The sequence below is a fragment of the Sminthopsis crassicaudata genome, chromosome 1 (genome assembly GCF_048593235.1).
Source record: "Sminthopsis crassicaudata isolate SCR6 chromosome 1, ASM4859323v1, whole genome shotgun sequence".
NCBI lineage: Eukaryota > Metazoa > Chordata > Mammalia > Dasyuromorphia > Dasyuridae > Sminthopsis > Sminthopsis crassicaudata.
In genome coordinates this window covers 415961317-416249674 of record NC_133617.1, presented here as the reverse complement: position 1 = coordinate 416249674, position 288358 = coordinate 415961317, and the positions used below count along the sequence as shown (strand labels likewise).

The window sequence follows — 288358 nt, the reverse complement described above, 5'->3', positions numbered from 1 at the left end:
TTACCCAGAGAGACCGTATGCAGTCCTGGCTATAGCCAAACCTCAAGGGCCAATTCTGAGATATTCTGGTTTGATTACACTGAACAATGGAGTCACATCCTCTCAGTGATCTAAAAAGTTCTATAAAACCAAAAGTTGAAGCTGACTGCATTTTTGGAGAGATTTTTCTTCATCTGACAATTTTCCATATTAGACACTAGCCCTAGTGATTCACTCATACTAGGAATTCAATAAATTCTTCTCAAATTTAAAACATCTAAAAAAAAAAAAAAAACAGCTACTGTTCACAGGTTCTTCCCTTTATTCCACAATGCTCGCGCAATCCTCTTTCTCACCTTCTTCCACGGTCAGTCTTGTTAGCAGTAGCATTGATGGTGACAAAAAGAAAATGGAAGGAGTGTCAAATTCCTGTTAGAAACCCTCCCCAACATTGTTAGAAACACTGGCAATGACCTTTTTGGTAAAAATCCAGCCCTCCAAGTGAAGTCAACCACCTGCCAATGGAAATACTGCCTCAAGCTGTGATTCCTATCACCAGTTTCTGAGTTAGGAGACTTCCTTTTTCTATTTCCTTTCCAAGGCAGAGGATAGAAATATATGATGAAGAGGACTATGTATCTGAAATTCCAAGTTGTACCCCTAAAATGCATTCTCACAAAGAAACAGATTACAATCATTATGGTGTTGAAAGGGATTATGAGCCCAAGAAATTTTAGTCCAATCTTCTCAATTTATACAAGAAGAAGAGATACATAAAGGGCTAATGTTTTACCCAAAGAAACCAGCAATCAAATTGCATGAAAAGACTAGAAACCTATCTTCTTGCTCCAAATTTAAATCTTTCTACTACATCTATCTAGGTCAACAAACCAGAATCTGCTACTTTCTTTCTAATGATCTTAACCTATTTTTTTCTTTTTTTAAAGATAAAATTTTACTGTATTTTAAAATGTAAAAAATCATTCTTAGTTCACTGACTGCTTAACTCTACAAGATAGGCAGCTGCCACATTTGGCCCTCCTTACTTTGTCAAACTTTGTATCATGCCATCTTATTGCTATCCATGGAATTTAGCTTTTATAGATTATAACTATCAGGGCAGTACTATACCTCAGGTACATAGTAGCTTTATAGAAGCATGGATTTAGAGCATCTAGGTGACACCACAGTGCATGGAGTGCAGGGCCAGGACTTAGGAAGGCTCATTTTCCTGAGTTCAAATCTGACCTCAGATATTTACTAGCTGTGTGACAATGGACAAGTCACTTAACCCTGGATGCCTCAATTTTCTCACCTGTAAAATGAACTGAACAAAAACTATTTGAGCATCTTTGCCAAGAAAACCTCAAATGGAGTCATGGAGTCAGTTGACTAAAATAATTCAACAACCAAAATGATTCAGATATGGAAAAAATTTCAGCAATCTAGCTCGACTCTTTCATTTTTCATATGAGAAAAGTGGGATTCAGAGAGGTCAAAAGTCATACAGATTGGACCCAACCTATCTATGGATTCAACAGGTTTCTGTGGGCTAACCTGAAGCCCTCTGAAACATAATTTCCATTGGAAAGTGAATTCTGGTTCCCAAATAATTAGCTTACAAATAAGCTTTTATAATTTTATAATCATAAATCAAAGAATGCCTATATGATCTTGTAGCAATCTGTTTTCCACATCTCACATGGAAGAGTGTCAGAATACATTCATACACACTATCTCCCAAATATTTGAGTATAAAGGACGGATAATTAATATGGAAAGAGAAAGTTTTATCTTTGGTATTAGATTGATAAATATAAAAGCTCAGCCCTCAATATTAGTTAATTTGGCTATAATAATAAGAACATAGCATTTATATAGGGTATTCAAAATTCTTAGTACAGTTTTAAGTTGGTTTGAGAGGTTTGTTTTTTTTAAAGGGGGGTATTAAAAGACTTTTACTGAATTCCTCCTATAACAAAAATTGAATCATATCCCTATTATTTAAAAAGATAATTAAATAGACAGATAGATACCAAAAAGCTCCCAAATGCCCATAATATAAAATATATTTTCCTTAGCTTGATATTACTGGCCCACCACAATGTCTTCTCCCTATATTCCCAACCTTTTTTCACATTAGTTTCCATCACATTCTGTATTCCAGGTGAACTACATGATTACTAGTCTTCCTTGGTATTGTCCAGTCCAAGTATGCCTCCTTTCATTCGCAAAGATTTTTCACAATGATTGCCCTTTACTGCCCATCTCTGCCAGTTGAAATCTGTCCATTCCTCCAAGGTCTCTATTATTTATTTCTAATATAACCTTTTCTCATAACATTTTATACATGCTCCCCTCAATACTAAAGCTCCTTGAGACAGATTATTGTTTTCCACTTTTGTTTGTTATTTTATCTTATTTTATGCTTGAATTTATTATTTATTTATTTTATTCTTTTTTTGTTGTTCTTAATTCTTTCATTCTTCCCATACCCATTGAGAAATCAAGAAATGTAATATCAGTTATACTTGTAAAATCAAGAAAAACATTTCTATATGAATAATGTGTGTAAAAAAATAAAATAAAGTGAAAAAAATGTTTTTTCAATCTGTATCCAGATTCTATCAGTTCTATCTCTGGAGGTAGATAGCATTTTTTCATCAAAAGTCTTTCAAAATTGTTTTGGATCATCATATATTTGTCATTCACAATTGGTCTGCTCACTTCACTCTGCATCACTTTATATAGTTCTTCCCAGGTTTTCTGAATAAAAAAATTCATCATTTTTATAGCTTAACAATATTCTATTACTATCATGTAGCACAACTTATTCATCCATTCCCCAACTGATGAGCATTCCCAAGATTTCCAATTCTTTGTCACCACAAAAAAGAGCTGCTATAAATATTTTTGTACAGATAGACCCTTTTCCTTTTCTTTGATCTCATCAGGATACAGATGTAGTAGTGTTATTCCTAGGTCAAAAGATATGCAGTTTCATAGCCTTTTGGACATAGTTCCAAATGGTCCCCTAGGTCAAAACTTCAATCAGCTTCATCAAAACTTCACCAACAACCTTCGGATTCTAATGTTTATTGTGCAACAAGAAAATGATATTCGCACACATGTATTGTACCTAGACTATATTGTAACACATGTAAAATGTATGGTATTGCCTGTCGTCGGGGGGAGGGAATAGAGGGAGGGGGGGTAATTTGGAAAAATGAATACAAGGGATAATATTATAATATATATATATATAATAATAAAAAAAATGTCAAAAAAAAAAAAAACAAAAAAAAACAAAAAAAACTTCACCAACAGTGCATTAGTGTCCCAATTTGCCTACATCATCTCCAACATTTGTTATTTTCTTCTTCTGTAATATTAGCCAATCTGATAGGTGTAAAGTGTTACCTCAAAGTTGTTTTAATTTGTATTTTTAAATCAATAATGATTTAGAGCATTTTTTCAGGTACATAACTTTGATTTCTTTTTCTGAAAACCTCCTATTCATGAACTTTTATCATTTATTAATTGGAGAATGACTTGTACTTTTATAAATTTGATTAGATTTTCAATATATTTGGCCTTTATCAAAGAAAAGTGTGGTTAAAAAATTTTTCCTAGTTACTTGCTTTCCTTCTACTCTTGGATACATTAGTTTTGTTTTGTAAGACCTTTTTAATTTCATGTAATTAAAATTATTCATTTTATTTCCAGTAATTCTCTATTTCTTGTTTAGTCATAAGTTATTCCCTTATCCATAGATCTGAGAGGAAAAATGTTTAATGTTTCCCTGATTTCCCCTAATATTACCCTTTATGTTTAAATAATGTACCCATTTTGACCTTATTTTCATCTATGGTGTAAGATGTTGATCTTTACCTGATTCCTGCCAAATTACTTACCATTCCCAGCAATTTTGTCAAATAGTGAGCTCTTGTCCAAAAAGTTTGGATCTTTGGGTTTATCAAATATTAGATTACTATAGTCATTTACTAGTTTGTATTGTGTACCTAATCTGGGTCCATTGATCTACCACTCTATTTCTTAGCCAGTACCAGATTGTTTTCATGATTGCTTCTTTGTACTATGGGTTAAGATATTGTACTATTATGCCACCTTTCTTCACATTTTTTCATTTATTAATTCCCTTTATATTCTTGATCTTTTGTTCAGCTAAATGAATTTTATTATTTTTCCTAGCTATATGAAATTTTTTATAGTTTAATTGGTATGACATTGAATAGGTAAATTAATTTAGGTAGAAATGTCATTTTGTAATGTAATATATATTTTATATAACAATAAATTATTTTTATAATATACAATTAGTTTGGCCCAGCCATAAGCAATTAATATTTCTCCAGCTGTTTAGATCTGTCTTTATTTATGTGAAAAAATGTTTTGTAATTGTGTTCATATAGTTCCTGAATTTGTCTTGACAGGTAGACTTCCAAGTGTTTTGGATTGTCTGAAGTTATTTTAAATCGAATTTCTTTTTCTGCTGCTGTTTGTTGATAAACTATAGGAATGTTGGTGATTTATGTGGGTTTATTTTATATCCTGAAACTTTTCTAAAGTTGTGAATTATGTAAAATAAGTTTTAGTTAATTTGCTAGGATTCTCTAAGTATACCATTATACAGTCTGCAAAAAGTTTTGTTGCTTGTTCTAATTTCTTCAATTATTTTTCCTCTTTTATTATTATATATTATTTTTATTATATATGTAATACATATAATGTATTTATTATAATATATTATTTAACAAGCATTTTAATACAACAGTTAAACAGTGGTAAAAGGAAAGAAAAGATGAGAGGTTTGGTTTGGTCTCAATAAACAGAAAGAAGGTCAGAAGCTAGGTAGCTCAGTGGATAGAGTGCAGGGACTGGAGTCAAGAAATTCTTCTTGAGTTCAAATCTGGCTCAATATTGACTACTTTGAGCAAGACACTTAATCCTGTTTGCCTCAATTTCCTCCTCCTATAAAATGAACTGGAGAAGGAAATGGCAAACCACTTTTGTTATCCATGCCAAGAAAACCCCAAATAGGGTCATGAAGAGTCTAAGAACTGAACAACTGAACAACAACAGAAGCAATCATAGACAAGCATTAAAAGTTACATTTTGAATTTATCATATGCTGAAAAAAAAAAGAAAAAAAAGCTGAACACAATAAAGATCTGAAGTTTTGTATATAATCCTCTTTTTTTTCTGTTCTCCAATAATGTAGAAAAGTTTGTTTTATTTGCTGTTAAAGTTCAAAATTTTTTAATTTTAGTTAAAATTTTTATTAAGCTGGCAATATGTAGCTTCATATGAGCCTAATGAATTTGGATTTTTAGCCATAGAATTAATAATCATCAAGAAGATTCAGAACAATAAAGAACCTTAGGAGATCATCTAATCTAAACCAATGTCTACCAAATGAGTTATTCTAGGTCAATCAATAACAGAATCAAGATTCAAATTGTGGAATCAAGAACCCAAGCCTGCCTCGTTTAATTGTGCTTCTAGAGGGTAAAGGCTTGTGGGTAGGCTAGATTTTGCTAATATGAAGAAGCTAGCAGGGAAAGAGCTCCCATAGAAAGAATTTTGCTCCTAATTAGAACAATGCAAAGCACAAATTCATCTCACCTTATTTATTTCTAGAATGTTCCAGTCACAAGTTAACTACCATAATCTGTCTCAGTCTCCTAAACTTGAATTTTCTTCTACCAAATATAGTGACCCCACCCCCACCCCATTTATCTTTCTGCTTTCTATTACTCCCAATTGATCCTTTTTCTTATTCTCTCAGGACTATAAATCGGTCAGCCATTCTCAGCTTGTTTGGAGAACATTGCTGTGAGATCTGCTTGTAAATCCCTGGTCTGGTTCTGCCCTTGTGCATAATTAATAATAATGCCTTGGCCACGACAGACCAATGAAAAGTTCAGAGATTATTTTTCTACAGAAATCAAGTCCTCTGCCTACAGATGTCATGATCTTTCCACTAATCCACAAAACCTTACTCTTCAATTCAAATGAATTAAAAGTTTATTTAAAATGGAATGTTTCCCATCCCCATCCTGCAACAATTAGTTCTACCAAAGAAGACTCTTGAGCCATACATAGGAATAATTCTGTCTTCCAAAAAAATATACATACACATATATTCAAATCAATGTTCCCTTAACACATCTGAAATTTTTATCTATTAGTAATATTGGGATTTTTATTTTTCACCCTAGTAAACAAGCTTCTCAGGACCTCTCTCTTTGATTAACCAAAAAAAAAGTGTTTAGTAGTGTTGTTTTCTTGTCTCTTTCACTAAAACAAGAGAACATCACATCTCAGCATGTTTTCAGTTTCTAATTTCACTGAATTATAACTGTAAAAGATCCATATAAATTGAGCATTGGATCCAGTGCCTTATAGTCTGATATTTTAGTGGTGAATTATTGTTTAATCTTAAAAGTGGTTATTGACTTTATTTACATTCCTTTGTTTAGAAGTTCTTGGCAGTTTCTACTTAGTTAAGACTTGGTTTTAAATTTTACAGTTGGAAAAATGTTTAGCAAAATTCTACATATATCAAATTATTCTTCTTTTTTTTTTCCTGAGGAGGTCATTTGGAGTTATCATAGACACAGATTTCCTGGGATATTATTTATATCTTTCTATGTATCATAATCTCTTATCTAATTTAAAAGTAAAGCTGGAAATAACTTTTTAAGGGCTTTTATTATAGATCACTTGGGTCAGCCAAAACATTATTCCTCAATGGGAAAAATGGTATGTTTCCTTTCGAGTCCATGATTAATTCTATTTGTGATTACAATTTCTTAATGCTTTCTATAAGAAATTCACATGCATAAAAGAAGTGTTCTGAAAATTGACATTGACTTTTCCCTCAGTAAAAGGACAGAAACAATTTCAGATTAAGTGTAAGAGGAACAGGTTGACCAATTGAATTGTTTGGAGGTGCCTTTTGAAGCAAGGTAGGATTCAGTAACTAAGGCTACACCCAAGATGATTTAAATTGCTAGGACTCTTGGGAAGATGGACTCTTTTAGGAAAAAGATATTACATATGTCCATGGTCTATAGTTTTCAAAAGTGCCATTTAAAAGCTCATTCCCTATTATTGTTCTGTAAGAAATGACCAGCAGGATGAATACAGAGAGGCTTGGAGAGACTTACATCAACTGATGCTGAGTGAAATGAGCAGAACCAGGAGATCATTATACACTTCAATAATGATACTATATGAGGATGTATTCTGATGGAAGTGGAAATCTTCAACAATGAGAAAATCCAATTCAGTTCCAATTGATCAATGATGGACAGAATCAGCTACACCAGAAGGAACACTGGGAAATGAATGTGGACTACTTGCATTCTTGTTTTTCTTCCTAGGTTATTTTTACCTTCTGAATCCAATTCTTCTTGTGCAACAAAAGAACTGTACGGTTCTGCACACATATATTGTATCTAGGATATACTATATGTTTAACATGTATAAGACTTCCTGCCATCTAGGGGAGGGGGTGGAGGGAGGGAAGAGAAAAGTCAGAACAGAAGTGAGTGCAAGCGATAATGTTGTAAAAAATTACCCATGCATATGTATGTCCAAAAAAAGTTATAATTATAAAATTAATTTTAAAAATTTTAAAAGCTCATTCCCTATAAGTTCATCATATTAACTATGAAAAACACCCATCCTATTCTATACTTTGCCAACAATGTCCCCTGAATTATTTTGAATGCCTCCAAACATGCTTAAATCATGCTTAAAATCAGTAGTAATTATGGCAAAATTCTTATCATTTGGAATCAAAGATCTGTCTTTTTCTCTTACAGTTAAATGTCATATTTGCAATATCAATATACATTGAAAGCTAAGACATACTGTCTCTACAGAGACACTTGTCCTAAAGATGTGTGTGGCAAAACATGACAAAGATTTTATAGTTCAAAGCTACAGAGGAATTGGGGAAAAAATTATTGTGACATCTTGGGCTGCACCAAGACATGGCTTCTGGAACAAGATAGATGATTGTCTCCTATACTCGTAATATCATGAGTAGTATTTAGTTCTAAAAGCCACATTTTAGGAAGGACACTGATAATCTGGATAGGAATGAAAAAAGACAACTATGTCAAGTGACAATTAATGAAAGAAAGAAAATTAATGAAATTAAGAAAAATGTTTAACAAAGAGAAAGAAGAGAGGAGAGGAGGAGAGAAGAAAAGAGTTGACAGGACAGGAGAGGACAGGACAGGAAAGGAGACGATAGGACAGGATAGGACAGGAAAGAAGAGGATAGGACAGAACAGAACAGGAAAGGACAGGTCTGGAGAAGAAAGGAGAGGGGAAGGGAGGACAGGACAGGAGACTTAAGGGAATACATGAAATTGTCTTTGAAGAGACCATAGTCATGGAACTTGGGTTCCAACTGTGTTCCCCCAATCATGGACATACTGGCTTAATGGGAAGAGAAGGAAGAGAGGGGAGGTGGAGAAAGACAGAGAAGAGGCTTAATATCCTGACCCTATGATGTTGCATATTGCTACTGCAGACCTACTCAGGAAGTAAAGGAAGAGACAGATGAGTGGTCTTATCTTCTCTGGTTCATTGAGTTCTTTGATGCTTCTGGTTTTTAAAACAGTCACTAGAACATAGTAGGTACTTAATAACAGGATGTTGATTAATTGAATGCTGGATTTCAATTCCTCCCTACTTCAACTAAAACCTTAGCTTAGGGATTCTGAGTGACTTGTCCAATATGATGCATGTAGTAAAACTCAGAAGCAAGTTTTAAACCTAGATCCTCTGTTTCCAGAGACAGTGGGTTAGCCTTATGATGTTCAAAAATACTATGCATTTGGATGGAAATTTAATTCAACTTATATCAGTTCAGCAAGTGACATAAAGTTGAAGTCATATTCAATATAGCCCAACTTGAATCATACTAGCTAAGATTTTTTCCAGTTTCTTTATTCAGAAAGAGAATGAGAATATGATAAATGTTTTTGAAATAATAATAAACAGTAACAGAAATAATGGTATTTATTAGCATTTTAAGGTTTACAAAGCTCTTTACACATATTATGTCATTTGATTCTCACAACAACTTGTGAGGTAGATCTTATTGTTATTTCCATTTTCCAGAAAAGGAAACTGAGGCTGACTGAAGTTAAGTGATGATGATGGTAGCATAAGATTCATAAAGCATTTTGTATGTAATATTTCATTTGATCCTCACAATATCTTTATGAGGTAGAAGTTATTAGTATCCCCATTCTACAGATAGGGAATTGAAACTGAGAAATTAAATGATTTTCTGAAGAACACCCAGCTAGTAAATACTTAAGACATGAGTTGATATCAGGTCTTCCTGACTGCAAGTCCACTATATATCCATTACCACACTAGTCTAGGAAAATTTTTACTATTTTATGAAATGTTTACTATCAAAATTCCTTAACATCATGATTGATGGAAGGTGTAATCTTCTATATATATTAAAATATCCACAGCCATATTTTTTGTAACAACAAAGAACTGAGGGGTGAAAATTGGAGAGAATAGATGCCCATGGAAAAAGGCTAAGAAATTATGACATATAAACATAATGGAATATTACTGTGCTATATGAATTGATATAAGTGAAAAGTTCAAGAAACTGTGAGAAGACTGATGCAGAGCAAAGTAAGCAGAATGAGCGAAATGATAAACAATGATTTAAAAAATATACACTGAATGTATGAATTGATGATTGGGATTGCAGTTGTGGACAGAACAAAATTAAAAGAGAAGCTGGACTTCTGTAACTATAATGATCAAGCTTGTTCTAAAGAAGGGATGAGAAAAGATATCACCCAGTTCATTTTTTATCTGGATTGAGGTTAGGGATGTGGAATCAGATTTAATTGATGTTAGTTAGTTTTGTTGAAATGCTTTTTTTCCCTTTCTATTTTATTCTTGTAGCAAAAGATGACTTTCTGGAGAAGGAAGAGAGGGGGTGTGTATTTAGAAATGAAGATTATATAAATCAATAAAAATTTCAAATTAAGAAAATCAGTTAAAGGAGAAAGCAAAATTAGTCCTTGCCCTAAAGAAGTTTATGTTCTGATGAGGAAGACAACATGTAAATAAATATCTTTTGATACAAAAGATATCACTTAATACTAGGTAACCTTAGAGGAGAAAGCACTACAATCTAGGGCAATCAAGGAAAGCAGAGCCTAGTTTCTGAGCAGTAATTCTGAAAGGCAGAGAGAAGGAAGGAGAACATGGCAACCATGGGGAACTGTCAATGCAAAGATGCAAAAATGAGAGATGAACATTCATGTGAGAAGCAGGACAAGTAGATCAGATAGGCTGGACTACAGGGTATATGGAGGGAGACTGGAAATATAGGGAGAAGTCAGGTTATGAAGACCTTTAAACATGAAATAGAGAAGTAGTTGAAATAAAGAGCTCTGTTATTTCTTTAATGTTCTGAATTCTCCATTTATCAGTGTAACTCACAACCCAACCTTGTTTTGTCATTTCCAGTGATTTTTGATCATGGAATGCCACAGAACCATCAAAGAGAATTCTCCATTCCGAGAAGCTTTCCTTCTAGACTTTTTACATTCCACAATAAACAATTCAGGGCTTGGGCTGTCTATCCATTATCCTTTAATATCAATACACAATTGATCCACACCCTTTTTCAATCACACATTTCCTCTGTCATGTTCCTTAAGTCACTTCTTTCTTCTATGCAGATTATCATTACAATTATGTGTCAACTTACTTGTCTCTTCATGGGCCTATGGGTCACCTGAAACTTTGACTTCTCAGATTCAAGATTACCAACTGTCCGTCATTGCCAGGAGAATATTTTATCAAAAAAAAAGTTTTTGATGTAAGTAAAGTGAGTAGAACCAAGAGAACATTATAAACAGTAACAATAAGACTGTGTGAGGCTCAATCATGGCTGACTTAACTCTTCTCAGCAATACACTCCAAGACAATTCCAATAGACTTGGGATGAAAAATGATATACACATCCAGAGAAAGAACTGTAGAGACTGAATGAAGATTAAAGCATCCTAATTTCATCTTTCTTTTTTGTTTTTGTTTTTTTTTTCTTTCTTGTGTTTTTTCCTTTTTATTCTGATTTTTCTTTTCCAACATTACTAATATGGAAATATGTTAAAGATTATTGTACGTGTATAATCTATATCACATTGCTTGCTGTCTTGAGGAGGGGAAAAGGTAAGGGAGGGAGGCCAAAAAATTAGAATTCAAAATTGTACAAAAAGCAATGTTGAAAGCTATCTTCACATGTAATTGGACAAATAAAATACTATTAAACATTTTTAAAGGAGTTTTATCTCAGGAACCAGCTTGGAAGCTTTAAAAATACAACACAAATCACAACTTTTGTAAGCCATAGTTTGTTTTATTTTGTTTTTTTATCTTTTCCTCTTCAAGGTCACCTTATGTTTCTGCTTTTTCATGAAATTTTGTAGAGCCCTTGACAGAAAATTGTTAATATAATGACAGAAAATTGTTAATACCAAATGTTACTTGTAGCTCCTTTAAATTGCCCCATGTAATGTCAAAATTTCAGTAATTTCCTTATATTGCCAGTCTTAAGATATAAACTCTTAATTAGGTTGTGCTGAACCACTCCCTAGATTCCTGGCATTAAGGGCAAAACAGCCAGAATGAAGTGGTTTTCCCTGCCCAGATTGCTAAGGGCCAGTGGGGTGTCATGACCAGGGCTTGCTACCTCTTATTGCCTCCTCCCCCTCTCCTCCAAAAATTATAAGAAGCTTTTGTATGGGTCTTGGAGTTCAAAAATCCATTGTGCTCTGCATTCATGTGACTTCCACAGGATGGCAGATTTACTACCCTGTTATCTCAATTAAAAATGTTTTATTTTTCAATTCATGGTTTTGATTTATTTTAGGACTTGACACCCTATTCAGGGCTTTGTATATACCTTTCTATGTACATAAGAATGTTTTCTTTTATTTTGTCTTTATGCCTCCAGGAATAGGCTTCTAGTGGGCACTTAAAAATTATTTGATTGATTGTAAAATGGATACTATAATAATATGGCAATAAGCTATTTTACAAGCGAGTTATGAAAATATCTTAAGATGTAAATTGTTGGACTACTTGCCAACAAGTAGGGGAGAGGGTTGAGGAAAGAGGAAAAACTTGGAACACAAGATTTCCTAAGGACTAATGTTGAATAATTGTCCATGCATATATTTTGAAAAACAAAAAGCTTTAATATAGGAAAAATAATAAAAAAGATTTTTCCATCAAAAAATGTAAATTGCAAAGTACTTTTTAAACATGATGATGATGATGTTTATAATGATAATGATGAAAATGATGATTGTGATGGTAGTGATGATAATGATATCCTCCTAATCTTTACAAAATCCCTTAGAGGCACATATAGTAATCATCATCTTAAAAGATCAATGAATTAAAAAAAAACCTTAGAAACAATATTGAGATTTGCAAAGCATTTTATGTAAATCATTTCATTTGATCCTCACAAAAATAATGTGAAGGAGATGTTCTTATTATTCCCATTTTAGGCATAAGGAAGCTAAGACTAAATGCTTCTATAGATATGTCTGTGTGAGGATCAATTATGGCTGACTTAGCTCTTCTCGGCAATACACTCCAAGACAATTCCAATAGCCTTGAGATGAAAAATCCCAAATTCAGGACTTCTGTTTCTAAGTGCAGTAATCAGTCAGCCACTCTCTTCCTTCTCTGTCCTTCCCCAACCTAGTCCTTCTTATATCTTTAAGTCATTGTTTCCCTAACATAGCTCAATGGAAGAGAAATGGAATGACAAAGGAATCTCTCCCCCTCAGTGCTGTGGGCTTTTCTGGTTTCTGACATTTACCAGAAATACGACTCTATGAAATTGGAAGTTGTCTTAAACATTCCATATAATCAAAGTAGACCTTGGGGATTTCTGAGAAAAATTACTGCCACAAAAAGTGCCTGCTGCCATTTGCCACATAAAGAGGAATCCCCCAGTGTCTTTGTAGCTAATAAAAAAAAATTAAGGGATGAGGATGGTGAAAAAAAAAAACTACTCCTTCATCCCCAAACAACACTTCTGTTTCACGAATCCCCAATGCCAGCAGAATTCAACCAACTCACTATCCCCAACAATACCCATTAGGATATAGGGGTAGTCACATAAGGCCACTCTGCTCTTTTAAAGATTTTCTTAGTGCAGCTGTTTTATTATCCATATATTTTTAATAGCATCTCCATGATTGTTTCACAGACTCTATCATTACTTGAATTAATGTTGAAGACATTACAAGCAGCTCTCTTTTTAAAATTTTAACAAGAAAAGTTTACCAAACGCATACAGTTTTCCCAACCAGTCAAGCCACGTGTCAAAATAGAAACAGAAACTGTTCTACAAGCTGGTCACATTTTCTCTTGGATTACAGATGTTTTTGATTTCTTCGTCAATGGTGGCTCTCAAAGTTACATTCTTAGTAACTGGCTGCAGTCAATTAGAAAATCTTTTTGGATTTTTCTGCTTCTGTGAAAGGCCATTTTCAGAAGATGCCTTTTGCACGAGAGAGGAGGTGAGAAACCTATTTGCTTGTACTTAATGTGTAACTCTTTGGATTATGGTGCTCTTTGTATCTCTCATAAACTCTCTGAGAGTGAGCTGCATGAGGTTAAAGTTATATCTCCGTTCTGTTATTTAACTAAGTGTGTGACTGTGGATAAAATATTGGATAATAGAATCAGAGATTTAGAATTGGAAGAGGCCTTAAAGGTCACTGGGTCCAATCCTCTCATTTTATAGATAAGATCACTTAAATTTTCTGAACCTAATTCATTATAAAATTATATAATGTGTGCAACATGTTTAACAAACCATAAAGCACTTAATATATAATATATATAATATAACATTATTATTAAAATGAGAATCATAATCCCTGTATTACCCATATAAATCAATCAACAAATAATTTATTGAATGACTGTTATATGCTAGACACTACATTTGATTCTGAGAAAATAAGATTTTTCAAAATCTTTTTTGAAGGAAAGGCACTAGCAATTGAATATGGGAGAAGCAATGGCTGGGAGGGAAGCATCAGAAAAGGCTTTATATAGAAGATTGATGCTTGAGTGACCTTCAAAGGAAATGAAGATTTCTATGAGCAGATTCTTGGCATGAACCAGAATTATTGTGGGTAAAGGCATTAACAAACTCCAGAAGTTAAAGTACAACATAAATGTAAACTATTATTATTACCACAGCTTTTGCAACAGTCTTTCTAGTCTTGTGAACCAGACTAGATGATCTCTAAAATCTCTTTGAACCCTCATAGGAGGTACAATGATGAGGACCCTGAACTTTGAGTCAGAAAAACCAAAGTTCAAATCTAGTCTCAAACACTTACTAAGTGTGTGACACAAGTCAAGTCACCTAAAATGTTTGCCTCAGTTTCCTCATCTGTTAAATGGCATTATAATAGTGCCTACCTCCATTGTTGTTATGAGGAGATAATACTTGTAAAATGCTTAGTACAGTGTCTGACACAAAGTACATACTAAATAGATGTTTGGTTTTTTTAATCTGTAGTAACAATAAGACAGTATAGAGTCACCTCAGAGAAAAGAAAACACAGGTTCAAATCCTTCCTTTGACACAGATAATCAATTGTCCAATAACTCAATATATTTGTTTCTAAAAAAGCATGGTGCTGTACTAAATCAAGCTAGAAAAATCATAGTTTTACACATATTAAAGAGTTAACATAAATAATACAAAAAATAGTGGCCTGTCCTTGGCCTTCAGCCTTTTCTGCCTTTTTTCTTCTCCCATTTCCTGACCCCCCTCCCAGGATCAGGTTGGGTCTAGAGGCCTTTGGAAAGGGAGAAGGGAGAAAAGTAAGGGTAGAGATGAGGATGGGGTTGGATGAAGGAAGAAATCTAGAGAGAAGGGTTGAAGGAATGGGCTTGGTGGAAAAGGACTGAGGTGAAGTAGGGAAAGAGTTTTAAAGGGGGAAAGTGGTAAAATGGTAAAGAGCAGATCTCCTCCATCCATAGTTCCCACTACATTAAAAGATACACAGTCATTATATGATTTTCCTTGACAAAAACCTGTCTGAAAGTGGGCATAAGAATTTCAACTTGTGAATTTTTGCCATTTTTTTCATTGGATGCCTTTTTTTTCATTCTTGCTTTCCTCAAGTCTCAAAGAAGCAAACTCAACATTCTCCTTATACTCAGATTGTGCTCTATAAATCAATAACATTGGAAGAAATATGAGTTTTTAAAACATGGTTACCACAGAACTAACTGTGCTTTCTTTGTGCCATTTGATATATATGGCAATCACGTCACCTGTCAGTATTCTAGGCAAATTTCTTAAGCTGCTATTGCAAAACAGGTGCCAATCTACATTAGAAAGAGGATTTTCCTCCGTGGAGGTTCCATATACCAATGAAAGTCTAGCTAATTTTTTTTAAATGGATAGTCTCCAGGATTCAATTTTACACCAAAATCCTTTAATTCTATTAATTTAATTCCTAAACATCTAACTCCATTATGCTTTTCTTGTTAGATAGTTGTTTCAATTATAAATGATTCTTCAGGATCCCTTTGGGGATTTTCTTGGCAAAGATACTGAAGTAGTTTGCTATTTTCTTCTCCAGGACATTTTACAGATGATGAAACTGAGGCAAACAGGGTTAAGTGACTTGGCCAAGGTCACACAGCTAGTAAATGTCTGGGATCGTATTTGAACTCAGAAAGGTAAGTTTTCTTGAGTCCAGGCCCTGCACTCCATGCACTATGATACCACCTAGCTGCTATAAATCTATGCTTCTATAGAGTTACTATGTACCTGAGGTATAGTATTGCACTGATAGTTATAACCTGTAGAAACTAAATTCCACCAACAGTAAGATGACATGAACAAGGTTAGACAAAGTAGGTAAGAGCCAAATGTGGCAGCTGCCTGTTCTGTGCAGTCAAGCAGCCAGTGAACTAAGAATGGGTTTTTATATTTTAAAATACAGTGAAATTTTATCTTTAAAAAAGAAAAAATAGGTTAAAATCATAAGAAAGTACTAGATTCTAGTTTGCTGACCTTGATGTAGTAGAAAGAGAGAAGGTTGTCTGAGGTTAGATTTGAACTCAAGAAGATGAGTCTACTTAATTCTAGGTCTGGAACTCTGTCCATGGTACCACCGATCTGCCTGCAGTTTGATTTAGGCATATAAAAATAAATCATATAATGTTTCATTTGAAAAACACAGATAATTTTTTTAAAGTAGAAAAAAAAAAGGCAGGGATTTGGGAAGTATAGATTTTCCTTTGACAGCACCACAGTTGACCTCCAGATATAATTTAGCAAGAAGGGAAGTTATTCCATACTCAGTAATGTGCTACAACTGAGTAAGATAGAGGTATAGGCCCAGAATGCTTTGGGTGATTGGAAAGAGAAGATGTGAGAGTCATGGACACCAAATAGCTTTTATAATCAACCGAGCAATAGCTGATTAGAGACTGTCCTAAGGTAAGATAGTGAATGTGTGTTAGGAGAGAATGAGGTGGTTGATAGAAATTTTGTGCAGATTGAATCTGCTAGAATCTAATAGACTTGGAAATTCATTGAATTTGGGGATTGAGGAGAGTAAAGAGTTAAAGATAACATCAAGGTTCTAAACATAGAAAGTTACAAAATGGGGATCCTTCAACAGAAATAGAAAACTTGGAAAGGTGCAAATAATGAGCCCATTTGGGGACACATAAAGTTTAGGATGCCTATACAAGGTCTTAGAAGATATATATATATATATATATATATATATATATATATATATATATATATATAATGTATGTATATATATATATATATGTATGTATATGTATTTATAGTGATCTGACCAATAATTCATCATGATACTTCCATAGTGTTCCCATCTCCTTGCAGTCTCCCATCATCGTCATCAAGAACAAAAACATATCATCTTAAGTATTGCAGACTGGTTTACATACATTACCTCATTTGATGCTCGCAATAATGATGTTAGATAGGTGCCATTATCAGACCCATTTTACAGATGAGGAAACAGAGGCTGAGAGGTTGCATGAGTTGCACAGGGTCACACACAGCTGGAGATTTGAACTTGGGTCTTCCTGAATCCTTGAGGGCAGACACAGTTCTGTTTCTGTCTTTGTATCCCCAGTGCTCAGCACATAGTAGGCACTTAATAAACGCTTTTTGATTGATTGCTGGATTAAACTGGACTAGATATGTTCTGAAGAAGCTTGTGAGCCAGGGAGTCTCCTCTGTCTTTTGGCATCCTTCAGAAAATTCCTGTCTAGTTCTTCAGATTTGTTGACTCCAGGGAACTTGTGGTCTTGACACACCCTCCTCCTCATCCCAGGCATTCTCATAATAATAACCACATATTTTCTGTCTGTCCCCAGGCATGTAGCCTTGCTTCAGGCCTGTTAATAACACTGGGTAAACTCTCCCTCTTGCCCCATAGTCAGGAATAAAAATTCATGAAGTGGTAAGATTTTCTTCATCTTTGAAAGGAAAGCTGATAGATTTTAGAAGCACAAACATCTATTTAGAAGTGAAAGGAGATCCTTAAGAAATACCTCACTAAGGGAGGAAACTTAACAGGAAAATCCACACCTCTGAAACCCAGCCACCTTTTCTAGTCTCTATTTGTGTGTCTAAGAAATTCTTTTTTTTTCTGCACACTTCTTATCGCAAACCCCGAGAGAGGCAGCACATCAAATATTGCTTGTTTTAAACAACACCCTTGAAATAATCTTCATGACTTTATCACTTGGTTGGTGAACATTGATTTTTTTAAAGCACCAATAACCACAAGTATTATTAATGACAGCATTGTGTCATCCCCCCAACCACTGCCATCCATCCTTTCCCACCCCACCCCCAATCCCTTGTCACTGAGAAACTCATCAGTGTCATTAGAGGGGGCTGGTATGCCCTGCCCCCCATGCCCACTCAAGAAATAGACTTCCATAAAATAGATAGGTCAAACTGAATCTTGCCGCTGTTGATTAATTAATGAGAAAAGAATAAAAAAGCTTAGGATGTTGTCAGGACCAAACTATCAGATAAAATCCTGAAACATTTATGACACTCATGAAAAACTGGTCAGAGAGAAGAAGGGGAAAATGTTCTGACCTATAAGGCCAATAAAACTTAGTCAGCAGAAATATATGAATGTTCAATCAATTGGCATTTAAGTACCTGCTGAATACCAGGCACCCTTGGCAAACTCTAAAATATATATACATATATATAATACATTTCATATACATTATAACATATTATATGTATATTGTAATGCATTATACATTATATCATACATAAATCATAGCATATACATCATAATATATTATATATATAATTACTATTATTATATTCATTTAAAAGTAAATTATATATTATAAGGATTTACTTGGTCAAGAGGATATTGGTACAACTTCTAAACTTTTGGGGAAAGTATATATTTACAACATAAAACAAGGTAATTGGGAGAGGAAACACTTGTTTACAAATATCACTCAACTGTAGTATAGCATTGGTAGCTAGATGATGAAGTAGAATCCTGAGCCTGAAGACAGCAAGATCAGATTTTCTTGTGTTCAGAGGTGGCCTCAAACACTTAATAGCTGATCCTGGGCAAGTCACTTAATCCTATTTCCTCAGTGTCCTCATCTGTAAAATGGGCTAGAGAAGGAAATGGCAAATCACTCTGTGCCAAGAAAATCCCAAAAAGGGTCTCGAAGAATCAGACATGATTGAGAAATAATAACAGTACAATGTCACTTCAGAAACAGAAATAATGGAACCAGGAGATCATTGTACATAGCAACAGCAAGATTATATGATAATCAATTCTGATGGATGTGGTCTTTCCAACAATGAGATAATACAGGCCAGTTCCAATGATCTTGTGATGAAGAAAGCCATCTGCACCCAGAGAGAGGACTGTGGAAACTGAGGGTGGATCACAACATAGCATTTTCACTCTTTTTGTTGTTGTTCGCTTGCATTTTATTTTCCTTGTCATTTTTTTTTCTTTTTGAATTGATTGTTCTTATGCAGCAAGATAATTATATAAATATGTATGCATGTATTGGATTTAACATATATATATATATATATATATATATATATATATATATATATATATATATATATATATCTTTTTTACCATGTTTAACATATATTGAGTTACTTGCCAACCAGGGGAGAAGGGAAGGGAAAAGGAAAGAGTTACAATGCAAAGTTTTGCAAGGGTTAATGTTGAAAAATTATCCATGCATACATTTTGAAAATAAAAAAGTTTTAATTTAAAAAGGGGAAAAAAAGAAACATAAATGCTCCAAGTTTACATGAAATAACTTCTGCCCCAGAGCCCATATGGAACTCCAGCACAACTACATTTGATAGCACTGGCGCTTTCCTCCTGCTTTTGACAAAAGACCATTTCTGTGCTTATCAGTGATGCCAGCCACAAAGATAAAATAATTCTACAGCTAGCTACCAGACTAGGACTGTTAAGAATGCTAGAAAATGAGAACAAACAGGAATCCAAGGAGGAAAGTCTGACAAGCATATGGTTTACCTGCAAAGGATTAAAGAATTTGGCTTTGTGATGCTTCAGCATCTGCCATCCATCATGCATCTGAAGAACCATCAAGGATCTCAGCTCGGGTCAGTCTTCTAATCAAGCTGGGCTGTATAATGCTACCCAGAGGCCTTGCATCTGCTTTTTTGATATCTTGGCAAACTAACTAATTATAATCTTCCTTTCTCCAGAAACCTGGAATCTTACCATCCATACAGAATGACCTCGGGCACATCATTTTTATGCATATCCCCATCCTTGTCAAGGCAAGGGAGACCCCATGCCCCACAAGCTTTTTTCAGAACACATCTAATTCAATCTAGACCATCAATTTATTAAGTGCCTGCTTTGGGGCAGCTAGATAGTACAGTGGATAAAGTGCTGGGTCTAAGTCAGGAAGACTCTTCCTGAGTTCAAATCTACCCTCTTGCTAGTTGTGTGATCCTGAGCAAGTCCTAACTCTCTTTGCCTTGATTTCCTCATCTGTAAAATGAAAAGGAAATGGCAAACCCACCAATATCTTTTCCAAGAAAGCCACAAATGGGATCATGAAGAATATGACATGATTAAACAATAACTATGTGCCAAACACTAGGAATAAAGAGAAACAGAACAGATTTAAAGAAATAGTCTCTCCCTTAAGAGCAGAATGGTGATTGAGACAACGAAGTGGTTGGTCAGTCATTCAGATTAGAAACTGGTCAGTTTCACTATTTCCACTCATATGAAAGAGTGTTCCAAATCACTATTGATCAGAGAAATGCAAATTAAGACAACTCTGAGATACCACTACACACCTGTCAGATTGGCTAAGATGACAGGAACAAATAACAATGAATGTTGGAGGGGCTGTGGGAAAACTGGGACACTGATGCATTGTTGGTGGAGTTGTGAAAGAATCCAACCATTCTGGAGAGCAATCTGGAATTATGCCCAAAAGGTTATCAAACTGTGCATACCCTTTGACCCAGCAGTGCTACTACTGGGCTTATATCCCAAGGAAATACTAAAGAAGGGAAAGGGACCTGTCTGTGCCAAAATGTTTGTGGCAGCTCTTTTTGTAGTGGCTAAAAGCTGGAAAATGAATGGATGTCCACCAACTGGAGAATGGTTGGGTAAATTATGGTATATGAATGCTATAGAATATTATTGTTCTGTAAGAAATGACCAACAGGAGGAATACAGAGAGGCTTGGAGAGACTTACATCAACTGATGCTGAGTGAAACGAGCAGAACCAGAAGATCATTATACACTTCAACAATGATACTGTATGAGGATGTATGCTGATGGAAGTGGATTTCTTCAACATAGATAAGAGCTAATCCAATTCCAATTGATTAATGATGGACAGAATCAGCTACATCCAGAAAAGGAACACTGGGAAATGAGTGTAAACTGTTATTTTTACCTTCTGAATCCAATTCTTCCTGTGCAACAAGAAATTCGGTTCTACACACATATATTGTATCTAGAATATATTGTAATATATTTAACATATATAAGACTGCCTGCCATCTAGGGGAGGGGGTTGAGGGAAGAAGGGAAAAAATCTGAACAGAAGTAAGTGCAAGGGATAATGTTGTAAAAAATTACCCATGCATATGTACTGTCAAAAAAAAGTTATAATTATAAAATTAAATAAAAATTAAATTTAAAAAATAAAAAATAAAATAAAATAAAAAGAAACTGGTCAGTTTCAGACACCATTTTTAATAAGGGACTTACATTGACATAATGGAACCCCAGCCCTAGGAAAGCAGTCTGAAGGAAAAATGGTCTTACATCTTGCTATCTAGGTAAATTATTGCAGGACCTGGATACAATGCATATAGAAAAGCAGACTTGGGAACGGGGCAGTGACAATGATATTTGTATGAGACATTGTATAGTTCTACATAAGTTAAAATCAAAAGGATCAAAATTATAAAAAATGTAAATTTCTACTTAACAAAAGAACTCTCTGAGGTATACAGCATGGCATGGCAGGGAAGAAGCTGATCTTGGAGTCCAGAAGATTTGATTTCAAGTCCTCATTCTGATAAGTATGGCCTGTATGACCATAAGCAAATCAATTGATTGCTCAGTGTCCTAAGCAACTCCCTAAGATTACTGATGAATTGAAGTACATATATGTGCCTATGCAGTTGGTTCAGAAGAAAAAAGAAAAGAAAAGATAAAGAAGAAGAAAAAGATGATTATGATGAGGATGAAGAAGAAGATGATGATAATGATGAAGAAGAAGGAGGAGAAGGAAGAGCAGCAGCAGCAGCAACAACATTAATAGAAAGGGGAAGAAAAAAGAAGTAGAGAAGGAGATAGAGGAAGAGAAGAAAGGAGGAAGAAAGCAAAAAAGAATAAGAAGAAGGAAAAGGAGAGGAGGAGGAGAAAAAGGATAAGAACAAGAAAAATAAAAAGGAGTAGGAAGGGAGGGATAGGAAAGAAAAAGAACATTCTAAATGGGATGCCTCAGGAGGCAGTGAATTCTCATCACTAGAGTAGTAAAAGGAGAAAATCGCAGGAAAAATCCATGTATCAGCCAAAGAACTGATCCCTAATACACTTGCTTAGCCTGATAGTCTCTGAGTCCATCAGATTGTCAGTTTTTCAACAGAATGCAAGTTCCTTGAGGACAGAAATGGTTTTTCATTTTGTCTCTGTATCTCCAGCAGTGAGGTATCAAAGAAAGGGTCAGGAAGACCATAGTTCAAGTCTTGATGCCTATGATACACACAAGCTGTATGACCCCGAATGAGTAACTTAATGTCAGTGTTCTAGGTAATTCTCTAAGACTAAATGAATGTCATGAAAGTATATTGTATAAGATGCTTCTTCACTTGGGAGTTCCCATAACAATGAAATGATAGATGCAGTCCTTATTCCTAATGGAGGTCCTCTATCAATGCTTCCTGAATTGAATCAGACAATTCTAGGTCATGGAGACACTATGCAACACTAATCAACTTTTAAATTTTCTGTTATTGAACTTCCTGAAAATTGTGTTACAGTGAGGAATTCTCTCTTTCAACAGCTACCCAAGTGGGAAAATCCTGTTATTCTAGGTCATCAAATCTTACAGAAAAATCATTGTGTTGCAAATACTGCTAAAACACATTTACATGTTGAAACAGAAATATGTTCAGTTTTTCTCTCAAGAGTGTAGAAAACCCAAAAGCCAACTTTTGTTAAGGGGGTATCAATGATAAAGAGATCAAGGTAGGTTTCACAAGTCTATCAAAAAAAATCAGGATTTTTAAACTTTTAACTTTATATACAAAAAATAAAATTTTTTAAAAATTTTCATGCAAAATATCAAATTTCAAAGATGTTATCTTTGAGATCGTATGGTAGAATATGGGTTCTGGCAATATGGTAGAACTATTAACTGTGTGACTTTGGGGCAAGACCTCAGAATTCTCATCCATTCAGATGAAGGAATAAGACTAGATGAATTCTACAGTAACTTCCAGATGGAAATCTGTGATCCTATGAAGTAATTTCCTCTCTGAACTAATGTCTTCATCTATATAAAAAGGGAACAATAATATTTGCAATGTTTGTGTCACAAGTATTTGTGACTTTCTAACTATTAAGTTCAGTACAATTGTGAGCTATTCTTAATCAAGGCTTAGTTTTGACATGTCACTGTGTGGCATTGAGCAAATATCTTAACCTCTCTGAATTTCTTTTTCCTGATATATCAGAACTTATGAATTTATGTGACCTCACCCATGTAGGTTCTCTATCCACAGAATCAGAAGGGGCCTCTAAGTTTAACGGAATGTTGTCAGTTCAATTCAACAAATTTTATTAAATACCTGCAATATGCAGGGTACCAAACTAGGTAGAGTACACAGAGACAGAAATGACATAGTTGCTAGCCTCAAGAAGTTTACATTCAATTAGGGGATAGTTAGATGGGCAATGGCCCTGTGTTCAAATTCAGCCTCAGACATTTAACATTTACTAACTGTGTGGCAAGTCACTTAATCCCAATTGCCTCTTCCCCCCTCCCAAAAAAAAAGTATGAATAAGTATATGAAGAGTAATTGAAGGAAAAAAATAGTGTTCTAATAACCAAAAAGATCAGGAAAAGAAGACTCCATAGAGAATGGCACACCTAAACTGAGGTTTCAAGGGAAATAGAGAACAATTTATACAAGAGAACAATTTGTATTCCAAAACATCAAAGAAAAATGCCTCTGAAATTCATAAGATCAATGCAATGATGAGACTCAATTCCAGAATACCAAAAATGAAGTATATTTACCATCTCCTGAAAGAGAAGTGATGGACTCTAGATGCAGATACCATATAAGCCCAATGTGGAAATTTGTTTGATTTGATAAAGAATATTTATGATGAAGACTTTTTTTTAATTTAGGGGATTGAGAATAGAAGAAAGAGGGAGGGAGGCTAGCAATAAGTTTCCCCCAAAAAGAGAAAAAAAGGATCACTGAAAAAAAAAATTAATTCACTGAAGACAACAGAAGAAATAGACATACAGATATGCAAGATAACTATAAAAGCTGAATTTATTATATGCTTCAAAATTTTAGAGAGATTCATCCTTCTCTTCTTTTCTCAATAGTATTTTATTTTTCCAAGTACATATAAAGGTAGTTTTCAACATTCATTTTTATAAGATCTTATGTTCCAATTTTTCTCCCTTCCTTCTTTATCTCCTCCCCTCTCTAAAACAGCAAGAAATCTCATATAGGTTAAACATGTACAATCCATATTTGTCATGTTATGCAAGAAAAATCAGACTGAAAGGAAAAAATCACAAGAAAAAAGCAAACAAGCATACAAACAAAAATGTAAATATATTATAGTTCAATCCACATTCAGTTTCCAATTCTCTTTCTCTGGTTGCAGATAGCAGTTTCCATTCCAAGTCTGTTGGAATTGTCTTGAATCACCACATTGCTGGAAAGAGCAAGTCCATTACAGTTAATCATCACATTATTTTTGTATTACTGTATACAGTAATATTTTCTAGGTTCTGCTCACTTCACTCAACATCAGTCCATGCAAATATTTCCAGATTTCTTAAAAACCAGTCTGCAGTTTCTTATAGAACAATAATATTCCATCATATTCTCTATTTTTTTGCCAAGGCAATTGGGGTTAAGTGATTTGTTCAGGGTCACACAGCTCGAAAGTAATAAGTGTCTGAGGCCAGATTTGAATTCAAGTCCTCCTGACTTTAGGGCTGGTGTTCTAAACACAGCATCAACTAGCTCCCCCTCTATTTTCTTTTACATGTGGAAATTTTCATTTTTATTTGGTGTTTGAGACAAATGAGTATTAACTAATTTTGGGGAGATTCAGAGTATTTCTTTTCCAAATTCCTGATTTTAAAAAATTGGTCTCTTGAAGGATATTACTGATAAGAATATTAAATTAACTATCTTCATCTTGGTCAGATCCCACCCAATTTTTACAAGTTCTTGGTACTTGGCATGATATAGGAGTAGCATTTATTAGGAGACAATCTGAATTTTACTGTCCAAGCTACTCTCTGAGGTAAGCATGAAGGAGCACTCATAGAGTCTTAATTAGGCCTTTTGTTATCGTTAAGTGGACTCATATAGCAGTGGCTCTTGGTTGTTTCCTCATTTTGACAAAATCATCATGATCCCATAGTTACTATATCCAATCAGAAGGCTAAGTTATGATGTCAATTCCCAAGGTTATTTTTCCCCTTAAAAAAAAAATTACCTGTACCCACTTCTTTGTGGGTTCATTAGGAACTGCCTGCCTTATGGCAGCAAGCTCTCTGGGAGCTTTGTCTGTCTTATGGCATCTTTCTCCTTGTAATAGCTAGCTCATTAGAAATGTGCCCTACCTTATGGCTTCTTCCCCCTCGTTAAGGGTGGGTTCCCTTTGAAACTTAAGTCTGACAATCAATGGTGTAATAATAAAATCTTTGCTTCTTGATTTGGAGATAGTATAAGCCTGCAAATTCCGAGACACCTCATGACACTGACACAAAACTCCAAAATATTTTTGAGGTCTAAATGCCTTACCCCATTATTGCTACTGGACCCAGATGGCTCTAGAAGAGCAAGTGAGGCTAGTAATTTTGTACAGCCCTCAATCACTTAAATCCAATTCACTTGCAGGTCTTGATGTCATGGCCCCCTTTGAGAAAGGGCAAGCAACAACTAGTAGAGTAAATACCTGGTAAGACAAAATTGCCCTTTTTTCTTTTCTTTTAAAAATGAAGACTTTGAATGAAGCTATGACAAGATGAAAATAGTAAAAATCACTTCAAATACAAAATGAAGAATTTTTAGACCATCCAAGGAATTGATGAGGGGAAATAACAAAGCTGCAATTCAATTTGATTTCTCATTTTTAATATAATTTCATTTCAAAGTATATTGGGGCAATTTTCCAAAAAGTAAAAGATGCCCTCCACTTAGATCTCAATACAATGTTTTCTCATGGTATGGAAATACCCTTGAAGTGGGAAGGAAACTGTTCCTTTTACTGAAGCTATGTTCCTTTTAAGACTATCACTCTGAAATTGTGTTCTCTTTACTGAAACTATTCCCTTTAAAATTAAAATTGTGTCTTCTTTTTGATCTGAGAAATCAGGATTTCCCAGGCTCCAAGGAATCTAGAGAGAGGGCCCTCCTAGGATGAGAAAAGCAACACTATTCAAGGGCAAATCAACTCCAATTGATCTCTTTTTTTTTTTCCCCTGAGGCTGGGGTTAAGTGACTTGCCCAGAGTCACATAGCTAGGAAGTGTTAAGTGTCTGAGACCAGATTTGAACTCAGGTCCTCCTGAATTCAAGGCTGGTGCTCTATCCACTGCGCCACCTAGCTGCCCCTCCAATTGATCTTTTTGAAATTCTAAATTCTCATTCAATTGAGTAATCCTGGTATGATCAGCTCAGGCTGTCCCAGACCCCCACCAAGAGCTGCCCCACATAACAGGTTTCCTTAAACTCACTCCTTGAAGAAGACCCAAAGCTGCTAGGACCCTCTGCCCACTGAGAAGGCATTCTCTTCTCAATGCCAGACTCCATTTCCCTAATAGGACTTTGCCACTATAGAAGTCAGTCTCTTAGCAAACTGGTTTCTATTCAACAACAAACTTTCATTTTTGCCAATTAATATTTTGGGATAAGTGAATTCTTTCACTTTGAACCTGCGGCGGACCAAAAGGAGATTTTAACAACTCTCTTATTGTCACTAACCTCATTACCATCGGGAATCAAAGGGATTCAAAAATCATCCTGAGATCTCAAAGATTCTGCACAAGTTCTGGTAGATCCTAATAAACTACATACAGGCAGCAAGAGACTGTGTCTGATGAATAAGAAAAGGTCTTTATCAGGCTGGATGCAAGGTAAGTTTAGCCATAATAGCCCATAAAAAGCACCTACTAAGGCACAGAAGAGAATGAAATACAAGCTTTTTAAGAGCAAAAACTGCTTCATATTTGTCTTCATACCTCCAGGCCATGACACTGTGTCTGATGGTTAGGGATAAGAATTGAACCTGTGATATCACTGGTATATAAAACCTCCAGAGGAGAAAATTTCCTTTTTCAATGCAGATCAGCATATCCTCTGCAACTTAAAGTCTTAGAAGAAGCATTTGAATTGAATAAATAAATAGAGGGAAGAAGAAAGAGACAGAGAAACAATTTCTATATAGTTTCCTTTGTAATCCTATGGATTTTAGTTTATGCACTTAAAAACTTCAGTCTGAGGAAGGTTCCATAGCTTTCATCAAACTGCAAAAGTGTTATAAGGTTAAGAAGACCAGTCTTAAGTCTACATGACTTGCCCAGAGTTACAATCTTGTGAATTCACTAGAGGTTTTCTTGGCAAAGATTTTAAAGTGGTTTCTCATTTCCTTCCATGGCTCATTTTAAACTGAGACAAATAGGATTAAGTGATTTGCCCAGAGTTATACAGTTAATACATGTCTGAGGTCAGATTTGAACTCAGCTCTAATTCCAGACCCAACACTCTATCTACTATGCCATCTAGCTGCCTTCTTTAACTTGTTAGCAACTTCTTTAAAGTAAATGCTCTTTGCAGACATAATTTGGCAGCAACATTCATTAAGGAGCAGAGAATTTGGAATAGGATCTGACAGAAGACAAAGGACGTGATCTTATGGCCAAGAGCAAATTATGAAGCAAAAAGAAATACAATGCTATCAGGGAAAAGGACCTTTAATGAAAATCCTTCCAAACATTGCTAAGGAAAAGACCAAAATTGAAGAAAACTTTAGAAGTTCAAACACAAGTGAAGAGAAATGCAAAAAAATAATCCAGAATGAACTAGCCTCAGGGACTCAAAATGAAAAGACAAACTATTTGTATTCAATTATGGTGCGATAAAATGTGTGCTCTAAGACCCCTATTTGGCCTCACAGAGGGAATCAAAGTAAAATAAAGCTGGAAGTGGTTCAAAAAAAAAGTAAATGCTCTTTATTATTAAAAAAAAATGAGGGGATGGCAGTAGTGAAAAAGAAAGCTGCTCAGTTACTATCAAGAAATAACTGAGATATAAAAAGTACACATATGCTCTCTTTTTCTGATCCTAATATTCTGGATCTCCAAGCTTCACTTTGTACTGGCAAGATTTTTTCCAGATCTGATTCTTAAAGCCATCAGAAATGCAAATTAAAGCAACTCTGAGGTACCACCTCAGTCTATCAGAGTGATTTAGATGACAGGAAAAGATAAGGATAAGTGTTGGAGGGGATATGGAAAAACTGGGACACTGATACATTGCTGGTGGAATTGTGAATGGATCCAACCATTCTGGAGAGCAATTTGGAACTATGCCCAAAGAGCTGTAAAATTACATATTACCTTTAATCCAGCAGTCTCATTACTGAATCTCTATCCCAAAGAGATAATAAAAGAGGTAAAAGGACTCGCATGTGCAAAAATGTTTGTAGTAGCTCTTTTTGTAGCAGCAAGGAACTAGAAATTGAAGGAATGTCCATCAGTTGGGGAATGATTGAATAAGTTATAGTTTTGGTTACTGTTTCTGTAAGAAATGGTGAGCAGGCTGGTTTCAGAAAAGCCTGGAAAGACATACATGAACTGATACCAAGTGAAGTGAGCAGAACCAGGAGAACATCAATAATAATAATATAATAATAATAATAATAATAATAATAATAATAATAACAATAATAATAATAATAACAAAATTTTTCTTCATAGTTTTTTCCCATTGTCTTCTGAATTTTCTTTCACTACATGATTACTATGGAAATGTTTAAAATGGTTGTATATGTGTAACCTATATCAGTTGTTTACTGTCTTGGGGGTGGGGGAGGTATGGGAGAGAGGAAGAAAAAGTTTGGAACTCAAAAAACTTATAAAAATGAATGTTGAAAATTATCTTTACATATAATTGGAAAAAATAAAAAAACTTGAAGAAAAAAATAAAAATAAAGTTATCAGTGGCTTCTTTTACAGGGAAATCAAAGACAACCTACATTTTATTTTCCCCACAGGAAAGGTAGCTCCCCATGTTCATCTGAACTAAAGTAAGGCAATTTGATATACATTGGTGTAGGACAGCATTTTTCTTTCCTTTTATGAAGTGTTTATAATGATCTAATTACAAATTATTTCTCAAATTAGATCAGGGAAGTATTAAAAGGCCTATTGCATAAGAAAAAACAAAAAACAAAACAAAACCCAAGCACACTCTTCTCCCTCCCAGCCCCACTAGTTAATGCTTTCTCACTCTTGAGCAAGATTGGATTATTTTCATATGTATTTTCTATCTCTATTACAATGCATAAATTTTGCATCTATTTCATATCCCCAAAATAAATCAATCAAAAAGGATTTTTGCCTATGTTTTAGGTGCTATGGCAAGCACTAGGTATAAAAATATAAAAAATGAAATAATCTCTTTTCACAAGAAGCTTACAGTTTCATGGGGGGAACAAATAAACGTATAAATACAGTATAAAAATAAAGTGAATAAACATATTTTTTGTTATTCTGTTGTGTGACCTCATTTAGGGTTTTCTTGGCATAGATACTGAATTGGTTTGTCATTTCCTTCTTCAGCTTATTTTACAGATGAGGAAACTAAAGCAAACAGAGGTAAGTGATTTTCCCAGGTTCACACAGTTAGTAAGTGTCTGAGACTAGATTTGAATTCGAGAAGATGAGTCTTTATGTGCCTTCATTCTATCCACTGCATCTTCATATAGAAAATACTTAAATACAAGGTTGAGAGGAAAGGCAACCTGAAAACCTTTGAAAACAAGGATTTGTTTCCAGCTCTTTGCATAGAGAATGCATCTGATAAATGATGAATTGAATTAACTATCTTCAAAATATTCAAATATTCAAATAATTCAAAATATTCAAAATATTCAAAAATAATATTCAAAATATTATCGAACCCAAGATAATACATTGCCACAGATGACCTCTGATCCCATACATTTCTATCCAGAAAAATAAATTTCTTTCCTTCAAATGGCAGTTGTGGATATAACAATGAGCCTGAAGTTCAAATCCAGCCTCAGAAGTGTACTACTAGTTGTATGACTCTGGACAAATCACTTAAATTCTGTTTCCCTCAGTTTTCTCAATTGTGAAATAAGAACCTACTTCCCAGGATTATTGTGAGGATCAAATGAGATAATATTTGTAAAGCAATTCCATGTCTGGCACATAATAGGTACCATATAATACTTATTTCCTTTCCCCTCCACCCTCTTCTGGAAGGCTGCTTACTCATCTGGAGGGAGCCTTACAACAAGTCTGGCGGTCTACTTGTAAAAATCTGCTCGCCTGTCTTTCAGGTGGTAGTCTGAAAGAGACAGCCATGTCCTGGTTTGCGGAGCATGATTTTAGAACATCATCCAAATGAGTTGAAGGAAAATAAGAAGAAAGAAGGCAAGGGAGGAGAATATTCTTCTATTTAACATTTGCCAAGATAACAACCTTCAGCAAATATCACATAACTCATTAAAAAATTCCTCATTTGTGGCAGCTCAAATGGAAGTAACCCAGCAAAGGAAAGGGAAGCAGACCTAGTCAGCCCTGTGCATATGCTTAAAGTAGACTTCTCAAACACACACACCCCTACCCACCCACTAAATAAAGGCCTTTATCCCACCACCACCTCACCCCTTGGAAATTTGATTTATGAACTGTTTCAGAGCACATATGATTCAGAAAAGAATGGTCTCATAGTCCATGGAAATAATTAGAACAGCATGACATAAATGAAGACACCCTTGGACTCAAAATGCTTGAATTCCAACTTTGTCACTTATTATTATATGACTTTTTCAATTTTCCTGGCCTCAGTTTACTCATCTGTAAAATGCAAATAATACTATTCCCCCCAACCCCAAAAAAGATTATTGTAGGATAAATGCTTTGCAAACTTTAAACCATTCTAGAAATGTGAGCTTATGTTTTTGTTATATGGGCTATTTTCTCCACTTATGTCTCACAATGGTGTGGAGATTACCCTGCATCTCAAAGCCTGTGCCAGGTCCTATTAATATGGAAAGTCTTCTCATATAGACCAAGTGGTTGCCTAGACTAGGACCAGGATTACCTAGCTCAGCCAGAGTAGAAGGAACCCACAGTAATCTCTCATGGACCTTAGAGATCATCTAGTCCAACCTTTGGAAGTGGGGAGACTGAGGGCAGAAAGTGAAGTGACTTGCCCATCACAAAGGAAATGAGTAAAGGAATTAGATGTCCTGACTCCAAATCTAGCATGATATCCCTTGTGCACTGCAGCTTCTAGTCACCAGGCTGACCACAAGGTGATAAATTTTTAGCTACAGTAATTTTTTTATTTTTTTTTTAACTTTTGAATACTTTCTTCTCTGTCACAGGGGAGGAAGGCTCTGCTAGAGTGGCCCAGAATAGTGGAATCTCAGGTTGTTAATATATTTATCAATTCTAAGGCCTTATACCATTCAAGAAAGACAATGTGGAACTGCAAACAGGGATCTAGCCTCAGAGAAGAAAGACGTGTACCTAAAAAAATCTCACCTCCTTCACATGTTGGCTCTGCAATCTCAGGTAATCTCTCAATTTTCTAGGCAACTCTCTGTTGCCAATCTGCACTGGAAGAGAGTTTCTTCACCAAAAATACCGCAGGTCCACCCCCAGAATAACCCACTATCATTAGGTTGTGGTTTTTTACTTTGTATTCTTGCCCAGGCAGGAACTATATTGGCTATTTACAATCCCCCTGTTAATCATTTTCAACCTGAATCAATTTGTCTCTTCTTAGGAAGCCCAGAGTCCCCTCCCACTCCCTAGGATTCAAAACAAACTGGTGATTAGCTTTATTTCCAATTCACCTCAGAACTCCTAAACTCAAGCAATGCACCAGTCTCCAGTAACAAGGACCACAGGCATAGCCACCAAGCTGGGCCCACACAATCACATGACTGAGTGAGAGAAAGGAAAAATACCACCAGTGTCCATCTTTTTAATACTCCATTCTTTAGTTTCTGAGCCAATCTTTATTTGCACAACTGGGAACTTCTGGGAGCCAAGAAAATCTCTGTGTCAGATTTAAGAAGACCTAGTAATCTCAGCGTGGGATCAGCTCGGATCTTCCCTGTATCATTTCACTCAGCATAAATTATTAATAGATTACAGAGTGTTCCAAGGGCACAGAAGTATAATTCAACAGGATGGATGAAGATATCAGCTATTAAAAACCAAAAGGAAATATAGGCTCATATATTAAGGGTTTTCACTATTCCAGATGTTTATTGTCTTCAAATAATAAATAACTTTGATTTTCAGTTCTTACTGAATCACTTTGGGCAGCCCAAGCAGCCCCAATCCAAGAACAATAGGGGGAAATGAGTGCATATGTGGTCAAATGCTCTGTCTCTGCTAGGAGGTAGTCAGTCCTTGTCTTGTGAAGAAAGGAATATTCAGGTTAGAGATTGCTACTTCTAAAACAATGCTCACTCATCAGGCATGTTAAAATTCCAAAGTGTCTGTTAGCCATTTCTTACATGATTGCTTCAAGTATTTTTAACCAGCTTAAAAGAAAGAAACAATTGGTTTCTAAGACTATAAATCAAGTATTTGCACATATGCATATAAAGGGTAAATTTTTCCTCAAGGCAAATGGTCTTACATTAAATTTATTGCAGCAAATGTGTGTTGAGTGTCATAGATGTATGTGTATGTGTTCATGCAAGTCATCATGTTAACTAAGTGATCTGAAAGTGGTAAGTTAAACAAGACACAGTCCATGGCCTCAGGAAACGTATACTCTAGTAGAGGAGTATGAAAAGTCTATTAATAAAGGCAAAATGCTAAATTTTCCTAAACTTGGAGTCAAGAAGGCCTAAGTTTCAATCCTACCTCAGATATACACTAGGTAAATGACCTGACCCTGATCTTTGATCTCTATAGCCCTCAGTTTTGTCATCTATAAAATATTAATCATAATTATAATAATTACTTCACAGAGTTAATGTGAAGATCAAAGAGTGGTGGAGTGATTAGAATGCTTAACTTAGAGGCTTCGAATCCTGCCTTGGACACCTAACCATGGACAAATTCCCTAACCTTTCTTTCTGACTCAGTCTTCTTCTCTATAAAATGAGGGGTTAAATTCAATGACTTTCAATGTCCTTTCTAGATTTAAATGTAATCACAATCACAGCTTGAACAAGAACATGAAACAACAATTGTCTGTGTGACCCTATATGCCTCAGTTTCCTCATCTGTAAAAATGAGCTGGAGAAGGAAATGATACTCTCCTTCAGTATTTTTGAAAAAAAAAATGCAATCACAGAGACAGGTACAACTGAAAAAATATCAATCTAATCACAGTTCCTAGAACATAGAGGATATTTAACAAATGTTTGCTCAGCAATTTATTGATTTACTTATTACGTTTCTAGTATGAGCCAAGCTCCCTGCTAAAGGGCTACAAAGACAAAATGGTAAGCAGGGACTGCCCTCAAGTCACTTGTAGAGATAAAGCCTCAAACAACAGAAATGGATGAAACATTCAAAAGATTGTGTCTAGAACACTGGTTTTTAATTTGTTTTGTGTCATGGCAGTCTAATAAAACTGATAGGCTCTTCTCAAAGTCTATATTTTTAGATGTATAAAATAAAATACATAGAATTACAAGAGAAACCAATCATATTGAAATACAATTGCTTAATCTTTATTTTATTTTATTTTATTTTATATTGTGTGAAACTCAATTTAAGAACTCCTGGAGAAAGAAAAGAGAAGAGGGCCCAGGACAAAACCTTGAGGAAAACCTTTATTAAAGACATAGGAAGAAAAAGTGGAATCAGTGAAAGAAATAAAGAAGGAGAACTGGGAGGGGCCAGCGTCCCAGAAGCTAAAAAGTAGAGAGATCTGAGGACTAGAGGATGCCAAATGGTATGAAATGCTCTGGAAAAGATGAGAGAGATAAGACAGTGAATTAATAAGCTGCATTGATCTCTGGGGACAAATTCATAATTCTAAATTCTTAATTTTTATATTGCAAAGTCAGTAAATGCCAGAGTTCTAGTTGAACTTTGATATGTTTTATCCTTTTAACTCCAAGATATTTAATGTTCTTATGAAAATTGGGAATATTCTCCCATGAACACCCTGTTATTTTCCTCATTCAAACAAGTATTTATTAAGCACTTAGCATGTGCTAGACATCATTCTAGGCATTGGGGACACAAGTATATATATATATTTTTTTTTTTAATCAAACAAATCTGTTTATGAGGAGCTTGCATTCTAAAGGAGGGGGTTATACATAAGTATACACAACAAAAACATAGTAAACATATGTGTTATATGATATATGATATATGTTATATATAACACATATGTGTATACAACACATCTAAAACTAAGGTATGTTTAAGTATGTGTATACACTGCAGTTATATACAAGGTACTTTGGAAAGAAAGTCACTACCAAAACAGAAATTATATTTTATGTGATTTCACATGTATAATCCATATCATATTGTTTTCCTTCTCAAAGGGTGGAGGATAAATGAGTGAGAAAGAGAGAAATTGGATTTCAAATTTTTTGTAAATGAATGTTACAAAAATTTTACATATAATTGGGAAATATTTAGTGACATAAAAATATATTTTAAAAAAGAATGGAAGAAGCAATGGTTGCTATTCAGTTCTTTTTCATTTGTGTCTTACTCTACATGTCCCTATTTGGAGATTCCTTAGTAAAGATACTACAGTAATTCACCATTTCCTTTTCCAGCTCATTTTACAAATGAGTAAACAAAGTTACATGACTTGCCCAGGGTCACATAGCATTTTTTAACGCAGGTCTTCCTGACTCCAGGTGTAGCATTCTATCCACTGTGCCACTTAGAAGTGGAGGGTTTTGGCGAAACCTTCAGAAAAAAAATGGCATCTGATCTCATCTTAAAGAATGAGATAAATTCTACAAGGCAAAGGTAAGGAGGAATATTCCACGCTTGGAAGACAACAGCCCAAAAGCACTGAGATGAAAAATGAAGATCCTCATGTTAAGAACAGAAATCCAGCTTAGTTGGATTGGAGAGTGTGTGATGAGTAGTAATGTACAATAGACCTAAACAAAAAGACTAGGGTCACGTGTTCTAAAAATTAGACAGACAAGTTTATGGTTCTTTTTCTAGAGACAAAACAAATTTGTAAAATAGTAACCTGATTATTATGATCATACTAGTTTTTTTTTAAGAAGAAAATCCAACAATTTGGGAACCTCCTTCAAGATAATATATGCAGGGAACAACTAGTTAATGCAGTGGATAGAGAACCAGCCCTGAAGTCAGGAAGTTCAAATCTGACCTCAGACTCTTCCTGCAATGCGACCCTGGGCAAGTCACTTAATCCCAATTGCCTCAGTTAATAATAATAATAATAATAATAATAATAATAATATTATCCAGTTGAGGTGGGAATCTGATCCAGCCCATATATTACAGGGCAGATAAAGTGCAGAGCAGTACTATGAATCAAGTGCCGAAATCACTGAGAAGTGGAGAATTATGGAGGCTGGTGGATGGCTGGGAAGAATATGGCAAGAAGGCGATATAATTTGAAATTATAACTTTAAGAAAGAAGGTTTTGTGGGTGATCTTGGCAGAACATTGGCCTGGGAAGGGCGATAGGGACTCAGGAATATGCTGAGAAGAGCTGCAGTTAGACATGAGACAGTAGGCCTCGGCTATAACACACAGAGATTGGGAAGGATGAAAAGGATCAACACAGAAGCAACACTTGAATGTTCCTTTTCTTACATAAGTGTAGATATTTTTAATGTCAAAATGTTCTGCTCTCTAAGAGGTGTGGGTATTTTTTTTTTGGAAATTCAGTTAGAATCTAAGTAATTAGCCTTGACCTGCATTTTTGAGAGCATGTTAGATGTAATGAAATTGTGATCTTTCTCTTTCCTCAATGATCAGTTTGCGTTCCTTGTCCTCCATGATGTTGCTGAGCTGAAAAGCAGAAGAAAGATGTCAGTCAAGATGGGGGAAGAGTTCTAATTGATGACATGCAAGAATAAAGTAAAAGATTTTGGGATATATAAACGAGAATTGGGAGAAAAGATCGCTCATTTCAATACTTAAAGGGCTATTGCAAAAAATCAGATTTGTTTTGCTTGACAATGGGTGGGAATTTCAAAGAGGAAAACTGACATTGGTCTTCAGGGAAAAACTTCCTAATAAGTAGACTGGCATGGGCAGCTTGGGACAGTAAGGTGCTACGGCTGAATGATCACTTATCGGTAATGACCATGAGGGGCTTCTTTTTTCAAGTATGTATCAAAGTAGACCTCCCTTTCCAAATCAGAAAGTTTGTGATTCTATTAACTTTCCTTAATTCTCATTTGGAGCTCCTTGATCCTGCACTCTATTGTTCACTCTGTCTAATCTTGCCTATGCATTCAACCTGTATTCCAGTTATTTGTGTTCATGTCTCCTTTTCCCACTGGGTCTTATGACCCTTGAGGATAGGGGCAATATTCTTTTCATATTTGTATTCCTAACAGCTAGCACAGTACCTTGTACAGAGAGGGAGAGAGACAAGGACTTAATTGGTATGGGGTCTCTGGGAAACTCTCCCAATGTAAATCAGGACATTTACTGATGTACACTGACACTTAACAGATGCTTTTTCATCCATTCACTTAAGAGTTCTCAAGAACTGAGGCAGGGATAATGAGGGAGAAGAACCAGTCTGGGACAGGTGAAAGAGAGCCAATCAAAGTGAAATACTGCCACCTAGTGCCTACTTTGGATCAAGTCAAGTAGCTGTTACTTCAGCATCCAGATCTCACCTATGGATCTGAATCCAAACTGGTAAATGTGTGAGAGGGAGAACCTGCGTACCCAGACTTTTTCTTAATTGATTTTGGGCCATTCTTATCATTAACATCTTATGTATATATTAATCTAGAAGAATATGCTTTGAAGCTACAGTAAGCTGCCTACTGGAGCTCAGATACTGAGCCCAGACAGCTGAGTGAAACTACTCCTTCAGCCAGTAAACACAACTGAATTTAGCACCTAGTTAGCAAAATAATTAGCTAAAATAGGAAGCTACCAGATGTTTTGCTCCCCCCACCCCTGAGCCCCAACGAGTACATCTTCCTTCCTCCAAAGTGCCATCCTGCTCCCTCCACCTACATCCCCATCAGCATCCCTTATTCGAGGAGCTCAAGAAAACAGCCCCTTTTTTCCTATTCTGTCTCTAAGACATATACATCCGGCTTAATTCTGTGGCTTCAGATCTGCTCCTGTTTACAGTGGGGCTGAACAAGCTTCTTTTTTGGTATGAAACCATGGAACCAAGAAGCAAGGGGTCAAATCCTGACTCTGATACTGAATGTTCATATGGCAATGGGCTATAAATGACCCATCCCCTTAATCAATTCCCTGAGCCTCGATTTCCTTATCTATAAAATGCATCAGATAGCATAGTATATAGAGAATATAGAGTGCCAGGCTTGGAGTCAGGAAGACCTGAATTCAAATTTGACCTCAGACATTGACTAGCTGTGTGGCCCTGGTCAAGTCACTTAATACTGTTTGCCTCAGTTTCCCCATCTGTAAAATGAGTGGAGAAGAAATCCAGAATCTTTGCCAAGAAAATCTCAAAATAGGGTCCAAAAGAATCAGATTTAACTGAACAACAAAAATATGTATACTACTATTTACCTCACAGGATGACTATGAAAAAGAAAGTGCTTTCTTAAAACTTTACTTAAATGTGAACTACTATTTTCATTACCATTCATGATCATTGTAATGATATTGAGTACTCCTAAGATTCCAAGACACGGCAAAAGATCAAATAGCTCTACATTGAAATGGGCTCTAGGATGACTTGGAAGTCTAGGAGGAGGTGGAAGGAAAGCAACAACATACTGTTGTGTGCAACAGAGACAGAGATCGACAAAATTGATCCTGTCTAAAGTTGGTGAGAAACCAGGGTTGGCTTAAGATGAATCCTTAGCTATAGTCAAAATAAGCAGGATTCTCCTTATTCCTCAAAACATGAGCTATAACCCATGGAATTGCTCTGAAACAAAATCATCTTCAGCTACATTGAGTCTGAAGGTCTAATTTATAAAGAAAATGTCATGACAACAAGATTATTAGATCTAGGATAGACCAAAGGAAGTTAGAGAATCTCATCTATAAAAAAGAAGGGAGTTGGCTTAAATGACCCCTGAAGTCCCTTCCATTTCTAAATCTATGATCCATTTCTTCAGAATAAATTCTCATTTGTTTGGAATAGTTTGAGCGGGGATCCCTGTGTAAATGAAAGAATATTCAGGAAGCAATTAAATTATAGAACCAGAAGGTACCTTTGAGATCATTAATCCAACCTTTTTATATATGGGTATGAGAAAATTAAGACAGAAGTAATTTTTCCATCCAAGGTCACACAGCTACTTATTGTCATTGCCTTTTAATGCTCAAGCCAATTTTCTCAGTTTGAGTGGCATGGTGTAATAGATAGAATAGTAATAGAGAAGAATTCATAAAATCTTATTTCTAGTCTTTGCTCTGTCCCTTACTAAATATGAGGGACTTCCCTGGGTTTTCATTTCCTTATTTACAAAATTACAAAATAATGTACAAAATTAGGTTGAATTCTCTTAATACTTAAATTGATTTTGAAGGGTTCTTTCCAATTATATAAAGCTATAGCACAAACACACATGAATCTGTAAATGCATTAAGAGTTCCCACAAACTTAACTGGAAACATTCTATTTGTTGCTTATTTTCAACAGGGAAAACTGGATCCAATAATGTTTTAGATGCTTCTCTTTATTCTTTGCTGCAGCTGGAAAGCAATTTTACTGATAGCTTATTCCTGACCCTACATTCAGCTTCCCACCTGGCCAGATCCAGGTTGATGGTGACTAAGACACTTTCTGCAGGTGCCTGAGTCATCTCTAAGTCATTTTCTTCCGGAGGAATTTGTCAACATTTTTTTTTAGTCTTTAAGTGAAAACTTTTAAAATATGATGTCTCTCTTGTTTCCTTTCCCCTTTCTTTTTTATTTTTCCTCCTTAGGAAATTATCTTACATTCCTTCCACTGACAGAGCAGTGGAAAAGAACATGGACATTTTTGGGTGTCCCATAAAATAGCAGTTGAGGTCTGCAAAAAAGAAAAAAAAAAGATAAGGAAGAAAGTATATGTACACACACACACACACACACACACACACACACACACACACACACACACACACATTTCACATTTTTTTTTCCTTAAAGGAAGGGAATAGAGAAGGGTTAGGAAAAGTCAATGACAGAAATTGAATCCAATGAGTTCTGCCATAATCCATCACCATAATTAAAACTGTCTCTAAAGGAGATAGTCAAGAAGTCTCTTCCAATGCCAAACCAGTCACTAATTGACTTTGTGACCCATGGCAAATCACTTGACATCATGAGATCATAGGATTTAGTAGTAGACCAATAATAGTAATAGTTTACATTGAGATTTGCAAAGCTCTTTCCACATCTCATTTGCCGCTTATAGCAATCTTGTCAGATTATATCCACTTTTTGTTGTTGTTTAGTCATGTATAATTTTATGGAGGTTGGGCTTTTCTCAGCAAAGATACTGGACAGATTTGCCATTTTATGGGTGAGGAAACTGAGGCAAACCAGGTAAAATGCCTAGGCCAAAGTCATGCAGTTACTACATGTCTGAAGTCAGATTTCAATTGAGGAATATGAGTCTTCCTGACTCTAAACCCAGTACTCTTATCTACTGAATCACATATCTGCCCTACTTCACAGATGAGCAAGCAGGTTAAATGAAGTAAACTGATCTAGTAGAGTGTAATTGAAAGTGTGTTGGATTGAGAATCATAGGAACTAAATTCAAAAATCCCAATTTCTACCATTTGCTATCTGTGTGACTTTAGTCAAGTAAATCCATCTCCCCATCCTTAGTTTCCTTATTTTTTAAATGAGGAGTTTTATTAGGTGACCATTGGGGTCCCTTCTAGGACAGTTAGTGCTATAGAGCATCAGGGCTGAAATTAGGAAGCTTCCTCTTCCTGAGTTCAAATCCAGCTTCAGACACTTACTAGCTATGTGACTTTGGGCAAGCTATTTAACCCTATTTGTCTCAGTTTCCTCATCTGTAAGATGAGCTGAAAAAGGAAATGACAAATCATTTCAGTTTCTTTGCCAAGAAAACTCCAAATGGGGTCACAAAAAGTCAGACCAGACTGATGATCCAAATGATAACAGTAGCCTGACCCCAAAGTGTGTGGGATCAACTAATTGAGGGTAGGAAGATGAGTAGAATTCCCACTCTCCCCACATGAGACCTGTCTTCAACACAACCACATTCACCCTTATCCCCACAATACCTCCACGATACCCTCTCCTACTACTCAAACTCCTAGCCTTTCTTCCTCTTTACTAGCTGTCAATCCTACAGGGAATTTTTCATATAAAAATAGTATATTCTTTACTCTCACTTGCCCAGAATTAGGTAAACTATGTCTCTCCCTCAGGGTTCCAAGAGTGTCCAAAAGAGTTTGAGTGTCTCTTCTCCAATGCTATTGATCAAAATCTTTACAAGTTGTCTTCCTCTTGCAGTTAATCAAAAGCCCCTTTCATTTCTCCACTTTCCCCTTTACAATTTTGATATATCATGGGTCGGCATAAGAATTAAAAGGGGATTTGGAAGAAGTTTTGCATAAGCCGCAGATGACACCCGAAGTTCAGTGGACAACATAGAGCCTATGCTCAAATACTTAATCTTACAATATTGAAATTTTGCAATAAGGGACTCCAAATACCCCATAAAAGAAAAAAATTCCGACTTCTCTGGCATGAAGAGAAGGCCATAAAAATTTATGAGGATTTTCCAGGATGGGGGGGGGGGGACAGGAGGGTAATGGTTGTGGCACTCCTGATCCCCACAATGTGGAAGGGATACAGTAATGAGCACCCCAGCTGTATCTAACATGTATCCTCAATTAACTCTTACAAAGGGATATTTACTTTGAGGCTGTAGCAATGGCAAAAGTGCAAACATTTCCCCTACTACCTGGAGGTGGGGGTATGGAATATATTCTCCTCTATACTACTTCAATGTTTGTGGACAATAGATTTACGCAACACCTTCCCATCAAATTCAGTGATTGCCCTGGTACCACTAGAAAAATCTGTTACTTTGTCCACAAGCAGTTCCTCCCTATGGCAGAGGTAGGAGTACAGAGAGGGCATAAGTCCAGCTTTTTGTTAAACAGTGACCAATAATAGGAGTCCCACCCTCCCTTTTGGGGTTGAGTGGAACAGAGTGAGTCACATAGGATTAGCAATTCTGGAGGGGTTGTTATCTCCATCATAGACCTCTTTACATGATCTTTCCCCCAAAAAAAAAAATTCCTATCAACCAGGTTCACAGCCTTGGTGCCCTCTGCCGCTCCCCTCTCTCCCTCACCAAAGATAGCCAATCAGCTGCCAAATCTAATTATTTATACCCACATAACACCTTTCAGGTCACTCTTAAAGTCACCTTAAATCAGGTGAAAACTCTTCTGTGGTAATACCTTCTTAATTGGTCTCCCAGCTTTCATTCTCTCCCTTCCACAACCAATCAATCTTCAAAAGATTCCAGCTGCCCAGCTGATTTTCCCTAAGCACATGTCTGATCATATCACTCCATAAATTCCAGTGGCCTCATCATGATTCTATGATCAAATGCCTCTTTCTCACATCCTTTTTTGATGTACATTTTCTGTATGTTTTGTAGTGTATTTGTTAGCATAGTAGCACATTTATAATTTATAAATAATTAGAATATACACATATGTATGGGTGTATATATATACATGCATATAGATATACCTCTGTTTCACTTAAATTCAATTCATATGCAAGTCAAGATCATAATTTATGATGTCACTGGCCCTCTTTGAAAACAAAAGATCACCAAAAACAAATATATATATATATATGTATGTATTTATATAAATATAAAAAACACATACCCACTATATGTGTGTGTGTATGTATACATTAGGATTGCAGCAAACAGTAGGCTAAGTCTAGAGTTAGGAAGATTTGAGTTCAAATACAGCCTCAGAACCTAGCTATGCAACCCTGGGCAGCTCATCTAACTTCTACCTGCCTCTGTTTACTCATCTTAAAATGGGGATAATAAATAGCTCTTACCTCCCAGGATTGTCGTGAATAATAAGATATTTTTAAGACATTTTGCAAACCTTGAAGAACTATGTAAATGCTTATTATTATTAATGTGTGCTTTAAAATGTAATAATGAGTTATATGATCAAAAGTCTGGAGACCTCTGTATTAGATCATAGCTCTCAGAATGTTAGAGTGGGAAGAGACTTTGGAAATCATCTAACCTGATCCTTCCATTTTATTTTATAGATGAACTAACAAAGATCTAGAAAAGTTTGAAAATCCAAGTAGTACTAGCAGAGCTGGAATCAAGATCCACTTCTTAATGGGTTTCCTCATCTGCAAAATGAGTTGACTGAGATGATCTCTGAAGTCCTTTCCCATTAGTATGAGAGCAAGATCCATCATAGGATGTAATTCAGACAAGGCACATTAGTGTCTCATAGAATCATTAACTTTCATTTACCCAGTTCTAGTTTTTAATGTGTGATTTTCTTCAATTAGCTTTTGTATCTCTTTTTTCATTTCATTAATTCTACTTTTCAAAGTGTTGTTTGCTTCAGTGGATTTTTTCTTTTCTTTTCTTCTCTCTCTCTCTCTCTCTCTCTCTCTCTCTCTCTCTCTCTCTCTCTCTCTCTCTCTCTCTCTCTCTCTTTTTTGCATTTTGCCTGTTGTGTTTTTTGAAGAATTGATTTCTTCAATGGATTTTTTTGCACTTGAGCAATTGTATTTTTAAAGGAATAAATTTTCTTCAATCAATTTTTTTCTTCCTTTTCCAAGCTGTTGATTTTCTTTTGCATATTTCTCATTTCTTTTCTCATTTTTCTTCTATCTCTCTTATTTGCCTTTTAAAATCTTTTATCAGAAGTTCCAAGAAGGCTCTTTGGTTTTGAGACCAATTCATATCACTCTTTGAGGTTTCCTCTGTAGATATTTTATCTTCATCTGAGTTGATGTTTTGATCTTCCCTGTCACCATAGTAGCTTTCTATATTTAAGGTTCTTTTCTATTTCTTACTCATTTTCTTTCCTTCTCTTTTTTTATTTCTGAGCTCTGCTTCTGGGATACCTGGGACACTATCCCAAGTTTCCTAAGCAGCTCCAAGCTTTGCCTCTGAGCACAGAGGCCCCTTGTATTTGGTATCTTGTTCATAACAGAGGGTAACTTTACCTGCTCTCTTTAAGAAACAGCCTGATTTCCCAAAATTTGCCTTCTGGGCTGGGACTGGAGGCTGCAGCATTGCTCTGCTTTACTACTGAGCCAGGACAGAGGCTGATCTGCCGTGATTATGATCCTCTCACTGGCTTTCCCAGACACCTTCTGAGCTGGGCTAAACAGCTCTTTCACTCCAGTGAAACTGACTTTTCTTAAAGTCCTTCCAATCTATCTTGAACTATATTCATTCCATCAGACTATTCAGAGGCTTGGTTTATGTGTTTTTTGAGGTGATTGGGAGAGCTTGAGTAGCTTCCTGACTTCACCCCACCATCTTGGCTCTCTCCCCACAAGATTCATTTTTAAAACCTACAAAGGAACTCAAATATTCAGGTGTCCCTAAGTTATTTTTAATTAGGTACTCAGTTCTGTCCAATTAGATCTTTGTTTCCACCAGGAGAGACCACACTTAAAAACTGACAACCAGAAAGATTTAAGAAAAAAATTGTTCAGTCATTTTTCAGTCATGTCTGATTCCATTTTGGGTTTTTGTGGTAGAGATATTGAAAATTTTTTCTGTTTCCTTCTCCAGATCATTTTACAGATGAGGAAACTGAGGCAAAAAGCGACCTTTCCCCAGAGTCACACAGTGTCTAAGGCCAGATTTGAACTCAGCAGGCGTGGTAGTCTTTCCACTGAACCACTTTGCTGAACCCAGAAAAAAGATTAACCTTCACCTAAGAAAGCCTGGTTTGGGGGTGAAATAATGGTAAATATCTAACAGAAAAGAGGAAGGTCATATTGCTTTGATATTGATTAAGCCCTTTATTGTAGTAGCCTCCTGGTCCAAATGGTGGGCAGAGACCACACAGAAAAGGAAAACATATCTGTTCTCAATATTCCTATTTTAAACCTACTTTCACCCTTACATTTCCTTGTTTTTGATCGGATAGGAGTATTACTCCTATGCCTGATGATGTGATTCCCCTACTCTACCAACTTCTGTGGTTTCCTATTGCCTTTAGAATAAAACAAAAATAAAATAAAAATTAGTTTTTTAAAGTCCTTTATAACCTGATCCCAAACTATCTTTCTAATCTCACTAGATATTACTCTCCCTCACCCACTTTTAGATCCAGACAAACTTTTCTCTTTGTCCCTCATTCATTTCCTATAGATAAGGGGAAAAAAAGATATCATAAAATACTTCCTTATGTTCTTTGCAGAGGTAAGGTACCATAGGAACTTTGAAGAAAAAACAATCCCTTGTTTTATAACCAAACCTCTCAGAAATGCATTTCTATTAATGTATAAACAATTCTGCTTAGAGAGAAATTGATTGATAAATTCCACCAGCTCCTTCCTCAAACAATTTCAAAAACAGATTTTCTAGCAAGTTCCAAGAAATATTCCACCATAATATAAAGCCTTTGCTTTATATTATGTTTAAAGCTCAAAATTTAAATTTAAAGGTTTTTGAATTACTAAACAAAGAGATCAATATTAATCTTGGCCCAGATCCTGATAAAAGTTTCTTCTGAAAACCAGCAGTTCCCTATAATGACTTCCTCTTTAAGTCTAATCAAGGATAAACAAAAGAGACAACTCTTTAGATATGGTTAACTAAAAAACATCCTCATTCTTAGTTTGGTCCACAGTAAACTTGGCACTCCTACTCTCAGCTCGGTCCTTTATTAATCTGGCTGGCTGCTGATTCTGTCTAGGGGAATTAAGATCACTTTCCAAATTTGATCAAGGTGAACTGATTCAAGGGAGGCTGATTAGATCTTTTTCTATTCAAGGAAAAACTAGTCAAAGGAAGCATAGCACTTCATTCTAGGATTTGTTGTAATACTAATTTTTAATTTCTATGACGCAATTGGAGTTTTAGTATGTTTGGGAAAATATGCTTGAGTATATGTATACTTATACATTGTAAAAAAAACTATATATACTAATGAATTTCATTGAACTACTTTTTTTTCATCTTTCTTTTTTATTCATTTTTACAAGGGACAATTTAAGGTATAAAGAAAGCATAATAGGTATTAACTCGCAAACAAATGACCAAAGGGTTGCAGAGGTTATGCAATCACTGTTGACTCTGAAAATACTAAAAAAAATTACCAAAAAACTCACACAGGTAATCACAACCATCGTTAACTCTAAAAAATAAAATAAAACCAAAGAGCTAAAAGTGGTCATGAGCAAAAACCTTTCTTTATTCCATTGGAGGAGGGAAACTAGACATATGACCCAATTTAGTGTAGGCAAATCTCTCTCTCTCTGTCTCTCTCTCTGTCTCTCTCTCTGTCTCTCTCTCTGTCTCTCTCTCTCTCTCTCTCTCTCTCTCTCTCTCTCTCTCTCTCTCTCTCTCTCTCTCTCTCTGTATATCTATATCTATATCTATATCTATATCTATATATATATATATATATACTAGTGGCCACACAGTAATCCTGATCTGTAATCCTGATAATGAGGGGTAACAGCAACAATGAGACAAGTTTGATATAACAGGACTTCATGACAGTGGTTTCTGCAGGTGTTTGTCCAATATTAGGGACCAGCTGGTACTGATTTGAAACAATTCTGGGATTTTTCTGTGGCTGAATTTATCCAGAGGGTGAGCACAAAGAATTGTTGTTATTCCAAACCCAGGGCACAGCTTGCATGCTGAATCTTAGTTCTGGAAAACAGGTTGTCTCCTAATAGTAAAAAGAAGAAAGTTAAAAAAAGGAGGGAGTAGGTTTGGCAAGGGAATCCTGACATTTAACCCTTCTGGCCAAAGGGAGGGAGTCTAAAAGAATGCTTCAGCTTTTGGGCAATAAAGCCAAGATGCTATGAGAGGCCAATTGGACCAAAACAAGTTGAGTTGAAGTCAACTGTGGGCTTAGGTTGGTGAGCTCAATGATTAAGATGATAAATCTAACAATTGGTTAGCCTCTTCCCCTTAGCAATGATGGAATATTATTTATATCTCAGATCAGCTCTTAAGAGGACCTTTCAGGGAAATGTGTCCTGGGTATCAGTGAGATAGTCCCAATAGAAAATTAGGACCTTGATGTCTAGACACAAAGAAAAGGGAAGAAGGAAAAAATAACTGGGATAGTGTACTCAGCCCTTGGTCCAGAATCTTGGGAAAGTTGTCTTATTTGGATGTCATCTGTTTCTGAGTCTATAATAGATGAACCTTAAAGTCCCCAGAGGGTTCTGCTGTTGACTCAAGATTGGGGGCTTTCTTCAGATAATTTAGGAATCCATACCCACAAATTTGGCAGCTATGGGAGTAGTCAAAATGACCTAATAGGAGCCTTTAAAAAACAATGATTGATTGATCAATACAGGGCCAGTTTCCAGATAAGACTTATGGGTTGCTTAAGATATATAATTGTGTTTTCAGATGAAGAAATGAAAGCCATTTACATGAAAAAATTCTCTAAATCATTATTAATTAGAGAAATGCAAATTAGTACAACTCTGAGATACCATTTCATACCTCTCAGATTGGCTAAGGTGAAAGGAAATGATAATGATTAATATTGGAAGGCATGTAGGAAAATTGGGATATTAATGCATTGTTGTTGGAGTTGTGAAATGATCCAATTATTCTGGAGAGCAATCTAGAACTATGCCCAAAAGGGGATAAAACTGTGCATACTCTTTGATCCAACAGTGTCTCTACTGGGCTTGTATCCCAAAGAGATCATAAAAGAAGGTAAAGGACCCACATACATAAAGATATTTGTAAATGTTCTTTTTGTAGTGTCAAGGAATTGGAAATTGAGTGGATGCCCATCAGTAGGGGAATGACTGAATAAATTAAGGTATATGAATATTATGTAATATGATTGTTCCATAACAAATGATGAGCAGGCTGATTTCAGAAAAACTTAGACTCACATAAACTGATGCTGAGTGAAGTGAACAGAACCCAGAGAACATTGTACATAGTAACAGCAAAATTATGTGATGATCAACTGTGATGTATTTAACTCTTCTCAGCAATGTAGTGATTCAAGACAATTCCAATAGATTTGGAATGGAAAATGCCATCTCCATCCAGAGAGAGAACTATAGAGATTGAATATGGATCAAAGCATAGTATTTTCATCATTTTTTTGTTTGCTTGCTTTTTCTTTCTCATGTTTTTCCCCTTTTGGTTTGATTTTTCTTGCATAATATGACAAATATGGAAATATGTTTAAAAGAATTGTGCAAGTAACCCATATCAGATTGTACATGTAACCTATATCAGATTGCTTGCTGTTTTGCAGGTGGGGGAGGGGTGGTAAAGGAAGGGAAAAAGAAAAATTTGGAACACAAAGTCTTATAAAAGAGAATGTTGAAAACTATCTTTATGTGTATTTGGAAAAAATAAAATACTTTTGAGGGAAAAAAGAGGTGTACAATTGTGAAAAAAAACTCCTTGCATCAATCTTTGGATCTGAGTTTCTAGTAAACAGACCTTAGATTCTTGGTTAAGGGTCTCTAAATGGAACAAAGAGATGATAACATTTCTTAGCCATGCAGGGCTAGGTTCAAACAATACAAAGTTATTTGAAAACAAATGATATGAATAAAAAATTAAAGTGAATAACTGTAACAGGGGAAAACTATGCAAAGTCTGAGATTCTTATATTTTGTCTAGGGATATCAGACCTTCGGCTTTAAGGAAGTAGTCAATATTTTTGGAATTATATATTAAACTTTCTTAATACCTGTACTTGTAGACTAAAACTATGAACATTTGTTTTTCAAGACTAAATGATATGACAAATTCTGGTTGTGTGATATTGAGTAAGTCACATAACCTCTTCACATCCAGATAATATGTTATAGAGAATATATCAACTTGTATTAGTACAGGGATTTCTTCATGGAAAAATTGAAGCTATATCAATGAAATTGCAAGGCCACTATCCAAAATACTCTAAGTTTCAGTTAGACTGGACCTCAAAGCCTATCTAGTCCAAGAACAAGAATCTTCCCAATAATGCACCCAAGTTTCCAATTTGGCTTTTGCTTAAAAGCCTCCAATGAAAGGAAACTCACTTCCTATTAAAGAAGTTCATTATGGCCTAGACTAGCTCTAATTATTAGATATTCTTTCCTTACATTACTCCCTGAAACTCTTAGCCAACACTTCTGCCCAAGAAGAACAAATTTAATGTATTCACATGGCAACTCTTTTATTAGACTTTTATCATATTTCTCTTCCCACCCCCATCAATATATCATACCCCAAGTTTTATCTTCTGTAGACTAAAAACTCTCAGTTCAATCCTCCAGTGGAATCCCCCCATGTGGCAAGGTCTTCAGTTCACTCACCATTCTGTTTGCTTTCTTTTGAATTATTAGTTTATCTATTAATCTATTCAGTAATCACTTATTAACTATAAGTAGCCACTTAATAAATGTCCTTTGAGTAATAATTTAATTTATTTATATCCTTCCTAAAATATGAAATACAACAATGAATACAGTTCTTCAGATGTGATCTGACCAGAACAGCATATGGGACAACTCTCACCTCAAGTATGCTAGACATTCTATCTCTCTCAATACAGTAAAGGTGAGCATTGCAAGAGATAGATATGTAAACTTTACAAGAGACAGAGCATGTTCCAAATTGCTCCCCAGAATAATTGGATCAAATAACAACTTCAATAATAGTGAATTAATGTCCCAATTTTACTATATCCTATCCAACATTCATCTTTTTTTCCTTTTCTAACAATTAAGACATCATCATAACTTTGGAGAAAGCAGTTTCAGTTGAATGATAAGGTCAGAAGCCAGATTACAAAGAGTTGAGAAGGAATCAAGACAAGTACAGGTATAGACAGATTTTTCTAAGAGTTTGAAAGATATGTATAACTACAACTAGCAGTGATGATAATATCTAAAAAGAATTTTTATTTTGTTGAAGGGATTAAGATCTGGCCATGTTTATAGGGAACAGGGAAGAATGGGTGAAAATTAGAGAAAACAGATTGTAGAGGCACTCTGCTGGAAATGACAGAAAGTTCTGGGATTAACAGCATATACAAGACAAGTTTGACCCTGACAAGAAACTGCTTTCATCATTTCTCTATCAGAGACTAGAAGCAAGGCAATCATAGACATTTATTGTTTGCTTACCTGTATGTTATTATCCCCAAAATAAGAATAGGAGTAGAAATGAAGATTGCAAGCCCACATACATACTTTCCTTGAGAAAGAAGGGAGAAGAATATGATATTAGGACGTGATAAAAAGTTGTTTCTGGGTCTTCATTAGTTGGCAAGTTTGAATGGAATAAACCTAAAAAAGAAGAGAGACTACTGAGTGATGGTGGTAATGGGAGAGTCTATAAGAATCAATAAAGAGCAAAAGTCTGCCTGTGACCCTTAGAGAATCAATATATTGAAAGGGTAATTATTGGAACTATGACACCTTATATATAGAATGTCTCATTTAATCTACAATGTCTCTATCAAGCTAGAGTCAAACACCAGTTCCAGGTGTTTGGGTCTTTTGTCTTTTTGAAGGAGGATATTTTATATACGTCAATAATACATTTTATATTGTATATGTAACTACATATGTCTTATATACAAGAAGCAAAAATGTTACCAAGGATATGTATATTAGGAAAAGAGAGTAGGATGGTCATGAAGAGAGAATGTCAAAGAGCAAATGAACAGTCTGAGTAGTATACTAGAACTCTCAAGACTGTAAATCAATCAGGAAACATTTATTAAGTATCTACAGTGTGCTTAGCCTTAGAGAATTACAAAAAAAGAAACAAAAATAGACCCTGCCCTCAAAGAGTATACATTCTAAAAAGGAAGGTTCTTATAAGTAGAGCATCCCTTCTAATGTGGAATTATGGAAGAATTTAAACAAGAGTTTCATAGAACAAGAAAGCATAGGAAGGCTATGATGAATATCAGTGATTGAAGGAATACCCACCCTGAGACAATCATGGATCATTTAGAGTAACAAGGTATATATATAGATTTTTAAAAGACTTAAGAACTCTGTTCAATGTAATGGCCAACTATATGATTCCAGCATGATGATGAAGTCTGTTAACTATTACCATACAAACAGGTGGGAAACTCAAGGTGAAAACTGAGATAAACATTTTAGGACTTGATCCATGTATGGAATTGTTTAAAATTCCTATATTTGTTGATTATAAAGAATATAATCAGAGAGGAATGAATTTGGGAGGGAGAAAGGGGAACTAGTAAGAGTGGTACCTAATAATAATAACAATAAGTAAAAGAAAAAAGAAGGTCATTGTATTATTTTCAAATATATTTTTTTCAATTAACCAAAAAATATGTGGAACACACCATGAATTTGCACGTCATTCTGACACAGAGATAATGCTTATCTCTGGAACATTCCTGTTTTTATATATGTGCTTTCAAAGCAAGTACTATAAGTTTGTTTTTGTTTTTTCTTTAATACAGAGGAAGATATCTTGCATGCAGATGGAGAGTAAGACAATCAGGAGGACAGTTTTGAAACCAACATGTTGAATTCCATGGACAAATTCTAAAAGATAAGAACTCTGATCAGTGTAATGGCTAATCATGATTCCCAATGACATAGCATGTTAGTCATCTCCTGGCAGTGAGATGATGAACCCAAGGTGAAGAATGAGACATATATTTTTGAATATAGTCAATATGGAAATTTGCTTTGCTTGACTTTGCATATTTATTAGATTTTCTTTCTTTTTTTTCCTCCTCGAGATCAAAGGAATGGGAAAAAGTGAAAGGGGGATAAAATAAATGTTTGCTAATAGTTTCATTTCTTAAACTCAAAAAATTAATTTATTATATGCTTTTTTAAATGCACAATATGCATAATAGATATTCATGATTTCACAAAAAATCTCTTTATATTGTTCTTTTTATAAGGAAATAATCATGATAATTGGTATTTATCAAGTTCAACAGCAAAAAAGAGAAATTTTAGTTTTAAAAACCCAAATGCATGTAGATGAAAAAAGGTTACATGAGGATTTGCTTTTCAGATATGGAATGTTCCCTCATCAATGAAACTCCCAATTTAGAAATGAGATTATTTCTAAGAGAACCATTTCCTGGAAAGAATAATGTTAGGATTTATTTGTGAACAGCTTCTCCTTTATATCTATTCATGGTGTGCCATTAAAAAGCTTCCTGTTTCTCAAGTTGTCCTTCCTAATAAAGATACTTCTGTCTTTTTGTTGAGTCTTTGTGTGAGTGGGCTAGGGTAGCAGATGTTCAGCTATTAATACATACCTTCCTGTTTTCCATGAACTCCCCTGGACCTTCTCCAGTTTTACCTTTTTCCTACTGGACCTGAGACAATATGGTGATCACATTTTCTGGAAAATGCCTTTACAAAGGGTCTTATCTATGAGAAAAGATTGGTCTTAACTAAAATATTAACATCTCTTCATCTACAGGAATCAATTCATGATTTATTCCCACTCCACCAATAACCCCCCCTCCAAAAAAAAAAAAAAAAGGAATTAAAGGAAAAGAATTTTCAACTTGTCAACAGATCCTAAATAAGCATCCTCACTGTGGTTACATTATAGGCCTTCAGAAACAGAAAACAAATTATGGAATGTTTCCCCTTTTAAGAAAGATCTTTGTTCCAATCTCAAGATGCCTTTCATCTAGCTAGAATTTCCTAGTCAAAATGAAGTCAGCTCAACAGTCTGGGTCTGTTCAAGTTTTAGCAAAATAGCCACTCAAGCATGAGAAAGGCTTAAGTCACTTTGTTTAGCTTAGATAAATTCTATCAACACCATCTTTAATAATTCCTTTGAAGGCCATTTCTCAAGAGACTTCAGAAAATGTTGTTTCCTCATAAATCCTTACTGTGTGGGTACCAAAAAAAAATTTATTATCAGTCCTAGTTTAAAAAATGGAAACATCTCAACTCAATCTTGACTGAAGCTCAGCAATTTCAATAAGCCATTCTTTCACATAGTCATTCCCAAAGTCTTTAAACCTCTTCTTTTAATTAACATTCTCTACTTCCACTCACCATTACTATATAAATGTGTGTTTGTGTGCTTATATACATGTATGTAAAATACTTGTATGAATATGTGTATCATGTATGTTTGTGTGTGGTATATATTTATGTACATGTATATATAACAACATGTATATGTGTTATAATAACATGTATATATAATATAATAATATATTGCATATTATATATAATAGTATGCATTATATGTGTATTATTGTGTATTGTATATAAACATGTATATTATGTGTTTGTGTGATATATATATATATTTATGTATAATGTACATTATAACATTATAAATAATATATTTATGTATATCTATATATAATGTTATATATAATATATATATACACATATATATAATGTTATTTCAATATAATGAAGACAACTAGGTATCACAGTGAGTAGAAAGCCAGATATGGAATCAAGAGGACTTAAATTCAAATCCAACCTCTGGGTGGGTGGCCCTAGGCAAGTCATTTAATTTCTATCTGCCTCAATTTCCTAACTGTAAAATGGGGATAATAATATCACCTACCTCAAAAGTTTGTTGTGAGGATAAAATGAGATATTTGTAAAGCAGTTAGCACAATATCTGGTGCTTAGTAGGTGTTTAATAAATGTTGTGTCCCTTCCCTCTGACCACAATTAGTTTTCTTTATAATCCTGTGTATTTTATTTTATGAATTTAAAAATATTGTTCTGAGATGGGATCATAGGCTTCATCAGATTGCCAGAGAGATCCATGACATAAAAAAGGTTAAACACCCCTGTACTATTCTAGTCATGAATATAAGCTCTTTTACTTTTCACAGTTTGGGGCTCATTTGGGTAATTTTGAGAGGTCTATAGGGAGAAGTCAGATGGTAAGGAATGAAGTAGAATGTAAGTGAACAAGGAAGTGAAGGCAGGGACCAGAATATGATACTTTTGAGAAATTTGGAGCAGGGGACAAGAGCTTGTGAACAGAGTGAAAGGTGCATTTTGTTGATTTGGTTTTGGATTTTCAGATTGTTGGTAGGTTTTTTGTTTGATTATGAGGGAGGGTTGCTTTTGTTTCTAGGAAAGGAAAACTATGAGCATGTTTTTACACAAAAAGAAAAAAGAGATGAAATAAAGAAAACAGAGGGAGACAGAGAATGGTGGAGAGGAAGAAGTAGTGAAGAAACTAGTTTATTGAAAGGGAAATGGACATGTTGGTACCAAGGACAGTGTAACTATGGACAGAGTTGTACAGGAAGAAGTGGTGACCTGTCTTCTCAAATCTCCTCTTGTGGCTCTGCCAAATTAGAGGGGACAGAACTGGGGAGTCCTTAGGAAGGGATCCCCATCTTACTATTTAGCACAGACCACTAGAGAAGCTCAAAGCAGAGACACTTTTCAATAGACATCCTCATCTTGTGAAAAGATGAAGTTGACTCAATCCAAGGTCTCTTAACCTTTTTCCATTTCACACAAAATTCTATACTCACTGTCTCCCCCTTCCTTCCTTTCTTAGAAGGAAAATTGGTCTTACTGTAGTACTTCTACTTTCTCCAAGACCAGTTTTATCAAATATCTTTTTATTCTGTTCTGTCTTCAATCTTTCCTCTCTTTTCCCACAGAGGACTAAATAGTGATTCTGAGGTGGACATCTGATGGAGAAAGTTTCAGAGTTGGTGCTGCCTACCAATAAAAAGCACTTCCTGCAACCACAGCAATTCTAACAGGAGAAGACCTCATCTAGTCAGCCAGAAATGTGGTCTTTGAATTGCTTTCAGAATAGTATAGATCTGACATGAATGTGAAATATCAGTTCAGCAATCCCATAAGTCTTTTAGGAATCTTTCTTACTTCCCCAAGAGTATATAAAAGAAGTGATGATTATTATCTCAGGTTTTAAGTATTTGTCAATGTGATCATATTAGTCTTTTGTGCTTTAATTGTTTTTGGTGTAGAAGAACTAAGTAGCTGCCCCATGACTAATACTACTACTTTGTACTTTGAGTAACTTTCCTAGAAGAGAACCTGTTAATGGTTTTCAGAGACATTTCAGAGAGGTTTCTAGACATGAGCCAAACAAGTTTTTCTTAAGATATTTTCTTCAAGAATATTTTATCACTAAATGTTTACATGAATAAAATAGAAAAAAGAAATCAATGAATTGGGCATGCAACTAAAAAAGCTAAAAAATAACAAATAAAAAATTCCCAATTAAATAACAAATTAGGAATACTGAAAATCAAAGGAGAGATTAATAAAATTGAAAATAAAAAAAACTATTGAACTAAAATAAAACTAACAGTTGGTTTAATGGGAAAAAACAACAAAATAGATAAATTTTGGTTAACTTAATTAGAAAAAAATAAAAGAAGAAAATCATATTACCAAACTCAAAATTGAAAATGGTGAATTTACCGCCAATGGAGGAGAAATTAAAGCAATAATTAGGAGCTATTTTGTTCAATTGTATGTCAACAAACCTGTCAATCTTATTAAAATGAATGAATATTTATAAAAATATAAACTGCCCCCAGAAGGGGAAATAAAATACCCAACCCCATTTCAGAAAAAGAAGTTTGAACAAGCTATTAATGAACTCCCTAAGAAAAAAATCTCAGGTAAAAGATTTTAGAATGGGTGCATTATGAGCCAGAGAATAAACAAGGAAAAAGTTTTATTGATTAGAGAAATGCAAATTAAAACAATCTTGAAATATCATTTTATACGTACCAGAATAGCTAAAATTATTGAAGGGGAAAGTGACAAATGTTGGAAAGGTTGAGGAAAAATTGGGACACTAATTCATTGTTGACGGAATTGTGACCTAATCCAACCATTCCAGAGAACAATTCAGAATTATGGTCAAAGAGTTAATAAACAGCTGAATTCTTCTTTCAGTGTTTCCCAGGACCTCAACTCCCACATTTGTTAAATGAGAAGATTGAATTAAATGGCCTCTATTCCTATAATCTTATGATTCCCGTTGTCTATGATTTGTATAGATTCACTGTCGCTCCAGAAATGGTATCTCTTCCCCAAAGCAAAGTATTGGTGGAGTAGTGAACTGATCCAATCATTCTGGAGAATAATGTGGAACTGTCCAAAGGATTATAAAACTGTATATTAGGTTTATACCCCAAAAAGATAAAAGGAAAAGGAAAAAGACCTAATTGGTCAAGAGCATTTGTGACAGTTCTTTTTTTGTGATAGCAAAGAATTAGAAATTAATGGATATCAATCAATTGACTGCATATTTATAATCTTTATCAAATAACTTGCCTTCTCAAGGAGAGAGAAATGGAGGGAAGGAAAAGTAAATTGGAAATTCAAACTTTTTAAAGGCAATTTTTAAAAAAATGTTTCTTTTATATATAATGGAGAAAAATAAAAACAAACAACATCTATGCTTTTAAAAAATTAAGTAAAAAAAAAACAAAGCTAACTGATCTCCAGCTTTCTGATAACACTGGGGTTTAGGGAAGAAGCACTTTAGAAAAATATGAATCTGTGTGTGTATGTGTGTATGTGTGTGTGTATGTTTGTGAACAGACATGTAGTAAGCTAACTGGCACAGTGAGTAGAGCATAGAACCTTGAATCAATAAGTGTCTGAGGTCAGATTTGAACTCAGGAAGATGAATCTTCCTGACTATCGTCCCAGAACTCTATGTATTATGGCGCCACCTAACTGTTCCAACATGGATGAAAATAACATCAGATGTGAATAGTATTTCAATTCCAGAAAGAAAAAAGGAGAATTCTGAGTGCAGATTAAAGCATATTTTTTCCATTTTCTCTTTCTTCAAAAGTTTTTTTGGTTTTTGTTTGTTTTTTTGTTTGTTTGTTTTCTTTGGCATTATGGCTAGTATCAAAATATGTTTTGCATGATTTCCCACATATAATTTATATCATAGTGCTTACCTTCTCAAACTTGGAGTGAGGAAAATGGGAGAGAATTTATAATTCAAAAAATTTTAATGAATGCTAAAAATATTTTTAAAATATAATTGGGAAATATTTAATGAAAAAAATGTTTAAAAGAAAGGAAAAAAAGAAAATAACATCAGTGTTGTTGGGAGGGTTCAACCTGATAATATATGGAGTTCTTTGCACACTTTAAAGCTCTGTATAAATGTTAGCTATATGCTATTATTATCTTTTTCAAAATCACACACTTGGGATGAGAAACTAGGTCTCCAGACTTCCAGATCTTTATACAAACAATAATGATGATGATGATTATTATTATCATAATAAAAAAAATAGTATTTCTATAACACCTGAAATGTGCCAGGCATTATGATAAATGCCTTACAAATATTATCTCATTTGATCCTTACAACAACCCTGGGAAATGCAGTATTATCTGTGTAAAATCATAACTTGTTCTGATCTCCCTGACCAAGCCCTACTTCTAGTCAGAGTATTAAATTTATAAATAGCTAGTACAACAAGGTAACAACAGAAAAGAAGCTTGTGAAAGGGAACTATTCCCAAGATCAAAGAAGCAGAATTTACAAAATGTATCACATATTATCCAAAACTCACATCCTGATAGTATTGTCTGAATCAAAAGAAACTCTCTAGGCAATGCTGTCAGGGGCTAGAAGGCATAAATTTCATTCCAGATATCCACATGAAGTAAAACCAGTAGAACTCTAAAAGGTACTGATAATTTTGAGAATGTGAACTTAACTTTAAAGTTTTATCAATAACTTTGAGATGAGATGGATAAGTTAATAACTAACTCCAAGGAGCCACAGATAGCCCATTCCTCCCAAAACCCTATAAAAATAAAACCTCAAACCACTGAGGTCCCTTTACCCACCCAACCTTCTCCACTGGGTCCCTGCTGCCTAATATTCCCAACTGGTTACATGACAGACAATCTGTGCTTCTCCTCCTCCCCATCCCCTTCCTCATGCTGCCTTTCCTTCCCTTACCACTTCATCATCTTCATGCCAAATATCTATATACCTTTTCAGCAGTTGTCTCTGTTGAGTTCTTTATCCCCATCATCTCTGTGGCCAATTAAAGTGTGATTACCAGCCCATTTCCTGCTGTCAGTTATGGTCTTTTCCATTGAGTACCCAAAGAATTGGGTGTGTCTGCCCCCTTTTCATAATTTCATTAATTATCAGTTCATTCTATTATTATCCCCATTTCATAGTTAAGGAAACTGAGGCCGACAGAGACTAACTTATACAGAGTTATCCAACCAATAAGTGTCTCAAGGCAAATTTGAATACCCAGATCCCTAACTCCAGGCCCAGCAATCTATTAACTGCATCATCTACTAGATTGGCTAATTATTGCATTTTGCAACCAGAATAATAAACATTAATTGTCCTTTAGGCTTTAACTTGTATGCTTCTTTTTTAAAAAATATATTTAATTCATACCTTTCATTTTCACTTCTCTTAATTCCAGACCTGCAGTAGCCAGACTCTACCTGGATTATTGTAATAAATATTTGAGTAGGGATGTTTTATTCATTATAATATTTGTAAGCTTGACTTCAAGCACAATGTCTAGAACATAGTAGAGATTTAATAAATATTTGTTAATTGATTAAATGAAAACAAATATATTCTCAAAGACTTTGTCTTTTGCATTTGAAAGAAGAGCAATTTTCAGGATTCTATGCATAATTTGATAAATTGGGAAGAGCAAAAAAGTCTAGAGTCATCAAGGCCCAGGCATGAATTCAGTTGGGAATTATTACTATCTTGGTTAATTCAACTCCTGTATAAATCTCTTAAATCTTTTTAAAATTTTTAATAATAGCTTTTTAAGCCTCCTATTCCTCATCTATAAAGTGGATATAATAATACCACCTACTTCTTTGGTTGGTTGTCAAATAAGATAACATGCGTAAAGTATTTTTTTTTTGCAAATTTTTTTTGTTTTTTTGCTAAGGCAATTGGGGTTAACTGACTTACCCAGGGTCACACAGCTAGGCTGTATTAAGTATCTGAGGCTAGACTTGAACTCAGGTCCTCCTGACTTCAGGGCCACCTAGCTGTTCCTATTTTTTCGCAAATCTTAAAGCATTTTATTAACATTAGCTATTTTTATTGAGAGTATTCAATGAGATTATGTATAAAGTATTTTGAGAATACTGGAATCACTATTACTATAGAGCAAAAACTAGAATTAAATCTTAATTAGAAACCCTATAGGTTTTGCCTTATCAGAGGGTCATCACCCTATGATCTATCTTCATGAAGCCTAAAAGAATAATGAATTACTGCCTTCTTCTCTTCTTGATTCTCAGGAGCCCAGGGCTGCGTCCTATTAGAGACACGGGTTAAGAAAACACAAAATTAATACTATTTAATGATGCTGTCAGGATTCCGTTTTTCTAAGGTCTGCCTCTTGACATCCAGGTGAAAAGAAAAAGAACATGGGAAGGTGGAAAAAGTCATTTTTGCAAAGATTTAAAGTTGCACATGATTCCTTTTTAACATGAAACAGATGTGTCTTCATTGATTAAAATTAAAAGTTCCTGAAAACTCCAAGCTCTGATTGGAACCCACAGGCAATGTCAAATTGGAAACAGAACAGAGAGCACTAATAGATCCAAATAAAGACAAATGAGAGGACTGTTGGGAAAAAGTGTCCAGTGTCGCCTATAACCAGGTGAGACAGAGGCAGTATTTATAATCTATTAGATGTCCTTGACCTAACCTCCTTTACTCAAAATGTAGAAGGTGGCCAGCCCTTAGGAGTATGTTCTAAATATATCATTCACGTGGGATTCAGGTAATGAAGCCAAAGGAAGTGTGGCCGAAATTCCAAACAAGATTAAAACTGTGCTGGATATTGGGATGTATTTCCATCACCCACAAAGCTTGAGTACACATAATCGTACAGTAAGTTCTAAAACAAGAATTCTCCTAATCCCTTAAGGATAACCTTTGTTTATGTGTCCCGGAAATCATTTCTGGAAAGTTGCTGATAGGTTGGTTGGCTGGTGGTATATTTGTTGATTTTGAGAGAAGGGACGGCAAACTGACCTGCAGGATTCCAAAGGTCACATATCAGGTTCCTTCCTGACTGGGAAAGAAGAGAGCAGTTTGCCCTATTCCCAGACTAAGGGAGGAATTTGTTAACAGCCCCTGCTTCCTTAACAATGTACTACTAAGAGAGAGAAAGTTGCAGAGTTTGGTCCCACTTGACCTCTGCTCAGCAAGCCCAGAAGAATCCCTTTTATAGAGCAGATTATATTATGCTTGGGTCTGCTTTAAAGGGAGAATTATTACTATCTTGAGGAAAGAAGAATTTTACCTATCCAAGCAGGCAGATAGATTTTTGTCGGTTTACAGAGGGCAGACTTCATACTGGATATGCAAGGGAGTCAGCATTTCTGGGAGCTTTTGTGCATAGAGGGGTTGGGGAAATGGAGAGACACTGGCTTTCCAGATCATGGGAATAAAAAACTAGTTGAAATCAATATTAAGGTTAAAGATATATCTTCCATATGGAACTGATATATTTGAATGCAATTCAATTCCACAAACATTTATTATTATTAAATTTATGTTGTGCATATGTAATTAGTGCCACAGCATAAGTTAGATCCACCCCCTCTCCTTCTCTCCTGGGACAGGAATTAGACTAATGGATTAGCCCCTGTTTTCCTAACCCAGCTTCCCAGTCATCTAAAGTCAAAAAAAAAAAAAAGTTCAGTGGGGGCTTCTCTATCTTGGCGAATTTCTGAAGACTTTGAAAGTCACCATGTCCTTCATTATATCCTGAGTTGATGACTGTACAGAAATGCGATCTTCATCATAAAGAAGAGAAGTCAAGCTAAGCTAACCTTGTCCATATTCTTAGTGTGTTAGGGCAAATTAAACCATGTTTTATTAATGTTGAATGACTTGCAAGTGCCTTATTTTACCCCAATATTGAGCCTGAACTTGAAAAGTACTTGCATGACAGACCCCTCCAACATTTATTAATTATGCAATGAGCACTGGAAACATAAGGAAATAAATGCTTTAAAATGATCTAGTGCTCTCTTCTATAGGAAGACTACATTCATAACCCAGTTGCTTAGTGCTTTTCTCCCACATTATTTTTCACATATCTTATATTTAATTTTCCACTAATTATTCCACCCCCAATAAAATGTTAACTCCATACCCAACATCAGAGACAAAAAAGGCTACAAGAGTCTATGCTGCAGAAGTGAGGAGGGAGTGCATTTTAAGCATGGAGAACGGTCTATGAAGGGCATGTAGGTGGCAGAGTGGATAACGTATTGGGCCTGAAGTCAGGAAGACCTGAGTTCAAATCTACTCTCAGACATGTACTAGCTGTGTGACCCTGGGCAAGTTACTTAACGTTTTTTCCCTCAGTTTCCTCATCTGTAAAATGAGTTAGAGAAGAAAATGGTAAACCACTTCAGAATCTTTACCAAGAAAACCCCAAATGGAATTGAGAGACAACTTGACAGAAAGCACTCAACGACAATAAAATACATAAAGAAATGGAAGATGGAAAACTGTTAAACGGACTATCTCTTGTATCATTTCTCACTTTCATTAATTTTCAATTTCTCTCCTCTACTGAGTGCTTTCCTGCTATCAACTATTTTCCCAGGCTTAAAAAAACAAAACAAAAAAACAAAAAAAAACCACTTCATTTGATCCTTCTATCCCCACAAGCATTATAGTCCTATAATTCTCCTTCCTTTCATGACTAAATTCCACAACTGATACTTCCCATTTTTTTCTTTTTTCTACCCTATTTTAATTTTTTAACTTTATAGTTTGGCTTCTGATTTCACTTTTCAACTGAAACTGACCTTTCCAAAGGTACCAATCATTGCTTAAGATCCAGATCTAATGATCTTTCTCTCTCTTAACTTTTTTCTGGTCTATGTCCATGCCTCAAATTTGGTCCCATTTCAGTTCATTCTCCACAGAATCGAGAAAGAGCTATCAATCTGTCAATCCTTTCCGTGTCCGGGCCGGGTGAGGTTTCCCGTGTCAATTTTATTAAAAGGAAAAAACCAACCCTAAAAAGGGCAGTCAGAGAGAATCATGAATGGGTTTCCCTGACCCCAAGGTAGAATTTGGCACTTTGCTCAGATTTCAGAAGGAATGAGACTCCTTGCTCCAACCAAGAAAATCTGTTTAGTTTATATAAGGGTCTTATCTTCTAGGGTTTAGTGGAACCCAAGCTTTGAGCAATGAGAGCAAAGAACCTAGAGCTAGGGAGTGGTGGTCATTTGTATTAGGGAGAGATAGATTTCTGGGAAACTAATGGCTTTCTGGTATTCAAACCCCAATACCGATGTTACTCTAATAGGGTGACTCAGTTTCTCTAGAAACTGTCTAGAATTTGCGAACTTCCAATGATTTGTTTATTTGTTTGTTTAATGTTGTTTTGAAACAGGTTAGGAAGATACTTTACTCCTTATAACCTATTATCTCTAGGAGAAAATGTAAAATTTTATCTTTTCCTTTTAAAGTCCTTAAAGCCTGGCCACTTATTTTCCAGTCTTTTTATGTTTTATGCCCCTAAGGGTGCACGCCAAAGAAACAGATCTTGGCCACGAAGAAGAAAAATGAGACAGTAGCAAGGTAGTGTAGAGAAACAAAGAGAAACTTCTCTATCTTTGAGAAGTTAACATTTTAATCTCTAAATTAATAAGTATGATGTTGGTGGAACAGTGAATTTTGAATCTGGGGAAAACATTTTCCCCAGAAAAAGTAATGTTAGGAATCAAAGACAGAGTTATAGAATTTGATTAATAGAGATCCTCAGGTTAATAAAGAAAGAATGAGAGCCCTACTGATCCCAACATGAAAAGTCTTGACTGTGATCTTATAGATTTCTTGCCCCACCAGGATATTCTGATGAGATGAATTACAGAGAAAATGTTTATTCCACTTATGTTTGGCAACATTGAAACCCTAAAATAAATATGTTCTTCCCCAAGTCACTTGACATCATTTGATATTCTCTGTCTCTCTCTGATGTCTGTCTCTCTCTTTCTTCTCTGTCCTTGTCTCTCTCATGTATGTGTCTTCTCTGACTTTCTTGTCTCATTCTCTTCTCTCTATTTGTCTTTATCTATCTCCTCTCTTTCTCTCTGTCTCTCTTCTATCTCTCTCTCTGTGTCTCTCTTCTCTGTTTTTCTGTATGTGTCTCTCTGTTTGTCTTTCTCTGTATTTGTCTCTCAATCTCTCTCCCTCTCTCCTCTCTCTCTGTCGTCTGTCTCTCTTCCTCTGTCTGTGGGTCTGTCTTTCTCTTTCTTCTCTGTCCCTCTTTGTCTCTCTCTTCTGTGTATGTATGTCTTCTGTTTCTCTCTCCTCCTCCTCCTCCTCCTCCTTCTTCTTCTTCTTTTTCTTCTTCTTCTGTCTCTCTCTCTCTCTCTCTCTCTCTCTCTCTCTCTCTCTCTCTCTCTCTCTCTCTCTCTCTCTCCCTTTCCTATGTGTGTCTCTCTCTTTCTCTCTTCTCTCTCTAATATTTCTGTGTCTCTCTTCTCTGTCTTTTTGTGTTTCTCTATCTCTCTGTCTCTCTGTCTTTCTCTGTGTTTGACTCTCAATCTCTCTCCCTCTCTCCTCTGTCTCTCTCTGTCTCTTCTCTGCCTCTCCTTCTCTCTCTCTCTCTATCTGTCTCTCTTCTTCTCTCTCTCTTTCTCTTCCCTTTCTTCTTCCCCTCTCTCCTTTTTAATTTTCTCTCTTTTTCCTTTCCCTTTCCCTCTTTCCCTATCTCTCCTTCCTTAACTCTAATCTTCCCCTTTTCTTCTTCCCTTCCCCTCCCCACTGTCTCACAAATCTTTCATCTTTCCCTTTCCACTGACTCTTTCCCATATTTCCACAAATATATTCAGGTCTCCTATTTTTTAAAAGCAACTCAAAAGAAATTACTTCCTGGCCTTGCCATCCACTCTTTTCTCAGTCCCTTGCAATCTGGCTTCCACCTGTACTATTCTACTGAAATGGATTTCTCAAAGATTCCAAGAGCCTCCTAATGGGCAAACCAGTGACTTCTTTTCTGTCATACTCTATAACTGTTCTTAAGCATTTGATTCTGTTGATAGTAACTTTCTATTAGATAGTATCTTTTCCCCTCACTTTGGAGATGTCTAAACATTCCTGGTTCTCCATCTACTTCTCTACTTCTCTAACTTCTCCTTCTGTGCCTCATTCATTGGCTACTAGTCTTTTCTCAAATAAACAAAAAAGCATTTATTAAATTCTTCCTATGAATAAGGTACCCTGGATTATAGACACATAAAACAAGATGGTCCCTACTCTCAAGAAGCTTACATGAAGTCATTCAGGCTGATTTTAGACAGAAAGAAAAGATCATAGAAACATTTTATTTTAAATAGAGCAGAATGAAAGAGTGGAATAAAACACAACAAACAGGAAAACTTTGAAAGGTACATGTTAAATTTATTAGAAGAAGAAAAAAAAGGATTTATTAAGCACTATATGATAGAGTTGAGTATTTTGCAAATAGCTCATTTGATTCTCACAACAAGCCTGTGAGGTAAGTGTCATTATTAACCTCACTTTCTAATTAAGGAAACTGAGGCAAGCAGATTAAGTAACTTGCCTAGGCTCATACAACAGGTCTTTCTGACATCAGACCCAGCATTCTATCTATTGAACCAGATATCTAGCTTCCTATTATTTACTTAAGAGGAAAAAGCAAGCTTTACATCATAAAGATTTGAAGTTTCACATACAATCCTCTTTTCTGTTTCTACTTTGTATATGAAAATGTTGAGTGTTAAAAAATCCCAATGAGTCAGACATAGGGTACTAAATCAATTAATGTGCATTTATTAGTTAACTAATTTATTATTTATTCCTTATGTTTATTTATTATATATTTACATTTTCATATGTCATATAATTTATTATGTATTTATGTATTTATTTGTTAGTAATTTCCCCAAATTGTACCAAACACTGGAGATATAGAGACAAAGGCAAAACAGTCCCTGCCCTCAAAGAGCCTACATTTTAAGACAGACTCCTGATCAGGCCTGAGAAAGTCAGAAATGTCTCTAAGGGGATGTAGGATTTGGCCTAGACCTTGAAAAAAGACTCCAGGTCTCTCTGGATCATTAAAAAGACAGATATCTCTTAACTAAGTAATCATAGAATGACACCTCTAAGCCTCAGTTTACTTTTCTGGAAAATCAAGGTGATACTTTCTTTGCCTGCCTCACAAATTGTTATGAGGAAGGCATTTGATTAACTTAGCAAGGAAATAGGTATGACATAGTTCATAGAGTGTCATATTCCTGACCAAGTTCATCTTCCTGACTTTAAATCCAACCTTACACAAATATTAGCTGTGTGAACCTGAGCAAGTATCAACCCTATTTACCTCAGTTCTTCATCTATAAAATGAGCTGAAGAAGGAAATGGCAGATGCCAATATTTTTGCCAATAAAACTCCTAATGGCATTCGGAACAGTAGACATGCTTTAAAAAACAACTGAATTGAATGTAACTGTTTCAGCTCTAAACTTTAACCTTAAATTATATTGCATTCTAATTCTTTATTACACTTTCATTTCTGAATATATTCCTCCTCTTTTCCCCTAGCCAAATAGGTATCCATTGTAACAAAGACTAAAAAATATATATATAATAATAAAAGATGCAAGGAAGGGGAGAAGAAGTGGTTCTCAGCTACTATCTTCTTAAAAACACATTTTAAAAAAAATCCATTTGCTATTAACAAACTGACATGTTCAAAAGAGTTAAATTAATCATCTAATCATTTATGATTTAGTCCTTTTATGTACTTATTTAAAGCTGGTACTTCAGAGGCTATCTATCTAGTCAAATACTCTCATTTTACAAATTAGAAACCTGACGCCTAGAGAAATTAAAATTAATTCTTAAGATTAAGAAGCCCAAGGTCACACTGCAATCAGCGGAGCTGAGATTCAAAACCAAGTGGTTCCATTCCATAATATACAAGGAATTTACAATGTAGTTAGAGAACATTTTTTTTAATTTTTCAATAGTGTTTTATTTTTCCTAATACATGTAAAGATAGCTTTCAACATTCATTTTTGTAAGACTTTGTGTTTCAAATTTTTCTCCTTTCCTCCCTTATCCCCCCCCCTCTCCAGGACAATAAGTAATCTGATATAGGTTAAACGTATTTCTATATTTGTCATGTTGTGCAAAAGAAATCAGACCAAAGAGAAAAAAAACACATAAGAAACAAACAAACAAACAAAGATGAAAATAGTATGCTTCCATCCACATTCAGTCTTCATAGTTCTTTCTCTGGATGAGAATGGGACTTTCGATTAGAGAACATTTTAATACCACTGCTTCTTAAAGGGTAGGTGGTTCAGGCTCCTCTGAGACAGAATCCTCACTCTCCTGAAAGATAAAATCATCCTGATCATCATAACCCTCTAGCGCTGGGACCAACCCCTCAAAATGGAGGATAGAAAGGTGAGCCTTTAGCCCAGCCAACCCTTTTTTCCCAACTACCTTTACTACTTTAAACTTCATCTGACCCCCCCTCATGGAGGATCATCCCTCCTCTTCCTCCCTCCCACCTTTTCTACTTCATTTCATGTGTTGCTTTTCCACATTATATTGTCAACTCCTAGAAGACAGGAAATGTCTTTTTTGTATGTCTATATTCCCATCACTTAAGCACATGCTTGACACATAGTAGACACTTTATAAATGTTTATTGACTAATTGTTTAAACAGATTCTCGAAGGATTCTTAAACTCTTTCACAAGGTCAAAACTATTTTTACAATGACATTTCTAATATGAGAAATACAGATAGATATAACCTACTTAAGCAAATGCTCTTGGAGGGGAATCTCATTAATGTATAAGAGTGAAAAATGAACCTGAGATGAAAAGTTTGAGAACCACTGATGGAACATGTACTTATTATATTCTAATCTGAATTATATTTATCTATGTACAAAATGTCTTATCTATCCACATACACTAAACTATTCCTCTCCTGAAGGATAGGAACCCCATCCTACTTATCTCGTTTGTGACCCAGTTGAAGAGCACCTGTGATGTTCACAAAGATAGATAGAAGAAACTGAACTATTGGTTTAAATGCTAGAGGGAACTCAATGTGTTGAGGATACTCCCCCTACCAATAAAAGTCATTAATAAATTCTTGTTGAATGATTGATAGAGCCATAGTAATCACTTTTAAAATGTTAATTAAAAAATGAATGAATTTAGAGTCATCTTATAAAATGTAGCCACAGATTATTTAATTCTTCATGTCTTTGTAAGACATTTAAAATAAGTTTTATATATGGCTCAGCTCCTTTTTACTCTATTTTTCCCTTTTATTTTAAAATACTTATGCTCAATTTTGAGAGCTTTAAAGTTAATTAACTCCTATAAACACTTATTAAAAATTTACTATGTGCAAATCACTGTGTCATATGCTAAGAGAGATAGCTATCTTTTCTCTCTTTTTGTAGATGGCTCAAAATTTTGATTTTGAGTTCAAAATCCAGACTGCACTTAATAGTGGGTCTAGCCTTAAGCAAATCACTTAACTTCTGTATGCCTCAGTTTCCTAAATTAGAAATGATATCTAGCATTGTTGAAATATTAAAGGAGATAATATTTGTAAAGTCTAAACATGGTGTTTGTCATATAGTGAGCACTTAAGACTTGTTTCCTTCCTTGTACACACAAAAAAAGTGTGCCTTAATCAACCAACAAGTATTTATTAAAATTCCTAATGTATGTCAGACTTTGTATCAGGAATTCAAAAACAAAAAGAAAGCAATTTCTGACTTCAAAGAGCTCAAATTCTAATAAGGAATTTAATACCTGCACTTCATTTAGGGAAAATCAATCAATCAACATTCAACAAACATCTCTTAAGTGTTTGCAATATGCTGAAAACAAAATGCTATATAAAAGGTGCTAAAATTCAAAAGAAGTTAGCAAAGCACCATGAGCAATAAGATAAATTTATAGGAAAAAGTTTGAGAGATCAAGTGCTTCATGTCATTGATATGATAAATTTTATGGCTCAGAGGTAAAATTGAGGAGTGGTCTTAGAGATGGAGTTGAGGAGTGATGCTCCACATCGTTGTCTCAGAAACTTTGTTATTACTGACCAACAAATTGTTATCTATCAGCCAGTAAGGTTTGTGGAACTACAACACTCCCAAGGTCAAGTAGCCTTAGGGTTATTGCTACATCTTCCCTAGGAGCAACACCACATCTTTAGTCTATAGTATAGTAAGTGTCTGAGTCTGAATTTGAATTTCAAAACAATAAGTCTTCCTGACTGCAGGAGCATTGTACCACGTAGCTGATCCAACATGAAGTTTAATACATAAAGCCAAAACAGCATTTATTAAGCTCCTCCTAGGGCTAGGTGATGTGGACTATGTTCCCCTGTCTGGAAAAGCCCAACCAGTTATTATCAAATATAACCAATTCCTCCTATTTGTCCAGTGATTGGAGGATGGAACTCTTGTCTATCCCTCAAATCTCTGTGCATCTTTAAGCATCTTTGAGATATTGATTGGTCTATTGGGTGCATCCCATCTATCTCCTTGCTCACTCCCTCTGAATTCCTGCCTTTACTTCCCTGATTTCCCTAAGAAACCCCAAGTATTCCCCCTATAGAAGATCTGCTCATGATGAAGATCTTCCCTAAATTCTTTTCAGACTAAACCCATTATTAGCTCTTTCTCTCCCTTATCATGTCTTCCATTTGATGGCACCTTTCTTCTTACTCTACCCTACTCTGGTTGGTCTATTGAGCTTCTCTTTGGATCTAACCTGTTGATCAATGACTTGCTCCCATCTCTCAGAGTATTTCCTTTCTATTGTGAATTTCCCTGAGGAACTATATGCTCTCCCAACTCCATTTCATATTTGCCATTCCTGGTGCTCATTTTACCTTTTATTTTGTCTGTAACCTCTTCTAAATAAACTTTCCTTTTGGCAAAGAGAATGGCCATTGTGAATTTGTCACATGTTTATTTCAAACGGGGTACTGCTACCCCAACCTCATTACTAGACACTGAAAAAGAATGAATTTCCTTAATAAAGAGGCCCCAAAATTGCCAGCTGGTCTGTTCTCACATTTTGTTGGAGACTGTATTAAGTATTGAAAACAAAGGGCTTCTACTAAAAGCTTGCTTGCTGGAGGATCAGGGAAGTAAGACAGTCTGACAATCAGTCAACAAAAAATTAAGTGCTTATTATGTGCCAACTACTGTGTTAAGACTCCTGTTACAAATACCAGCAAACCCTGTCCTCAAAAAGTTTACCTTCTAACTAGGACATTAAGCCCAACTGCTTTAAGGAAACATAATCAATCACTCAATAATAAACTAGTGCTAACTAGAGGTCTGGTGTTGTGAAAGACTAACAAATAAAAACCCCAGTTCTTCCTTCAGAGAGTGTACACACTGTTCCACAGACACAATTTCAGCTTTAAAAGAGGGGTAGGAATTATGCAAAAAAGGGCAAAAGAGAGTATTTCAGGGTCCAACACCTCTCATAAAGCCAAAAGTTCAGACTTCTCTCCTACCCTTCCTAAAGAAAAAGGCTCCTTTCTGCTCCTTACACAGAAATGGGACCAGCATTATGTACCTTTGTCCCTTGAAGTTTCTCTCTCAATTTATGCTTAGTTGTTTTTGTTTTTTTCTTCTTCTTCTTTGAAATTCAAGTCCAACTCAGGAATTTCCCCTGGCTGAATCAAGTAAATAATGAGTGATTGATTAAGAGAGGTTTTTCCACTTAATACAGCCAGTACCTTTAAAGAATCTTTTTTTAAGTTTTAAAAGTTTCCCTTGGTGAAAATATGCTTTGGTTCATCTATCACCAATTCCAGGAGGCCAGACATAGCAAAGTCAGCCTTAGGTAGCATCTTCATTTTAAGTAGCACTTGCTTACAGAATTCATGTGCCCTCAATTTACTTACCTATGACATTTTCAGGTAATACTTCACACCACTTACCAGCAGCTTTTTTCATTTTCAACCAAATAGCCTGACATGCATTAGGCAAATAACAATCAACTTTGTTAAGGGGTAAAATAAAGCTTGAGGCTCAACACTAATAGATCTGGTCTCTCTGGCAAAGGCAAATATAAACTAATTATTAACAATTATTCGATCAAACCAGGAGTTCCCAAAAATGACTTAAAAACCCTTATTTTCTTTTAAAAATGTATTTCAGTAAAAGCTTATTCACTCAAGTATATATTAGACAGAGGACCTACGCAGTAAGGTGGATAGAGCACCCAGGGCCAAAGTCAAGAGGACCTGAATTCAAATTTGGCCTCAGACACTAGGTATGTAATCCTGGGCAAGTCACTTAATCCCATCAACTTAAAAAAATAAAGTATATATTAGTCACATTTTAGCTGCCTATGCTAGGGTACCACTGAACATCATAGGATGATAAGAGCAAATGTATAAACATATGTATTCAATAATTTTTATTGTTATTATTATAGACAGAGGTTTTTGGCCTTTTCTGTGCCATGGACCCCTTTGGCAGTCAAGTGAAGTCTATGGTCTTCTCAGAATGTTTTAAAATGAGTAAAGCATACTCAGGATTGTAAAGGAAACAAAAATGTATTTTTCCTATCCAAGTTCACAGATCCTCTAAAATTTACCCTTCCACTCCTTGGGGATCTAGGGGCCATAGATTAAGAATCCCTAATCAAAAGAAATTCTCTTTTCCCCTAGGTAATGGAAGTCTGGAGGTGTTTTCATGATTTGTGCATGATCACATAGCTAGTAAGTAGCAGTCAGAATTTGAATTCAGGTCCTCCTCTAACTCTTTAACCATACTTTTCCATTGTAACATGCTACTTCTAAGAAGGTACCAGATGGAAAACAGAGGAGGAGAAAGGAGAAAGGATCCAGATTCCACTAAACCTGGGATTGGTGGCAGACTCTAGCATTCAGAACTCTAACATTTTCAACCCTGAATGTCCCTTGGCTTTTAAGAAACTTTACAGTACCTCCTATTAAATATGAAAGGGAAAAAATTCTAGTTTTCCAATGCATTTGCATATAATATAATTTTTAAGCTAATTTCACTAATTTAATAGAGTTCATTTCCAAACATTTCCACATCCCCTACTCAAATTTCTTGCACCTTTAAGTTTGGAAATACCTGCTTTATTAGGTCCTATCAATGGACTAATTAACATATAATAAATATCCAAAAGATTTAAGCAAGTCCTTCTATGGAAATATCCTGGACACAGACCATGTGACCCTAAGCAAGTCACTTAAATATCTCAAGCAAATCTCAAACTATAAATTGGGATTTATGGTGGCTGAGGGAGTTTCCTCACCAATGGAATTTCATTCACCAATGAGATTTCAGGATGGGACCCCTCCTTCCTTCAGTACACATAAATTAAAAGCAAAAGTCATCTATATGTAGAATATTGTGCTGGACAGGAAGACATAGTTTATATGCAGACAGTATAGCTACACTCTAGTAAGGGGATAAAAAAGGTATAATGTTAACATAATGAATTTGTCTGAGAGCTAGAAAACAAAGCATTCCTTGAGATCTGAGAGGAAAGATCTTTGGAGGGGAAGGTTATAACATTTATGGGAAGGGGGTAGGTGATGTTTGAGATAAGCTTTAAAAGGTTGGTGGGGGGGGAGGGAATTCAATAATCCAAGAAGGGAAGGGACAACACTCTGAGAACACCGAGAGCAAATATTAAGATACAGAAGGAGGAAGCTCAGGTATGTTCTGGGAAGCAGAGAATTGTACATTCTGAATATAACAGTAAAAGAAGGAAAATAACATAAGGAATAGAAAAGTGACAGATTTTAGAAGATCTTAAGTGCCAGGCAGTAGTTTTTTAAATTTTATTTGGAAGTCACTGAAGATTGCTGATAGTTAGATATTAGATAGTTAGAACTAGAAGGAACTTTAGAAATCAAGTCAAGCCCCACCATTTTAGATATGAAAAAACTGAAGCTAAGGTTAAATAACTTCCTAAAAGCCACACAGCCAGTATTTGATGTGATTGAATCTAAATCTTATTGATTTAGAGCTCATGGCTCTACCCACTACATAACAGTGCCTTTTTTTTTTTTTTTTTTTTTTTAGTAGAGAGTAGTTTGTGTTCATAAACAAAAATTATCTGTAGATACTATGAATAATGAACTAGGAGGAGAAGGGGAAGAAATGACAAAGTAGAAATTGGAAAGTTTATAAATCTGGGATTACAGCACTGTGTTGAAGACCTACTGTAGGTCTATACTGTAATATAGAGAATAGAAATCAAAGGCAGGTGCTGATGAGAATGGTCCTGTACAGGACTTAGTAAGTAAATGAATGTGAGAGTGAAGGAAAAGCTGGAAAGAATTAATTCTAAGCTTATTAACATGGGAGTCCAGGTGACTGATGAGATCCCAATCAGAAATAGTCAAGTCAGAAAGAAAAACAATCTTGGGCAGAATGATAATAAACTTGAGCTGGAATTAGGGAATGGGTCCAAGGTTAGACTGACCTTTAAGGATAGCCTAGCCAAACTGCCAACAGACTCAGCACCCTGAAACTGGTGGTCACATGGTGATTCCCCACCCCCCTCGGTCATAACAATTTCTAAAAACCATCTACTAAAGGACTGAGGGTCCTGATCTTTGGGAGGGAAAAGCAATATCCACACTGATGATATCATGAGTTTATGAACTATTAAGGTAAGAGGAAGGACTAGAAGAGAAAAACAAAAATAAAAAAGCTTGGAGACAATGACACAAATCGGTTGCCTTTGGACCTGAGTTCAAATTCTAGGCCCTGCTGTTTATTCCCTTTATAACCTTGGGCATGACACTTCAACTCTCTGGGCATTAGCTCCTCATCAGTTAAGTGAAAGTTTTGGACCAAATTGCCACCGGAGCGCCAATTAAGTTCTCTGATCATTTGTCTAACGCTGCAGAGCAATCTAGCCAATTTCATTTATTTTATTTCATGTTTTTCAATGAACAAAAATCTATTTTATCTCCTCCCTCCTCCTTCCCATTAGAAGAAGAAAAAGAAAAACAAAATTCTTGTAATAAATATGCAGAGTCTGAAAACAAATTCCCACATTGGCCATGGCAAAAATACAGGTCTCTTTTGGCACTGAGTCAATTAGGTTTTAGGATTATTTCTCTTTTTGGTCTCTAAATGGACTAAATTCTTAAACCTAACAGATCAATTTCACTTTAAAAGCTATTCATTCACACCCCCACAGTAAGTGGCAAAGATCACATTTGCATAGGAATCACCCAAATCACCCAGAATTCATCATTGTAAACATAGCAACTCACCAGAGTGCAATTCTTTTTTTCCTCAGGCAAAAGATTCTGAATCTCACTTTTTGGACTTAGAAACTTCTGTATAAGCGATCTTTTGGAAGAACAGAACCTTTGCTAGGGAGAGTTTGCAGGAAAGGAAAAGAATTATATCTACTTTTCCTCAAGCGTTTTCTTCAAGGTCTTCCCCACAGTGTTGATTCTGATCTGACTCCCAGGAAGGCTTTGGCCGTATTCATGACCAACAAGAGAGACCTCCCCCTGGATTTGCTAGTTTAAAAGGGTGAGTGAGTACTAGAATTTTTTTTTTCCATGTGCATTTAATCCAGTTTGTGTGTCTTCTCCTTTAAAAAGGAAGTTCTTTGAGTACAGGGGCTGAGTATTTTCTCTGTTTCTATATGTGATTCCCCAATACTAGGCACATATTAAGCCAAAAGAATGTTGTTGTTTTTTTCCTTTCATTTCTTTCATTTTTCTTTCATTTCTTTCATTTGTTTGTTCAGATTTTCCAGTTTGCTTTCTCTAAATTAGAGAACACAGCCTTAATTCATTTTGCCACTATGTATGAAAAGGAAATTATTCATGTTTTGTTGCATTTTGATGTTAACTGGAATTGTGGGTACGATGCTGGACATCATGAGATCTATGTTCAAATCCTGTTTTAGACATTTCGTAGCTATAGGATCATTTGCAAAGCTCTACAGTTTCACTTCATTTGTAAAATGGGAATAATACACTTTTCCTCAGAGATCTTGTGAAGAAAGCATTTGGCTACATAGATACAAGGTATCCCGAAAGTCCTAGTGCAGTTTTAAGCTGCACTTAAAACTTAAGAGGCATACGGAGAGAGAAAGATATGCAATCTTCCTCTTTATGAAGGAGAAGTAGGTATGAAGGTCCAGTCCTTGGTCTCTAGGAGATTATAATTATTTGGGAAGACAAGATAAAAAATATAAAAAGATAGCTAGACATAAAATAAAACATGATATGTGACCAGTAAATGTTATATGCACTCAGAATAAGAAAAATGTTTTTACATGGACTTTGATTTACTCAGATACTGATTATAGCCTAGAATAACTCAGAAAACCTTCAAAAATTAGATAGGAAAGGATATGGACTTTGGAGTAATCACATACTTTTCCAAGATGTTCTGAGGTATACAAATTGATTTTCTTCACAACAACTCTGTGACATGGCTAGTGCAACAATTACTTTTTTTAATACTTATTTATTTTTCCAAATATGGCAAAGATAGTTTTCAACATTCGTCTTTGCAAAATCTTGTGTTCCAAAATTTTCTCCCTTCCTCTCTTCAGCCTCCTCCCCTAGACAGCAAGGAATCCAATATAGGATAAATATGGTGCAAAAATTATTGATCTGTGGCTGAGAATTTAGAAATGTACAGGTAATAATTTATTATAAGGGATAATGTAACACTTCAGCTGAGCTCTTATGACTTCCAAGTCCAGTATCCTTTCTGCCATGATGGTTAAGATGGGAAGAAGACAATGATCCATGTAGGCAACACATTAGTAATAGCAATATAGGGGAAAGAATGAGTTTTGTTCAAGGAATAATGAGATCAACAGAGATTTCAATTATATTGAGGAATGCCAGGTCAAGAAGTTTAGAATCTATCTTGTAGGTTATGGGAAAACTGGTGACAGCTTTTGACCTTGGAGGTTTGCTAATGAAAATAATGTTTTAGAAAGATTTGTCTCAATTAAGAGTTGGAGAAGGGAGTTAGGAATGGAGACCAGGTCAGAAGACGATCAAAAAAATGTACATTTGAGGTAATCCTAGATAGACTTGTGATGACATTGCATGATGGTAAAGTATCAGGAGAATAATGAGCCACAGATCTTATGTGGCACAAGTTAACTTTGGCTTTAGAACATCAAAGTATATATTTTTGGAACTAAAAAAGAAATTAGTGGTCATCCAGCTCAATTGCCCCTTACAGCTATGGAAACTGGGTCCATTTTAAGTCTGAGGTGATCAAGACAACTGGCAATGCTCAATAGACCATTATAGAATCACAGAATCATATACTTGAACTTCATCAAACCTAGTGTCTTCATTTTTCATTTAATAGAGCAGTTCAGTCAACTTGATGGAAATTGTTAGCATTTCCTTTTTGTGGAAAGTCTATTTTACCAACTGAAGAAATGTCTTCTTTCTCAATTCATCTTATCCTGCTGTAAATCCCTAATGCCACCTCCTACTTTACTACTCTTCTCCTGGGATTCACAATTTCCAAAGAAATTCAGACTTCTTGGTTTGAACCTTATCATAGAAAAATGAAGGGAGACAAGAGTGAGGTGGTGAGAAAGGAAAGACCTTCCTCCCACAAAAGTCTCCTCCCCACTCTTTTTTTTTTCTTTTAATCTGAAAAGCAATAGTAAAACAAAGGATGAATTGAGTTTCAAGGAAAGAGTGGTCATCAATGTCAAATGTCCAAAAGAGATTAGGAAGAATGAGAACTGACCAATGATTTGGGAAATCCTTTTTTTATTGACCTTGGTGAAGGGTCTTAGGAGGGATAACTCCCATGGGTTCAACAATCACCTCCTATACATTTGGCTTCTAGATCTCTATATTTTCTTTCTTTATTGTATTTAATTTTTTCCAATCACACTTAAAGATACTTTTCAACATTCACTTTTATAAGATTTTGAGTTCCATATTTTTCCCTTCCCCTCTCTCTTCTCTCCACCCTCCCCAAGACAGCAAGCAATACTATATAGATTATATGTGTACAATCATATTAAACATATTTCCACATTATTCATGTTGTAAAAGAAGCAGAACAAAAAAAGAAAAACCAAAAGAAGGGGAGGAGAGAGTGGAAATAGTATGCTTTGATCCACATTCGTTCTCCATATTCTTTCTTTGAATATGGATGGCATTTTCCATCATGAGTCTTATTGTCTTTTATCCTTGCAATTGCTAAAGACATCTAAGTCTACTAAAGTTGATCATAGCACAGTATTGTGTTACTTTGTACAATGTTCTCTTGGTTCTGATCACTTTACTCACCATCAGTTCATGTAAGTCTTTCAAGATTTTTCTGAAATCCACCTGCTCATTATTTCTTATAACACAATAGTATTCCATTATATTCATATACAATTTGTTCAGCCATTCCCCAAATGATGAATATACACTTAATTTTTAATTCTTTGCCACCACAAAGAGAGTTGCTATAAATATTTTTATACATATGGGTCCTTTTCCATTTTTCATGATCTCTTTGGTTGGATCAGTTCACAACTCCACCAACAATGCGTTAGTGCTCCCATTTTCCCACTTTTTCCTGTCATATTAGCCAATCTGATGGGTATGAAGTGGTGCTTCAGAGTTGCATTTTTCTAATCAATAGTGATTTAGATAATTTTTTTTCATATAACTATAGTTAACATTGATATCTTCATCTGAAAACTGTCTGTTCATATCATTTGTCCATTTATCAGCTGGGGGATTCCAGCTCTATCTTTTCAGTCCTTTTGGATATCTTCAATTAGATAGCTCCATAGACCATCTCAAAATCAACTCACCCTCTCCTCCTTTTATCCCTTTTTCTTTCCAGAACATCACTATCTTTCCAGTCATCCAGGCTTACAACTTATCATCCTCAATTCTGTGGCACATAATAAGTGTTCAATAAATGCTTATTTCTTCCTTCCTTTTTTCTTTTCTTCCTTCCTTCTTCATCCCTCATATCTAATAAGTTGCCTAGTATTGTGGATTCTACCTCCACATACACAACCAACCATTATACATATTTAGGTTCATCACCTCTTCTCTGGACTATTGTAATAGCCTTCTAAGTGATCTTCCAGTCTCTCCTTTCTAACCTATCCTCCAGACAACTGCCAGTTTGTTATTCCCGAAGCAGAGATATGATCTTGTCATTTATCCCCCTGTTCCAGGACCTTCAGGGGCTTTCATAATCCTGCTTACTGAACATTAATTTCCTTCATTAACTCCAAACATAGGGGGAAGAAGGAGAAAATAAAAGAAATTTATTTAGCTCACCAAGTCTGGTTATTTTTTATTAGATTGATTAAACAACTTCCATAAAGGGGCAAAAATATATTGATTGATGAATAATCAAGAGGAGATGGAATTAGTGCCACCTTCCTTCCTTTTTAGAGTTTCATAGGGAGATGTGATTAGTGCTCACCTGAGTATTTCTCAACCACCATCTCTTACAGGTGGGCTGTGTATATACCCAAAGTCTAAACTAGGTTTTTTAAATGGGTTCACTCAAACTGACTGCACAAGTAATTGACTTTGCACACTTAGTCAGTGAATGGTTCAAATTGCATTTATTAAGCATATACTATGTGAAAAGTGAGTAGATAGGTGACTCAATAGATAGAGTGCCAGAACTAGAGGCAGGAAGACTTTTGTTCCTAAGTTCAGATCCAGCTTCAGACATTTACAGCTGTGTGACTCTAGGCAAGTCATTTAACTCTATTTGCTCCAGTTACCTCATCTGTAAAATGAGCACTAGAGAAAGAAATGCCAAACTGCTCCAGCATTTTTGCCAAGAAAATCTCAAATGGAAGAGTCAGACAGGACTGAGAAATGACTGAACAAGAGCATACAATAAGCACTGTACTAGTTAGGTAGCTCAGTGGATGTGATGTGATTTAGGAGAGCTATTTCTAACCAAACCATATATTTAGGGTTCAGCACCAAATGAGGAGATTGATATAGGCACCAAATGTTGGGATCTAGTCATGTAAAAAATTTTCAATGGCTGTTCTCTTTAATAAAAAGTAGATCTATTTAGGAGAAGAAGTTACAGACAAAATGAAGTGATAGACACCAGGAATGCTAAATACAAAATAAGAATTAGCAAGGAAAGGGGTTTTAGCAATTAATGATGGAAAAAAAAGTTCCCTAGTGGAAATCACAATTTATTAACCAGGAAAAAAGCAAACTTCATGAGGTTGGAGTATGCCCTTAACTGGTAGACTAAATTCTAAGAGGGATTTAGTGCCCTAAAAGAATTAGTTATAAGGAGAAAAGAATAGAGGCATGGTGGGGGAAGGAGAGACATCATGTAGCATGGGAGAAGTCTGAGGAACACTAAGGAGCATAGTGCTATGGCCAGCATAATCCAAAAGGGTTCAGCAACAGACTTAAGAATGGAGAAATTTAACCTCAAGGGTTTGACATAACTCAGATTTCTGACTGGATATAGATAGCAAGGTGGAGTTCCACAGAAGGTGGGACTGTGAGTCGAAACTGATCTCCATCAGTGCCCTTCCCTGCCTGCCTCCGGGAGTAATTTCATCAATATTTCAGTCTTTTTCAGCAAACTACATCTAGTTACTCAAGACCTCATCAGATGGAGCATTTTCCCTGGAATCAAGAGGATCTGAATTTAAATCAGGTGGAAGACATTGGATCACCCTAGCAAGTTACTTAACTCTGATTGTCCCTCTCCCCCAAAGGGCACTGTGCTGAGGATGCAAATACAAAACAAAGTACCTACCCTCAGAAAGCTTATATTCTAATTTGGCAACATATTACATATAGAGAGTGGTGGTCAGGGGAAAATGTTTTTGGTTTGGGAAGACACTTAAAAATTAGTGGAAGTCTAAAGGGGTTTCCATGTCCAACCTCTTCCTGTCAACTTACAATGAACCATACATAAGGTTGGTACATTCATTTCACACATTCATTCATTCATTCACTGCCATTCCTAGCACCAAAGAAGCAATTCTGGTCCTGAGAAGGACTTGCACTGGGTCACCCTTCTAATAAGTACCTGAGGCTATATTTGAACTCTTGTCTTCTTGCCTGTAAGCCTAGTACAATCTCCACTGTACCACCTAGCAGTTGTCACTAATAGCTGCAGGGAATTAAAGTTGTGTGTAAATATATTAACCACACTTTTTTTCCAATTCAGATCAGTAATGAGCCATTTATTTTCCTACTTGGCTCTTTCTGTGAGAATAAATAAACTTGGGGAGGAGGAATAAATTAAGAAGAAATTCATTAGTAAATAATGAGGTGATCTGGTGCAAATGGGGAAAATAGTGATTCTGGAGTCAAAGATCTTTTGTTCAAATTTTAGGCTTAGTACTGGTATGACCTGGGTAATTCAGCTAATCTCCCCAGATCTCAGTTTCCTCATTTATAAAAGTCTTGATAGTCTAAAGAGGTCCTTTTAGAGGACATCTATGGCTTTCCTTCCCAAGAAAACATGGTAGGAAGAAAGAGGGGTACTTTGCATTAGTAATTACAAAGAGGGGAAAAAGAAATTTGCACACTTCAGAGTAACTTGTACACAGAGTAGCAAATCAGGGCAGTGATGCCCAATGCATAGTATATCTTATTGTGGGAAGGATTTTCATTATATTTTTTCCCCTGAGGCTAGGGTTAAGTGACTTGCCCAGGGTCACACAGCTAGGAAGTGTTAAGTGTCTAAGACCTGATTTGAACTGGGGTCCTCCTGAATTCAAGGCTGGTGCTCTATCCACTGTACCACCTAGCTGCCCCCTAGGATTTTCATTATAAAAGGATGAAAAGATGGAGGCCAGGTAGCTACATTACAAAACTGACATTGTATTCAAAGAAGGAAAATGAACCTCCTGGTTTAGTCTCTCTTGGGTCAGGCTTGCTATCCATCCATAGGTGTGATTTAATATTTTTCAGTAAGTCTTGTGCAGGACCTGCTTTTTATCATGGGTTCAACTATGACTAAGCAAAGACTACAGTAAATATTTTCTGCCTTTCTATTTCAACCCCTCCCTCCAGCTCTTCCCAACCCTAAAGACTATCCCAACAGCTTATATTCAAAAAGCCTACATTTATGAAGGAGCAACTGCCCTCCACAGGATATACTGGCTCTAGTACAAGATGGCTACAAAGGTCAACATGAGCTTGGGAGGCATTAGAGAAGTTGCCAAAGGACACAGTGCTTTTCTCCTTGAGGATTTTTATGAAGATTATTATAAGAAGCAAAAAAAATCTTTTTTTGAAGACAAATCTGCTGATCTCCAATCTCACATCTCCAACTGCCCTTCAGATATCTTAAACTAGATAGCCAGCAAGCATCTTAAATTCAATATGTCATTATCTTTTCCCCAAATCCTCCTCTTTCTTCCCTATTACTGTAAAGATTTTTTGCTACCTAGCCTTAATCTCCAAATGGGTGCTTGCGTCAGGCTAGAGACCAGAGACCAGCTAATCTTAACAAAGCCAAAGTCTCCCACTGCATCCAGTCTTCCTGATCTCTATTTGCCCACTAGATCCAGATGAGTGTGGAAGAGAAAGTGAGCAGGTGACTTTGCACAGCCTCCCTCCCTCAAATCCAACTCACTTATCTGCTACAGCATCACTTCCCTAATGTCGTGGTCCTCTTCGACAATGAAGGACAAACAAGAGGACAACATCACCCTCCCAGTGCCTCAGGGTCACAATCCTGGAACCATTCTGGACTCCTATCTCTCACCTCCCATATCCAAGCTGTTATCAAGGCAACACCTTCCCAACAATTCTTAAATAGGTCCCTTACTCTCTGACACTGTCACCACTCTTGTGCAAGCCCTCATCCCCTCGTGTCTGGATTATTACAGTGGCCCACTGGTAAATTTGTCTGCCTTAAATTTCTCCCCACTCCAAATCAATTCTCTATTTTCTTAAAGAGTGGGTATCATGTCATAACCCCCTACTCAATAGTGACTCCTATAGCCTCTAGGATCAAATTTATTTTGCATTTATCCTTCTTTAGAATGTCTTTAGCATTCACAGTCTTTCATAACCTGGTCTCCTCTTACCTTTCCAGTCTTTTTACAGCTAACTTGGATACAGTGATGTGGATCTGACTCTTCCCCAAACTCTGATTTGCATTCCATCTCCTGGCCCCAGACATTTGCTCAATATCCATCATGGCAGGAACACTCTCCTGCCCCCCTCAGATTTCAACTAAAGTTTCACCTTCTATAGAAAACCTTCCTCAGACCCTCTTAATTTCATAGCCTTCCTTCTGTTATTTACTACATGCATATAATTTACTTCATATATATTTGTTTTCGTGTCTCCCCCATTAGATTCAAACTCCTTCAGAACAGGGGCTGTCTTTTGCCTGTTTTTGTATTCCCAGAAATCATCATAGATAGAGCATGACACATATTAAGTGTTTAATAAATGTTTGTTGATTTTTGGAGGGGTTACCTTGAGGACCTCTCAGAGACACTGGTGACAAAGAGTGTCTCTCTGCTTAAAATTAGTATCTGGAGATTAAATCAATGTTTGAAAATATAATATATAAAATATAATATGTGTAGAGCTCTATAGAATAAAGGTTAGGTTATGGGTTTTATTGTGTTTTAAGGGATGGAGAATCTCATCCTATCATCTGGCATAAAATAAGTGCTTAATAAATATGTATTAATTGAAATCAATGTTTATTGATTATAGATTATTGCATTGTATCTTCTCAATCACTCTGTGAGAACGAAAAGTACAAATTATCACCATTTTATAACAGAGAAAACTGAGGTTCCAGATCATTAAATGATCTGACCAAGGTTGTGAAAACCAGAGCAAGTACCTCTGACTCCAAGGTCAAGACTCTTTCAATAAAATACCATAGCTATAGATTTAATGGAAGGTCTGAAATACAAATTTAAGACAACCAGAGAGAGGGTAAAGTGGGATCTGTGTCTCCAAATATTTCCCCCATTATAGCTGGTATCTGAAATTCTTTTTCTCCAACTAGAAATAAGACCTAAAATGTCAGTATACTCAAAGAAACTCATTGATTTAAATTCTCACAAAAGGGAAGTGGACTGATACTGTCTTGCTTTTATTGTTCACACTCTCTGGGGAAAAAGAAAAGAGAGAAAGAGGGCATAGGACAAATATAATGGGCTAGGGAGGGAGGAAAGATTGAGAGACAGCAAATACTCTTTACCTACTTTACTTTTGTTCAGGGTACACTTAGATATTACCTGGGGATAGCTCCATAAAGCCTTCTTCCTCAGTCCCTTTCATTCTCACGATTCTCTGCAAAGGGCAGCTAGATGCTACAGTGGATAGAGCATGGACCCTGTAGGCAGAAGGACTTGAGTTCAAATCTGGTCTCAGGCACTTAACACTCATGAACTGTGTGATCTTGGGCAATCAACCCCAAATGCCTTGTCAAAAAACAACAACAACAAAACAGTCCAAGTTTACAAATAACTGCACTTGTATAATTTATATCAAAATGCTTGCCCTCTCAAAGAATGGGGAAACTCAAATATTTTATTTGGAACTTAATTTGGAACTCAAATATTTTAAAATTCTTTTAAAATGTTTTACATGTAAATGAGAAAAAATAAAAGAAAATCATTCTTTTTAAAAAAAACTCTATGAGATGAAAAGATGCTCCAAGTCATTATTAATCAGAGAAATGCAAATTAAGACAACTCTGAAATACCACTACACACCTCTCAGGTTGGCTAGAATGGCAGGAAAAGATAATACTGATTGTTGGAAGAAATGTGGGAAAACAGGGACACTGATATATTGTTGGTAGAATTGTGACTACATCCAGCCATTATGGAGAATGATTTGGAACTATGCTCAAAAAGTTATCAAACTCTGCATACCCTTTGATCCAGCAGTGTTACTATTGGGCTTATATCCCAAAGAGATCTTAAAGAAGGGAAAGGGACCCAAATGTGCAAAAATGTTTGTTGCAGCCCTTTTTTGTAGTGGCAAGAAAATGGAAATTGAATGCATGCCCCTCAATTGGAGAATGACTGAATAAGTCATAGTATATGAATGTTATGGAATATTATTGTTCTGTAAGAAATGACCAGCAGGATGATTTCACAAAGGCCTGGAGAGACTTATATGAACTAATGCTGACTGAAATGAGCAGGACCAGGAGATCATTATATACTTCAACAACAACATATATGATGATCAATTCTGGTGGACATGGCCATCTTCAACAATGAGATGAACCAAATCAGCTCCAATAGAGCAGTAATGAACTAAACCAGTTATGCCCAGCGAAAGAACTATGGGAGATGATTATGAACCACTACATAGAATTCCCAATACCCCTATTTTTGTCCGTCTGCGACTTTTATTTCCTTCACAGGCTAATTGTACACTATTTCAAAATCCGATTCTTCTTGTACAGCAAAATAACTGTTTGGACACGTATACATATATTGTATTTAATTTATGCTTTAACATATGTAACATGTATTGGTCAACCTGCCATCTAGGGGAGAGGAGTGGGAGGGAAGGAGGGGAAAAATTGGAACAAAAGGCTTGGCAATTGTCAGTGCTGTAAAATTACCCATGCATATAACTTGTAAATAAAGGGTAGCTATAATAATAATATTTAAAAAAAAAAAAAAAAAAGCTCTATGAGAGTTTAGACTTGAAGTCTTTAGGTAAGACTCTTATGTTCAATTCTCCTAGACCAAGAATAAGAGTTTTGCCCTAGGTGGACAATTTAGAGAGTGCCAAGAGAATGAGTAGGAAGATAATCTAATCCCCTAACTAACTACTCTGTGTCCCCAGAAACTGCCTTGAACCCAGGATATGTTTCCTTCATTTTATCTCTCTCTTGAATCTGTCTAGGAGTTTAGAAGGCATAATCAACATGTCCTCTTTTCCCTCCCCTTTCTTCAGTTCCATCAGATCTTCTCGTTCCCTCCCAAAGGAAGTTATGGCCTTATCCTAGGGAAGAAGTCTCAGAGCACATGACATACATCCTCTCAAGCTTCCTCCCAAACCATTCCCTCCTGTGTGTTCCCTGTCCACAATGTACTCCAACTCCCAACTGTCATAATCCAGCTATAAGGTCCCCTGCAACTTTTTCCCAGGCACAAAGTTGCTTAACATAACTGCTTATTATTAAGGGTAAGTTTAAAAAAAAAAAAAAAAGATACTGAGCAAGGAATAGGGGCTTTATTACTACTCACTGTCAATGCTAAGTACAAACAGGAGGAAGGATCATGGGGAAAAAACTAACTTTGTCTTGAAGGTACAATGACTCAACATATATCCAAATCATAGTACATCTCTCATCCATGTTTCTTAGAGGGAATTAAAATTCATTCTTTGTCTACACATATTAACATGATATTTATTCTCTCATTCAACCTTTTCCCCAATTCACAATCTATTCATCAGAGGTACATGAAGACATAAATTATTATACCCATTTTACAGATTCAAAACCATATCCTCACTAACTTAAATTTGTTTAAAGTCACACAGGCAGTAAATGGTAGTGTTAGAAAACAGATTGTTGTAGGCAGTGTAATACATTTCTTAATTAAGAGGGCAAAGAGGGAGCAAGATGAAGGCTTAAATGGGTTATTGATATTTTGCAAAGTCATGAAAAGTATGGAGCACTTTGTCACCAACTATACAAAAATTCTCTGATTTCCCTTGTCAGTAACAATTTTCCTGAACAACTTTACCTCACATTGTGTGTGTTCTATATCTCTCTAATGTATTTATAACATGATATTTTATATCATAGTTAATTATCTGAATCATTATCTTCTCTTGTAATAGATTGTAAACTCCATGGGTACAGAGAGAGTATCTTATCTAAATTCTGCATCTCCTCCACTGTCTACATGAATATATGAATGAAATTATACCAACAAGGATTTGTTCTCTAAATTCTAGAAACTTCATAACAATAATGGTAGGATTCTTGAATCTTCAAACAAGTAAATTTAGGATAAATAATCCTACACTTCCATAGCACTTTTCAGTTTTTAAAGCAATCTTTTGAGAAAGTAAGAAATACAAGGCTTTATTCCTATTTTGTAGATTAGAAACTGAATCTTGAAAAGAATTAAATGTTGTGTCAAAATAATCACATGGAAATTATTCTCTTGGAGTTTATAATCTTGGACATAAAGTAACTGCATCCTCATCATTCAAAGCCTCAGTCATCTTTGAGGGATAGAGGCTGAGAGTCAGGAAGATCAATTTAAATCTGCCTTAGATACTTTTAAACTGTGTACCCCTGGGCAAATCATTTAACCTCTGTTAACTCAGTTTCCTCAATAGTAAAGTGGAGATAGGAACACTTCCTGAGGTGTTCTGAAAATCAAAGGAGGTACTATTTACAGAAGTGTTTAGCAAAGTGTTTAATACAAGTTAGATTCTATTTAATGTATATTCCTCCCTCACCCTTCCCTTCTATATCTGCATTTTTAAAAAGATCTCAGATAACAAATGGCTCAAAAGCATCCATTCTGGCCAACTGGGAAATATGGTGCAATGTTCCATAAATATGGGAAAGTCAAGAAAAGGATCTAGTTTTAAGCAGAAGATTTGTTGGTGGAATGGGATTTCTAGGTAGAGATAATTTAAGGGTAGCTGGAAATCAGTAAATCAACATTTATCAAGCACTATCTAAGTCTCTGGTGCTCTGGAAATAGAGTTCAGGAGAAAGACACGTGCTAGAGACAGATATTTAAATCTTACCTGCCTAAAGGTGATAATTGTATTGTCATGAGACTGAATGGGGAATGAAGGGAAGAGAAGGCTGAGAATAGAATGAATGAAGAGACTATTTGTTTATTAATTATATTATATTATTATATGTATATTATATATGTATATAATTATATGTATATTAATTAAATGATATTTTTGTTTTTATATTTTTTATTACTCGAAAGCAAATACTTATGCTATTGATCTCTTGTAGTATTACATATGACTATTACCTATACCAGATATGTCTAAGGATCTAGGAAAGGGGGGCAAGGTCTGTGTTGTATACAAGATATGTGTTGTACACATCTTGGCAAGACATTACTTCACCAAAAAAAAAAAAAAAAAAAACAACTGAGAATCATAGAAAACTCCTAAAGTGGGCTCTGGAAAAATTTCTGTATTCATTTATCAATGTATGTCTTTAAGAATGTAAATCCTTAGGATTTAAGAAAGAAGATAAAGGATAGGATAGAGGAGAGAAGGGAAAGTCTGAAAATCACAGAACTGAATAGATCTTATTCAATTATATATGTTTGGCAATGATACCAAATTGTCTTTCCATTTCTTTCTCCAACCCATTTTATAGATGAGGAAACTGAAGCAAACAGGATTAAGTGATTTGCCCAAGGTCACACAGCTAATAAGTGCTTGAGGCCAGAACTGAATTCAGGAAGATGAGTCTTTCTGACTTTAGGTCCAACTCTCTACCTGGCTGTCCAGTCAAAATGATAACCTGCCTTAGTGGATAGATAAAAATTATTTATAATTAGTATTCATTGTTTAGACATGTGTGCTTTCAAGATACATAAAGATGCTTGGAAAGAACTTAAATGTATAATAAACCCACACTTCATGCAAAGCATATATAGTAACTCCTGACTGAAGCATTGGCAAAAGGGTACTTTGTTGAGTAACATTTGGTTCATTTATTATGTGTAATAGCCTCAAGTAAGGGGTTTGGTATTATAGGTCTCTTTAGACATTTGGTGAAGGCATCTTTTCAGAATTATCTTTTTAAATATATTTTTAAAAATAATATATTATGATGAGAGAAACCAATTATGTGGAAATAAAATTATCAAAACATTAAAATTCATGGGTCCCACATTAAGAAACCCTGTAGATGTTTAACTCTATAAAATGGGAATAATACCTAGCTCTCAGGTTTATAGATTTTTAAAAAATTGATTTAAAACTTAAAAAATGGGGAAAATGAAGTAGAAAAATGAAAAAAAAATACTCTCATGTGCATGACAGAACATGAGAGGATTTAAAATATGTAACAAAAGATTTCCATTTCTAGAAAGTGTATATAATAATAGAATACATTGTACTCAAAACAATCCATCTTTTCTTTGCTTCCTTGTAGGTTTTCTTTTGTTCTCTGTCGTGAATTTTTTACTTTATTCTTTTTTCCCCTTTCTTCCCCAAGCAGACTACTGTTAAGTATACTTATATTTATGTTTACATTTAGGTAAGGTAAATACACACACACACACACACAAGTAAGCCCCTTAAGTTTGAATTCCCTCAGTTTAAATCAACATGTATTTATTACACATCTACTATGTTCAGGGCTCTGAACTGGTTCCTGAGAATAATAAGACAAAGAGAAATAATCCCTTTCCCCTGGGCTTGTAAACTCCCCTGGAATTCACATTCTACTGTAGGATATAATCTTTCCCCAGATGGATGAGGGATTATGAAGTAGTTTGTGGAGGAAGAGAGGCCCAACAAAGCAGGGAGAAGGATAGTATCTGGATTATAAAGAACCCTTCCAGTTCTGAATGCTCTGAATTACTGTAAGAAATACAATCTTGACAATGAACATCAGATAATGAGGAAATTTTATTAAAGAAGAATCTTATGGAATTATCTTAACATTTCTGGCTAGAATCTGTTCCTCTTGGGGAAGAAGTGGGGCTGAGCACAGAAGTGGGAGAAGCTTTATACCAGATAGTTTGGCAGCCCCTCCCTTCAGAGAACAGATTGGTCCATTTCTTTCTGAGTTACAATCTTTCTGATGTGCCCACTACATGTTTCCCCCTAAATATGTGCAAGCATATACAAAAAAATATAAATATGTATAAACCTCTCCCTCATTATACATCCCATGTTCAAAAATGGTGGGAAACTCCTCTTAGAGGCTGTGTTAATATTCAAGTTAGCCTATTAAGCAATAGTGATTTGATCAAGTCAAGTCATTGACCCAACATGTTTGGATTTTATGGCTATTATCTTAAGTTTATGGTTTTCTCAATACCACAAGATTCTTTCTGATTGGCTGAATCCACCTATGCCTTCCTAGCTCCCCATTCCTTTTTTGCTCAAGGCTTCTATTGGTCACTTAATTGTTCTATGGAATCTTAATCTTCCTTAACCTCTCCTATTCTGAAAACTTCTTTGTCACTGGTACCTGCTGTCCCACACATAATACCACGAAGCTTGCAACACTGTGGAGACCCAACTTTTCAATATTTCTCATACTACTAAGGATCCCTTCTAGTTCTCTGAAGTTAGAAAACTGAGCAAAATTGAATAGGTTTTTTACAATTCAAGCAGAATGATCAAAGATCATTAATGATCATTACTATCATCATGTAACTAAAATAGTGCCAGTGGATAGTGCCAGGCCTGGAATCAGAAAGACTCAATTTTGAGTTCAAATTTGGCCTCAGAAATAGCAAATCACTCCAATATTTTTGCAAAGAAAACCTGAAATGGAGTTGGACACATCTCAGAGAAACCCTATAGCAAAAAGGGAAGGGAGGAGCAGAGAAATATTCCTATCACTGGAAATCAAAGAGTTAAAGATCTTGAGTCATTTAATCTAACTCTGTCAAGTAAGGAAACAGGATTAGCATGATTTGGTGTTATTTATTCCTAATGAATCAGGATCATGAATTCAGAACTGAAAGGAACCTTAGCAATGTTCTAGTCTAAATCTCTATTTTCACTAATGAAGAAACTGGGGCTTAAGATCACAAAAATTTTAATAAATGGCAGATCTGGAATTTGAATTCAGGTCCTTTGACTTCAAAACCAGCATTCTTTCCACTATATCAACTTCTTCCTTGTTAATATAAATTTTGCCTGGAGAAGTTTGACAGGTAGCCAAGTCCTACATGGAATTCTAATAATCACTGACTTTAAGAGAGCAGGCAGTCCTTGTTCCCTGAGCATTAAACAGAAACTAGAAGCATTAAAAAGAATGATTTTCATCACCCTGAATTTTCTGGGAACTCTATTTCCTTCTCAGGTTTTCTGTTGTTCCTTCCCAGGTTGAAAGTTAATGGTAGCTGATCATGTTTATAAGTCCCCCTTATTCAAGGTGATGATATACAGAATTTCAGGACAGAGTTCTCAAGTTGACTTTATGACTTTATAAGCTTCTCATACCTTTGGTCTTCTGTGAAGGATCCACTCCAACACCAATCATCTTTCTTAACTTTAGAATTTCCTTTCTATTGACTTTCAACAATACAATGTAAAAAAATAATAATAATAAAGCACAAAACATGCATACTTACTATACATAGAGCACTTTATGTTAGCAACTAGGAGAGGTGCCCCGTTTAAATCAGGCGTGGTTTCTATTCTAGGTGAATTGAAGGAGCATTTATTAAATTGCTTGCTATGGGTCAGGTATTATATTAGGCTTTGGAAATGCAAAGACAAAAAATGGATAAGTTTCTGCTCTCGTGGAACTTATGCGGGGAGAACTCATAAAAATTATTATATAAGTGCATCAACCATGTACATAAAGTTCTGAAGGATAGGTAGGATTTCCATGGTAGTCCATGGTATCCATGTAATCAAGATGGATTAGAAGTTCCACCATCTTAAATTGTGGGTCATGATCCCATATAGGGTCATATGATTTACTTCACCCTAGAATCCCTGAGATGTGAGACTCTAGTTGACTACAGTAATTTTTCCTATATCTCAGATCTGATCTACTGAAGAAACTCTAATGACAACCTGTTACCTCCAGGATTAAATAAAAGCTATTCTGTGTGACATTTAAAGCTTAGTTATTGGAAAATTATAATTTATTATCAGTAAATATTTGATTTGGATGACTATTTTATATACCTATATACCCGGGGTCACATAAAAATTTCTCTGGCAAAAAGGGGTCATTAGTAGGAAAAATTGTAAGTCTTAGACTAGATGATCTCTAAATACTATGAACTTTATGCATACTGTGCCAACTGAATCACAATGCTTTTTATTTCCACATTATCTGTCATTCCCTAAAAGAGGATAATAACTCATTTATATATAGATATATGTGTATACATATATATAAATACATATATATACATATGTATATGTATATATATGTGTATATATATCACTTGAAAGTTTAAAAAGTATTTTTCTCTTAACTTTGGGATAAGTTGTAGTGTTCTTGTTGATTTTCTGTAGGTCTTTGGGGCAGTCTTCTTTTCAATTGAGTAATCACCACAAGAATAGCCAGGTGTAAAGTCCCAATCCTTTATTATGTCTTTCACAATCTAGTTTCCTTGCCTGGAGCTGAGCAGCCTTCTGGAAAGCTTTTCAGACAGGCCTTGGTCTCAGTGGGGAAAGAGCAAGAGGTCAGGCCTGCCACCATGGTGGTGGGAGATAAAGTAAATGAATCTGGCTCTGAGTCTGATCCCAGCTTATATGCTCTACACTGAGTATAAACCAATCATTATATCACTAGGAAACCATTTTTTTGTTATAAGATTAAATCAATCAATAGAGAACTATTAATCACCATGCTAAACTAGATAATCATTGTCTCATCAATTCCACTGAGTAAGCATCTTGTAAGAATCCTTGTTTCAAGTACAGAATTCTGGCCCATAACATCTCCCACTTTCTTTTGTTTTAGAACATAAGGTGGTCACACTCTCCCTGACTTCTCAAGGAGGTGAGAACCCCAAAAAGCAGGTGATCATGCCTTCTCTGACTCCTCAAAACAGGGGTGAAAACACCAAAAAAGGAGGTGATAACATCCTCCCTGACATCTCAGGAAAGGAGATGAAAAACCAAAGGAAAATGGGGAATCAAACCAGATTAGCAGGTTTCTGAAGGGTCTCACTTGAAACAAGTATACATAAATCCATCCAGTCTTATCATGTATCAGAGAATCCAATGATATCTGATGGTTTTGAAGTTCTGCAACAGTCTTATCAACAATTTTTCATCTCAGGGAATCCAATGATTCCTTCAGGTTTTGAAGTTCTGTAACAGCCTCATTATGAACCATATTCTTTTAGTGTCAGATGTTTCTTAGGTCTTCTTCTTTGTTTTGAGATTTTTTTCTTTTTCTGTCTCTCTCTGATGGACAAGGTGAATACAGCTTGTTGGTACCCATCCGATTCCTTCTCCATCTGTAGAGATACAAGCAAACCCTTTCCCCCAAGCAGTTCACCTATCTAGTCCCTTCCATTCACAACTTCCTGGATTTCTCCACATCACTTGGCAATTACATTGAAGATACTCTCACTGAATACATCCCTTCTGTCAGATTAAAAAGCCTGTATTCTCTCCAATTGTAATCCCTTTCTCCCATCTGACTGCTTTTCAGCTGATTGATCATATCAGAGTCCTGAACTTCTAAAGACTCTCTGGGTGTAACCTCCACTACTAACATGCCCCACCTGTTTTTTGTTTGAGGTCTTGGAGCTGGTCCCTACCTCTCATTTCCTTGGGTCAATCTACATTCTGAGGTTCAGTGGAAACCCTTATTGCATTTTGGACATGGGGTTTTGGGTCTTATTCTCTCACCCTGTCTTCTCACTCTATCTCTATGCCAACATTGAGCTTTCTGATGCTTTACTTTACCACACTGAAAGCATTGACGAGTCTCTCTGGAAGTACCTTGCCAAGAGGGACCCTGTCTTCCCAACTTCTGCATCATAGCCTGGGTATAAAAGGCATTTGTGCCCACTGTGGCACAGAGTCTTATGATCTCCTGTAAAGGAGCATCCTTGTGTAGTCCCAGAATAATTCTTCCACAAACCTCATTAGTATTTTCCTTAGCCAGTTGTCTTATAATTCCTGTAGCTGCATTTTTTCCAATTGTTCATATGACAGCTGTTTGCAAACATCCCACAAAATCAGCAAAGGGTTCATTTATACCTTGCTCTATTTTTGTGAAGGGTTTCCCTCTATTTTGTTTTCCTGAGAGGGAACATCATGCTTTAATAGCAACAGCAGCAATTTTCTCATATGCTATCAAAGGGTAATTAAACTGTATTGAAGTGTCTGCATACTGACCTTTACCTGCTAGTTGATCAAAGGTGATTTGTATATTAACTCCAGTTTGCCTATTTCACTGGGCTTGTATCCTACAAAGTTCACTGCACCCTGAAAGTCACAACAGGTTTTATCCAGGCTCTAAACATGTCTATAGATCTCCAATCATTAGGGGTTAAAATTTCATAAGCCAAATTCTCTAATATCATCTTAACATAAGAACATATAGCTTCATAGAGATTGTAGCCCCTTTTCAAATCCTTGATTTTTTCTAGATCAAAAGGAGTGTATCTTCTCCTTTACTGACTTAAAGAGTCAAACTCTTCAGTAACAGGGTATGCATTTTTTGGTAAATCAAATATATCCTATCCTTCTTTTTTAGCTTTAACTAGTGCCTTCGTAATCTTGTCATAGGCTGCTTCATAGGTGATGCTGATTGTGTCACTGCCCCTCCTTCTCCCTCCACCCATTAAGGGTTAATTGAGGGAAGTAGTTCAGGGGATGGGGAATGCCCTAATGGCTCCTGCTGTGAAGCAACACTCTCCTTAATTTCATCAGAATTGTACTTAACTTCTTTCTTGTGCAATTCTTCATACTTTTCACCTAGTTTGTTTAATTCTTCATCCTTTTCACCTAGTTTGTCAGTATCCTCCCCCTACTGCACTTTCTTCTTTTTCCTTATTCTATAACTTATGTAATTTCCTAAAGCCAATTGTATTAAGTTATAGGTATAAAGTGTTTCTTTAGGAATTGAATCAGTGCCATTATCATTGTAGTATTCATATAGTTGCTCTCCTAATTTCCACTTGTCTGGATCTAATTCTTTTTCCTTAGAGAACCAAGGAGATGTGTATTTTAATATTTTAAAGAATTCAATGATCTGCATCCAAGTTACAACCAAACTTTGGTTTTTTATGACTAAACTTTCAACATATTTTCCTTGAGCTGGAAAAGGCTCCTTTCTAAACATTTATCCCATTTTAGCTGAAACATAACTTTAGCCCTTAACAAAGTTTCCTTCTTGTCTGTTTTTGTATTCACCCTTATTTCTGAGTCACAGATGTAGATCCTTAGTCCCTGTTCAGGTGCCAAAATATAGTGTTCTTGTTAGTTTTCTGTAGGTCTTTGGGGCAGCCTTCTTTTCATTTGAGTAATCACCACAAGCATACCCAGGTGTTAAAGTCCCAGTCCTTTATTATCTCTTTCACAATCTAGTTTCCTTGCCTGGAGCTGAGCAGCTTTCTGGAGAGCCTTTCAGACAGGCCTTGGTCTCAGTGGGGGAAGTGCAAGAGGACAGGCCAGCCACCATGGTGGTGGGAGATGAAGTGAATGAATCTGTCTCTGAGTCTGAGTCCCAGTTTATATGCTCTACACTGAGTATAAACCAATCATTATATCACTAGAAAACCATTATCTGTGGTAAGATTAAATCAATCATACTGAACTAGGGAACTATTAATCACCATGCTAAACTAGATAATCATTGTCTCATCAATTCCACTGAGTTAGCACCTTGTAAGAATCCTTGTTTCAAGTTCAGAGTTATGGCCCATAACAATAAGTAGTAATAAATGACATGTTATGGTTAGAAGTATGTGGTAGTGAATGCTTTAATGAAATAGTTTTCTTTTTTAAACATTTTCTTTCTCTTTTTAAAATAAAATGAATCTTTTGGGAGTTTTCTTGACAAAGATACTGGAGTGATTGCCATATACATTCATTACAGATGAGGAAACTGAAGCAAACTTGCCCAGTCTCATAATTAATAAGTGTCTGAGGTTGATTTTGACTTCAGGAAGATGAGTCTTCCTGACTACATGCCCAGAATTTTATCCACTGTACCACTTAGGTGTCCCCTTAAAATAAATAATATTATATAAAATTGAAAGGAGAGTAGTGTTGTATAGTGGTGAAAAGATTAGTTTTAGAGTCAGGAAGTGTCATTGGCTCACAGCTCTGCCTGTCTCTTTTATTGTAGGTGGGATATTTTTAATCCCCACATTACTTAGTCAAATTACTTAGGACTACATATCTCATCCTCATCAAAGATGGAGGAGACAGAATGAGAAAGATCCCAACATCCTCAGTGCCTGAGGTATGAGGAGAGATTTTAAATTCTCATCATATTAATTCTTTAGTGCAATTACATTATGATTACACACACACATATACACACATTTCACTTTTGTTCATATGAAAGTTTTATCTCACAGTTTTCTAATCAGAATTTCTGGGTATTAGTTGAATAGCCAAAAATTACTATTGTTTTTAAGTAGTAGACATTTTAATTAAATTGGACTTAAAGTCCCATCCATAACTTTTGATTTCCTGAAGTTTCAAATAAAATTAAGAAATGTCAAATAAATGCATTTTCAATCAAAACAATAATGGGTATGAAAGCTGTTTAGAGATTTTGGATCTATACTTTTTCTCATTATTTTAATCCACTTTCTTCAACGTATTCACACCACAGATAGCCATAAGCCCACCATCTAGTCCAAGTTTCTCATTTTACAGATGAGGAAACTGAGGCACAGAGAGATCATTTAAGACAAATAAATTATAATCAAGTTCTTCTTCTTATACAATTCTTTCTGGCTGTTGTTTATAGAAATATTTACGTTTATCAATTTTATAGTTCATAATTTTTTTTAAAAGAAAATACTCCTTTTTAGGACTCCCCATTAAAACCTTGGCATCCTTTAGCCCTTGACTAACTTTTAACGCCAACCCTGATACAGTCAATTTCCCATATCATTGTTTCTTCATCCACACATAGATTTGTTTTTAATCTTTTTGTTAGCAACTCTATATGACACCATGCTTTGTCTATGGAGTTTTCCAAACAAAGGCACTGGAATGGTTTGCCACATCCTTCTCCAGTGTGTCTATTATTTTATAGACCAGGAATGGAGGCAAATAGGAGTTAAGTGAGAGTTAAGTCCAGGATCACATATGTAGTAAGTATCTGAGGCTGGATTTGAACTCAGATGTTCCTGACTCCAAATCTGATACTCTATCCATTGAACCACCTATTTGCCCCTTTTGTTAGTTTAGTTACTGATTAATATATATAGCCTAAGAATACTAAGATACTTCTATATATCTCTTCTTTTCCAGGAAGTCATCCCCACTCTCCCCCACACACACACACTGACCAAAAAAAAAAAAAAAAAAAAAAAGTGGGGGAGGAGATGTAGTTCACATGCTCATCTTATCTCTTCTGGGACAAATTTGACTGGCTATGGGATTTATTTGGGAGTGTTCAGGGCAGCAATTCCTAGTTCTCAATTATGTGTTTGGGGTTAGCACCAAATTATGAGATTGAAGTTCAAGCATTGAATGTTAGTCATGTGAAGAATTCACAATCGCCATTCTCTTTGGCAAAGGATAGGTTTATTTAGGAGAAAAGGTTCCAGAGAAAATGAAGAAATACAATAGACCAATTTACCAGGAATGGTAAATATGAAATAGAGTGGGAGAGTACATAGTCAGCAAGAAAAGGGGTTTTTAACAATTAATAATAGAAAAGACAAATTCCCTAAAAGATAAGCTAATTCACAATTAATCAGGAAAAAAGGGTATATTCTACAAGGTGGGAATATGTCCCCAATTGACAAGCAAACTCTGTAAGGGAGTTTAGCATCCTACAAGAATTAATTAGCTATAGAAAGGAAAAAGACGCCATGAGGCATGGTGGGGAAATGAGAGGAAAGATATCACGTGGCCTGGAAGAGAGGGAAGGGAAAAGACACTATGAGCAGAGTGGTCTGTAGCCCCACAAGAGATTCAGCAAACATGGCATAAACTGTGGACAGATTTATAGGGGAAATTTAGCCTCAGGGGACGGATTTCAGGATGGATACAGCAAGGTGAGGGATCCACTGTTTCTTAGGACCTCATCATTTTCATTTTAAAAATTCATATTAATTCCACATAATGTTTCCCAGGTTCTGTTTACTTCACTTTGTGTCAGTTCACATGTATTCCAGTACTTTCTACATCCATTTACCACAATTTGCTCAGTCATTTTCCTCATCAATGGGCACAACCATTGTTTCCTTTTTTTTTTTTTTTTTTCTATTTCAGTAAATGCTGCTAATATTTGGGTGTATCTGGGATTATTCCATCTTTGATCTCCCTGGAATATACAATTCACTTTTTAAAAAAATAATTTTATTTCTGTTCTGAATAGATGTGCTAAACTATTGAGTAGAACATAAATACAGGTGGGCAAATGAGGAAGCTATGTCACCTCCAAAAACAAAGCAAAATTCAGAAGTGTGCACATACTTGGTTGGCTTAAAAGTGTAAATCCTTGATTAAATTCGAGTTTTCCTCCTAGCCTAAAACAACAGGTGGAGTAGTTGTGACCTCAGCAAAAGGGGTGTGGTGTTTTTTTTTTCCCCAGGTATTTGAAACTTCGGACCAGATACACTTTGAAAGAATTAAGAATCTGAAATAAGTGTGAAGAACCAGCAGCTTTGAGGTGCTTCCTCTGGGATGAATACAATGGAGCTGAGAGAAACTAAATTCAAGCTCAGTGGGGAGGATGGTTATTCCAACAATGCTTTTGAGGTAGGTGGACCTTTTGTTTTGACTCCGGTGATTGCTGCTACAGCTTTAACTACAACCAAACTGCTTTTAGTATGGGAGATAAACTTTGCACACACCTTTTGGGTTTTTGGCCTGGTGCTTAAAAAAACAATTAAGATTAGTGGGGAGATGGGGGTGAAGCAGAGCTTATTAAAGGCATCCTTTAAAGCTTAATGCCTTTAAAGTTAGTTTTCTTTCATCCTGAATTTTATATTGTGTGGAGGAACCTGAAAGGTCCCTTTAGCTATTGCCTACTCAGATCTCAAACAGTCAGTCAATAAGCATTCTTTGAGCACCTACTAGAATTCGACCCAGAAAGTGAATGCCTACCCTAAGGTCACTCTATTCTGGAAAAATTGAAGGAAGAGCTAAATTTTTGATCAAAAAGACTTGAGTTCAAATCCTACCTGCATTGTGGAATAGCTTGTGACCATGATAATAACTTCACTTGTTTCAATTTTTTTGTTTGTTTCAATTTTTTCATCTCTTACTGTAGAATAAAAATTTCTCGAAGGAACAGATTGTATTGTTCTGTTCTGGTATTCCAGCACCAAACTTTGAATGTGATAATTAAAGGGAAGTGTTCTTTACCTCCCAGAACTGCCATGAGCTTCAAATGAGATAATTTATATAAAATTCTTTACAAACCTCTCCCCCTCCCACCCCACCTACACATTTGTGATTTCACTGATGCAAAAAAAACCTTCCTTGAGTAGTTTGGTACCTGCCCTACAACTCCTAATCTTAGCTACCTGGGGACAATGAGGTAAATTAAAGGACTTCCCCAGAGCCACTATTCATGGAGTCAATTTGGGTCAAGGGAGGGACTAATCTGTGATTAACTCCAAGGCTGTTGCTTTATTCTCCATTGACTGTACCATTTGCAAGTTACAAGGGTCTGATGCATATCAACATTTATCTTTTATCTTTTTAAAAAATATATATTTTTTATCCAATTCAGAGTATGGTTGAATTATGGGGTGTGGGATCACAGATGTGTGGGAAAACCAGAGGCCATATAGCTTATTCCCTTTATTTTTACAGATGAGGAAACCAAGGTCCAGAAAGTATTTAATAGGTAGCAAGTGGAAGACTAAAAATTTGAACCCAGATCTTGGTGATAAGCATTCTATTTAGTCTCTGAAACCCTGACTGTGCTAGTAGTGAAATCTGCCTTAAGGAAATTCTGCTTTCCCTTCACAAAAAAAAAAAAAGTAAACAAACCAGCAAAAAAGGAACCACAGATGCATCTTAACCCATGTTCTGGTCTATGATCTAACCTGACCTGGAAGGTCAAGGTATGAAAAACCTTCCAGATTTGCTCAGTTTAAGCAAAGCTTTCCAGTTCCATGGGTTCCTAACTAGTGGAGAATGTCTGCACAAACCGACACTGGGCTGCTTGGAACTCAAAGGTTCCTGAGACTTTCCAAACCCCCTCTGGGGATTAGAGAGTTAAAAGTGTCCTATGAGCTGGCTAACCCCTAGCCAAAGGGAATGTTCAGATTAGCTTCAGAAGTTTGCTTCCTTTACTGACTTAATGCTTCACACTGATTGAGCAGTCTTGGGAACTGGGCTCAGCAAGCTTTCTGGCCCTTCTAGTAATGCTCCTCCCCACCCCCATTCCCCAAGAAACAAATCCAAGGCATAATTGGGAGCAGAGAAAGAATAAAGGTAGAGGAAACTAACTCTAAAACCTCCAAGTCCAAATCTTCTATTTAGCTTTTAAATTACTTCACTACCCCTCCTTTCCTTACACTTTACTCCCTTTCTTACTGTTTCTTGAATAATAACAATAATTGGGTTTATATAATACTTTTTAGGATTTATAAGTCATTAAACATAAGTTCTGACTTGACCTCACCACAGCCTTGTAAAGTAAGTGCTATTATAATCCCCATTTTACAGATGAGGAAACTGAAGCATGCAAAGCTTTAAGTGACTTTGTTCAGGATATCACAGCTAGTAAATGTCTGAAATGAGATTTGAACTCAAGACCTCTTGACTTTTGAGCTTCCTCAACATAGCTTTCCCATCTTCTGACTGCCTTTACATTGCTGTCCCCCAAGTCTGGAATGCTCTCCTTTCTAACCTCTGGGTCCTGTCTTCTTTTGAGAAAAAGTTGTTCAATACCTTCTCCAAAAGTCATTTCCCAATTCCTGCCATTCCCCACTTCCACCACTGCTAATGTCTTATAAAATAATACCCAATTTACCCTGTATATATCTTTATGTACATAATTGTTTGCATGCATTCTTCCTTAGAATATCAGCTCTTTAAGATGTTAGGAACTGTGATTCTGCCTTTCTTTGCATTCTTAATGCCTAATTATATTCCTGGCACATAGTAAGTATTTTATATTTGTTGACTGACGAAATGAATGAATGAAAAGAAAAGGGAAGAGGGCAAAAGAAGCAGAGTGAAGAAACAGGTGTCTATAGCTGAAAATTTTTCCTCAAAGTTCTATCTGTATGCATTTATAAATATTGGCTTTTATTACTCTGCTTTGGCAATGAAAGTAAGTTTGGCTCTCCTTCCTGGATTTCTGGGACAAAGCACAATTGATCCAGAACTGTGGCTAGCTCCTCCCCCATTTATAGCTTAGTTGTCCTGAGTCCCATTTCCTGAGACTCCCTGACTGCTCTTATTTCAAAACAAAACAAAACAAAAAACTGAGTAGACAGGGACCAAAAATGGCTTACTATGTTTTTTTAAAATATGGTGTTTGCTGATTAGCCAGTAATTCCTAACAAGAAAAAGTTTTAATCCAAAAGACTCTGAAAATTATACCATACAGTAGTTTAGTTTATCTGTATTATTGATAAAGGGTAGTCCTCAACAACTCATTATCCCTCTTTCCACAACAATTTTCTCAAACCTTTTCCTCCCTCCTCAAATCTCCCATGGATCCCTCTTTCCCTAGTTTTAGCTACATAAAGGGGGGAAAAAAATGAGGCCATTCACCTCTCCTCTTCCTCATCTCCTATTGATGATGTCCCAAATAATTGGGTGCAATTGGAATGAAATATTAATAGAACTGCTCCCTGGGGCAGGAAGGGAAGGTCACTAATAGGAATCAGTTTAGCCTCATATTCCAATCCTCTGTAGAGGTCATGGATAGCCCAGCCTTGCTGTGCCAGGTCAGAAATCCAAATTATTCAAGCCCTGAAGTGAAATTTCCACTACAAATCTATCCAGTGCTGAATCCTTGTTGGGATTATAACCCCTCACTGCACTGTCTCATAGTGTCTTTCCATTCATTCCTCAATGCCTCATAGTGTCTCTCATCACCTCACCATTGTCCTCTCACTCCCCTCACTATGTCTCATGGTGTCTTTCTCTTTCCCATAGCTCACTAACTCTTTTAGGGGGCTAACTATGGATTTGGCCTGTAAACTAAGGGCATACTCCTACCTCATGGTATATTCTCTTTCTCCTAGTTAGTTGTGAGTTCCATTGGGGAACTTGTCTTTTCCATCATTAATTATTAAAATCCCTTTCCTTACTATATGCTCTCCCAATTCTATTTCATATTTACCATTCCTGATGTCTATTGTACCTCTCTATTTTGTCTGTAACCTCTTCTCTTAAATAAATTTACTTTTTACCAAAGAGAACGGCCCTTGCGAATTCTTCACATGACCAAACCCCAGCATTTGGTGCCGGAACCTCAATCTAACCGGCAATCACTCTTGTAAAGCACATCATTCCATGCCCATAGCCACATCACTACTGCTCAGGTACTTTCCCCGCTCTCCTTTTCATTCCTGTTTCATATGATGAGGTACCCTTACTCCTTCCCCAAACTACCTTCTCTGCTTATTTAGGCAATGCCATTGTCATGTCTCCTCCAACCGACTGCCTTCTCTGCCATCCCCATTCTTCTACTTAATTTCAATCTTTCTTTCTCTGCTATTCATTTCATATTGCCTGCAAATAGGCCCATATGTCCCCTAGTCTGAAAATGTCACTTGGTCCCTTTTTGATCCCTGGTAATAGTTCTTGTCCTGTCTCCTTTATTTTGTAGCTAAATTCCTCAAAAGGCTTGTCCAGTGATTCCACCTTCTCTCCTCTCATGTCATACTTGACCTTTTACAGTCTATTTCTCTCTCTCTCTCTCTCTCTCTCTCTCTCTCTCTCTCTCTCTCTCTCTCTCTCTCTCTCTCTCTCTCTCTCTCTCTCTCTCTCTCTCTCTCTCTCTCTCTCTCTCTCTCTCTCTCTCTCTCTCTCTCTCTCTCTCTCTCTCTCTCTCTCTCTCTCTCTCTCTCTCTCTCTCTCTCTCTCTCTCTCTCTCTCTCTCTCTCTCTCTCTCTCTCTCCTTCTTCCCCTCCCTTCCTTACTCTTTCTTTAGGGTTTCAGGACACTACTCTCTCTGGGGTCTCTTCCTATCTATCTGACCATTCCTTCATCTCCTTTAATAAGTCCTTCTCCCGATCATGCTAACTAACCATTCAGTCCAGTTTCTGTCCAGGGCCCTCTTCTCTTCTCTTCTCCTTCTGTACTACTTCACTTGAAGATCTCATTCACTCCTATGGATCTGATGACCACCTTTATGCTGATGACTCTAAAATCTACTTATCCTGTCCCAAAATCTCTGCTGACCTTCAATTTCATATCTTCACCTATCTTTCAGACACCTCCAACTAGATATTCAGTCATCATTTTAAATTCAATATGTTCAAAATAGAACTTATCTTTCCCCTTAAGCCCTACCCCACTCCTCCTACCTTCCTTATTACTATAAAAGGCAATACTATCCTTCCAATACTATATTTTACCTTAGCCACTATAACCAATCTGTTGGCTAAGACCTGAAGATTTTACCTTTGCAATATCTCTTTCTCTTTTTTACACCACTGTAATTCTGGTGCAGGCCCTCATTGCCTCAAGTCTAGACTATGCTAATAGCTTTCAGGTGGATCTGTCTGCCTCAAGTCTTTTCCCATTCCAATCCAGCTTCCATTCAGTTGCTAAAGTAACTTTTATAAAGAGTAGGTATTATGTTGCACCTCTTCTTATTCAAACTCTAGTGGTTTCCAGTTGCCTTCAGGATCAAATACAAAATGCTCTCTGACTTTCATAGCTTTCCAGTCTTTTTACATCTAATTCATTGATACCTACTCTTTGATTCTATGATACTGCTCTCCCAGTTGTTCATTGAGGATATTAGGACAACAATTGTGGGAACTGAGTGAACCATACTGACTGCATCTTGTTAGTGAATTCTGGAGCTAGTTCAGTTTTCTTTCTATTCAATTATGGGACTAGTCCAACTTCTGTCCTGTGAGAAAACTATTCATTTGTTAAAATTGGGAGAAAACTTTATTGTATTGTTTAAACTTAACTTTGTTTGCATGGCTGGGGAACTAGACCACCTCAACTTGCTGCTTAGAGACCCTTAACCCAGGTTATGCTGACCAGAAACTCAGTCAAATCCAAATGGATATAAGGAATTTCCTCAGTTTTATACCTTATACATCCCATATGTCTTATATGAAAACTGACCCCATACTGATCAATCATTTATTGTTTCCATGTTCTTTTGATTGTTTACAGGCAATTTGGAGAGTGGGACACCTTCCTTTATGATTTCATAAATATAAATATATTTCATATATTTACTCTCCTCTTGCCAACTTGGAAACTCCCAAATTTTTCCTCCAATTAGAAACCAGATTATTGAATATTGAATTGTTTTCATTTATTGATATTATTTGATTAATTGTTTTTAATGTATAAAAGTCTGTGTCTCTCTGTATTTGGGATCCAGATCTACACTAAGGAGTTTGTTGGGCAATTGCCATGCATTGCTTAATAATCAATATGCTCAGATCAGACTTTTGTTTTCCTCAGCCTTTTAATCTTTCATCTGCCATATCCACAAACCACAAGACACTCATCTCTCAACTCTTGGCATGATCTCTGAGTGCCTCCCACACCTGGGGTACTCTTCCTTCTCTGTTCTGACTACTGACCTTTCCCTAACTTCCTCCAAGTCCTAACTAAAACTCTGTCCTTTACAGGAAGCCATCCCCAATTCTTGTTAATTCTAGTCCCTTCCGTGTCTTTAATTACTTCCCACCAATCCTCTATATAGCTTGCTTAGTCTAGATTTGTTTTCTATTATCCCCCTCTGTTTCTCAAAGTGGATTCCCCAAAGGGATTAAATCCCTTATAAGAAACATGAACAAGAAAATTTGTAATTTATTTCATAATTTATTTATCAAGCAATTCCTAGACTTCCCTATTTCTATGAAAAAAGCACCATAGCAAAATAAAGGGGGAAAAATTAACTTTCACAAAGCCAAGTCTGTAAAATCCAGGCAAGTAAATAGCTATCAGTCACAAGGGCTCTTAGTCTTTAATATCTACCAAACACAATTTTCTTTCAACAGAAGAATCATTTAATGTTTAAGTCCCTGATTCCTCTACGCACATACATATATACACACAGAGCAAATATCTGTCAAGATTAATCTCTTTTAGGAAGGGATCTGCTTGAACCAGGAAAAGATTGTACACAGTAACAAGATTAGGTTATGATCAACTGCGATGGACTTTGCTCTCTTGAACAATGAAGTGAATCAACAGTGATTCAGGCATTTTCAATAAACTTGTGATGGAAAGTGCCATCTGCATCCAGAGAGAGAGAAATATGGAGACTGAATGTGGATCAAATCATAGTATTTTCACCTTTTTGTTGTTGTTAGTTGCTTGTTTGCTTGATTTTTTTTTCTTGTGTTTTTCTATTTTGATTTGATTTTTCTTGCACAGCATGACGAATATGGAAATATGTTTATAAAAACTGCACATGTTTAACCTATACTGGATTGCTTACTGTCTTGTGGCAAGGGAGATAAATTTGAAATACAAGGTTTTGCAAAGGTGAATATTGAAAACTATCTTTGCATATATTTGGAAAAATAAAATACTATTTAAAAAAGAGATATGCTTAATCAGGTTATTAAGTATTTATATGCATAAAATTAGAGAATTAGGGTAATGCAAAACAGAACCATGTTCTCTTGGAGCTTAGAATCTTTCCAGTAATAAGATGATATGAATGTATGTATGATCACCATTGGCATGAAAAGGTGATGTAATTGCAGATTTAGAGCTAAAAGGGAATCTTAGAGGCTATTTCGGGCCAACTTTTATTTTGTCGATGAGAGGAATGAGGGTAAGAAATAAAATTAATTACTGAAGATATTTCAGAGGCACTTACTCTAATAATAATGGAAATTGATATGATACTTTCAAGATTACAGGCCATCTTACATTATCTCATTTGTATGCTGAAGTAAGTATTATTGTTGTTTAGTCATTTCTGATTTGAAATCAGGTCCTTCTGACTCCAGGGGCAGTGCTCTATCCACTGAATCACCTAGCTACCTCTAGCACAAAACTCTTTTTCAGTCATTTTTCAGTCCCCTCTACTTTTTCCTGACTTCATTTGGGGATTTCTTTGCAAAAAATACTAGAATGGTTTACCATTTCCTTCTCTCCTACATTTTATAAATGAGGAAACTTAGGCAAACCCTTAAAAAGATCAAGTGACTTTTTCCACAGTCACACTCCTAGTAAATATCTGAAGTCATATTTGAACTCAGTCTTCTTGACTTTAAGCCTGGCACTCTATGCATTATGGCACCACCTAACTGCCCTTCTTTATACTTTAGAAACTAATTCCCTAAGATAAATATTATCATACTCATTTTTACAGGCAAAAAAAAGAACTCAAAGACTTGCCCATAGTCTCACTGCTAATAAGTGTCAAAGTAAGAGTTTCTTCAATCACAGGAAGGATTATTAGGTGAGGGGCAGAGGGGTCATAGAGAAGGGAGAGATGAAAACCAACTTTTCATTTTCATGTAATATTCTTAAGGGCTTGTTTCCAATTAGTAGCATAAAGAATTTGTATTAGAATGATAATAAAATATGCTTGATCACTGGAGCCCAGGAGATCCAGTGCCTAGATTGACTGACCAGTTAGGTGTATGCCCTAGAATAAACATTTACCTTACTATCACATCTTGTCCCTTCGTTGAAATAATTTAAATTACACACACACACACACATACACACACACACAAGTGTATGTGTACATATATGCATTTGTGTATATATAAACATACACATACAAACACGTCCCTTCTCTCTTCCTATGAGTACAACATAAAAACAAATGAAGGCAATCTGGTACTATGAAAGAGTCCTGAATTTTAAGTCAAAATACTCCAGTTCAGATCTGGTTCATCTACTTGCTGTTTACAATTTATTGGTAAAACCTGGAGCTTAGAGTTGTCCATGGGCATTGTCCATGGGCAATCCTGGATGTCCTTTCTGGGTCATTTTCTTCACCTGCACTAGATATACTTTTCTGTTCTGAATCTCTGATTATAGGATCAGAATGCCTTCTTTGAATGCTGTGAATCAGATCAATTAGATCAATGAAAAAATAGTCACACAATAAGGCACTGGAAGACCATTCTACTAAGGATTTTGAAGTGTCCCATAAGGATTTTAAAGAAAAAGATGGATTACTTTTCTCCCTTTCATAAGACCTTATTTTTTTAAGCATTTTATTATTTTTTTAGTAAAGCTTTTTATTTTCAAAATTTATGCATAGATAATTTTCAACATTCACCTTTGCAAAACATTGTGTTCAAAATTTTCCCTCCATTCTCCCCACCCCCTCCCCTAGATGGCAAGTAATCCAATATGTGTTAAACAATTCTATACATATTCCCATAATTATCATGCTGCAGAAGAAAAATCAGATCAAAAAAGAAAAATGAGAAAGAAAACAAAAAGCAAGAAACAACAACAAAAAAGTGAAAATACCATATTGTGATACATCCTCAGTTCCCACTGTTTTCTTTTTGGATATATATATATACGGCTCTTTTCATCACAAGACCATTAGAGTTTGGCTAAATCATCTCATTGTTGAAAAGAGCTACATCCATCAGAATTGATCATTGTATAGTCTTGTTTTTGCTGTGTGTAATGATTTGGTGCTGCTCATTTCACTCAGCATCAGTTCGTGTAAATCTCTCCAGGCTTCTCTGAAATCATCCTGCTGGTCGTTTCTTACAGAACAATAATATTCCATAACACTCACATACCATAACTTATTCAGCCATTCTCCAATGCTCATCCACTCAGTTTCCAGTTTCTTGCCACTACAAGAAGGGCTGCCACAAACATTTTTGCACACATGGGTTCCTTTCCCTCCTTTAAGATCTCTTTAGAATATAAGCCCAGTAGATCAAAGATTATACACAGTTTGATAGTCCTTTGGACATAGTTCCAAATTGTTCTCCAGAATGGTTGGATCAGTTTACAACTCCACCAACAATGCATTAGGGTCTGTTTTCCCACATCCCCTCCAATGTTCATCATTGTTTTTTCCAGGCATCTCAGCCAATTTAAGAAGTATGAAGTGGTACCTTAGAGTTGTCTTAATTTGCATTTCTCTGATCAATAATGATTTACAGCATTTTTCATATGACTGGTTTTAATTTCTTCATCTGAAAATTGTTAAGACCTTATTTCTCCCTTTAAAATAGGGCACAAGGAGAGATGGGTTTAATGTATAGGATACTAGTCAAATATCAGGAAACCTGGGGGTTGGCTCTCTCCACCTTCCTCCAACATTTCTTAAATGTGTGATGCTAGGCAAGTTACTTAAACTCTCTAAGCCCCAATTTCCTGATCTGAAAAATGGGGATAATAATTCATACTTCATAGACTTGTAAGGTTTAACTATGCTAACACTTATAATATTCTTTAAAAATCTCTGAGATAGTAACATATATCAGCTCTCAATTTTAGAGCTCTATTTTCATAAGATACTCTAAATATCTTTAATAATCACTAATGTCACAAATACAAAATATTACTCTTAAGATAGGCTTGATGATGATGATGGACAAAAACAGTACATCCAGAGAAGGAACACTGGGAATTGAAAGTAAACCGTTTGCCCTACTGTCTTTTTATCCAGGTTACTTATACCTTCGGAATCCAATTCTTACCATGCAACAAGAAAATTGGATTTACACACATATATTGTATCTAGGTTATACTGTAACACATTTAATATGTATGGGATTGCCTGTCATCTAGGGGAAGGAATAGAGGTAGGGAGGGGAAAATTTGGAAAAATGAATACAGGGGATAATGTTGTAAAAAAAAAATTACTCATGCATTTGTACTGTCAAAAAATTATAATTATAAAATTAATTTTAAAAAAGATAGGCTTGATGCCATCTACATCAAGAGAGAGACTTATGGAACTTGCATCAATTAAATTGGATCAATGCACACTCTTTTCACCTTTTTCCCCTTTGTCCTGGTTTTCCCCTTTTGTTCTGATTTTCTTCTCCCAAAATGATTCATATGAAAATATGTAAAAAAAAATGAATGAACATGTATAACCTAAAAAAAAATTTAAGCAATATTTTAAAAGGATAGATTTGAGTCTTCAAGGTTCCCAGATCCAAAAAGAAAAGAAAAGAAGCTTTATCTGTATAAAATCCAAGGACTAGAAAGCATCTTGAGAGGTCATTTGATCTATCCACTTGCTATTTGACAGTACTTTTGTCCATTTTATTGGTAAAATCTGGGACTTAGGGAAAGGTGAGGACAAGTCAATTAGGCAGCTAGGAATAGAATTCAGTCCTCCTAGTTATAGCAAGGTCCTTTCCTATTTGAAGGCTTCCTGGTATTAAGAATTTATAGCTATGGAAAAGCACAAATTCAGAACTGAATGTACTCTGCACCAAGGCACACTCAAGGACAACCCAACCAGTTTAAAGTAGAATAGGGAGAGGAAATTGTATATTCATAGAGAACCTTTTCCAATATTAAATTGATTACTTACATAAATCATGCTACCATTCTTTAAAAAAAAAATAGGTTATACACATACATTCATTTTTTACTTATTTCTATATGAATCATGTTGGGAGAGGAAAATCAGAACAAAAGGGAAAATACATGAGAAAAAAAAAAACAGAAGAAAAGTGTTGAAAAAAGTATGCTTTAATTTGTATTCAGTCTCCATAGTTTTCTATCTGGATGTGGATAATATTTTCCATCCAAAATTTATTGAATTTGAATTGCTTTGGATCACGGAACTGCTGAGAAGAGCAAAGTCTATCATAGTTGATCATCACACAATTTTGCTGTTGCTGTGCATAATGTTTTCCTGGTTCTTCTTGCTTCACTCATATGCTATCATTCTTTACAAATTCATTTACTTCATCAAATGAGTGGGTCCATTATTAATATAAAACTGATCAGGATGCACTACTTCTTTACGCTTTACAAGTTGGTCTCTGTTGAAGTCCAACTCCAGTAGTGAAATAAGGGTGTATATGTAGGAATCAGGCGGAGAGAGCTCATTATGAACTCTTCAAATTTTATTGATCAAAGAGACAAATATATATACCTCAGTGCTTATAGACTTGATACAAAATACACTCTTTGATATTTCTGTATCTTTTCTAACAAGTACAATCTATTGAGATGCAAATGATTAAGTGGGGATCTTGGCTACTCTATCAGAGATGTAAATAGTTGAGATACACTTTAGAATAAAATGATCATACCAATGTATCAAGTACCTTTCTCCTAAATGCCTTTAGTCTCCATATGGGATGCTTTTTCTGTCCTAAATTCAAAGGCATGTCTTTATCCATAACTAAGTTTAAATTTTGCTTTAGTCACCAGGTTTCTTATCAATATAATAATAAGTATGTCTCTATTATTGTATATAGAAAAAGGGAAGTTGGTGAGCCAAACTACTGTAAAAATTCAAGACTTGGAATGGATTCTTACCTCCTGGCCCTCTACAAGTCTCCTACCAGGAACTGTCCTTAGGTTAGGAACCAGACAGTAATTTTAGATCCAAACTCACTAACTTTTAGGCTAGTGTCATCCAATAGGATTTTGAAGTTCAACCAGACTTTTGCCAATTAGCTTACTACATTTGTCTTGTAAGGGAAATGAAGGACAGAATGGAAGGAATGGTGGAGATATGAAAACTATGACTTACAATTCAGAATAATTCAGAAGACAGAATACTATCTTCAGTGGAGACTAGTGTTATTCTACCCCAGAACATTATATAACTAGGGGTGAGTGGGAAGAAAGGTGATTCAAATAAGTCAATCAATCAACCTGCCTACTTTTTGCCAGGTTCTGTGCTGGAAAGTCAAAGAATAGGAATAGCACCTCTAGAGGTAGAAGATGCTTTCCAGATTATCTAATCCTTTTTACAGAAGATAAAATTGAGACCCAGAGAGAATAAGTAATTCTTGCCTAAGAAGAGACTATTAAGTAGCAGAATCCAGACTTGAACCCAGTTCTTACTACAAATTCAGAATTTTTTAGGCTTCAGTAAGAAGCTAAATTGAGAGTGAGAATTGATTTTCTAATAGTAAGTGCTCTGGGAGAAACCCACAAAATGAGGAAGTGATATTGAAGGCAATCTATAGTACTGCTACAAAAAAACCACAAGTGTAAAATCTTTTTGGGAGGGGGGAATTTTCATTTCCTATTCAGAAAATTAGTTTGATCACAACTTTTGAATCAGATACTTATAGGTTTCTCCTTACTCATGAAATTCAAAATCTTACCTCTAAGTATACTGGAAAAGTTGGATGTCAAGCTGCTGACTCCCGGGGCAAATGTTAGAATGTTCTAACTTGAAGTATTTGGAAACTGAGCCAGACATTCTTAGCAATAGCTTTATTCCACTAACATGTTAGCACAATGTAATCCTGTGAGTCCCTATCGTCCTATATCTGCCTTGGAAAAATCAACAGTAAGAGCTGAGCTTTCATCTGGTTTCATTAAGAATCTCCAAATAAGTTCGTTTTTATGCTGATCCAATATCTATTTTGCCAAAGATTTTTCTTTAAAATGTCATCAATTTCGTCTACGTGAAGCAGATAGAGCCAAGTCTGGAACCATGAAAACCTGACTTTAATTATTCATTATTATCATATTGTGTATTAATTAAGATATTAAAGAATTAGCTACAAGAATAATAAAGAATTAATTATGATAATAGCAGCATACCTGAGCCTTCACTTTATCCTTACCCAACTCGTTTGTTGACTTTTGACATCACACACTATATTTTCTGTGCATCTCATTTCCTTTATTATACTTCCTGAGAAAAAGGATTACATTATTTTCTACTTTATATCTTTTATAATACCTAGTTCCATGGAGAAACAAAACATTGCAACTGGATAAGAGTAAGGGATAGGACAAGAATTATTTTATATTTGTCCTTGCAGTCTCCAGCAGTATGCCTGGTACTAAATAAATATTTATTGATTGTTTGATTTGGAACTAAACTTCAAAAAGAAGATTATTGCTGGATATGTAGATTTGGCAATCCTTACTCATAAAATAACTAACTTAAAAATAAGAGTAACAAATTTATCAATCATAGGTGAAATCCAGTTGCCAATTTAATTTCAAACTATTTCCAGAACAAATACTAAGGAGTAACATACCTACATATGACAGTAGTTACAACGACACTTTATTCAATTAAATCCTGAGTTTTTCTTCTTTTTATCTCTGTGTGGGGATTCCAATCTTCAAGGAAAAACTACTGAGGTAGAGCTCTGAGCCAAAGGCACTTTATTAAAGGATTTATGGCCCTCTCTAAAGAAGTGGATCTCAAATCTTCCTCACATCTGAGTTTCCCTGGTCCTCTGGACTTTTATTTTTATAGAATTTGATACCCAAATGTATAAAAGAGGCATGGTAAAATAAAGAATCTCATTGGTTGATAGACTGTGCTCTTAAGGGCCATAAAGTAAGATGGGCAAGAAAAGAGTTGTCTCTGGTGACCAGGACGGTTACCTGTTCATGCTGGAGAAAGTGGTCTGAAGGAACAAAAATAAGCTGGAAGGCTTTCCAAGAGTCCCCATTACTCTGATAGGTTTGGACATGGGATTTGAGTAAAACAGCATGAAGGCATTTTTGTCCACATTCTTGTGTTTGTACAAGTGAGCTTTATAACTGGTAAATAAGTAGTGATCATCACATTAAAGTTGAGACCTAATATAAAGCTTAATATGAGATCCTAGCTCATCTAATTATCCCTGCATGATTTATGTAAAATATCAAACTAATTAATATTTATTGGAATAGAGAGGATCATTTCTCAGCCTATGAATATTTCTTTTACCTGTTATCGCTTTTCCTGTCTAGAATTTTACTCCTTTCTCTTCTCTTCATTTTCCCCCTCCATGAACCATCTAAGATATAGGATTATAGGTTCTAGAACTAAAAGGGACCAGGAACATCTGATTCAACCTTCTCCTCCTTTTATAAATGAGTTAATGTAGTCCCAGAGAGGTAAATTGATTGGCCAAGGTCAAATAGGAAGTAGCAGAATTAAGATTTGAATCCAGGACTCCTATAACTCTTCAATTAAGTCACTTACTGGATACTCCCAGATCTGCTAGCATCAAAATATTCACAACTACTCTTAGGACCTCGCCCAATTCCAAATCCATCTAAATTACATTCCTTGAGCTAAAGAACCAACTGAACATCAAAATCTACAACCTACATGTCAGAGTCCTAGGATTAATCTGAACAGCTCAAAGGAGGAAATGAGAGTGAGAAACAATTTAGTTTCAGTTGACAATATGAATTGAATGGATTTAAAAGGATTATACTTTCAGGTATTTTAAATGTAAGAAGTTTAGCTAGGGGGAGGGGATGAGAGAAGGGAAGCCTCCCAAATGGTTAAATGTTTAATTTTAAGACCCTTACTGGGAAAGGAATTTGGGGGTCATTTCCACATTTTTTCCTGCCATTCACTCTTGGCCTCTTTTACATTTGGCTAGTGGTATATTAAAAGTCAAATACTACTTCCTTAGCAACATTGGATCACTTAAAAATTAATATGTTCTAGACAATCAATGAGCATGAACATTTCCATACACAAAATCCAGAAAATGAGGATTGTACATGGAATTGTTAACCCACTAGATGCATTATGATCCTTTTAATATATAAATCAAATTTATCATGGTAGTTACAATGAGGTACTGCCTGTCTGTGTCTCTCTTTGAACTCCCTGTGACTTCATCTGTGTATTTGTCAGTGTTTCACTGATTTTTCTCTTCCATTTTTTTCTTGTCTTACTACCACTATTCCCCTTTCCACATAAGTTTTCACAACAAAAGCATAGTCAAAAAAAATTTGTGTCTGAAAATGTATAGAGTACTTAATAAAGACTAACCCAATACACAACATTTCTAGTTCAATAGATATGCAAATATATCCAAAATAATTTCCATGAATTGAGAATCTAATTTTTAAAGAATAATCTTAAATACTCAGACACACATGCAACTAGACTATGACTCATTTCTCCTTCAAGTCATATTGCTTTACTAACCTAAGGTTACATCAATCAAATCAAACTACTCTTTGTTTGAAGACCTCTAGTGAGAAAGAAAACACTATATCCTGAGGTATCCCATTGGCTCTAATGGTCAGGAAGTTTTTCTTTTTATTAATTTGCTTGTTTGTAATTTCCATCCCCAGTTCCAAGGCTGGATTACCATAGTGAGGTATATTGTAGAGGAAATTCTTTGATGGGTTCTAAGATATCTAGAAAATTCTAAATTCTGTAATTTCACAACTGTGGTAAATTAAGTATTTGTTGACTCCTATTTGTCTCAATTGTTAATAAAAAATGGTAGTTTCAAAATTATGGTCAGTTTCTAAATGAGACAAGCTTCTAGGTAGCATCTCCAGTCAAATTCAGAGAGACAAAGTTTTGAGCATGATCAATTTATTAGTACTAGCAATAAATTGGGTCAATCCCTCTTCAAATGAGCTGAAGAACTTGAGTGAGGGCTGGCAGGATCCTTTATAACAGTTGCAAGATAACAGAGCAATATAGATGTGTCTCCTTCAGATTGGTTACTGATGACATGGACAAGATTGAAATTGCATCTGATCATCCCCTTTTGAAATCCTTCTTACCCACAGCCTGGACATATAATTCAAGTCATAAAACACAAGTTCTGAGTGATAGAATTAGGGGTTGCTGCATTAGTTTAAATTGAAGATATTTGACCTTTTAAGTTAATCAATTTACTCTGGAAAGTGGGGAAAAGATAATTACAAGACAAAAGCTTGACTTTTAGACAAGTTTATCTGGGATGTAATGGTAGATGAAATTTATAAGGGGAAGGAACCTTGAAAAGGAATATTAAATCTAGCTTGATTTTGTTGTTCTGTTCTCTTAAGTCTTCTCCAATTCTTTCTTTGGCAGAGATGTTTCAATGATTTACTATTTCCTTTTCCAGCTCATTTTACAAATAAGGAAACTGAGGAAAGCAGAATTAAGTAATTTGCTCAGAGTCACAAAGCTAGCTAGTGCCAGACTCAGAAATTTTAACTCATAAAGGTAAGTCTTCTTGACTTTAGGTCTGGCTCTTTATCTTAACTCTGTGCCATCTAGCTGCCCTCCTTCCTAGTAATTCATTTCCAATTTCTATTTCATCAGTGCAATATATCATAGGGTTCAGGGGTCTCATGCAGTCATCTGGCTTCTGAAAAATCTCCTCTTGGCCATTATGGAGTCTGAACAATTCTAAAGGGAGGGATTTCTCTGAAAAGATCTGTTTCTCTGGTTCAGGCTACTCTTAAAGATTCTTTGAAATTCTACAATCTTTTGTAAAATAGACCACAATACAGTACATCCTCTTAAACTGATAACCAGTTTAAGTATCAAGAAACCATAATTCACCCAAAATTTCAGAGAATTTAAATTTTTGCATCTCCTTGCTTTTTCTATCTTTATCAAAGTCTGTACCTGATAGAGACACTGGAATCTTTAAAAGAATCTATGAAGATAAGACTTGTAAAATGAGCCCTTTTATTTAAATATTTCATAGTTAAAGTAAAAATGTAAGCCAAGGTTAAAAGTGTTTTTTTTAAAAATTGGCATTAACTCCATTAAACATTTTTTAAAGACTGGTGCTCATTTATTTCATTCTTTATTTCAGATTTAAGCCTTGTAAAGGGAAACATTTTCATTTTATTGCTTACAACTGTCAGGTGATCTGTTACAAATTATGTTGATATTTTAGAAACTGAAAGAAGTCTTCTGAGACTAAGTTAGCTTTAAGATATAGTTTATATATATATACATATATATATATTATTCATTAACAAATAGTTTCAGAATTTTCATTAGTCAAATAATCTTAGAAAAAACTTACTCTCGTATAGACAGGTGCAAGCTTGTTAATTCCCCTTTTCTACTTTTAAAAAGAGCAGAAGAGATGGTCCTAGTTTCTTTCTTTTTTGTTGTCGTTGGTTATAAAGTGAAATTTCAGAGATATTTTATTGAACATTTCTCTTATTATTAGTTATTTGGAAGAATTTCACATAGTTGCTAATGGGGTTCCATTTCACTGAAAACCATTTTCTTTGACCACATAGCTTTTGATTTCACATTCTTTCATTAGTTGTCCAATTAACTTATATATTGGACCATTAGGAAAGCTGTTTGATGCAAAGATTTTTCCCAGTTAGTTCATTATCTTTTTTAGCTATATTAATTTTGTTTATGAAAAATCTTTTCTTTTCTTCTAAAATTTATTTTATTTGAAAAAATAGAGTAAGGAAAAAAAGAAAAACAAAAGAAATGCAAAACAAATTATAGCAAAACAAAAGAGAACATTGTCATGTGCAGAACATTGGGAAGGATTCAAAATATATAACAACAAATAACCAAATCAATAAAGTATATATATATATATATATATACGCATATATATATATATATATATAGTAATAGAAAAAATATATTCAGGTATGTCCACTTTTTCTTTACTTCCTTATAAATTGTTCTTTGGTCCTCTGCTGTGCACCTGATTTTCTTTATTCTTTTTTCCCTCTTTCATCTCCCCCATTACCCACAAGCAAGTGACAGTTAAAAAAAGATAAGTTTATATATACATGTAGATATATACATACATACATGCACATATTCACACACATATATACACCCCACATACATACATACACGTCTTTCCTATCCCTGCTGACTCATTAAATTCTGCTCCCTAACTTGCCTTACTATTTATTACTTAACTTCTCCCACCCAAGGATCCCTTCCTTGTCTTTCTTCCCTCACTCTTTGCTTCCCCATCTTCCCACCCTTCCCCTTATTTTTTCAATAGATTTTGTAGATATATGTGTATATGTGAATGTATGTTCTTCATGGCATATGTGTGGTATGTCCTATTGAACCATTCCTAGTATGAGTAGATTTTCAGAATTATAAACTTTCCTCACCCTCTAATGCCTCTTTGTCATTTCTACCTCTGTGCCTCATTTGTATTATGTGATTACTATTTTTACCTTAATTCTGCAAATCTTTCTTTTGAGCTATCCTATTATTGATGTAAATCTTAAACATATGATATACATATATAAAAACAAATAATTTATTCATGGTTAAACAGTTTGACCATGTTCAGTTCTTTTAAATTGATCTTCTATATTGGCTTTTATATGTTAAATTTTCTGTTAAGTTCAGGTTTGGCTGATAGAAAGTCTTGAAAATCTGCAAGTTTTTTGAAGGTCCACTTTTTCTCATTTAAAATTATAGAAAATTTTGCTGGATATGATATTTTTGGCCACAGGGTTAGCTCTTTTGATTGTTGATTGATATGATTCCAGGACCTGTGGTATTTTTTTGTAGCCACTAATCGGTCTTATACAATTTTAATTGTAGCTCCAGCATATTTGGAATTTTTTTCTTGTTTATTGCAAAATTTTCTCTTTGATCTGGGGATTTCAAAATTTGGCAATAAAATTCCTGTGTGTTTTCCACAAAGTATCTCTTTGAGGTGGTGATAAGTGCATTTTTTCTATTTCTATTTTTCCTCATGTTCTATCACTCCAGGACAATTTTCTTGGATTATTTCCTGAATTATTGTGTCAAGGTTCTCTTTTTGGTAAGAGCTTTCTGGCAATCCAATTATTCTTATATTTTCTCATCTTGATCTGTTCTCCAGATCTGTTTTTCTCATAAGAAGCATAAGATGTTTCACATTTTGTTCTATTTTCTCATTATTATCCATTTAGTTATTTCTTGATTTTTCATAACTTCACTTGCTTCTTCTTGCCCAATTATAATTTTCAAAGAGCTATTCTCATCTTTGATTCTCTGTGCCTCCTTTTCTAATTAGTTAACTATTTTTTCATAATTTTGTTTTTCTTGGATGATTTTTAGTTTTAGTTTTTCCTCAATGTCTCCCATTTGATTTTTAAATTCTTTTTTTGAGTTCTTCTATAAATTCTCTCTAGGCAGGAAGCCATTTCATATTATTCTTTAGGGTAGAAGCTTTTTTACTACAGTGTCCTCCTCTGAAGATGAACCCCTCCTTCTCTGTTCTAATAATATGTTTCAATAGTGGGGTTCTTCTTTGCCAATTCATTTTTTAATAAGAGATATTAATGTAAGTACTTCTAATCATAGGGTGGGGTAATGATGCCTTCCCTTCAGCTCTCCTCTCTGACAAGGAACCCCAAAACAAGAGCTCCTCCCTCAGCCAGCAGCATCCCTGCTGTGCTGTTCTTGCACTCACCAGGTGCTGTTTCCTTCTCACCCAGGGCCACTTTACAGCAGCACAGCCATTCTCTCAGTCTTCCCAGACTCAGACCCCAACTCCACAAACAGCCCAGGAGGTGAAAGTCTCAGTGGTTCCTGCTGAAGCTCCAGCCACACCTAGCTAACTCAAAGAGTTCTCATTTGGTGTTTCTATGGAGCTAACATGGAGATGTTTGTATTTCAGGCAGGTGAATTCCCAGTCTGGGCTCTTTCTTCAGATATGCTTGGGTTAAATCAGGAGTACTCCTATTCTTCTCCAAGTCTTCTTGATTTTTCACCAGCCTATGTTTGCCCTGAGGAGCAAATTTGTTCTATTTGTGGGAGAAATTAGGAAAGGTTGAAATCTACTCTGCCATCTTCTAGAAATCTCCAGGACTCTAGTTTCTTAGGAAACCAACTCCTTATCTAGGAATTTTACAAAATTCAGCAATTTCTGGCAAAGGGCTGTCCAGATTTTATGACCTTCAAGCAGATTGTCCCAAGAAAATTGGCAAGTTTGCCATTAAGATAATGTTTCTTCTCCTTTTACTCACATTGTGTTCTTCCCTTTTAAATTATATCCAATTAAAATACTTCATAGGCTTTATCATTATAATAATAGTCTCCAACAACTTAATAATTTCACAGAATCTAAATCAAAAGATGTAAAATGTTTTCAATAATATAATTACATCATTTTCTTCACAAAATTTCTTATACAGTGATTTCCCAGAATTTATATTACCAGAAAATTTACAAAAGGAATAACATACACAATATCCTAAATTTAAAGAACAATTTGCATTTCCAAATTATCTTAAATAGAAAATCATTTTGTCACTTTTAGCATTTTACATTACTCACATTTAAAACACAATATAGACTTACCCAGTTTGTGGAAATAATAGTTAATATTTATATGATGCTTTCAATATGCTGTCTTCTGTTAATCATTTCTTGTAACAACCCTAGGAGGGGAGGGTGCTAGTTTTATCCAGTTCATATATTAATAAATTGAGGTAAAAAGAGATGAGGTTATTTGCTTAAAATTTACAGCCAGAAAATCCATATTTTCTTCAATCTATGCTCTTTCAAAATTTTGCTTAATGTTGAACTCCATTGGTTTTGTTTTAGGACAAACTTTTATCACATCAAATATGGATTTACAATTACAAAATCAAAATGTCAAATTTTCACAGGGCCCTTGCACTCCCATTATTTCACATTATAGGGACCACTACTCTGTTGGTCTATTTCCAAAAATTATATGTGGCCATCTTGTATTCTCATTCCCCTATTTAGTATACATGATGATTTTACATTCTCACATAATAACTAAAATATACTCCTCCAATGGTCCATCAAAGACAGCATTTTAGTACCTTCAAATATTTCCATGTTATTACTATAGTCCATATCATAAAGAATAATCATGTTTCTCATAACTTTATCTCAAGAGATCAGAAACTTCCTTAAAATATCTCTTTACAAACCTGGTTTATTTTCAAAATGATCTCTCTCCCTCTTTCTCCCTTCCTCCCCCCTCCCTCCCCCTCTCTCTCTCTCTCCTTCTCTCTCCTTTAGGACTTCAGACAGGTAAATTTTTAGTTGTAAAGATCTGTTTTTGCTGAAAATATTTCTGTCTTATATAATTTCAGTTAGCATTGTAACTACATTTAATTTTTAATCCCTTAATTAATTAAAAAAATCAAATGAAGGTGGCCTAGCTGTACCTGATCTAAAACTATATTATAAAGCAGCAGTCACCAAAACCATTTGGTATTGGCTAAGAAATAGACACATTGATCAGTGGAATAAGTAAGATTCGCAGGACAAGATAGTGAATAAAAATAGCAATCTAGTGTTTGACAAACCCAAAGATCCCAACTTTTGGGATAAGAATTCATTATTTGACAAAAACTTCTGGGAAAACTAGAAATTAGTATGGCAGAAATTAGGCATGGACCCCACTTAACACCATATACCAAGATAAGATCAAAATGGTCATGATTTAGGCATAAAGAATGAGATCATAAATAGACTAGAGGAATATAGGATAATTTACCTCTCAGACTTGTGGAGGAGGAAGGAATTTATGACCAAAGGAGAACTAGAGATCATTATTGATTACAAAATAGAAAATTTTGATTACATCAAATTAAAAAGCTTTTGTACAAACAAAACTAATGCAAACAAGATTAGAAGAGAAGTAACAAATTGGGAAAATATTTTTATAGTTAAAGAATCTGATAAAGGCCTCATTTCCAAAATATATAGAGAACTGACTCTAATTTATAAGAAATCAAACCAATATTCAAAGGATATGAACAGACAATTTTCAGATGATGAAATTGAAACTATTTCAACTCATATGAAAGAGTGTTTCAGATCACTATTGATCAGAGAAATGCAAAATAAGACAACTCTGAGATACCACTACACACCTGTCAGATTGGCTAAGATGACAGGAACAAATAATGATGAATGTTGGAGGGGATGTGGGAAAACTGGGACACTGATGGGAAAGAATCCAACCATTCTGGAGAGCAATTTGGAACTATGCCCAAAAAGTTATCAAAATGTGCATATCCTTTGATCCAGCAGTGCTACTACTGGGCTTATATCCCAAAGAAATACTAAAGAAGGGAAAGGGACCTGTATGTGCCAAAATGTTTGTGGCAGCCCTTTTTGTAGTGGCTAGAAACTGGAAAATGAATGGATGTCCATTGATTGGAGAGTGGTTGGGTAAATTATGGTATATGAATGTTATGGAATATTATTGCTCTGTAAGAAATTACCAGCAGGAGACTTACATGAACTGATCCTGAGTGAAATGAGCAGAGCCAGGAGATACACTTCAACAACAATACTGTATGAAGATCTATTCTGATTGAAGTGGATATCTTCAACATAGAGAAGATCTAATTCAGTTCCAGTTGATCAATAATGGTTAGAAACAGCTACACCCAGAGAAGGAATGCTGGGAATTGAGTGTAAACTGTTTGCACTATTGTCTTTCTACCCAGGTTACTTTTACCTTTGGAATCCAATACTTAGAGTGCAACAAGAAATTTGGTTTTACACACATATATTGTATCTAGGATATACTGTAACATATTTAACATGTATGAGATTGCCTCTCATCTAGGGGAGGGAGTAGAGGGAGACAGGGAAAATTTTGGAAAAGAAGTGAATATAAGTGATAATGTTGTTTTAAAAAAAAATTACCCATGCATATGTACTGTCAAAAAATTATAATTATAAAATTAATTATAAAAATATATGCAAGGATAATTTTTCAACATTGACTGTTGCATAGTATTGTGTTTCAGATTTTCCCCTCTTTCCCCTCACCCCCTTCTCTAGATGGCAAGCAATCCAATATATGTCATACAGGTTTAAATATATGTTAAATTTAATATATGTAAACATATTTATATAATTCTCTTGCTGAACAAGAAAAATCACATCAAAAAGTAAAGTAAATGTGTAAGAAAACAAACCACAACAACAAACAAACAACAACAAAAAGTGAAAATGCTATGTTGTGATCCACACTCAGTTTCTATAGTCCTCTCTCTGGGTGTTGATGGCTCTCTTCATCACAACATCATTGGAATTGTCCTGAATCATCTCAATATTGGAAAGAGTCATGTCCATCAGAGTTGATCATTGTATAATCTTATTATTGCCATGTATAATGATCTCCTGGTTCTGCTTATTTCACTTAGCATCAATTCATGTAAGTCTCTCCAGGTCTCTCTGAAATCATCCTGTTTGTTGTTTCCTACAGAACAATAATATTCCACAACATTCATATACCATAACTTATTCAACCATTCTTCAATTGATGAGAATCCACTCAATTTCCAATTTCTTGCTACTACAAAAAAGGGCCACTACAAACATTTTTGCACATGTGAGTCTCTTTCCCTCCTTTAAAATCTCTTTGGGATATTTGCTGGGTCAAAGGGTATAAACAGTTTGATAACTTTTTTAGCATAGTTTCAAATTACTCTCGGGAATGGCTGGATCCATTCACAGTCCCACCAAAAATATATTAGTATCCCAGTTTTCCCACATCCCCTCCAATATTCATTCTTGTCTTTTCCTGTCATCTTAGCCAACATGAGAGGTGTGTAGTAGTATTTCAGAATTATCTTAATTTGCATTTCTCTGATCAATAGTGATTTAGAGCTCCTTTTCATATGACTAGAAATAGTTTCAATTTCTTCATCTGAAAATTGTCTGTTCATATCCTTTGACCATTTATCAACTGAAGAATGGCTTGAATTCTTATATGAATCAATTCTCTATATATTTTATAAATTAGGCCTTTATCAGAACCCTTAAATGCACAAATGTTTTACCAATTTTTTGCTTTCCTTCTAATCGTGTCTGCATTAGTTTTGTTTGTACAAAACCTTTTTAACTTATTATAATCAAAATTATCTATTTGGTATTCAATTTATGAGTTTCAGTTCTTCTTTGGACACAAATTCCTTCCTTCTCTGCAGATTTGAGAGGTAAACTATCCATGTTCTTCTAATTTGCTTGTAATATCACTCTTTATGTCTAAATCATGAACCCATTTCAAACTTATCTTGGTATATAGTGTTGGGTCAATGCTTAACTTCTGCCATTATTAGTTTCCAATTTTCCCAGCATTTTTGTCAAATAGTGAATTCTTATCCCAAAAGCTGAAGTCTTTGTGTTTGTGAAACACTAGATTGCTATAGTTATTGACTATTTTATCTTATGATAGTTACTGAAACATTACTAAACTTACTAAAAACATTTCAGAATTTATTTTTAAAAATTCAAACTATAATTTGGAAATTCAGAGTAGATCACTCACATTTTCATCTCTGATTAGTTCATGATGCCATACATTTCTATGGAATGGAGAAAAGATCCCCCATCATCCCATTTGTGTTTCTCTTGTCTGTCTGCTTAACTTGACCAGAGTCAGGGGGAGATTTTTCCCTCCAGTTGTATGGTAAATTTGAACTCAGTTCTTCCTGACTTTAGACCAAGCCTTTTTTATTCACTATACCACTTGCCTAGCTGTCTTTTCAAACCCTTAAGCTAGAGATGGCCCAAAGGTATTTCAGGCTTGGACAATCTGAAGGGTCAGATTCATTCTCTCTGGATGCTTCTTCCCCCCTTCCTTCCTCTCCCACAACCAAATTATAGGTTCCACTATAGCTGCTACATTCCAACATAAAATGTAGGTAGCCTCTGGGACCCTCAGAAGTCACCTCTTGTTGAGTAAAAAATTTACTGATCAGGAAATCAGTTAACTCTAAGACTAGGTTAACTGAAGATTGGAATTATTATGGATAGATCACATAGATAATTAAGAATCAAAGCTTCCTGTATTTTGTTATACCCTTATTGTCTTCATCTTCATCACAGATTCAGAGTGCAATGGGTTTCTCTGACTTTCATACATACAGTGTTAAAGTCTAAAATGATCTAGATCTTATCTAAGACACATGGATCAGACAAAGTCTGCAATAAGGCAGCCTCATAGGTCATAACAATGGGAAACAAGAAGCAGATTGAAATAACCATTTGTTAATAATGACCATTCATAAATAAAGAGGAATACTTGGGGTGAAAAGAAAACAAACCGAAATTGGGAAAGAAGTAGTTGCCTTGAAGTGTCTTAGAGATATTTATTCAACTAAGTCACAATTAATGAAATTATGTGTGATTCCACATTTATATTTCTGTAGCTTCAGGGTACTGAAACATCAATAAAGAGGAACAAAAGAGAATGAAAAATAATCAAACACATCTTGGGTGACTTAACTCAGATCACTCGATCTCTTCCAAGAATTGATTGAGTTATCCATGTTCAAAGAAATCCTGCACATCAAAGGCAAAGAAATAAATTATATTCCCTTTTACCTCCTACCTCTCTGTATGTGGGTTGATAGCCTGCTATGTCATTGAATGAAAAAGCATCTATTAGCTTTTATGATGTACAAAGTACTACCTTAGTGGATAGTTCCCAGCCTTACCCTCAGAGAGGATGAAGTGCTTTCCTTAGCTCTTCTTCCTTTTACCCCTTAAATGTCAGCTCTTATCTTTTATCAAACCTGTCCCTCACTTTTTGTCCATATGGGCCACTATTCTCCCCATCATCCAGTCTCAAAATATTGGACTCATTTTTTAAAATTACTATTTCCTCAAGCTTATCTTTAAGTCCATTGTCATCAAATCCATTTCATTCCTTCTAATCCCTTTGAAAGGAATCCTCTCTTAAGTAAAAATAAATAAATACTTTTAAAAATAAGAATAAAACCAACAACAACAAAAAAAGCCCTCAAAGTTAAACAAAAATAATTGCCATGACTTCTGACAATGTATGCAACATTTTATTTCCAGAGTACTTCACCTCTCTGCTAAAAGGAAGTTTTTAATATTCTTTGTAATCTGAAGCCAAATCTAATTATTATAATTTCTCAGACCTCAGTTATTTTTGCTTATATTGTTGTAAATTTACATAATGTATATTGTTCTGTATTATGTTTGCTCTGCTTAATTTATCTTTTTCTATGAAAATTCCTTTCCAAATTTTTCTAATTTCTTTTTTTCAAAAAGGAAACAAATTTTGTCTCTCTTTTTATTTAAAACTTAAATATAAAATATTTATATATGTATATATATACATACAAATACACAATACATATACAAAGATATCTATAATCATATACATATATATACATATGCATTCATATACATCTATGTAAGACTGTACTGTTTGCATGTCCTTTTTTTCTCTAAAGATATATAAATCTTCCAACATAAGTCTAAGACTTCCCATATTTTTCTAAATCTACCAACTCATTTCCTACACCACAGCAATATTTCAATCTTTATTATCTAGTTATGTTAAATAATGTAAAGCAATATTGATAAAGCTGACATTGTATAGCTTCCCTATTTTTCTTTTTTGTTTAAGTCTATTTTAACTTTAACTTTGTTTGAGAACATGATTACAATACCTGCTTTTTTAACCTAATAAACTTATTATGTTTGTGTGTATCTCTTATTTCCTATTCCTCCTAACTCCCTGACCTGCTACCTTATCCTCCTATTACTTAACCCACCCATCTATCTCCCAAGAATCCGACCTTTATTCTTTCCCCTAACCCTTTCTCTTTGTCCTCCTCAAGCAAAGATCAGCTGAGATGTAAATAATTAAGCCCTGATCTTGGTCATTTAGACGGAGATGTAAATAATTGAGATAAACATCAGAGTAAACTTATCATATCAATGTCCTCAAACACCTTTCTCCCAATTGCCTTTCGTTTCCATTGTGAGCTGCTTTTCCCGTCCTAAAATCTGAGATAAGCCTTGGATCCACAGTATAGTTGTTTTACATTTTGCTTCAGTTGCTAGATGTCTAATAGTATATTAACAAATATTTCTCTGTTATTTCAATCAGAAAAGGGAGTTTTGGTGAGCCAAGTTACTATAAGATTCAAGACTTGGAATAGAGTCTTACCTCCTAGTCCTCTACAATTTTTCTCTTTTTAAATTAAAAATGAAGATTATGGATTTCAGTTCTTATAGTTGAGAATGATTGCAGAACATACTTGACCACACCAGGGGCTAAGCTAATCAGTAGCAAAATAAAACATGTGAAAGGAACAAAATGCAAAAGCATAGAGGTCAGATTATTTACAGGATTTATCTTTTTTAACCACTCAAATATTTGATTAGCTACTCTATCAGGATCAATTCCAGGGACACTGCTTCTTTTCATGTTTTTTGCTAAAAAGTTAGCTGTAATTGAGATTCCAAATTGTTTACATGATTCCGTAACCATATTAATGATTGTTCCACTAAGTTAAATTCTTGTTTTAACTCATAATCTATATTAATTTGTTCTAAAAAGCTTATGATATATTTTTGCTAATTTATTTGTGAATTGAGCAGTCTGAACAGATTTTGTAAGAGCTGTAGCTGAAGCAGCAAGTGTTGTAATAGTTGATATATCTGCTAGAATTTCAACAGTAAGTAATCTCACAAATCTCTTCTACAGCAACTCTTTTGTAATTTTCCTTGATGTTTTCTCAAACATCACCTTCTGACCTGTACCAATTGTGATTAATCTTATTAGATACTGATGAGATTTGGAAAGGAGATAGCTTAAGATCAAAAATACCAACAGGAAATTCCTTTTTTGGGAGAGACTGAAGGAGATAACAATAGAGAATTTTTGTCTTATTTACAATAATAAGAAAATTCCTGTCTTATTTACAACAACAGAGAATTCTTGTATTATTGACAAATATCTCCGGAACCTCTTGATAACATCTCTGTGCAAACATTGTTTTGATGTCTCTAGTCATCATGTATGTATATAAGGCAGGCTGAAAAATGAAATCTTTGCATTTGGTGTATACCAGCCAAATGCCGGTCAACTGACGTCCTCCTTTTCAGGCATTTTGGGTCTTCCTGAAGGCCAAATGCCTGTCTATCCCTTTACTATCAATAAAGACTTTGTTTCCATATAGCATTAAGTAGCAAATTCCTTTGCTGCTGAACCCCTCCCTGGGTTACTTTGGGGAAGGAAGGAGAGAGAGAAAATGAACTGACCCATCTCTGTTTAGAACCTCCGTTTACTCCTCATCAATATTATCACATAGGATGAATGTTCCATAATAACAACCATAGTATTGAATTTGAAAACACTTGAGTAAAAGTAAGACATTGGAATAACACATAATTGTAACATTTTACAATATATCCTTCTAAAACATTCATGATTTGGATTCTAGTTTCATTCCTTAAAACGGTATCTGCATTTAGAAAAAGCTGTTTTTTAAATATGCTGTTCAGTATATCTCTGAGGGGCTTGAAAACATCATGGAATCCCATATCTGAGATGTGAAAATTTGTGCTATCCTAAGTCCAAAATATATTGTAACAGGGGACCCATCCAGAAACTGGATAATTTGGGGGATAATCGGTTCTAATTCCCCCCTTTAAACAAATGGGGCTCAAAGTTCCCTGGGAGCAGGAGGGGATGATCTCATCTTCTGAAACTGCTTCCTGCTGAGAATAGGTGTAGGTTTAAGTCACTTGCAGGGTCCCATCTTTTTATGGAGGGGGTGGCAAGCTGCAGCTGACTGAAGTGTTCAAAGGTTGATTTAGTTCCTTGAAGCTGGTCAGTACAGCTGTAACTGACCAAAATCTAGAATACAAAAAAATTCCAGCAAATAGAGGTTAGGATGATCTGAGATAGAAAGACAAGTTCACTAGGACTTCTATAATATATAAAGAGACCAATGTATATTGGCAGCAATTTTCAGGTAATGAAATATATTTGTATCACAGGGCATACAGTATATACCAATTTTAAAGATGTTTCAGTTTTAGTTTCAAATGAACAATAAAATAACCGTTCTTATGGGCAATCATGTTAGTTCTTACATTATTCTGGAAACCTATAATTTATTTCACGAAATATATATATATATATAATAAATAGATGACTAGGCCAAATACTCATTCCCAAATTATTTAGGATATAATATCTACATATTTTCAGATTGAAAACAACAAGATATTATATATTTGAATTTGTGATGACCATTTGCTCTTATCAGAGGAATTTGTCATAAAAGAAAAATATGCAAGTATGACAATATCATCAAAACTGATTCTTCAGGCCTCAGCCAGAGAGCACACACATAACAAAATAAAACTTCCTTAGTTTAGATTGATATCCAGTTGTAATAGTTTCAAATTTCTTTTTTCAAAAAGAAAACAAATTTTGTCTGTCTTTTTATTTAAAACTTAAATATAAAATATTTATATATATGTATGTATACATACAAATACACAATACATATATAGAGATATCTATAATCATATACATATATATATATATATATATATATATACATATGCATTCATATACATCTATGTAAGAAACAGAATTGGGAAACTGAATCAAAAGGATCTCACTTTGAGCAATGCAACCGCCTCTCAGTCTCCTTGTATCATCATCATCATCCTCTCACATGAAGAGATCCATTCTACAGGTCCTCACTCTTACCCTAACACAGACTCCTATCTGTTCATGGCCACATTTCCCTAAGTAGCTTATGAAAATTCTCTCAAGTGGTAGATTACTGACTTAAAGATCAGGCAATCAAATTCAAAATCTCAAAAGTTGTAGTCCCAAGAGGTTTCATCTCTAATATCAAATTCTATTAATTGCAACTGAGACCTAGATAAATTATCTTATTTCCAAGTTTACCAAAAAGTTTACCAAACTCAGAACACATAAAAGATTGTTTAACTTGTTTTGTATGTTAAATTCATCTGGTGCAAAAAGATTGATCATTAGATGAACTTATAGAATTTTTCTATATACTTTTCTTGTTATATATATTGCTATGTCCCTTTACTTATCCTAAAAGTTTAAGAAAACTGATAAGCCTAAAATTAAAAGGTTGGACAGTAGCCCCAGGGAAGGAGCTGAGCTGTTTGTTGCCCAATCCCTACTCTTTATCATGTTTTGATGGCCTATGCTATATACAGTAATTATCAGATTTAGGTTTAATATGATGGCAATAGCTCCAAATAACTTAGTTAACAATTTTTAATTTTTACCTGAGAAAAACCAAATAATTTTTGTTGTAATTTTTCTATTAATTTTCTAGTGGCCATGAAACATACCTAATTCCTTAATTTATGTTTACAAAATAATATGAAACAGGATAAGCAAGGCTAAATAAACTTTCATAGTTGATAAAACTATTTTGTTTCCAACTACTGAGCTGACTTCTCAGATGATTTTCATTGCCTTAAATAATTTTGCTTTTTTGTTCAGAGAGAAGACAAGACAATGTGTATGTATGTGGATAGATAGATACACACCTATATATACACACATATATAAAACATATATATATTTTTTGTTGTTGTTGTTGTTGTTGAGGTAAAACAGATTTTTGAGATTTATTTGACTTTAATTCATGAAATTTCCTAAATATCTGTTGTGATATGGAAACCACCTGCCAGTGGCTGCTGGAGATCTAACTCAGACCTGTAGAATGGATCTCTTCATGTGAGAGGATGATGATGATGATACAAGGAGACTGAGAGGCAGTTGCATTGTCTGACCTCTCTCCTCTTCCCTCTGCTTCCAATTTATCTCATTCCCAGTCCACAAGCAACCTGTGTCAGCAAAGGCTGCCCTGCAATGCTTTCAGATCTTCACAGCTGTGGAGGCTTTCAGAGAATTGACCTGTCTCTTCCTTAACACTTCCCAGTTTTTTGTCTTATGGATATTTTCCACCCACAGCATGGTCAGTAAGTTTATGCATTTGTTCTTATCTGAGTCCCCACACTGAGAAATGCAAGCAGCCCTATCACTTCTTAAATTTATCAGCTCTATTCTTGTCCAATTCTTCATGCTTTTCAACTACTTTGTCAGTACCATCCCCCTCCTGCTCTTTCTCCTCACACTTCCTTGTCTGACTCTTCTTAAAACTTTTCCTTTTTTGAGAACTTGTGGGATTCTTTAAAGCCAATTGTATAATATTGTACATAAGGAATGTTTCCTTAGGAATTGAATTAGGACCCCACTATTTTCCATATCTCTGCTTCTAACTTTTCTTCCTTAGAGAGCCAAGGAGATGTGCACTCTAATATATTTAAGAGCCCAGTGATCTGCTTCCAAGTTACCAACAAATCTTGCTTCTTTATTAACCTAACTGTGCATGCTACACACTCCCTTCAGGGTGGGGAAGACTCTTTCCTTAGTATTTGCCCCATTCAGTTGAAAAATAAAAGTGAATAATTTAGCCCTTTCCAAAGTTTCCTGCTTGTCTATTTTTATACTCACCCTATTTCTGGGTCACAGGGACTTCTCCACTGAGCTTATGATCTCATTAGTCAAGCTGCTTTGTGCCCTGCTTTGCAAAGTCCTGCGTTGCTGGGGCCTCACATTTGGATAAGCCAGATTTAGCAGTTCTCTAGGGTTACCTGTGGCTCCCCCTTTCTTTTGTTTTTGGAGGAGGATCTTAATGTTTCTGTTTCTCCTCTCTACTATTGACTGTCCTTGAGGATTAAAGGCTATGCCAATGGTGTGTAAAATCTTATACGGTGCACAAAAGTGTGCAAAATGTTTAGAAGTATATGCAGGTCCATTATCTGTTTTTATTGCTTGTGGAATACCCATAATTACAAATGCTTGTATAAGGAATTCAGTGACTACTTGGGCTGTCTCTTTTACTGCTGGTATTGCAAAAGTGAATCCTGAAAAAGTGTCTACTACAACATGGATAAACGACAGATGACCAAAAGATTTATAATGGGTCACATCCATTTGCCAAATGTCATTGGGTCTGAAACCACTAGGGTTCTTCCCTGGAGGAATGTAGGAGCATGGAAAGGAAGGCAAGCTGAACAGGCTTTTACTATGCTCTTAGCTTCCTCTCTTGTTATTCCAAATTGTAAACGTAAAGCTCGAGCAGCCTGATGATATTTAAAATGAGATTCTTGGGCTTCCTGAAATAAAGAAGTATTGACCAACATGGTTAGAAGGCTATCTGCCTTTGAATTACCATCAAAAATAGGACTTGGAAATCCACTATGAGAGTGGACGTGCAAGATATAAATCTTACCTGGATGCTTTCTCACTTGCTCTTGAAATTCCTTAAAGACCTAATATATATTAGAGGCTACAAATTTTATTTGGGCTGTGGCGATTCTTTGTACCACACCTGCTGAATAGGCTGAATCAGATATTATATTTATATCTCCTGGATAAAAAGTAAGAGCTAGAATAATTGCATACAATTCATTCTGCTGGGTGACTGAAAAGGAGTTCTTTATAGTTGTCATAAGAGTATATAGCACAAATGTTATATTTGAATGTATCTGTAAAGATAGTTGGTCCTTTAAGAGGAACATTAGGAACCTTTTTTCAAAAACCCATTGCCAATTATGTAATAGTCTGGTTATCTTTAATGGAGACCCATATGTAAAATTTGGAGCCGTGGCCAGTAAAATTTGCCACTCTGGGATGGTTTCACAGCATACATTAATTTGTGCATTGGTATAAAAGATGTATATCTTGTCAGGTCTTATCCCAGATAATTGTACTGATCGCTTAATGGACTTTAATAAAATTCTAGCCACAAGCACTAGGTAAGGAGTAAGGCTTTGTTCTGGTTGTGCTGGGAGGTTTACCCACTCTATCACACTGTCTCCTTGATGGAGGACTGCTGTGGGTGGCTCTTGTGTAGCAAAAACTGATATTTCCAAGGGTTTTTGAGTGACTCTTTCAACCATATTGGATAAAGCCAGTTCAATTTCTCTCAAAGCCTCTTGAGCTTCTTTTGTAAGCTGGCGTGGTGAATTTAAAGCACTGTCTCCCCTTAAAATGTCATATAATGATTGCAATTGATAGTTAGTCAAGCCTAACACCGGATGCATCCATTGGATATCTCCTATCAATTTCTGAAAGTCACTTAAGGTGTACAATTTCTCTGTTCTTAAAGAAAGTTTTTGTACTGTAAGCACCTTAGGGTATACTTCACATCCTAAATATTGAAAAGGAGCACGTCTTTGAATTTTTTCTGGACTATATGCAATTAGTAGTTCCTTAGTGTTTCTATGGACTTTTTGTAGACATGCTTCTAACATTTGTTCCTCAGGTGCACATCCCAAGATATCATCATGTAATGTAATAGCATTACTTTTGGAAATGCTTTTCTTACTGGAGTAAGATCAGCAGCAACATACATTTGACAAATAGTAGTGCTATTTTTCATTCCCTGTGGCAAAACAGTCTATTTATATCTTTTATAAGGCTCAGCTAAGTTAACGCTGGGCATGGAAAAGACAAATCTGTTCATATCCTCCTTATCCAGAGGGATAGAATAGAAACAATCCTTAATGTCTATAACCCATTTTCTAAGCAATTGAGTAGGGGCTAGAAGCTCAGGCTGAAGAGTTCCCATAGTTTCCTTCTTTTCATTTACTTTTCTTAAATCAGTCAACATTCTCCAAATATCAATCAAATATTCCAGACAAACTGAATTTCCATTTCAATATTTTCTAATTTAACACAAATCATTTTTCCTTGGTGAGCCAGGAAAGGGTTAAGATGTAATTTTTTGTGTCTGGGCCCTGAGAAGTCTGATTCCAGATAACTCAAAAGCAGGCTGATTTTTTTTTTTTTTTTTTTTTTTTTTTTTTTTTTTTTTACAGTTTTTAAATATCTGTGAACTGCTTTTCTGCTTTCCTAAATTTAGTGCATTCTTTAATGGGATTTGATTTGTAATGCTAGAGAAACTGAGGAAAGATAGAGATTAAGGAGTATTTAATAACTTATTTAAAAGGGAGAGATTTACTGGAACCAAATGGATCCATGGTTTGGTCCCAGGGCTGAATGAGACTATTGTCTCCAAGAATCCAGCAAACAATGTGAGTTCTCAATGACATATATACACGTGGCTCAGACACAGGAGGTAGACTGAGGCAAGGGGGGGGGCCTCAGGGAGCTGAGAGTGGGAACAGGACTCTGACAGGGTGAGGTGAGCCTCCTTAGAGGGGGATGACATAATGGGGGGAGGCCCCCCAAAGATGGGGCATCTTGATAAAACAGTACCTGATATTCTGATAGCTTGGGAGGGGAAGAGGCATTATGATATTCTAAAACATAAGATCTTTTATCCTTATCAAATATTCTGATTAAAAGGGAGAGGAGGTTTGGAGGACATTATAAACTGAGGCAGAACACTTAGGGAAACTGAGGCAGGACTGGGTCAGGATAATTAGGGAAACTGAACCAGGACAATAAAAGAGAACTGTGGCATAACATATTAAAGCTCCTTTACAATTACTTTTATCATCATATCTCAAATAACAAATTATACTTCATTATGTATATTTCTTTCTCTCCCTCTTTGTCAGGTCAGAGAAGGAAAAGGAAAGAGAAAGATATTCTACACACTATCTTCCTAGGCCTAATGAGGCCTAGTTGAATTTGCTTAGTATAATTTTACATACAACCAAAAAAATTATCTCAACCTTAGCATTGTATATTGGTCACATCTGAAAACCCAGAGTTATCAAAATAGGAAGCGATTTTTATCCAATGAAGCAGGCAGTATTTATATATCATTTGTTTTTTTGTTAAGTAACGATCAATATTAGTTATCTTTACGAATCAGAAAACTGGGCAGACATAAATTAATTTTCCATAAATTACATAGCTAATTTCTATAATTGAAATAAAGAATGGTGCCATTGAATGTTTTACATACTCCACGCTGCCGGGCTGGGTGTTGCCAGGGGCACCCAGATTCTTCTCAAGCAATTGCTGGACAGAACCTCATGAAAGTTGGGATGGCTGGAGACAGGATTCTGGGAATAGTGAATCATGGAGCCTGACCCCCACCTCATCTGCATTCCTCCAAGCTAGGTTGGGTCGGAGTTTTATGCAAGGCTTTAAGTCTACTTCTATTGAAACTTTTCCTACAATACTTTAGCAATTGTGATTCCAGTGATAATAATCTCATGTGCAGCCCTATGAGAGTTGACTCTTACTCCCACCTGGAGTGGGTAATTACTTCAGACAAAATAGAATTCAAAAAAAGATTAGTCAAATTTACTATTTTCCTAATTGTTGTTTTTTACTAATTTCTAAATTCCATAATCAATTTTCTCAAAATTTGTGACACTTTGCTAAAGTGTTTTGCTCACAAAATTTTTGAGAATCTATAAGATGTTATTCTATTTTCTAACCCCTTTTTTCTATGCATTTTTTTCAACCTTTGGCTAGAGGTTTTAAATTCACAGAAAAAAAAAGACCCTTTTTTTAGGAAAATTTTTCAGCATACAAACTACACTATAAAGGTTTTTTTCCTGGCTGGTGGCCTATGACTCTTTCCAGGCAACAGAATCTAGCCCACACAACAAGTATGACATGGACATTCTGCACAGAAACAGACATAGACACAGAGAAAAATGACATGGAAGAAAATCATCCCAACTTTGTATAACACCATAAACTTGAAAAATAAAAAACATCTTAACCAGTTATTATCTGTTAGGATTACTAAGTGAGAACTGAGGTTTTCTGGACAATTACAAGGTGAGAACTCAGGTTGACTTGATAGAGGGGGAAAGCTCATTGGCTGGGGTGGTTCTTCCCAGAAGCCCTTGCATTATCCCACGCCCATTCTCTGGGAGGATAAAAAGAGACAGCAATGGGCGCAGAGAGCAGATCGGCCTGGAGAAGGATAAGAGCTGGAGGAGATTCAGAGCCAGGATTCAAGAGGAAGACTCTCTGCATTACATCAGGCCTGACGGGGCTCTCTGCAGGAAGGGAAGTCACTTCTTTGGACAAGAGTTAACAGCAACTGCCTGGAGACAACGGTTCATTACAGGAAGAAGAATCTGAGTGGGAGATTTGAGTAGAAGACACAGCAGATCTCTTCCCAGAGAGCGATCCAGCAGCTTCTGGAGACGACAGCTCGTTACAATTGGCGTCCACACGTGGGGCAAGGACTTTTGCTTATCCTGACAAGAGGAGCTAGACCAGACCTTTGCAATCTGGCGCCCGAACAGGGACAGACACAGTCCTGATTCCAGTGGAAAAGCTTCCGATCTAGATCTCAGTCTCTCTGACCCAGAACCGTGAGTAAGGAGGAAACTTTGTTAAAGATTAAGTGAGCGTGCTAATAGATAAATAAGGAACTTAACTTGTTAAGGGATAAACCAGGAATCTCTTATAGCTGAAATGGGGCAGATGTTAGCTATATTCAATCCCTGGACCTCAGCCGACTCAACCCCAGCCCCAGAAGCAACCTCAGCTCCATTCAGGAGTGGTACTATAGAGAGTATAATCAAGATAATTGAGGAGCAGAGTTTACTTGTAACCTGGGTACAGATTGCTAAACTCTTGGCTGCATTAAGACGCACATCCCCTTGGTTCTTAGAGGAAGAAAAGATAGATGTAGATAAATGGAAGCTAGTGGGATATGAAATGAAAGAATTTCAAGCAAAAAATGGGCCTCGTTCAATTTCTGCAGAAGTATTTTATATCTACAACATAGTTCAATTAGCCTTAAACTATCAAGCAAGTTGTAGGAGAAGGAAAAGTTCTAAAAATGAACAGAGGAGGAAGTGTGAGGAAAAAAGGAAAGATCAAGATCTTTCCCTAGAGCAAGAGGATTTAAATGAGGAATTATGGTATGATTCTCTTGAAGAAGCTTCAACCCTGCCTAGAGAACAGATTATTGACAGGCCCACATCAACCCCACCTTCAGAGATGGAGGAAGAAAGAGGGGAAGAGGCAGAAACACAAACAGAATTGCCTGTGAAGAAGCCTAAGCCTATGACAAGATTAGAAAAAGCATTGGTTAAAGCTAAGAGAGAAGGACAGGATATAAGTGATTTTATACATGCATATCCTGTGATTGAAAATATTGATTCTGTAGGTCATAAAATGAGAAGATATGCACCTTTAGATTTGAATAAAATTAAGGATTTTAAAAAAGGTTGTACCCTTTATGGGACTACATCAGCTTATGTCAAAATGTTACTAGATGGTTTGTCTTATGAAGTCCTAACCCCGAATGATTGGAAATCCATAGCAAGGATATGCCTGGAACCTGGAGAAAATTTATTATGGCTTGCGGAATTTCATGAATTATGTAAAATTCAAGTCAGATGCAATTTGGAAATAGGAGTTAACACACAATTCACTTTTGAGCACTTGGCTGGTGAAGGTCGATATGGAGAGAATTCGGAACAGATTAATTACACCATGACAATATATGAACAAATTGCTAAGGCTGCAATAAAAGCTTGGGGTGTCCTTCCTGGACAGAAAGATCGTGGAGAGGCTTTCACTAAAATACAGCAAGGTCCCAATGAACCTTTTGCAGATTTTGTGGGACGTTTGCAAACTGCTGTCAAAAGAACTATTGGAGAAAATTCAGCTACAGAAATAATGACCAGACATCTGGCTAAGGAAAATGCCAATGAGATTTGCAAAAGAATTATATGGGGATTAGACAAAGATGCTCCTTTAGAGGAGATCATAAGACGCTGTGCTACAGTGGGAACAAATGCTTTTTACACCGGGACAATGATGAATGTGGAAAGACAGGGTCCCTCCTGGCAAGGGCCTTCTAGAGAAACTCGGCGATGTTTTCAATGTGGAAAAATTGGGCATCTAAGAGCTCAGTGTAGATATGGAGATACAGTGAGAAGACAGGGTGAGAGAAGACCTAAAACTCCATGTCCAAAATGTCACAAGGGCCTCCACTGGGCCTCCGAATGTAGATTGACACAGGGAAATGACAGGTGGGGCCCAGCTTCAGCCCCCCAAGTGGGGCATGATGGCAGCCGAGGTTACATCCAGAGAATTTTAAGACACGATCAATCAGCCAAAAGGCAATCAGATGGAAGAAAGGGATTGAAATTAGGAAAAATAGAGTTGTGTGCAGTAGAGACTACCGAGATACTCCCTGGAGAAGTGAAATCTGTTCCTGTTGAGCCTATGGATCCTTTGCCTCCAGGCACAGTAGGCTTGACCATTTCACCTTCTGAGAGTGCCTACAAAACAGTGTCCATCCATACACTGATGTGGGAGACTGGAGAACGTGTATCTAATATCCCAGTCACTAACACAGGCAGACAACGTGTGATTTATCAACCAGGAGAAGTAGTAGCATCAGGCTTATTGTTACGGACCCCTAATAAGCAACCTAGTGATAGTCGCCTAGATTTTGACTCCAATGAACAAAATCCAGGAATATATTGGACAGCAGCTGTGACAGCTGACCGACCTATGCTTACTATTTATATAAACGGAATACCATTTGAAGGATTGGTAGACACGGGTGCAGATCGTACAGTTATTAGAGGTGCCAATTGGCCCGGTCACTGGCCAAAGATTAAAGCAGACACCTATATGTCTGGGGTGGGAGGATCAATAGCAGCAGAAGTTAGTGCTAGGCCTTTGAGATGGGTATTTGAAGGAGAAACAGGAGCTTTTACTCCTTTTGTGGTTGAAAAAATCCCCATCAATCTGTGGGGAAGAGACATTTTACAGCAGATAGGATTACAAATAAGCACTTCGGCTTTTTAGGCAGGGCTGCTGTTGAAGGCCTACCTGCACTTTCACCAGTTCCTATTCAGTGGAAGACTGATTCACCAGTGTGGGTAGAACAGTGGCCCTTAAGAAGTGATAAAATTCAGGCCTTATTAGACATAGTGCAAGAACAACTTGACCAAGGACACTTGCGGCCTTCTCTAAGTCCTTGGAATTCCCCAGTATTTGTGGTGAAAAAGAAATCTGGAAAATGGAGGATGATAACTGATCTAAGAAGAGTAAATGAACAGATGGAAACTATGGGAACTCTTCAGCCTGGACTTCCATCTCCTACTCAGTTGCCAAGAGAATGGCCTCTATGGGTTATAGACATTAAGGATTGTTTCTATTCTATTCCTCTAGATAAGGAGGATATGAAAAGATTTGCTTTTTCAGTGCCTAGTGTTAATTTGGCTGAGCCTTATAAAAGATATGAATGGACAGTTTTGCCACAGGGAATGAAAAACAGCCCTACTATGTGCCAAATGTATGTTGCAGCTGCTCTTGCTCCAGTAAGAAAAGCCTTTCCAAAAGTAATATTGTTACATTATATGGATGATATTTTGGGATGTGCACCTGAGGAACAAATGTTAGAGGCATGTCTACAAAGGACCATGGAAACATTAAAGTACTACAAACTGCATATAGCTACAGAAAAAATTCAAAGACATGCTCCTTTTCAATATTTAGGATATGAAGTATATCCTAAGGTGCTTACAGTACAAAAACTCTCCTTAAGAACAGAGAAGCTAAACACCTTAAATGACTTCCAGAAATTGATAGGAGATATCCAATGGATTGCACACCATCTAGACCCATGTCTACATGTACACACAAATATTTGCTTAGGCTCCAGGTGTGCTGGAAGAAAAGAGTCCTGCTAGATGACTTTGTCATTTCCCAAAGTGGTCTTGCTTGCATTTTGAGAGTCAATCCATGTCACAGTCCACGAGGGGTTCTTCCTCCTCTTTTCCTAGAGGTTCTTGGACTTTCCCCCCCATTGCACACAAGAGTTGCAGGTTACTCTGGATCTTCTCCCCGTGGTGCTGAGCAGCCACCGCAATGGGCCAAAGTGGGGGATCCTCACCATCCTCTGACTCAGGCCAGGTCCCACGCAGCGGGGTCTCGCCATCATCCCAGAACAGCTCCTCTTCGCTGTCTATTTCACACTTGCCTTCTCCTTCGGGGTACAGGGCCATATCTGCCTGAGCATCCAGCTGGTAGAAATCTTGGCATTCAGGACAGCAGGAGGCGGGAAGGGGTTCATTGCTGAGGCAAGACGAACAAATACAGTGCCCACATCCAGGGGGGATTGGCTTAGTGTCTGGACCCAAGCAAATGATGCAGATAGGATCGTCTGACTCTTCAAAGACACGAACCTCGAAGCCTTCCAATTCACCAGCCATGACTCTTCCTTTTTTCTTCTGGGACCTCTCCTGCAGCCTCACTCTTCTGCTTGCAGCATACAGAAATTAATTTTCTAATTTTTGACAAAGATGCGCTGGCTCCAGCAGACAGGTTTTATAACCCACCAGAAGGGCAGTGTCCAGTGAGAGCATCTCCACTGTCCTTAGATAATCGCCAGGTGATGTGGAGAGATCCAGAAAGTGGTGAATGGAAGGGACCAGATAGGTTAACTGCCTGGGGGAGAGGGTTTGCTTGTATTTCTTCAGCAGGAGAAGGAATCAGATGGGTGCCAACAAGTCATATTCGCCTTGTCCATCAGAGAGAGACAGAAAAAGAGAAAGACCTCAAAATAAAGGAAAAGATCTAAGAAACATCTGACACTGAAAGAGCATGGATAATAAGAAGACTGTTAAAGAACTTTAAAATCAGCAGGAATCATTGGACTTCCTCACACAAGATGAGACTAATGGACAATGGACTTATGGACATTTATAAATTTTCAATTTATGATTATGTTATATACTTCTAGCATGTGTTACGTTACTATGTTACTATGTGCTTATGTAATTTATGTAATTATCTGTAATACTTCCCATATTGATGGATTTATGTTTCAAGGTCATGACTGTCCTATGTTCTAAATCAAAAGAAAGGGGGAGATGTTAGGATTACTAAGTGAGAACTGAGGTTTTCTGGACAATTACAAGGTGAGAACTCAGGTTGACTTGATAGAGGGGGAAAGCTCATTGGCTGGGGTGGTTCTTCCCAGAAGCCCTTGCATTATCCCACGCCCATTCTCTGGGAGGATAAAAAGAGACAGCAATGGGCGCAGAGAGCAGATCGGCCTGGAGAAGGATAAGAGCTGGAGGAGATTCAGAGCCAGGATTCAAGAGGAAGACTCTCTGCATTACATCAGGCCTGACGGGGCTCTCTGCAGGAAGGGAAGTCACTTCTTTGGACAAGAGTTAACAGCAACTGCCTGGAGACAACGGTTCATTACAGGAAGAAGAATCTGAGTGGGAGATTTGAGTAGAAGACACAGCAGATCTCTTCCCAGAGAGCGATCCAGCAGCTTCTGGAGACGACAGCTCGTTACAATTATCCCTTGCACAAACATCAACCATTCTTTTGCATGGACACGCTTGCACACACATACACACACACACACACACACACACACACACACACACACACACACACACACATTACTGTTAAAGAAATCTCCTTTTAACTCTAGGAGATGATTATGAACCACTACATAGAATTTCCAATCCCTCTAATTTTGTCCGCCTGTATTTTGGATTTCTTTCACACATTAAATGTACACTATTTCAAAGTCCGATTCTTTTTGTACAGCAAAACAATTGTTTGGTCATGTATACATATATTGTATTTAATTTATACTCTAACATATTTAACATGTATTGGTCGACCTGCGGGGGGGGGGGGGGGAGGGGGGGAGGGGGGAGGGGAGGGAGTGAGAAGGAGGGGATAAATTGAAACAAAGGGTTTGGCAGTTGTCAATATTGTAAAATTACCCATGCATATATCTGGTAAATAAAAACTAGTTAAAAAAAAAAAGAAAGGAAAAAAAAAATCCTCACTTTTTATTATTTAAATTTGCCTTTACTTAAATATGCACGCTTCTAAAAAGGGCACCTTTACACAGAAGCTCTGTCCACTCATGAAGTTTCACTCATGAAGTTTCATCCCTGTTTTTCTGCCCACCACTGTTGGAGTCCAGCTCCAGTAGTGAATTAAGGGCGTGAAATGCAGGGGCCAGGTGGAGAGAATTCAATAAGAATTCTTCAAAGTTTATTGATCAGAGAGAGAGAGAGAGAGAGAGAGAGAGAGAGAGAGACCTCCAATGTTTATAGACTTGATACAAAGTATTGGTGTCCCAATAACTTTTTAATTACAAGCAAGGATCTGTTGAGATGTAAATGATCTTGGTTATTTAGAAAGAGATGTAAATAATTGAGATAAACATCAGAGTAAGTTTATCATATAGATGTCCTCAAATACCTTTCTCCCAAATGCCATTAGTTTCCATTATGAGCTGCTTTTCCTGTCCTAAAATCAAAGGAAAGCCTTTGATCCATTGTATAGTAGTTTTACATTTTGCTTCAGTTGCTAGATTTCTAATCATACATTAACAAGTATTTCTGTTATTTCAATCAGAAAAGAGAGTTTTGGTGAGCCAAGTTATTTTAAGATTCAAGACCTGGAATGGATTTTTACCTCCTGGCCCTCTACAATATAATTAACTGCTCTTCTTAACTTTTCCTACACAATTTTGCTTTTTAGAATCATATCACATTCCACTCTACCCAATTTTTCTTTCCAACTACTCATTACTAAGGATAATCTTAGAATGCGGTTTGTATTTCCACATATAAAGAGTAGACAATCTGTCCTTATTGAGTCTATTGTAACTAGTTTTTAATGTTTATCTTAAATTTCTCTTGAATTTTATATGTCTTATATATACTTTCTTACGTTCAAGTCTTTTTGCAACAAAATCCTGAGAGTATGACAATTCATTGAATGTCCCATTTTTGTTGTTGTTAATTATTGTTGTTCAGGATTATGCTTAATTTTGTTGTATATGATAATTTTGCCTGAAACACTAGTTCTTTTGCTCTTTGATATATACTGTTTCAAGACCTACAGTTCCAAGACTTGAGGTTTTGTATGATTTTAATTGTGGCTCCACTATATTTGAATTGTGGTTTTTTTCTTGCTTGTAATATTTTCTCTTTGAATTGGGGAATTTCTGAATTTGGCTTTGAAGGTCCTGTAAGTTTTCCTCATAGGATCTCTTTCAGGAGATGATGAGTGGATTTTTTCTATTTCTATTTTGCACTCTTGTTCTAGGACTTCAGGACAATTTTCTTCAATTATTTCTTGTATTGTTGTATCAAGATTTATATTTTTATTGTAACTTTCATGTAGTCTGATTATTCTTATGTTTTCTCTTATTGACCTGTTCCCAAGATCAGTTGTTTTTATTTTTTAGTAAGATGTCATGCATTTCCTTCCAATTTTTTTTTATTTTTTATATTTTGTCTTATTTCTTGATCTCTATTTGTGTTTAACACCATTGGTCTTGGGTTAGAAATTTGATGGCTCCCTCTTGCCCAATTCTAATTTTCAAGCAGTCACTTCCTTAAGATTCTGGGTATCTTTTTTCATTTGCTTGACTTTCATGGTTTTATTTTTCTTGGATTGTTCTTTTTTTTTAAATTTCCTCAATCTCTTTCATTTGAAGATTGAAATTTTTTTTTTTTGTTCTCAAGTCAAAGTAATCTTTTTTTTTTTTTTTTTTTTTTTTTTTTTTTTTTTAATAATTATAACATTTTTTGACAGTACATATGCATGGGTAATTTTTTACAACATTATCCCTTGCACTTACTTCTATTCAGATTTTTTCCCTTCCTCTCCCAACCCCCTCCCCCAGATGGCAAGCAGTCTTATATATGTTAAATATATTACAGTATAATTTAGATACAATATATGTGTGTAGAACCGAATTTTTTGTTGCACAGGAAGAATTGGATTCAGAAGGTAAAAATAACAGTTTACATTCATTTCCCAGTGTTCCTTTTCTGGATGTAGCTGGTTCTGTCCATCATTAATCAATTGGAATTGGATTAGTTCTTCTCTATGTTGAAGAAATCCACTTCCATCAGCATACATCCTCGTACAGTATCATTGTTGAAGTGTATAATGATCTTCTGGTTCTGCTCGTTTCACTCAGCATCAGTTGATGTAAGTCTCTCCAAGCCTCTCTGTATTTCTCCTGTTGGTCATTTCTTATAGAACAATAATATTCCATAACATTCATATACCATAGTTTACCCAACCATTCTCCAATTGATGGACATCCATTCATCTTCCAGCTTCTAGCCACTATGAAAAGGGCTGCCACAAACATTTTGGCACATACAGGACCCTTTCCCTTCTCTAGTAGTTCCTTGGGGTATAAGCCCAGTAGTAGTATGGCTGGGTCAAAGGGTATGCACATTTTGATAACTTTTTGGGCATAATTCCAGATTGCTCTCCAGAATGGTTGGATTCTTTCACAACTCCACCAACAATGCATCAGTGTCCCAGTTTTCCACAGCCCCTCCAACATTCATCGTTATTTGTTCCTGTCATCTTAGCCAATCTGACAGGTGTGTAATGATACCTCAGAGTTGTCTTAATTTGCATTTCTCTGATCAATAGTGATTTGGAACACTCTTTCATATGAGTGGAAATAGTTTTAATTTCATCATCTGAAAATTGTCTGTTCATATCCTTTGACCATTTATCAATTGGAGAATGGCTTGATTTCTTATAAATTAAAGTCAATTCTCTGTATATTTTGGAGATGAGGCCTTTATCAGAACCTTTAACTGTAAAAATGTTTTCCCAATTTGTTACTTCCCTTCTAATCTTGTTTGCATTAGTTTTGTTTGTGCAGAAACTTTTTAATTTGGTGTAATCAAAATGTTCTATTTTGTGATCAATAATGGTCTCTAGTTCTCCCTTGGACACAAACTTCTTCCTCCTCCACAAGTCTGAGAGGTAAACCATCCCATGTTCCTCCAATTTATTTATGATTTCGTTCTTTATGCCTAAATCTTGGACCCATTTTGATCTAATCTTAGTATGTGGTGTTAAATGTGGGTCCATGCCTAGTTTCTGCCATACTAATTTCCAGTTTTCCCAGCAGTTTTTGTCAAATAATGAATTCTTATCCCAAAATTTGGGATCTTTGGGTTTGTGAAACACTAGATTGCTATAGTTATTGACTATTTTGTCCTGTGAACCTAACCTATGCCACTGATCAACTAGTCTATTTCTTAGCCAATACCAAATGGTTTTGGTGACTGTTGCTTTATAATATAGCTTTAAATCAGGTACACTTAGACCACCTTCCTCTGACTTTTTTTTCATTAGTTCCATTGCAATTCTCGACCTTTTATTCTTCCATATGAATTTTGTTGTTATTTTTTCTAGGTCATTAAAATAGTTTCTTGGGAGTCTGATTGGTATAGCACTAAATAAATAGATTAGTTTGGGGAGTATTGTCATCTTTATTATATTCGCTCGGCCTATCCAAGAACATTGAATGTCTTTCCAATTATTTAAATCTGACTTTATTTTTGTGGCAAGTGTTTTGTAATTTTGCTCATATAATTCCTGACTCTCCTTTGGTAGATATATTCCCAAATATTTGATACTATCGACTGTTATTTTGAATGGAATTTCTCTTTGTATCTCTTGCTGTTGGATTGTGTTGGTAATGTATAAAAATGCTGAGGATTTATGTGGATTTATTTTGTATCCTGCGACTTTGCTAAAATTCTGAATTATTTCTAGTAGCTTTTTAGCAGAGTCTTTGGGGTTCTCTAAGTATACCATCATGTCATCTGCGAAAAGTGACAATTTGATTTCTTCATTTCCTACTCTAATTCCTTGGATCTCTTTCTCGGCTCTTATTGCCAAGGCTAGAGTTTCTAGTACTATATTGAATAGTAATGGTGATAGTGGGCAACCTTGTTTCACTCCTGATCTTACAGGGAAAGGTTCTAGTTTATCACCATTACATATGATGTTTACTGAAGGTTTTAAATATATGCTCCTTATTATTTTAAGGAATAGTCCATTTATTCCTATACTCTCAAGCGTTTTTAGTAGGAATGGATGTTGGATTTTATCAAATGCCTTTTCTGCATCTATTTAGATGATCATATGGTTTTTATTAATTTGATTATTAATATGGTCAATTATACTAATAGTTTTCCTAATATTAAACCAGCCCTGCATTCCTGGTATAAATCCCACTTGGTCATAGTGTATTATCCTGGGGATGATTTTCTGAAGTCTATTTGCTAATATCTTATTTAAGATTTTAGCATCAATATTTATTAAGGAAATTGGTCTATAGTTTTCTTTCTCAGTTTTCGATCTACCTGGTTTAGGTATCAGTACCATGTCTGTGTCATAGAAGGAATTTGGTAGGACTCCTTCAATCCCTATTTTTTCAAATAGTTTACATAGCATTGGAGTTAGTTGTTCTTTAAATGTTTGGTAGAATTCACCTGTAAATCCATCTGGTCCTGGGGACTTTTTCTTAGGAAGTTGGTTAATAGCTTGGTCTATTTCTTTTTCTGAGATGGGACTATTTAGACTACTTACTTCTTCCTCTGTTAATCTGGGCAAGCTATATTTTTGAAGGTATTCTTCCATTTCATTTAAGTTATCGAATTTATCGGAATAAAGTTGAGCAAAGTAGCTCCTAACTATTGTTCTAATTTCCTCTTCATTAGTGGTGAGTTCACCTTTTTCATTTTCAAGACTATCAATTTGCTTTTTCTAATCAGGTTTACTAAGGGTTTGTCTATTTTGTTGGTTTTTTCATAAAACCAACTCTTAGTTTTATTAATTAATTCAATAGTTTTTTTACTTTCAATTTTATTAATCTCACCTTTTATTTTTTGAATTTCAAGTTTTATGTTTGTCTGGGGGTTTTTAATTTGTTCCTTTTCTAGCAATTTTAGTTGTAAACCCAATTCGTTGGCCCTCTCTTTCTCTATTTTATGCAGGTAGGCCTGTAGAGATATAAAACTTCCCCTAATTACTGCTTTGGCTGTATCCCACACATTTTGGTATGATGTCTCATTATTGTCATTTTCTTGGGTGAAGTTATTAATTATGTCTATGATTTGCTGTTTTACCCAATCATTCTTTAGTATAAGATTATTTAGTTTCCAATTATTTTTTGGTCTATTTTCCCCTGGCTTTTTATTAAATGTTATTTTGATTGCATTATGGTCTGAAAAGGATGCATTTACTATTTCTGCCTTACTGCATTTGATTTTGAGGTTTTTATGCCCTAGTATATGATCAATTTTTGTATAGGTTCCATGAACTGCTGAGAAGAAAGTATATTCCTTTCTGTCTCCATTTAGCTTTCGCCAAAGATCTATCATATCAAACTTTTCTAGTATTCTATTTACCTCTTTGACTTCTTTCTTATTTATTTTGTGGTTTGATTTATCTAATTCTGATAGTGCAAGGTTGAGATCTCCCGCTATTATAGTTTTGCTATCTATTTCCTCTTGCAACTCTCTTAATTTCTCTTTTAAGAATTTAGATGCTGCACCACTTGGTGCATACATGTTTAATATTGATACTGCTTCACTGTTGATGCTTCCCTTTAGCAGGATATAATGCCCTTCCTTATCTCTTTTAATTAGATCAATTTTTGTTTTTGCTTGATCTGAGATGAGGATGGCTACTCCTGCTTTTTTGGTTTTGCCTGAAGCATAATAGATTCTGCTCCACCCTTTTACTTTTAGTTTGAATGTCTCATCCTGTTTCAGGTGTGTTTCCTGTAAACAACATATAGTAGGATTCTGACTTTTAATCCAGTCTGCTAACTGCTTCCTCTTTATGAGGCAGTTTGCCCCATTCACATTTATGGTTAGAAGGACTAATTCTATATTGCTTGCCATCCTATTAACCCCTGCTTATGCTTTTCCCCTTTCCTTCCCTTTTACCCTCCTATCCAGTATTAAACTGGTAAACACCACTTGCTTTTCACAGCCCTCCCTTTTTAGGATCCCTCCCCCACCTTAAAGATCCTCCCCTTATTTTACCCCTTTTCCTCGAAATTACTGTATTCCCTTCCCCTTAGCTTACTACTTCCCTTTCACTTTTCAATGAAGTGGAAGAAGTTTCACCATAAATCGAATATGTCTATTGATACACGCTATGTTCATCTCCCTCCTTTCTTTCTCTCAGATATAATAGGTTACCTTTGCCTCTTCATGAGATGTAGTACCACCACTTTATACTTTTTTATGATATAATCTCCTTTCCACCTCTAGTTTCTAAGACAAATTGTACATATGTTCTTTACATATTTTTTTGACAGAAGTATAGTTCTCAAGATTTCTTTTTACCTTTTTTAGAAGTCTCTTGAGTTCTGTATTTGAAGATCAAACCTCTTATGTAGGTCTGGTTTTTTCATCAAAAATAGATGGAATTCATTTATTTCGTTAAATGTCCATCTTCTTCCCTGGAAAACGATGCTCATTCTTGCTGGGTAAGTTATTCTTGGCTGCATACCAAGTTCCTTAGCCTTTCGGAATATCATGTTCCAGGCCCTGCGTTCTTTTAATGTGGATGCTGCTAGATCCTGTGTTATCCTTATTGTGGATCCTCCATATCTGAATTGTTTTTTTCTAGCAGCTTCCAATATCTTTTCCTTTGTCTGATGGTTCTTGAACTTGGCCACTATATTTCTTGGCGTTTTGATTTTAGGGTCCCTTTCAGTAGGTGATCGATGAATTTTCTCAATGTCTATTTTACCCTCTGTTTCCAAAACGTCTGGGCAGTTCTCTTTGATAATTTCCTCGAAAATGGTGTCCAAGCTCTTTTTTTCCTCCCATTTTTCAGGGAGTCCGATTATTCTCAAATTGTCTCTCCTGGATCTGTTTTCCAGGTCTGTTGTCTTTCTGGTAAGGTATTTGACAGTCTTTTCAATTGTTTCATTTCTCTGGTTTTGCTTGACTCCCTCTTGGTTTCTCCTTGAGTCATTCATTTCTACTTGTTCCAGTCTAATTTTCAATGATGTATTTTCTTCACTCACTTTTTTTATATCTCTTTGTAATTGTCCAATTGAGTTTTTATCTTCTATGGAATTTTTTTCCATTTTATCCATTTTATTTTTTAGAGAGCTGATTTCTTTTTCCAGCTCTCTAATCCTGTTTTCCTTGGAGTTGTTTACCTTTTCCAGCTCACTAATCCTGTTTTCCTTGGAGTTGTTTACCTTTTCCAGCTCACTAATCTTGTTTCTCAATGATTTGATTTCTTTATCCATTCTGTCTTTGAATGCATGGGATAACTTCTCCAGGCTCTCTTGCCAACCTTCCCTTTCCTTTTCCCATTTCTCTTCCAGCTCTCTTGTGAGAGCCTTTTTGATTTCCTCTATGAGGTTCTTTTGTATTGAGGAGCAGCTTATATCCCTCCCAGGGGATACATCTGGGGACATTCTGTTCCTAGTCTCCTCAGCATTTGAAGTCTGCTCCCTCTCCACACAGAAGCTGTCAATGGTTAGAGCCCTTTTGAATTTTTTGTTCATTTTGTCAGAGTAGGAATCAAAGAAAACAAACTGACAAGAGAAACAATTGGTCTGTTTTGCGGGGGATAGGGCTGGATATTATTAATGGGCTTCCTCTACAGACTGGGGGTAGGGCAGCAGAGAGCCACTAACAGAACAGCAATGACTGTACTGAGTCTGCGCTCTGAGGCTCTGAGAACGCACTGAGTCAGTCCAGGTGGGGGTTGGGGGTGGCCGGGCTCTGAGAGAAGCTGGCTTTCTGGGGTTTTAATCTTCACCTCCGGTGTTTACACCCTCTCTGCTGCTCCTGGCTTGCTGCCAAGACGGAGCATCCACACTGGGGCAAAAGCCCTTTCACAGAAACGGCAGATATCACACCCCTCCCCCTCCGGTCTGAGCTGTGTGAGCTGCCTGTCTTGCTCTGGCTGCCTGCCCTCAGTCTGCACCCCGTCTGATTGACCCTCCCCCAAGCAAACACAGACCTTTTCTGGCGACTTTCAAGGATGTCTTCTCTTGGTGATAATTTGTGGATTTCTTTCTGGGTCAAGCATTAAGTCAGAGGCTTGTCATGAAGTAAGTTCTGAGAGAAAACGAGGAGCTCAAGCAGCTGTCTGCCTCCACGCCGCCATCTTGGCCGGAAGTCCGAAAATTTTTTTTAAAGTTCTCCCACAAATTCTTTTTGATGCTATCATTTGATGATGTTTTTTGAGGTAAGAGAAGATTGTTGTTTTGGTTTCTTTTCCTTTAGAATCCTTCTCTGAAGATGAACCCCATTTTTTCCCCATAGAAACTTTCAACAATTGGATTCTTTCTACTTGCCTGCTCATTTTTTATTTTATAAGAGTGTGTTATTGTAATTACCTCTAGCTAGGTTGTGGATGATAGTGCCTCTGATCTCAGATTCTCCTTCAGTTCTCTCCTCTGATCTGGAACACCAAACCAAGAAGTGCCCATGGCCAGCAGCATCTCTACTCAACTGCTTCTATATGTTCTGGTTCCTTTTTACTAGGAGTCACAGGGGTCACAGCTGGCTTCTTTCATTAGCAGAGATTCCCTCAATCTTCCCCACTCAGACCCTAAATAAATAAATTCTCATGGCTGTGTGAATCTATCTTCCAAGCCAGATAGCCCCAGGACTCATGCTTATATTTACATTCCATCCTAGAAGATCTGAGGAAGACCACAATTCTGCCCACCATTCTTTATTTTTACTGCTCTACAATTCTACATTTACCCTGAGATACTATTTTGTCTTGTTTGTGGAGGAAATCTAGAGACCTTTGATTTTTCTGATCTACTCTTTCATCTTCCCAGAATCCTAATCTCTTCATAATTTCTTAAACTATGTTATTTATTTCATTTGCCATAGTCTGTCTTCATATTCCAGAATTTATTCAGCCATTATGTAATCTGTGGGAATCCCATTTTTGGTTTCTACCACAAAAATTCTTCTATAAATGCAAATTAAAACAACTCTGAGATACTATTATAGACCTCGCAGATTGACAAAGGTGACAGGAAAAGACAAAGACAAATGTTAGAGGGGATGTGGGAAAACTGGGACATTAATACAATGTTGATGGAGTTGTGTACTGATCCAACAATTCTGGGGAGCAATTTAGAACTATGCCCAAAGAGCTATCAAAATGTGCATACCCTTTGACCCAGAAGTGTTTTTTTTAAAATAACTTTTTATTGACAGTAATATGCATGGGTAATTTCTTACAACCTTATCCCTTGCACTCATTTCTGTTCCGACTTTTCCCTTCCCTCCCTCTACCCCCTTCCCTAGATGGCAGGCAGTCTTATACTTGTTAAATGTGTTATAGTATATCCTAGATAGAATATATGTGTTTAGGACTGAACAATTCTCTTGTTGCACTGGAAGAATTGGATTCAGAAGGTAAAAATAATCTGAGAAGAAAAACAAAAGTGCAAACAGTTTACACTCATTTCTCAGTATTCTTTCTCTGGGTGTAGCTAATTCTGCCCATCATTGATCAATTGGAACTGAATTAGACCTGCTCTTTGTCAAAGATATCCACTGCCATCAGAATACATCCTGATTGTTGAAGTGAATTGTGATCTCCTGGTTCTGCTCATTTCATTTGGCATCAGTTCATGTAAGTCTTTCCAAGCCTCTCTGTATTCATCCTGCTGGTCATTTCTTTAAGAACAATAATATTCTATAACATTCATATATCATAATTTACCCAACCACTCTCCAATCAATGGACATCCATTCATTTTCCAATTTCTGGCCACTACGAAAAGAGCTGACACAAACATTTTGGCACATACAGGTCCCTTTCCCTTCTTTAATATTTCTTTGGGATATAAGCCCCGTAGTAACATTGCTGGATCAAAGGGTATGCACAGTTTGATAACTTTTTGGGCATAATTCCAGATTGCTCTCCAGAATGGTTGGATTCTTTCACAACTCCACCAACAATGCATGTCCCAGTTTTTCCCACATCCCCTCCAACATTCATCATTATTTGTTCCTGTCATCTTAGCCAATCTGACAGGTGTGTAGTGGTATCTCAGAATTATCTTATTTTGCATTTCTCTGATCAATAGTGATTTGGAACACTCTTTCATATGAGTTGAAATAGTTTCAATTTCATCATCTGAAAATTGTCTGTTCATATCCTTTGACCATTTATCAATTGGAGAATGGTTTGATTTCTTATAAATTAGAGTCAATTCTCTATATATTTTGGAGATGAGGCCTTTATCAGAATCTTTAACTATAAAATGTTTTCCCAGTTTGTTACTTCTCTTCTAATCTTGTTTGCATTAGTTTTGTTTATACAAAGGCTTTTTAATTTGGTATAATCAAAATTTTCTATTTTGTGATCAATAATGATCTCTAGTTCATCTTTGGGCACAAATTCCTTCCTCCTCCATGAGTCTTAGAGGTAAACTATCCTATGTTCCTCTAATTTATTTATAATCTCATTCTTTATGCCTAAATCATGGACCCATTTTGATCTTATCTTGGTGTACGGTGTTAAGTGTGGGTCCATGCCTAATTTTCTGCCATACTAATTTCTAGTTTTCCCAGCAGTTTTTGTCAAATAATGAATTCTTATCCCAAAATTTGGGATCTTTGGGTTTGTGAAACACTAGATTGCTATAGTTATTGACTATTTTGTCCTGTGAACCTAACCTATTCCACTGATCAACTAGTCTATTTCTTAGCCAATATCAAATGGTTTTGGTGACCACTGCTTTATAATATAGTTTTAGATCAGGTACAGCTAGGCCGTCTTCATTTGATTTTTTTTTTTCATTAATTCCTTTGAAATTTGCGACCTTTTGTTCTTCCATATGAATTTTGTTGTTATTTTTTTCTAGGTCATTAAAATAAGTTTCTTGGGAGTCTGATTGGTATAGCACTAAATAAATAGATTAGTTTAGGGAGTATTATCGTCTTTATTATATTCACTCGACCTGTCCAAGAACATTTAATATTTTTCCAATTATTTACATCTGACTTTATTTGTGTGGAAAGTGTTTTGTAATTTTGCTCATATAATTCCTGACTTTCCTTTGGTAGATAGATTCCCAAATATTTTATGTTATTGACAGTTATTTTGAATGGAATTTCTCTTTGTATGGATTTTGTTGGTGATGTATAAAAATTCTGAGGATTTATGTGGATTTATTTTGTATCCTACAACTTTGCTAAAGTTGTGAATCATTTCTAATAGCTTTTTAATAGAATCTCTGGGGTTCTCTAAGTGTACCATCATATCATCTGCAAAGAGCCCAGCAGTGTTTTTATTAGGTTTATATCCCAAAGAGGATATATTACAGGAGGGAAAAGGACCCACATGTGCAAAAATGTTTGTGGCAGTCATAGTGGCAAGAAACTGGACACTGAATGGATGCCCATGAGTTGGAGAATGGCTGAATAAGTTATGGTATATGAATGTTATGGAATATTATTTTTCTATAAGAAATGATCAGGAGGATGATTTCAGAGAGGCCTGGAGAGACTTACGTCTACTGATGCTAAGTGAAATGAGCAGAACCAGGAGATCATTATACATGGCAACATTAATATTATATGATGGTCAATTCTGATGAATGTGACTCTTCCCAACAATGATATGATTCAGGCCAGTTCCAATGATCTTGTGATGAAGAGAGCCATCTACACTGAGAGAGGATCATGGGAACTGAGTGTGGATCACAACATAACATTCTCACTCTTTTTGTTGTTATTAGCTTGCATTTTATTTTCTTACTCATTTGCTTTCCTTTTTTGATCTGATTTCTCTTATGCAGCAAGAGAATTGTATAAGTATGTTTATACATATTGGATTTAAAATATATTTTAACATGTATAAGATATATTGGATTGCTTGCCATCTAGGGGAGCGGGTGGGGGGAAGAAGGAGAAAATCTGAAACATAAGGCTATGCAAGGGTCAATGTTGTCAAATTAACCGTGTATATGTTTTGAAAGTAAAAAGTTTTATTTAAAAAATGCTTCTATGGATATTTTAGTATACATTCTACGTCCTTGGGATAGAATCCTAGATCAGTAATGTCAAAAACAGATACAATGTCAAGACTTATGAAACCTCAAATTAATGCTATGTTACATTGTATTATTTATTTTGTTAAACATTTCCCAATTGAATTGTAATCTGGGTCCAGACCACTGGGGAATAATATTAAGGTCCTATGCTTGACACCTCTTGGTTGAGAACTTTCTGGCAAAGTATAGCTACTACTAATTGAGCTCTAAAGATACTTCTAATTTGAAGCTGGCAAGGGATGGGAAACTGAGTGGATGTTCATCAATTGGGGAATGGCTAAATAAATTGATATATGAATGTAATAGAATATTATTGTTCTATAAGAAATGATGAGTAGGATGATTTCAGAAAAGCCTGAAAAGAACTTACATGAACATGAAGTGAAATGAGCAGAACCAAGAGAACATTGTACATAGTAACAAGATTATGTGATGATCAATTGTGATGGCATTAGCTCTTTTCAGTAAGGAGGTGATTCAAGGCAATTCCATAGACTTGCAATGAAAAGTGCCATCCACATCCAAAGAGCAAACTATAGAGTCTGAATGTTTGTTTACTTGTTTTTTTTTCTTTATTTTCTTTCCCTTTTGATCTGATTTTTTTTTGCACAGCAGCATGACAAATAGGGATATATGTTTATAATAACTGCACATTGTTTACTGTCTTGGGAAAGAGAGAAGGGAGATGGGGGTAAAATTTGGAACATAAAGTTTTGCAAAAGTGAATGTTGAAAACTATCTTTGCATACATTTTGAAAAATGAAATACTATTAAAATATAGATAGCATGTAAAAAAATATATAGTCCGAAGGAGCCTTAAAAAAAAAAAAAAAAAAAAAGATTCTTCTAAAAGATAACACCTTTGAAGGTGCTTTGAAGAAAGCTAGGGATATTAAGAAATGAGGAGACCATACTTTCCAGATTAATGGGAGAGCTTTGCAAAGGCAAGAGATAAATCCTGCTCCCAAATTTTCCAAACTATATGGTTCATAAAGTCAGAGATCATGACTTTCTCCAGTGTCCAGTATCTTCCTCTGCATACATTAAGCATATGTTAAATACTTGCCAAATATATGCTATAGATAAATGTGCCCTTTCAATAAATAGAAAGCCTTCCAAATAGCCTCAAAAGTGTCATTTCTTTTTTTTTTTTTTTTTTTTTTTTTTTTTTATTATTATTATTATATATATATATATTTTATAATATTATCCCTTGTATTCATTTTTCCAATTTACCGCCCCTCCCTCTATTCCCTCCCCCCGACGACAGGCAATACCATACATTTTACATGTGTTACAATATAGTCTAGGTACAATACATGTGTGCGAATATCATTTTCTTGTTGCACAATAAACATTAGAATCCGAAGGTACATGCAACCTGGGCAGACAGATATTAGTGCTAACAATTTTCATTCCCCTCCCAGTGTTTCTTCTCTGGGTGCAGCTACCTCTGTCCATCATTGATCAACTGGAAGTGAGTTGGATCTTCTTTATGTTGAAGATTTCCACTTCCATCAGAATACATCCTCATACAGTATTGTTGTTGAAGTGTACAGTGATCTTCTGGTTCTGCTCATTTCACTCAGCATCAGTTGATTTAAGTCTCTCCAGGCCTCTCTGTATTCCTCCTGCTGGTCATTTCTTACCGAGCAATAATATTCCATAACCTTCATATACCACAATTTACCCAACCATTCTCCAACTGATGGACATCCATTCATCCTCCAGTTTCTAGCTACAACAAAAAGAGCTGCCACAAACATTTTGGCACATATATGTCTCTTTCTGCTCTTTAGTATTTCTTTGGGATATAATCCCAGTAGTAGCGCTGCTGGGTCAAAGGGTATGCACAGTTTGATAACTTTTTGGGCATAATTCCAGATTGCTCTCCAGAATGGCTGGATTCTTTCACAACTCCACCAGCAATGTATTAGTGTCCCAGTTTCCCCACATCCCCTCCAACATTTGTCATTATTTGTTCCTGTCATCTTAGCCAATCTGACAGGTGTGTAGTGGTATCTCAGAGTGGTCTTAATTTGCATTTCTCTGATCAGTAGTGATTTGGAACACTCTTTCATGTGAGTGGATAAAAGTGTCATTTCTTTCTAGAAAAGCTTCTAAAAAGCAGGAAAAACCTAGTAAGAACTGTTCATTCAGTTCCCAAGAAATCACCTGGAATGATTCCAGAAAGGAATTCTATTTTCCTAGACCTCTTTTCAGCACCTACTTTCCTACTCAGAGCACAGAACATGTTCTGGAAGTATTACTCCTTTTGCTTTACCCCCGAGGGCCTTGCTATTACCATTCACCTGATCACCTGCCCCACCATTTCAAGGGGCCCCTAGCTTGCTTAATTGACATTTCACCCCCCTTCCTGGTGGCCAACTTTTCCATTGGATTTCTTGTCCCTGCACGTTCACACTGAAGTCACATTCTACTCCCAACATGACCAAGTCAGTTCTGCCTTTGCTCCAAAAAAGGAGTGTTCTTCTCTCCTATGATCCCCTTACTATCCCTGGCACTCTTCCTGAAGAAAATGTTAATGATACATAAGCACAGGGATATTAGTCTCTCACAACCCCTTTCCCCCCTTCCCAGCCTCTCATTTTTCTAATTTTTAAACAATTTTACCAACTTTCTTTTTAGCTATTCTCCCATATTACAGAGAATTAAAGTACATATTTAATTTGCAGTCTAACTGTATTCTTTGTAGAATTTCTCTATTTCCCCTGCAATGGATATTCACATAAAACTGCAATTACTCTCATAGGTCCTTTCAACAAATGCTTAACATGAGTATTGCAATCGAACATAGACAAATATTCCATGAAAAAATTCATTGTTATCTTTGGAATAACTGAACTTATTTAAATGCCTTTTCAAAGAAAGCCTGTAAATCCTTTTTCTGGTTCCCTGGATTTGTTTAATAATATTAGCTAACATGCACTCTAAGGTAATCAAAGTCCTTTACAAATATTGCCTTATCTGATCCTCACAAATGGCTTTGGTTGATTCTGGAGAGAAATTTGGAACTATGTCCAAAGGGCTATCAAACTATACATACCTTTGATCCAGTCTCTGCTGACTATCCCAAAAAGATCACAAAAAAGAGAAAAGGACCCACATGTGCAAAATTGTTATGGCAGTGGTGAGAAATTGGAAACTGAGTAGATGCCCATCAGTTGGAGAATGACTGAATAAATGATGTTATATGAATGTTTTGGAATATTATTGTTTTATAAAAAATGATCATCAGGATAATTTTATAAGGTCTTTTGTCAACAATGAGGTGATTCAAACCAATTTCAATAGACTTGTGATGGAGAGAGTCATTTGCATCTAGAGAGAGGACTATGGGGACTGAATGTGGATCACAACATAGTATTTTCACCTTTTTGTTGTTTGCTTGCTTTTTCTCCTTTCTCATTTTTCCCCCTTTTTGAGCTTATTTTTCTTATGCAGTATGAAAATTATGGAAATATGTTTAGAAGAAATGCACATGTTCTACCTATATTGGATTACTTGCTGTCTAGGGGAAGAGGGGAAATTTGGAACACAAGATTTTGCAAGGGAGAATGTTGAAAATGATCTTTACATGTATTTTGAAAATAAAAAGCTTTTTTAAAAAAACCCAATAAATATCTTTGATTGGTATCATCCTCATTTTACAGATAAGGTCAGCAGATTATGTGTCCAGGATCATATAATGTCTGAGGCAAGATTTCTGACTTCAAGTCTATACTTATCTACCTTAGAATAGGAATGTCACAGTTGATATGATCACTAGTCACTGAATACAGATCTCATGTTTATAATATCAGTTATTATTATTGTTTACTACAAAAAAAGTTATGGCATTCTGCTATTATCACTGCTGAAGCTGAATAGGCCATATAAAAGCAAGAATAATTTTTATTTGCTCATGGATTATTGTGGCAAGTGACCAGCCAACTGACTGATTATTCTTCCTAAGATGCATGTACCTATCTGTTCTCTCTATTCATAATTCTCCAATGGCTTCTCATTACCCATATGATAAATGCTACAATCTTGTTCCTAAACATATTAAGATTTCTAACTTGACTTTACTTTTTCCTCATTAGTCAGAATACCTTTCTGGGAAAGGTGGAAATACATGAACAGATGATAATATATTTTAGGTGGAAAAACCAAAGAATACCAATTAACAGAAGAACATCCTAATTTTCTACTACTCTCCTCCAAGATGAACAGAGGTGTCAAACAATTCTTCTAAGTGAGACATAAACCAAATTAAAATATAATTGAGAAATATTTACAAAATAAAAATATAGTAGAACATAGATAATATTGACATATGGTTTTCTGAATCAATAGGCAGTCTCAGGGATACTTAAGTATGGTTAAATAACTCCATTTCTGACACAGCTGAGCAAGACTATCGTCAGGAGAAGACAGTTGATGAAAGGACCTAAAAAAACATGCTCTGTGAGACTCAGTTGAAGGAGCTACCCTAAATTCTCTTCCTTTGGATGTCCAATTTTTATCTCAGCTTCTTGTTACAGGACTGCCTTATATCCTTCAGATCATTTATAATGGCATTGGTCATTAGAAAAATATTACACCATTCCTTACACTCAAGTAATTGTTAACATATCTTATAAACATGTATGCTAATCATGTCTCTTTTTTCTCTTTGGATCATTTTCAGTTCTGATTCTTAATATATTATTGTTTTTACTGATTTATATCCATTCGACATCACTGGGACAGAATTATTTTTTTAAATGGAGGAGAAAGCAGTTTATTTAAAGCACTTTTTAAACTAATTCAACCCTTTTCCTTCTGTGCAATTCTGGGCCCAGTTTAATTTTCTCTATCTGTCCAAATAAAGGTACTAATGAACTAACATAGCACCCTCGCCATCCAACTGCATTTCCAACTGGGCAATTTGCCAGCACAGCACATTATTAACAAACGTTTTTTGATTTAATTGCTAGATATCTGGGCTCTTTTAAACTTCTTGTTGTGGCACTTCAACATAATATTCTATTAGTGATAATCAATGTCAGTGTCTTTACTTTTATCCTGTTTTCCGTTTTCAAAACAGGTTTAAATTGGGGCAATTGTAGCTGTTCATAGTACCCTTTTCTTCTTTTTATCCTTTCTTCTACTTCTAGTGTGGACTGTGGCCTTTGTTCTAGGAGCTGAAAGTTTGATCACAAACAGTTATGAAAATAAGGAATTATTTCCAAGTGTTCCAATGCTATTTATTTGCATATAGGAACCTGTATGAAATTGTCCACTGGGGTCCCCATTGGAACTAACCTCTCCTCTCCTCTCCTCTACTTTCCCTCTCCCTCTCCTCCCCCTCTCCCTTTCCTCTACCTCTCCCTCTTCTCTCCTTTCTTTTTACTCTTTCCTTTCCTCTGTCCATATAGAGCATCATACTTTTATCTACAGATGCTCTGCACAAAGGAAGATAAATTTTGATCCCTGAAACCTTACAAGATATCTTGGGGTTTATTGGGTAGACTTCTTTATTAAGGGCCATGCCTTAAACCCAGTAGCAAGATATAGATAAAAAAAAACTGGATCTGGCCCAGGATGAATAGGAGATCTTAACCATTTTTAAGTTAAAGTTTTTAACAGGTCTCAGTGTCTGAGGCAACTCTCATTCAGTGATTAAAGCTAGCTAGAGTTAAAACAAAATAAAGCCTCTTTTATTTAGTAAAAAAATAAAATAAAAAATAAAAAACAATCTGGGAAAGGAAGAACTTCAGGGTTTCTGACCAAAAACAGAAACATTTGCTATTTACACCCACTCTGACCCTATCAAAGCTCTAACTATGACCAAGTGGCGCTTGTCTAGGTAATAGAGGCCATTCTTTTCCTCATTTCTTACCTAACCCTTAATTACTGATTGGGAGCCTTAGTCAAATTGAGACCTGAAAAAGACCTTAATTTAAAAAGACCAAGGTTTCCCACTGCATCCAAGGCCATCTCCAGTCATCTTGTTCTATATCTTGCCAATGGACCCAGATGGCTCAGGAGGAGAAAGTGAGCCAGGTGACCTTGCACAGCCCTCCCTCACTCAATTCCAATTCATTTGCATATAATGGCATCCCCTCCCGGATGTCAACAATAACAGTTCTTATTTGAGATAACAACAATTTGCATATAGAAACTTCCTTACAGATTGGCTTTTTAAAAATATATAATAAATTCATCACGCTATTTTCAAAACTTTCCTGCTTATGAATGTTTCCTTTCCATCTTCCTTCTATTCTATTTGTGCATTTAGAGAATCCCCTTACTTGCACAAGATTTACCTTTTAATGTTCTAAGGTGCTTATTCTCCTAGTTCTTTCTTCCATATCCTCTGTTTTTTCCTCTTTTTCTTTTCTTCCTTTATCTTTTTCTTTTCTTTCTCTTTCTTATTCTCTCCCTCCCTTTCTCAATACCGTCGAGGCATTCATCTATTCTTTATTTTTAAAAAATCTATTTTTTTTCCTTTGTCTTTGCAACTGTCTGGAAGGTTTTTTTAGGTTGGATTTGGAATTACAACACTTCTTTATGGTAGTCATTATCCTTTTCTGTTTACTCATCTCCAGTCATTTTTTAAATTGAAGCTCTAAGCCAGGGTCAGGATTCATCCCTGCAGTACTTTTGAGTGGGAGGATTAGCCCTCCTACATCTCGACCTGAGTCACCTTGGCCCTATTAAGTTTTCCATCTCCTAGGATGTATCTCTACCAAAAGATCTTTGAGACGCAGAGCACTGGATCTTTAGAATCCTTTATGGTATTGTCAGGGCAGAGTGCAGAACTTGGAACCCTTGGCACTATAATGTTCTGGTTTGGACACAACCGTATCTGGACTGGTTGCTATTGTTCTCAGATTCTTCTAAGATCCATATTGTAGATCTGCAAATATCCTAGGATTTTCCTGTACAATCCTTCTGATCTTATTGTCTCCAGATAGGGCTTTTCAAGCTATATAGGTCTTTCCCTGACTGACTTCTCTGGTGCTAGTTTTACTTGCATCTCAATTCTGTCTCTTTTTGTATAGTTTTGATATAAAGTCACCTATAGAATTTTCTCTTTGGATTTCTTGATCATGATTCAGACAGACATTATTTTTATGTTGTCATTGTTTTTTATGTTTATTGTTTTATGTTCATTTGTTTTTTGCTGGAATGAGTATATAAGAACTGAGCTGCCTGCTTTTGTTCAAGTAATCTTTTGGGGTAGCAGTTTCCAACTCTTTAAACTCCTAGTTTATAGGGATGAGATTTCTGAATGGTCTTTTATTTCTTAATCTTAAATCGTATTTCTCAGCACATTTTCCCACACAGCTGTCCATGTTAATATTTAAGTATTACATTTTCTGTGGAGGATTTTGTCCAGTCCTTCATGGAATTTTTATACTGCTCAATCTTCTGCAGGAGAAATTCATACATTTTTATATGGTTAATTTTGTCAATGTAAGACAAGAAGACCTTACTTTTAAAATTTTGCCTCTTAATCTCTGTTAGGGAGGGCAGACATGACTATAATTGTGAGTAAATATTGCCATCTCAGAAGAATAAAACTAAAGAGACCCAGACCAATTTTAGGTCAATATGGTAGGTATAAGAAGGCCATAAACGGATTTGACAAAAAGATTTAGAATGAGAGATCTAAAATTGATATTGACCTCAAGCTATCTGGTTCAACACTCTCTTTTTGCATTTGATAAAAGCTGAGATCTGTTGTTGGAATTAATTCCTTAAGGTCTCATAGGCAGTAAGTGCCAGAGATTGTATATGAACCCAAGGCCTTAGAGTCTCCACAAAAATATGGACAGTGGAAGAAGAATTGATAGAAAGAATGAGAAATTGAATGGTACACAAGAATCCTGAAGCTAAATCAAGAGGAAAAAAAAAAAAAAAGCTATTATAGATTTACAGCAAGAAAGAGTCATTGAGGTCAAGTAGTACAACTTTCCCTACCCCAACCCCAATGGACAAATTCAGATGTGAGTTTCATGGAACTAGAAGCAGGGACAAGAGTACACAAGTCAACAAATCATGAATCATAGCTCTAGAAAGAATAAAATGTGTTGAAAGTCCAATTAATTAACTATAAATTGAGAAGTTTTGCTGGAAACTTGAAAGGGTTGAGAGCTCTAAAATGTATTCTTACCCAATAGATTTGATAATTTTTTCCCCTTTATTTTCCTTTTTGCTTTCATCCCTAAAGTTCCTCTTACTTACTGAGCGTCATTTAAAATCTGATCAATCAGTCAGCAAATAGTTATGATTTGCTGTAGGGAGAATCTTTGTTAAAAAAGACATAAAAGAGTTTAGGATAAAATGCTTGACCTCAAGAGACTGGGGCTGATAAGGAAACTAAGGCATTATTTTAATGGGAATTTTGTTGATATATTTTATTTCTTTTAATTAAGGATATTGGGTAAATCCTGACTTTTATTAGCTTCAATTTCTCTTTTTTTTCCCCTGAGGCTGGGGTTAAGTGACTTGCCCAGGGTCACACAGCTAGGAAGTGTTAAGTGTCTGAGACTAGATTTGGACTCGGGTCCTCCTGAATTCAAGGCTGGTGCTCTATCCAATGCACCACCTAGCTGCCCCCTGCTTCAATTTCTCTATCTATAAAAAAAAAAAAAAAAGGGATTGCACTAGCTGGCCTGGGATCCCTTCTTGCTCTAGATTTATAATCTTATTATAGCCTATAACCTGCTATAGAGCAGCAATAAATCAGTTGGCTCATTGGCAGTGGTGGAGTTGATCGAGGCTCTCCTATCACAACCACCCACCCTCAAAATTGTTGTCATTGACCTTGGTTGTTTTGTTGTTGTTTAGTTCTTTTCCAATCATGTCTAACTCTTTGTGACCCCATTTGGGTTTTCTTAGAGATTTGAGGGGAGGGTTGCCTTTTCCTTCTCCAGCTCATTTTACAATTAAAAGAGTGAGTACACTGAGGAAAATAGGATTAAGTGACTTGTCCAGGGTCATACAGCTAGTATGTGTTTGAGGCTGCATTTAAACTCAGTTTTTTTCCTAATTCCAGGCCAATACTCTATCCACTGTGCCACTTTTTAAAATTTCTAGCACATAACATGATGTTTTGCATTTGTGGACCAATAATAATAGCAACTAGGCTCAATGCACAGTGAGTTGGTCTTTGGGTCAGGAAGACCTGGATTCACAAGATCTTGGATAAATCAGATGGCATCTCTTAATCTCAGTATTCTCATCTATAAAATGAGGGTTGTTATAATATCTAACTCATGTGAGACATAAATATACATATATATGTACATAGACACATATATGCTAGCCATTATTATTATCTTATATTTAAGAACATAATTATAAAAACAATAATAATTTATCTCAATAGTTTTATTTAAGCATATTATTGTTGTTATTATCATACCATTTCTCCCAAGAAACTCTACAAATGGTGGAAATTGCTAATATCTGATAGTGAAAAAAAGTCTCTACAATGGTAATTCTCTATCCCAAAAAAAGTGTAGTTGTAGATAAAAAAAATGGCAATAGCTGAAGGCCATACTATACTATATAGTATGGTGCATAGACTGCTGTCCTGAGAGTCAAGGAGACTGGGATCCAAGTCCTGCCTCTGGCAAAGACTGACTATATGATCTTGGACAAGCCCTTCAACCTCCAAACAATTTTCAGAATATAAATTTCAAGCCAGATTCCAATCAGCTTTGATAAAGGTAGTCTCCTCCTTGGGAACTCTGGGATTCTAGCATTCTACTCATCCATTTATCATCTTTCTTTATTTCTCATCATTCTATCTATTTTCACTTCAGTCATCCCCTCCTCTCCTCCTCAGTGTGATGAGAGTTAGGTAAGGGGTACCTAGATGAAATTAGGGTTAATTGAGGTCTAGTGGCAGGTTCTGGGTACAGGGAATCAAATAGAGCTCTCCTGCAACCCTTTTGGATTCTGCAAGGATACAGAGATAAATGAGGTCTAGTAGTGGCGCAAGAGTCCCTTGTAAAGGAATTTACAGACCCAAAACCCTAGATTAATAAAAGAGGTTTATTTGGGGTTTGAAAGTAAGGGTTAAGGGCCAGGCTGCCTCCGGGTGAATAGGAACCCTTAACATGGCCAGCGTAAGGATGCCATGTTTGAGGTTCCTGCAAAGAGTAGGCTCCAGTGTTCCCCTTTTTAATATGGGGGGTTTTGGTAATCTTGAAGGTGAGTGGAGTCCCAGATTGGCTTCTGGCTTGAGCTTCAGCCTGGGTTAGAATTTGAATAGAATTCGATGGGTTTTTAGATAAGGAAGAAGCTGTTTGTGGGGGTTGGGGAAACCTGAGCAGATTAGAATGGGGGCTGGGACAGCCCAAGTTAGCTCAGATCTGATGGGGGCTGGGCCCGGATATCTCCCATTGGGATTCATGGGAGCTGGGAATTAGAAAGGAATCTTTGACCCATATCAAGTGCATGAGCTCTACCCTTGGGTTGCTGGGCTCCCTTTCCCAGGTGAAATTTCATTTTATCTTGCTGGTATGTCAGTAAGGACTACTTCCCTTTAGCTATCTTTTATGTGTCCTGTTAAAATATAAGCCTTTAATTTGGAACTAGGCCTACCTATAAAACTGTGCATACCCTTTGAAACAGCAATATCTCTAAGTCTGTATACCTACGTTTGTATCCCAAAGAGATCATCAAAAAAGGAAAAGGACTCACATGTACAAAAACATTTATAGCAGCCCTTTTTGTAGTGGCAAGGAATGAGAAATTGGGTGGATGCCCATCACTTGGAGAATGGCTGATTAAATTATGGTACATGAATGTAAAGAAATATTATTGTTCTATAAGAAATGATGAACAGGATGATTTCAGAAAAACCTGGAAAGACTTACATAAATTAATGCTGAGTGGAGCAAGCAGAAGTAAGAGAACACTGTACACAGAAACAGCAAGATTATGTGATAATCAACTGTGATAGACTTGGCTCTTTTCAACAATGAGCCAATTCCAATAGACTTGGGATGGAAAGTGCCATCCGCATTCAGAGAAATAGAGAACTTTGGAGACTGAATGTGGATCAAAGCATAATATTTTCCCCTTTTTTATTGTCTGTTTTTGTCTTCTTTTTTCTCCTGGATTTCCCCCTTTTGGTCTGATTTTCTTTGCACAGCATGATGAATATAGAAATCTGTTTAAAAGAATTGCACATGTTTAACTTAAAACAACATCAACAACAACTCTTTTAGAGCATGAACTGTCTTTCTTGCTTGCATTTTTATTCCAAATAATTAGCTCAGTGTCTGGCACATAGTAAGTATTTGTAAGTAATTTATCCATCTTTAGCTTTTTATAATAGTGACTATATAGCAACTTAACTTTTGATAAACTTCATTTTATAGACATAATTTATAAATATCATCTCATTTGCTCCCCTTGAATTGAATTGACATGCATCATTTTCAGTTGGGGGCAGCTGGCAAGAATGCTCGAATTTGGTTACATACTGTGGGACAAGCTTAGTAATCATCCAAATTAGAGAAGCCCCTTATACATGCACAATTTGAGTAATTAAGTTAACTGTTCTATGCTTGGCAGCAATTGCAATTAGACCCAGTCCTAGTGGATTAGTTATATGAATGTGCCCATTAGTGCTAAGTACTAAGTGAAAAAGAAGAAAACAAAGAATTTAAGTAGCTGAAGCCCTAATAATACAACTGAGCTCCAAAGAATGTGTGTTGGGGGTGGCCAAGCAGGTACATCTATTTTCCTAAAGGGCTATTTTCAGCCCTTAACCCATACTCACAATAGGCAGTAACCCCAGTGGGAGTCTACAAGTAGGAAGAGGGTGTGGGAAGGAGTATCCCCAGAGGAGAAAATTAGGCACAAAGAGCAGAAGCTATAGAGAGATTGAATTTATCTCAATTTAAGGAAGAATTTAATGTGAAAAAAATTATCAAGTCATATATCTGCCAACCTTATTAATATTGTTTTAGATACATGTTTACATATGGGTAAATGTATGTGTTTTATATATATGTATATTTGAGTATATATGAATCTTGGTATATGTATGTATGTAAGAAGATATATATATATACGGTCAGTTGCATGAGTGAGTGTGAATATATATATATATATGTATATATATATATACACACACACATATAAATGTGTGTATGTCTTTGCATATATATATATATGTGTGTGTGTGTGTATGTCTTTGTATATATATGTGTGTGTGTGTGTGTGTGTGTCTTTGTATATACACACACAAACAACCCTAACCCCTCATGCACAGCATGATGAATATAGAAATCTGTTTAAAAGTATTGCACATGTTTAACCTACAACAACATCAGGCTACTTAACTGTAGCCTGCTTGAGGGAGGTATGGGGGATAAAAGGGAAAAAAAGAATAAAGTAAAAAGTACACAACAGAGAACAAAAGAATATCCTACAAGGAAGCAAAGGAAAGATGGATACTCATGAATGTATTGTCTTCTATTATCATATATACTTTCTTGAAATGGAAAGTTATCATTATATATTTTAAAACTTCCCTGATGTTCTGTTGGGCATTTGGCAATGTTTGAGGTGGGAGAGGTGTTAAATTTTCCTTTTCAGTTTTTTTCTATTGTTTTTCCTTATTTTCTATTCAGTTCAATAAAAAAAAAGTAAAATAGTGACAAATTCTCAAGAAATGATAGTTATTCATTAAGCGATTATTATATTCCAATAATATATTCCAAATGCTACAAAAACAAACAAAAATGGAAAGTCACTATTCTGGAGACCTTATTTTTTTTTAAATTTAATTTTATTTTATCACTGAATACACAGAAAGTAAATATGAAACACAGAATTAGCATAAGGAGGGTACTAGCCACTGAGAGGTAGATGATACAAGGTAATATTACATTTAAAGGGAGAGGCTTTGGATTCAAACACATTGCTCTGCCCTTTGCTGACTATGAACCCGCTCAAGTGATCTCATCTTTGGGCTTCAGCTTCTTTATCTGTTAAATGAAGGAGAATTTCTAAGATCCTTTTTATCTCTAAACCTGAAAGGCAATTCACTAAAAATTCAATTCACTTAAAATGAATAACATAACTTGTTAGCTTCATTTTTCTCATCTATAAAGATCCCTCTGGTCCCAAATGTAACATGCCCTCCTGGCAGTTATTATTACCAGTCTGTCCTAGGCCCACCAGAGTACCTTTGACCACTGTGCTTAGCAGTGTGAACTCTACCCGGCTCGCCTCCTCTGAGGCCTTCAAAGGTCTCTGGCCACAATCTCTTGAATCTATAGCTTAATAACCAGTAGCACGCTCAAGAACAGCCACGTGTAATCTTAAAAGCCTTTATTATACCTACTCACATAATGCCCTGACTGATGCCCTGACTTGTTGGTTCCCGAGTGAACACCTGGTCAGGAGACCCACGTGTTCACTACCAAACTCCTTACCTCTTTTGGCTACCCATCTTGGCTTGGCCACCCAGGCTAGGGAGCCAGGGTCAAGGGAGCCAGGGTCAAGAGCGCCAGGTTAAAGAGAGCGACTGCTGCCTGCAGTGGGCTTATAAAGGTCATACACACAGCCAATCAGCGAGAGAGTCACCCATTACGAAGCTATCTCAATATGGCCAGGATCCCACCCAAGGGCAGTCCTAATATCCACAGAAATTACTTCTGGGCCTCAATCTCCCGATGCGCTATGGCGCCGCCCATTTAAAGGGCCCTTACACCCAAATCCTAAAGAGAAATCAGAAGAGGCATCTTATAGGAGGTAGCATTTTAGTAGACCCTTGAGGAAAAGCTAGAGATCCTACAAGTTGAGGAAAATTATATGCTAGACAAAATTCAGTTTGGTTCAGACTCTTTGTGACCCCATGCAACATAACACACCAGGTCCAGCTATCTTCTACTAGCTCTGTCCAAGTTCATGTTTATTGTTTCCATGACAGTGTTTATCTGTCACATCCTCTGCTGCCCCCCTTTTTTTTGCCTTCAATCTTTCCCAACATCAGGATCTGTTCTAATGAGTCTCATCTTGTCATTATGTATTTAAGCTTCAACTTCAATGTTTGCTAGAACAATTAACTTGAAGGGCAGCAAGGTGGAGGAGTAGATAGAATCAGGAGGACCTGAGTTCAAATCCAGCCTCAGATACTTATAGCTGTGTGACTATGGGCAAGTCACTTAACTCTGATTGCTTCAAAAAAAAATTAATACATCTTAAAGGAGGGAGAGAGGAGGTATAAAACTAGAATGCCACTGGCTTTAAATGGGGGGCAAGGGAGAAGGAGTTTTCATATAATAAGTAGACTTTCCTTAATAAGGCACAGTGGATTAATTCAGTATATTAGACCACATTCAGCAAGGTGTTTGGGTTTTTTTTTTAAATGCCCCCCTTTTTTTCTTTATCTAAAGTAATAAATATGATAATATCTTTAGATTAAGCATGAAAGTAGTTTCTGAGCCTGCCACCAGGTGGCAGAAGCAGTCAATTATCCTGAGGATTCAAAAGAAATTCACTGTATTTCAGGCTTATTCAATATCCTTATTGCATCATAAAACAAATTGTACACTTTCATCATCATAAATTACTAATCATCTGGTAAAACTTCATTTAGTGGTGTTAACCATAAATTGAGGAAGGAGGTCCTAGAAATTCCATTTTATTGAATTTGAGAAATTTCTTTATGGCACAGAGAAATGTTCACTCAGTCAGTACTTCATGTGTGCCTGAAATGGCACTTATACCCAGGGGCTCTTTATTTCAAGGCTGTCCCTCTAGCCTCTGACCCATACTATGCTCCTATTTGATCTTTGCTGTCTTTTTCCTTTCTCCAAATCTAGAGACCCCATCCCAATTGCTTTTATCAGTTTTCTTTAGACTCATGAATTTTTGTGGGTCAAAAGAAATTGGTGGTTCTACTAAGTCCCATTAGTACTCTAGTTCATTAGACAATTGCTCTTTCTCTTTCTTTCCTTTTTTAACTCTGATTTTCCTTTTTACATCTCTAAGGAAGAAGACATCAAGGATCAGAGCGAATCAAGAAAATATTCACTGAGATATCGTAATGAACACAACGGGGATAGTAAAAATACTCAGCAGGTACGGTTTGATTTTTGTGTTGACTTTTGTGGGTTCCCAGGGACTAAAGTAATGGAGCACTTAGTGATCTGCAGTAGTTTTATTATTTCCTTCTCCAGGAAACTGAGGCAAACAGGGTCAAGTGACTTGCCCAGAGTCACACAATTAGTAAATGTCTGAAGCCAGATTTGAATTCAGGAAGAAGAATCTTCCTAACTCCAGTTCTGTCACTCCATCTACTGAGCTACTTAACTTCCCATATCATACTAGGCTATATTATACATTCGATTCTTCTGTACTACAGAATATAAGCATACCAAAATGGAACCCTGAAGAAGAGATTTTAGTTCCTTAACTTTATTTCCTTGGGCCTAAGTTTCCTTATGTGAAGCAAGTGTGCTAGATTATATGTCCCATTAATTTAAATTAATCAAAAATATTTTCTCTGCCCCATCCATTATGGACCTGCCATATACAAAACATTGTGTTACGCTCAAGGGTATAAAGGCAAAATGAAAAATTATTTCAACCCATAAGAAGCTTATATCCTATTCTGGGAATGGAGGAGGGGAAGATACAATAAATAATAACAACAGCAAACAACAATAATAGCTCTTATTTAGCTCCCACAAAGAACTTTACAAATACTATCTCATTAGAGTTTCACAATAATTATTATTATCCTCATTTTATAGATGAAAAAATTGAGACAGAAAGAGGTTATGTGATTTGTTAAAAAATGTTTTCAGACTAGATTTGAACACAGTTCTTCTTGACCCTATACACTATACAATGTGTTGTCTAGCATATAAAAGAAAGGACTAATAATGGGGGGGATCAGAAAGGTGGAACATGAGTTGGAAGCTAGTGGTAGAGTTAAAAAAGGAGTGCCTTCTGACCATAGGAGACAGTTTGTGCAGGGACACAATGAGAGGAACTTGGGGAACCACAAATTCAAAGCAAGTTTGACTGAAATATAGAGTGCACAACTTGGGGCCATGTGCAAAAGTCATAGAAAAGTAGCTCCAAAATGAGCTTGATTCAAAATAGAGAGTTTGAGTAAGAATAGAGTTGGTAGAGCAGGAGGATGAGGATGCTTTCTTATTTAAGGCAGGTGAGAGAACACAGACTGACATTATAGTAAGAATTATTTTTGTAGTCCAACAGTATAGGAAACTTTCAGACAATTGTCTGAGCCTCTAAGACAGAGTTAAATGACTTGTCCAGGATCACACAGCTTATCAAGGGGCAGAGGAAGTGACCAGTCCTTACATCTAAGGTCAACTTTTTATGCCACTATTCCACAATGCCTTTCAAAAATTCTATCTTCATGCTGGAATTTGGAACTATGCTCAAAAAGTTATCAAACTGTGCATACCCTTCGACCCAGCAGTGTTGCTACTGGGCTTATATCCCAAAGAGATCTTAAAGAAGGGAAAGGGACCCACATGTGCAAAAATGTTTGCAGCAGCCCTTTTTGTAGTGGCCAGAAACTGGAAACTGAGTGGATGTCCCTTAATTGGAGAATGACTGAGTAAATTATGCTATGGAATATTATTGTTCTATAAGAAATGATCAGCAGAAAGATTTCAGCAAGGCCTTGAGAGACTTACATGAACTGATGCTAAGTGAAATATGGAGAACCAAGAGAACATTGTACAAGGTAATAGTAAGATTATACAATGATCAATTCTGAAGGATGTGACTGCTTCCAACAATGAGATGATTTAGACCAGTTCCAATGATCTTGTGATGAAGAGAGTTATCTACACCCAGAGAGAGAACTGAGGGGACTGAGTGTGGAGCATAACATAGCATTTTCACTCTTTTTTGTTGTTATTTGCTTGCATTTTGGGGTTTTTTTCTCATTTTTCCCCTTTTTGACCTGATTTTTCTTGTGCAGCAAGATAATTGTATAACATATATTGAATTTAACATATATTTTAACATATCTAACATATATTGGATTACTTGCCATCTAGGTAAGGGAGTGGCCGGAAGGAAGGGAAAATCTAAAACAAGGTTTTGCAGGGGTCAACAATGAAAAACTATCCATGCATATATTTTTAAAATAAAATGCTTTAATAAAAAAGAAGAAGAAAGAAGAAGAAGAAGAAGAAGAAGAAGAAGAAGAAGAAGAAGAAGAAGAAGAAGAAGAAGAAGAAGAAGAAGAAGGAAGAAAAAGAAGAAGAAGAAGAAGAAGAAGAAGAAGAAGAAGAAGAAGAAGAAGAAGAAGAAGAAGAAGAAGGAGAAGAAGGAGAAGAAGGAGAAGAAGGAGAAGAAGGAGAAGAAGGAGAAGGAGAAGAAGGAGAAGAAGGAGAAGAAGGAGAAGAAGGAGAAGGAGAAGAAGGAGAAGAAGGAGAAGAAGAAGAAGAAGAAGAAGAAGAAGAAGAAGAAGAAGAAGAAGAAGAAGAAGAAGAAGAAGAAGAAGAAGAAGAAGAAGAAGAAGAAGAAGAAGAAGAAGAAGAAGAAGAAGAAGAAGAAGAAGAAGAAAGAAGAAGAAGAAGAAGAAGAAGGAGAAGAAGGAGAAGAAGGAGAAGAAGGAGAAGAAGGAGAAGAAGGAGAAGGAGAAGAAGGAGAAGAAGGAGAAGAAGGAGAAGAAGGAGAAGGAGAAGAAGGAGAAGAAGGAGAAGAAGAAGAAGAAGAAGAAGAAGAAGAAGAAGAAGAAGAAGAAGAAGAAGAAGAAGAAGAAGAAGAAGAAGAAGAAGAAGAAGAAGAAGAAGAAGAAGAAGAAGGAGAAGAAGGAGAAGAAGGAGAAGAAGGAGAAGAAGGAGAAGAAGGAGAAGAAGGAGAAGAAGGAGAAGAAGAAGAAGAAGAAGAAGAAGAAGAAGAAGAAGAAGAAGAAGAAGAAGAAGAAGAAGAAGAAGAAGAAGAAGAAGAAGAAGAAGAAGAAAGAAGAAGAAGGAAGAAGAAGAAGGAAGAAGAAGAAGCTGGGAACTCTCACATTGGCCATGTCCAGAAATGTATGGGATTTTTTTGTTTTTTGCTGAGGCAATTGGGGTTAAGTGATTTGCCCAGGATCACACAGCTAAGAAATGTTAAGTGTCAGAGGTCAGATTTGAATTCAGGTCCTCCTGATTTCAGGGCTGGTGCTCTATCCACTGTACCACTCTGTTGTCCCTAGGTTCTTTTCTAGATTGAGAGCTTTCTTAGTTCAGTTCAGTGCCTGAAACACAGCAGACTTAATAAATGTTTATTTGTGGAAGTTCACCTTTTTCTTCTAGGAAATAATTATCCTTATTTTTCTCATATATTTTATTTTCAGGGAGAAGAACATGTCGCTATTGAGCAAGATCTCCCCAAACAGAAAGAAAGCATAGAAGAAAATGAACTGACACACAGGAAAGGGTATGACTCTTAGATAAATCTCAGATCTAATGTAACTTCCTCCCTTTGCCATTCCCCCAGTCATACTCACTGACAGATTTCCCCATGCAACTAAACAGGGTTCACAAAAAAAGCAGATGAGTCATTCAACACTAAAAGCAATAAGCCCTTTTATATGGCATGTTTGAGGGAAGGATCGACAGGCAAGGAGGTATAACCTAACTAGATATAGCCAATGAAAGGGAGTAACTAGGGGTGAGCTAGTAAATATTTGTTTGTTTGTTTGTTTTTAAAAACAGATCATATAAATATTAGAGGGTCTATGAGAAAACTGGGACACAATTACATTGTTGGTGGAATTGTGAACTGATCCAATCATTCTGAAGTACTGTTTGGAACTATGCTCAAAGGGCTATCAAACTATGCATATTCTTTGATCCAGCTGGGTCTTTACTGGGTCTGTATCCCAAAGAGATCATAGAAAAAAGGAAAGGATCCACATATACAAAAATTTTTGTAGCAGCCCTTTTTATGACAAGAAACTGGAAACTGAATGGATGCCCATCAATTAGAGAATGGCTGAATAAGTTATGGTGTATGAATGTTATGGAATATCATTGTTTTATAAGACATGACCAACAGGATGATTTCAGAGAGGCCTGGAGAGACTTACATGAACTGATGCTGAGTGAAATGAGCAGAACCAGGAGACTGTTGTATACTTCAACAATAATACCATATGATGATCAACTCTGATGGACGTGACTTTCTTTAGCAGTGAGATAATTCAAACCAGTTCCAATGATCTTGTGAGGAAGAGAGCCATCTACCCCCAGAAAGATGACTGTGAGAACTGAGAGTGCATCACAACATAGTATTTTCACCTTTTTGTTGTTTTTTTCTTTCTCATTTTTTCCTTTTTTAATCTAATTTTTTCTTGTGCAGCATGATAAATGTGGAAATATATTTAGAAGAACTGAACATATTTAACTTATATTTGATTACTTGCTATCTAGGGCATGGTGGGGGGAAGGGAGAGAAAAATTTGTCACACAAGGTTTTACAAGGGTGAATGTTAAAAACTATCTTTGTGTATATTTTTTTAATTAAAGCTTTTTATTTTCAAAACATATGCATGGATAATTTTTCAACATTGACCCCTGCAAAACCTTGTGTGCCAAAATTTCCCTCCTTCCCTCTACTTCCTCCCCTAGATGGTAAATAATCCAGTATATGTTAGACATGTTAAACTATATGTTAAATCCAATTTGTATTTATACAATTATTTTGCTGCACAAGAAAAAAAATCAGATCAAAAGGAAAAAAATGTGCTGAGGGAAATGAGCAGAACCGGAGATCATTATACACTTCAACAACAATACTGTATGAGAGAGTATTCTGATGGAAATGGATATCTTCAACAAAGAGAAGATCTAATTCAGTTCCAATTGATGGACAGACTCAGTTACACCCAGAGAAGGAACACTGGGAAATGAGTGTAAACTGTTTGCACTTATGTTTTTCTTTCCAGGTTATTTTTACCTTCTGAATCCAATTCTTTCTATGCAACAAGAAATTCGGTTCTACACACATATATTGTATCTAGGATATAATATAACACATTTAACATGTATGAGACTGCCTGCCATCTAGAGGAGGGGGTGGAGGGAAGGAGGGGAAAATTTGGAATAGATTGAGTGCAAGGGATAATGTTGCAAAAAATTACCTATACATATGTATTGTCAAAAAAAAAGTTATAATTATTAATTTAAAATTTTTTTAAAATGAGAAAGAAAATAAAATGCAAGCAAATAAGAAAAGGAGTAAAAAATGGTATGTTGTGGTCCACCCACAGTCCTCTCTCTGGGTGTAGATGGCTCTCTTCCTCACAAGATCATTGGGAACTGGCCTGAATCATCTCATTGTTGAAGAGAGTCACGCCCATCAGAATTGATCATCATATAAATCTTGCTATTGTTGTGTACAATGATCTCCTGGTTCTGCTCACTTCACTCAGCTTCAGTTCATCTAAGTCTCTTCAGACTTTTCTGAAATTATCCTGCTGGTCGTTTCTTACAGAACAATAATATTCCATAACATTCATATACCATAATTTATTCAGCCATTCTCCAACTGATGGGCATCCACTCAGTTTCCAGTTTCTTGCCACTACAAAAAGGGCTTCCACAAACATTTTTCTTTGCATGTATTTTTGAAAATAAAAAGTTATTATCGAAAACAAGCCCAATACAGGTTTAAACATATGAAATTCATCATACATATTTCCACAATTATCCTGCTGCACAAGAAAAATTAAATCAAAAAGGAAAAATAATGAAAAAGAAAACAAAATACAAGCAAAGAAAACAAAAAGTGAAAATGCTATATTGTGATCTACATTCAGTTCCCACAGTCCTCTCTCTGGGTACAGATGGCCCTTTCCATCACAGGACCATTGGAACTGGCCCATCAGTTTCTAATGTCTAGACAATAAAATCACACCTGATTTATAACATTTGTTGGTTTCTGAGTTGTAATTATTCACACTGAAATTTTAATAATTTATTTTTCATAAGTTCATAGTCTCAAAATACCTCTGGGCTCACTAATTTTGTTCCACTAACTTTTCCACATCAGGGCCAGGATGGACATAAGGCAGAGCTGGAAAGGTCAGGATACAATCCAATAAGTGACCAGTAAACCTCTGGCATGATAGTATTTAAGCCATGTTAGGGGCCATGATTGGATACTGCAAAATTTCTCTGGATTTGATGTATGGTTGCCCCAGTCTCTCAGTAGGCTTCCTGGATGCATATTTCAGGATAGTTCCAGAGTCAGGGTAACACAAGTGCTTGATGGGTCTCAGGCAGGGACATATCAACTATCTGGTAAGGGATCTGAAATTGTTCATTTATAAGAAAAATCACTGAGGCAGAGTTCCAAACCAATAGCACTTTATTAAAGGATCTATAGCACTTTCTGATGAAGTGGACCTTAGATCTTCTTCAGATAAGCAATATAAAAGTCATTTCTGGTGACCAAGTAGTCATTAGATGGTCACTTGCTCACACTGGAGAATGTGGTACAGATGTATAAAAATAAATTGGAAGACTTTTCAAAAAATCAAACATCCCACACATGCTGAGTTTGGGCATAAAATTTGAATAAAACAAGATGGAGATGTCTTTGTCAGCATTCTTGTGGTTGCACAAATGAGCTTCATAAATGGTGAATGTTATATTAAAGTCTGAGGTCCACTATAAAGATCTCCTTTAAGAACATATCTAATTATCTATGATTTATGAAAATAGCAAACTAATTTATTGCTAATTGGAATAGGTTTGGGGGTCCAAATTAATCATGTCTCACACTAGAAAACTAGAAGTATTTAAATAATACTTTGGGATTTGAATCCTGATTCTGGACTTCAATCTGTAAACTTAAGGAGGGCATCAAGATATGCTTTCCTTCAAAGAGCTTGTTAGAGATTCAAAATTTCTAGTACTTGCAATATATTAAATAAGTTCCAAAATCAATTAGGCATCTGGGGAATTCCAATGTAACTTGTTTCTTTGAGTCTCAGACATGACTGCCATACATGAGATGGCTTTGCAGTAGGAATGCTTTGAGTTTCTTTGCTCTTTCACAACTCCATGTCTCTAAAAGTAACAAAATAAAAATCAGAATCTACGAGGACAAATGACTCTGTCAAAGCTATCCCCTGATGCAGTCAAAACATATCAACATGTTCTATTTCAGTATTGACTTGTCCACCAAAATCCTTAGATATTTTTCCATGAGAACTTTTGTTTTGCCATACCTCCAGACCTCTGGAGTTTTGACTTTTGAAATCCAAACACAGAAGTTTTTATTTATTTCTATTACAGTTTATCTTACTTTACTCAACTTGTAATTCTAGCCTTTGGAACTATCCAAATGTGTTAACTTATTCCACCCAGATTCTTATCATTCACAAATTTGACAAGCATGCCCTCATTCAAGTTATTGATTTAAAAATATTGAACAATACAAGGTCATGAACAGACAGATGATCCCTGAGGCACTGCCTTTGAAACTTTTCTCTAAGTTTACATTGATCTATTAATGATTGTTTTTTCAGATTTGGATTCAGTCTAAATCAATTGGATTATGCATTCATATAAACCATATCTGTATATCTTATCCAAAAGAAAAACTGGAGAGATTTTGTCAAATGATCTGCAGAAACATAAATATAGATCTAATGCATCTAAATGTACTAAATTTGGACCATTTAGACTAAATTGATCTAAATTTGGTATTTCTCCAGTCTACCAGTTGAGTTTAAAGTTTTGTTGTTGTTTGGGAACTGTTATTAGAAGATAGAGGGAACTGAATGGACTTGTGATCTTACTATTACATGAAATCCCTAGTGATAAAACTTCTTCTCTCAATGCAGATCAGTACCTGCTCTGTACCTTGTTGCCTTCCAGCATTACCCAAACTGTACAGAAAAGTCTTCCCCAGAGTCACAGCCAGAGTGAAACCTGAAGTCAGGATTCCATGAGTCCAAGGCTGGCTCTCAGTCCACTATATGACTGCCTATCTTCCAATCTAATAACTTTGTCCAAAAAAAAAAATTGAAATTTGTATGGCTTATTTCTCTTAATGATCATGCTGCCTTTTTTATAATTACTGTTTTCCTTTATTCTTAAGTTCTAGAATTTTACACACTCACTCTCTTTCCTTTTCGAAACAAGTTAATACTTCTCAAATTATTACATCTCTTCCATTATCCAGGAGCTTTCATAGATTTTTAACCTAAGCTCAATAATCATTTTCCAGTTCTTTCATTAAACCAATTTAAAGTTCATAAAATTAAATATTGCTCTGCAAATTCATTTGCTCTAGGGTTTTTACTTCTTTTAAAAAATTCAGCATCTCATCAACCTTTAAATTTTCTCATCTAAAAAAAGTTTTTTTTAAATGTATTTTATTTTTCTAACTAAATTTAAAGATAGTTTTCAACATTCATTTTTATAGGATTTTGTGTTCCAAATTTTTTCTTTCTCCCATGTTTGTATGCAATCTTGTTTTTCTGGTTCTACTCACTTCACTCAGTATCAGTTCATGTAAGTCTTTCCAGGCTTTAAAAAAAAATTTTTAAAAACTATATTATTGAATAGTTTTTCAGTCATGTTTAACTCTTCATAATCCCATTTGGGTTTTTCTTGGTAAAGATACTGGAATGGTTTGCTATTTTCTCCTATGGCTTATTTTAAAGATGAGGAAACTGAGGCAAACATGGTTGAATAAATTGCCCAGAGCCACACTACTAATAAGTATCTGAGGCCAGATTTTAACTCAGAAGATGAGTTTTCCTGACTCCAAATGAGGCTCTCTATCCATTGCTCTATCTAGTTGCTTCATAAAAATAATAACTAGTATTTTATATGGTGCTTTAAGATTTGCAAAGCATTTTACCCTTATCATCTCAATTAATTTGATTTAATCCTAAGAACAGCTCTGCTGTATAGCTGCTCTTATTATTCCCAATTATTAGATGTGTATGTGTGTGAGAGACAGAGACAGGGACACAGAGAGACAGGGAGGGAGAGACAAAGACAAAGAATGAATGTATGAGAGGCTGAGAGAAGATAAGTTATTTGCCCCATTCACATAACTTGTGTTTAAAGCAGAATTCAAATTCAGAACTTCCTGACTCCAAAACTGGTATTCAATACACAGAAATAATCTAGCTTTCTAGAAAGAGGAAGGGGCTGGATTACATGACACATTTTAAGCTTCAAATCCTAGATCTTTTTTGCCCCTTTGGCTTGGAGCATCAAGTGACTCTTTTATAATTATTTTCAAATCCTTGCTTCTGTCTTCTATGCATCACCTTTATGTGGTGTTTTAAGCATGATGCTAAAGAATATAGGCAACATAATGGAAGATCTTGGAGAGAAAAGTAGAGGCTACACATAAGCTGTACAGTGTAGCCTGGAATTTATGGGTTAAAATATATATATATATATATATATATATATTTATTTATAGACAATGATTAAATTCCCTTGGGAATTAATTGGTCCCAATGGACTCTGTTTCCCACACAACCTCTAGGGATGCATTTGCCTATAATATAATTGAAATTAAAATAGAAAATTTAAGGCATTTTTTAATAGATGTCAATAAAGTCAGTTTCTCACAGTGTATCTTTTCTCCAGACTAGAAAGCCAGACTTTCTGAATGGAATCCCTTGGCAGTTTTCTTGCATATTTGCCACCAGGAGGAGATTCCTCTGAGAGAACAGGATTAAACTCACTGTATTAGAAGAACATCTCCACTCTGGGACAACAAAAATTCTATTTCTGGAACACATCCTGAACAAAACTATTTCCCAACTTATATTTCACTATGACAGTGCCTTTTCTCAGAAGTCTTGTGGAAAGGTACAAATTGAATTCAACTCAACAAGCATTTCTTTTTATATATTTTTAATTTTTCAATATTCTTTTTTTTTTCCTGAGGCAAGTGACTTGCCCAGGGTCACACAGCCAGGAAGTGTTAAGTGTCTGAGACCATTTTGAACTCAAGTCCTCCTGATTTCAGGGCTGGTGTTCTCACTGCATCACCTAACTGCCCTAAATATTCATTTTTTATAAGATTTTGAGTTTCATATTTTTTCCCTCCTTTCCATTCCCTTTCCTGCAGACAGTCAGCAATCTGTGTAATCATGTTAAACATATTTTCACATTAGTTATCAACAAGCATTTTTTAAGTGATTTCTATGTCATAGGGTCTACAAAGAATAGTGATAAAATGACCTGAGTTGCCCTCAAAATGGCTTTTAGATTTAAATATCATGGGATCATAAAAGGACCCTAAAAATAATTTCATTTAATCTCCTTAATTATGTATGAAGAAACTGAAGCTTCAGAAAGGTTAAGTGATTTGCTCAAAGTCTCATAGAGCCTATATGACCAAGAAAGCAGTTGAATTGATAAATGTTGACTCCAAAATCAACACTCCTGCCACTTGATCATATAATGTAACATCTGAAACTTTCTAGCAATCCCTGCTCACCAATATCCCAGATAGGCCTTGGACCTAATCCATGCAAGCCAGATAGAGGTAGAACACCAATATAAGGAAGGATTTGATGTTCTGAGTAAAAATTTGGTTTCCTCTTTAAAAAAAATAAATCTAAGATCCCTTTAATAAAACAAAATGAAATAACTCAGACATATATCATTGAAAATTATGCACAGTTTTGAGGTCCTGCACTAAATGGAGTACATGCAGAATATGTGAAACCACTGAGACTCTTATTTGGGTCTTAAAATTCAGTATTGTCTTGTAAGTCCAACCCAATCCATCCAATAGAAAAATATAGATTAAAAGCAGCAACAGGAACAAATTCTTTCCCATGTTAAAACTAGGTTTCAAAACTGATCATTCAGTATTGTTGTAGCTGATTTAAAGTCATGTCTGACTCTTCTTAACTCCATTTCTTGGCACAGATACTGGAATGGTCTACCATTTCCTTCTCCAGATCATTTTACAAATGAGAAAACTGAAGCAAACAGAATTAAATGATTTGCCCAGGATCACTGGCAGATTTAAATTTAGACCTTCCTGATTCCAGTCCCAGGATTCTATCTATGATTGAGAATTCCATTATATGTCTACAAGTCCCTTTCATGAATTAGCTCCTTGCAAAAAAGATTGTTTCATTCTTTTTCCTTGTATTCCCAGTGCCTGTACCAGTGCCAAACACAGAGGTGGCATGTAAATACTTGATTGATTGAGTTATGCCCTTTATTAATTCTATATGGCCTACAATAGCCTAAAGTTGTCTGATTTTATGAGAGTGAGAGCCTCCTTAAAAAATGCTTTGGTGTATAACATCATCTTAAAATTCAAAGTTACTGAAAACAAATTTTTATTTTTTGAGACTTTGAAAGAGAAAATTTCTTGACAGCCCTTGAGATAACTGGAGAATACCCTGGGGCATTACAAAACCAAAGTTGAGAAGCATAGCACAGAAGCCAAAATGTTCTCATCGTGTATCAACTTTCAAGGACATTTACCCAGAGAAACCTAAGCTTCCTTTCCAATTTCATATTACCTTAAGATTCCTTGAAATACTATAAGACTCTAAAGGCTGAGAAAGCCCCCTGAGTGGCAGAGAGGTACTCAAGTTTCAGCTAATGTTTATGGGAAAACACCAACTAGATGCCTGGAATCATTTCTGATAGATAACCAAACATTGGTAACATATTTCCAACTAGATTATGTATGAGTTGCACAAGGGACAAACAACAGAGACAAATTTGAAAGTTTTCCTTTATTCCTTAGCATGTAAAAAATATTAGCCTGAAAATAAATTCATCTTATAAAATGTCACAACTGTTCCCACCCTCCAATTATTAACTTATTGCTCAGGTGATTCTAATACTAATAGTTTAAGGTTTTCAAAGTGCTTTACAAGTATTAATTTCATTAAATCTTCACAGCAATCCTAGAAGAGAAACAACATCCAACTTTTCATAATCCCATCTAAGATTTTCTTGGCAAAGATACTGAAGTGGTTTGCCATTATTTCCTTCTATAACTCATTTTACAAATGAGGAAACTGAGGCAAACATGATTAAGTTACTTGTGCAATCACACAAATAGTTCATCGTATTTGAACTCATCCTAATTTTTGGTCCAGGACTCTATTCACTTGGGGAAAATAAGGGTGAGAATTAGAGACACAGAACTACAGATATGTGAACTTCCTTTGTCAATAATAAGGCAACTTCAATCAATCATAGGTTCATAAAGAACTGGAAGGATCATTTAGCCCTCATTCCCTCATCCTACAAATGAGGAAACTGAAGCCCAAGGTTAAATGACATTGCTAAGTTTATACAGACAGCATTAGAAATGCACATTTGAACATGGGTACTCTGACCCTGGAATTAGTGATCAAAATTTCCACCACATTATGATGTCTCTCTATCCAAAGTCACACAGTTATTATAATAGACTTAAATACGAACCTAGTTTTTTCTTACTTAAAAGTCTAGCTCTAAATGATCTACCAAACTGACTACAAGGTATGCTTACCTGGACAAAAGATCAACATTCTAGTATACTACAAAATAATCATTAATAACCTTTCTTAGGAAAAAGATTGTGAACCAGAGATTCAGTCACAACTATTTTTCCTTAAGCCTCTAAACTACATTATGTAAGATTTTTAAAAATACTGCCTATCATCATAGAATCTGTAAGTTTTGTCATACCTTTTATTCAATATGAAAAGAAGTAGGTTTTAGATTTTATAATACCTACGGACTTAAAATAGATTAATTTTTTTTTTTCATGAAGAAACTTTATTTGGAATCTACCAGTTTTTAATATTATAAAGTTGTCCAATGTCTTATCTGAACATAAGTAAATCGGTGTGACCCATGATTTTATTTGTCAACTTAGTTTTATTCTCTGTGTAGACACCCTATATATCATTTTCATTAATTATTATTTCATGAAATAATGAATTATTTCATTTATTAATATTTTCTCTGTACATTTGTATATCTGTAAAGCTCTCCTTTTCATTTCCAACTCCTGGCTTCTCCCAAATCCCTACTAAAATCCCACTATTGTAATACAGGAGAAACTGAGGCAAGACAGAGATTAGGTTTTTAATATTTTAATAGTGGAGAATTTGGACTAGCCATAGCCAAACAGCTGGATGGGACCCTTGTATTAAAGCATCCAGCCACCAGCAAGTAATTCCAGAGACTTTTTTAGAGCTCCAGCTATCAGGGAAACAAAGGCAAGGGAGGAAATTCCAGGAAGGACCATAACTTAGTCCAGACAGATTGAGCATCAAGATAAGGAAGTTGAGCAGTTAAGGAAGCAGATAAAGAAGTCTGAGACAGGAGATGCTCAAGCATTTGAGATAAGCCATCTGGAGTTTTATAATTCTTTGGAATGTGAGAGTGGCCAGAGCTTTGAGGTCCCAATTCTTTCAGTCCCAATGGGGCAAGCTTAGCCACTAGGAAAATTGAGGCAGAACAATTCAGGAAAATTGAGGCAGGGAAACTGAGGATTTACAATTCAGAAAAACTGAGGCATTACACTATATACAAGAATCCTTAATTAATACTTCTTAGTTCCACTGCCTTCCTTCTGCTGGTCATTTCCAATTTATTCTTTATTTACTGTGTGTGTGTGTGTGTGTGTGTGTGTGTGTGTGTGTGTGTGGTTTTTTTCATGATGTCTCTGCATTAGATTATGAGCTCCTTGAAGGCAGGGATTGTCTGTCTTGTCTTTCTTTGTATCCTCAAAACTTAGCATAGTATTGAATGATTGTTTCTTGCTTTGATTTCATTGCAAAGTGTTACAAATGGTAATTAAAAAATAAACTAAATGGTATTCGTTTAGTAAGAATGAGACAGGCTTCTTTCTGGGTCAACTGAAAATTTTGTAGCTTCATTGATTAGAAATGATACAGTGTTTCTGATTATTGCAGATTTCAATTACATCATCTTTCCCTGAATATTTGAAAGAAAAAGGTTTTGTTCTGAAATCTGGTTGCTTGGGTTTGGGTTGGTAAGAATTATTCTCTCAATTTGAATTCCAAATTTTTCAGATGCATTATTGCTCTCAGTAGATTAAAAAGTCCCTTCCTTTCCCATCCCACCTTAACCTTCACCAAGTTTGTCACCAATATTACTTTGAAAGACTTCAAATAGGATAATTGTTATGTGGCAAAAAATTCACCATATTCCTCCCTCTATTCTAAAACTACCTCAATTCTTGCTTTTATTTGACTGACATTCATTTCTTTTCGTATAGATATAGGCATAGATATCTCTATTTTATTGGTGTCTTTTGTTTTTAATATCACCTTATCTTTCCACTTCTCCCCACCCCAAATCTCCCCCCTTCCCCACAGAAAGCCATCCCATAGAAAACAAAAGAAAAATGAAAAGGAAAAAAACCTGATACATTGAACTGATACATCCCACCACTTAAAAAAGAAAGTGAATGTGGGAGAGATTTGTTTCTTTGTAGCTAAATTCTTTGTCTCTTTTTGTGTTTTCACAGGTACTTCACAAAGAAGTATGAGGTGACTTGTGACTTCTTTAGGAAGCATAAAACTGTGATCCAATACATCTTCTATGGCATGTTTTTAGCAGGTACTTCAGTTGGGAGGGAAACAAGCACTTTTTTAGGTTTTAGTTGAAGAGTTGAGAAATGAAATGTTGAGGAAAACTCAATTGTACAAGAGCATCAAAAATATGTTCAAGATGCTCTTTGCCACATAATCAAAGCATAGGGAAAGTGAATACAAGATGTTCCCCTTTAATATATATATATATATATATATATATATATATATATATATATATATATATATATATACTTATACTTATTATATATCCCTATATTTATGAAGCTATATAATATAACATAAAAAATGATTGAGAGGGATGTTATTGAAATTTTCTTAAGTCAATTGCTGACTGACATGGGTACTGAGTTGTAATGATAGCTTTGGTGATAGGAAATCTTCCAATTACTCTAAAGCAAAGCAATAACCCCTATTAAACAAGTTATTAATTAAATACCTACTATGTGCCAGGAGATTTTGACACTAGGGATACAAAGGCAAAATAAAACTATCCCTATCCTTTAGGAGATGTGTATATATAAAGAAAAGATTCAAGAAAATATAAGGTAAATTCAAAAAAAATAAATTTATTGGGAGAGGGTATTAACTAGACAGCTACATGGCTCAATGGTTAGAACACTGGGCCTAGAGTCAGTTAAAACTATAATTTCAGATGCTTTAGTTTTGTGATACTAAACAAGTCACAATCTCTCAGCTTCCCCAAGAAAAAGAAAACAAGGCTCTCCAAGATATAAAGGCGGGGAAAAAATACGTTTTTGGCATGGAGGATGGACAGTGCAAATGTTAGTAATTCTAACATGCTGGGCAGCTAGATGGTAAAATGGATAAATCAGTGGGCTTAGAAAAAGACTCATCTTCATGATTTCAAATCCAGGAAAGGCAAACCTCCAGTCACAAAGAGTGAAGGCTGAAATGACTAAACAACATGCGCCAGTGAGGAGGCTAAGCAATGTGGGTACAAAAAGGGAAAAGTAAAATAATACAAAGAAGCTATTTTATATTCTTGATGTCAGATAAGTTCATATGTACCTAAACCAGCTCACACAAATAAGAAGCCCTCCTATTTTCAAGTACTTTCAGAGTAGAAGATTTGCTTTTCCAATATTAAGTAATACGTAGGAGGTCCAGTTTTATTCTACCCATGACTTTTTCAGTCACTCTGGACATTACCTATCCTCCCTTCAACTTTGTTTCTTCCATCCATGATATTATGCCAGGCTGCACCTTCTAAGCCTATAATGCATTTAGAATGAGCAATCAAGCAGAAAGGTCATAATGAAGAATTGTCATTTGTGGCATTAATTGCTTTGTAAAAGAAATAGAAAAGTGTACCTTCTCCTCTTTGTTAGCTTTTAGGAGTTTACATGGTAAAAATAAATTATAGCATCTCATTTGCATGAATGTTTAAGTCCCCCACAGACTCATAAAAATATATCAATCAGATTAATATATTGCAAATATATATGTATAATTATGAAAACTCTGTTAACAGTGTATTAAATTAGCTAAAATCAGATGCACTAAGAATAATATAAGTTTCTCCTCTTTCCAACCAAAATGTCAAAGTCTCACTTTTAACTGGTAACTTCTTATACATCCCTATTCTTTACTCCCAACCCCTTGTCCCACTTAAAAGAAAAAAAAAAAGTTGATTACCTTTTTTTTTTTTTTTTTTTGGTTGATTTATATAGAGAAATATTTTTATCTAATGAACTTTGGGAGAAAGAGGGACATGGATTAGAGTGAGAAAAGTCTGGATAATGGGGATGCTTCCAGGGAGAATATAGAGTCCAATAAGATCAAGCAGAGTGGGATAGAAATGTAGCTCTTAAGAATTAAAATGGGGGCAGCTAGTTGGTACAGTGGTTAGGGCACCAACTCTGAAGTCAGGATTGATTAAAAGACTCTTCCCACCCCCAACAAAACAAGCCAAAAAAAACCTACCACTTTAATTCTTCTTTTTAATCAGATGAAGAAATCTTTTTTTTTTTATGACAAGGTAAAAATATAATTGAAATCGGGTTAATGGACATCACTACATTTCTTCTCCCCACATAGGTTGTAAAATAGAAAAGTTAGAATTTGTCTTTTTGTTGATGTTGTTAATTTGAGAACTTCGTTCGTTTTGCTTTTTCCAGCCCATTTTGTGAACCTTGCTGGGTATGAAAAGGGTTCATTAATTCTGCTCTTTATTCATTTTAGATTTGGCATGATAGTTTATGTATATATTTATAATGAACAGATAATATATATATGTATATATATATGATGAATAATGTGTTCATTCCTTTTTTTGACAGGCTATTTGACTCTAGTGATTGCAGCTTGTGTGATGAACTTTTATAGAGCCCTCCCACTTTTTGTCCTCACTGTTGCTGCCATATTCTTTGTTATTTGGGACCGCTTGATAGCCAGATATGAAGGTCAGATTGCAGAGTTCTTGTCTCCTGGTATCAGATTCCTAAATAAACATTGGTTCTGGTTGAAATGGTAAGTATAGAATGTCTTCCTATTGTTTATGGGCGGGATTTTAATGTGAAGTCATGTATGCAGCTAATGTCTGAGTCAGGATTAATACTCAGGTTTTTCCAAGTCCATATTGTTAGGGGAGATTATGCTAGGAGGTCCCTCCAGTAATGGAATCACAGATCCAGATGCTGAAAGAGTATCCCAAGGGAAATTGTGGAAGTCATATTTACATCAAATGTGGAATTTATGATTGGCAAGCTATCTGTCCTATCTTCCAAACAGACCTACTGGACAGCTGATTTCTTGATCTCTTGAGCTTTTCTAGCTCCGTGTGTGTGTGTGTGTGTGTGTGTGTGTGTGTGTGATTGTATAATTGTAATGTCATAATATAATGTAATAATAGTATAATTTATGATATATGTGTGTTACCCCTTCCATATAGGAAAGTCAGGAATTAGGCATCTCTTTTCCTAATTCCTCAGGATAAGAAAGGACATAATGGACTCCAGGAAGCTATCTCAGATTTCACAACTCTCTCAGTGATTGCTCTGTAAACACATCCATAGAGCTAGTGTTATTGTCTGTCCCAACTTGTCATTCCTCAGGGCAAAAGTTTGGCTGTCATTTGAAAATACCTCAAATCATCTCAACAACCCTTTTTCCTTTCTCTTAGGCTGATGTGGATCTCACTGATTACATGTATCATTTGCTGGCTAATTTTTGACACAGCCAAACAGGGAATCCAGTCTCTGGTGTCCTTTGCTGGGCTTGTGTTTTATGTTCTTCTGATGCTAATATTTTCTAAGCACCCAACCAGGGTAAGTACTAAGGAAATCTTAAATTCATTTTATCTCTTATCTGCATTTAAGTACATTTTAAGACATTATATGTAAAGAATGCATTGGGTACTTTTTAAAAAACAGAAATTATTTATTTTCTTCCTTACACCATTGTCATTTCTTAATGCCTCTCTCTCCTTCCATTTTTCTTTCCTTCAACAGAACCTCCCTTTTAACAAAGGAGAATGGCTAAATGAAGGAAATCACAGACATAGTTTCTCTAGAGGTGCCTGATCTTATAGTTGTAGCCAATTAGAAATCCTGCTTCAATTCTTTTCCCTAATTTGTCAATCTCCTCCCAAAATGGAACCCATCACTTTTGAATAAAAAGTCCCAAATCAACATATATTCCAAAAACATAGATTTTGATTTTTTAAATCCATAATTGCCTGCATTTGACTATTGGAATTTTTACTTTTTTCTATTGATCTAAAAACTTATCTATAATATTCTTTAAATTGACAACAAATAACATTTTCAATATATATTTGGATGAGAGAAGATTGCTTTAATAGGAAAAAGAATTAATTATCAGATCATATATTGTCACACAATCATAAATACTAGGAATTTTCAACCATATGAAACAAAAGCTTTGCAGTGACCCAAATTCTTCCTTGCAGCCCTTGACCATCACAAATATTGTCTGAACTGCCAATCAGTGCTTAGCGCTTCTCTTTTAGTTCTATATTTTGGAACTAATCGAGTCTTTGTATAGTGAAATAGAAATAAATCATCAAAGCTGAATCTCAGTTACATTATTCTCAAACAGCTTAGTAAGCTGCAAAAAAAGAGTGCTATACTTGGAGGGTTCAAGTTCCAATACTACTTTTTACTGCTTATGTGCAAGTCACTAAACTTTTCTGAGCCTCGGTTTTCTCTGAAAAATGAAAAGGTTGGATAAAAACAGCTTTTATGAAGTTGGCAAATGGAAGAAAACCCTGTTGTTTTTTTCTGTATCATATCAGATTGATGCCAGAATAAAGCCCTTATGATGAAGCTAACTAACATATGAGATATGATAAAACCATGCTGCAGCTCCCTTAATTAAAGATTTTCCTGCTTTTTTTACTTATTGGCACTTGGATTGTCTTTTATGACTCACTTAATGCTTCTGGACCAGTCATTTCTAGTGATATGTCTTTGATGCATTCCTCTTTTGATGTAATTTTTCTTTATTGACACATTGCTGCTTACTTCACACATACCATAAATCTTTTCATTGCCCTTTGGATCACCTGATCCTATTAAGATCATGATGTTCCTTGATTCACAAACATAAGAAGGCATAAGAGGGAAAATATTGATATTAAAAAGATGAGTTTAGGCAGAAGAGAGCAGTTTGGGAGCCCTGTCCTGTAAATACTGTGCAGCCCCCAAAATGCAATCTAATTTTTCTTCAGTTTAGCTTATTGTCCATCTGCAACATGTATTCAAGATATGAGCATTAATGGACTAACTTACTAATGTTCTTCTATAATCATCTGGGCATTAGACATTTTTCTTTGTCTTTGATTCCTCTTTTACTTTATTTTTGCTGGGTGGCAAATCTTTTGGGGGAATAATGAGGAGGTTTATTGGTATTATGAAAACCAATACAGTCAGTATAATTATCCATAAATAGTTAAATCTGGGCAATCTCAGCCATCTAGACAATGTATTTCTTTTTACTATGATCTTGACAAACAACAAACAAGATTATCATTTTCATATGTGAAGCAGAACAAAGATTGTACATGCATCTTCAAAAAACATAGTTCATAACAATGAAAAACACCTTTGGAGGAGCATATATTTCCCTATTTTATGTTTGTCTTGAGATTAATCAACAGAAGACTGCTAAATTTATCTCTAATATGTTTTCATTGAATCTTGCATGTTCTCAGCAAAACCTTTAAGGTAGCATTTTATTATACAGGTCAATAAGTCTATAATATAGGTAGAGTGAGGATGGAAGTAATCAACAAATAACTGGACTATAAAACATTTTCTACATGTTTTCTTCTTCAAATCTTGCTACCACCTCAACTACTTTTAAGAATACAGGGTCACTTACCAAGATAAGGTCAAAATGGATTCATTATTTAGACATAAAGGATGATAGTATAAGCAAATTAGGAAAGCAAGGGATAGTCTACCTGCCAGATCTTTGAAAGAAGGGAGAAATTTATGGCCAAAGAAGACTCAGAAATGCAAAATAGATAATTTTGATTAAATTAAGAAGGGTTTGCAAAACAAGTCCAATGTAGTCAGATAAAAGCAAAGCAGCCAGTGTTTCTGACAAAGGCCTCATTTCTAAAATATATAGAAAACTGAAACAAATTATGAGAATACAAGTCACTTCCTGATTGATAGTCAAAGGATATAAACAATTTTCAAATGTAGAAATCAGAGTCATTTACCATGTCATGTGAAAAAATGCTCTACATCACTATATTGATTAGAGAAATGCAAACAAGGCAACTCTGAGGTACCACTTTATACCTATCAGACTGGCTAAAATGACAAGAAAATACAATGAAAAATGATAAAGAGGATGTAGGAAAACTAAGACACTAATGCATTGTTGGTGGAATTGTGAATTGATTCAACCATTCTGGAGAATAATTTGGAACTATGTCCAAAGGGCTATGAAACTGTGCATACCCTTTGATCCAGGAGTGTCTCTACTGGGCCTGTATCCCAAAAAGATCATAAAGGAGGGAAAGGAACTCACATGGGCAAAAATGTTTGTGACAGCCCTTTTTGTGTGGCAAGGAATTGGAAATTAAATGGATGCCCATCAATTGGAAAATGGCTTAATAAGTTAGTGCTTGAGTCCCTTATTGCATTTCTATCCTAATAAAAGCAACTGTACTGGTTCTTTTATGCACAGGTGTTCTGGAGACCTGTCTTCTGGGGACTTGGATTACAGTTTGTTCTTGGTCTTCTCATTCTAAGAACTACAGCTGGATTTAAGGCATTCAATTGGCTGGGAAAACAAGTGCAGGTAAGGTCAGAGTCAATGCAGGTCATGTTTAACTATCATGTCTGAGGCCTTTCCCACTAATTCCACAAACATCTTTTTCAGTAATTTTAATTTTTAAAGTAAAATTTGATATCTTTACTCTAGATTTTCTTGGAATATACGGACACAGGAGCCAAGTTTGTCTTTGGTGACAAGTACACAGACCATTTCTTTGCTTTTAAGGTAGGCACTATACTCATCTAAGTCTTTCTTCAGCTTCCTACTGACTATAGAAATACCTTTTGCCTTAAGTAGTTCATGTGTTTTCATGATTTTTCAATGATAGGATTATATGTATATATTTAAAACCTATTTGGAGTGACCATCCAAATAAATTATTTTCATCTAATTGGATTTGTTTTATATTTTGTCTACACAGAGACACTGATGGTAGGATGACTCCATCTCTCTTTTAAATTTAGAAAATACTAAGTCCTTCACAAATAGCTATCCCATTAAAAAGATTTTAAGCAATGTCATAATTTAATGATTGAGATAAAAAGTCTCTATAAATTTGCATTCTTACAATTCACCATTTCTTAACCAAAAGGGTATGTGGTTTAACTTCAGTCCTATGGAACTAATATTAACCCCTGTATTTGACTGGATTATGTTGTTTTTCTTTACACTATTGTGCATATTGTTTATACTATTCTTGAATTGTATTGTTATGTCATTGTGAGTATTGTTCTTATTGTTCTACTTTCCTGGCTCTGCCTCATGTCATTCAAATTACTCCTTTGCATATATCATATTCACTCTTACTCATGGTATAATAATGTGCAATTACCTCTATTAAAAAAAAGAATTTATTTAGTCCTTCATAATTCATAGGAGACATTATTTGTTCCCATGTTTTTTTTTTATTTTTTCTAGCTATGATTATTTTGATACAGATTACTTGATACAGATTCATTAGTGTCCTACTTTTCCCACATCCCCCCATAATTTTTCATTATCTTTTCCTGTCATCTTAGCCAATCTGATAAGTGTAAAGTGGTATCTCAGAGTTGCCTTGATTGCATTTCTTTCAGTGATCTCTTTGGAGATCTAAATCAAATACTGAAACAAAAGGGCATGAAGAGTTCAGAAACCTATTATACATATTTCCAAATTATTTTCCAAAATGTTTGTACCAATACCAAGCTTTACCAGCTATGAATGAGCATGTCTCTCTTCATTTTTCTTCAGCTCTGGCAATTGGGTGTGTGTGTACAATTTAATGCTCAGTATTATATTTACCTTACTATCTTAAATATTTTACATGGTTATTGGTGGATTGTTTTTCAATCTTATTTTAAAAATTGTATTTGTAATTTCATCAGTTGAAATCACTGTCGGGAAGGAACTCAATGCAAACTGGCACCTTCTCTACATTTATTAGAAAGTGCCAAGGGCACTGAGAGATTTAGCGACTTGTCCAGTTATGCAAGTTTATACCATCAGGCTGGAATGTTTTTCAAAGAATTGTTTTTCAAATATTTTTCTTCTTAAAACCCAGGAAGACATTTGGACAAGTGTATCTCTTTCACCTCACTTTTTCTTTCTCCTGTGAGGCCTTTCCTGGAGGGGATCTTTACCATATATTGAACATATATGATGTAGCAGATTCTTATTCATAGAATGAAAGGGACAGTTAGTCTACCCTACCCTCTCATACAGGGAAAACACCCTTAAGTTAGCCTAATTCTTGGAGAGAAAGCAGACTGAAAGTTCCTTGTTCTAATACTTATATCAAAAAAATAGGTCAGTCATATGGAGTTTAAAATTGTCTAATTTACAATAATAGATCCTGAAATAATAGAAGACTTAACTAACAAATTAGAAGAAAGGATAAAGGATGACAAGATACTGTACATAATTACAACAGCTCCTAAAGAGGGAAAGAAACCTACAATTATAGAAACTGAGGGAGAATCTGAGCCAGGGGCACTTTATTCAAGAGTCCTTCTGATGAAGTGAACCTCAGATCTTCGTCACTATCTGAGATGTTCCTTCTTCATGGCTTTATTTTTACAATGTTTAATATACATTTGATTGCTGAACAATCTAGAGGGGCTACACAAAATATAGAATTGCATTGGTTGCTAGACCCTGATTCCAGGACCAAAAATGATGCATAAGCAAAAATAAAGTATGTCAGCCTGGTTGGGAGAAGCATCATAATCTGCTCATGTTGGATAAGAGAGAGATACAAAACTTAGTTGGAGGATTTTTCATGTAATTCTTGGCTTGGGTACCATAAGGAGGCAAAACAATTTTTATAGGATTGTAGATTTTTTAGTGGGAAAGGAGTTTTGAAGTCATTCAGTGCAACTCCCCTCATTTCACAGATAAGGGAAGAACAATCCAGAGAGGTGATATGATTTGTCCCAGATGACACTGATAATAAATAGCAAAGCCAGATCCTTTGACCTCAATTTTACTAATCTTTCCATGATCCCACACTGCCTCACCAAGAATTGTTTCTCATACTTTGTCAGAACCTACTAATGGGCTCCTAAAAACTAAGCAAAAGGAGACTGAAGTAAGAGTAGAAGGCTCTTTGTGTGATTAAGCAAGTGAACTTACAATTTGCAATTCACAGCTCTGGAGCCTAATATACAGAATTTATTTAGAGTCACTGCCCCTGATTAATGCTGATTGAAACAGAGTAGGGATCTAAATAAATCCTTTCTCCCAGTCACTCAGACTAAAAAAGCTCTGTCTGTAACAGTGTTCTAGATGCCACTGAGACCTTATGAACATGTATAGTAAAAGAAAAAAAATCTAGATTTGATGGATTCAGGTTCAAATTCTACTCATCCACCTGCCTGGGTGACTTTTGGACAAGTTATTTCACTCACTGGGCCTCAGTTTCTCCATTTGAAAAATTATGCAGCTGGACAAAATGACCCCTAATTCCTACCAGCTGTAAATCTATGATCCTATGAGCCCTTCATCTCCTAGTGCTTCTATCTGTTCCCCTCCTCCAGGGTTGTTGTGAGCATAAAATGTGATATTTGTATTCTATGTAAATGACAGTTATCACTGTGACCTCCTGTCCTAACCTGGTAAAGATACTTCAGTTCTGACATTTTGACAGTAATGAAAAACAACTTTTAAAAAATCTGTCCTGTCTTATATTTAAAGTCAGGCTGTATGTGGGAAAACCAGAAGTACTGATCCTGCTGGGTTAAAATGGTATTAACATGATTTATAGTAATTAGATTAACAACTTTTTTTTTTCCTAGTTCAGAGGCCCATATGATTATTTAAAAAGTCCAAAATGAGACATGAATTTTAAGTAACTAGACTTGTCTAATTAAATTACTGCATCACTGGCATCCTCATAGGACCTGCAGGTCAGCAAGAACCACATTCTTATCAGTTCAACAAACTAGCAAAATGCTGAGTAAATCCAAAGATGCTAATGGAGAGTTTAATCAACTTGAAACTCAATTAAAATCTCTTGTGTATTTCAAAATCTCACTGCTTTTAACAGTAAAAAAAAAAAAAAAAATCTAATACTCAGAGGAGATGATTGGTCTGGCTTTTATGTTGACAAGCCAGCTAAGTAATTTTCATATAATAGGAATTGCCAAGGAACATGAGGCACATAAGGTTAGCAAACCTCTTTATGTTGGATGTGGGCACCATTTTTGTAGGATTGTAGATTTTTTAGCTGGAAAGGAGTTTCAGTCATTCAGTGCAACTCCCCATCACCTGTTACAGATGAGGAAAGAACAATCCAGAGAGGTGATATGATTTGTCCAAGATGACACTGATAGTTAATAGCGAAGCCAGATCTTTTGACCTCAATTCTACTTATCTTTCCATGACCCTACACTGCCTCACCAAGAATTGTTTCTCAAACTTTGTCAGAACCTACTAATGGGCTCCTAAGTAAACTAAGACTGAAGTAAAGTGACTAATATGAAAATATATTTACAATGATTTTATAACCTATATCAGATTGTTTCTTGTCTTAGAGAAGTGGAAAGAGGGAGGGAGAAAAAATGTAAAACTAAAAAAGCTTACAAAAATGAAAGGTTGAAAACTACATGTAATTGGAAAAATAAAATACTATTGAAACTATATAAAAAAGACTGTAGTCTGCTTCTAGGTGGTATTGAGCAAGTTATTTAATTCTGTTTGCCTTAGTTTTCTCACCTGTAAAATGAGATGGAGAAAGAAATGGCAAACTGCACCAATATCTTTGCTAAGAAAACCCCAAAGGGGGTCACAATGAGTCAAAAGTAGCTGAAAGCAACTAAAACAACAATACATGACATCAATGTCATGTGTGATCATGTAATATCTATTTCCACATAAGCCATGATATAAAAGAAGAAAAAAAGTAAGAAAATAAAATAAGTGGAAAAAAGTATGTTTCACACTGAACAATTGCTAGATGCTCAGCCAGGGTTATGACATATGTGATCTTTAATTTCATCATCTAAAGGTCATGTTTGTGCCAGCAACCTCTTAAGGTTATTAGAAGGAAAGTGTGCTTTACAATTTGTAGTGTTATGTAAATGAGAATCATTGATTACATAAGGACCTTGAACTAGATGCTACCTACCTAAGCGTCCCTCTAGATCCCAACAACCATGGATTATTGAGAATAATCAATCCCCTGAAAGGGTTGTACATATCCAAATCTGCCCTATTTGAATTTGCCCTATGTAAAATACTTTAAATGGTTCCAGATTATTCAATGCAAATTTAAATTATGCCATTACTTCAGCAGACTGGTTATTTGTACTGACTAGAACTTAGATTTTAAGTAGTTTGTAATTAATCACATACAAGCATTTGGCTGTCTCTATTTTAGTATGCTGACAATCAAGGTGGGGTATTATTATTTCCATTTTAAAGATGAGGAAACGAGATCAGAGTGAGGGAAAATTAATATTCAAATATTTAAAATAATTTAAATACATAATAAATATAATCATGCATATAATATAAATAAATAATGAAAAAAATTTTAAGAAAGAAAGAACAGAGAAGTTAAGTGACTTGCCCATCCTAGGCAGCACCCAGGTCTTCCCAATTCTAAATCTAGCATTCTACTCTGATACCACACTTATATACTCCTATATACTCTAGAGAGTCTCACATTTCTATAAGTCACTACAAAGAAAAGAATTATCGATTCTTAGAACACCATTCATTTGAGACTCTCAAATTTCACAGCCTGGGAGTCTGCAATTCCCCTTGCCAGGGAATATCCAAAGGGAAGACAGAATCAGCAAAGTCTGCAAAGCAAACTCGGGAGAGGGACATATTTAAACAGATGGTGCTCTTCTCTCACCTTGAACTAAGATCTTAAAGATGAATTTCAGGTTGGAGAAATTATTATGGATCATAAGAAGTATCCATAATTGAACTAGGGAACAAGGCTGGCATAGAATCTCACTTGCAGCTGATTCCATGCAGAGATTAAGGACACAAGAGTGGTTCAAGCTCATTCAGAGTAGAATGTAATACTGGAGAAGGAAGAAGGAATAGCTGTGATTTGATACTGAGATTGCACCAAGCCACTCCTCTCTTCAAGATAAGCTAATCTTGAGATACCATCAAGAAGTTCTGGCTATGCCATTTAAATAGCTCTGTGACCATTTAACCTGACTGAGACTCAGCTTCCTTTTTTTTTTTTTTTTTTTTTTTTTTTTATAAATGCGGATAAAAACACCTGTGGCACTTAACCCACAAAGTTGTTCTTAAGGTCCAAAGATGGAGAAAGTGCTTTGCAAATCTTAAAAACAGCTTATGAATTTCAACTATTACATATTACACCAATAAAAATAATACTAAGAGCTTCTATTTACTCAACTCTTTTGCTTCATAAAATAATTTCCTTATAACCCTATGATGTAATTAGTGCAAGTATTATTTTTTTCTCACAAAAAAGAGGTCACACAGTTTTTAAGTAATAGATCACGGACCAATCCTGAGAACATAGGATCATCGGTTTTGGAGCTAGAAAGGAGACCATCTGTTTTAACTCTAATATAGATAATTCATATTAAGAAACTAAGACCTAGGGAAGTAGTCACATAAATAATAAGTCCAGATCTCTTGGCTGATACTCCTGCTGTCTCCCAACTCCTGTTCTCTCTGTTCTTGCCACACATTAGACTGGCTGTCTCCCTGACGTGAGAAAAATCTCTGGGTAACATACAAAAATTATAAATAATAAAACTGCATTCAATACTCAACATTTTTCATTGTTACAAGAAAATGTTCACTCACACCACAGTTTTTATTTTTTTTAAGATCTCTAAATACATACTATTAAAGGAATTTAATCTCCTGAGTATAGGAACTGAGGCATATCCCTACTGCCCCATTTTATAGATGGGTAAACTGAGGGAAAGAGGGCCAACTACCAAAGCAAGTCAGTGGAAGAGATAGGACTTGGACCAAGATTTCACAGATTTCATGTTCTATTCACTCAAATATATTATATCAGGATTCTCACCTGGAACTCTTCAATAGAAAAAGAAAAGGAGGTTGGGGTATAGGAACAGTGTGCCCTGCTCCTTGAAGTCTATCTTCCATCTTCAGTCGCCTTAAAATTTGAGAAACTTTGTTTTTCATTTTACCTTACCAGAATAAAAACTCAAAGTTAATTTTCAAAAGGTGGAGGGAAGGTTCTGGAGAATGTAAAAAGATAGCTTTCTACTCATGGCCATGATACCATTTTCTCAGTGTTCATACTCTCAGGCTACCAAACATCAATGCTAAAACATTTTTCTTTGTCCCAGCAGCTTTCTCCCTCTGTCCTGCAGCAGAATTATGTCTAAAACAATAGCAAGGAGAAAAGGCCAGGCTAAGTTTTTAGCCTAACCAGAAAAGATTGATGGATTTGTTGTGTATTGGTTTTTTTCCCTAGGAGAAGCAAACTGGCCACAGGCCAGATGGACTCAGATTGGGATGGTTCTTTTTAAGTCAGAATACTCAGACCTATCAATTCAGTGACTAGTTTTTATCAAAAATCACCTCCTTTCCCCCCAGACTCTTCACTTCACAAACCTTCCCTCCATTGGGAGAGTGTGAATATTTACCAATGATTCAAAAGTGGAACTTTGGGGTTTTCACATTTCCTTTATTAACATTTATTAGGATAATCACGTCATTTCAAAAACCAATTTCTTTTATAGGTTTAGAGTTAGACACTAAATGAATCTCCTTGCCTTCTTTTCATTTGTTTATATGTTTTTATGTAAATCATAATGTCCTCACACTAAATGTCAGATGTACTTGGCCAAAAACCTGAAAGTGCTTGGGCTAGAAATTAAAATCAGAATAGAACATTAGGATAGTTAATTATCTCTTTCCTAGCATGTAAAGGATGCTTCCCACAAGGATGGTCTGCACACATATGGTTGGAAGCGGTGAAAGGCTTTTATTTAATTTGCTGCTCATATCTGAGTTATATCCCAATCAAAATGTAAAGATAAACACTCAACTCATCCATGATTTTAGGAATACTCAGCTTGCCTATTAAAATCAGAGTTATAAAAGTCATGAAAGAGTATAATTCTGAATAATGGAATGTGGAGTGTTCCTATACATGTTTTCTTGGATTTGATCATTTTGATGCAGGTCTAGTGGTAGAGAATTGATGTGAGAATCTCCTCTGGTCTCAGCACGGTCCAACATCAAAGAATTCACGAACCTGAAATCTTAGTGGCAGTTTTATTTTTCACTTAGAAGCTCTCTCTCAGCTGACAAATCTCTTAATGAGGAGATTTGCAAAGAAAGTGTTAATAGAAACCTATTTTATGAACAGATCTTGGGGGCTGGGGACAGTTTGAGCTGATTATCACACCAAGATCTCCCAGTTGAATGAAATAACTTTGAAGGCTTTTTTCCAGAATTTGAAATTTCCTGAATGGGGACCCCCCCAAAAAAAGATCACTGGGCAGAGATTTGCCTTAGAAAAGACCTGTCTGGAAAGTATGACCCCTCCCAGACTCTCTGCAATCTGAGACCCCAAATCTCCCTTCTTTTACAGATCAAAGGGGACACAGTTTCAGAGTTACCCCCCTAATTTTCCCCCCAAGCAGTTACCCCCCAAATTCATTTGGGGTAAAGGGGTGATTGTTCTGTAATTGCTTTGAGCTGACAAGAGTCATTGAGATATCCATAAATTCACAGGGAGGGTGGCTTTCAAGCCAGGATGGGAGGTGTGAGATCTGAAAACAGCAGCAGGGCATCTAAGGGGTGTTGTGTGTCCCAATCAGTCTTCCCATGTTCTCCAGGCTGGAGGAGCAGTTGAAAATTTACAGTTTGAAGCCTAAAGGAAACAGATCTCAGGAGCAGATTAAAAGTGAGGTGTCTTTTGATTGAGATTTGGGAATCTGGGTTCCATTTGTGGGCTGCCTTAAGGATGCTGATGGCCCACCCAACAATACTGAATGCTCCCACTGCCCACAGAGCTCTCTAGCTGAAAGGCTGAGAAGGAGTTAACTACTGGCAAGGGCCATAGAATGCTAAAAAGTTAATTGCTGGCAGGGGCATAGGATGCCAATCAAGAAAAGTAGGAGAGAAAATGCCGGCAGCAAAAAGTTCTCAAGTTTGGAGTGAGAAAAAGTTAGGTGGGAGAGTGAAAGTGAGGGAAAGAAGGACTCAGGCAGTTTCACCTTTCTTTCTCCCTCTTACTAAAATACCTGAGAAGTAAAAGCTGGACTATTTGTCTCTCTGCAAGGAGCTTAGGCAGGCTTAGCAGGTGCCTTGATGCTGTCAGAGTCTTCTCAGTCCTGCAAGGAAAAGTGTTAACAAAACGGAAAGCAGTTTCATTGGCCAGCTGGTTGATTGTGGCAGTAAGGTTGGAGAAAATGTTCTCATGTTGTAAGTATTCCACCCAGGGGACTGGCACTGCTGTGCCTTTCTTTAAGCACCAAAGAATATTTCCCCAAAATCCTGATTTTGCCTCCTTGAAGGGATAGGGGCTGTGTTTGAGGTGCTGCATTATATACAGTGAAAGGAGCACTTAAATAGCCTAGAGGGCAAGTCAGAAAGTGCTTGAAAGGTGGAGAGGACAGGTGGGGGAGGGTCCCAATCAGAGGCATTTCTCCCCAGGTGTGTGGCCTGATAAGACCAGAATCAGTCTCCACTGACTTGCCTTTGGCATTAATAGGTGGTCTGAGGGCATTTGAAACCAGTCAGAAGAAGAAAGGCTATACCCCCTTTCTTCTGCAAGGGTTTTCTTCTGTGCACTCTAGGAAGGGGTATAAGAATCAGGGAGCTGGGGGATTAAAGGTGCCATGGTCAAGGACAAACGACAGCAGCTTTAGCAGGTGAATCTGCAAGCCTGCTTCCCTTGGCCTGGTGTCCTTCACAAAATATGACTGAAACCTCCCTGGGTTCGTGGACAGCTTGCAACAGCTGTAGAATTTCTCCTGCGTGTTTAATGGGAGAATTCTTTGTTGTCAACAGACCCTTCTTTCTCCATATAGCTCCATGAGCATGCAAAATATGGAAAGCATATTTGGAGCCCATATAGAAGTTCATTCTCATTCCCTTCTCCAGTTCCAAAACTCTGGTCAGGACAATGAGTTCCTTTCTGGGCAGGAGTTCTAGGGGGCAGTGGCTTATCTTCCAGGGTGCCATTGAGAATCACTGCAGAATGACCCACCTTTCTTTCCTATTTTCAAGTAAGCTCAACCCATCTGTAAACCACTCCCCATCTGGGTTCTCAAGGGTGGTGTCCTTTAAGTCAGGTCGGCTTCTTCACAATCATGGATAACTTCTCCCGGCTGTGAGGAGTCAGGAACAGGGTGGCAGGATGAAGAGTGGCACACTTGGAGATCAGGTGGGGGTGTCCAGCAGGAGGGCCTGGTATCTATTAGCCTCCCACCAGCAAGCCCCTGATGTCCTTTGGCTTCTAAAATGCTCAGGACCAGTGAGGAGTTTAAACCTCTAATGGCTGTCCCAAGGTCAGTTCTGAGGCCATGGCAGCCACTGCTCCGAGGCAGGAGGGCCATCCCAGGGAAGTGGAGTCCGGCTCCTTGGAGAAATAAGCAATGAGTCTAAGAAATAAGCAAGGCCCTGGCTGTCAGGACTGCAGATCAAGATAAGATTGCCGGCGAGCTTCTCAAGGTCTCCTAACTCTCTAACTAAAGGTTCATGTGTAAGACATTTCTCTGGAGGCCTGAGAAGAGAGCATTGGGTCCCCAATCATCATTAAATCACACCCCAATAAAGGAGCAGGATAGGAGGGAATAATAACAAACAAGCATTTAAATGACAGGTCACCAAGCTGGTGAGGCTAGAGGAGAAGTCTCAAAACAGGTCTTAAGTTCCCCTGCAATCCCCACTCTATGGTGGTAAGGGTAAGAGAAACCAGAGTGCCAGAGCAAGAGTGAAGGAGAAGCCCCTCCCATAGCAAAAAGAAATTCATTGACTGAACCAGCTACACCCAGCGAAAGAACTCTGGAAGATGACTATGAACCACTACATAGATTTTCCAATCCCTCTAATTTTGTCCACCTGCATTTTGGATTTCCTTCACAGGCTAATTGTACACTGTTTCAAAATTCGATTCTTTTTGTACAACAAAACAACTGTTTGGATATGTATACATATATTGTATTTAATTTATCCTTTAACATATTTAACATGTATTGGTCAACCTGCCATCTGGGGGGGGGGGGGGGAAGGAGGGGAAAAATTAGAACAAAAGGTTTGGCAATTGTCAATGTTGTAAAATTACCCATGCATATATCTGGTAAATAAAAACTATTTTAAAAAATAGAAATTAAAAAACCTTACAAATTGATAAATAAAATAAATATCTAATATTAAGAAGAAAGAAAGAAAGAAATTCAATGGTCTTTTTTTTATTTTCAAAAACATTCACAGACCCTCTGAAATGGAGGATGCATGGTCCCAACTGAAGATTCTCTGTTCTAAAGCATCTTTAAGGAGCTGTTATTCTCCAATGAGGAGGAAAATTAACTCTCAATCATATTTGGTTTTGTTTTTGCACTAGGTCTTGCCAATAGTGGTCTTCTTCAGCACAGTGATATCCATGCTCTACTATCTTGAATTAATGCAGTGGCTCATTAAAAAGGTAAATGCAGGTTCTGTCAAGTGTCATCATGGCCACTGCTATCAAACTGTATCTTTCAGGGGAAACACTTGAGCTGTACAAATACAAGTATTTGTATTTCTACAGTACCACAGTACTGGGATGCACAGTGATAGGAGATTTGGAAAATATTTAGAAACTGAAACATAGAATGTGGCTTTAACAACCAACAGTGTCAAATTTTTCTATGAAATAAAAAAGAAGTATTACTGCTAAACTGCCTCTAATTGTCTAGGGTTATCATCTGGGAAAACAGAAAGCTGAGAATTATTTCCCGTATGTGTTATCGTTGGTTAGTGTTTTCTTGTAGCGCCCATATATGCAAAAATGTTTGTAGTAGCTCTTTTTGTGGTGGCAAAGAACTGGAAAAAGAGTAGATGCCCATCAACTGAGAAATGGCTAAATAAGTTATGGTATATGAAGGTAATGGAATATTATTGTTCTTTAAAAAAAATGAACAGGCTGATTTTAAAAAGGCCTTTAAAGATTAACATGAACTGATGCTGAGTAAAACAAATAGAACCAAGAAAACATTGCATATAGCAACAGCAAAACTGTGAGATAATCAACTTGATAAATAAACTTGGTTCTTCTCAGCAGTTCACTGATCCAAAGCAATCCCAATAAACTAGATGGAAAGCAACACATGTTATGTTCACTTTTTTGTTTGTTTTCTTTTTTATCCGGGGTTGGTTTTTTTGTTTTTTGGGGGGTTTTTGTCTTTTAGTTTTTCCCTTTTGTTCTGATTTTGCTCTCCCAACATGATTCATGAGGAAATGTGGGTTGGTTTGTTTGTTGTTGTTGTTTTTTAATGAATGTACATGTATAACCAAAAAAAAAAAAAAAGTTGATTTGTAGCAAGTTCTGGCCCAAGTCAACTAAGGTATCAAGAAGACCACAACAATGAGAGGTATTTGTTTCCTTAAGGAAAGGCCTTTGTATACATGGATTAATAAAAATCCCATTTCTACTTATTATAGGAAGTTCCCTCAGATCACCTTTCTTAGATGACCCATTTCCAGGTCTTTTGATCATTATTACATTTTTAATTTGTAACAGTTTTCTGGGTTAAAGTCATTTAAAGACTTAGGCTGTCCATGAAATAAAAACTGCAAGTACAGAGATCCTTTTCTTCTGTATCAAACATGGAGAAATGAACAATTTTCAGGACAATTATATCCTTAAGTAGTTTAAGCATTTTCATCTACAATCTCCTTTGTTGAATTTTTTTTTTAATCTGCAGACACTGTTTTTACCTTTTTTTAGATTGGATGGTTAATGCAGGCTACCTTGGGATCATCTCCTATTGAATCTGTAGTTGCTGCTGGCAACATATTTGTGGGACAGGTAAGTTTTACCTCTAAAAATGGGCTCATCAAATTAGATACATTTCTGGAAGGTTTAGCTTTTCAGGGATGACAAAAAACACTTTAAAATGTGTACACATCCATTTTTATGTATGTTTGTTTAAACTTTCAGAAGAGTATCAGAAAATCAGTGAATTTGACATCTAGAGAGTCTAGTTTCCTAACAATGAGCCATGTCCCTTTCAGAGTTTAAAGATATTTAACTGAGAGTAGGATTTGGAGTTAATGCATATTGGAATCTTCCTATGTTGTCTTGTTATCATTAATTAAAACATCTTTAGGAAAATAGAATTTTAGAGTTCACTTAGTCCTTGCTAGGTTTTTTTCTGCAAATGAATGATGTTTGTAGTCTTTATTGTCTTTTGTCTGGAGTTATTGCCAGATAAAATGAATTATCCAGAGTCACACAGCATTTAACACTGATTTCTCCTAATTCCCATGTCAGCTTTCTATGCACTCTGCCATGTTGCTCTTTGTACACAGTGTCTATTTAGTATTTCAGCCAAGAAGACCTATGTGTGAGGCTTATGTGAACGCATAAACAAGCCACTTAACCTTTATGAGGTTCAGTTTGCTCATCTCTAAAACGAGTGGGTGTAATTGGATGTTCTCTAATGTCCCTTCCCAGTTTCATTCTGGGATTCTGTAGCCAAAATCTAAACGTTTGCTGTGGACTTTGGAAATTGAATTTGCAGAAAAATCTGAGTCACCCAAAACCAAATTTGACCCTAAAACCTGAGCTAATAACTACTCCAGGCAGGTTAATTGGGTTTTTTTGTTTGTTTCTTTCTTTCTTTGTTTTTGGCAAGTCTTTTTAACCAATTGGAAAAGAGGACTTAACAGTACAACCCCATACTTACTTCCCTAGGATCTGAAATTATTATGATTCTAGTAATAAAATCTCTTAGGATTAATTAGGAACCTATTTTGCGTTTGCTTATCATTTCCTGCAGAGTAAAAGGATTTGAAAGGCTGGTACTCCTAAGCTTCTCTTTAGTCTACAAGATGTGGTTCAACACACTCAACCTGACAGAACAATTAGTAATAATGAAGTGAAAATTGTAAAATTGCACACGTTTCCATGGTTTTCAATTGGATAATTAATATGCAAGAACTGTAGTCTATATTACTAAAGGGCTCCCAAGCTATAAGCTCTCTTCCCTACTGGTTTTTGTGCCTCCTTTCCTACTGGGCATAGATTTAAGTTCATTTTTTTTTCTTTTATCAAATATTTATTTATAATTTAAATTTTTAAAATTTTAAAAATTCTTTCTTTAATTTATTTTTACAAACCTGTTCCCCCTTCCACCTTTTCTCACCTCATCTTAGGGTAGATGTGGGTTTGGCTAGATTTGAAGATATCTGGCTTAGGAAGCCATTTCTGGGCATCTAACATTTGTTTCTATATATTTATTTTCCTTTTCCTGTATTTCTCAGCTATCGAAGGAACTGTCAATATGGGGAGCAGGGATACTAAAGGCGAGGCCTTCATAGAATTTTATCTATCTATCATCTATGTATTTATTTATTTGTATTCTGAACTTAAATACCAAATAAAAGGGACATTTCTGTATAGTAAAATGAATGAGCATACTAAACTATAGATCTCTATTATGTATAGCTTGCTTTTTAAATATATAATAAATTTAACCTTTGGCTTTCAAAGCTATCTTGTTGGGCTCCTCTTTCTGGTCTTCCTTCTGTTCTCACTTTTGCATTTTTAAAAGATGCCTCAATGACTCCCTTTTCAAATTTTTTCTCTTTGATATTATAGTTTTAGATCTCAAATTCTGACTTGGGAGAAGGAAGGAAGGGAACCCCAGATCCCTCAGAGTTCAATATAGACCAGGATTAAAGAAATCAAGAAGATTGAATCAGGGTTAGACAACCTACTGCAACTAGTAGGCTGGACTGATTCCAGGATATGAGGCTATTCGGTAGTTTCTAGATCAAACCAAGGAAGTACAAAATAGGACAAGCTCTCCCATGCTAGCAAATGGTTCAGCCCTGCTCCTGGAATGCCCCTCCAAAATATGCAACTCATTTGTAGTTATGCTCTCTACTCTGACTTTGGTATAAATGGATTCTTGACTCCTACCTTCAGATTCTGCTTCTAATAGTTCCTAGCTGGGCCACAATGGCCATTAAGTTAACCATTAACAATTAACAGGTATTTGGTTAATCTCTCTGATGCTTGGTTTTTTGTTTGTAAAACAGGGATAATAAAATACCTAGTACCTGGTTCACATGGCTCAAGTGAAATCATTTATGTAAAGTGCATTGCCCACTTGGAAACACAAAAAATTCTTATTATAATTTATATAGTTATTACAATCTGTATCTATAACATATAATTATAATTTTTCTAACATAGAACAGTCATGTTTTTGTGAATTCTGACCAGGGATTCAAAGTAAAGCAAAAAGAATGATATTAGTAACTGTTATTTAAATAGTATCTTCAAGTTTGCAAGATTCTTTACATATCTTATTTTGACTCATAACATTCCTGTGAGTTATGTACAAATATTTAAAAATTAATTTTATTTTTATTGTGAGCATCAATACCACACATGAACATTTCTGATACAAAGAATAGAAAAAGAAAACTGTATATTAGCATGATAGTTCCTTGAGGGTGAGGCTTTTTTTTTAAACTTTGTATTTGAGGTTATTAATTTCATTTTATTGATTTTTTAATATTATTATTTTGAAAATAGGGAGAGGTTCCCCCTGCATCACTGGACCCTTAATGTCTCTTTTAACAAGGAATTTTAAAAAGGAAAAACCCCAACAAAACTAATGAACACATTATATGAATGTTCTCTACTCCAGGACACACACTTCTGCCAAAAAAAAAAAAGGGGGGGGGGTCAAATTTGGTCATTATACAAGCATTATTTAGAGAAGAAATTCAAACACAACAGAGAAGATACAAATATCTGTACAAAATTTAAAGCAGGAACTCTTATTCTAGGGTCTATAGATCTCTAAGGGATCCATGGATCTATTTCAGGAATTCTATAAATAAAAAAATGAAAATTTGCATCTTAAATTTTTCCTATCTTCTAACTTAAATTCTGTATTTCCTTTAATAATTTCAAAACATTATTCCGAGAAGGGGTCCATATGATTTCCCAGGTTTCTAAAAGGGTCTATACCACACAAGAAAAGTAATACACCCTCATTTAAAGAATGATTTTTGCTTGCAGACTGAATCTCCACTCTTGGTCCGACCTTATTTAGCACATCTCACTAAGTCTGAGCTCCATGCAGTCATGACTGCAGGATTTTCAACCATTGCTGGAAGTGTCTTGGGTGCATATATTTCTTTTGGGGTAAGTGAAAAGATTTTAGAATTTCATTATGAAAAATTCAATCTGTTTCGCTTGCCTTCCATTTCCTTTTCTTGACTCTCCAATAATAAACAAAGATGTGGGAGCAGTGGCCTGGCTTGTGTTTGCCCTTATTAGTGACTATAATAATATAGAAAAGGTCTACTTTCTCACCTTTATATCTCTGTCTCATCAGCTATTTCTGGAAAAGAATATGAGTTTCTATGAGAAACTGGAACTAAAATGACTGTGTGGATAAATGTGATTTCATCAGTGTTGGCATTATTTATTACCAGGGAGAATTGCAAATCTTCAATGCATTCAAATCTTTTAAATAAATATAAATAGAAAATTCATATCAATATAAACAAATTAAATTAATGTTCTTTTTTATTATCTTTTTTTTTCTCAATAGCAATTTACCCAAAATTCTGTAAAGATAGTTTTCAACATTCGTTTTTTTAAAACTTCGATGTTCCAAATTTTTCTTCCTTTCCTCCCCTTCCCCAAGACAGCAAGCAATCTGATATAAATCAAATGTGTGCTATCCTTTTAAACATACTTTCATATTTGTCTTGTTGTTTAAGAAAAATCATACCAAAAGGGGGGGAAACTACAAAAAAGAAAAAAAAACAACAAGGTAAAAATGCAATGCTTTGATCCCCATTCATTCTCCATAGCTCTCTCTCTGGGTGTGACTGGCATTTTCCATCCCAAGTCTATTGGAATTGCCTTGAATCACTGCATTAAATTTATATTCTTGAATACCTAGAGTCTAGTAAAAATGTACTGATTGAGGTACATTGTGAGAAAAACAATTAAGTATATGCTCCCACATACATGTGAGTATTTGTGTGTGTGTGTGTGTGTGTGTGTGTGTGTGTGTGTGTGTGTGTGCATGTTAGCTTTCATTAGAATAAATAAATGTAAGCTCCTTGAGGGCAGGGAGAGTTTCTTTTTTTTCTTTTATATCTTTAGTGCTTAGCACTAAGGCACACATAGTAGGCCCTTAATAAATGAACGCTGATTGATAGCTTTTTGGATGATGGATTGAAAGGTTCTGTCACAAATGATTTGGATAAATGTGTTGAAAGGAAATACAGATTCATTTGGGGAATGGAGGTACTAGGAGTATTTGTGGATTAGACAAGCCTGACATGTTTCCAGAATGGCACAGACCCTAGCTATGAGGGAAGAGAAAGAAATCTACAGGAATGGGCAAGCCTGATTTATATAAATGATTGGGGAGAAGTCAGTAATTGTCCTTCAGTTAATAATCATGGAGCTTACATTCTAACAGAATTACATATATATATATACAATATATGTGTTTGTGTGTATATATATGTATATATGTGTATATATATATTTAATATGATACATAAAAATGAATCTAAAACAAATGATGGTTGGGGTGAAGAGAGGGACGTCACTAATAGGTAGGAAGATCAGGAACAGCTTCATGGAGAAGGTGACTATATTGAAGGAAACCAGGTGTTCTAAAAGATGGAGTTAAGGATGGAGTATGTCCAGGGCTGGGAACAGAGGAAGCAAGGAGGACAGATGGGAAATTGTGTATAACAGCCAAAAAGCCACTATGGCTGTGGACTTTTATAGAATGTGTACAAAGGACTAATGTATAAAAAGCCCTGGAAAGATAGGAAGGAGAAGATAGTGAAGCACTTAAAATGCCAGTAAAGAAGTTTACTGATCCTGAGATCATGTAGTGTTTCCTGAGGAGGGAGACAATATGGTCTGAGGTTTTAATGTGAAGCACTGTTCAATCATGTTTAATTCTTCCTAATCTCAGTGGACCATAGCATGCCAATCCTGTCCATGTGCTTCTCTTGGCAAAGAAACTGGATTGTCAAAAGAGTCAATGACAAAATAGTGAAGAACTCCTGGGCTAGATGAATGTTATCCCCCTTCCTGTCTGAGATTTTGTGATTCTCACTTAAACTTCTCAAGAAAAACATAGGCAGCTAATTGCATTGGATCTGGAGTCCAGAAAACCCAAGTTCAAATTTGTTCTCAGACAGTTGCTAGCTGTGTGACTCTTAATCAGCCCCAGGTTCCTCAACAGCCCAATGTAAAGATAGCAGCACCTATTATGAGGATAAAATAAGATATTATTTATAAGGCACTTGGTAATTCTTCAAGTCCTGTAAAATGTTTATTATTATTATTATTATTATATAAACTTTTTATTGAAAAAAATCTGATCTCTGATGAGCTTTCTAAATATCTTATTGCCTTGACTAATGCTTATAATAGAGTGCCTCAATGAATGAAGAAAATTAGCTAATTTTCTTTCATTTAAAATTGCAGGTTTCACCATCACATTTGTTAACGGCTTCAGTGATGTCTGCCCCTGCCTCTCTGGCTGTTGCTAAATTATTTTGGCCTGAGACAGAAATTCCTAAAATAACTCTCAAGAATGCTATGAAAATGGAGAAAGGGTAAGTAGGGGTTATTCGTCCATCTCTCACAAAGATTTATAAGACCTGTATAACCTGTCTGCCTCAGTAGAGCAGTTCCCTGTTTTGCTTCCCTGGGAAAAGAATAAAAAGAAAATTCCAAGTATGGTAAAATCTCAATTAACCAGAACATTCAGGGAATGATATATTCTGGTTCATTTAATTTTCCAGTTATCACTTAGGTTTAACCAGAAATCCTTTTTTTTTTTTTATTTCGACCTTCTTTGCTGAAAATCTTTCTAAACGTAATAATCTAATTTCCTGCTTTGGAAAATATAGTACAGTGAGTATAATTGAATCTCTTTGATTAAGGAGCTTGCAGTGCCTCAGGGTGGTGATCATTCTGAAGATCTGTTCTCCTTGAGATGTAGCATTGTAGGCAATTGGCCTATATGAGAGCTGGTCTGAGGATGTACCTGGAGAGGAAGGAAAAAAAAAAAAAAGAAAGAAAGAAATCATCTTTTTCTCTGTTCTTGATCAATCAGCAATAACAATACAAAAACTATATCTCAGTTGATTGAGACTTCTATTTGAGTAGTCATTAATAGTTTTTGAGTTAATTTTTATTCCAAATGTTACAAGCAAATGTGCAGAGAATCAGATACATAAGCCACTTTAAAATTATCTGTGGCACTTCTGCTTTTGCTTTGTTTATTATTTTTAACATCACATTCATTAAACATATCTGACACATAATAAATATATCACAATAATAATAGATAACATATAAATATACTACATATGTGTATTCAAACATTATATATAAACCTTAAAATGTTTAGGTTTGCAAGCCCTTTACATATATGGATCCTTAAATAAGAATACATTAATTGAATCAGAGTATGAAACCTTCCTCAAAGGACTGAAGAAATCCAAAAGAATATGAGCCTTAATTTAAATACACCAACTTGACATTTTATGAGAATACATCTGAACAAATATATGAAGTATATATACTTGCAATATAAAATGAAGATAAAATCATAGCTCTGGAGTTAGAAAGAACCATCTAGCTTAATTACTCTCCAACACCACCCCTTCGTTATCAGAAGTGAGATTTGAATCTAGATCCTTTGACCCAACTGAGAATCAAACTGACCTTTTTGCTGAGGAGTGATGAGGCTTTGTTCCATAATGGATATATATATATATATATATATATATATATATATATATATATATATATATCCATATAAGGATAACAAAATCTGTTTCTACAAGCAAATACTAATCAAAATAATAACAATAGTAATAATCAAACAATGAGCCTTCTATCAGCACTGAGTTCTTTCTCAATTCTCCTCCCCAAAAAAACATATTCCTGGAAAACACTTAAGCCAAATCAGGTAGTTTTGGGTTTTTTTAACTTAAGGTACAACATGAACTAAGCTGGCATATGTCTCCCTGAACTTAATAATTATCTATCTTAACCTTAACAACATGGGGTTCTAAAATGCACAAAATTATATAACAAAATAGAAGAGTTCTAAAATGTACAAAATTACATAACAAAATAGAAAGGAGGTTGAAATGCTGAGCAAAATATTTTCAAGGTAAGTATTTACAATTTGCCTTTACAAATAAATGCAATAGGCAGGCCTCAACTGGTAATGAAGCCTGTTGATTCAACAAAAGAACAGTTTCCAAACTGTACTTCTAATTCACATTCCTGAGATATGACTGCTTGAAATATGACTCAGTTCTATGAGGCAAATATTTAACTACCTACTTTGTGCTCACAAAAAGAATCAGTGTTTTCTTAATTTGAACTTTTTTTTCTTTTTTTAAATTTATTTTTATAGCTTTTTATTTACAAGATATATGCATGGGTAATTTTTCAGCACTGACCCTTGCAAAAACCTTTTGTTCCAACTCTTCCCGTCCTTCCCCCCATCCCTTCCCCAAGATGGCAGGTTGACCAATACATGTCAAATATGTTAAAGTATAAGTTAAATACAATATGCATATATCTGTCCAAAGAGTTATTTTGCTGCACAAAAAGAATCAGACTTGGAAACAGTGTACAATTAGCCTGTGAAGGAAATTTAAAATGCAGGTGGACAAGTAGAGGGATTGGGAATTCTATGTAGTGGTTCATAGTCATCTCCCAGAGTTCTTTTGCTGGGTGTAGATGGTTCAGTTCATTACTGCTTTATAGGAACTGATTTGGTTCATCTCATTGTTGAAGAGAGACACGTCCATCAGAAATGATCATCATATACTATTGTTGTTGAAGTATATAATGATCTCTTGGTCCTGCTTATTTCACTCAGCATCAGTTCATGTAAGTCTCTCCAGACCTTTCTGAATTCATCCTGCTGGTCATTTCTTACAGAACAGTAATATTCCATAACATTCATATACCACAATTTATTCAGCCATTCTCCAATTGATGGGCGTCCACTCAGTTTCCAGTTTCTGGCCACTACAAAGAGGGCTGCCACAGACATTTTTGCACATTTTCCCTCCTTTAAGATCTCTTTGGGATATAAGCCCAGTAGTAGCACTGCTGGATCAAAGGGTATGCACAATTTGATAACTTTTTGAGCATAGTTCCAAATTGCTCTCCAGAATGGTTGGATTTTTAATTTGAATTTTTTAAAAAATGTATTCTTTTAGCAATATCTCCAAGACAGCATATGGAAAAATAGATATACTACTGCATCATTGGAAGAGCTATGAACTAGTCCAATCATTCTGGAGAACAATTTAGAACTATGTATCCATCACCCAGCAAAGCAACTCTCAAAGAGCACAACCGAAAAGGAAAAAGACTAATATGTACAATAACATTTATAGTAGCTCTTTTTGATGTGGCAAAGAATTGGAAACTGAAGATATGCCCGCCCATCAATTAAGGAATGACTAAACTATGTAATTGTGATAGATTATTATTGTACTTTAAGAAATGACTAAGATAATGGTTTCAGAAAAACCTGGAAGACTTATATGAGCTGATGCAAAGTCATTGGAAAATGTATTTAAAACTAGAAAGATGTCAGAAATCCTTTAGCAGAAAGATTCACACAGGATCTAGAAGAACTTGTTTTTAATAATAATTAATAACTGCTGTTCATTGTAACTCATTTTTATTTTAAGCCTTTAAAAACATTTTTTTGAGAAAGGATCTCTAGACTTTGCCAGACTGTTTAAGGGGTCCAGCACAGAAATAAGGTTAAAAAACCTTGTCTGGCCAAGCCCAAATTAAAACACTGAGAGTAAGAAGATTAAGTGGTTTTCCCAAAATCATACAAATAATAAATAGCCAACTTGGAAATCAAACTTAGCTTTGGTGCTCTTTTCATTGTATCACAATGCTTTCCTTTAATAGTCTATGATTTGTATTGCAATGGGTATCATATTTTTTGCATTTATATTGATGGGGCAGAAGGTAGAGGAAGAGAGAGAATTTGGAACAGAAAATAAAATTTATTTTTAAAAAATAAGTCTATGATTCTAGATTTAGAAGAAATGAAAAGTCAGCTGAGAGATTTTGAAACAAATCTTCAACCTGTGTGGCCTCTGCTCCATTGCTTCTCCCTCTCCAGTAGTCCAATAAGTAAACTCAGTATTAAAAAAATTGTTAAGCCCTTGTGATATGAAGCTCTGAGAATACAAAGACAAATATGAAATAGTCTCGTTCCTTGATGAGTTTACATTTTACTAAAGTGGGGAAGGAATAGAAGATTTATATAGAAATGTATGTAAAAATGTTTGTGGCAGCCCTTTTTGTAATGGCTAGAAATTAGAAACTGAGTGGATGTCCATCAGTTGGGGAATGGTTGAATAAGTTATGGTCTATGAATGCTATGAAATACTATTGTTCTGTAAGAAATAGTCAGCAGGGTGATTTCAGAAAGGCCTAGAGAGATCTACATGAACTGATGCTGAGTGAAATGAGCAGGACCAGGAGATTAATATGCACGGCAACATCAATATTATACTATGATCAGTTCTGATGGATGTGGCTCTCTTCAACAATGAGATGATTCAGGCCAATTCCAATGGTTTTGTGGTGAAGAGATTCATTTGTACCCAGAGAGAGGATTGTGGGAACGGAGACAAGTTCACAACATAGCATTCTCACTCTTTTCATTGTTGTTTGCTTACTTTTTATTTTCTCATTTTTTTCCTTTTTGATCTGATTTTTCTTGTGCAGCAAGATAATTATACAAATATATATATACAAGAATTGCGCATGTTTCATATATATCAGATTACTTGCCATCTAGAGGAAGGAAGGGGGGAAATTTGGAACACAAGGTTTTGCAAGGATGAATGTTGAAGATTATCCGTGCATATATTTTGAAAATAAAAAGCTTTAATTAAAAAATGTATGTAAAGAATTTGAAAAAAGACAAAGCACTAGAAACCGAGTGAGAATGGGCATTGGGGGGAGGGGTTGAACAGAGAATTCTTCACAGAAGAGGTAACACATGAGCTAGACTTTGAAGAAGGGGAAGTCTCCACAGAGGGTTGAATGTGAGAAGGCATGCTGGTTGTGCAAATGCTTGGAAGAGGTAACTATGAAGAGAACTTGATTAGAGTGGAAGGAAGAAGAAAATCAATAGAGTGAGAACAGCTGTTCCTTCATCTGCATAATGAGGGAGTGGATCTTGAGGATTCCTTCATACTTTAGAACTATGAAGCTCCAGGAGGCTGAATAAGAATCCTGAGAAAAGGCTGTTGTTTGTTTTTCTTTTTCATTTTTTTTTCCTAGTTCATGCATCCTTTCTGCAGTCTGGTAAAGTTTATGGACCCTTTCTCAGAATGATGCTTTTAAATACATAAAATACAATACACAGAATTACAAAGAAATCAATTATATTAAAATAGAGTTCTCAAAATATTTTTAGAAACCTGTTCATAGACCCTAGGTTAAGAACTCCTAAATTGGAAGCCAAGCAAATGTCAAGAAATATTAGGAAAAGCATACAAGAGGGTTGTTAGTAAAATCAAATGTTACAAAGACGTTTAGGAATGAAAAATGACCAGTGAATTTAGAAATTCACTAGTTAACTTTCAAAGAGTAGGGTTTTAGTGGAATGATGAGGCAGAAATTAATCTGGAAAGGTCAGTGTAAGCTTTGATTAAATGGTTACCAGGGTCTAGGAACTATGCTAAGATGCCCTTGTGGAGCTCACAATCTAATGAGGAAGAGAACACTCAAAAGCTAGTCTTCCTTGAAGAGAAAGACATAGTGGACATTCTTTAAAGAAATCTTTTTTTTTCTTTTTTTAGTGAGAGGAAGAAGAGACCAGAGTAGGGAGAGACAGAAGGTTTTTCAAGAGGTAGGAAGGGATTGAAATAATGGTTTTAAAATAGTTTGGTGAAGATATAGACAAGGTTTGAGATTTAGAGGAAAGGAAATAAGGTCTCAAAGAAGTAGAGTTTGCCGGAGGCAGTGTTCTGAGACTTCTCCATAGAGACAGCAATTCTTTCTGTCAAGGCAGGCATTCTCATCAAAACTCTGCTTTGGCTACCTCCATCACTCACTGTGTAGTCCTCAGTTGACCCAGAAATGACTCTTTAATGTTGCATTCTCTTTTCTTGTTATAGGGACTCAAGAAATCTCCTGGAAGCTGCAAGCAATGGAGCCTCCGCTTCTATCTCCCTGGTGGCGAACATAGCTGTGAACATGATCGCCTTCCTAGCTCTGCTGGCCTTTGTAAATTCAGCCCTTTCCTGGCTAGGAAACATGTTTGATTACCCTCAGCTGAATTTTGAGGTACACTTTTTTCCAGACCTTTTACTCCAGTGTTATTGTTTCTGAGTGTGTTAAATAACTATTTGAAATTTTAGGTTTTGTGATAAAGACCAATATTCTGCTACTATATAGCATAAAGCTTCCAGCATCCCATCTTTTCTTATATGCATATTCAGTTTAATCTGGAAAATAAAGAAAGTAAAGAAAAATAACTTCACCTTCATAAGAGAAAGGGGGAGACAGAGAAAGGGAAGGAAGAGGGAGAGAGGAAGAGGAGGAGGAGGAAGAAGGGAAGGAGCGAGCAGCAGCAATTGAAGGGAATCAATTGAAGGGAAATAATCAGACAGAAAGTAAGGATTAAGTGCTATGGAAGTAAGAGTACATTCCTGGCTTTGTGCAAAGGCACAGAGAAAGAAGATAGAATGTTGGGTAGAGAAAAGCTAGAAGTCCAGTTGAATTATAGAAAAGAGTAATATGAATTAAGATTGGAAAAGTACTATAGATGAGTCATATAGAGGAAGACCTTAAATTTAATTCTATATATTAAGTCCTTTCTAATACATCTCCATCTTTTTATTCCTCTCCTGTACACCACCACTTGAACAGTCCCTAGACCTCCCCACCCAACCTTCCATGAAAGCACCTTCATATTTCAACCTACCTTCTTGTGACAAGCAGGTGCTTGGATTAAATCATGTCTTAGAATAAGACTTACATATAAGGCTTAGGCTGAGGAACTAATAAATAATTGAAATTTTTGGATCCATGATTGCTTAGAATCATTATGTATCCTCTGGTCTTGTTTTTGTAGGTGATCTGCTCCTATGTCTTCATGCCTTTTTCTTTCATGATGGGAGTTAACTGGCAAGACAGCTTTCTAGTTGGCCAACTGATAGGATATAAGACTTTCTTCAATGAATTCGTAGCTTTCCAACAGCTTTCAAAGATGATCACATTGCGTAAACTAGCTGGACCCAAATTTGTAAATGGTGTGCAACAATACCTATCTGTGAGTACCTTGGGATCTCAACTCATTGGATGAATATTAATATGCCAGTTTTACTTGTGTTTAATGTTGTTTTTTTTAAGTTGTCAGAACAGAACTACTTCCGAGCAGTGTAGGAAGAGACCCAAAACCACATTTGTCTGAGAATTTAGTAATGAGCTTGTCATTTAGTAATAAGCTACGTCATATTGAGATGATATAGGAAGAACTCTGAATCTGCAGATTGAACATTTATGAATAGTCATTGAATAAATTCAACTTTTCATCACTTCCTCCCTGTGAAAACTTAGACAAGCCACTTAAATTTTCTGAAGCCTCAGTTTCCTCATCTGCAAAAAGAATTGTGTTGGATGAGCTAGAGTATCACCATATCTTCACCATTCTGACGAAGGTACTTTTTGCCAGCTCCACAGATATGATGACTCGGTCAAGGTTATACAGCTAATGAGCTGGAGAGTAGAATTAAAAATCTAGTGCTTTACTACCCACCCTTTATAATGTCACAGGGTATAAGAGTCCCATCCCATGTAGTTCAGCTCCATCATTTTAAAGATGAGGAAAATGAGATCCAGAGATGAGGTGATTTGGCTAAGTTGAGACAAATAAGAAGTGTCAGAACTTCTTGAGCTAAGGCTAGCTGGCAGGTACCATGACAATAAATGATCTCTAAAGAATATGAGATTTAGAACTAGACAGAATTTTAGAAGTCTTCTAGTCTAGTTTCCTCCATTTTACAGTTGAGGATACTGTGGCCCAGAGTGGTTAAATGATTTGTTTGTATGGGAAATGAGTGAGGACCACAACATGGCATTTCCACTCCTTCTGTTTTCCTTCTCAGGTTATTTTTACCTTATTTCTAAGTCTGATTTTTCTTGTGCAGCAAAATAACTGTATGTATATGTATACATATATTACATTTAACATTTACTTTAACATATTTAACATGTATTGGTCTACCCGCCGTAGAGGGGAGAGGGTGGGGGGAAGGAGGGGAAAAGTTGGAACAGAAGGTTTTGCAAGGGTCAATGTTGAAAAATTACCCATGTATATGTCTTGTAAACAAAAAGCTATAATAAAAAAATAAAATAATATCAATAGAAAGACAAAAAAAAAATGATTTGTTTGAGGTCATATAGGTGGCAGTTAATGGGGTTGGAACTTGAATCCATTTCATCTCATTCCAAATCCAGTGTTATCCTGTTGTACTTTTAGACAATAAACAATGAAAGCTCAGAATCAAGATCCAAAAAATTATCAGGGGAGAGGAAACAAGCCAAGTGGTTACCTCCTACTTGAACTTTCTGAAATGGTAGCTGCTCACGACTAGTGTTGTGGTTTCACTTTGATTTGTGGCAGTCCGAAATGTATATTTATCTATTTACTTATGGAACTTTCTTTTTTCCATAGCTCTTAAATTTACAATATTAGAATTGGTATTTTCCTGCCATAACCAGAAAGTTATTGTAAACAACATAAAACTAGTGACATTAACTCAAAATCAAAAGTAATACTACAATCCCATATAGACTGCTTATAGACTTCTGTTGCCAGCTGGAAAATTCACTGGTCCTCAACATGGATTAATAAAATCAGGTTGTTTAATCAGATAATCCATTACCTAAACATAGAATTTTTCCCAATCCAACCAATTCAGAGTCAGTTACTCTTGACTAATTTGCGAAAACTAGCATAAATAAATAAATACACATTGGTCAATAAATGACGTTTAAATCTCTAAGCTGGTTAACAAATTCCCCACCTTTCCATGTAACATTCCTACAATGCTTTTAGATATGTTCAAATAAAATTTTTCCAGATGCCCCAAAGTCTAGGCAGCTAAATAGCACAGTAGATCCAAGCACAGGACTAAGTGTGAAGAAGACCTGAGTTTAATTCATTCTTTGACACTTACTAGTGGAGCTAGTCACTTAATAAGCCATTTATTTATTATTTTTCTTGGTTCCTCATTTGCAAAATGAGAATGATAGCACTTGCCATTTGGAGTTGTTGAAGTTATATAAGTACTTTGTGAACCTTAAAGCTCTTTACCAGAGCTAGCTATTATTATGAAAGCAATATAGTAGAATAACAAACCTTAATTCTCTTCTCAACCATCTCATGCACAAGAGAAAAAGAGGGCACCAGCGTGGTTTTTCCATTGTTATTCTACTTCCTACAAATAACTCTGAAGCATAAAATTGGCACTTTTTTTTATCTCCTACATTTCCTGATGTTAAATCAGGGCTTGATCTCCATGATAATCATAAATCTTTCCTGATGACTAATAGCAAATTCTACTAATCACATCTTAGGGCTAGATACCTTCTTTTAAAAGTTTACCAGGACTTATACAAATAGGAGATTTTGTTTAACATGTTTTTGTTTTCTTTTTCTCAAGTTTAAACTCAGCCTGGTGCAAAAGAGCAATCATTAAACAAGCTTATAGATTCTCAGTAAACTCATTCCTTGCACACCTCATACCAGGAGGTGAACTGATAAGGCTTTCACCTAATCCCGTTTGTTCTATTAAGTAATTACCAATTTTAGGTTTAATATGATGACAGTAACTCCAAATAACTCACTTAACAATTTTAGAATTTTCCTGATAGCCAAATTTCCTCTTAGTTTTCTAACAAAGATGAAAATATCCAATTCCTTAGATTACATTTACAAAGCACTATAAAACAGGATTAACAAGGCTAAATAAACGTTCCACTTTCTTTTAGCCGACAGGGCCCTCAGAAGTCTGACTGGAGAAAAGATGTCATTTTAATATAATTTAATTAGCTAACTCTATTTCTATAGCACCCAGCTTGTCCAGAGTGAAAGTCCACAGGAAAAAGTTAGGCTTTTCCCCTTTTTAAGGTGGGTGTCAAGGATGTTAAGAAACCTTCCCAGAATTCAACAACAGCATAGAAGCTTTTTTGTTGCTGTTGTTACTGGCTGAATTTTAAATCTTTCCAGGTAACAAAATCTAGCTTACAAAACAAACATGACACAGACATTCTGCACAGAGACGCAGACACAGACAAAAATGGCATGAAAGAATAGTCCCATCTTTGCCAAAAGCCATAAAATTTCTTTATCAAAATCCATCCTATGGTGTCTAATCTCCTCTGGCATCCCAGAGAAGGGGGACCTTAGAGTGCTTCTTTTCTAACAATCTGTCAATGATTCTAAAGTCTTCTAGGCTAGAAGTATAATATTTTTTCCTTTAAACTTTAGGGAAGATATGATGTGATATCTGTGATCTGAGATCCTCTGACCTTAGAGTGCTATTATTCTAACAATCTGTCAATGATTCTAAAGTCTTCTGGCTTAGAATAGTCCTACAAACATTGCTTTCTCTTAGTTATATAATCTGCTGGTCAGTGATAACCAAGCTGGCAGGAGGGAATTTCTTTACTGTGTTTGACCTAGAAGCTATACTCCCATCAAGAGGGCCTACCAAAGGCAGCTCAGTAAAGTCCACCTGAAAAGTTCTGATTCCCAGGGGATTTTCTCCTGCTAGTGCCTGGTGCAGGGCAGACTTATTTGTCCTTTGACAAATAAGGCAACCGTCCACTAGGTAGCATGCAAGGATATACAGGTCAGAAGATAAGAACTGGGTTCAGAACAGGTTTTGGAGGTCCCAGTGACTGCCTCCTACTTACCTTATTCTGCATTTTCAGTCAGATTTACCATTTTTACCATTACAGTTCTCCTGGGCTCTTAACTCTCAGGCTAATCATTTCTCCTCTTCAGACAAAGGTGGAGCAGCTAGACTTAGGGGAAATTAGAGGATCAAGACCAACAGAGGGTCAGCCCTCGCAGGTTCCTCATTCCCTGCCCTTCTTGCTTCCTCACCTGCAAGACCATCTCCTCTAACCTCAAAACAATGACCAGATTGATGCCCATTCACAAGTACAATAGCTGTGCTCTCGGGCAGTAAGAAGTTTTTCAAAACTTGTAGTAACAATATAGTGTGGGCTAGTTCCATACCCTTACTGTTGACCCTACCCTTTTCTTCCCAAATTTTTCCAAACATGCACCATTCCCCAGGCTTACTTAGAATCAGTATGAACATTCCCTTCCTTTTCCAATAACTTCAGGGCTTGATTGAGCATAAAGTTTACTCCCCTCACTAATTAGGTATCTCAAATATCCTTTTGAGACTCTGAGTCTCCCTAGGTAGTTTAGTCTTTTTTAACTTATTGCAAGATCTGGGTACCTAGGAGAGCTCTAAGTTTCCCCAAAATAGTTTCTAGTATTTGCCCAAGCAGATTAGGGTATTCTATATACTATATCCTATCACAATATACTAATGTTTTCTTCCAGTAACCAAGTCCTCCCATTTAAAAGGAGAGATATCCCTGCTTTCATGATCTAGCAGACAAGCCTAGAGAGCATCTTTTAAAATATACAACATTAAACTCAAAAGTTTGGGGTTCCAGACCAGTGTCACAAGGTATCTCAAAAGAATTTGCAGGCTTAAATCCATCTCCTAGTCAAGAGGCAAAGTTTATTGAAAGTAATAACACCATAACAAAAGTGGGCTGGAATTCTAAGGGAATTTCATCAGTGAAACAGAAGCAAGGAGATCCATTTATACAGCTCTCTATCATAGATATACTCATTCTGTGGCTCATAGGTAGAAAGAAGTGGTCTCCTGAAGGAGTGGTTCTTGGTTGACCAGATTATTCCTGACTAGATTCAGTCAGCAATGAATTGAGGAGTGGTCTCCAGAATCAGGCAGACTGGGTGTAGGAGTTTCCTGAGGTCAGAAGCTATCTAAGGAGTGGTCCGAATCAGACAGATTGGGCAGGGGGAGTTTCCAAAGCCAGAAGATTTAGGACTACTGACTTATTGCTAGAACAGAAATCCCCCAAGTCAGAGGACCCCAAAACCACTACTATATTTCTCTAGAAGCTATACCATTTCAAAACTCCTTAGTGGTTTCAAAAATCTTTCCCACTATTGTATATGGATCTGGATGAGAAGGGAGAACTATTTTATTAATTTTCCTCAAATCCTACACCAACTTATAGGATCCAACTCCCTTCTTAACTGGTATTAAAGGGATATATACAGGATTCTAGTAATCCATCCATTATTAATCCTTGGATTATTGGTTGTAATCCTTTTTTTCCCTACAAAGGAATGAGATATTATCTGACCTAACCACCATATTTGGGCTCTTCAGTCTAATTTTTATAAGGGTTATATTTACTTGGCCTCTGTTATGGGGTCAAGCCCAAACTTTAGAATTAATTCTATTTTCTTCTTCCTTTCTCAATTCTTCTAATTAGTATAATTTGAGTCCCCAGTGGTATCAATTGGATAGACAATTTGGTTACACTCATCTCTGGGACTAGTAGGAATTTCCCCAAAGTCAGTACCCCAGCATATTCTAATTCCAAAATCTCAGTAAGAGGTTCAATAAAAGTCTTTCCTCTTATACCTGGAATTAAGAGAGTTTTTTTGGACAATCTGGACCGGGAGCAATTGAGTTACAGAGGATCTAATAGCCCTAGTATCTATCAAGAAAACCAATTCCTCTTTGTAAATTTATCACTCTCTGGGTGGGTTCTTTCAAAGAGCCTCTGACACTCCTCCTTTTCTACTAGCAGTAGCTCTTTTGTTCCCTCTTCCCCTGTGGGTAGTCCTTCTTCATATTCCCTTTTAGTTCACAACTGAAACAAGTTAGTTGTGAGGAGTGGAGTTTTCTTGATCCTTACGCTCCCTCTGAAGAGGGCCAGGAGGAGAGGAAATAGTTAATGGTTTTAAATCAATTGAGATCCCTTCTTCTTCTGCTCCTCCCTGGGATGGAATCAAGGAAGAGAGTTCTGGAGCCAAAGCCTTAGAAGCTGGGGGGCACAGGGAGAAGGCAGTGTGAGAAGGGGTTCCAAGGATAGAATTTCTCTGGCTCCTCTCCCTCCTCCTTCAGAACAGATTGTCCCACGGGCAGCAACCACTCCTCAGAATTAGCAGGCTTCTTTGAATTTACCTATTGATTCAATTTTTGGCACACCTAGACCTTGGAAGATCTATATCTTGGCCAGAAGAATCTTCTCTGAGTAGGGCACCTGCCCAAACAAAACAGTATTTAACCATTTTATTTTTGTCCTTCCCTGTACATTTTGATGTGTTCTCCAGTTAAGACTAATATCCAGAAGGCTGCCTTCCACTATACTATTCAGGTTCTTAGAGCCAGCTACTTTAGATTGTTCCTTTCCAATGATTCACAGTATCTTGTCTTTTCTGATGGAGGACTCACCTGGTCTTATCCAAGGAAAATAGGGAATCTTTATGGACTTGGACCACCTAGGTTTTCCTCCAATTATCTGGATGTCTCACAAGTTATTTGGCAGAGGAGAGTTAGTCTCTCCCCTCCTACTCAGTTCTTGGCAGCCAAAGGGAAATGAGAGCTTTCTAAATGCCTAGATTCTCCCAATCCCAATCCCAGTCATCCAGATACCAAACCAGTTTTTGGCAGGATCTCTCCTCTTCTCACCAGTTTTTGGCTTTACCTGGGTTACATAATTGATTTGCTAACTTTCCTCAACTGGTTTACTTCCTGGGCCAAATTAATCCTCTACCTTTGCTAGTGCACTTCTGTTTTGCTTTCTCTGACTGTCTCTCTTCCGGGATTTACCTGATCAGAATGAGAGTACCTGAGCTGAATTCAAGGACCTGCCTAAGAATTCTGTACAAGAGACACCTCTCATGAACAAGAAATATCCTAGACAAACCCCCAAACTGTGTGGGACAGTATCATCCACAAAAACAATCATATAGATTTTCAGAGTAAGACAAAGCAAAAAAGGATTTATTAAGATTTTGCAATAAAGGAAGAAAGGGCATCTTTCATCTGACAAGATGTTTATCAGTAAAGAAGTGCAAAGCATAATTTCTAAATACAAGATTAAATAGCCTAAATAAAGAAGTCCCCACACTCCAGGCTGGCCTTTTCTCCCATTGTTTGGGGGAGTCCAGGCTTACATTCTAATCATGAAGATCTAACTCAGAAATAAAAGAATACAAGTCAATAATAATAAACTTAATTTAAGTTTCCCTAAAGAACTGATATACAAGCTATCATCATTTTTAAAAAGAAGTACTTAAATGCTATTTAAGGAGTAGTGGGAAATTGGAGGAGACAATCACCTGCAACTTTTAGCTCTAGCTCCATAGATTCTCCCACATATGTATTCTCCCACAGGTTCCCATGCTCTCAGTGGAAAAACAAAAATTTCCCAGCACAGAAAATAGTCTTTTGGTTGAACCTCACTAGAATATTTCACTGTCTCCAAGGTTGTTTAATACGCCTCTCCAAAAACTGCCAATATTATCTAGTGGGCTACTGGTACTAGTTAATTAAATATTTCCAGAATCTGAGAGTTGCTAAATTGCCAATTCAAGAGCATGACCAATTTTATAACATTCTATATCATTAATTGCATTCTGGGTTCAGGTGCACTGAACATTCCATGCTTACTCTGCATTCTTTGTGGTAATCATGCCCAAGGGCACTACAGAAGATGTATCTCCTATGTACAAGCCACCATTTTCTAATAATAAGAGTACAGAGAAATCTAATATCAGTAGGCCAGTTTAGCCCTGATAATTTTTATCTCCACAACTGACTTTATAAAACAAGTGACTTTCAGAACATACAATGTTTCCTATTAACATTAATTTATATGCAAAACTATTTAATCACTTGTTTGTTATCAATTATACCTGTAAAAAAATATGCAAAAGCATGGTAAATGAGGGGGAAAGCTTGTAATGTTATTCTTCCTTCCTTCTGGAAGAAAATCTGTGTTTTTATGGAACAATCTTGAAAAGAAATCTTATGCACATTTCAATCCACATAATAATGCACAAATTATAAAATTCATATGCCCTATTTCCTTTTGACTTTAATTTTTGAGGTGATTTAGAAACTCAAAATGACTGACATTTATAGTTATTCCTTCCATATTGTGGGGCTTAGAGGTGAAGTACTGCAAGCTGGAAAATCTGCATTAAAATTTTTGGCCCTCTCTTGATACCAGAGAAGTATGAATTTTTTCTTTTTTTTATTTACTTTCTGTAAAATTTTAGTTAAATATTTGCTCATGGGCTCTGGGTCATCTGCTGGCCTTTGCTTGTCTACAGCTTGGCAAAACTCCCCCAAAAATCTCATTTAATTTCTGAGGCCACCATCAATATCTTAAACTGCTTTGGGAAAAGCAGTTGTTAAAGGAATAACAATATATTTTTTTTAATTATCCTATTTGAACTTTGTCATCCAAATGCAAGTCATTAATTTCCCCTAGCAGATATTTTAGTTATGATGGACCCTAAAAGATACTGAGTCTCCTCTTTTGCTGACTGTCCAGTAGCAGCAGCAGTCTTCAGATAGAGTGAAAGAGAAGAAATAGTCAGAGACTTGATTCCCATATTGCCAGTGTAATGTTAAAGAGGGAAAAAATGCATTCATTCCAAACCCAAATAACCCCTGTTATATTTAGGTTAATTCACGTACATGGGCTTAAACTCCCAAAGTCAGTGTTATTAAAATGAAGCCTTCATCTCTCTATATTCTCACACTTTCTCAACAGAGATATATAGACATTTGTTAAGGAAACAATCCCATATGATAATTTCATTTTTAAATAATGTCAATTGAATACATTCTCAAGAATAGTATTAAATCTCTCAGCTAATTATAATTAATTTGGCACACTGGTACAAATGTATTTAGGCTTGATTTTCCCAACTTCTATCAGACTCTGTTCCCCTGTAAACTCAAAAAATCATTAGGAAACTTTCCTTCTTCCTCTCAGCTTTTATAGAGTATATCATTAAATCAGAAAATAATTCTGGGTAAAGATTAATTAGAGAAGGTAATAGCTGACAGCCAGGGAAAGCTGAAAACCAGAGACAAGACTGGGAAAATCATTTCTGTTTGAATTATTCTAAGAAAAAGAACAACTAAAGAGAGCCAAGTGAAGTAGGAAACCAAGGAGAGCAAATTGCCCTGTAGTGACTCCCACTGGCATTCTCATGCATTTTGGGCAGATCCAGTTTTTTTCTGCCATGATGAGCCGCTGCTTATCACTGGAATTCGTGTACCATTCTTTTTCTAGAACACCTTCCAAGAGGATGGAAGTTTGCCTATGGTGTTGATGGTGGAGGACTTTTTTTGCATAGAGTATAAAAAGTAGTGATTAAGTTCTCATGTTCTTTCACTGGGGCCATGGCTAACCCAATCCACAAAGTACTAGGGATGTCCTTATTGGATTCTACAATGTAGAATCCCTTTTTCATGAATTCTTCCCTCTTACTGAATGTCTGTAGAGCACTAAGGTCAGGTGGGTTCTGGTTAACAAAGTAGGGATCACTGGAATTAGATTCAGAATGAGGTTAATAATTTCCAATAAGAGCCCCGAGGCTCACCCAGTAGATCAGATCTTCTTGCAAGATCCTGATTTGACCCTTGATCTGCAAGCCCTCTGGCAATATTTACCTAATCACTTGGAAAATATAAATTTTAATAGCCTCCAATTCTCCACAGACCACTGTGTATATGAAATCCCAGGCAAAATAAGTTTAGCTGGAATTAATGGCTAATGTTAATATTGTATGAAACCCTGACAAAGGTAACAATGAAAGTCAGTCATTCCGATGATATGATAGAGAAGACCAAATTCAATAAATATTTATTAGCTAAATTTAAAAAGTACATGGAGCAAGCAAAACATAATCCTAGAGATGTAAGAAGGCTTTAGATTTTGGGGAGCCTTGAAAATTGGGTATATGAATGTGAATTCAGTAGGAAATAGGGAGTCACTAATGATTTTGGGGTGAGAGGCATAATATTATGTATAAAGAAGATGACTTTAGCAATGAAATGGAGTGATGGTTTGAAGCAGGAAGTCGTAATTATAGAAGCACAAATATCTAAGTTTATTTGAGTGTAGTTGCCATGTTCTATTCAGCCACTGTACTGTGTAGCATTATTTCAGAAAACTGCTATGATGATCCAATGATGGTGTATTTGGAGGGAATAGCAAGTTGTACATGGTAGATTTGCAGTTTCATGTGCAATTGGATTTTTTATTATACTATTATATGGAAATGCCTGTTTTGTGGTATGAATTGAAAATAAATTTTTTTTTAAATTTCCTACCACATAGCAGGTAGATCCTTAGCAAATGTTTGTTTCTTCTCTTTGTGTAGGACAGGTAGCCAAAAGGTAAAAATTTATCTGAAAAGATAGTAAAAAGTACAGTTCAGAAGTGCGAGATATATTGAGGGCCTCAGATGAAATAGGAGGGGAAGAAATGTAACAGCAAGCTCTAATAGAGGAACAAGCCAGTGGTCTTTACTGCTGTTAATGATATTACTTTCAGAAAGGCTGGAAACAATGGACTCTCCCTCCTCAAAAGATCATTAAAAATAAATGAATATAGGATACTAACCTAGTTGAAACTCACTTAATAAATGAAGACAATTTTATCTGAGGCATGAGGGAGAAAGCTATTTAATGAGCATTTGCAAGGACATGAAGCTTTCCATTTCCATTTCTAATACAAGTATGGGAACCCATAAAAATGGTTGATAGGTATTTATACCAATTCTAAAGACACAAGGAAATAAGCATTACTGGAAAAAGAACAGAATTAAGTTCCTTCTTCCTGGGTCCGGTGAGGTAAATGTGACACAAGGCCTTGCAGACTCCTCAGTTTTAAACCAAACACACCAAGAAAAAACAAAAAAAAAAAAACAAAAAAAAAAAAAACAAAAAAAAAACCCTACATATAGTTTTTCTATTACCAACTAGAATAAAAGAATAATTCCATTGTGTTCATCAAGCATTTATTAAGCACCAGCTGTGTGTTAGGTACTGTGCCAGATAATAGAGAAAGAAAGGAAAAAAATGAAACTGTCCCTTACTCCAAGAAACTTATATTCTACTGGGGAAATTAAATAAGATATATTGCCTATTATTCTTAGGCACATAGAGAACAGGGCTGAAGGAGTGAGCAGAAGGTCCATGTACCCACGTGAACATTTCCCTCCTATTTCTGTTTTAATCTGGCCATAGGAATTTACTTTTTTTAAGGTATATATAGCCTACTTCTTGGCATCCCTTGAAGGTTAGAATCAGAATCATGCCCTTCTGTATTCCAAGTTCTCTGACAGTTCTAAGGGTGATTATGGGCTCATACTTTTTTTTAAAGAAACAGGTTGATTGTGAAAGAAGGAGGCCTAGTCCTATAAAAAGCTACTTCCTCAGTTCCCTCCTATAATTCACTGATAACCTCTTGCTATTCTTGCTGAAGTTAATACAAGATGTCACCCCCTCAAAGAGATGTTCATTAAAAAGTGCCATATTTCCAAGGCAAATAGGCAGGTGGACTCTGAACACATGGATGGGAAGGAAAAGAGGAAATGGGCAAAAAAAGGCAGTGGACTGCCAAAGTGTATTACATGTGCCAGGATTCTAACTTGGAAGGGCATAAAAATAATTATGGAATGTGGGGAACTCAGTGATCGGTTGTGGATACTCCAATTATTAGTTGTTGTTTTGTTTCTTGCTGCTATTTGGAGGCAAAGAAGAATGGAGTGTGACCCTGCTGAATTTGATAGAAAATTCCCATCTATAGGACATTAGGATTTCGAGCTAGAAAGAATCTAAGATCACTTAGTCTATCTTTCTCATTTTATGGATGAAATTAAATGACCTGCCCAAGATCATAGAGCTAATAAGTAGTCACTAAATTGGCTTTCGAACCCAGGTCTTTTGACTCCAAAAAAAAAGCATAGTGAGTTAACGAAATTGCAGCTGAGGTCAGGAGAAAGAGCAGATAGATGCAAAATAATTTCCTAACCCTATGAGAACAGGGAACAAACCACATTCTGGAAGTATAGAATGATATTTCATGATAGCTTGAATTATTTTTCATTAGTCATTCTTTTTTATGCTGTCTGTAATAGGCCCCTCTCCCATATATGTAAAGAGCAAATGTCACCAGGCTTCATATTCCAAGTATTTTTTAAGACTTCAAAATATTAACAGTCAAGGCTTGTATGACCTAGTTATAGCCAGTCCTCATATCTGTGGGGAAAAGGCTTTGTGTATCTTTCGGTTTCATTTAGAAGAAGATAGTGAGTAGGAAGATGCAGATTTCACTGGAAAGGGGCTTTATCTAAGCAAGCTGGGAGGATCTTACTTTTCTAGAGCATCCTGACTTCCCAGCCAAGTGGCTGTCTCATGGGTCCTATCATGTTGGTGGTATTTTCTTTCTATAATGACTGCAAAATTGACTTTCTTGGTGAACAAAACCAAATAGGAGGCAAAGTCATATACTTGGAACTAGGTGAAGGCATAAGAAAAATCTGAGTGGCAATCCAGCTTTAGATACCTCGCTATATAGCCCTGAACAAGTCATTTGATCTCTGAGCCTCAATTTACTCATTTATAAGAGGGAGATAATAATGAATGATGTAAAATAAAACAAGTAGAACCAGGATAACATTGTACACATTAACAGGAGTATTAAAAAGATGATCAATTTTTAAAAAAAAACATAAAAACTTGGCTACTCTGATCCAAGAAAATTCCATAGATTCCATGATGAAAACTGCTATCTACCTTCAGAGAGAGCATTATCAACTCTGAGTGTAGATTGATGTGTGTTTTGTAAACTTTTTTTTCTTGCCTTTTTTTGGGGGGGGTATCTTTATTTTTTGTTTTTGTGAGCGTTTGAGTTCCCAGTTTTCTCTCCCTTATTCCTTTGTCTCCTTCCTCCCCAAGACAGCAAGCAATCTGATGTAGGTTACACATGTACAATTATTTTAAACATATTTCCATATCTGTTATATTGTGACCAAAAAAGGGAAAATCCATGAGAAAGAAAAGGCAAACCCAAAAATAGTATGTTTCAATCCACATCCATAGTTCTCCCTCTGGATGAGATGGCATTTTCCATCTCAAGTCTATTGCAATTATCTTAGATTACCACATTGATGAGAAGAACTAAGTCTATCCTAATTGATCATCACATAATCTTGCTGTTACTATATACGATGTTTTCCTGGTTCTGCTCACTTTACTCAGCATGAGTGTGTATCTTTGGGATACAGGCCCAGGAGAGACGTTGCTGGATCAGACAGTGTGCATAATTGTATAGCCCTTTGAACATAGTTCCAAATTGTTCTCCAGAATGACTACCTGACTTCTTAAAGCTGTAAACTTGAAAGGCCAGAGATGACTCCGGGAAACTTTTTGTTAGAAAGTGGTCCCTACAACATCAGACTTTTCTGAACTCAGCCTGCTCATCGTTACCTATAGAACATTAATGTTCCATTACACTCACATGCCATAACTTATTTAGCCATTCCCCAAAAGATGGACATCCACTCAATTTCCAATTCCCTGCTGCTGATCATTTATTGTAGCACAAGAGTTCTCTATCACAGTCATGTGCCACAGTTTTTCTCCTCTCAGTGTCCAATTCTTTGCCACCACAAAAAAGAGCTGCATTTTTGTACAGATAGCTCCTTTGGTCTCCTTGGGGTACAGAGCTAGGTCAAAGGGCAAATGGTTTTATAGCTTTGGGGGCATGGTTCCAAGTTGCTCTCCAGAATTTGGGCCAGTGGGAATGGTTAGAAAAGTCCACAAACCTACCAAAAATGTATTAAGGCACCCTCTGTCTCCTTGACTGTGTTTGGGGGCCATTTGGGGGACAATGGAGAGGTGTTCCCAACAGAGACATCGTCATCTCACCAGCCCTACTCATATTGTTGCTGCCTTTTTTCAAACATTTGGTGACATTCTGTCCTGTGCATTTGGCCATGAGATTTAACTCTTCATGCAATACAGCTGTTCCAGGCTCTCTCTTTGTTCTCCTTCTCTGGCTGCAACATATCCCGATGACCACTAGGGGGACCCCGCTATAATAATCCACAGCCAGCTGTCCTACATGTTTACTTAAGACTAGTGATATACTTCCTTGCAAATGCAGAGAATAGGCTTAATTAAGTAAAATGTTTTCCATTCCCAGCAGCCAATCACTAAAAGTAAATAGTCCTGCAAAATTCAAAAGAACTACAACCTTAGCAACCCTCGGTAGCTTTGTGAAAAGGTCATTATGGGTGCAATTTAAGAATAAAAGTGCTGATTAAAAATCAGAGTAAAACAACTGATTTTATCGAGGTTTCCAGAAGCTCACTTCTACTTCTCTCCTTCCCTAATCCATCCTCGGACATTTAGAAGAAGAATGTCCACTGGAGTTAGGATCTTTGTGTTCTGATTATCCTATTTGCCAAATCCCTCTGGAGAAATCATTGAGAACCCATAACTATGTTGACCCAACAACAAGAACAGGGATAACAATAAATCCTATGTAACTCCCTATGGATGCTGTGAGGGTGAGACGTTTGGATAACTCCCAGAGTTTCTTAGACAAATGGTAAAACATGGTTCACTTTGACTTAAATGCCAGGTCTGCTTCTGAATGGAAGAAATGATTCTCCATATGAGGCTGATTATTTTCTCTTGGGCTCCATCACGCCATTCCTTCCTGGCAGGACTGGCCCTCGGGAAGAAAAGAACAGCTATTCTCACTTGCTAAGCTAATTTCATCTTATCCCCCACACCCTCATTCTGGTAGCAATCCTGAGGGCCTCTAGAAACCATACCACTCTTCCAATCCAAGTGCTACGGCTTGTTGCCTCTGCTCTTTGCTAGATAACTGACTTATTAATCTAAACAACATACCTACTCTGTGCTAAGCATTGTCATAGATGCTAGGGATACAGGTGCGACTATAAGGGGATCCTTACCCTCAAGGAAATTACAACCTACTAATAGACTAATTCATTATATCTTAATGGTACTAATAATTGTTTTAAGACTCCTATGGATAGCTATATTAAGATGCATTTTTGTGTATATTTTCTCCAGCTAAAACCTTGTAGTTTATGGATTCATGGAGGATTAAAACTTGAAGGAGTATCTTATAGTAGAAGAAATATTTGGAGGCAGGGAGATCTACCTGACTACCTGACTTTTGTTGTTTTGGGGTTTTTTTCTGAATTTTTAAAAATAGCATTTTATTTTTCCCAAATATATGTAGATAATTTTTAACATTCATCTGTGCAAAAACCTTGTGTTCCAAATTTTTCTCTCTCTCCTTCCTTCCCCCTTCCCAAAGCAGCAAATAGTCTAGTATAGATTAAACATGTGCAATCTTCTAAACATATTTCCACTTGTCATGCTGCACAAGAAAAACCCAATCAAAAGGGAAAAAAAGAAAAAACAAGCAAACAAACAACAAAAGGTGAAAATACTATGCTTTAATCCACATTCAGTCTAAATGCAGATGGCACTTTTCATCCCAAGTGTATTGGAATTGCCTTGAATCACCTCATTTTTGAAAAGAGCCAAGTCTATCATAGTTGATTATCACTAAATTTTCTTGTTACTGAGGACAAGTTTCTCCTGGTTTGGCTCACTTCGCTCAGCATCAGTTCGTGTAAGTCATTCCAGGCTTTTCTGAAATCAGCCTGCTCATCATTTCTTATAAAAGAATAATATTCCATAACATTCATATGCTATAACTTATTCAGCCCTTCCCCAACTGATGGGCTCCACAAACGTTTTTACACATGTGGGTCATTTTTCCTCTTTTATGTTCTCTTTGGGATATAGGCCCAGTAGAAACACTGCTGGATCAAAGGGTATGCACAGTTTTAGCCCTTTGGGCATAGTTCCAACTGTCTCTCCAGAATGACTTCTTAAAGCTGTAAACTTGAAATGCCAGAGATGACTCTCCCAGAAACTTTTCATTAGAAAGAGGTCACAAAAAAAGTAAAAGCTACAACATCAGACAAATGAACCCATGCTATGGCTAAGCAGTTTACAGGATGATTGGATTTGGTAACTAGAAGGTATCTCGAATGAGTGGTCTAAAAATCTTTTTTTGACTATTACTTCTATCAGTAATGTTTCTGATAAATAAGCTGTTGAATAAAGAGCCAGGAGAGGAGTATATATTGTAATCAGGGTTAGATTATAATCAGTCCTGAAAGCTCAGGAAATTTGGAAATTTGTGAAGATGCATAAGGGTGGTGGATTTGGGAACAATTGAGATGAACAAGTGAAAGATAGACTTGGTTATTATGAAGGCAAAGCTTATGAATGGCTATCATGGGGGAAATGAGATGAAATCCATATTCTCAATCTCTGATTGGCTAATCACAGTTCTTGGACTGAGCTATAGTCTCCTTGGAGTGCCATTGTGACCCACATTTGTAGACCATTGACCTAAAGATTATTTAGGTCATGATCTTTTCTTATATATGAGGTAACTAGATTAGAGACTACAGGGGTTACAAGGCTTGTATAAAGTCACCAAAGATATTCAGAACAAGAATTTGAGCCTCAGTTTTCTGATCCTAAAGCTAGTGTTACTTCCACACTTTTTTTTAAAATAAGAATTATTCTTTCAAGAACACACAAAAGGTCATGACTCCTTTTTTATTTTGATATTGTGTTTTGATATTTATTTTGATAGTGAAGTGAGTTTTTCATTCTACATGTACATTTATAGAAAAAAGCAATAGTAGATCACCATAGACTTTCTTACTTTCCTCTTGTAAACCTGCATGATGATATGGCTATGGCTGAATCTATGTGTTTTCCTTTCTTTCAGCTCTCAAAGAGAAGGTCCCTTTTTCTCCCTCTCTCCCCTTTCTCCTCTCTCTGTCTCTCCTCATGCTCCCCACCCCCTGTCTGTCCCTCTTTCTCCCTCTCTTTTTTTTTTCTTTCCCTATCCCTCCCTTGGTCTGTCTGTCTGTCTCTCTCTCCATTTTACCCTTGTGTTTGTTCCTCTTTCTCCCCCTCTTTCTTTCTCAACCTGCCTCCCTCTGTTTCTTTCTTTTCCTCTATCCCCTCCTTCTCCCTCTCATCTCCACCCCCGCAGTGAAATCGCCTGCTTTTGAAGCCAATTGGACAAAATGTAAAGAGTGAGAGAACATAGTCTTTAGTGCTGAACAGGAGGGGGAGGGAGATGGGAGACATAAGAAACAAAAGCGTTTCCAGGAAAAGTAGACCAAATGAATACTTGAAATAATTTTTTTATTCCTGCCTTCCATATGCGTGCTGTTTGAAAATATCAACAAAGTGGTTCTCAGAAACAGAAAAGGGGGAAGGGAGCTTATAATAAATGGAAAACAACCATCCCCATTCCATCAACTTGAATGCTGGGTTAAAAATCTAGTTAATGAGTTAAGAGGGGGGAGGGGTGGAAGGGACATATGGTTCCCTACTTGTTTTACTGATTCTTTGACCTAGACCTGAATGTTCCAGGATCCTGCAAGACAAAGGGACAAGGATCAATCATATTCTTTCTCTGCAGTGTGATACAATAGAAGAGACATTGACTTTGGAGTTATGGCCATAGCTTCAAATGTCCACCCTCTAATGCTTATTTCTTTTGTGACCATTTAGCATCTCTGGACCTTAATTTCTTCACCTTTAAGAGATGAAGGGGATTGTCCTTGATGGCCCCTTCCTGCTCAAAGTCTCTAATCCCTACAATTTCTCCTTTTTATTCTTAATGATTATCTCATGCATCCCATTATCTTTAGAGTAGAGTAGACCTTTGTAATCTGTTATAAAAGAGACTCTCTAAAAAGGAGAAAATAAGGAAGACGAGTGCTCCATTTGTTAATTTTATTTCAAAACAATAGGTAAAGAGGCAATGAGAATGTTGCAGCTCATCTAAACTCCTTCATTCAGGGAGTATCATTTCCTAAACTCTGAACTTCTTATGAAGAATTCTAAGCAGAGATTAGAGAAGACACATACCTGTTGATTTGTCCAAAGTCATACAGAAAAGCAGTGAAATTCTGCCAGGCCAGAGTGAAGCAAAGGTCTGATCACACTCCCCCAGATAAGGGTGTAAAATGATTGATTATTGGGCAGAAAGCAACAGCTTCCATCTCTACTTTCATTTTTGCCATTTCTTTCCATCTGCCAAGCTTGGCAGCTTTGTCTCTGACTAAAGAGGAGGTGGGAATCATCAAGGAAAATTGCTAACCCTTATGCTGCTTTTGTTTTCTCCAAAAAATAAGGAATTACAGGGCCTTGGCTAGTAAGTGGAAGATCCAAAACAGCTAGAATATTTCTATAGATTTCCCTCTGCAAAGAGCACCTTTAATCCTAGACATCTGAGAAAGAGATATAAGGTACAAGTACCAAGATCAATAAGAAATGAGAGGTCACAGTGATTAGAGGACTGAGTTTGAAATCAAGAAAGATTCATCTTCCTGAATTCAAATCTGGCCTCAGATACTTACTAGCTGTATGATCGTTAGCAAGGTACTTTACCCTGTTTGTCTCAGTTTCCTCATCTGTAAAATGAGCTGGAGAAGGAAAATGGCAAAAAGTTATATAATTTGCTCTTATCACACTACTAAAAAGTGACAGAACTATAATTCAAATCCAGCTCCTCCGATGCCAAAAACAGTGTCCTTTCTGGTGTGCAATGTTGCTTTACTAGTCAGGCCCCAGAACTTCTAGGTGTGAATGTTTCCCAGCCATGACCATGGCATTTGCTCATCTATGTCCTGTTTACTTTATAGGTTCGCTCTGAAACCATTGCCACCTATGCCCTTTGTGGTTTTGCCAATTTTGGTTCTCTGGGAGTAGTGATTGGAAGTCTCAGTAAGTAATAATGCTCTCTCTTTGAAACTCTGTGTGATTACATTCTCTCTAATACCAGGAAAAAAGATCAGCACTGCATAGAGGAATAATACAGCAAAGAATGTATATGCCCCCCAAAAAAACCCCAAATATATCATATATATGTGTGTGTATAGTTTTTAATATTTAGCTATATGTCTATATCTCTATATCTGAACCATCATCTGTCTAATCTAATCTGTCTGCCTATCTAACCTATTATTTATCTAATCTTTCTGTCTGTATCTGATGAATCATCTATCTGTCTGAATGTCTATCTAGTTATCATCTATCTCTTTCTATCAATCTATTTAATCTATCAATCATCTATCTGTATCCATCATCTATCTAATCTGTCCAGCTAACATCTATTTCTATCTATCAATCATCTATGTCTGTGTCTATCTAATCTGTCAGTCAATATCTATCAGTCTGTATCACCTATTTATCATCTATTTATCTCTCTTTAATCTGAATCAGCCACTACAGAATTTCTGTGCTGATATTCAAGCCAATTTCCTACCAAGTAGGTAACACCCCCCACCCATCCATCCTGCCATATATACCTCTATTTCTCATAAATCATAGGAAATCTGTTGTATTTAACTCTGGCTGCTTTTGAGAGTAAAAGCCTTAGCCCTTCCTAGTGGGTCAAACTCAGAGCCATAACTAGCAATTCTGGATCCCAGGAAAAACACAACAAAATGTGCCTACAGTCAAACAACATACAAGGTACCCTCAAATAAACATTTTTAAACAAATTCGGCTAGATTTCCAGGTTGGGATAAAGATCCTACAAGTGGGGGGGGGGGGGCAGGGTCAAGACTAGAAGCTCATTTCATGGGAAGAGCCATGCGTATCTGATAGTTTTCTCTTAAAAGTAAATTACTATTGCTAATTAGGTGCTACTCTCCCTGGGAAGAATAAGTGACTTCTAAATTTCAGAGCCCTAAAAGAAAGCTCTAGTGGCTCCCTGCTAGTTACAAACCCCATCTCCCCCCTAAAAACTGAACCCTGGGCTCCTCTGTTCAGCAGTTGCTGCATTGAACAGCTCCTTGTGTTCAGAGCTCCTTCTGAAGAGGGAGGCTTTATCTGAACCCACTAACAGCTCCATCCTTCTTCCCCTTTGCCCAGCATCTATGGCTCCCTCCAGGAAGCGGGACATCGCCGGAGGGGCTTTACGGGCTCTGATTGCTGGTACCGTGGCCAGCTTCATGACAGCCTGTATTGCTGGTAGGTACTCTGCCCTGCCTATCTTTTCATGCCCACAAGATGGTAGTGTTTCAGTTCATGCTTCCTACCTAAGCCTAAAGATGGATTTATTTAAATTTTTTAAAAAGAGAGAGTAGGGGGGAGTTGAGAAATGGTCCCATTATTGTACTGAGAGTGGGTAGAAATTGAAAAGCTGAATGGGGCGGGGATAAGGAGGTGGGGAGTAGGAGGAAGAAAGGAGAAGCTTGCAAACATAAAGATTTTAGTTCTTTAATTAAATGAATGTCATTTTAATGTCTAATTTCTAGGTATACTCTCCCACTCTCCCATGGAGATAGATTGTTTTAGTCTTTTAGAAAAAGCCTTCAACTCAACTTCACCTAGCAACACAACTGAGCTAGTTACCTGTTGCCAAAACCTATTTACCAGGTATTGTACCCTTGATTACAACTTCTTTATATTCCATTATTAAGAGGCTTGTGGTAGAAGCTGACCTGGGGATATCTTGTTATGGCAATTTTGAGAGGAAATTCAAGGAGGTAGTACACAAAGAAAGGAAAAGTTTTGCAAATATGGCCTATTGAAAACCTGAGGCTCAGCATTTGTATAGTCTTGTTAACCTCAGCCTTTCATTTGGCTTCCTTTAGGTAATGAACAGACCTCCCCATCCCCACATCTTTCCCATCCTGTGACCCTTTCTGAGATCAAGATGTTCCCTAGTTACTGAGGTCAAGATCTGATGTTCTTTTCAACCTATAATATATCAGTTAAAATCACTGAACTGTAATAATATCCTGTCCCAACCATAAAATGTCCCTTTTCTTTTCCCAGGCCAACCTGTCTGTGAGGCATTAGTGGGTAGAGCACTGGCCTTAAGACTCAGAAAACCAGTCAAAATTCCACCTCAGACACCGGCAACCCTGTGCTGGTTAACTTTTCTATGCCTTAGTTCCCTCCTCTCATCTGTAAAAAGGAAAGGGTTAGTCAGACTTAATGGATGTTCATATGTCCTGCATATTTAAATCTGCTCCTTAGATCCTTCATCCAATAGTGATATAGAGATAAAAGCCCTCCCTTTGGGAAAGGCTTGATTCCAAAGGCCTAACATTTTTTTTTCCCTGAGGCTGGGGTTAAGTGACTTGCCCAGGGTCACACAGCTAGGAAGTGTTAAGTGTCTGAGACCAGATTTGAACTCGGGTCCTCCTAAATTCAAGGCTGGTGTTCTATCCACTGCGCCACCTAGCTGCCCCCCTAACATTCTTTAGAAATAAGTTATTCCTTCCACATTGCAACTTTCCTCATAAGGTTTCAACATATTGCAGATCAGCATAGTATTTTCACTTTTTGTTTGTTTTCTTGTGCTTTCCTGCACAATATGATAAATGTGGAAACATGTTTAAAAGGATTGTATATCTATAATCTATATTAGATTGCTTGCTGTCTTGGAGGGAGAAGGAAAAGAAGAGAGAATGAAAAATTTAGAACACAAAATCTTACAAAAATGAATTTTTAAAACTATTTTAACATGTATTTGGAAAAATTAAACACTATTGGGGGAAAAAAGAAATTAAGTGGAAATGTTGGGGAGTGTTTACCAAAGTCTCTGATGACACATATATAGCTAATGACAGGTTTATAGTATAATTTATTTATATATTATTGTATTATATCAACATATTTTATCTTTTAATACCATAATAACTCAGATTTTTTTCTCTGGTACAAAAGAAGGGCCAAAAAATTTTATGTGAATTTTCCAGATCTCAGGGAGGACGGGCCACATCCCTAATCCTTACAATTTAGAAGGGATAACTGTATAAACAAAGTCACTTATCCATGGTTATATGGTTGCCCCTTTCTGGGCCAATTTCTGGGACAATTCTAATAGGTCTAACCATGATCCTAATTTTTTTTTTTGGGGGGGGGAGGAAGATACTGTCTTTGTGCTTTATTGGAATATTAGAAAAACCATTTAATTCTTTTTCTCTCTTTGGCCTGGGGTTTCCTTTATCTACCAGCACAATCGCCAACAACGCCAGTGATATTTTACCAGGAAGCTTATCTAACTTGAATGGCTGCTGTCTGATGCTGAATCCAACTACATTTAACTGTGATTGGGTCACTACGTCATTCTAAGCTTGGCTTCTTCCCCAGATGGTCTTTGGCACAGGCTTCAATCATTTTGAAAGGAACAATGAAAGGAAAATGAATCTATATTATCACACTTTTTATTGGGGGAAGAAGAAGTTGTGGGAGAATATATAGATTAGTTTTTCCATCATAGAATCAGCATGGACTAGAAGAGAAAGAGAAGAAGAGTATAATCCATCAAAAACGATTCATCTCCTCTGTCCCCCATCCTTCTCGGACAAGGACACCAGGCTGTTCTGATATCCTGATGGGATCTTCTCTTTATTCTCTTCATTCTCATTTGGATTTGGTATTCCAGAACATTTCACCAAAACACAGGGATTAGTGAATTACTAAATTCAACAACAAAAAGAGCTCTGCTCACCTGCCACTCCTTTGGCAACATGAACTGGAAGTCCAAAGAGAGCCACTAGAACAAGTCTCAGTTAAAGACCATCCTGAATTCATTGATTTGAAACACAATATTTTCATCAGACTTTCAGAAATCCCCAATGGAGCTGTCCGTGTAAAAGCCTGACAACTGCTCAGCTATTTCAGAGAGAAGCAGTGTCGTCTCCTCCCCAAGAAAATGGGAAAAGATACCTAGACAGAAGAGGAAAATGTCCATTCCGCTCTCTGGTTCTTAAAAGGCACAATTTGAAAAACAAAAATCAAGAAAAAGGTTTGCCACTAGGTTACCATGATGAAGTGCACATTCACTATTCTTATCTATGATTTTGAGAGAAATGCTCTCTCCAGCTACGAAATCCGGAAAAGTGGTTGGGTCTCTGTGTTAGAGAGGAAGACTCCCAGTTCCAATCTACCTCACAGAATTGTGGGAGGGTGGAGAGAGAGTGATGACTAAAGGGTAGAATTCCTGAGTTCTTGTAAAAAAGGACACAATTAACTTGCAGGCTCAGCATTTGGTATATTTATTAAAAGTGTCATTCATGTTACTCAGTAATAGAAATTCAAGGAGAAAAAACCAGGAACATCATCAGTCTGGGATGCTCTCAGCCCAGCACGGTATGGTGAAACAATAACAATCAATCAAGTTCCATATGCATCATGTCTTCTGTATCTTGAGGCCAGATAAGTTTGGCTTCCAAGAGTTTGTGGAGACTTTATAGGATTGAGAGATTTAGAATATAGTTTCTTTCTTTTTAACTTCTCAAATGTTTATGAAATTGAACAACTGTACATTTATGTATCATGAAAATAAATATTAAATATTAATATAATTTTTGCTAGTGTTTCCATAATGCATTTTGTTTTAGGTAAGATCCTATTTTTAACTGTGTTTCTGAGAAATTAAAAAATAATGAAGGGGATGAGTTGAATGGGAGAGGCAAGCATGTTGACATCCAACACACAACCAACAAGTACAACAAAAGTCCTTTCTGTAATGTACATGAAAGTAGATCCTCCTATTTATAGTTATTTGTGACAGTCTTACACCAAAAGTTGGCCAAACTATGTCTGTGCTCAGAAAGTTCCACCCCAATTCTAGTCATTTCCAATTGCCAAAGTTATAATTAAGACAAGGTGACTGAGGCTTTGCCTTAAGGCCATCAATTTAGAAGATGCTCAAAGTAGTATGTAGAAATAAATGAGTTTAAAACCAAATTAGTAAGAACAGTTCATTAAAATTGAAAGTCACCAGATGGTGAAACTCCACTCCCATCTCCCTTTGCTTCTTTCTGTGTCTATCTCTCTCTGTCTCTGTCTCCATGTCTGTCTGTCTCTCTCTGTTTGTCTCTGTATCTCTCTGTCTCTGTCTTTCTGTGTCTCTCTCTGTCTCTGACTCTTTCCCTCTGTCTCTCTGTTTCTCTCTGATTGTCTCTCTCTCCTCTCCTCTCCTTTACCAACCCCCTCTCCCCCCCAAAAAAACTATATAAGAATGCACTTTAGGTGAGTGGCTTTCTTGTCCTACCCTGTTGTCTCTCTTGGTGGCAGGTATATTTTTGGGACATTATTGTGTCAGCAGGGACAATAAGCATCCTGAGGAAGTTTTACACCCCAAAAGGCTGATGTCTGAGGACTCCTAACTCCCTACCACAGGATGGAATCCAAGATACAAGGGCCTAGTGTTCTAATGTGTTAGATCTTAACTGAACCTGTCTTTAAAAGTCAACATCTGCTTGTTTGGGAAGTGTCTGGGCATAAGACTTGGTAGTTACACCTCTGGCAACTGCCAAGCACAGAGCTGATCTCTCCACTTTTATCCACTGGCCTTGTATTTTTTGCCACATTGCTTGCAGCTGCTTTTTGGGTTTTGAAGAACTTAAGGTGCTTTTTGAATTTCTGAGTCACCTAGGTTAAACAAAAAAAAATCCTAAAAATATCAGAATTCTCAAATAATTTTGCCCTTTTCAACAACAATTAATGATCATTTAAATGTCTAGAGTTCCAGTAAAATTTATTGGTATATGAACTTGTTGATTGAATCTAGCTTTTCCACTGGCTTAGATTTTTTAATGATAACAATTGACACTGGAAACTCCCAGGGAAGAAACATCTTCTATAGTATAGAATGATATCTGAATCTAGTCACAAAGTCACACACACAGTATGTGTCAGAGGCAGGGCTTTCGTTAGTTGAGGTTCCCAGCTTCAAAATGAGCTCTCCATCCACTCTGCCATTCTCAAGTGACATTTATATAGCATTTTAAATTTTGCAAAGAGTTCTTTATTCCTGATGGCATTTGAACTTTACAACAGCCCTATCTGATAGGTCCTACAAGTACAAATGAAAGAGAAAAAGGGAAGGAAATAAACATTTATTAAACACCTACTATATACTGGCCATTGTGCTAAATGCTTTACAAATATAATCTCATTTATTTACCTCATTCTTCAAATGAAGAAACAGATTCAATGATGATAATGCTATACTACCTCCCTGATAAGATAGGTTACAACAGAAAAAATTATGGTGATTGAAGTTCAGTGATACAGGAAATTCCTAGGTAAAAAAGGTATGAGGAAGCAGATGAGGTCACAGTGTTTTCTAATTATAGAGCATCTCAAAAATCAGAAAACCTTAAAAGAAAAGTATCATAAGAACAGAGTGTACTAGGAGGAACTGACTCACTTCCATACACACGTAAGATGAAAAAAATCTTCATTCAGATTTTAGGTAGACGGAAATACAGGCAAGAAGAAGAAACATTCCATATATTCAACAGAAGTAAACCATATGGTATGGAAGAAAAACTACTTGTTGTAATATTTAGCCTCATAAGAAAATTTAAAATTCCAAACAGGAAAGAGAATAGGAACACATAAATCTCCTGGAAGGTAAGATTTGTTTTTTGTCTTTGTATCCCCACTATTTAGCACTGGGTCTGTCAGACAGTAGGTACTCTAGTAAATGCTTATAGAATTGAATTTTTTTTTTGGAAAATATCATAAGCTTTTTTTTTTTCCTGAAGTAATTGGGGTTAAATGACTTGCCCAGGGTCACACAAGTGTCTGAGGCTACATTTGAACTCAGGTCCTCCTGACTTCAGGGCTGATGTTCTATCCATTACATCAACTAGCTGCCCTGGAAAATATCAAGCTTTTAATAAAAACTTTTTTTTTTTTTTTTTTTTTTTTTTTTTTTTTTATAAAGGATGTTCCAAAAGTCTTTAGTGCAGTTTTATAGCTTCAAACTTCTTTAAGATTTTTGAGATACCTATGAAAAAGCTGACACTTGCAAAGTGCTTTATACACATCATCATTTATTGTTGTTCTCCATTCTCCAAGAGGACCAATGACATCAGGAGGATGATGTTTGGCTTGTAAGTGACTTGCCACCTAGGGAGAAAGATCCTACAGGTTTACAAATGAGGAACCTGAGTTTCAGAAAAGGCAAGTGACTTATTCTTGGACATATTGCTTAGAATGCAAAGAATAAAGTTGAGCCCTAGCTGCCTAATTTTAAATCCAGCACTAATCCAGTCACTGAAATTACTGACCTCTCTCAAAAGAATGAAACGCATTTTGAGGGGTTAGTTTACTTAGGGTGAGGACAAATTTGCAGGGATTTTGATAGTTTTTCCAAGATAAGTCAAATTGTCAAACATTAAATGCCTACCCTGCTCAGATCGCCAAGAATTATGTTAAAAACTGGAGATTCAAAGAAAGGGGGGCTCCAGTTTAATTATAAAGCAATATGCATTAAGGAAGTCATCTCACAAAAAAGAAAATTACTTGTTGCTATAATTCTCTGTGACTATGGCTATGGTCATCTTATGTATATTGAGGTAACCAAATGAGAACCTTCTCTTTCCTCTTACAAATAGTAGATTAGTAAAGAATCAGAAAATCTTAGCATATAAAATCAGCACCTATCTTGGGGATATGTGCACATTAGATACACTGTAAGGATCTTCAAATAATAAAGTTGTGATAACCTTCCAATGTCTTCCAAAGACTTACCTTTCTTCCTTTTTTACTCTGCTTCTCTTACCGCCACAAGAGTAGTGTTCTAAAATCATCTAAAACATTTAAAACTAACCTTCCTAAGCAATCCATTTTAAGCTTTAAGAATCTTCAGCCCACTAATTTTTGTGTCTAATTATCATTCTCTCCAGCTATAACTTAAGCTTCTTTACTCTTAAACAGGTGTTCAATGGAGAAGAAATGTTAGGTCTTTAAGAACAATCTATTCTTTATCTGCAGTCACTAACTTTTCCTGTATCCAGGACAAGTTGATATCTGGTCAATGTTTTTATATTCAAAGTAAATAGTCAAATATTTACCTTAAAGGTCAGGCAAATCAATATTTCCTAAGTCCACTGCATGAAAAAAACTATAGGCTTAAAATTAATATTGAGCAACTGTTTTCTTATATATGACTTAATATGTTTACAAAGAAGGGTTTAAATCTAAGTCAGTAGTAAAAAGGTATGCATGACTTGACAAACCAGAAAACCAAGGTGAAATTGAATTGCTATTACTTAGCTCCAAATCCAGCACTTTTCCCACTTAGTCACCCCACCTACTGCCTAAGGATATATTTTAAACCAGCATTACTATTGTATTTCAATTTGCTTTTCTGACGCTAAGGGGAATCCTGCAAAACCAGCACAAAGCCCAATGAAAAAGGTCTTGGTCATTAAATAGTCCCAACTTACACGTGGAATTTCTTCCTTTTCACATTTTAAATATCACATCTGGGAGCTAGGAAGGCTTTTTTCTCTATCTACAAAACAAAACTTCAGCACCTTTGCTACAAGTAGCAAAAAGGTTAATTTCAAAATCTGAGAGGCATTCTAATTTTTATAAAATTAAGTCTTTGTCCTTAAAAATGTACGTTTTGGATATGCACAATGTAACACAACATTTTGGTTAGTCCAACTAATCTTTCTCTTACTGTAAGTCTCTCTCTTTTTCCTTGAATATTTATGCTTATCTATTGACCTTCAGTGGGACTTCTGCTGTTTTGGGCTTCAGTTTGAGTCCAATTACATAGCAAGAAAAGCTAAGGAAACATAAATTAACTGATGCTGAGTGGTATTTTTAAAATTAATTGGCATCCCAAATAACAAAATTCTACTTGGCCTCCATAAAATTGCTCAGCCTCACATACAAAACAAGAGTCACATTAGCAATTGTCCTCTCAGGGTTGCTGGCAAATAAGAAATGAAAAAGAACTATACTTTTCCCAGCATCAATATGAAAAAAAAATACATTTTTTTAAGCAAGGTAATTTACAATCATACCCTAACTGAATCAGTCCTGTGGGTTTACATTCTTTGTAAGGCAGTTTCATTTAATGGATGATTTGATTAAATTAAAGCTCTAGAAAGCAACTCATTTACTGGGCATATTTGCTAAAGAAGAGACCTTGAGTTCCAGAGAGGTAACCCCTCAAAGGGTCCCTGTGGTTTAACTTGAGGATTAAGTCTTGGGCTAATAAGGGCCTGTTTGACCCTTTGCTAATCAAAATCCTGCCCTGAGGACAGCCGTTCCTGAGGGCCAGTTTTTTTTACTGTCTCTGGAATATAGATGTACCAGAAAAGGCAGAAATGTATTCTATAGACTTAGGAAAGGTTCCACTCCTGCAGTCTGTGATTTTATTGTTGTTTCTATAGCGACAGACTGTGGTATCCTAAACAGAGGATGATGTGTTTGTTGCAGCATCCAAAAGGGCACATAGGACTGGAAAATTCTTTTTCAAAGGGCCACAGAATTATCCAGGAAGAAGTCAATCAAAATTTCATTTAAAATTTATTCAGTGGATTGGGATGGAGAAGTAAGGCAGAAATAGCTCTCCTGGTTTCCAAGTTTATATTTGATCCTGTTTCCTTATGAATAACAGCAAGAATGCCAAGGATACATTTTGGATCCTGGACTGCTCATCTTAATCTAGGGATACCCTCATTCAGGGTTCAAATGGGACATTTACTTGATCACCAGATTAAATCTATATTTCCTAGGATCATGAGATTATAAATTGGAAGGGACTTCTGGAGTCATCTATTCCAACTTCTTCATTTTACAGATGTGAAAACTGAGGCCCAAGAAAATTGAAGTGATTTGATCATGATCAGGTGTTAAGTACCCATGCTGGAAATTGAATTGTTGTTGGCTAACTCCAAACTCAGCATTCTTTCCACTTTAGCACTCCCCCTACTTCCTATCCAAGAGTCTTTGCAATGGAAAGGCAATTAGGAAAATATAAATTTAGAACAAAATCTAGAGTAGACTGAGACTGAGTAAAGAGCAAAAAGTAGTGCTGGTAAAAGAATTCAACAAACTTTCATTTTTTGAGGGAAAATAGGTTTGGATTCGCATATTTTAACATCTCAATTAATGTTAGACAAGTCAAATATCAAAAGTTACACAGAGGGGAAAAAAAAGAAAGATATTTAGCTTGTGAATGAGAGCTAAAGAGTTCAAGCTAAAGAGAGTCTCATAGCATCTAATCATATAGTCTAACTCTCACTTTACAGATGAGGAAATTAAGGTCTGGAAGAGATGTAAATGCTCAATGTCTTAGAAATAGTAAATAGCAAAGCCAAAGTTTGAGCTGATTCCCTGACTCCAGACCCAAGATCCACTCAGTTGTGGAAGATAAATTTATAACCAAGTTCAAGAGAATGTTGGATAAAAATAGGCTGCTTTGATAATAGATGAAAATCAAAACGTTTTGCAACAGTAAAATAACTGAAGCTAGAATAATAAGAAAAAATACAGACAAAGAAAGAAAATTTTTGTAAAAAAAAAAAATACTTCTCATAAAAGTCTTAACATCTAGAATCTATAGAGAATTAACATAAATCCATTAGGTGAGGAGCTATTCCCCCAAAACAAGTAAGCAACGAATATAAGAGAAAATCTTTAAAAGTACTGAACATTTCTAATAATTAGAGAATGGAAAATTAAAACAACTTGAGGTATAACTTTACAATTATCAGATTAACAAAGGCTACGGGATTATAGAATCCTCTATCTATCAAATTCCTTCATTGTAGCTGAGAAATCTGAAGCCAAGGGAATTAAGTGATTTGTCAAGGTCACATCTTAAAATCAAATGATAAAAGGCAGAAAACTGTGCTAAATGCTAGGGATACTAAGAAAAGCAAACATGGACGCTGCCCTCAAGAAGCTCACAATTTAATGGAGGAAACAAGAGGCAAATAACTATATATAAACAAGATACATACAAAATAAATCATAGATAGTCTCAAGAGGGAAGGCATTAGCCTTAAGGAAAATTAGGAAAATTCTTGCAAAAGATCAGACTTTGATGAAATGTGAAGTCAGGAGGCAGGAAGCAGAGGGAATTAGGAAAAGAAGTCATGGATGGTGAGTTTTATCATAGAGATAAATGGAAGTACATGGCCTCTGAGGTCACTTATCAACTCACAAGCAACTAGTGTGTTAGGTAGTAGGGATGCAGTAAAATAAATAAAACAATCCCTGTTCCAAAGAAGCTTATATTCCAACAAGAAAAAAAAACAAACAAACAGAAATATGTATATAAAATAAAAACAAAGAGAATAAATACAAGCTAGTTAAATATAAGGGGAGGGAATTAGAAGCCGACTTTCTTCTACAAGAAACCTTTTTGGAGTTTAGCACAGAGTAGGTGCTTAATGCATGTTTGTTGGGGGCAGCTAGGTGGTGCAATGGATAGAGCACCAGCCTTGAATTCAGGAGGACCAGAGTTCAAATTTTCTTAGCTGTGTGACCCTGGGCAAGTCACTTAACCTCAGCCTCAAAAAAAAAAAAAAAAAAAATACATGTTTATTGTTTGTTTGATTGATTGATAGAAGGCTATTGAGCTACATCTTGCAGAGAGAGATCCTGTGAGCAGAGGTAAAGAGCAAGAGTATCTAGTGCAAAGGCAGGGAGGTAGAGATGGAGTTGTCCATGAACAGAGGGAAGACCAGTTTGGCTAGTTCAAAAAATCCAAGAGGGTGAATCAGGTACAATGAGGCTGGAAAGGTTGGGGTCATATTGTGAAGTGAAACTGAGGTGTTTATATTTTATCCTATAAGGCACCATAAGAGGCTACATTTAGCAGGAGAGATAGCTGCTCATATCTTCACTTAATGAAAATCATTTTGATGTACTCAAGTGTAGAGAGTCAGGGAGACCAATCAGTAGACTGTTTCCATAATCACAACAAGAAATGATGAATACCTGAATCAAGGTAGTAGTTGTGGGAGGAGGGAGAAGGGCATATCAGATGTGAGGCATGGCATAGTTGTAGAAACAACAAGGTTTGACCTGATTGGGTTACAAGAAGGGAACAGCCAATAATAGCAGGATAAAAGACCTCAGATTAGAAGATTGTTAGAAGTTTTAACAGAAACAAGGAAATTTGGAAGTGGTGTGTTATTTTGGGGGTGGGTAATGACATTTTTAGATATATTGAATTTTGGGTATCTCTAGGATATCCAGTTTGAATGTCCAATAATGATGTAGGATTGAAGATCAGGGAAGAGACTAAAGAGGGATACAAATTGTGACAATTTCTGCGGTTACAATCCCTGCTTAAAAACAATAACTAAATCCATAGGCGCTAATGAGATTTCCAAGCAAGAGAATATAGAAGAGATTAGGGGACTTTGGGCCCAGCCTTGAGGAACGCCCACAGAAAAAGAAGGATCTAAATCAAAAAAGAAAACTGACAATGAACCATTAGGCAGATAAGAGAATTGGGAGAGAATACCATCACAAAAACCCAGAGAGGAGACATATAGGAGGAGAAAGTGATTAGCAGTATCACATGTAGCAAATAGGCCAAGAAGGATGAGCACTGAAAAAACATCAGATTAACTTTGCAGGGTGTACTTTTAAACCAGATGATGAGATCAAAAGCCAGCCAGCAAAGGTTTGAGAAGTGAAATGGAAAGAACTAGAAGTAGAAAGTGAAGACACTCTTTGCTAGCAGTTTAAGAAAAATGTAGGATGATAGTTTAAGGGGATTATATATGAAGACATTTTATTGAATTCTGAAGTTTTTTTAAATTTTTACTTATAATAATTTTGTTTTTATATCTTATAATTATACTTATAAATATATTAATAAATATTTATAATTATTTAAATTATTCTGTTTTTATATATTTTATTAAAAACCTATTGAAAGTTACTTATTTTATTAAGAAACCTTATGAAGGAGAAGGAAAAGGAGAGAGAAGAGAAAAAAGAGGAAAGAGGAGGGAAAAGGAGAAAGAAAGAGAAATAGGAGGGAGGGAGGAAGAAAAAGAGAAGGGAGAGAGGGAAGAAAAAGGAAGAGAAGTGATGGGAAACAGGGAGGGAGATTTGAGGAGGCAGACTGCTGTAGACAATAGAAGCAGATAGGTTTGAAGGCATATGTACAGAAATTGGCCTTGACAAGGAGACAGCCACCTCATTGTCAGTGTAAGAGAAAGGAGGAGAGAAAGACTTCAAGGGGTTTTGAGATGAAGAGGAGAAGACTCATTTCAAATGACCTCAATGTTATCAGCAAAGTAGGAGGTGAAGTTCTCAGCTGAGAGAAAAGAGAATGGTGATTTTTTTCACTTAACTGAGCTTATTGTTACAAATGACAAACTACTGTTTCAAAAATTTTAATCACTTGAGATAAGACCTCTAAAATAATTTTCTATTCCTCTGCTTCCTTTGAATAGAATATACTGAACATAAATTTAACCTTTTCTTGGTGGTGATACAAAATTTAGACTTGGAAGGAGCCACAAAGATCATACTTCCAACACATTCACTTTACAGATAAGGACAGTGAGCCCCAAAGAAGTAAAATGAGTTTCCCAAACCCATTTAGGATTTAAGTGAAGTTATGGGATTTGGCCCCATGAACTTTTGATTTAAAGTCAGGGTTCTCTCCATCACACCACAATGACGATTTGTAACACATCTCACTATTCTATATGTATTTAAGGGTTAGAAAGTGCTTGTCTCACATCAACTTTGTGAAGTAGTACAAATATTGTTATTTTCATTTTACAAATTATGAAACTCAGGCTCAAAGAGATTACGCTACTTACTCAAGTTCACACAGGTAAAGGAACACCTCAGAGATATTACAGGTTTGGTTCCAGACCTCTTTAATAAAGTGAATACTGCAATAAAGTGAATCCCATAAATTTTGGGATTTTCCAGTACATATAAAATTGATGTTTACTTTTTAGTATGCAATGTAGTATTCAATCCTACATCATTATTGGACATTCAAACTGGATATCCTAGAGATACTCCAAACTCAATATATCTAAAAATGTCATTACCCACCCCCAAAATAACCCACACCACTTCCAAATTTCCTTGTTTCTGTTAAAATTTCTAACAATCTTCTAATATGAGGTCTTTTACCTTGCTATTATTGACCATTCCCTTCCTGTAACCTAATCAGGTCAAACATTGTTGTTTCTACCAGAATTCAATAATTTAAAAATACATGCCTTAATTTTAAAAATACATTATTGCTAAAAAGTGCTAAGCATTATCTGAGCCATCAGCAAGTTGTAACCAATTTTTCTGATGAAGGGTTTTGCCTCCATATTGATGCATGCTGACTGATCAGAGTGCTAGTTGCTGTAAGCTGAAGTGGCTGTGGAAATTTTTTTTAAAAATGAAGTTTACCATATCAATAGACTCTTTCCTTCACTTGAACAATTGCATTGTTATTAATTGAAATAAGTTCAATATTGTTCTGTCTCAGGAAATAGGGATGCCCAAGAAAAGTGAAAGAATTGGGGGTGAAAAAAACTTTAAAAAATTTTTCAAATTAAAAAAAGAATTGGGGATAGGGGAACAATTTATGGGTGGACTAGTTAAAACACAATATTTATTGATTAGGTTCACCAGCTTCTATGGGCATGGTTCATGGCATACCCAATCACAATCCCATTACCAATTACAATGGTAAGATCAAAGATCACTGATGACAGATTTGTAAAAAACAGTATCTTCAAAGTGCAATCAAGCAAAGTATAATAAAACAAGGTATGCCTGTGGTAAGTTATAGAACTAGTCTTCAAATTCAAGTCCTTTGATTCTGAAACCTTTCTTCTTTCCAATGAACAGCTGAGTAATTCTGGAGGGGGAAAAAGAGGAAAAGATATATTCTAGAACCAAAGATACCATTCCCAAAGTAGCCAAAGTGAAGACAGGTTTATGATTGAAGAAATACAAAGAGATCCTTACTTGGAAACCCTAATAGGACTTTAAAATAAATAAAGTTAAAAAAGTAAGTCAAGAGATATACTATGTATAGAATTATGTCCCAGGTTAAGAAAAATCCCTAAGAACTGTGAACATGGGCTAAATGTATGAATTCTGGAGCCACATGTTTCTTTTATATGCACTTCTCTATGGATATAATCTAAGTTGTAGGTGGAAAGGGACTTTTCTGAGCTTTCCCAAATTCCCCTCTAAAAACCTCAAAATAAATTTTAAAGTGACAGAACCAATAAAAAGATGGGGCAAAACAATTATCCAGCAAAACAAAAATCCAATTATCCAGAAGATTGACAGGAAAGGTCTGTCTCATTGTGGGGAGAGTAGAGCATAGTTGAGAGAAGGTTATGTCTTGACAAGCCAGCTACAGGCCTTGGTTGCTACTGAATTAATGGTGATAAACAGATAGTAAGAAAACTAGTGAAAAGGAGATTACAAAAGACTTTTTTTAGTACCATATACAGGACTCTGTTGCCCTACCCATTCACAGTACCAAGTTGCAGCTCAGTCATAGTCCCAAGGTAAGGAAGAATACTAGCAATTGGGAAATGGATAAACTAGCTGTGATATAAAATTATAAAGGAATTTTATTATGCAATATGAAATGACAAGCAGGATGATTTCAGAAAAACTTAAAAGACTTAGATGAACTGATGCAAAGTGAAGTGAGCAGAACCAAGAGAAAGTTGTATATAGTATCAGCAATATTGTATAGTGATCAACCATGAATGACTTAACTATTTTCAGCAATACAATGATCCTAGATAATCCCAAAGGACTAATGATGAAGCATACTAGCCACCTCTACAGAAAGAATTTACATTATTTGAGTACAAACTGAAACATGCTATTTTTCCACTTTATTTCACTTTTATTCAAGTCTTCTTGTACAAAATTAATAACATGGAAATGTTTTACATTATTGCATATGTATAACCTATATCTAAATACTTTTAGTCTCAGAAAGGAGGAGAGGGAGGGGCAGAATTTGGAATTAAAAAAAAACCCTAAATGTTAAAGAATTGTTTTAACATATAATTGGAAGAAAAATTATTTTTTTTAAATAAGAGATGAGAGTCTTGCATGAAAAAAAAAAGGCTAGAGCTGAACGGAAATGTTTATTCTCAAATACAATACTCAAAAAAAGGAAGAGAAATCATAAGGGACTTAATAAGGTTATACTGTTTACATTTCTACTTCAGAAAATAATAATTGTAACTTAAGAACATTATCATTATTAAGACAGTTAGGAGTATATCTAGACAGAGAGTACAGGTATGAGTTGACTAGAATGAAATGATATCCCAAAAAATAAGAGGAAATGCATTGAGAGAAAGGAGAAGTAGAATAGGATAAATTATCTCACAATAAAGCACAAAAAAGCTTTTACAGTGGTGTGGAAGCTGGTAGAGTGGTAAACTTTTCTCTCATTAAAATTGGCTTAAAGAAGGAATAACATACATACTACTTTGTTTATAGAAGCTATCTTACCCTACAGGGAAGTAGTAGAGGAGAGGGAGGAAGAAAAGCAGAAGGCTAATAAAAGTGAGGGCACATTAGGGGGGGCAATAGTCAGAAGCAAAATACTTTTGAGGAGGAAAGAGAGAGACAAAATAAATGGGAAGAAATTAGAATGATAGGAAATACAGTTATTAATCACAATTGTGAATGGAATGAACTCACCCATAAAATGAAAATAGCAGAGTAGATTACATGATTTAAATATAGGTAATACCATAAGGGAAGTATGGAATAGTTCACCTGACAGAACTATGGATAAGAAAAGAATTTATGACCAATACAATAGAGGTAGAACACTACAGGATATAAAAATGATTACTTTTTTTTAAAATTAATTTTATAATTATTCATTTTTTGACAGTATATATGCATGAGTAATTTTTTTTATAACATTATCCCTTGTATTCATTTTTCCAGATTTTCCCCTCCCTCTCTCTACTCCCTCCCCCAGATGACAGGCAATCTCATACATATTACATGTGTTACAGTATAACCTAAATATAATATATGTGTGTAAATCCAATTTTCTTGTTGCATGTTAAGTATTAGATTCCGAAGGTATAAGTAACCTGGGTAGATAGACAGTAGTGCTAATATTTTACATTCACTTCCCAGTGTTCCTTCTCTGGGTATAGTTATTTCTGTCCATCATTGATCAGCTAGAAGTGAGTTGGATCTTTTTATGTTGAAGATTTCCACTTCCATCAGAATACCTCTTCATACAGTATTGTTGTTGAAGTGTATAGTGATCTCCTGGTTCTGTTCATTTCACTCAGCATCAGTTCATGCAAGTCTCTCCAAGCCTTTCTGAATTCATCCTGCTGGTCATTTCTTACAGAGCAATAATACTCCATAGCCTTCATATACCATAATTTACCCAACCATTCTCCAATTGATGGACATCCATTCATCTTCCAGTTTCTAGCCACTACGAAAAGAGCTGCTACAAACATTTTGGCACATACTGGTCCCTTTCCGCTCTTTAGTATTTCTTTGGGATATAAGCCCAATAGCAGCAATGCTGGATCAAAGGGTATGCACAGTTTGATAACTTTTTGGGCATAGTTCCAGATTGCTCTCCAGAATGACCAGATTCTTTCTCAACTCCACCAACAATGCATTAGTGTCCCAGTTTTTCCACATCCCCTCCAACATTCATTGTTATTTGTTCCTGTCATCTTAGCCAATCTGACAGGTGTGTAGTGGTATCTCAGAGTTGTCTTAATTTGCATTTCTCTGATCAGTAGTGATTTGGAACACTCTTTCATGTGAGTGGATATAGTTTCAATTTCTTCCTCTGAGAATTGTCTGTTCATATCCTTTGACCATTTATCAAATGGAGAATGGTTTGATTTCTTATAAATTACGATCAATCCTCTATATATTTTGGAAATGAGACCTTTATCAGAACCTTTAACTATAAAAATATTTTCCCAATTTGTTACTTCCCTTCTAATTTTGCTTGAATTAGTATTGTTTGTACAGAGACTTTTTAGTTTGATGTAATCAAAATCTTCTATTTTGTGATCAATAATGATCTCTAGTTCTTCTCTAGTCATAAATTCCTTCCTCCTCCACAGGTCTGAGAGGTAGACTATCCTCTGTTCCTCTAATCTATTTATAATCTCATTCTTTATGCCTAAATCATGGACCCATTTTGATCTTATCTTGGTATATGGTGTTAAGTGTAGATCCATGTCTAATTTCTGGCATACTAATTTCCAGTTTTCCCAACAGTTTTTTTCAAATAATGCATTTTTATCCCTAATGTTGGTATCTTTGGGTTTATCAAACACTAGATTGCTATAGTGGTACCCTTTTTTATCCTTTGTACCTAATCTGTTCCACTGATCGACCGGTCTATTTCTTAGCCAATACCAAATGGTTTTGGTGACTGCTGCTACATAATATAGTTTTAGATCAGGTATACCTAGACCACCTTCCTCTGACTTTTTTTAAAATGAATACTTTTAAAGGTTTTTCACAGGCAAAACCAATGCAGCCCAATTAGGAGGAAAGCAGAAAAATGGGAGAAATTTTAAAGTAAGTTTCTTTGCTAAAGACCTCATTTCTCAATTCATAGAAAACTGAGTCAGATTTATAAGATTACAAATAATTGCTAAGGGGTCAAATTATATGAACAAGCAGGTTCCAGAAAAAGAAATCAAATCTATCTATAATTATATGAAAAATGCTATAAATCACTGTTGATTAGAGAAATGCAAATTAAAATAACTCTGAAGTATCACTTTATACATATCAGACTAGCTAGCTAATGTATAGAAAAGAAAAATGATAAATGTTGGAGGGGACGGAGGAAAATTAGAACATTAATGCTACTTTGGGGAAGTTATAAATTGATCCCACCATTTTGGAGAATAATTTGGAACTATGCCCAAAGGGCTATAAAATTGTACATACCACTTAATCAAGCAATACTACTTTTACATTTCCCAAAAAGAGTTAAGGAAAAGAAAAAAGACATAATGTGGACAAAAATATTAATAGTAGCTCTTCTTGTTATGGCAAAGAATTAGAAACTGAGGGAGTACCCATTAATTGGGGAATGACTGAACATGTTCTGGTATGTAATTGTGATGGAATACTATTGTACTATAAGACACACTGAACAGCAGCAATGAGGTGATTCAAGGCAATTACAACAGACTTGGGATGTAAAGTGACATCTTTTTAATTTTTGTTGTTGTTGCTTGTTCCTTGAGGGGTTTTTTTCCTCATTTTTTTTCTCCTTTTGATGGGATTTTTCTTGTGTAGCATGATGAACATGAAAAAATGTTTAGAATAATTTAACCTCTAAACATTTAACCTATATAGGATTGCTTGCTTTTTGTGGGGTGAGGGGAGAGAAGGCAGGAGAAAAATTTAGAAGATAAGGTTTGGCAAAGGTGAATGTTGAAAACTATTTTTGCATGTATTCAAAAAAATTTATTGGGAGGAAATTTTTTTAATTAAAAAAGAAGAAGAAGAAGAAATGATTAGTAGGATACTCTCAAAAAAAACCTGAGAAGACTTACATGAACTAAGGCAAAATAAGCAGAACCAAGAAAACATTGTACACAATAACAATAATATTGTATAATGATCTATTGTGAATGACTTAGGTGCTTTCAGCAACACAGTGATATAAGAAAATTTTGAAGGATTTACCATTGCCAATGCTAATTACTACCAAAAAAAAAAAGACCTGATAGAATCTGAATACAGATAGAAACATACTTGGGGGGGGGGGGAGGGGAGGCTTTATTTTTCATGGGTTTTTTTCTTTGTTTTCTTTCACAACTTGACTAATATGGAAATATATTTTATATGACTGCCTATGTATAACACATTAAATTACTTCCCTTCTCACTAAAAAGGAAGGGAAGGAGAGAATTCGGAACTCAAAATTTTAAAAAATGAATGCAAAAAATTGTTTTAACATATAATTGGAAAAAATATTTTAAAAAATACTCTAAGTTCGGGCCAATCTTTTCACTGAACCTATGTGTATATGTGCTCAAAGTTTAGGGGAGAAACATTTTGTTAATATTGTTCTTAGGATGCTAGTTCATATTTCTTTGTTTTAAATGATTGGGAACTCCTGAATTAAAATGTTAAAGTTTGACTCCCAAACTGTTCTCTTTCTGTGTCTCTATCTCTTTGTCTCTTATTCTCTCTTTCCGTCTGTCTCTCTCTGTCTCTGTCTTTCTTATTCTTTCTGTCTCTCTTTCCCCTCCTCCCTCTTACATATCTCATTTCTCATTTCTTTCATTTTCATTCTCTTTTGATTTTTTTTCCCCTTCTGTCTTAAAACACCTGTGCATACTCATTCAACTTGTGAATATGAGTTAGGAAGTAGTCCAGAGGTCATACTGCATATATAAAGAACTTTATAAATTTTAAAGAATTATCATAAATGTGAAGTATTATTACAAGTGCAACTGAGAGTCATTGGAAGGGCACTCAGTAATTGAAGGTTATATTTTGTTCGGGGTAGACTCCTCAGATATAGGTAAAAGGGAGAGAAGCATACTATAAAAAGAATGAAATTGCAAATTGTATAAAGGCAAGCTTGGAAGGGTTTTAGCCATAACACTCATTTATTATCTTATTCTAATAAGCATATGGCACAATGGAAAATAATATTGGAGTTGTTATCAAAAGCCCTGGTCCAAATCCAGACTCTGTTACTCACTATGTGACCTCAGCCAAATCATTTAACATGAGCCCCTCAGTGTTCTTAGAACTCTGGACCTTTAAAGATTCTTTTTTAAGAGAGGCAGTTAGGTGATTCAATGGGATGTAACACCTGACTTGAGTTCAAATTTGGCCTCACACTAGCTGTGTGGCCATTGCCTCTTCTCCCAATGATCAAGACCTCTCTCCCCTCCCAAAAAGAATAATTTTAAGAGAACTCAGGTTAAGTAAAGGGAAATGGTCAAGAAATGCTAACAATGACCAAAAAACATACTGGTAAAAAGAGGAAGGTTAAGGTACTTCAGGGAGGAAGGGATAATGGAAACAGACAACCAGGAAAAGCTAATTCTACTCATTTTTTCTTTGATTTTTGTTTTCTCTGCCAAAAATAGAATAATATTTAGTTTGGAAGGGTATGGAACCTATCTTATATGTCCTTTTATTTCCATTAGTATCTAGCATAGTGAATTTCACATAACAAGTGCTTGGAAAGTGTTTTCTGAATGAATGAAATTAGCTATGGGAAAGAAAGCAATGAGGGAAGACAAAGTAGGGGAATGGAAAGTAAATATTTATTAAACACATTTTAAGCACTTCACAATATTATCTCATATGATCCTCTCAATAATTCTGGGCGGTAGGCTTTATTATTATCCTTAGAGATGAAGTGACTTCACCAGGATCACACAACCAGTAAGTATCTGAGACCAAGGAAAATTAGAAAGTAGTCTGGCAGAAACTAGGCATGGGTTAAGATCTCACACTATAAAACAAGATAAACTCAAAATGGTACATAATTTAGACATGAGGGGTGATACCATAAACAAATTGGGGGGAGAGTAGAAGAAATAACTTAGATATATGGATAAGGAAAGAGTTCATGACCAAATAAGAGATAGAAATTCATGGGAGACATGATGGATAGTTTTGATTATATATAAAATCTAAAAGCTTTTGCACAAACAAAATCAGTGAAGTCATAATTAGAAGGAAAACAGGAAACTCAGGTGGGGGCATTTTGTAATAATTTTTTCTGGTAAAAAGTCATTTCTCAAATGTATAGATTTATCTATTTTATAGAATTCTCCCTATTCAGAAATGAGCCAAATTTATAAAAAATAGGGGCCATTCCCCAATTTTCTAGTGTTGGATAAAATATTAATTGTAAAGGACTATGCCTAAGTGTGAAGGGGCAGATCAGTTCGCTGGAAAGCCCCCACAGATGTGAATTATAACACTTTGAAGGAATTGCAAAGCAGCCTTTACTAACTCAGATGTTGCTTGTGAATTGGGAATGAAATAAATTGGAGGCAAGAGGGAAGAGGAGAGAGGTCAGAGAATGCACCTGCCTCTCAGTCTCCTTGTATCATTATCATCATCTCACATGAAGGGATTTATCTGCTGGTCAGAATTAGATCCCCAGTAGCCATTAGCAAGAGCCTCCCTTACCATCCAGCAGCCACTAGCGGGTTGTTCCCGTAACAGTTAATGATTTAGATTAAATCTAAAAATGTGTTATGGATTTCTGGAGAAGTAGTTGTTTAAAACACTTGCTCTGATTAGGATGCCCTAGCTTTTTGAGGTTCAGAACATAGGACCTTCAAAGATTCTTTATGATCACTCCAGACAGAGTATTTGGAGACCCAGAGCTAAAGGATATGAAGAGGCAGTTTTCAGAAGAAAAAATCAAAGCTATCAATAATTATATGAAAAAGTGCTCTAAATCACTAATAATTAGAGAAATGCAAATTAAAATGATTCTAAGGTATCAACTCACACACAACAGATGGGCTAAAATTTCAGATAAGGAAAATAAATGCTGGAGTGGATAATGGGAAAACAAGTATACTAAAGCATTGTTGTTGGAGCTATGAACTGTCCAATAATTCTAGAAAACAATTTGGAATTATGCCTAAATAATGGGGTAGGGGTTAGGTGATGGTCATACCTGAGACTCAGCAACTAGAAAGAAGAAAAGTTTGAAAGAGGGAGACCTATCAGAGCTATTTTAATAGTACAGGTGTGAGATGATGAAGGTCTGTACAAAGAAAGAGCAATATCAAAAGAGATATGGGGGGGGGGTGTAGATTACAAAAGTAGATCAACAGAGGAAAATGAGCAGACAACAGAAAAAGATTCTTACCATAAAAGTAGATCAATGGGATTTGTTGGATATCATGAGGAGAGAGATTAAAAAGGTAAGGATAACAATTAAGTTGCTAGCCTGGATAGCTGGAGCAATGACAGTGCTCTCAGGAGGAAATTAGAAATTAGAAAGAATTTGGAAGAAAAGATAATCTAATGATCAGTTTGGGACATGTCATATATAATGGAGATAAATTAGAACCATTCCCAATAAGATCAGGATTGGCCCCTATCACCATTACTATGATGGATATGGATTTTTTCAACAGCTAGGTGATTCAGGTCGGTTCCAATGGTCTTGTGATGGAGAGAGCCACATGCATCAAGAGACTGTGGGGACTGAGTGTGGATCACAATATAGAATTTTCACTTTTTTGTTGTTGTTTACTTGCACTTTGTTTTCTTTCTCATTTTCCCCCTTTTTGATCTGATTTTTCTTATGCAGCATGATAATTGTGGAAATATATATATACATACATGTATATATGAACAGCATATGTTTAACATATATTGGATTGCTTGCCCTCATCTTGGGGAAGGGAAGGAGAAAAAAAATTGGAAAATAAAGTTTTACAAGGATGAATTTTAAAGATTTATCTATGCATTATTTTGAAAATAAAAAGCTTTATAAAAAAGATGATAATGATGATGATAGCTAAGATTTATGAATCATTTTAAGGTTTTTATAATATATTTATATGCTAGTTGTATAGATTACTGGCCTGAAATTAAGAAGATCTAAATTCAAATATGACCTCAGATGCTTCCTAGCTGGGCAACCCTAGGCAAGCCACTTAGTTTCTGTTTGCCTCAGTTTCCTCATCTGTTGTAATAGCAACTATCTCCCAGAGTTGTTGTGTGTATCAAATGAAATAATAATTGTAAAGTACGTAACATAGTGCCTACCACATAGTACTATTTAAAGTTTAGCTAGTGTTATTATGTTATGTTGTATTATACAATATTTATATATGTTAACACATATATATAACTCATTTGATCCTAACAACAACCTTGTGAGATAGATGCTATTATTGTTCTTGAACCCATTTTACAGATGAGAAAAACAAGGCAATAACAAAATGATTAAGTGACTTACTTAAGGTCATTTAGCTAGTAAGTATTTAAGGCAAGATTTGAAGTCATGTCTTCTTGACTCCATCCCTTGCTTAATTCATTTTGCCACCTAGCTGCTTGGGACATGCAGTTTGAGATATTTAATAAGAAACTGAGGCTGCAAGACTGGGGATCAGGAGAGAAAGTAGTACTAATTTAAGTAAACTGAGGTGAAAGTAGTCCCTATAATTTCTCAATGGATTTCTTCATTATTATTCCATCTGGTGGGAATTTCAGATTTTCAAAATATTAGGTATATGGACAGTAGGGCAACCGTTTTGGTCAAAAGTCCTATTGATCTTGTCTCAAAGAAAGGTGTTGAGTGAACTAGACGGTATAGTATACAAAGTGGAGTTGAGGATCTGAATTTGTATTTTACTACAAATACTAGGCAAATCATTGGACCTCTCTCAGCCTCCATTTTCTCAAGGGATAATAATAGCTTCCCCTCACACACACTCACAGGAATATTGGGAAGATCAAAATGAGATGACATGTAAAATGTTTTCCAAATGAAGCATTGTATAAATGTCAGCTACTATTATTGTTGTTCTTCACAAAAGAACACCCATGTAAATGTAAAGGTGTCAGATGGCAGGAAAAGAGGGAGGGTGGTCAGTGTTGGAAACAAGGGTCAGAAAAAATGAAATAATTCTTCCTTTTCTGTCACATTTTAATGGTTTGATGAAAATGTATCACAACTCTCAGCACCCATCCCCTCACCGAAACAGTCCCAGCTTTTCCTTTACCTTTAGAACTACTGGCAAAGGGAAATTTTATTTCCCCAAGCTTTGTTGTAGTGAGATGGGTTAAGCCCTTGCAAACCACTGCCTGTTCTATTTATCTGGCTGTCTGTGTGAATGTGATTCACTTCCTCCTCTCATAAATCCATATTTCTTGTTTCCTCCTGACTGGATTGACAGCTCCAATTTACAGAATTTGCCACCAATACTCCTGATATCTCACCATCTTCCCTCTTTTTCTCCTCCAACTCCCTGACTCCCAGAGTCTAATCAGATTAGCACTCAACAAATGGGAAAACAGTAAGAATCAGTCAAGGATTAAGCTTGCTGTTCCCAATGTATTTGGAAACTCAAAGCCGACCACGATATTCTCCTGTTGCTAAGGCACAGGTGACTCAAAATATAGTCACCAGCCTATGAACTGAAAGGTACTGATCACTATGCACTGGTTGCCATGGTGAGGACAGAATGGGGATATTTTCTCCATATTCATTGGCGACTTGAATGTCAGGTGATCAGAAATGTCTGGGAGTTCTAATAGCCCTTTATCAAATCATTAAAATGTAGGTTTTTGCATTCAGTTGTATGCAGTGGGTTTTAGGACTATGTTTTACAAAAGAAAAGGGGTAAAAGAGGGGAGTAGAATAGGGTGAGTTCAGCCACCCAGACAAAAGGAAAATACAATGTAAATTCCTCACTAATGAAATATTTTTCATGCCTTTTTCACAGGAAAGTTTCTACCAAATCTCTATTACTATGATATTTAAGTGAAGAAATTACTCCTCTCCATTCTGGTGACATAAATTAAAACCGTAAGATAAAATAGATAATTTTAGAGAATGTAGTAGATTGCAATTAGACTAAAATAATTAATAATAATAAAATAATGATAATAACTGGTATTTGTATTGTACTTTAAAATTTATGATGCACTTTACATACATAACTTCATTTTCACCCGCAAAACAGTCCTGTGAAGTAGAGACAATAGATATTAAGTAGACAAAAGACAATAGTTATCCCTTTTTTACACATAAGGAAAGTCAGTCTCAGAGACTTGAAGTGCAGGTCCACATAGCTAGTAACCATTAGAGGGAAGATTTAAATCTAGATATTCCTGGCTCCAACTATAATATTCTAACCATTTTGTCATAGCTCAGTCTTCCAAAATAACAATAGCATTATTAATAACTATAATATGTCATCACAACAGTAATAATTCGAAGATATAATTCTGAAAGATCTGGTGTACTCCCCAGACCCAGCATTGTGTAATCATTTACACAGGGCTCTCTCTCCTACTAAGGAGCTAAATAAAATACACGGTTTTTGAAATTCCTTGATTTATGTACTCTGTATGTATAATTTGTGTGACAAAGGTTTGGAGGGCAAAGGAAAACAAGATAAAAGGTTTTGGATTTGTTTCGCCTAAAGATGTTCTTAGAAGACACTCTACTTTTGACTGTCTACATAGACACTATTTGACATAATTTGGGGGGGAGGGGGAAATCTGATTGATTTTAAAGTATCTTTTCATTAAGTTCTTTTCAATTAGCACCAAGCTTTTTCTCCTTTTCCCTCCCCCCCTCCTCTTCCTTTCTACAGTTTAGGTTGAGACTAGAGAATAGGGTTAGGGATGGGGGGTTAAAAGGAAGGAAATCAGGTCCTCTCACTCTGAGGTTGGCAGGGAATCAGAGAAGCAATGGATAGAGGAAGAAGAGGTGGCTGACTCTGTTGACTCTATTCAGCTCCTCCCACCAGGCTGTCATTTTCCTTTTCAAGCAGATTTCGGTGTTCGTTTGAAGTTTCACTCCTTTCAAAACTAGAAGGGATGACAACTTGTCACATGGCAGAGTGTGGCAAGGTTACCCCATCTTCTCTCCCGCCCCATTATGCTACTTGACCCAGAAAAAGCTTCTATGAGCCCATGTAATTGAGCCTTTCTTCCCGATTAAGGTGAGCCCCATCTAGAGAGGTCTGTGGCTTTGACTAACCTGAAATTCCAAGGTGCCACAATAATTTAATAAAATTATTTTAGAACTTTAAAAAAAATAGAAGGGGAGGAAGAGAGGACATATCCTAAACTTTAACTCTCTAAATACTTTGACAACTCAAGGATAAAAAGTAAATAATGTTTTGGCCTAACACAGGACCTTCTCAGGTTGCTCATTTACCTGTACAATACAAGTACTCCAATCACCTACCATGAATAATACAAAGGGTCAGTATTAACAGTTTACAATTTCTAAAACTGTATAAAAGCGTTTTTAAAATACATGGTTCAGTTCAAATCTGGTCTCAGACACTTAACACTTCCTAGCTGTGTGACCCTGGGCAAGTCACTTAACCCCAGCCTCAGGGGGGAAAAAAAAACCAAAAAACATGGTTCTTTGAGAAAGTACAGAAATATACAGTGAGCCCCACACAAGATAGTGCTTTGTAAATGTTGAATGAAACTGAAGGTACCACCAGGGAAATTATTCTGTTTTCTGAGCTGTTATGATCTATTAGCTAAGGGATGAATCACTGGTGTGATCCCAGGACTTAAAGGACAATTCTGTCCCCTCAAAGATGTGCCTTTCTGATTTGGTTCTCATGTCCTCATTTTCAAGTTGTGGCTAGGTCAGTTCCCATGAATATACTAAGAAATGAATGACTGATTTCCTACCTGGAATAGATGGTTTGAATGCAAGAAGCAGCCATTATATTATTATTACATGTTATTAATAATAATTGTTATTACTATTATAATAGTCAGCATTTATACAGAACATTAAGACTTACAAAATGCCTCACAGATATTTCATGTTATTCTCACAATAATCCCAATTTAACAAATCAAGAAACTGGGGCCAGTTGACTTGCTCAGGGTCACACAGATATTTAGTGTCTTAAACAAGATTTGAATTCAGGTCTTCACAGCTCCAGGCTCCAAACCCCATCCACTGCACCACTTAGTTACATAAATCTATAAATCTTTTTTTTTTTTTCCTTTAAGGGCCCACTTTTTAAAAAAATTATTTAAAGTTTTTATTTACCAGATATATGCATGGGTAATTTTACAGTAATGACAATTGCCAAACTTTTTGTTCCAATTTTTTTTCCTCCTTCCCCCCTCCCCCCAAGATGGAAGGTTGACCAATACAAGTTACATAAATTTTAAAAGATATTATTTCCTGAAAAACAATAATGAGTTGGGACATGGAATACTTCACTGGTTTTCCTTTTGCTTTTAATCTTGTTTAATTGACACCATTTTTTTTTTTTATATCACTATCATTTCTGAATAGACTGTTTTCTCTCACCCATACAGTAAGACAAAAAAAAAGAAAGAAAAAAAAAGTGGTTCAGCAAAATCTAGCAACATGTTAACAGAGCCTGATGGTTTATTCAATATCCCATATTCGTAGTCCCCATTCATCCAAACTCACTGCAAAGAAGAAAGGCAGGGACATTTTCTCAGCTCTTCCCTGGGGCTAAGCTTAATCATCATAATTACTAAATGTTGAATTTACTTTTTTTGATCACAATGGTTTTTAACATGAGTTTTAATCTTCACAGAATCTCAGAGTTAAAGACACCTGTGAGGACAATTAATTCAGCCCATACCCAGGTAGAAATCACTTCACACTATCCATAAGTGGTTATCCAGATCTTCTTTTGCAGGACCATTTTTTGGCCATGTTTCCTTCATCCTTTATCTGAGGTTACTTTTCTGAACCCAGGTGAAGGATTTTACTTGTCCCACTATTCAACAGAATCATGGTAGGTTCCATTCATGAAGATTAAACTGGAGAGCTAAACTATTTTCCAGAGCATCTACACTGAACAATTCTGATACTCTTCCTTTCCCCTTCCCCTCCCCCCCAAAAACCCTCAGATTTAAGAGCAGATTAAAGCAGATATGGGGCACATAAGCCTAAATTAATTCATTGTCCTAGGTCCATATTTTATTTTGTGTAGCCCATCATCTTAAAACAAAGCATTTTACCACCCTGTTCTTGATACAAATTTAAGGTACTTTTTGAGCCCTCTTCCAAGGTTCAAAGCCCCCTGATAATCTATATGCAAGGTTAATACATAAAATATATTCCCCAACTATGAGTTTCATATTCGGGACTTAACTAATTAAATTATTAACTACTTAATAACTTGATAAATTTGGAAGGATATGACACAAGAGAGAGGAAAATCATCTCAGAGAATTTCCAAACCATTAAAAGCAATTAAAATTATCATCCAGTTTCTAGATCAAGATCTAGTTTCAATGGGTTACCCTCTTTGAGGTTTCTTTTTTGGTAAAGTCTTTGATTGACCAACAATCCCCTGAGTCAGGATGAGACATACTGAACAAAGATTGCATAAGAAGCTTGGAAAAGGGGATAAAAAGAAGGAAATTATTTTGGCTAGTATAAGCTAAAACAATAAATAGAAATAGGGATAGATATAAGTATAAAAATAGAAATAGGGACTAGAGTTCTAATCTCCTTGGTATAAAGAACCCCCAGATAATCAAATTATCTGTACCAATAAAGGTTGACACCTTTTCTTCAAAAAATATTCTTAGAGGCTTGCCCATAACATTGGGAGATGAAATCATTTGTCCAGGGTCTCATAGCTTATGTCAAAGGCAAGACTCAAACTCAGGGTCTCCCATCTTTGAAACCAACTCTCTATCTACCATACCACATTTTAAAACTTAAATGAAATTGCTGAAGACTTCAAAAATATGATATTCAAAGTAACAAAACTACAGATAGAGAATTTAAGCAACCCATTTCATACATATCATAAATAAACTCTCAAAAAAAAAAAAAAACACCCAGCTTCCTATAGATTTACAAGCAAATTCTATCAAACATCTAAAGCACAACTAGCTTCAATTCTATACAAAATGTTTACCAAAATAAACAAACCAAAAAAAAGCATCTTACTAAATTTCTTTTGTGAAATAGATATGGTTCTAACATTTAAGCCAGGAAGAAATAAAGGACAGAAAGAAATCTATAGACTGATGTTTCTAATAAACATTAAAAAAAATGCTTAATACTGGAAGCAGCTATAACAACATATTCAAAATATAATTTCCTATGACCAGTTGGAGTTATGTCAGAAATTCCAAGTTGGCCCAACATTAGAAAAACCATAAATATAACAGATCTTGTTAATTATACTAACATGCAGAAAAAACTTTTTAAAAAATTTAATATTTATTTACATTAAGAAAACTCAAAAGAATAGAAATAAATGGACTTTTTGTTAATATCTTAAAGTGTCTACCAAAATTTAAAAACCAGGGATATTACATATTATTAACAACCCAGCAAGAAAAAAAATTTTTAATCTAATATTCCAAAAATAAGTATAGAATATTTAAAATATCTGGGAGCCTATCTACATTAATCAACTCTAGGAACTTATATAAATTAAATTATAAAGCATTCTTTAGAGGGGAAAAAACAAACAGTTACAGTAATCTGGGTTATCTTTGAGCCATGAAAATAAAATTTTAAAAGGTAATACTATTTAAATTCATTTACAGATTTAATTTTAGAGCATTTAATACCAAAGGGATTACTTTATGAACTAAAAATAATAATAATATAATTAAATTGAAGAACAAAAGGTCAAAACCTGTAGAAAATATTAAAGAGATCTAGCAAATATCAGATTTCCAATTATACTATAAACAGTTATCATCAAAACTATTTGGTACAAATTAAAATAAAATAGAAACATTGATCAGTGGAACAAAATAGGTAAATAAAATCCAAAAATAATCTAATCTTTTATTATCAGGGTCAATAAAGCCAAGATTATAAATGAATAAGGTAGGGCCTGCCTATTTTACAAAAACTACTAGGAAGACTAGAAAGCAGTCTGAAAAAAACTGAGTTTAGAGTCCAGGAAGTTAAATTTGTTAGTGTCATGAACCTCTTTGGCAGCCTGATGAAACCTATAGACCCTGTCTCAAGATATTTTCAAATACATAAAGTAAAATACATGGGATTACAAAAGAAAATAGTTATATTCAAATAGTCATTTATATTCACAGATATACATATATATACATATATATATATATATATATATATATATATATATATATATATGTGTGTGTGTGTGTATGTGTGTGTGTGTGTGTATGCATACACACATACCTATAAAACAAATTCATGAACGCCAGGTTAAGAATCTCTAGTTCCAGCCATAATTTTATACATTAAACACAATAAATTCCACATGGATACATTATCAAATATAAAAAGTTTATTTCATTAAAAAAATAGACAAAGGAAGGAGATGTCTTTCATAATTATAGACAATGTAAGAATTCTTTCCTACACAAAGGATACAAGTAATTATAAAAGATAAAGTAGATAATTTCAATTACATAAAACTGAAACATTTCTGCACAAGCAAGATAAATGCTGTGAGAATTAGAAGAGAAACCACTGAAAAAAATGAACACAGCTAATTTTCTAAGTACCTATCATCTGAGATTATATAAATAATAGTTGCAAATATGTGGGAATAAGATACATTATACAATAGAAAAATAGTGAAAGAATATGAATAAGTGTCTTAAATGAAAAAAAAACCAAACTATTAATAACCACATAAAATGCCCCAAATCAATAATAGAGAAATAGAAATTAAAACAATTTTGAGGCTCTATCATAATTCTTAGAGAGAAGATGACAAAAGAATAAAATAATGATGGTTAGATAGAGTTGTGGGAGAATAGGTACACTAATAAATTGTTAAAACTATAAATTATTTAATTGATCCTGGAAAAAATACTAATTATAATAAAAAAAAAAAACAATGCCCTTTGATTAAGTGATACCCTTATTAGTTTTATATTCCAAGGAGATAAAGGAGAGATAAAAAGGATCTATGTGCACAGACATATTTCTGGCAGTAATTTTTGTAGTAGGAAAGAACAAGAAAAAAAAATAGGTGCCTGTCAATTGAGGAATGATTGAACAAATTGTGATATATAAATGGAATGGTATATTACTGCAACACAGGAAATGAAGAGTATAACACTTTTGAGGAAAAGAGAACTACAAAGTGATTTAGGGTGAAATGATCAGGAGCATTTGAAAAATGTATACAATGATAATAATAAGATGAGGGAGAAAAAAAACCCTTTAAAAGGTCTCAATGCTCTAATCAAGCTGGGAACAACAGTAACTCTAAAAGACTGATGATGCAATTAACTTCCAATGTCTTGACAGAAAGAAAATAGACCTGAGATGCTGCTGACTGACATACATATTCTCAGATATGGCCAATGTGTTGATTTTTTTTTTTTTTTTTTTTTTTTGCCAGACATTTGCTCCAAAGAACTTCCACTCAAGCAGAAGCAAAGAGAGCATTAATAAGACTTATTTTCAAACACATAACTCCCCAAAATAGAAAGGGACATAAATAGAATCATTTTATAAATGCCCTATTAAATAATATATATTACTTACATTTATTTGATAAAATGTTTACCTATGTTATATATATGTACATACATACATTTATAATTTTATATGCTGCTTACAAAACAAATTATATATAACAGAAATTTACAATCAGTTTTTTGTCTTGGTATTTTTTGCATATTGAAATGTACATGTTTGCTAGTGATTGTTTACAATAATAAAAAAAATCAATTGCTTAAAAAAACAGAGAAAATAGTTTCTTATACAGTAAACAATATGTTGTCTAATGTTTAGAATCCAAAAAGATCTTGAGTGACTAGGATAATTCTAGTAAGATGAAATTGAACAAGAAAAAACATAAAATCTTCCCTTTGGGTTCAAGGAATCAACTACACAAACTGATTTGACTAAGTAACATTTTCTCTAAAAAAGAAAAAAAAAAAAAAAAGTGGGATATTTTGATGCCCTCTAAGCAAATATAAATAAATCATCTATATAATGTGGCAGCCAAAAAGTGCTAAGACAATTCTAGGTTGAAGGGATAAAGTATAATCAAACGACATGGATAAACCACATTTTATAAATATCATTTCACCAGAGCCTTGGGAAGTTATCTCTGATAATGACTCATGGATAAGACAAGTGGCCACAGAGTGCCACAAGGTGGCAGGATATCCTCACCGAACAATGCTTCAAATCAAGTCCCTGATTAGCAAACTTGCCTGTTATGGGTCTGGTGCAAAGCATTTGTTTCTAGCTGACATTGTGAAAAATTTTGGTTAACCTCCATACTGACAGTGTGAATGGGATTTGGCTCAGTTTTCAGATTTTTATTCCTGACGGTAAAATAAACCTCTCACATTTGCACATCTGAAAATGGTCTCAAAGTGACTGGTAACCTATTAGAAAATAAAATGACCCACTTAGCTGGCATAAACTCAAGCTGGCCCATATGATCAGAGTTGTAAGATAAACTTGTAAAGCAACTGCAGAAATGTGACATAAATGTTTTTATTTCAGAATTAGGAAAACTGTAGCATAATGTAGTAGGATAAATTTTGAATCTAGAAATGATTTTTGTTGTTGCTTAGTCCTTTTTTTCAGTCGTGTTTGACCTTTAGTGACTCCATTTAAAGTTTTCTTGGCAGGGATACTGGATTGGTCTGCCATTTCCTTCTCTAGCTCATTTTTACAGATGAGGAAACTGAAAAAAACAAGGTTAAGTGACCAGGATCACCCAGCTGGCAAGTGTTGGAAGCTAGATTTGAATTCAGGAAGATGAATCTTCTGACTCCAGACCTGGGTCTCTACCCATGCTGCCAGAAGTAGAGGTCTCAGATCCAAATCCCACATTGATATTTTATGTAACCTTGGACAAATTTGTGAGGCAATTGGGATGAAGTGACTTGTCCAGGAAGTGTGAAGTGTCTGGAGCCACATCTGAACTCAAGACCTCCTGACTCCTGGGCCAGTGCTATCCACTGCAGCCATTCAGCTGCCCCACCAATTTTCAGCTGGATTGCCTGGCTTCCCTCCTACCCTATACTCCTACAGAGAGTCTTGACAATTCCTTCTAGGGCCATGAGTCGGTAGAGAGAATACAAACTCCTTTTACCACGAGTTGAAGAGCTAAGGTAAATTAAAAGTCTCATAATCCACTACCAAAGACAATGAGAAGTTGTTTTTAAAAGAATAAAGAATCATGAAATTTTAGAGGAAGAGTTGGAAAGACAGTTAGAAATCATTTCTTCCTCTTCTTTTCACAAGTGAGGAAAAATAAAGTCAGAGAAATTAAGCTTTGTGACCAGGGTTACATATCAAATGAGGCACAGAGCTGGGACTAAAAAAAAGGTTTACTGGCTTTCTGTCCTACTGAATCATTCTATCTTCTTTATCTGGAAGCTAAATTCTGGGGCTACAAAAACAAAAAAGGACAACTTGGGCCCTCTAGGAACTTACATTTTATCAAGTGAGACCACAAGTGCTTAAATGGATATATTAAAAATAAACACAAAATGAGGGAGGGATGTTGATAAGCAAATGGTTCATATAAACCAGTGGTTCTTAACCTGGAGAAATGTTAGCTTGTTTTTTGTTGTTGGGTTTTTTTTGTTTTTTGTTTTTTGACAATTTAATCCTAATATAATTTACTTCCTTTGTAATTATATGTATACTATTTTATGTATTTTAAAATACTATTCTAAGGCATCGATAGGATTTGCCAGTCCTCCAAAAAAGGCTAAAAAACCCTGATGTAGGAAGTGGGGCATGAGCAGAGGTTTTTTTGAAGGAAATAAGGATTCTAACAATTAAAGGTAAGGAGCTGACTCCTCCTGGATTTATGGAACAGCCAAGGCAATGGCTACAACACTGGGGAGATGGATTGTTAGGTGTGAAGAACACAAATTCCAGTTGGGCTAGTCCAAGTTCTAAAAAAATAAAAGAAACAAAAACAAAAACAAAAAAGACAATCATAAGGGCAATAGACCAGCAAATTTCATTCTGCAGCAAAGTTCCAACAGCTCAATCTTTGAAATTCAATGGCAATAAGAAAGAAAATGATGGGATAGTGGACATAGGAGCACCAGGAGTTACTACAATGGCAAACAACCAGATATGCTATAAAGAAATTGAAAAGGTGATTTGTGGAGGAGACTTTAAGAACCTGAAAAAGTATTCTACATATCAAAGCCACCGAATTACCCAGTGAGTCTCAGCACAATGCAGGCAATTGGAACAGCCTGGTCCTCCAGGGATACCAGAAATTTCATTTCCTAAAACATGTGATTATAAAGAAATGCAGCTTTTTCATTTTGTACTTTGTGATTTTCTGTATGGGGGTGGGGCAGGGGGTAGTGTGCTTTTATGGTTTTTTTTTTTTTTTTTCCTTTCAGAGGAGCTCCTTTTGGAAACAAAAGCATATGTCAAAACATTTTTGGACCTCCTCTTTGGGAACTGCTTTGCTTTTAAATGTTTGGAAGAGCAACAACAGATGTCTGCACTTGAAAAAAGGATTTGATTTTTTAAAATTATTTTTACTTTTTTCAATATTTCCCATTACATATAAAAAAGATAACTATATATATATATATATATATATATATATATATATATATATATATATATATATATATATTTAATTTTGACTTCCAAATTCTCTCTCTCTATCCTGCCCTTCCTCTATCCTTGAGAAGGCAAGAAATTAATATCAATTATCTATGTGGTTATGCAAAATATATTTCTTTATTAGCCATGTTTTAAAACAAAACACATACAAAATAAAACAATAAAAATAAAGTTTTTTTTTTAAAAAGAAAGCTTTATCTGCAATCAGAATTTATCAGTTCTAACAGTTTTCATCCTTTGAAACTCTCCGATCATTGTCTTGATCAGAGTAGCCAGATCTTTCAAAGCTGATCATTGTACAATAGTGCTGTTACTGTGTTCTTCTGGTTCTGCTCACTTCATTTTGTATGAATTCATAAAAGTGTTAATGATTTGTTTGTTTTATTTTTTAAGCCATTCTTCTTGCCATTGCTTCTAGCACTCCATCATCGGCATATTCTACCATTTATGTAGTCATTTCCCAACTGATGGGTCTCCCCTTGATTTGCAATTCTTTATTAGGTGTGAAGAAGAACCCAATTCCAGTTGGGCTAGACCAAGTTCTAAAAAAAAAGAAAAGAAAAGAAACAAAAACAAAAACAAAAACAAAAAAGAAAGTCATAAGGGCAATAGACCAGCAAATTTTATTCTGCAGCAAAATTCCAACATACATTTTGGAATGTATATTATACATACAGGTTCATTTCTTTTTTTCCTTTGATCTTTTGGGGATACTGACCTAGTACTGATATTACTAGATCAAAGGATATGTATAATTTTATAGCTCTATGGGCACAGTTACAAATTGTTCTCCAGAATGGTTAGACTAGTTCATAACTCTACCGACAGTATATTACTGTCCCAATTTTTTCACATCTCCTCCAATATTTGTCATTTTCTATTTCTATTGTATTATAGAATCTAACAGACATTAGAAGGCATCTCAGAGCTGCTTCAATTTGCATTTCTCTAATTGGTAGTGATTTGGTGCATTTTTTTTTTACATAATTATTGATAACTTTGATTTTTTTTCTCCAGAAAACTGCCCATTTTCTTCAATCATTTATCAACTGGGAAATGGCTTTTATTTTATTTTTCCAATTGGCTCAGTTCTCCAAATATTTGAGAAAGAAGGACTTTATCAGAGAAACTTTTTTGTAAAATTTTTCTCCAGTCTTCTGTTTTTCTCTAATTTTAGCTGCATTCATTTTTCTGAAAATTTTTGGCTTCCAAAAATAAGTGTGTTAATTTCAGTATCATTTCATCCTTTCTCTCTCAGTTCTCTCTAAATTATTTTCCATATTTTTCCCCTTGCATTTTCAGCCAAGGGAGACTAAAGAAATGCTCCCCCATTAAGAAAGTGCTATATATTTCTCAACAGTTTCAATCAGGACATAGCCATGTTGACGAAGAATTTCAATAGACAAAAGATGATATCAAATGAATTCTAAGGGGAGAAAGGCCCAATGGTCGAGGCAGAAACAGTATTTATGGAAGTCTGACACTCAGAATTATCTCTCTAGACTGGCTAGGTGTTAGGTTCTTACTAAGTGCTAATGAGATAATGAGATATTGGGTTTTTACTAAGTGCTAAGTCAGTACTTGACAATTTTCTAGTTCCGGCCTTTCCTGGTAGTTTGACTTGTGAATTCCTGGGGAAGAGCTTGCGTGCTTGGGAGGATCAAATTATATGTAAAGCAAACTTTAAAGCACCATATAATGCAAATTATTACTATTTTTATCATAATAATGGTTTAACCCTTCGTGCTATGCTGTACCAGGTCTCCATTACATTTATAAGACTACTTGATTAGGAGATCACAGCAGCCAAATTGTGAAAGTGGAAAAGGTTTTAATGGGAAATCTGGGTACCAGAGTGATTAATTTACATGTCCAATGCCACCCAGCATGCATCAGAGATGAAATGTGCAAATTATGGGTGATCTCAGAAATCATCTAATCTCCCCATTTTACAGATGAAAAAATTGAGGTGATCTATTTGGATTTTAGAGAGGCAATATAGCATAGGAGAATGGGCAAAGAATTTGGAGGGAAACCTGGGTTCCATTCCTGCTTCTTATATTTATTAGATCCTACATAAATCACTTAGTTTCTCCATACCTCAGTTTTTTTCATATCTGAAATGAGGACAGTACTTCACAAGACTTTGAGAAACATATTTTGCAAACCTTAAAGTGTTATATAAATATGATTGGAAAAAACTCCAGCTTTGGAGTCAGAGGACCTGGATCCAATTCTGCTCAGAAGCAGGTAGAATAGAAAAATAGAAAAAGATATTTATTACTTGTGTGATTCTGGGCAGTCACTTAACTGGGTGTCATTTTCTTCATCTAAAAATGAACGGTTTGGGGCAGCTAGATGTGCAATGGATAAAGCACAAGTCCTAAAGTCAGGAAGACCTGAGTTCAAATTTGACTTTAGATACTTAATATATACTAGCTATGTCACCCTCAGCAAGTCACATAATCCCAATTGTCTTGCCAAAAAAAAAAAAAAAAGCAAAATGGCCTCGGAGATTCTTTCCAACAAATTTCCAACAAATGATTTACAACTCGCCAATCCTAACATTTCAAGAACAAATAATTGCTGATATGGTCCATTTTCAAGGCTGAGCAGTGACTTGCCATCCCTTTTTTTGATACATTCTAATACAATCCCTCCAAATCAGTTTGCCAGGACACAGCAGCTCTATTGCTTAAAAATTTCATGACTACCTTAGAGAATTCTAACCCTACCCCACACTGCCTTTGTCCTTGGCAGCACTTAATCTTCATGGTTTTGTAGGACCCAGAGTTGGAAGAAATCTCAGAAATAAATCTGTAGGACTTTTTAACCTGAGTCCATAGATCAATTTTTTTTTTTTGGGGGGGGGGCAGGAGAAGGATTTGTCAGTGAACCTAGATAGAAAAAATATTACCAAAATTTACCATTTTCTTCTATTATGAATTTTTAAAAGAACAACATTATTTCAGGAACAAGGTTCATAAGTTTCACCAGATTTTCAAAGGGATCCAAAAGTTAGGAACATGTGACCTAGGACAAACCGATTAATCAAAAGAATCAAGGACTCACCGTATACCATGCTAGAAACTAGGGATGTCTAGAAAGGTAAAAGCAATATCTGCCCATAAGGACCTCACATTCTAAGAGTTAAATAAGATAAAAAAACAGAATAGATGAAAAGTAATCCCCGGGAGGGTCTATGAGGACTGATTAAAATCTCCTCTTGAACTGAATCTTGAAAGGGGGAAGGAGGGAAAAAAGGCAAGGTAGGACAGATATTCCAAGCATGGTGGACATCCAATAGAAAAGTAAGAAAACCAGAGGAATATATGAAAGAAAGTGCAAGCAGGCCAATGTAACTGATAAGAATCCAATGTAAGAAAACTGAAAAGGGAGGACACTTTGGGTTATAAAGAATTTTGAATGCCAAAGAGCATTTTATAGTTTATAGGAGTATTGGAGTTGGGCTGATTACCCTTGGACATTTTTTTTTAAGTTCACATTTCATTATTCTCCCTCTTTAAAGTTATCAATTCTTGATTTTTCTATTCTGTTCTCTTATCCTTCGAAGCCATTATAATTATCCTAGATTGACACTAGAAGTGCAGAATAGATTACATTCAAGAGGCAGACAGAACACTAAGAGCCTTAAAATAGTCCAGAGAGAAGAGGGAAAATGGACTACAGAATCTTCCCAGGGAAAATGCTGCTCTGGTAGCCAGGTCATAGAAATGAAAAATAGAATACAGATGTATTCTTATTATTACTTTTCCTGTAACATCATGACTAGAGTTTTTGACCTTTGGTCCTATTACGCTGTCCCAGGTAAGACATCAAGATTTCCCCTGCTCCATTCAAAATGTTATGATCCCTTCCTTTCTTTTTAAAAAAAAATTAACATAGGGATCTCTTTTCATAGACAACTGACAAAGTCAACACAAGCTATCAATTTTCTTGAGGCTCCTTCAGAGACCTTCCACTTTCTCATTCATCTTTTAATATTTAGTAGTGAAAGTGACACTGTCAAGGTCACACATTAAACTTTTTCAGAGATAAGGAAGAATTTTAAATGCTCAAAAGTGTTCCTTGGTTCAGTTGCTATTAATAGCACTATAGAGTCTTATTACAATCAAGATCAGATTTTTCTCTTTGACCTCGTACAATTTAGAATAACCTAGTTCACAAATGGGTTAATAACTTCAAGATACCAACCATTCATAATTACGACTTGCATAATATATATGTTATAGAAATTCTATCCATCTACACTATATTAAGGAAAATGAATTAGGTTCTCTGACCCTCAAACATTAAATATCAATACTACCCTGGCACAACATCTAGAACCTAAACTGAGCTGGTAAGTTTGTGAGTGACTCATTAGACACCATTACGTAATGATGATGATGATGATAGCCAATATTTATACAGGACTTTAAATTTTATAAAGTGCTTTATGAATATCATCTTATTTAATTCCCGTAACAACTTTGAGAGGAAATGCTATTATGATCCCTCTTTTACAGATGAGGAAACTGAGACAACAAAGGGTATTTGACTTGCCCAAAGTAACACAGATAATAAGTGTCTGAGATAGGACCTGAATTCAAGTGTCCTGACTACAGGTCTAGTGCTCTATCCAATACACAATCTAACCTTTCTCTTCTTTACCACTTTTGTCCTGTGCTGTCCCTGACCACGGTTCCTAGTTAGTTCACTTAGCTTTGTAACTCTGGGTCTAAGATGTCTTGTTGGTGAGGACATGAGTGAAAACTAACATAGCCCCACTATATCTATTTTTTCCAAAAAGAAAAATTCTTTTTTTAAACATACTTAACAGGCATCAACATTTCCACACATAAAGAAGGACATAAAAAGACAAAAAAATGTATCTCTATTACAGAAGGCTTATTTTTAAAAAGCATATGCTAAATTGAACCCAGCAGACTCCAATATGTTTGTTTGTGTCTCCTGAACTTCCTTCTGTTCTCTTTTGTGGATATTTAAATATTTCATTGATAATTTTTTTCCTTTTCAGAATCTCTATCACTACACTTCCCTTTCCTCAAATTCAATACAAGTTCTCCTTTGAAATGGTACAGTCAAGCCAATATGTCTGAAACTGTATGTGTCATTGTTCTGCGTCTGTCTAGTGTCCATCACTTCTGTGCTAGGAGGGATAGTCTACTATAGCCTGATGGCTTCACTTTCCCTCCAATTATCCCACTGAAGGCATCTTGCCATTTGCTCTGCTGTACCTGAATAATCCCTTCCTGTGAGAATAGTAACTGAGTCACCACTGCCATAGCATGGCTATCAGCTTCCCTAGGTTATCAACTCACCATCCCTATGTCTCTTCAGACCAAAATTCCCTTCCCTTCATCACCACTCCCTTTTATGTATGGTATCCCTCTAAACTCCTTAAGAGTAGAGATTATTTCACTTTTTGCATTTGTATTTGTATCCCTAGACTCTAGTACACTTCCAGCCCCAGAGCAGGAACTTAATGAATGCTTATTAATTTTCCACTTAGTTACTAAATTCACATTCCCAAAACAGAGATTTGATCCTGACCCTCCTTCTTCACTTTAATGCCTCCCTGTTACTCTACATACAAAATTCCAAAATTTGAAACCCACTCCAATCTGACTCCTCCCTCCTTTTCCAGTCTTATTCCATATTACCCCCATTCACACTATTCATTACAGGCAAACTGACCTATTTGCCATTCCCTATATGAAATCTTTTTATCTCTCATCTCTGGACCTTTTCCCAAGTGATTCCCCAATACCTCCTATAATATATTTTCTCCTCACCTACATACCTTGAGATTTTATTTATCTTTGAGATACAATTCAGGTGGCAGATTGACTTAACCTGGCATTCATGAACTTTTAAAAAAATATATTTTGATAACTGTATTTCAATATAATTGGTTCCATGTATAATCCTATGAATTTTATACATATATACATGTAAACATTCTGAAAAATATTTAAACTTTATTAGATTGTTAAAGAAGTAAAGACACAAAAAAGATTACGAACCCTGCTTCATATAAGGGTCCTTCCCAGTGTCATCATTCCTTTGTCTTGAAATTGCTTTGTATTAATTGATATATGTACACATGCCCAATGCAATACAGCTAATAAGGTCCTGAGATACTTGTCGTATCCCCTCAGTAAACTGAAATCTCCTTAAAGGAAGGGTCTATTTCTGTTTTGCTTTTGTAGAGCTTTGCACATAAGTGTTTAATAAATGTTTGTTGATTGAGACACACATTTCTGTTCATTTTCCCCCCACTGTTGTAGCATTATATAATAAGAAAAGAGCACAAGAAAAGCTTGCTTTTGTTAGCCCAGATGGTATAATCTGAAAGCCTTGGAAGGAAACCTATGTAAATGTTTATTCCCCTGCACCTGTGAGTGAATATCCACACGTGATCAGCACTGTGCTGGTTCTGTGTAGGGACCACTAGGGTGGCCCCATTTTCAGAATAATAATTGAGACGTCCAATTAACCTGGATAAAATAAGTTGGCCAAGGACATGAGTAGAGAAGATGAATATCACCCATGGGCTTCACACACAATAATATCACCGCCACCACTACCACCATCATCACTACTACATTCCCTCCCCACACCCCCCAAAAAGAAGGAAGAAAATGGGGTAGGAAGACCCACAAGTTTAATCCTAGATGAAAAAAAATTGGGGCTTTGAAATTCAAGTCCAATTTTGGGGATTGATTCAAAATGAATCAGACAGTTGACCAGCACTCTTCTTGAACACTGCACACTAAAGTGCCTGGTGCTTTAGATCAAAAAGAGCTGTTGTAAGGCTTCCTGCAAAGGAACAAACAGCATTTGGTCAAATGGTAATTTAAGGATTTAGGTCTAAGTGACCCAGGAAAAGGTAGGCAAGGGTTTTCTACTTACTGGACATCAAAACTAGAGACTTGAAGGGGAAGGAAAAAGTCAGAAAAGTACTTGACAAAAACGTGACGTAGGCCATTAAAGTATCTCAACTCTGTTTTTAGAATACCAGCCTTTTAAAACTAGTTTAACTGGAAATCTATCTGCTGTGGAGAGCTCTGATAAACAGACTTGGACTTGTTAAAAAGACTAAAATAGAATCTTAGACCATTTAACCTACTGCTAAAAACATTTTTTCTCTATTTTTTTTTTCTTTCTAAAGATTTACACCAGTCCAGTTCTGCTAGCTTTTAAAGTAAGATGGTCTTCCCAAACTTGTGCTGTCTTCTCCTGTCCTCTGAGGAATGCATGCTCTGTTTAACTGACAAACTGATCTTCCTAAAACACAGGTCTAACTATATATACACACACATACACCATTCAATAAACTCTAGTGGATCTAGGGTCAAATATAATATCTTCTGCTTGGCATTTAAAGTTTTTCTTTCAAAACCTGTTCATGATTGAATGAGATGAGGTGAGATCTTTCAAGACAGTTGTGAAAATCGAGTAAGGCTTCATCTACTTCAGAGTTCGAGTAGGCCTGAAGGACTCTGAAGGGCATTGCCTTCCCCTCCTATGACATCTCCCTATTTCATCCAAATATGGGCAACTATGTACTTATTGGTCAAGTTCAATTTCATGGGTAGATCTCGCGTTTAGAATGTAAGACTCTCAGCCAATGAGGATGAGGGTCAGTGGTGGGAGGGGGCGTTTTGCGTTAGGGATTAAAGGTGCTGTCCTGCCCACAGGAGGCGCTTCCTCTCTTCGATAGTCTACTCGAAGGGTGGGATGCCCTTCTCGCGAGAATGTACAATAAACTTTGCTTTTCTCTAGAGCTCTCTCCAGCTTTTTTTCTTAAATGGTGTTCCCTCACCATTTCCGTACCACACATGATCATGATCAATTATTCAGTAATACTAATTTCCTTTCTGTCACTCAAATAAAAAAAATTATCCTCCAGTGGCCTTTTCACTGACTGGAATTCTAAAAATTCCAGCAAATTCCAGTAATTCTCCAATAACTAGAATTCTCTCCCTCCTCATCTACACTTCTTGGCTCCCCTGGCTTCCTTTAAATCCCAACTAAAATCCCACCTTCAACAAGAAGTCTTTCCTGATCCTTCTTAATGCTAGTGCCTTCTCTCTGCTATCTTCAATTTATCCTTCTTATATCTTGTACAAAGTTTTCAAATGTTATCCTCCACATTAGACTCTAAGATCATGGAAAGCAGGGAGTTGTTTGGGGTTTTTGCCTTTCTTTTTTTATCCCCAAATCTTAGCACACAATTCCTTGAACTGTGTAGGTATTTAAAAAATGCTTATTGAGTTAAGAAGTGCTTGTGAAAGAAGATACCAAAATTTTTAACATAATTCTGTCAGACTATGATTTAGCCAAGTTATTAATTATTAGCAAGTAGAATTTATACCAGAGAAGCATCATTCAACAGTAGAAAAACAATATAGTTAATCATATATATAATCAAAACATCTAATACTACATGATCATTTCAATAGATGCAAAAAAAAAGTCTTTAGCAAAGTACAACACTTTCTTATGCAGAAAAACCATATAAAATGTGTAATTGTGGGACCTTTTCTAATAACATAAAAACTAAAAAAAAAATGCAAATATCATATGCAATAGGGACATAATGGAACCTTTCCCAATAAATATGAAAGTGAAACAAGGATGTTTGCTCTCTTCCACTATTATTTGATATAGAAATTTAAGATATAAATATAGGTAAGGAGAAAATAAAACTATTCCTATTTATATGATATGAGTTTGACATCCAAGATATATAAACAATTGGTAAATATGCATATGAACTAATAATCATTCCTAAATATATAAGTTGTCAAAGGATATGAACAAACAATTCTCAAAATAACAATTGTTCACAACCACATGAAATATTATTTCAAATGAGAGAAATACAGATCAAAAAACCCCATGATTTCACCTCATAGCCTAAATCTGCAAAAATGAAAAATAAATGCAATGGAATATTACTGTTTCATAAGAAATAATATGTGTGATGTTTATAAAGAAGCAAGGAAAGACCTATAATACCTTGGGCAAAGTGAAGTAAGCAGAATCAAGAAAACATACACAATGATTCTATTGATGTAAAGTGAAAAAAAATGACTACACAAAAAAAAATTAAAAATGAGTATAAAAAATTATTAAGATCAACTAAAACTTGAGAAGAGATATGAGACAACACCTCCAATGATCCCTTTGTCAAGGTAGGAAGTTCACAAGTGTTACACATTGCACAATTTTTGGACTTTTTAATGAAACTAACAGTTGCACCCACTTTTTTCCCCTCCCCAAAGAACACTATTTGTTAGAATGGACTCTGAGAAGGAAAAAGGGAGGAGCATTTGGGATGACCTGTGAAGATGTTAAAAAAAAAAAAAAAAAAAAGATATCAATGAAAATTTATTTTAAAAATATTTTGATAACTATTTTGATAAAATTGGGTTCCCTAGTAAAAAGAAAAAGAAATTGATGGGTTATAGGGTTATTATTATTTTGTATGTATGTGTGTATATTCATTTATTTATCTCTTTTGTAGCCAAATATCCATCTTATTTGTTTATAGAGCAAGCATTATTGCTACTGTAATTCCTATGCCTAACAATTTGCTAATACAAAGTGCTTAATAAATGTTTCCTAACATATATATTTGTTTTACTAGAATATAAACCTCTTGAGGGCAGAAACAATTTAATTTTTATTCCCTCTATTCTTAAAACAGTGCTTAGAATATAATATGCTCTTAATCAATCCTTATTGATTGATCCATCACGGATAGGTCACTTATCTCCTTTGAGTCTCAGTTTCTTTATCTGTACCCCACACTCTTCATACTACTGCATTTGATCTAGTTGCTATAGTCCCAAACTCAGTATTCCATCTGTGGCCTTTGTACTTCATACACTTATCTCCACTTCTTAGGAGTGACGTCAAGGATCAATTCAAGAATCACCTCCTATTAGAAACTCTTTCTGATTCTCCTAATTTTTATTGCATTCTTCCTCTTCACATTTTCATGTACATATTATTTATGTGGTAAATCCCCAATAGAACGTTAGATTGTTGAGGGTAGATACTAGGTATAAATATATTTTTAAAAAGGCTGGGTTAGATTTCTCTTAATGGACAATGGACATCAGGACTTGAAAATTAAAGTCAGAGAGTGGAGGGAGGGTAGGTGGGGAAGGTGTATCTAGCACATCTTAGTGGTGGTTGGATTGGATTACCATGGTACTGTTATCATTGTTTTTATTGAGGACAGTAGTTTGCATTGTGCTTCACCACTTACAAAGTATTTTTATGTAGTCTTATTTGAATCTAATAACCATACTACCAAATCCATGGGGTGATTTTGAGAAAACTTGTAAACCTTAAGGCATGATAACAATGTCAATTTTTATTACAGCTTTTATACTTTAGTTAGACTTATCCAGAGCAAGTCGAGCAAGAAGAATAAAAACATGCTTATCTTGATTAGCCAAAGGTCATGGGTATTAATAGTTCTAGCAGTATGATACTAACTCAATCTCTAGATTCTCTGCTATCTGATATTCAAGAAGAGTTCCAGGCCACCCTTTACTGCAGGAGCTCTTTTTTGAATCATGAAAACTCCCTCTCCCCCTTCTTAGCCTAGTGAAACCCAAGGACCCCTTCTCAGAATAATAGTGTTTTAAAATATGTAACATAAAATACAAAAGATTACAGAGGAAGCCATATTTATTGAAATATCATGCTAAGTTGTTTTAAAAAAATAAATTCATTTCTGTACCAATGTAAATCCAATCTTGTGAGTTATCTAATTTCTTTATATGCTGAGTATAGAAAGAGGTTAATTTGCCTAATTGCCTCCATCACTAAAAAGAAAATAGGTTTGAGTTCTGTGATGTACCCTTTAAACCAGTAGTTTTAAAATCTCAGAATTAGTCCCTGAACTAGATTTGCTTAGGTCTTTCAGGTGATATAAATTAAATCATGTCACTCTTCACCTCAATGTCTCCTCTTCCAAGATAAATACAAATTTCTCCATTTGCTTACAGTTTTATAATACAACTATAGTTTATTTTTCCAGGTTAATTCAAAATGAATGCATTCTGTGCCTCAACCTAACTCCCCCTGATCTGTGATTTCACCCCAGCATTCAGCATTCCATTTTCGGTTTCCTGGACTTGCATAGGTTGCACTCATTGTCTGGAATTCACTTCCTACTCACCTCCATCTTTTAGAATTTCCAGCTTCCTGTGCATCTCAGTTCATAAGCCAACTTCCAAATTAGAACTTTCCTCTTTCTCTTTGTTTTTGGTGATTTCTCCCCTCCTTCTTCAAATAATTGTATTTATGTTTATATGTTTTTGTTCCTGATCAATAAGCTCTTGGGGGCAGGGACTACTTTTCATTTTGTAATTGCACACCCTAGCCCTAGCACAGAGCTCTGGACAATCATTTAATAAATACTGTTTGGATAGGATTATCTATTATTATTGTTGTTACCACTATTTTACTTTCAGTGGAGGAAGTTGATAAGGATACCCCAGAACAACTGACACCTCTCTATTTCCATCCTAGGAACAAGAGGCAAGAAAGTGTTAGTATCTTAAAGGAAGTATCAGGTTTTTCAATGAAGCTTGTTAATATTAGGAGGTAGCTTATTTACTCCCATTAAGGGCTGTGAAAATCTTCCTCAGATAAGCATGAAAGAATTGGAGAGGCTAGCAATTGGTTGGCTGAAGGCTCAGTCACACTTCAAGTACTGTTTTAAAAAGCAAAGATGAACTCACTAGGCAGGGAGTCAGTCTTGAAGAGTGAAACCCCAGTCAGCAGAGAGAAGAGTCAGCTACAGATTCAAGTGAGAATTAGTCCTGCTTGGGTGAGTCTAGCTGGGGAGATGAGTGGGTTTCTCAGGCCCAGCTAAGCAATCAGACCAGGAAAAAACATTGTGCCTGAAGGACACCAGCATGAGAATGCCACAGGAAAAGAAAAGACATTGGAGGCATGAATTGTACAAACACGAGCCTCCTTGGGCACATGAGCTACCTAAGGCAGCTTCTCTACTAGTATACTCTATGCTGGACCCTCAGTTATGGGTAACTGTGTCTTAGGTTCATGGGAGTAATGCCTTACTAGGTTTTTCTTAATATCTTTTGTTTTAATATTGCCCACGGTTTTCCATGTAATCTTCCTCCTAGAAAAACACACACTCTAATAAATATTTTAAGAAAAAATAAAAAGAAGAAAAGAAAGAAATTAAACAAAACCAATTGATACATTAAAAAAAATCTTACATTATATGCAAGGTTGCCAAGACTGATAGCATATTTATAATCTCTGCTACTAGGGACTACTTCAGCTCAGGAGTTCTGAGCTACAGCAAGGCTAAATCTATTATGTGTCCATACTAAATACAACACCAGTATTGTAAACTACAGAATATGGAAGGGGAAGGGAAACCAGATTGTCTAAGGAGGGTCAGACTGGCCTACTGGGAAACAGACCAAGCCAAACCTTCTGTGCCTGATTATTATTTTTTTTTATTATAGCTTTTTATTTACAAGATATATGCATGGGTAATTTTTCAGCACTGACAATTGCAAAACCTTTTGTTCCAATTTTTCCCTTTTCCTCCACCCCTTCCCCAGATGTCAGGTTGACCAATATATGTTAAATATATTAAAGTATATGTTAAATACAATATATGTATACATATCCACACAGTTATTTTGCTTGCGCCTGATTATTAATACATAATAGAATCAAGGCCATGAGAGACACTATACTTACAGCCTGGATGAGATAAGGAGACCTAGCATCAAAATTAAAAATTAAATTAAATTTTAAAATAGATAGTCTCCTCCCTTCCCCTCTGCAAAGGATTTGGAAAGGTTTCTTCTCATATCTATTCTTTCAGGCCAGTTTTATTCTTTATAATTTCACAACATTCATTTTCAATTGTTTTATGTTGATTTTTGTTTCCATTTACACAATTGTCGTCATTGTGTGTATTATCTTCTTGGCTCTGATTATTTCATTTTGTAACAGCTCACAGAAATCCTTCCATGTTTTTCTTTATTCATCATCTTTATTGTTTCTTGAAGCAGAGTAATATTCCATTATACTCCTGTCCCAAAATTTATTTAGCCTTTCTAGGGGAAACGTTCTATTGCTACTGTTCTTTCTATGCCTTTGCTCAGGAAATGTCGTTGCTTTGAATTAATTGTGTCTACTGGCTCTGGGAGACAAGTGAACTCACTTGCTGAGGCTCATGAGTTATAGTTTTTGGAACGCTTATCCAAAGTGCAACCTGAGGAGCCAATCTACAAACTGAGAGTATCCAAGTAAAGTATCCCAGAAGAGAAGCTATATATTGATTATAATAATATCACCCAATTTTTGTATAGGGCTTTTTCATTGGATTGAACAAGTATTTCTTTTTTTTTTTTAATAGCTTTTTATTGACAAAACATATGCATGGGTAATTTTTCAACACTGACCCTTACAAAAACTTCGAACAAGTATTTCTTAAGAATAACTATGCTGAGCACAGTGCTATGGACTGAGACTACAAAATATAAGCTTGCATTCTGACTGGGGGAGACATCACACAAAAGAAGGTTCAATTCATGAAGAAAGAAAGATCCATTGGTACTTGGATTTTGGCAGAGAAAGCTAGCAGTGGGCCTTGGGAAGTAATTATTTGCCAGAAATCTTAACATAATTTCAGTTGATCCTTACAACAACATTGTGAGACAGGTTTCATTATTTCCAGGCTCAAAGACATTATGTGAATTACCCAATATCATACAGTAGAACTGAGACTTGCAAATAAGTCTTCTCACTCCTACTTTAGTGGTCTTTCAACCATACCACTAAGATATCATTCATCCCAGGGGATACTCTAACCAAGGCATCTAGATGACCCAAATGATATGGCTTCTCTAAATTATAAAAATTCATCCTTGAAATCTTTTCAGTTATAAAATAATACTTTCTAGTTCTAGAAATCAGGGAAGAAAACCACCACTTCATCCCAAATTCTGTACCTGAATAATTCTGTTCTTGGGCTACGTGGAAAAGCATGCCCACTAGAACTGACAATGTCCATAGCTCCTGCCTCAAATTGTTTTTTCCTAAGGTTCTTTCTAAGTCATACAAGAAGTTGCCAGAGTAGAAATATAGAAGGAAATAACTGTACACCCAACCCAACTCCTCCACAGTCAACTGCAACCTCCATCCAAGATAATACCAATCATAAACAGTGGCTAAAAGGAAAATATTCTCCTTGTATGAACCCTCAAAGCTCTTCCCTCTAAAAATTCCTATTATTCCCAATGTTAGAGGTGCTAAGAATATAAATCTTTAGCTGGAAGATATTAGAGGGTCTGTCTAGTCCAATGCCTTCACTTTACAAATGAGGCAACTGAGAACAAATGAAGCTAAAAGACCAACCTAAGACCAAACAGGGAGAAAGCATCAGAGACATGCTTGGAACCTAGATCCTTTATCTCAAGAGCCAGTAATTTTTCCACTGTATAAAGCTGTCTTCCCAAACCCTAGGACAAAATGTCTGGTTCCAGAGGCCCAAGAGCAAGAAAGTTGGAAAAGGCTTGGGATCTGTCAACCTTTCTAGCACCAAAGAGCAGTTTGTATTGTGAATTGAGTCTGAAGGATGAGAAAGAAAAAAATCTAAGAGTGAGAATCCTCAGGGATCTCACACTTTTATTCTCTTCAGTTGTCACAACTGTTTGAGTCATTTAATCACATAACACTCTGGATCTTGGGCACAAAAGAAGTAACTAGAGTTGTCGGTGCCCTTTGTTTTTGGTAGTTCTGACAAATCTAGGAATATAGATAATGTATGAGGTATATATATATTTATATATATTCATACACACACACATACACACAAAACAAAATATATACCATGTAACCTTGTAGGATTGTTGTAACTTTTCTATATTATTTAATTACAATAAATAACTCATCAAAATTCATTGGATAATCAGATGAGTTGAATTTAGTACTATGTCCTTAGTATAGTTATAAGCTAAAAATTAGGTTATACTGTGATGTGGGTTTAACAATTATCTCTGACACATACTGCTTACAAAACCTCAGGCAAATCACTTTACCTGTTGGTGCTGCTGGGTATCTCTTAAAACTCTAAATAGCTTAAAACTGTACTAGGACTTTGGGGACACCCTATAATTTCACTTGCTTAAGACTGCACTAGAACTTTTGGGAAACACTATATATATATATATATATATATATATATATATATATATATATATATATATATATATATATAAAACACTTTCAGCTTTGCAAAGCACTTGATGTGTAACATTTCACGTCATTCTTACAATAACCTTGTAAGTTAAGTACTACAGATATTATTATCCTCATTTCACCAAAGAGAAAACTGATAAGAGAAGTCAAGCACCTTCGTGTCCACAGCTAGAATTATATAGTCCATCATGATTTTTACACATCTGGAGTCATAACAGGTGTTAAATAGTTTAAACAATTGTTGATTAATTGTTGTATACTCTTACACATGTATATTTTATATTAGTCTTTAACATGGACTTGGGATTATCAGCTATTTATGCTCTAAATTTTTAAAATCACGTTAAAATTTTGGGAATATTATACCAATGTTAGTTATTAACATTATTATTATTATTATTATTATTATTATTATTATTATTATTAACAATAATTACTGTTAGGGACAAATTGCATCTATAACAATAGAGGGAGTTTCCACTGTAGAAGCACCTTCCCTGATAAAAATCACACTTACTCCTCCCCCCCAAAAAAAATCTGTGTAATAATCTGTATCAGACAAATACACTTCTCTCCAAAACTTCTACATAAAGGCCTTCTAGTGACACTTTCAACAATTACCTGATGTTTCTCCATAACTTAATGCAAAATTGGGGTCAGGGTAGCCACCAGAATATCAATTGATAAAGGTACAAATCAATGATGATAAAATCATCTATATAAAGTAATTGAGTCATAGTTTTCCTTTCAATCCTAAACAAATTATAATCAGAATGGGCTGGTATTCCAGATAGTCCATTTGGGGTAGGAACTTTGCAGGCAGACAGGGAAAAGCACATCAAAAACTGAGGAAATTTTAACATCCTGTCCAGGAAATATTGGCAAAGTAGCTTATTGCTGAGTTCCAATAATAGATGCTGACCTAATCAGAAAGGAAGAACCATTTATTATTTAGTACTATTCAATGCTATTCATTATAATAGCTCACATTTATAGAGCACTTTATGTTTAGCAGAGTATTTTGCATACATTATCTCTATAAGGCATGTCACCTATGTAAGACATATATGTTTACATAGATTGTCTAAATACAGATCACAATAGATATCCCTGGAATCTTAACCACCTCTTCAAGGGAAAGTTTTGATTCTGGACAGAAGAATAAAACTTAAACTGGCTCCTTTGTTCTCCTGTAAGAGAGGAGGATACTAAAGTAGAATCCTATCTATCTGACCCTCTGAATAATGTTAGTCTAGGGGCATGACCTTTTAGGTTCAAGCCATTTTCCTGGTCCCTTTCCTTAGTATTTCCAAGCTTGCATGAACTAACTCAGCGCCTTCCACCAAAGGCTATTTGCACCAAAAACCATAACAAATAGTGAGTAAATTAATTTATCCTGGCAAACAATGGCAATTAGAAATAGGATAAATTTACAGAGTAGCTTGAGCTTTCCCACTGGGAGAGGAACGTCTCACCTTAGTAAAAAGAAAGGTCCTAATGGCAACCAAAAGGAAATTCCCTAAAGTGTTTAAGGAAATTAAGCCAGAAATCACGGTGCTGGGTTTAACACTTCCCAGTTTTTTCTCTCTTCTCATGATGTCTCCCCAAAAAAGAATTTGTAATTTCATGTGCCTCTCTCAAAGCAGGAATAAAGAATAGGTCCCTACCTTTACCATTCACCTGGGCATATATGTCATTAATTTCACCGTCACATGAGAGGAATAGATTGGCAAACTAAGTCTTAACTAGAATTCCTAGAAACCTGCATCTGCTGCATTTCCAGGCCATCCAGGGCCATCTCCAGTCGATCTGACTTTTGCCTCCTCACTAGACTTTCATGACTCTGGGGCAGAGTGTGATGCTGATGATTTTGCACAACTTTTCATCACTTAAATCCAATTCATATGCACCACCCTCATGATGTCACTGGTCCTCTTTGAAAACAAAGGACAAATAACAATCACTTGGGCTGAATAAACAAATAGCATTCATCTGCTGCAAATACCACTGACACTTAGGGAAACTTTGTGTGGTCATAGAAAAGAGTCAAGTAAATACCTACTCAGAGGTATCAGACTTATAACTAGGACTCTCTGGCACTGTTCTTTAGAAAACCGAGTTTATCAGGTGAGAGATGGCAGATTCTTAAAATGGTCAGGAATTAGCAACCCAAATTCCAAAGGGGCACCTCCATCACTAACCTAGGCTTTTATTGTACAGAATGTTCCTTGAAATTGGCAGACCCTTAGCTGAAGTTTGGAATGACTTTTTTCTGTTGCATTTTTTCCCCTGCTTATGACAATTTGTTATAATTAGTTCTGATGAAGGGTATGGGGATAGGAGAGTGGGAAGAGACAAAGAGACAGGATCAGATTGAGAGAAACAAACAAGACCAGAAACTAAGACAGCAAATATATGAAAGTAATATTCCAAAGAGTTAAGGGAAGTGGAAAGGGATTTAAATGATCACTTGGGTCTTCCCTCCATTCTAAGCCTTACTTCTCCACATACACATGTATGCACAAATACACATACACATAGAGCATGCGAACATGGAAGAAATAGTTGGCTCCCAAAGCTTATATTCCACATAAGCCTCCATATGGTGGAGGTTATAAAGCAAAAGACCCAAGTTTGTCAGGAGGAAATTTGATTGAATCATCTTCCTATATAATTTACTTAAATGTCAAAAAAAACCCTCTCATTTGCCTGTCTGTCAATAGCAGCAAAGTGTAACATTTAAAGAGAGAATGACCTCACTTACAGCTTTAACTCCCTTTAAGTACTTTCAAAATGCATTAGCATCTCATCTAACTCCCCAGCTGGATCTTAAAGAAATGTCACTTCTCTAAATGAAATGTTACATGGGCTGCAGGTGCAAAGTGTCAATGACAGAGTCAATTTGACCACCTGACACCTCATAGAGCACAACACACACACACAAAAAAAAGTGAAAAATCTTCAAACAGCCTGACCCTCATCTCCTAGGACAAAGAGAAAGAGCTTTGTCTATATCTTTTAGAAATCATTATATAAAGAGGTGTATACCAAAGAATTTCACCATGATCTTTACCACCACCGCCCCTTTAGAAAATTATGTTTAGAAAGTAGTAGAATGGGGGAAAAAATTCACTAAGCCATCTGGTACATTCTGTGTTTCAGGATACAGACAACTGGGAACTTTGGGGGTAAGTCCAGAAGTTCTTTATCTAGTGTCCGAGAATGTATCTTTTAAAAATTTAATAACTATATTTCAACATAGTTGGTTTCTTTTGGAACCAAATGTATTTCATTTAATACATTTGAATATATTTTTTTCTGAAAAGGGGTCCACAGATTTTAACTAGACTGGCAAAGAAGGTCTAAAACATACACACAAAAAAAGAGTAAAAAGTTCAGGTAGACTTAGTTTCTAGTCTTGAGGTGGCCTAATAAAGATAGGATTGAGACTTAAATCCCTCACACCTACCAGAATTCCAGGATTTCAACATTGAAAAGCGCTTCTAGGAAGAATTCTCATTACAACCTATTCAACTGGTGATCCTGTGGCCTTTCTTTGAAAATCTCCACTCAACTACAACTACTACCTCCTGGACAATCCACTTTTAGATAGTTCTAATTATTAGAAAGTACTTCCTTACATCTAAACTAGATGTTTTTCCTGACATCAATTCCCTATCCCTATATTGTTATTAATATTGCCCCTTGGAGCCAAAGGGAATAAGGCTAATTTTTTTTTTCCTGAGGCTATTGGGGTTAAGTGACTTGCCCAGGGTCACACAGCTAGGAAGTATTAAATGTCTGAGACCAGGTCCTCCTGACTTCAGGGATGGTGCTCTATCCACTACCTCACCTAATTTTTCTTTTACATAAGTCTTTCAAATACATAAAAAAATAAAAACCACTTCATATTCCCACATGTTCCTCTTCATCAGGTTAAAACATGGCACATCCCTTCCTCCACTAATCATGGATTTGGAGCCTTTCATCATTTCAGTTATCCTTCTCTGGATATGCTCCATAAGTTAATAATATTTTTTCTAAAATTGTGGTGCCTAAAACTAAACAGACAGCCCAGATGTGCTCTAACCACAGGGCAGAGTACAGAATGTCTAGCCACTCCATTCCTGAAAGCTATTTAGCTCTTTGGAGTGTGTTAAGTCATATAGCTGATTATCATCAGTTTGCTTTCCTCTAAAATCCCTAGATCTCTCTCTCTTTTTTTTTTTTCCAAAAAATTGCTGTCAAACATGTCTCAATTCACTTCAAATGAGGGAGCCTTTTCTTGTATTCTAGGTCCTAGTAAAACAAACCTAAATATGAAGTGGTCTATGCCCTCAAAAACTTTATAGTCTATTGCGAAAAAACATACAAGTAAATACAAAAACTTAACCTCTCAGACTCAATTTCCTCACTTATAAAATAACTACAGGACCATCCTCTCACAGGATTACTATGAGGGTCAAAGGATTTGATCTTTGTAAATTCAATTAACTAACATTTACACTGCATTTCAGATAGAGTATCCTATTTGACCTTCAAAATAACCTGATAAGAGAGGTACCATGTGTATAATTAGTCCCATTTTGCAAGTTAAAAACTTGAGGCTTTGTTGTTGTTTTGGGTTCCCAATTCTATTCTTCCCTTCCTCCCATTCTTCCTCCCTCAAACAGCAAGCATTCTGATATAGATCATACTTCTGCAATCAAGTAAAATATTTCCATATTAGTCACTTTGTATAGGAAGACTCAAATAAAAAAAAGAATGAAAGAAAGTGAAAAACAGCATGTCTCAGTCTATATTAAGACAATATCAGTTTTTTCTCTGGAAGCAGATAGCATATTTCATCCTGAATTCTTTGGGATTGTCTTGGACCATTGTATTTCTGAGAATAACCTACATAATTCACAGTTCTTCATTGTACAATATTGTTCTTACTGTGTACTGCATTCTTCATTTTGCATCAGTTCATATAAGTCTTTGCAGGTTTTCTAAAATCATCAACTAATTCCCCCCTACAACCCATTCCATAGTACTGATATACAACACAAAAGAAAACTGATCGAAATAGGACCTGAAATTTTTAAGGTCTTTTATTTTTGGCATTTCTAGGCATGATATTCAGGGTAATATAGCAGATAGAGAGCTAGAGTTAGAGTCAGGAAGCCTGGAATTTGAATCAAAGATAAGACATATATTAGATAGATTTGACAGGTGGATAGATAGGTAGAAAGATAGATAATTTCTTAAGTACTTACTATGTGTCAGGCACTGCCCACTGATGATACAAATTAAAGCAAGGAGGACAGTACCTGTTTTCAAGGAACTTACATTTTAATAGAGGAAGAAAACAGATAAAGAGGAGCTAGAAAGCAGAATATATGGGGCTCATTAGCAGTTTCTTCATCTTTAAAATGGGAATCATAATAGTCCTACTTCACAGAGCTGTTGGGGAGATCAAATGAAAAACTCTCAGGAAACCTGAAAGCTGTACATAAATGTCAGATGATATTGTTATTCCTTTTTTATTTAAATTAGAGCTTTCAATTATCTTTTTTCCCACCTGGAAAGAAGGTTCTGGAACACTGACCTCAAGTACAAATTATCAGAAAGAACAAGACCCAAGAATCACACCATTAAATGGAAGAGGGTGATAAAACTATGAAGAGTCTTGGCCAATTTTTATGGTTGTGAAGTAGGAAGTTTGAAAAGAGATCAAAGGCAAAATAAGGTACTGTGACCTGGAATATTACACAAAGCTGAGAGTATAAACAGGAAAAAAGGTAGCACTGCTTTAATGAAGAAAAGGTTTTAGTGAGATTAATTTTTTCCCCATTACACTATGTCCATAACCCCATTCCCCCTTATCCTTTCTCGTCATCACCACCTGAACTACTGTGAACCATGCAAGAAAAAAAAAAAGAGAGAGAGACTATTTGGATTCTAGTCCCACCTTGGATACCAGTGAAATGAGTGACCTTAAGCCACTCATCCAGTAAGAGGTCATTTAATCTCTCTGCTGTAAGCAACTCTCTAAAGTTGTCCCTTCCACATTGCTACTTTCCCCATCATGGTTTCCATATACTGTGGGTCAGCATAAGAAATTAAATGGGAATTTTTAGGAAGTTTTGTAGAAGTTGCACCCGAAGGCCAGCAGATGACAGAGAAAAAATTTTAAAATTCAAAACTGCATAAGATATACAAATAATATTACATAATATCAATATATTTTATCTTTTTAATACCACAAGTATACACTTCTTCTGTGGTATGAAGGGAGGGCCAAAAAATTTTACATAGGTTTTTTCCAGACCACAGAGATGCCATATCTTTATCCCCTGTGATGTGAAAGGGATAACTGCATGTGACCTTTATCTCAGGGCTTCCAGGGGTCACATGACCAGCTCATTTTATCTCTTGACTCATTGCCTCCCTCTAGAATTGATTTTGGGAAATCTCCAAATGTATTAGATATACTTCATGTCTAGGCTGAATAAAAAGATCCCTAGTTCTCATATAACCCCTTAAGGTAACATACAAATCAGGTTTAAGATAGTTTTTATTTTATCCCACAAAAAAAAAAAATTTTAAAAATGGAGAAAGCAAAGAATTCACAGGAGCTCATAAACTAAGAAAATACATTAAGGAATCCAAAGAAGTCACTGCATTATAATGCCTTTTGATGATATTCAAGAACACAGAAATCCTAATGTAATTTTGTTTATATAGAAAATTTTAGCCTATGAACAAATATAGAAGACACATCAAAGTATTCAAAAATCAATAAGCCCTCTACCATGGCAGAAGTGAATTTGGGTCTGCCAGCAGTGCTTTCCCTTGATGTTCTGATGACTTATTTTCCCATAGAATCCTATGTAGTCTCTCCTACAGACTTGAAAAGCAAACATACTTTGTGATTGCTAGATAAGCAAACTCCTCAGGCAACCTAAATTGTCCAAATAACTCCTTGTAATGGTGTAGTACAGAGCACATCTATCACTTGCCCCACCATTTCATGGCTTTAACTTTTGCTTAACTTCAAGACCTCACTCATGATGTCACTATTCCTCTTCAAAAACAAAGGCCAAGCAGCAACTACCTTGGCAATAGTAAGAAATAGGAAGTCTGGACTAAGAAAAAAAGCTACAATGTGTGAAGGGCAGAAAGCTATGAAATTTTTTATGTTTCCTGTCAAAGCATCTTTGAAAACAGTGGCTTCTTGTTCTGACTTGACTGCAACTATGAATTCATTGATAATTTTATTCTGGGGTGTTGAGCTGTTTTTATTTTCTTAGTGAATGTATGACAAATATCCTGTTATTGAAATACAATTGATTCTTCAAGGGAAATCAAGAGTGCAGTAAATACAATTGCTTTAAAGATGAATTGTTTAGGAGGTAATAGGCACAATACATGCCTCAAAAAACTGGTTTTCTAGGTGACGATATTTCCATACCATTTATGCAATGAACTATGCATAGGTCAGTGACAATTATTGCTTGAGTCTGCTTCAGGAAAGCTAAATGAACATATACTGCAACATACAGTTGTATAATGATCTACTGTTGTCTGATTCCATGATCTGCCTATCAATGTGTCTACCTAGGTCCCAAGATTTGGCTTCAAAAACAACTCTTGAAGGACTCAAAAGTACAGAAATTTGTCATTGAAAAACAAAATAAAAGCTTCTCCCATGAAAGACATTGATTTTATTTCTGAAAAATTGTTCTTCTAAGGAGGAAGAGAGAAGGGAGAGTTGGCAACACTTTTCTGAAGCTATACCTTCCATTTCTAAATCTCCCTAGGAAGTAAACCTATTTCCCATGTTTACAATAATTCAATTTACCATCCAGGCACAAAGGGCACTGAACATCCACTGTAGAGAGTACTGAATCGAACAAGTAAGAACAAAGAGCAGCAGGGACATGTCTATAAAGTATGAGGTGGGAATTACTATGGCAAAGTCAGCCACTTCTCTGAAGAGACGGCAGATGGCAAGGCCTGCCAAGGCCACACAAGGGTGAGTGAGGTAGTCTGAACCAATGGTGTGCCCTGCATGAGGTAGAGCTGCATAGCCTGCAGT

At 35.6% G+C, this 288358-nt stretch overlaps 1 protein-coding gene, 1 long non-coding RNA gene and 1 other non-coding gene across 3 annotated transcripts; 2 read left to right on the top strand and 1 right to left on the bottom strand.

The window, feature by feature from the left end:
* Nucleotides 1–46535: 46535 nt before the first annotated feature.
* LOC141552352 (small nucleolar RNA SNORD62) lies at nt 46536–46620 on the top strand. The gene has a single exon (XR_012485148.1). It is a non-coding gene; the product is annotated as a small nucleolar RNA SNORD62 (small nucleolar RNA).
* A 49352-nt stretch (nt 46621–95972) lies between these two features.
* On the top strand, nt 95973–234236 carry SLC28A3 (solute carrier family 28 member 3). Its single transcript, XM_074280187.1, has 18 exons — nt 95973–96151; nt 165071–165160; nt 168405–168487; nt 179558–179649; nt 181946–182135; nt 182788–182932; nt 185829–185942; nt 186066–186143; nt 196948–197028; nt 198313–198393; nt 201625–201750; nt 204076–204206; nt 209784–209952; nt 210743–210940; nt 229562–229643; nt 230796–230894; nt 231182–231302; nt 232892–234236. The coding sequence occupies exons 1-18, from the start codon at nt 96077–96079 to the stop codon at nt 233007–233009; spliced, it is 2073 nt and encodes a 690-aa protein (XP_074136288.1). The 5' UTR covers nt 95973–96076; the 3' UTR covers nt 233010–234236.
* Nucleotides 234237–265067: 30831 nt separating this feature from the next.
* LOC141550026 (uncharacterized) lies at nt 265068–282135 on the bottom strand. Its single transcript, XR_012484501.1, has 2 exons — nt 281943–282135; nt 265068–265514 (listed from the first exon to the last, which is right to left on the bottom strand). It is a non-coding gene; the product is annotated as an uncharacterized LOC141550026 (long non-coding RNA).
* Between the last annotated feature and the right edge of the window lie 6223 nt (nt 282136–288358).

Bases quoted from the DNA above. Each gene is read 5' to 3' on its own strand.
- SLC28A3 (XM_074280187.1), top strand. From the start codon at position 96,077: ATGAATACAATGGAGCTGAGAGAAACTAAATTCAAGCTCAGTGGGGAG. The intron at 179,650-181,945 runs GTACTTCAGTTG...TTTTTTTGACAG, and splicing joins CTATGGCATGTTTTTAGCAG to GCTATTTGACTCTAGTGATT. The intron at 230,895-231,181 runs GTAGGTACTCTG...TCTAATTTCTAG, and splicing joins CATGACAGCCTGTATTGCTG to GTATACTCTCCCACTCTCCC.